Source organism: Cibotium barometz, chromosome 10, assembly GCF_041138505.1.
Source record: "Cibotium barometz isolate CiBa-2024 chromosome 10, ASM4113850v1, whole genome shotgun sequence".
Lineage (NCBI taxonomy): Eukaryota > Viridiplantae > Streptophyta > Polypodiopsida > Cyatheales > Cibotiaceae > Cibotium > Cibotium barometz.
Genome location: NC_141055.1, coordinates 60,480,386 through 60,768,743, shown reverse-complemented (window position 1 = coordinate 60,768,743; position 288,358 = coordinate 60,480,386). Strand labels below are relative to the sequence as shown.

Here is a 288,358-nt window from a genome sequence, read left to right as displayed (position 1 = left end):
ACTAAGTTCATCCACAGTCATGTTTCCGACATTCTTGCTCCGAGTTTCAATCTCTTGGTGACTCGAAATGCGCGAAGTCGTTTCTATCGAAGATATTCTGACATCTTCTAATTGTGGCAATTCAAGCGTATTATCTTCATATTCAATTGCTAGTTTACAACATGTATCCAGAGTAGCCCGTTGGGCTAATACCAGATAATCACGCATCTTGTGGTCTCTAACTCCCCTCCGGAAGCAAGGCTATTACTGATCATCATCACTTAGCCTTTCCCGTAGTTTGCACCTTGAATTTAAGTGCTTTAGCTGAGACACATAGTCTCGCATTGACTCCATTTCCTTTTGTTTGATGTTGTGTAGCTATGCCATAGGACTCCATCTGTCGCCACTTCTGGCAAAGCTAGGCACAAACACATTCTTGATCTGTGTGAAATTAACCTTATCCTTGGGTTTGAGGGTTCGGAACCATTGGTGCACTTTTCCTTCTAGGGTCAGTGAGAAATCATGAATCATTGTTACATCACTCACTGGTCCATAGGTTTCGCATGTGGACTCAAAGACCTCTACATGTTGAATAGGATCCCCATCCCCCCCTGAGAATTTTTTAACACACTTTGAAATGATGTGTGGCCTCATTTGACAGGGTCGGGATTCTAAAGGAGTGCCTAGTTCCCTGACCATTCCTCGGTCTATTTCCGCAGCCATATTCAACATATCCATCCTTGTGGCTAGGTTATTATCTATGGTTGGATCCGCCCTTGGTCTTTGAGGAACTATCCCCCCTACCTAGACCTCATCCTCTTCCTATGTTGAATCTTCTAGGCATTTCTGGTCTATGGGATGGTCTGGCCACTTCATTATGGAATGGCTCATCATTAGTTGCCCCTGTACGCCTTTGTAGAATTAAGAGTTCCATGTCCTATAGGAACGTGGGATGATTGATCATCTGCTCGATGTCCTTTTTGGTGTACAGGTGGTCTTCCACTTCCCCTGCTTCTCTTGGTAGATTATCCTCTTCATCTAGGGTTACAAACCCTTCCTCTGCTCTGGGCTCTTCATTAATGGGTTCTAAGTTTGGAATTTCTCCCTCACTTATGTCCATGACTATTTCTGGCTCTTTACCCCATGATTGAAGTAAGTTTACACTTCCCATTTTGCTCCGCTCATTGTAGCGTGTGACGTCAAAATATTCTTCCATGGCTTCCACCCATTTCTCCATAGCCTTGCCCAGGTTCTCCCCTTCTCCTTTGAAGGGTCCTGGCTGAGTCCTATGAAGAACCTTACGAACATCAGGGTCAAGCTCGTCATCTTCAAAGAGAGTGTCTGGCTGACGGCCACGGTTTTCTCGTCTCATGATTCTACCAAAAATTTATATATTATTAATTTTTTATTTTGATATCATCCATGAGATCCTAAGACTTAAGAGGTTCGAAAAACAATTTCTTAAACAAGACAATGATCTTATTGGAGATCTATGACATATGTCCAATAACAGATTTTTCTTTCTCACATCGGCCATAAACAATCACTTATACAACAGGGAATTTTTCTCCAGAATACATTTCTTTATTTATATAAAAGTTGCAATATGTACATAGAGCAGCTCGGCTCTAGAATTAAAAATCTCCTCGGGAGACGCATAAGACGACGGTACTGGGCCATAGCCATGCCCTGTTACAAATGTTCACTTACTGACAAGGGAGCTATTATCTTCTCCTTAGGAATAAAACAACTAAGGAGTCTGTAGACTTGGCATGAAAGTCTGAAATTCCGAGGCGTCGAATGATATAGAATAACACCACGCACCATTTTCAGCTTTAACAGAATCATTGCCAATGAGAGGTTCTGCCTTAACGTTGCACGATGGTCACAAGAGACGTGGACATACTGCCCTACAAACCACTTATGTTGTCGTCTCTCCGCTGGGTCAGGAAAATATAAATCCTCGAAATGGCTTGCGAGTCTTGCTTGGCTTGTTCGAGTCAAAGCAGAAGAGATGAGATGCTCAAAGGCGAACGCAGTCATGTCTTGTGACTGGGTGAGGTCGAGAATACCGGATAAGTATGGAACTTCCATCTATAATTTCCAATTCAATATATAAGTTTTCAATTTTTTTGAAGTTTATTCAACATAATATTAACAAGCGAAAACATTATTTCCCAGACTTACTTTAAAAATTTTAAGCAATTTTTGCTGCTGTTACGTAAATTTTTCAACAACAGCGCTCTGATACCAACTGTGAGATCCCACTGCCCCCTCTGCGCACCGGATTCTCGGATGGTAACAACGGAAGTAGCTTCCTCTTGAGCGGGGTAGGGTTTCTCACACTCAGGGCCTCACCCCTCGAATGTCCGAGCACGAGACTAGGTTGGTGGTCATTCCGAAAACCGAAACCGGAAAAATTTCCCATGCTCGGAAGGCGGGGACAATTCCACCATTTTTTTTAACGAATTTTTCTAACGAGGTCAAGATATTGAACTAACCTTCATCTGAATAAACCAGATAGAAGAGAAACTATTACAGACTTAACTTGAAGGAATCAATGCTTTTTTTTTATTGAATCAGGCACAACCGTTGATTTATTCTTTAGAGAAGTCTTCAGGATTCTAATTAACTACTCGTCGAGTTCTACGCGTATTCCTATTATTCAATTTTATTGTTTTAAAACTCTACTGATTTCAGCCTAATCCCATCCGGCCCATGGGTTAGCCACCATCCAACCACTAGAATAGTAGAACTAGACAAGTACTCACCCACCCATAATTGAATGCCTTTCTTAACTTTTTGCTTTAGAATACAAATACGCACACACTCCTCTTTGAACTTTAACTTATAAAACAATCCATTGACAAAAACAAACAATTACTGGTTACACATGTCATAACTCAAAATTTCCATTGAGTCTTTGTTTCTCACAAAACAGGATCACTCTGGACTCTTCGTTGAGACCAGTGGGTCAACAATGAGATCTAGTAATAGATTACAATAAACATTGGTCCATCATACAATATCTTCCTCGACATACGCATGGGTGTCCTCGGCACCACGAGCCCATGCATCACCTGGTCAGAACCCTCCCTAGGATCCTCCTTAGGTGTCCTGGCACTTCACTCAGGGACTGCTTCGTCGGCCCTCGTCCATCATACCGAAAGTGCACCATTTTAACCATACCGAGGCTACTAGGCAGGCTTTGTTGCTGCGTGACCTGTCCTTTGAACACTCCTCGCCAGCTGTTGCAACCGAACTTCCCTTAGAAAATACATATACCAAATGCTCCCTCTAGCATTCTGGCGTAAGACAGTCCTTTAAAAAAACAGGGTTTCTATGCAAGTTTTCAGTTTTGATTTTCTTTTGAATACAAGGAGTATATCTTAATTCCGTATCCCAAGACTTCTAGATCACAGTCTAGATTTCCAAGCAGAATTCCTCAAATTCAGAATTCTTAATCCTCAGATCAAAATCAAAGGTCTCAACTTAGTTTCAGAATCGATGGGGGTGATTTGAGTGTAGATTATGGGACTGGTCACATCGTCATTTCTTGAAACTGACGAAGGAGTTATGTCTTGGTCATAGTCTGATTCAGGTTTTGAGTCTGGAAAGGTTCTTCTTGAACTATCTTTATCAAAGGAAAATATTTCAATTACTACTTTATTGAATTTAAAACTAATCACGAATTCCTATGAGGAATCATTTATCTAAAATTTCGATTTCGATAGTTTCACTGAATTTTCTCATTGTCATCTTAGAGAATATGAAACGGTAGGATTTTCTTTCACAAAGTATTTACTTAATCATTTACCAATTTTCAGGGGAATTAGGCAAAGGATTAAAGAGAACTCTTATTTTGATATAAAAATAAAATTCTTTTATGCATCCTTTTATGCATAAAAATGGATATTAGTGAAAGTAACACTTTTACAATAAAAAATTTTCTTTTATGCATTATTTTATGCATAAAAATCAATAATGATGAAAGTAACACTTTTATAATAAAAAAATATATTCTTTCATGCATACTTTTATGCATAAAAATCAATAATGATAAAAGTAACACTTTTATAATTAAAAAAATTCTTTTATGCATCCCTTTATGCATAAAAATCAATAATGATGAAAGTAACACTTTTATAATAAAAAAATATTCTTTCATGCATACTTTTATGCATAAAAATCAATAATGATAAAAGTAACACTTTTATAATTAAAAAATTTATTCTTTTATGCATAAAAATCTATTTTCATGAAAGTAACACTTTCATAACAAAAAAATTATTCTTTTATGCATAAAAATCCATTTTGATGAAAGTAACACTAAAACAATTATTCTTTTATGCATAAAAATCCATTTTGATGAAAGTAACACTTTCATAATAAAAAAAATTATTCTTTTATGCATTAAAAAAATCAATATGCATCTTCTATGCATCAAAATGATAACTTTTAGAATATAGAAACGATAGGGATTACTCTTTTAGAATAATAAAAGATAATACTTATTTCCATTTTTTTAAAAATTTTTACCACAACCTCCTTTGTATGGCTGACCATTTTTCAAATTTTCCTACTTATTTTTACTTAACAATTAACCTCAATTGGTTTTAAGCATTCTAAACTAAATAATTTTCACTTTTAAATGAGAAATAATATGAAAGTTTAATTTCAACTATTAATTCACTTAACTAGGATAAAGAAGGGCTTATTTTAAGAATGAGAGAGGGGGAAAGCCTTTCCACAAGGCATAGCATCCATTTATCACTTCAAACAACACAAAAATTAGAAAGCATAAAAAGAATAAAGAAAAATATAAGATTTCTAACTTACATAAATTCTTGGGAGCTTTCCTTTGGCTTGATGGTTTGAGGATTCTACTCTTGTTTGTAACAAGAGTGGCCACCAATCTTTAGAAGAGGGAAAGGTCAAAAACTAGTGAATTATTAAGAAATTCCCAGTTCCTGGCTCTTGGAAGGAGTAGAGTAACGGTGCATAAACACTATTATTTTTCAACAAAGGGAAAGGCTTCTATTTATAGGAAAAAATGAGCTCCTAACCAAGCAAACTGATTCTAGAACTTTCCAATTCAGTTTGGTCAATTTTTGACCATTTTTAGGTCAGTTTAGCTTACTTTTTGGAACTAGACTTGAATTAGGAGAGAGGAGAGATGAAATATCTCAATTTTTGAAGATTTAAAACTCCATTACACATGTGAAGTAGGCGCCTCATTCATGAGGGGAGAATCCCCATTGTGAGGTGTCAAAAATCTATTTTTTTAGCTTTTCCTTTGGTCCTTAGTCCACTCTTCATCTTATGTGAGTATTTACTTATTTTTGGGGGGATTTTCTTTATTTCTTCTATTTATCTTCTCCACACATTTGGATGAATTTGATTGGTCCCTCAAAACCTTAATTTAAAAATTTTCAGAAAATCTGGACCCCTAAGATAAGGCCTCTTGAACAGATTATACTTGATTTCTAATGCACCTTCTGAAAATCTTCTGTTCTGGGGGAACTTATTTTAATAAGAAGAGATATTTTTCCATCCAAAAATATTCAAAATCTGAATATTCTCTCGCTAGAACATTTCTCTCTCTAGGTCAAAATAGGTAGAAACAAGATCTTTTATATTTCTGAAGAGGGATTTGATTATAGGGGAAAGATGTTGGACATCTTGAGAGGCTAGGGAGGAATCTTACAATAGAGTGTGAGCAGATCAAGCGTTGGAAGGTTACTAGGGCATTGGTCAAACCGAACGACATGACACGAGGAAAAGCTATTTATGCAGATCATTTGGGTCTATTAGCACCTAGTTGTAGCCTAAAAACCCATCAAGGAATCTATAGGCCTCCTTTTCTATGACCCGCTCTAGCACATGCTTTGTGAAGGGTAACAGACAGTGATCTTGTATCACGGATGCATTGACCATTTTGAGGTCCACACACACTCTCACTTTTCTCTTTTTCTTTGGTACTATCACGATGGGTGGACCCATTCGGTGTGCTCTATTTTGTAGATGAATCTGGCATCTATGAGTTGATCAATATCTTCAAGTACGATCTTGGAGTATTTAGGATTCATAGGGTACGCTCTTTGCTTTACTACTCTTGCCCCTTCATCTCAGGATGGTATGTCTCACCACTTTAGGAGGTACACCTTTCATATCAGTATATTTTCAGACAAAACAGTCTTGGAATTGAGTGAGTAGGTGAGTAGGGTTTCTCTCTTCTTCTACGGAGAGGTCTTTCCCAATATATATAAATTTGGATCTTCACCTAGACCTGCCAAACTGATCTCCTTAACCTCAGCCAAAACCATCATAAGTCCTCCCAGGCTTTCCATTTGGATTTTTTGAGCCTTCTCATATTGTACATAGTGGTCATCCACCTTGTAGGATTTGAAGTGTTTGGGAACCTGTTTGGTCTCATCCGCTTTATCGCTTTCCTCATCCATTCTTTTTTTGGCCTCTTCGACTTGTGCCAACTTTTTGTTTTGTGTTCTACAAGTGGAGTGACATATCTTTTGGCGTTTTGATTGTGAGTCAGGTGACTCCTACCCTTTAACAATTACCTTCTTAACCAGGATGGGGAACTCATCAAGCTCCTTTTGCCAGACTTGGCAGAATTTGAAATGTATATTAACAGCCTTTACATACCTCAGCCAGTGTTCTTTGGATTCTATCAGGAAGACATACGCTTATTTCACCTTAAAACCGTTCATTCTAGGGGTCTTACGGGTAGATTTTCCTCGTAAAACGGCCTTACTTCTTCTATTCTCACACAGGTTCATGGTTTGTAGTGTGACTAGCATGTATGCGGCACTTAACATGTAGAGAGATGTAATTTCTTGCCCGTCTGTTGTGGAAAATCTTGTACCATTTAATTTTGGAGTGGAAATAATGTGCATCTAATTATCTGAGTCTTCCGACTCTGGGAGAGGTGCAAATTCTATGCTATCCCTTTCATCTTCCATTTTGTTACATGTTTAGCACAAGTGTACTATTGTAGACCCTAGCAGTAGTTATTGAATCTTTTAACTAGGGTCCCCCACTCATTGAATGGATTTTCCAAGTATGTAAGTTTACCTTTAGTGTTCGGTATTTTTTTCGAATGTATATGTGATACGTGTCCCAATCATGGATCATCTTGGTTTCTCTTATGAAGGGCCATCCTAGGATGCAATCATAGAAAACCAATTGTTGGCTCAAGTTAATCACCACAAAGGTGTGTTAGAAATTGGTTTTGAGAATCTTAATCTTTAAATCCCATAAAAGACCTATGGGTTTTATGATGGCTCCATCAACTAGTTTCACAATCAATGCAGTGTCATACATAGGAGGTTTTTCCCATTTTTCCTAGCATTGCTTGGTAACAATGTTCACTCCTGTGCCACCATCTAGGATGGTAATGACTCAAAGCTCATCAAAAGCTAGGGGAAGTGCTGCATTAAGTTTATCTCCTTCAAAATACTACCCTAACTTATTCACCCGTACCGTAGGTATGCTTGCAATTCTGTCTGATTCTATGGATCCTTCATCATGTGACTCATCATCACTCCCTAGTTCCACTCACTCCTCCATTCCAGCTCTGAGCCTTCCTTCCATCCAATCCTTCAAATCCGTCCATAAACTCGGGCTTCCTTGAAGTAGGGTGTCGATGGGAATCTGGACTTGTGAAGACATAAAGGAAGAAAGACCAACAATGTCTCTTGGAATGCAGGTGGGCTCGTAAATCTGATGATCCCTATTCATGCTTAGGCTTCTCAAAATGTATGGTATAGGGACATGAACATCAGTGTCCAATTTTCTTAGGCGGTCATCCCTCATATCCTTAAGATAAGACACAAACAGAATCCACTAGATGTGGAACTATTACTGGTTATGGTTCAACCTCTTGAGGGAGATCCCCAAAGAGTACCTAGTGGTTGAGGCCTCTATTTAGCCATGGGTTTCTTCAATTGGTTTTGTGTTAGGTATTAAAGAGCTTCCTGTAGCCTAAATTACCTGAGGTTCCTCCTCCAATTGGGTCTCTATTTAGCCCATGGGATTCGTCAACTAGTTTTGTGTTAGATATCAAAGAGCTTCCTGCAGCCTAAATTGTTTGAGGTTCCTCTTGACTAGCTCTTGAATAGCCTTTAGCCTACCTTTCTCCTGAAGTGGGTTTGGGTATTCAACCAACTTCCTTGGCAAACGATCGGGGCCTATCTGCTCCCTTTTTTGAGGGGCAGATGGTAGTATATTCTCTTCATGGGATGAGAAAGATGACATATTTATAGTTATACCCTTGTTAGATCCACTTTTTATAGTAGCACAACTATCTCCCTTGCCGATCTTTGTGGCAGTGCACCTAGTTGTCCATGCTTGCTCAAGAACCTCTTTAGAAGACAAGATCTTTGCTTATCCTAGGATCTTTTATTTTTTTGAGTTAGATGCTTTAGCGGCTATGGCATGAGCAACAACTCTTATTCTGCTTTGCATTCGTGTGACTGCATTAAGAGGCACAGTGTGGATGAAGCCATCCCACACACTCAACAAGTTAATGCTGATGCATGGTTTAGCTTCATTTTCTTTTCCAAGTGCACTTGTTCTCAATGGGAAATCCTTATACATGTTGTCCATCCCACAACCTATGCATAAGGGAGTTAAGGTGGGGGTACTCTCACATGAGTACTCACCATCCCTTTCTTGACCAAGCACTTAGTTATTTGGTAAGGTCTAGCACAGTGATAGCATTGCATAGGTGGTCATTTAGACAAACTATTTAGGTCCCACTGACGTGGTGCTATGGCTGCTATGTATACGGGGTACATGTGCTCACCCTCCATCACATAACAACTCAAGACTTGTGGGGGCGGGCTGCTTTGTTTAGGGGGCTCAAAAATGGTGTTATTAGTCAACTCTCCCTCCTGACCTTCTTCAAAAATTATGTCAAGTTCAACTAGAATGGGGGTCTCTCAATGTAATAAAGGTTGTGGTGTAAGGACTGGAGGTGGAAAGGGTACGTTGGGTACCTTAATGATAAATTGCTAGGCCAATTCATGGCCAGGTTGAGGTGCATTGTGATGTGCAGGTGCCAGCAAAGCCAGTAGTTGCCTTGGATTAAGTGATAAGGCATATGGGTAAGGGCCTGTCTTGAACAGCTATTTGGTGGCAGCAGTCTGATGTTTCATGATTTGCCCATCTCTAGTAGTAAGCACAATATAGAGTTGGTCTAGGTCTCAAATGTGGACACTCCATACTAGTGTGGTTTGATTGAAAAATTAGGCACCACACTAGTTCTCTCTTGGGACAAGGATGAGATTACTTGGCCTAGTCTCGCAGCCTTGACATATTCTCCATTGTTGGGCCATTTGTTGCATCAATGTAGCTGCTAGCTGCTTTACCTATTGTCCTAAATAGGATTCCTTCCCTTTCCCTTAAGATTTTGTGTTTGTAGTTTCAAAGGAAGCTTCAAAAGTGACTTTATGCAATTCTCAAGAACGAGTTTCCTTGAAATTGTCTTCAAAATCCATGGTGCTTCTACAACTTTTCTCGAAGGAGGTGTGTCCAAGAGCCTATAAGGAATTATGCAAGGCTATATCTTCAAGTTCCTCTAGGTATTTGATCAGTCTTTCATCAGAGAACTTGTCCCTATCCATAGCAATATTAAAGAGATCCCACCCAGTTCATATAGTCCCAAATTGATTCTCCCTCCATCTGCCTCACATTATGCAACTGTTCAACCAGACTCCATCAGGTTCCCTGTATCAAATACCCTACTTTGAAAGCCTCTTTCAAGGCATCAAAGGTAGCCTTATCTTCTATTTTTAGTGATTGGAACCATTGTCTTGATTTTCCATCAAGAGTGAGGCCAAAGGCACTCACCTTAACCTAGTCTTCTACATGGCCAAATGCTTCATAGATTTCGTTAAACTTCTCCAGATGGGGTATGGGATCCCTTGACCCATCAAACTTAGTGATAAGTTTAGAGATATGGGCCAGTTTATTCCTTTTCAATCTTTGCAATAGCATTGGCTGTGTGGGTATTGGTTTTACCATCCCTAAAGCTATCCCCCTCCCTATTTTCGTGGCTAATCGTAACATTTCAGGTGTCAACCTCTTGCAATGACATCAGGAGCTAGTACAAGTGGAGGTACGGAGGTGGGAAAGCAAATCATGGAGGGTAATATCCCATCTATGGATGGTGTCAGTGGTGGGCGGGCCAGTGTGCACTCCATAGGGATTCGTATGGTATCTGGTGGTTACTATACATGGGTGCAGTGTGTTGGCTAGGGTGCTCTGGGTGGAATCACTCCCCTTGGTAGGAGGTTTCAAGGCCTGGGTTAGCTGGTTCTTGACCTAGGCTTGCACCAATCTAGGTTTCTGAAATGAATCTACCATGATGAGGTAGTTGGCAAGCTCCCCATACTTCTAGATTGGTTTGGATTAGGTTATCTAGGCCTTGTCCCACCTCCAGTCTTGTGGATCCATTGGGGGCGTGACAACTCTCTTAGTAGGTAGGTGGTCCATGCTTGTTCTCAGGGATGAGGCTCTTCTAATTGCATGTTTTCCACGATAAAAATTCTTAGCATCGGAGCAAGACTCCTCTATGAATGTGTGGGGGATCTTGGGGCTTGCTCTTGAGATAATGGTCTATCCATACACTGGGTAATCAATCCACCTGCCTCTAAGTTAGGGGTAGCTTATCCCATGCTTGGGTGCTCCTCATTTTCACTGATGCAAGCAAAAACTAACACTGTCTAGCTCCATGTGGTGTTGACTAATGGGTCTGATCTAGCAAGAGACGCATGCAAGAGGGTTCATTATCATTAAATAATGGGTTGTTTTACAGCAATGTCCCTAAGCATATGCGCATAAATGTGTTGCATAAAGGTGCAGAATCACACTCTAGAATAGGGAGATTTTGGCCCTCTAGAAGTTAGGGAATGACCATTCATCTATGTGGGTACAGGTGTGGCTTAACTAGAGCAACGACCATTTGTCTTCTCCAACATGGGGGTATGATCATGGGCTAGAATTCGGAACATACATTCTCTTGTAAAGGAATGGATGTTTGCAAGACCGACTATGGACATGGCTTAACTGGAGTAGTGGTCGTGGATAGATAGAGGGACGACCGTTCTCTCATAAAGGATTGGACATTTATGTTTTTGGAAAAGTATGGTCGTGTGGATGGCATGGGGAAAGGATGTTTTTGGAAAAGTGTGGTCGTGTGGATGGCATGGGGAAAGGATGTTTGGCTCATGGGGGAATGGTTGTAGCTTTTCTCACAGTACGGATGTTCACTCACATAGGTCATCGAGGAACGGGCGTTCGTCTATATGGGTACAAACATACACTCATAGATTAGCAGACACGTGTCTTGATAGCGTCGAAAATGGCATATCTTTTGAGAACTGCCTCTAAATATTCCCTTGACAGAGTCAACTACATAACATTTATGCTCTTTTAATGCCTATTACTCTCATTTATGGATTAGATTTGGAGGTATTCTCAAACTAGAAGTGAACAAGCGTGGCTAAGGAAGGCACGATCGTTCCTTTGTGAAGGAATGCATGTTCAATTCTCAGAATTGCAACTCAAGAGTGAGTTGTGTATGGTTTTCTCCTAGTTTTTGCCTGGTTTTCCCCCCTTGGTGATGACTTTTTGAGGTTTTCTTTTTGTGCATAGGTTAGGCTAGTCCTAAGCTACCTAATGGCGCAAGGAATGCCTATTTTAACCTAATATCCTAGGATTAATGGTGTAATTAAGCTAACATGCATTTTTTTATCTACTTGAAGAAAAAAACCAAAAAATCAATGGAATCAATGGCAAAATTAGGGCACTTACTTGTTGCTTCCACCTTCGATGTAGCCTCCAAAGCTCCTATTTCTCCCGATTCTCCATTGCAACTTCATTGTTCTAAGAAAAACAAAAAGAACACAAATCAAACAAGCAATTCATACCAAACTCCTACAATCGGTGGATTTGCATTCCATCCGGGAAAGATAAGTCCTTAGCTTAGAAAGCGATTGTGAGGGACCCTAAGCTAAGTGCTATCTCAGTATCGGCACCAAAGATGTTCACCTAAATGAACACTCACCTTACATGAGGAAAGAAGGAGAGAAGAGAAGATACAAGGGTTGGTTTGAGATCATGCACTTAGCCAACCCTATGAGGGTTAACTCCTCATTGTTGTGAAGCTGCTAGGGGCTCACTCCACCACCACTTGTCCCCCAAGTGGAGCTTCCACTTGCTAACTAGGGAGAAATGAGAGAAGGAGCTATGGAAATGTCAATTCCTGATAAAGTAGTTCATAACATTACCTAATGTTGAGAATGTTGTGTATCAAGAATTTATTGAGCTAGCCTGAGTTAGCACAAGTTGCATTTGGTGATAATGTTGTAAAATCAAGGATGTTCAGATGATAATATGCCCAAATGACATGTTTGAGACATGGATAATGATTATGGATACATACAAAGATGGATCACTAGTCCATTGTGCTGAGAATAGTAATGTAATGATGTTAATAAGGATGGGAGACAACCTACTACTACTGGCATATTTAGGTACTTACAGGGTTTAGATGAGGATAATATTATGATTATTTAAGAAGAGATATTGGATTCCAAGATTGTTCTAGTTAGGGGAAAGCATGATATAGACAAGATGGATATGGCAAAAAGAGCACGTCAAATGAAGGAGAATAAGGTGTTACAGGAAGAGCTTGTGAAGGAGTTCGAGGAAAAGCCAAGAGACAAGATTAACAAGTCATGGGAGCAGTGTGTGACTTCCTACAACATCCAACTAGAATACTATGAAAAGATAGTTGGATTAAGTAATAATCATACATTCAGTGGATTATAAACCAAAAGGAGGGAACTAGTTTGCATTCCAACAAATATTCCTGGAGTGTATACAAAGTTGGACCAGATATGGAAGGGATGGAGTTTATGTGCAACACATTCAAGGAACCAATTACCATTGGTATAGCGGTGATTGATGCAGTTCATGGGGTTCATACCATGATATGGATTTCAAATAGGTTTGAGATGATATTGCATGGATTGCTAAAACTAGATACTGAACCTGCACAATTTGTCCTCATTGCATTTATAACATTCAAGCAGCTTATAGACTTGGAGAGTGCTATAGAGAACGTAACTGGGAAATACCCTCTTACTACAAGTCATGTGGATGGATCAATTTTTTTGGTGTATGTATTAGTAAGCAAAGAGAAGGAATTCATGGATAATCATTGTTACCAAGATTTGGAGCATAGACTATATATTTTGGATACTATTGACAATAATGATAGTGATAGTGGTGACTAACACTTAGGAATAACTTAAATACTTGTAGGACATTGAGACTGCAGTCATAACCTATGGATGCACATGAAGAGCAAGCCAGTACACACAGAGTATTACTAAAGATGGAAGAAGTTATTTCTATAACTATAGGATCTTTTTATAAGGAGGATGAATATGTTTTTGATGTATTGGCATTGGGAAGTGCATGTAGAATGGCTCTTGCAAACAAACGGAAGACAATAGCAATGGTTCCAAGTTTACAAGAATTACATGAGATCAAATCAATGTGTTCAAGCTTTGTCAAGGGGAATCTTGAAATTAGTTCATGGGCTAGAATCACAAAGGAGGGTGAGGATTCTATGTTTACAAATGAGCAGCTTCTGATAGAAGGCCCCACACCAAAGTATATAGCTACACTTACAAATGAGGATAAAGAGAAAATGTTAGACTTTGTTGATCAACTTCTTCCTCATGAGCCAGAAACAACAAGTGTTTCAAAAACACACTTCATTCTCATTTTATTGGTAGGATAATTCTTTTTTGACACGGGACCTCAAATACTTTTTGAAGAATAATTCAAAATTCACATGAACATCAAGAACTACACTACATAATTGAACCAAATTAACAAGATTGAGCATAAAATAACATAAAAACATGAGATAGAGTAGACATCACCTTAAACATAGTATCGGGTGCAATCTCTCTCCCCCCAAGAAGTGTTGGCATCCTCCCACTTCTTGGGTATTTATGTCTTTATTCACAAAAATAGCCCACATGCCAAAAATAGTTGCATGTTCTTGCATGGGTTTGCCCTTTACATAAAATAGGAGTTGCTTTTACAAAAATCTTAAATAAATCCTTCCTATCTAAATCACTAAGGAAAAATACATATAAACCCCCAAGGGGGCTAGTTCACGTGTAACCAAATTAATCGGTCCACGCCCATGTATAACAAAAGTGGGCAGATAGCAAGATACAAAAATATCTTGTAGTAAATACCACGGCCAAAATACCAAAACCATTGGCTATCCTTTCGAAGCCAAAATACCAAAACCATTGGCTATCCTTTCGAAGCCAAAATACTAAAAGGAAAACCTTCCTAGTAATTACTCATGCCAAATCACCGCCATCATGTCCCATCCATACCTACTTAATGAGCTCAAGGCTCTTCAATCTCACCAACCTATGGGTTGTCCATTCAAACACAGTACACATTAGCAACACCTGCTATAATTACACAACATCACATAAGCACTAAATCTAACACCTGCTATAATTACACAACATCACATAAGCACTAAATCTAACACTTAGTTCCAGCCATCCCTAAATTCATGTGTCCTACACATGGAATAATCGGAGACACCCAAGTGCCATGCTACGAACATAGTGGTAATTAGGCATCCCCCAGTTATCCATAGAGGGACAGATGGACCTCAAATACTCTCTGAAGAATAATTCAAAACTCACATGAACATCAAGAACTAAACCATAGAATTGAACCAAATTAACAAGATTAAGTACAAAATAACATAAAAATATGAGATAGAGTAGACATCACTTTCAATATAGTATTGGGTGCAATCTCCCCCCCCCAAGAAGTGTCGGCATCCTCCCACTTCTTGGGTATTTATATCTTTATTCACAAAAATAGCCCACATGCCAAAAATAGTTACACGTTCTTTCATGGACTTGCCCTTTACATAAAATAGGAGTTGCTTTTACCAAAAGCTTAAATAAATCCTTCCTATCCAAATCACTAAGGAAAAATACATATAAATCCCCACAGGCTAGTTCATGTGCAACCAAATTAATATATCCACACCCATGTATAACAAAAGTGGGCAGCTAGTAAAATACAAAAATATCTCATAGAATACCATGGCCAAAATACTAAAATCATTGGCTATCCCACCAAAGCAAAAATACTAAAAGGAAAACCTTCCCTTGGGGAGTTTCTTTTACCAAAAGCTTAAATAAATCCTTCCTATCCAAATCACTAAGGAAAAATACACATAAACCCTCAAGGTCTAGTTCACTTGCAACCAAATTAATAGGTCCACACCCATGTATAACAAAAGTGGGTGACTAGCAAAATATATAGTAAATACCATGACCAAAATACCAAAATCATTGGCTATCTCGCCAAAGCTAAAATACTAAAAGGAAAACATGCCAAATCACCACCACCATCATGTCCTAACCATACCAGCTTACGAGCTCAAGGCTCGTCAATCTTACCAACCTATAAGTTGTCCATTTGAACACATTACACATTAGCAACACTTGCTAAAATTACACAACGACACATAAGCATTAAATCTAACACTTAGTTCCAACCATCCCTAAATTCATATGTCCTACACGTGGAATATTCGAAATCACCCAAGTGCCATGCTATGAACATGATGGTAATTAGGCATCCCCCAATTATCCACAGAAGCATGGATGCAAAAACCATAAGATTTTTCCATCGTGAGATAAGTAAATGCTCTATGAATACCATCTGTTAGATTTGTATGTATGTTACTTATGATCATGACTTAGTAGAAGAACTTCTGTTTCATTTTATCAAATTCAAAGACACTATTGTTGAGCTAACTTAACTATATCATAATTTGTTTTTAATGACAAAGTGACTACATCATAATTTATTCATTGTTATAAAGTGAAACATATGCTATGTTCATTAGATCAATTAGACCATGTGTTTATGATTTGTTGATTGGCTTCATTTTGATTCTAAAAATAGAAAAGTAGGGCACCAGCAAAATGGTAACGCCTCGTGTGAGCTCAACAGATCCTACCAGTGTAGTATCACCTGGCTATACCATGGATCAATCCACATCTTCTAGCCCACAAGGTCATGTTGCAGGGACATAAAGGCAAACTAGCACGAGCTTCACCTTCTTAGATCCTAGAGCTACCCCTACCCAAGATAATACTAGTGCACTATCTCATCTAGTGGATGGCATCACATTAACTATGGCACGACTGATGCAGAGAATCACCTCTAAGCCACATGCCCATATTAAGAGACTAAGGTTATGTAAAGGGGGAGGAGAAGGGTGTGTGAATGGACTTATGGTCCACTAGCTCACCTATTTAAAGGTGGAGCTCGAAGGCATTTTATGAGCATGAAGCTTAGTTGTATTTTGAGCAACTTAATAAGCAAGATCTTTTCTAGTATTTTGTGAGTCTCTCTCCTCCACATATTTGATCTAGTATGAGCACCACGAAATTCTAACATGGTATCCAGAGCTAGGCAACTTGCAAGGTGTAGAATAGGTCAAAAAAGTGGTTTTTAGAGTGCACCTCATCTACCCCCAGCCAGTGGAGGCCCTCCAGTAGCTTGAGGAGGTCGAATCTCGGTGTGATTTCAACTAAGAACTTGAAGAAGACCTCCGGGCGCTCAGTTTCGTACAAGCAATTGACGGATTACTCCTCTCTTAGCCGCGGCATTGCACACTGAGCAAATCGGAGCCTGTTTTTCTGTGCAGCTGCTGCCGTACAGCCATTCGTCGTCTGTAGGCAATTATAGGCTATGTAGGCTTGGGAATTTTGAAGCCCATAGCCTCAAGTATCTACAGCTCAAATCTCAGCCCCAATGGCTACTCCACGCATGCGCTACAGTCAAAAAACCAGGCTGCTCACTTGGTAGCCATTGAAGCTTCAAAACCAAGTGTCCTTTTTACACTAATCCTCTCCTCTTAGCTTCAAATCTCTTAAGTGCTTCTTGAAGTGTTTTGCTCCAGATTCTTTGATGTTGTGGGCATACACCATGGGGTATTCATAAGCCTCATTGCCATCAAGCTTCATCAACATCTTCAAGTGCACAAAGCTTCTCAAAGTGTGCTTATAAGCACTAAAAAATAGTGTTGATTAACACTAATGAGGCTACTAATCTAGCAAAGGGGAGCCATTCCAAAGTGTTTCTAAACACTAAGAGTGTTCTTAAACAATAATGGTGAATCTAATCACCAATGCAAGTGTCATTAGATGCTAGAAATGTGCTCTTAAGCACTAATAGTGTTGCTAAACACTAATGGTGATCTTAATCACCAAATAAAGTGTTCTTTGACACTAATGAAGCTAATCTCCATCAAAATTAGTGGTTGGGCACAAACCCTAAATGCTAAACCATAAACTTCACCATCTTAATCTCCTTTTTATATGCAACATCCTTAACTTGATTAAGGGTTGTTGCACTCTCATAAGCCTTTCTCTTTCTACTTAAGCCAAAACATCACAAATTTTTGGTTTTTTCTTCTTCATAAATCAACCCATTACTCTCTAGTAATCTCCTTCAATACCCAATGTCAAAGGACAACACCCAAATTAAGAAGTTCTCAGGAGAGGGCTTCCACACTTGGCAAGTCCTTATCAAGTCCACACTTGGCAAGTCCTTATCAAGTACAAGATGATGTCCAACGGTTTTTGGCCATTCATCTCCGGCACTAAGGTTATTGATCGAACTAAGGCTGAAGATATTGAAGATGATGAGAGGGCACAAGCCATCATCATGCTTCATCTTGATGAGGCTCTCATTCACCATGTGGACCAGCTTTCGACTGCAAAGGAGAAATGGGATGAGCTTGACAAGCTCTATGGAGCTCGTGGTAAGAATTCCAAGATCTCACTTAAAATTGAATTTTCCAGCTTGGAACTCAAAGAGGGAGATGGCATTGAAGCCTTCATATCTCACTTGAAGGGCCTTATGGCTCCTTGAAGGGCCTTATGGCTCAACTTGCATCAGTGAATGCGAGAATGGATGAAGATGATGCAGTGGCTGTTTTGCTAAAAGCAGTCAAGAAGGTGTACCCACCTTAGTCATCACCTTGAAGAACATACCTAATCCCACCCTTGAAGGAGTCATTCAATCTTGTCTTGATGAAGAAAAGAGGCTAAAGGGAGGAGCTAAATCTTCAAATGCAACAACTTCATCGAATATCAAACAAGCTTTGTCACATCAAGTAATCAAAGTAAGATGTGTCCATTGCAAAAAGGTGGGTCATTTGGCAAATAATTGTTGGATCAAATATCCCAACAAAATGAAATGTAACAAGTGTAAACAAACGGGACATATCACTTCCAAATGTCCTAACAAAGAGTTAGAAGCTAACTTTGTATCAGCCTCTAACTCCACTGAGAAATTGTTTTAAATCTCAATGTAACCACACCTATATTCCTAACCTTGTACGCCTAATGTTATAAAGGCATCCTATGTCCAATACCACCTATTCTAATTTTTTCATAATTGGTATTGAGGGGGGGTATTAAGAGACTAAGGTTATGTAAAAGGGAAGGGGGGGTATTAAGAGACTAAGGTTATGTAAAAGGGGAGGAGAAGGGTGTGTGTGAATGGACTTATGGTCCACTAGCTCACCTATTTAAAGGTGGAGCTAGAAGGCATTTTATGAGCATGAAGCTTAGTTGTATTTTGAGCAACTTAATAAGCAAGATCTTTTCTTGTATTTTGTGAGTCTCTCTCCTCCACGGATTTGATCTAGTATGAGCACCACGAAATTCTAACAGTCCATGGTATCCAACACCACTTCACACATGGAGCCCCCTGCACCTGGCATATCTCGTATTACCATTCTTAGAGGGGTCACATCTCATTCTAGTGCAGCCATGAAACATCCCTTCCCTAGAATGAGTGTGCTACCAACTCATGGCTGCGAGACTAGCTGCAAACTAATGTCCACATGACTAGACCACCTATTAGGATGCCAGTAGGGCACATGACTTATGTAGCACATCTACCCCCACGAGGGCTTAGACCAATGCATCCTCATGCAGTTCCATGTGTTGCACCTTCACCTACTCCTACTATCATTTCTCCTGTTATGTCAGCACCAGCTCTACCCATATACCCAATTGCTTTTACATAGGCCTTGGGAAGAGTGGTAGCAGAAAGCATTGTTGGTGAGAGATGGTGGTCGACAGAGCCATGGAAAGGCAACCTAGATAGCTAAGCTAAGTCATAAGTTCACTGGAGATGGTGATCTTAAGAGACATTTGGAAGTATTTAATTAAGTGTGTAAGGACCTAGGAGAATGAAATGAGGTTTCCAAGACCAATGCCTTTAGTCTAACATTAGACAGTACGACTGGGGATTGGTATAGAACTCTTAGGGTCGAGGAACGCTTGAACTTCACCACTCTTAGGAGATTGTTATTAAAGCAATTTGTGCGTGAAGGAATCTTATGGGGTGTAGATAAGAGGGAAGAAGAGGAATCGGTTAGAGATTTCATTAGCTGTCTCAAACATTTGAACTCTCGTTGCCTTTTGCATGAACGCTATTCGAATAATCAATTGTTGGATAGATTAATCCATGGGCTTAACCAACTATGAAAGCAATCTATAATGGCTTAGTCATTAGAGGGATCACTACATGGGATAAAGTCACAAAAAATGCCATCCAAATAGAAGATAATCTCATGGTTAAGGAAGCTAAAACATCAGATTCTAAATCTATTGCTTCTAGAGTCATGGGACATAGCACTTCTATAGTTAAACCCCTTACTAAAGGAAACAATTTAGTGGAGATGAATTTCATAGATTTCACGAAAGAACTCTAAGAGGGAATGAAGACAAATAGAGCCCCTAAAAATGTACATATGTAAGAAGAGAGATAATCTCCTCTGGACAAGGACAGTCGACCAGTGAGTGTCCAGTCCTAAGGGCACTCTATAATGGTAATTGTGCTTTTTGTGGATGTTATGGTCATGAGGCTTCATAGTACCACACGCATTTGCAAACCCTTGCTAATGCTTCTTGGCCTCAACAGTTGGCTTTACCGGCCCCATCACAGCCACCATGAGCCATAATGCCTCCTCCAACAACATCTCAACCCAATGCGGATCAAACGACACAACAACCCATTGTAAGGGGAATCTACAATGCACAAAATGTGTTGCTAGCTCCACCAATTTCGGGACTTCAACCTCCACCCGAGGATCACACCTCTTAATCAAGTAAGATTTGAGAAGCCTATTAATTACCAAGAATATGAGGTTGATGTCAAACCCACCCCCAACCTTTTTGAGGACCCATAGAGCTTCATCCTGACTATTATGTAGTGGATGGTAGAGGGGGAGTCAAGCCAGTTTACCAACTTGCTCTACAATGGGCAGGAACCGCGACATCAATGCCACCGCTAGAAGAAGGCCTCTTCAATGTTACCATTGTCAAGGTCCCCCATCGTGTTTCGGAATGCCCTTTGAAGTTTCCTCATCTCAACCAAGCAGTGCCCTCCTCAAACATGCCACCAACTACTTGTAACCTTTGTGGCATAGATCATTAAGTAATCAAATCAAAGGCAGATCCTTAAAAATCTAGATCACACACCATTGAATGCTATCATTCAGAGATACAAGCCCAAAACCAACTTGTTCTCGAGCAACAATCTGTGGCCTTAGTATCAAAATCTAAGAAGAAGAAGAAAAATAGGAGAAACAAGTCGATAAAGAATTAAAAATAAAGGAAACCAAAAAGAAAAATCTTGGGATGCCTCAAGAGCCAATCTTCATTAGGGACTTAGATGAGGACTCGGACTCCTTGGACACAAGGGCTGATTCTGAACAAGGTAGGGAAATACCCTCCAAAACCAAGATCACGGGGGGAAGGATACCCCACAAGAACATGTGATTCCTAAAACTAGATGTTAAGAAAACCCTATCCTAACATGTCATGGAAAGTTGCCTATCCGCCGCCGCTGAGCTCGAGCATGGCTCAAGAGATCCACCATAGCCGCTAATCACCGCCATCCTCCCACACTCATTGTCATGCCGAGGTGGTTGCTCTAATCCTAAAGGTGATGCAAGATCTCTCACGAAGACCGTGTGGGATCTCCACGGAAGGTCGCATTGGTTAGCCTAATCGAGAGAGAGAGAGAGAGAGAGAGAGAGAGAGAGAGAGAGAGGAAGCAAGAGGGAACAAGTGATTATCACTAATCACTCCCAAACCCTAACCCTAAGCACACCACACATGCTAGATTAGAGTTGCAAGAGAGAGGGAGAGAGAGAACACTCCACTTCTATTGCAAAAATGGGAGAATCAGTTACAAATAAGAGAAATTGGCTTTTATAGTTCCAAGCCTTTTCCCACTAGGTCGCCTGGGAGTAAGTGACCCGAGGCTCCCAAAACATAGTTACAAGGCTTTTCTCTATGGTTTGGCCAATTGACCAAGATCCTCTTGTCTATCCTTTGAAGCTCAATACTTGGGAGCGTCTTAAGGCATTTCCCTGATCAAATGTGACGAGATTTACAATATAACACGGGCGCCCATTACATAAGTGTGCGGACATAGTTGTCATAGGAATGTGTTAACCAATATGTGGTTAACATACTCCCCTTCCTAAAGTTGATCACGTCCTCATGATCAGTGAGGGGTTGTCGAGGCATGCGGGGAAGTGTCACACTTGGTTTGTTCTCCTGTCTCTCCGAAAATGAGAGGGGGTGGGGGAGTTAGTGAGATGGAAAGAAGTTAGTGAATTATTGACGATTAAGTATCCAACTAGTAGTCTAATGGACTCTTATGAGTTTTCTTTTTTGTATGTTCCCAATAGTACTCTTTATTTTATTTTTTATGTTTTTTTTTAAATCGCCTTTACAGCGGCGAGACATCCTCATTAGAGAAGTCAGAGTACTCGAATGAGTAGACTAGCATGGAATACTTAATGACCAGTATCCCAGTGGTGGTAGGTGGTATGATTAAAGAGGATTTAGTAAAACAATGGGGTTAGTAAGCAAGTCCCGATGGGTGAATTACAAAGGGACAAGGAGGCAACACACATGGTGACTGCTTGCACTCCGAGATGCTATATGTCGATGGAGATGTTCATGAAGCTCTAGCACCTTTGTCAAGACATCATGATGGGTATCTTGGCTCCCGTGTGGATGTTGAGTCATCAGGTTGTAGTGATCTCTCTTTTTTCTTTGGGTGAGTTGTATTCTTCTGTGACTAACATGCTAGGATCCTGTGTGGATAGGAGTGGTAGTTGATGGTGAGGATCCATAGGTGTTGAGTCAAAGAAGAAGTTTTGGGTAGGATTAATTAGACATGAAGCGCAGTTATTCGGGTGCAATAGGAGTGATTAAGAAGATCTAGGCCATGGGCCGTACCATGGACCAAGTTTATGCCCACCACCATGGTTCCCCCCATCCATAGATGTACCTAGATGGCTATCGATGAGGAAGCTTTATGCGGTGTGTGCGCATAGGATAGAGCCCAGTGAGATTTGCAGGTGTTGTGCATGGGCAAGGGCAAAAGGTGTGCTCGTAGTCTTGTTAATCCCATTTTGGATTAACAAATATGCTCCTCCATTTGAGAAAATTAATAAGTGTCATACAAAGGCACTATAAAAGTTGTACATTATGAGATATTGACCACCCAAGGCCTTAGTTAAGTAAGTTTTAGGTGCCCAAGTGTGAATAAGGGCCAATTGTATATAAGGCATTTTCTCATAATGAATGGACGCAATTTCCCTTTGTGCTATTAAGAGCTCTTTTTTGTGTCTTGAGAGAGAGATTGAGAGAGAGAATTCTAGCACTTGTGCCTCTTCTATACTTGTATGTTGCATTCTTGTGTTGAAGAGTGAGAGAGAGTGATTGCCTTATGTGATGGTGCGAGCGACTCTACGGTGACAGTGTGGAGGTGGAGCTTCTCGAGTGAGCTCTATTGCTCTTCCCTTAGGTGAATTCATTGAGTTTCCTCTTGGAGGTGTGGTAGCCCATAACATTTTTGGCACCGCTGCCAGGGAAACACCTTTGTTTCTTACATCCTCTTTGAGTTTCAGCTCCCATTATATAAGATTCATCATTGCCTTTGCATTTTGGTGGTGCATTGTGTAGGAAATGAATGGATAATATTTGAGTGGAAGTGAAAAATTATGAGAAATTGGTTGTGTTTGTTGTGTCTTTGTGTGGTGGAGTGGTCTTGGAAGATAGCTCCACTGTTTTTTCTAGTTAATTTTGATGTTTTGGTGTGCTATTGTGCCTTGAACTTGTATTACATTCCTTAGGTGTGACACAATCATCTTGGAAGCAGTTGGATAAGGATTTTATACCCAAAACCACCTCAGTTGATGCGAGAAGTTCCCACGTGAAACTGTAGGAAAAGCGTTAACGACGTGAACCTTTTTTTGCAACTTCACACCATGAAATGCTCTTGGCATCAACATTAACGCCGAAATTCACCAAAAATACATAGCCTTATCCTAACACCACAGATCTAACAAAATTAAGAATCGTGAGCTAGTAGAAAACTTTCACGACGTGAACTATTTCAGAGTAGTTTACGATGTGAACTGATTGCATTTCACGGTGTGAACCATTTTCAGTTCACAACAAGAACCATTTTAGAACCCTTCATGGTTTGAACCATTTTTAGTTCACGACGTGAACCAATTGCTTTTCATGACTTGAAACCTTTTCTCTTCAAGGCATGAACTATTTCTGCAATTTCAGACCTTAATAAAATCCAACTCACGAACCTGGTATTGTCGGATTAAGGCTAAGGAAGTCTTGAGACCGTTAAAAATCATAACAAGGTAATGTAGAATTCGGAGTCCAAAGCAAAAAATTTAAACACGTGAAAGCACAGAAAATTATTCAAACGTGAACAGTTTTCTGACACTTCATGCTGTGAACTATTCTCTACCATCTCACGACCTAAAAAACGAGTCAACAAAATCTAACCAAAATTTAATTGGGGCAGCAAAATAGCTTATCAAATCATATTCACATTCACTTGTGGTATGGAAATCTTATTGGAGAACGACCTCACTCCTGACAATAGTGCATCAAATCACCCCCAAGATCTTTCTATCAAAAGAGTGTGGGTTCATGCCACTCAGTTGCACTCAATTGAGTGTCTTAAAAGGAATCTAACCACCATCAAAACTAGTTGTGAAGAATGTATGGAAGAAGGGTTGCGATACTCTGGGTTTGGGGAAGAGGAGAAACCACCCTCTCTCCTACCAGATCCAGTGATATCATTGATATAGCCTGGGGATTTTTTGGTCTCCAAACCAACAATGATGAAGAGGTGCAATCTGGGTCCGTCAACTAGCGTCGGCGGACTTGGTCCAAGGTAGAAGTACCTATCCAAACTTTAAATTCAAGGTTATCAAACACTAGCAACCCCTGAATGAGAAGAGACATGGAAAGCGTAGCCAAGATTGGTCAATTGGCAAGTGGGAAGATTCTCTTCACTCACCTTGAGACAGATCATATTCAGTTCAATCTAGATGGGAATTTAACTAACTGTCAGTTTAGAATTATACCTTTGGTAGTTTTCAACGGGATCCTTGGAATGGATTGGCTCCACAAAAATCAAGCTGACATTCACTGTCATAGTGGAACCATCTCCTTCTGTGACCTTCACGGAAACAAAGTTCAAGGAACCAGAATTTCAGGATCCCCTAGTCTGCACAGTTAGTAAAAGCTTCTAAGTTACTAAAAGGACTTAGAAAGCAACAGCGCATTTATCTTGTCAAAATGAATCCGGTAGACTCAAAGTTAAAAGCTAAAGAACTTGAATGGTTAAGTGAATATAATCAATCGCTTAATGCAGGACATTCTCAGAGAATACTTGGATGATTTTGTTCTTGTTTTCTTTGATGATATTCTGATTTACTCAAAGAATGCAGCTGACCATGAAACTCATGTCAGAAAAGTTCTTGAGATTCTAAGGAAGCACCAACTCTTTGCCAAAAAGAGCAAATGCACTTTCTCTGCCGACCATGTTGAATACTTGGGCTTTCTGGTATCAAAAGATGAAATTTCTCCAGATTTCGCAAAAGTCCAAGCAATCATAGATTGGCCTGAACCAAAGACAGTGAAAGAAGTTAGAGGATTCTTGGGATTGACTGGTTGGTATAGAATTTTTATACCAAAGTATGCTCTCATAGCTTCCCCCCTGACTAATCTTCTCAAGAAGAATATTCCATTTCAATGGTCTGCCAGGTGCCAGAGTGCTTTTGATAAGCTGAAGACCGCCTTGGTAACCAATCCCATTCTAAAGCTGCCAGATTTCTCTCTACCCTTTGAGGTAGTATAACTGATGCTAGTGGTTTTGCCCTGGGAGGTGCACTCATGCAGGAAGGTCATGCAGTGGCCTGTGAATCTCAAAAACTCAAAACGCATGAAAGGAATTATGCTATCCACGACCTGGAACTACTTTCAATAGTATATGCCCTAAAGTTGTGAAGACATTACCTACTGGGTCAAAGATTCACTTTGATGATAGATCATCAGAGATTAAAGTGGATCTTCACTCAGAAGGATCTCAACATGCGCCAAAGAAGGTAGATGCAAACCCTACAGGAATTTGATTTTGAAATCAAGTACCATCCTGGCAAAGAAAATGTGGTAGCAGATGCCCTCAGCAAAAAAGCCTCCTTGCTTTGATTATTGAAGCAAGAGAGAAGATCATGTAGGATAGATTCTTTGGTCCTATTGCTACCCTACTTATGTATAGGAAAGCAAAACTCCAGAGGAGTTGAACCGAGTTCAAGGGTACAGCCTGGATGATAGAATTATGTATTATAATCACAGGCTATGCATTCCTAATGATGAGGGAACCAAGGGACAAATTCTGAATGAAGCCCATGATAGCCTTATTCAGGACATCCAGGTTTCATCAAAACCTACATGTCTGTGAAGAAAAGCTTCTTTTGGCATGGTCTAAAAAAGGATGTGCTTAATCATGTACGTCAATGTCTGACCTGTCAGAAAGTCAAGGCAGAAAGAGTAAAAATGCCTGGGAAGTTACATCCTTTAGACATCCCCCAGGTGAAGTGGGAATGTATCAGTATGGATTTTATTATTGGATTACCTTCAATGCAATCAGGTTACAACTCCATCTTCGTGGTAGTTTTGATAGATTAACCAAAGTTGCCCATCTGATTCCAATAAAAGAAACCTACACTGTAGTGGATGTGGCCAGAGTGTTTCTCAAGGAAATCTTCAAATTCTAATAAAAGAAACCTACACTGTAGTGGATGTGTGGCCAGAGTGTTTCTCAAGGAAATCTTCAGATTGCATGGCCTACCCAGAAGAATAGTAAGTGATTGAGACCCTAAATTCATGTCAAGATTCTAGACTGCATTTTTTGAAGCAGTAGGAACTTTTTTGGATCTCAGCACAGCCTACCACCTTGAGACCGATGGTCAAACTGAAAGGGTGAACCAAGTAATCGAAGATATACTTCGATCATGCTATGGTGGCAGGGAACCCAAGAAGTGGCTAAACTATCTGCACCTAGTCGAGTTCACCTACAATGCTTCTTATCACATAAGTATTGGGATGAGCCCTTTCAAAGCTTTGTATGGAAAAGATTGCTTAACTCCATTAACTTAGTCCGACCCATTGATTAGGGTCGAGATATCCAGATAGATGCTTGATGACATGGAGTAGCAGATGCAGGCAATTCGTAAAGATATAAAAGCTGCCCAGGATAGACAGAAGCAGTATGCAGATAAGAAGAGGACTGACAGAGAATTCGAAGAAGCAGATATGGTCTTCATTCGAGTACGCCCCAAAAGAAGTTCTCTATCTCTTGGGAAGTACAAGAAGTTATCCCCCAGATATTGTGGGCCATATCTGATTACAAAGAAAGTAGGTGACTTGGCCTACGAGCTTCTTCTGCCTCCTCATCTTAAAGTACATAATGTATTTCATGTCAGCCTTCTTAAAAAGTATATACCAAGCCCGAATCATATGCTTAATGAAATCTTAACTTCTTCAACCCAAGGGCAGATGGAACTCCAACCTGAAGAAATCCTTCATGTTCGAGAAAAGATTCTCAGGAACAGAATTCTGAGAGAATTATTGGTCAACTGGAAGTTCTATCCTTTTGAAGATGCCACCTGGGAGAAAGAAGCCGATCTGTTGCGAGATTACCCCCAGTTTGCGAGATGAGGATATCTCGCGTTTTTCAAGTGGAAGAAAATGTAAGATTCCTCCCCAGCCTCTCAAGATGTCCAGTATCTTTCCCCTGTAATCAAATCCCTCTTCAGAAATATAAAAGATCTTATTTCTACCTATTTTGACCTAGAGAGAGAAAATATTCTAGAGAGAGAATATTCAGATTTTGAATATTTTTGGATGAAAAATATCTCTTCTTATTAAAATAAGTTCCCCCGGAATAGAAGTTCAAAAAGATTTTCAGAAGGTGCATTAGAAATCAAGTATAATCTGTTCAAGAGGCCTTATCCTAGGGATCCAGATTTTTGAAAAATTTCAAATTAAGGTTTTGAGGGAACAATCAAATTCATCCAAATGTGTGGAGAAGATAAATAGAAGAAATAAAGAAAACCCCCCCAAAAATGAGTAATCACATAAGATGAAGAGTGGACTAAGGACCAAAGAAAAAGCTAAAAAAATGGATTTTTGACACCTCACAATGGGGATTCCCCCCTCATGAATGAGGCGCCTACTTCACATGTGTAATGGAGTTTTAAATCTTCAAAAATTGAGATATTTCATCTCTCCTCTCTCCTAATTCAAGTCTAGTTCCAAAAAGTAAGCTAAATTGACCTAAAAATGGTCAAAAATTGACCAAACTGAATTGGAAAATTCTAGAATCAGTTTGCTTGGTTAGGAGCTCACTTTTTCCTATAAATAGAAGCCTCCCCCTTTGTTGAAAAATAATAGTGTTTATGCACTGTTACTCTACTCCTCCCAAGAGCCAAGAACTGTGAATTTCTTAATAATTCACTAGTTTTTGACCTTTCCCTCTTCTAAAGATTGGTGGCCACTCTTGTTACAAACAAGAGTAGAACCCTCAAACCATCAAGCCAAAGGAAAGCTCCCAAGAATTTATGTAAGTTAGAAATCTTATATTTTTCTTTATTCTTTTTATGCTTTCTAATTTTTGTGTTGTTTGAAGTGATAAATGGATGCTATGCCTTGTGGAAAGGCTTTCCCCCTCTCTCATTCTTAAAATCAGCCCTTCTTTATCCTAGTTAAGTGAATTAATAGTTGGAATTAAACTTTTATATTATTTCTCATTTAAAAGTGAAAATTGTTTAATTTAGAATGCTTAAAACCAATTGAGGTTAATTGTTAAGTAAAAATAAGTAGAAAATTTTTAAAAATGGTCAGCCATACAAAGGAGGTTATGGCGAAATTTTTCAAAAAATTAAAAATAAGTATTATCTTTTATTATTGTAAAAGAGTAATCCCTATCGTTTCTATATTCTAAAAGTTGTCATTTTCATGCATAGAAGATGCATATTGATTTTTTTTTAAAATGCATAAAAGAATAATTTTTTTAGTGTTACTTTCATCAAAATGGATTTTTATGCATAAAAGAATAATTCTTTTAGTGTTACTTTCATCAAAATGGATTTTTATGCATAAAAGAATAATTTTTTAATTATGAAAGTGTTACTTTCATCAAAATGGATTTTTATGCATAAAAGAATATTTTTTTAATTATAAAAGTGTTACTTTTATCATTATTGATTTTTATGCATAAAAGTATGCATGAAAGAATATTTTTTTATTATAAAACTGTTACTTTCATCATTATTGATTTTTATGCATAAAGGGATGCATAAAAGAATTTTTTTAATTATAAAAGTGTTACTTTTATCATTATTGATTTTTATGCATAAAAGTATGCATGAAAGAATATTTTTTTTATTATAAAAGTGTTACTTTCATCATTATTGATTTTTATGCATAAAATAATGCATAAAAGAAATTTTTTTATTGTAAAAGTGTTACTTTCACTAATATCCATTTTTATGCATAAAAGGATGCATAAAAGAATTTTATTTTTATATCAAAATAAGAGTTCTCTTTAATCCTTTGCCTAATTTCCCTGAAAATTGGTAAATGATTAAGTAAATACTCTGTGAAAGAAAATCCTTCCGTTTCATATTCTCTAAGATGACAATGAGAAAATTCAGTGAAACTATCGAAATCGGAATTTTAGATAAATGATTCCTCATAGGAATTCGTGATTAGTTTTAAATTCAGTAAAGTAGTAATTGAAATATTTTCCTTTGATAAAGATAGTTCAAGAAGAACTTTTCCAGACTCAAAACCTGAATCAGACTATGAGCAAGACATAACTCCTTCGTCAGTTTCAAGAAATGACGATGTGACCAGTCCCATAATCTACACTTAAATCACCCACCGATTCTGAAACTAAGTTGAGACCTTTGATTTTGATCTAAGGATTAAGAATTTAGAATTCAAGGAATTCTACTTGGAAATCCAGACTATGATCTAGAAGTCTTGGGATACGGAATTAAGATATACTCCTTGTATTCAAAAGGAAATGAAAACTGAAAACTTGCATAGAAACCCTATTTTCTTAAAGGACTGTCTTACGCAAGAATGCTGGAGGGAGCATTTGGTATATGTGTTTTCTAAGGGAAGTTCAGTTGCAACAGCTGGCGGGGAGTGTTCAAAGGATAGCTCACGCGGCAAAGCCTGCCCAGCAGTCTCGGTATGGTTAAAATGGTGCGCTTCCGGTACGATGGACGAGGGTCCACGAAGCGGTCCCTGAGTGAAGTGCCAGGACATCTAAGGAGGATCCTGGGGAGGATTCTGACCAGGTGATGCACGGGCTCACGGTGCCGAGGACACCCATGCGTATGTCGAGGAAGATATTGTATGATGGACCAATGTTTATTGTAATCTATTACTGGATCTCGTTGTTGATCCGCTGGTCTCAACGAAGTCCAGAGTGATTATGTTTTGTGAGAAACAAAGACTCAATGAAAATTTTGAGTTATGACATGTGTAACCAGTAATTGTTTGTCAATGGATTGTTTTATAAGTTAAAGTTCAAAGAGGACTGTGTGCATATCTGTATTCTAAAGCAAAAGTTAAGAAAGGCATTCAATTATGGGTGGGTGAGTACTTGTCTGGTTCTACTATTCCAGTGGTTGGGTGGCTAACCCATGGGCCGGATGGGGTTAGGCTGGAATCAATAGAGTTTTAAAACAATAAAATTGAATAATAGGAATACGCTTAGAACTCGAGTAGTTAATTAGAATCCTAAAGACTTCTCTAAAGAATAAATCAACGGCTGTGCCTGATTCAATCAGAAAAAAAGCGTTGATTCCTTCAAGTTAAGTCTGTAATAGTTTCTCTTCTATCTGTAATAGTTAAGTCTATAATAGTTTCTCTTCTATCTGGTTTATTCAGATAAAGGTTAGTTCAGTATCTTGACCTCGTTAGAAAAATCCGTTTTAAAAAAAATGGTGGAATCGTCCCCGCATTCCGGGCATGGGAAATTTTCCTAGTTTCGGTTTTCGGAATGACCACCAGCCTAGTCTCGTGCCCGGACATTCGAGGGCGAGGCCTCGAGTGTGAGAAACCCTACCCCGCTCAAGAGGAAGCTACTTCCGCTGTTACCATCCGGGAATCCGGTGCGCAGAAGGGGGCAGTGGGATCTCGTAACTAATATAGAAATCAGTTAAGTGAATATTCAAAGAAAGAAATTTAGTAAAATAGTAACTAAATTAACAAACCTTTTCGAGAAAGATAGTTTAGGAAAAATCTCCGACTCGAACCTTGAATCAGACTATGACCAAGACCAAACTCTTTCATCAGTTTCGAGAAAAGAAGGTGTGACCAATTTAAAAAAATACACTCAAAACTCCCACCAAATCTGAAACTAAGTTTGAGACCCTTCGAATTGATCTGTAGATCAAGGTTATAGAATTCGAGGAATTCATATATGAAATTCAAAATTCTGATCAAGAAGTTTTGGGGATATTGATTTAAGAAATACTCCTTGTATTCAAAAGAAAATCAAACTGAAAACTTGCATAGAAACCCTGTTTTCTTAAAGGATTGTCTTACATGCCAGAATGCTAGAGGGAGCATTTGGTATATGTTTTTCTAAGGGAAGTTCAGTTGCAACAGCTGGGACGGCTCACGCGGCAAAGCCTGCACAGGTCTTGACCAGCCTCGGTATTGGTACGATGGGCGAGGGCTGACGAAGCGGTCCCTAAGTGAAGTGCCAAGACACCTAAGGAGGATCTTGGAGGGTTCTGACCAGGAGATGCATGGGCTCGCGGTGCCTATGACACCCATGCATATGTCATGGAAGATATGTACGATGGACGAAATGATTATTGTAATATGTTACTAGATCTCGTTTTTGCTGACGAGTTGGTCTCAACGAAGAGGCGAGAGTGATACTGTTTTTTGAGAAACAAGGGACTGGATGGAATTTTTGAGTTATTGTCAATGGATTATTTTATATGTTAAAGTTTTAAAGAGGAGTGTCTGTGTATCTGTATTCGAAAGCAAAAGTTAAGAAAGGTATTCAACTATGGGTGGGTGAGTAATTGTCTGGTTCTACCAATTCTAGTGGTTGGCCCATGGGCTGCCCATGGGTCAGATGGGGTAGGCTGGAGTCAGTGGAGTTTTAATAATTAAATTGAAATAATAGGAATACGCTTAGAATTTGAGTAGTTAAATAAAAACCTGAAGAATTTCTCAAATGAGTAGATGAATGGCTGTGCCTGACTTCGGTTAGGAAAAAAAGCATTGATTTTCTCAAAATGATTAGATCAACGGCGGCTGTGCTTGATTTCGGTTAGGAAAAAAGCGTTGATTTCTTCAAATTAAGTCTGTGATAGTTTTCCTTCTATCTGTTTTAATCAGGTGAAGAATAGTTTAGTCTCTTGACCCCGTTAGAAAATTCGTTAAGAAAATCAAAAAGGTGGAATCGTCCCCGTTTTCCCGGTTTCGGTTTCAGAATGACCACCAGATTAGTTTCGTGTCGTCCGGACATTCGAGGGCGAGGCCGCGAGTGGAAAACCCTGCCCCGCGCAAGAGGAAGCTACTTTCGCTCTGCTAGCAATCGGGAATCTGGTGCGCGGAGGGGGCAGAGGGGTCTCACAGCTGGTATCAGAGCACTGTTCTAAACTTACGAAATAGCAGCAGAATTACCTAAAATTTTAAAGTAAATCTAGGAAATAATGTTTTCACTTGTTAAGATGATGTTTGAAATGAACTTCATAAATTGAAATGACATAAATTGAACTGGATTTTTAGATGGATACCCCAAATCTGTCTAGCATTCCTGGACTCTCCCAGAGTCAGGATATGATCGCCTTTGCCTTCGAAAATCTCATCAACTCCGCTACAACCCAAGAAAGAAGAGTGAGACTCGTTCGTCACTTTGAGGATCTATACTTTCCTTATCTCGTAGAGCGACGTCAGCATATGTGGTTCTTTGGAGGGCAAAGTATTCGCGTCAATACCAATCAACGACAGAGACTCAAACAAAATATCTCGCTAGCCATGATCTTGAGATGGAGTTGTTCATTATGTACAACTCTATAATCACTCATCTCGAAACTTTAGAATTTCTTATCGTATTTTTATACTTCTTAGCCGCTTTATTCCTAGGAGAAGAATTACAGCACCATTATCAGTGATGAATCGTGTATATCATATAGCATGTCTCCATCGCAGTATCGCCTTTTTATGCATACGCGATTGAGGCGGTGACTTTTGGAGCCGAGACGCTCTATGTATATATCGAAAATTTTTGATAATAAATGATGTTTTGCAAAAGATTCCAAATTGTTTTTGTGGTTGTGAATATTGGTTAATAAAATTATTAGAGTGAATCTTGTTTTCAAGAATTATGATGGAATATTTATTTGTTTAAGAAATAAATCTCAAAAATTAAATAGTCATTAATTTGATGACAAAGTTAAGTTGACAAAAATATCGTTTTGTCAGAATCATGAGGCGCGTGGCCCATGGTAGGCAGCCGGATCCTCTTACCAATGATGAAGAGTTAGATCCTGACATTCATAAAGCCCTGCACCGATCCCAACCTGGTCCCTTCAAGGGTGAAGGGGAACAGTTAGGAGAAGTAGTGGAAAAATGGATCGAGGCAATGGAAGAGTATTTTGATGTAACCGGTTATAACAAGAAGAGTATTTTGATGTAACCGGTTATAACAAGAAGAGTATTTTGATGTAACCGGTTATAACAAGAAGAGCAAGATGGCTCTCACTAGATTAAAAATTGTGGAAATGTCTAGGGTCGCATGGAGGAACCATTGTGAGAAAAACCGTCTCGACCGAAATACCCAGACCTGGTCAGATCTTAAAGCTTACCTGAGGAAGAGGTTCTGTCCTCCGAGCTTCGTGGAAACCAAAATGAATGAGTTCTTGGAACTGAAGCACGATAGCCGGACGATTGAAGAATACCATCAGGCATTTGCCCTTCTCCTTAAATATTCTCCACTTTTGGATGAAGAGCAGCTAATGGCCAGATTCATTCAAGGGATGAACGAGCCATTGGACACTTTAGTAAAAAATGCCAAACCAATCTCAATGGCAGAAGCTATCAAAATGGCAAAGGACTTTGCCAAAGCATTTGTTGTTAAGGGTCCCGCCGAAGCTTGCACCCTCAAACTTTAAAAGGTTCCAAACCCTGGGAAGTGCTTCAAACTTTCCACCCCCAAAGAGGCAGCAAGGCCCTAATCAGAATCAAGATGCTGGGAAATTCAGAAGTGAAGGAAGACCCTTCCCTCTCAGAACACTTTCTTAGGAGCCCCACCTCTTTCAAGGATTCAGAGGGATGAGCTTAGAAGTGAGAACAGGTGTTTTGGGTGTCAGGATTTCGGTCACCAGCTTCAAAATTGCCCGACTCCTACCATGTCAAGAGGACAAGGAAGTCAAGGACCCAGAGTGTAGAGACCAGCCCCTTCGTATCAGTCAAATCAAGGTCCGTGTCGCCAAAATCAGGGCAATCCCAGGAGGACTCCAACTCAACCATCTGCCTCTATTCAGAGTAATCTCAGAACTCCCTCCCAGAACTAGGGTAACCAAAGAGAAAGAGCTCCACCCCAATCTGTAGCAGCCCAGAGCAGTTACGATAACAGAAGTAGTGGAAGAGGAAAGAGGTCATATTTATGCCGCGATTGAAAACCAAGGCCCAAATCGTCAATTCTCTGTCATTCATGCTCCAGCTGAGTATAAGGGCAAGCCATTTAAGCTTTTGATTGATTTAGGCATAGTACTCATTCATTTATTTACCCAGGATGCTTGCGTAAGCTAGTCTTAGAACAGAAATCAGGGAAACCTATGCAAGTTGAATTGGCCAGTGGGAAGATTCTTTTCACTGACCATGAGACAGATCGTATTCAGTTTAATCTAGATGGGAATGTAACTGACTGCCAGTTCAGAGTCTTACCTTTGGGAGTTTTTGACGAAATCCTTAGAATGGATTGGCTCCACAAAAATCAAGCTGACATTCACTGTCACGATGGAACCATTTCCTTCCGTGACCTTCACGGGAACAAAGTTCAAGGAACTGGAATTTTCGGATCCCCAAATCTACAATTAGTAAAAGCTTCTAGGTTACTGAAAGGAATTAGAAAGAAGCAGCTCATTTATGTTGTCAAAATGAATCCAGTAGACACAAAGTTAAAGGCTAAAGAACCAGAATGGTTAAGTGAGTATGATGATTTATTCCCAGCAGAGCTAACTAAGATGCCTCCGATTCGGGAAGTAGATCATGAGATAGAATTGACCCCCAGAGCTCAGTCAATAGCCCAGCGCACGTACAAAATGCTAGCCCTTGAAGCCATTGAACTCAAGGAACAACTTAGACAGCTGTTAGAACAAGGGTTTATAAGACCCAGTGTTTCACCTTGGGGAGCGCCAGTTCTCTTTCAGAAAAAGAAGGATGGAACGTTAAGACTGTGTGGATTAGAGAGGTCTCAATCAGCTGTGCCATTGCACAATTTTGAGCCATAAACGTATGAGCAGTAGCAAAAAAAATGAACCAAAACATAGCAACTGTAGTAGCCTCAAAAATAATGGAGACCTATCGTGGAGCCTCTATGTGAAAATTGAAGTCTGATTGAGCTAATCATTAGATAAAATATCAACTAATTGATGTCTTGTAAATGAAAAACAGAGAGCCTTTTTTGATTGGTTATGATCATTATTCCAAGCTATGGTGAAATTGCATATGCATGGACATGATGTATGGGGATAAATGAACTTGTGTGAAGTCTCTATTTGATGCTTGAAGAGCTTGAAGGAGCTGTAGCAGAGGTGTTTCACCTGCTATCTAACAGTAAAACAAAGAGCTATTTTGAGGTTGTTTTGACATAGTCAAAGACATATAATCGAACAACCCATGTAATGGCAAGTATGTATGGTGTAATGCTTTGATTGGAGCATATGTAAATGTGGTTTTAGAGTTTAAATGAGCTTGTGGAGTTGATTTGGAAGCCCATTCTTAGAGTTGCATAAAATCAAAATTTGTACAAAAGCTTAAGAAGAGGTGGAATTTGCTAAGTTTGGGAATCTTGCCTACATGTATATGAGGTTGGAAACATGTATGTGTATGTGGTGAAGAAGAGGAGTATATGTATATTGTAATATGGGCAAGTCTTGTTGTGAAGAATGTATTCTGGATGTGTATGAGGTTAAGCCAGTGAATGTTACTAGCCAATCAAGTATTCGACTGTTATGCTACTAAATAGATAATTTATATGTTATCTACTCCAACGCAAGTAGACCCAAAACATATAATACTGCTTGTAGGCCATTAACATTCACCAAAATAAACATTTCATCTTACCATAACACAATGAAATTCATAACCCATACTCATTTATTAACCCTCCACTATATCATAGTTTAAACCTAATTAACACTATGACCATATGACAAACTCAATTTTCTGCTAAAACCCTTTAACATTTATATTATTCTCACAAAATTAAGCTTATATTCATTTACCATCATCCCCAAATTCTGTAATAATAAGGAAATTTTAAAATTTAATAATCCCATACTAGCAAAAAATAAACCTAATTTTTTATTTATTTATTTATTTTCTACTTATCTCTCATTTTCCAAGAAATTCATAGTCCTCTTAAAATCACATAAAACCCTAATTGTCTATGGAAAACATCTTCAAATTTTTTGCATTGATAAAACATGTTTAGAAACATAATTACCCAACTTCATTCCTTCTAATTCACTAATTAACATGTTTTCTTTAAAATTATTATCTAATTTGATAATTCATCTTTAAATAGCAAAATTATTCCAAATATTATCAAAATTTCAAGATAGTACTATCTCATTAAACTATTTCTTTGTTTTGAATCAAAATTGATAAATGATTAATATAATTAATACTTTTTTATTGATTAAGATGTCATAATTAAGAAAAGTGATTAATCTCATCATTAAACATGTTTTATTCTACACTAACACTTGAATTTGTTAACTTATAACATAAAACACCTTTGTTAATCTTCAACATATTTAACTTTTCACTAATACTCTTAATATGGCTTAATTATTATCATCATTTTATGCATAATCACAAAGAAGAATACCGCTTAAACTTGTTGGTTAATTCGTTCCATAGTTGAGGAATGTGTTGGTTTGCTCCTTAAGCCTCCTGTACACTGATCTTCATCCACATTTCATCCATACTTTGTCCTCAATGAGTGATTAATCCTCTCAAGAACTCACTAAGTACCTTTAATTTGAATGCTAATTATGCATAGAATAGAGAGAGATTAATGAAGATTAAGCATGCATTCATCTCTCCTACCCACACAAGAAATATAAATCTCAGCCTACACACCCAATGGAGAGCAAGAGAATGAGAAAAATGCTTTCCAAGTCTCCCTTCAATGAGGCACCAAAAACTGCTCCAAGAAACTCCCTTCACATGAAAATTTTGTTCACATATGCTTACACCCTTCACACCTCCAATGCCCAAGCACCCAACATGGTCATTTTTCTACTTATTCTACCTCCATTAGTACTCAAAATATGAATTCTCTTCTCTAAATTGGACATGCCTCACTTCCCCCAAGCCAACAACACATTCCCGGGCTCTCACCACTTATTAAAATTTTCAAAAAATAATCGACGCCAAATACAACAAAATACTTTAAAAATGAACTAAATACCCTAAAAATAGGGATAAGCATCCTAAAATGTAAAAATAGATTTTTTTCCTAAAGATTATTTTTTAAAACTAAAAATAGCTAATTTTGCTAATTTATATGCTTAAAAATAGCTAAAATGGCTAAATTACCCAATTTTGCTCAAAAAAATAGGCAAATCAAGCCCCAAAATTAGAAGTAATCATTCCTCCCACACTTAATTACAAAGCGTCCTTAGAATACTTCATCACAAATTAGCTACTCTACATCTTTCTTTATCTGTATATCCCTTCAACAGCATTCCATCCTCTCGATCGTTTCATCTTTACTTTATTATTAACTTTGTCAAATATAGCTTCCACCAGTAAAACTAGCTTACAAAAACTTAACATTCAACACAAAAACAAACATTCCTTCATTCATTCATTAAGACTTTCTCTAATGATAGTCATAATTAAGCCACATCTCTATACTAGCATGCTAAAAAGAATAGCACTAAAACTAACCCTACTTAGAAACTAATACCAGTCCACTCTTAAACTATAGCACTACTCAAGAATGTCTAAGGTTATAACCTATCTCTAACATGATATCTCTTTATAGAACTAATCCCAAGCTCATATATTCTAATCCCATAACCAAGAATGCTAAGCAATTAGATTTTCCAAGAAAATATTTACTTCTCTTGCTCTTACTTAAATTTGTGAAATTCCCCTCTACCATCACATTTATTAAGATGGCTTGAGGCACCAGCCCACGGAGACCAAAGAAATGGCTCAAAGACCTCCATAGAGAACCTAAAAACCACCAACAAGAACCTCCTAAAATACGGCGATGAAAACACCTCAGCAGTTTTATTAGCATAATTTCTTTACTAACACAAGGTCCCACCCCAAATTAGACCAAGGCATCGGCTCCTGGCCTCAACATCACTTTCTTGAATGATAGTCATAATTAAGCCACATCTCCATACTAGCATGTTAAAAAGAATAGCACTAAAACTAACCCTACTTAGAAACTAATACCAACCCAGTCTTAAAGTGTAGCACTACTCAAGAAAGTCTAAGGTTTAACCTAAGTCTCCAATAACACAATATCTCTTCATAGAACTAATCCCAAGGCCATATATTCTAACCCCATAACCAAGAATGCTAAAGCAATTAGATTTCCCTAGGAAATATTTATTTCTCTTGATCTTATTTAAATTTATGAAAGTCCCCTCTACCATTACATTTATTAAGACGGCTTGAGGCAACACCCCGCAGAGACCAAAGCAATGGCTCAAAGACCTCCATAGAGAATCTAAAAACTGCCAGGAACCTCCTTAAAATATGGTGATGAGAAACACCTCAGCTATTATTAGCATAATTTCTTTATTAACAAAAGGTCCAACCCCAAATTAGACCAAGGCATTGGCTCCAAGTCCTCAACATCACTTTCTAATGATAGTCATAATTAAGCCACATCTCCATACTAGTGTGCTAAAAAGAATAGCACTAAAACTAACCCTACTTAGAAACTAATACCGGTCCACTCTTAAACTATAGCACTACTCAAGAATGTCTAAGGTTATGACCTAAGTCTCTAACACAATATCTCTTCATAGAACTAATCCCAAGACCATATATTCCAACCCCATAACCAAGAATTCTAAGCAATTAGATTTTCCTAGTAGCTCTTAGTTGAATTTGTGAAACTCCCCTTTGCCATCACAATTTTTAAGATGGCTTGAGGACAGAGACCAAAGCAATGGCTCAAAGACCTCCGTAGAGAATCTAAAAACCGCCAATAACCCTCTTCAGGGTAATCTTTCCACTGTACTAGATGTTCTACGAGAGCTCTATTTCGGAGTTGCCTTTCCCTAGAATCTATGATGCTACTGGGTTGTAATTCATGGGTTGTAATTCAAGGACTCCTTGAGTAGGGATTACAACTTGTTCATCATCAAGAATATGATCGAGACTGGGTACATAAGGTTTTAACAAACTTACATGAAATACATTGTGGACTTTGATATGGGCTGGGAGTTGGAGTTTATAGGCACTTTTACCTAGACACTTAATAACTGTATAGGTACCACAATACCTAGGGCTGAGCTTCTTATATTTCCCAAGTGATAGAGAACTTCGTTTGGGTCGCACTCGTAGAAGAACTTTGTCTCCTTCCTTGAAGATCCTTTCAGACCTCTTGGTGTCAGCATAATGCTTTTGTCGATCTTGGGCAGCTTTAATATCCTTTTGGATTGCCTTGGTTTGTTTCTCCATCTCTTCGAGCATTTTCTTGGATGCCTCATCTCTTATGGTCGGATCAGAGAAATTTAGAGGAGACAAGCATTCTTGCCCATAGAGTGCTTTGAACGGTGACATTCCTATGCTCTGATGAGATAAGATGCATTGTAGGCAAATTCTACCAGAGAGGAAGGTATTGAATCCACCTTCTTGGTTCCCGTCCACAATATGCTCTGAGAATGTCTTCAATTACTTGATTGACTCTCTCAGTTTGGCCATCGGTCTCTGGATGATAAGCTATGCTAAAGCAAAGTTGAGTTCCCAGGGCTTGAAATAAGGACTGCTAGAACTTTGAAGTGAAGTCAGAATCCTGGTCACTTACTATCCTTTTTGGGAGACCATGAAGTTTGAGGACTTTCTTAATGAATATTCGAGCAACATTAGAAGCTTTGAAGGTCTTCTTTGCTGGTATAAGGTGAGCTACTTTGGTAAGTAAGTCCACTACTACCAGAATGGAGTCATATCCTCCTTGAACAGTGGGGAGACTTGTGACAAAATCCATACTAATGCACTCCCACTACATTTGGGGAATATCCAAGGGTTGAAGTTTCCCAGGCATCTTGACCCTTTCAGCTTTGATCCTTTGGCATAAGAGACATTGCTTCAAGTACCGAAGGACATCATTTTTCAAGCCTTCCCAATGAAAGCTCCTTCTTACGGCATTTAATGTTTTTGCATAGCCTGGGTGTCCTACAGTAGGACTATCATGGCTTCATGGAGGATTAGTTTCTTTAAAGCAGGATCCTTAGGGATACATAGCCTGTGAGTGATTGAAGTAGAGGCTTCCTTCATGAGTGGAGTATTCCTTGATTAGATTCTTCTCTTTCTCTGAATTTCCCCCTTCTTCTACTAACTTCATCATCCTCTGATAATCTGGATCATGAGATGAGACTTCTTCCACCTTGACCAGTATGGGATTATTTGGCATTGAAATTGCACTTAAGAAAGATTTGCGGCCGGCTAAGTGCATCTGCTACCACATTATCTTTCCCAAGGCGAAATTTGATGTCGAAGTCATATTCTTGTAGAATTTCAATCCATCTCCTTTGCCGCATGTTGAGGTTAGGCTGGGTGAAGATCCACTTCAGACTTTTGTGGTCAATTATAAGCTGGAATTTGACCCCCAAGAGATAATGTCTCCATAATTTGAGGTAATGAACAAGTGGTGCTAAGAGCTCCAAATCATGGGTGGCATAATTTGCTTCATATTGCTTCAGCTTCCTGGAAGTATAAGCGACTGATCTTCCTTCTTGGCCTAAGACACCACCAAGTGCTAGACAACTGGCATTAGTAGTAACCACTTCAAATTCCTTGGTGAAATCAAGAAGTTTCAAGACTGGGGCAAAAGTAATAATGACCTTGAGCTGATCAAAATTGTTTTGATGGATTGTTGGCAGCCACACTATTTTGCAATCCTTCGTAAGAAGATCCATCAAAGGTGCAGCTACCAAGGCATAATCTTTGATAAAAATCTATACCATCCCGTGATTCCCAAAAACCCACGAACTTCACGAACTGATTTAGGGGGTGGCCACTCCATAATATCTTTGACCTTGGCGGGGTCTACTGAAATGCCTTCTTTGGAGACGATGAACCTAAGATACTCAATTTGATGAGTAAAGAAGGTACATTTGCTCTTCTTGGCATAGAGTTTGTGTCTGCGCAACAATTGCAGAACTCTACGCACATGCTCCTCATGCTCTTCCATTGATTTGGAGTAGATTAAGATGTCATAAAAAAAACAAGCACAAATTCATCCAAGTAAGGATGGAATATATCTTGCATTAGGCGCTTGAAGGTTGCAGGAGCATTGGTTAACCCGAATGACATTACAGTAAACTCATAATGGGGTCATAACAGGTATTGAAGGCTGTCTTAGGTATATCTGCTTCCTTGACTTTGATCTGATAGTAACCAGACCTCAAATCTATTTTTGAGAAGACTTTGGCCCCATGAAGGCTGTCAAGAAGTTCGTCGATGCGAGGGATAGGATACTTATTCTTCACAGTGACTTGATTTAGCCCTCGATAATCTATGTAGAGGCGGAGAGTTCCGTTCTTCTTTTTTTGGAAAAGAACAGGTGCCCCCCAAGGAAAGCTACTGGGGCGTACGAATCCTTGCTCAATGAGTTGGAAAAGTTGCTCTTTAAGTTCAATGGCTTCAAGAAGGGACATTTTATAGGGCGTTTTTGAGACGGGTTAAGCTCCAGGGATCACCTCGATTTCATGATCGACTTCTCAAGGAGGCGGTAGCCCTGTAAGCTCATCAGGGAAGATGTCAGAGAATTCTTGGAGCCAAGAGGGTTCTGTCTCCTTACTAGGTTCAATGGCTTTGTTGAGCCTGATTAAGAAAACTTGCTGACCCTTACGTGTTCCCTTGAGAAGATGTTTTGCCTTGACTACCCTAGATTTAGGTTTTCCTGTTATCCCCTGGACGGATATTACTTGGCCATGCTCATTTTCAAAAGTGATACTCCCCTGGTTACAATAAATGCTAGCTTTGTTTGCAATTAACCAATCCATCCCAAGGATTCCATCATAAATTCCTAATGGCAAGACTCTAAAGTGGCCATGAGTTTGCTCATTACCTAGATCAAAATCAAGGTTTCCTATAGAGTGGCGAGATACTACTTCTTTCCCACTGGCTAACTCTACAGTCATTCTTCTAGCTGTTTTTTGACGACCCAAGTTTAATTTCTGCAAACACCTAGGAGAAAGAAATGAATGGGTACTGCCACAATCAATCAAAAGCTGAAATGGCTTACCGTGATAAGTGTCTGGCGTTTGGAATACACCAAATTGTTTATTCGGACCTTGGTGTTCTACTGCCGCATGGACGGTGGCGTGCTCTTCGCCTCAATCCGCGAATCTTACTCTCCCAATGGTATGAGGGATACCTTGGGTCATTCCCGGGCTTTGTTAACGATGCCGTCCGGCTACACAAGCACGGAACGGAGTTAGCGTCGAAGCCAAGAAAAACTTGCACTCTTACAGATAACAATTTCAATGCAATTCATTGAATACAGCATCACTCAATTCGTAACTTCATACAATTTTATGTCATTATTTTAAAAGGAAAAGATACACATTTATTAACACTAATATTAAAAAAAACTCTTCTTTAAAAGATAAGCAAGCTAACCTAGCCACCATTTCCTTGAGAATCTTGTAAAGGGAGGGTTGGAGCCACATCGGGAGCATCTTCTCTAATCTTATTGTTGCGCGCTCCTCCTCCCGAGGCAATATTCTGATGTTTCTAGGAAGGGGCCATCTTGGACATCGTCTTGTAGGGCTCACTGTCGCGATCTCGAAACGCTCCAGTCAGATCTCAAGTCTGAGATTGTTTGCTCACCGTATGAGCAAAAGACCACAGCGATAAACCCTCTGTTAAGGCTAAAATCTCTTACTAAAGTCCACGCAAATGGGGGGGAGGGAATTGTGAGATGTCCTTAACACAAAAATGTTTTGCTGAAGGGGAGAAGGACTGCTGTAAGTCTCTGCACATGGGGGGGAGAAGAGTTAAGGACACTGCCTCTCCTAACAAGAGGGGGATAGAGAAAAATTGCCTTATCTGAAAAGTGGCAAATAAGGGGGTGTGGAGAGGGGTGGCTGCAAGGGGCGGATGTACTATAGCAAGTACACTGCACTGGGACAGACGACGATACGGACGGCGGCACAGCAAAGCATAAGCTACGTAGAAAATGCGTGTTGCCCATGGAGCACCCGAGGGTTTATATAACTGTGGGGTACAGGTACGGGCACTGTGCAAAGCAAGGACGAAAGGACAGTGTACCAACAAAGGCTGTAGATCAGTGGCCTGCAGGGCTCAGGGGAAAAGGTACAGTGTTGGTTAACAAGGAAAGGAGTGGAATGCATGTACCTTATCTGGTCAGGGGCAGTATGGGTGTCTATGTAGCGGTACGTGTGGACCACACAGTGGGCGGGCATCCTTTGGTTCTTGTGCAACCATCGTACGGGCACCCTGGTAAGTGTGTACGGTCCAAATTTTTGGGGCGGGGTTCCCAAACTTGGGATGCCGACCTCGATTTGCGTGACGGATCGCCCCGAGGGGCGATTTTTTTTTGTTTGTCTGGGATGATCTCGTGGTCGTTGAGGTACAGACCGTTCGTCAATCGGACGCCCGGTCATGCATTTATTAAGGTTTAAAGGTCGTCGCTTTTTAACTAAAGGTCGTCACTTTTTTTATAACTAAAAATGACTAAAATTTGCGTATAAGCTTGATTCGATGTCCGTTTTGGATGCTGAAAAATCCTATATTAGGGTAAAATCGTGCGCAGATTCCAAATTTGGGCATATTCTAAGTAGAAATGACTCAAATAATAAAATCATTGATTTTTATACCATAAAAACTCATAAATTTATCTATTACATGGACATTTCTTTATTAGTGAAGATGGGTATGTTACAGGTGCAAGGGATAAAAATTAATATCCTAAGGATTAGTTAGTACTACGTCCCCCCAAAAATTCCCATAATGATAGTGGGATCAGCATCATGTTTGGTATTTTTCTTAATGAGTGTTAGTTCTCCTAGGCTTAGGTCCTCATACAAGACAGGTTTATATCATATTGAAGTAATGAGAGGGTTAGTGTAGACAAAAAGAGAGTAAGAGTTTGAGGAGGGACTCGAGGAGTTACTAACTGACCTATTTTTGAGGCTCGCTCAAGGAGTAGGCATATCTCATCTATTGGTTCTTATCGTTGACTTTGTTCTTAGATGGCCAATTGACGTTCCAATTCTTAGATGCGTGAATCCTTGGTGTGCTGACAAGGTTTGAAATTGTTGTTTCCCTGACCATAGTGGCAGCATCTAGCTCCTCAAAGTGCCTTATTGCTTCTTCTTGCGCCAGTCTGGCAGTAGCCTCTCATCCCTGAGCCTTAGTGATTCTTTGAAGTCTTTCTGCAGCCAATTGTTGACTATCTTGTAGCTGTTGTGTGACTTGCACCATCGCCTCTTGGTGTGAGCATCATTCTTTGTATCTCAGCCTGATTGTTGCTGATGGTGTCATTAAGCGCTCTAATCTTCTTCGCATTTGCTTTGTTGTTCTGTTCTCTTTCTTGTTGCAAGTGGGTCACTCTATTTTCTACTTCTTTCAGAGTTAAGGATAGTGTTTGGATTTGGCCTTATAGATCTTCTTCCTTGGCTAGGGAAGTGTTCTTGAGCTCCTATACTTGTTGGGCATGGATAGCTGCTATTAGCTCCTCATTATGTGTCACTTCCTTCTGAAGTTTCTCTTTGGCTTGCTCCAGCTGCACATTCAAATCTGTATTCTCTTTAATTCTTTGTACAATAGTTTGGCTTAGAACTAGATTATTTTTTTCTAGTGCTTGGTACTTGGCTTCGTGCTCCTTGGTTGCCTTTAAACTCTTTAGAATCACATCCCTATGGGTTTCCTCTGCCGCTTTTAGGTGTTCTTGCAATGTCTAGACTTGGTTGTGTGCCTCTTGAACCTACTTCCAGAGTGTGGCATTACAATCATGAAGCATGTGGGTCGTGAGTAGATGGCACCGCCATACCCATTGTTTCTACTCCCACAGTGAAGCTCTTGTGGTCGTGGCCCCTTCTAGTCTTGCATGTGGCAGATTCAGGAGCTCATCCAGTCCTTCCTCCACGGTTTCCTGAAAGAAATTTTCATAATCTAGATTATGTAGGAATGAAGTTTCTGGTATCACCTCCTCATCTTCCAGACGTCTCCTTTTGCTTGGACTTGGTGTATCTTCAGCCCTTGGCCTTTTGCCTGTATCCAGTGGCTCTTCTATGAGTTACACTAGGAGTCTCTAGGCCAAAACTGGTAGAAACAAGATCTTTTATATTTTTGAATAGGGATCTGATTACAAGGGAAGATGCTGGACATCTTGAGAGGCTGGGGAGGAATCTTACATTCTCTCCTACTTGAAAAATGCGAGATGCCCTCATCTTGCAAACTGGGGGTAATCCCGCAAAACAGATCGGCTTCATTCTCCCAGGTGGCATCTTCAAAAGAATAGAACTTCCATTTTACCAATAATTCTCTGAGAATTCTGTTCCTGAGAATCTTTTCTCGAAAATCAAGAATTTCTTCAGGTTGGAGTTCCATCTGCCCTTGGGTTGAAGAGGTTAGGATTTCATCATCAAGCACATGATTTGGGCTTGGCACATATTTCTTTAGAAGGCTTACATGAAATACATTATGAACTTTGAGATGAGGAGGCAGAAGAAGCTCGTAGGCTAAGTCACCTACTCTCTTTCTTTCTAATTTAAGAACATTGCTTGTTGATTCCAAATGATGTGTATATCCTAGGAGCCCATTATAGCCATCTCCAAACAAAGTTAAGCAAAGATGTCATATTCCTAAATGGGGGTGTGGACTTTGTAAAAGGGTCTTTTGGATATAACCTCCTATCAATAATCTATGTTTTTCTTCCCTTGCAGCCTCAACAAGTATTGAGTTTATTTCTCTTACTTAGAGGTTCATATTCACATTCAAGCTCGATGTGCAGGTTGTAGATGTCTCTTTTCTCTGTATTCCTCCTTGCTCTTGATTAGTAGTCGCAAAATCTGAATGGAAAGAGAAAGGTGCCAAAATAGTAAAAAGAAGTAAAGAGTCGAACTAATTTGCAAGAAAAACCTTGATTTTATCAAATAATGTAATCATGCATGCTCACCCTCCACCTTTTGGTGATGGGAAGTTGGACGGGACAAAATAAACTCTTTGGAAGTACAAGATTAGGTCTATTATTAATTCATATGAGTTGTGGGAAACAACAACATAGGTTTTGAAGCAAAGCTAGGTCCTACTTTGGATACAACATATCCACTACTACAGCTACTAAAACATGGCAAGTTTTAATTCAAAACTTTGGAAATCAACTTGCAGTAGAAATGCATCCTAATGGAGAAGTAGCTGAGCAGTTCATATCATGAATAAAGAATCAACAAGATCATATGGTGTAGTGGGGATCACTTAGACTAGTGAAGAGCTGCCATATAGATGCATCAAATTGTTACCCCCAAAGTATGATAGTTTGGTTACCTCACTGAACACACAAAAGTGCAATCCCACGCCTGCCTCTTACTTTTGAGGAGTTCAATGCAATGCTAGTGAAGGAGGAAATGCATTTCAAAGTAGAGATGATAGTGATGCTACATTCTCCACAAATACAAAGAAAGGAAAGGGGAAGGGCTCTAGTGACCCCAATGCTTTTGAAAAGAAGAAGAAATCTAAGGTAAAGTGTTTCTCTACTGCAACAAGACTGGTCATGTGATAAAATTATGTTTAAAGTAAAGGAAGTTAATGAGAAGAATGACAATTTGAAGCCTTAGAGGAAGGAGTTTGGGAACTGTGTTGAAGTGGAATTGGATCTATTTATGGCAATAGAAGAATATGTACAAAGGCACAACATTTGTTTTATCATTCGATGGTTCATGGATCATTGATTGTTACAACATCTTGAAATTGAAGATTGCAACATCTTGACATGGTTCATGGATCATTGATTGCAACATCTTGACATATGATTAGTCAAAAGGGTTGGTATACCTCCCTTGAGCCTATGGGGGAGTCCATCCTAGTAGTGATCATGAACGACATGCCAAATGCCTAGCCATGGGTTCAAGTACCATTTTTATTTTTTTTCTAATAACGGTGATACTAAGAAGCTGACCGATGTTCTTTATGTGCAAGACATCAAGAGGAATATGATGTCTTTTACGACCATATTTGACCGTGACTTGAAGGTTTTGTTCAATAAGGTTGGTACAATCAAATCACAAATTCCAGCGACGACGAGCAATGATGTTGGGAAAGGAATCCAACACAACAACTTGTATATGAGTTGTCAAACAAATTAATGAGGAGAATTCACATTAAGTGAGTTTAATGCCTACTGTAAGGAGCACATGATCAAGAGAGATTTGATACTTGCTCATACTTTGTAACAATAGAGAATGGTGTTATAGAGCATAGGAATCACACAGTTGTTAAGATAGCATGGAGTATGCTCAAAGGTAAAGGATTACAAATTCTTTTTGGGCTGAGGTAGTTAATAATGCTTATCCTTAACAGGAGTTATTATGCAAACGCAATGAAGGGCATGGTATCTCAAGAAGCTTATTCAGGTAAGAAATCCTTAATTGCATATTTTAAGACGTTTGGTTGTGGTGACTGTTTTATGCATGTTCCAGACTCATCCAGAAACAAGTGGGATTCCAAGAGTAGAAAGTGTATCTTCTTGGGGTACAATATGGAGTCAACAGTTTACCAACTATACGATTTGGATGCAAAGAAGACAATTGTTAGCCCATGACGTGGTGTTCAAGGAACATCCTCATCAAGTGTGGAGGAGAGGTCTATCCACACTATCCTTCAATGAAGAAGTAGCCCACCAAACACAACATTAGTGAAAGTACCAACTCCACAAGAGGTGGATTCATTAGGTGATGAAGAAGAGAAACTTGCAACACCTCATAAGGGGCCATATACTAAATGGGTGAAGCAGCTCTTAGATGGAAAAGTGCCATCGACAGTAATCACAAAAGAGCCAGTAGATTTGTTCATAGACCCAAGAGCATAGAGGAGTAGAAGAGGGCCTCCACTCACATTGTCAATATGGCCTTGATGGTGCCTGATATAATGAAAGTATAGGAGCTAGGTAGCTTGGAGGAAGCATTAGCGAATCCGAAGTGGAGTGGAGCCATGGAGTCAGAGTTTAACTCAATTTCAAGAAACCAAACTTGGGATCTTGTGGATTGTCCTACAAAATGGAAGGTTTTTGGCACCAAGTCGGTTTGGAAGGCCAACTACAAGTTTGATGATACATTGGTTAAGTACAAGACAAGGCTCGTGGGTTAAGGGTTTTACAAAGGTAGAAGATTCAAATATCGAGAGACATTCACTCCCATGGATAGTAGATTGGCCACTATTCATATAGTACTTGCCTTGGCCGCTTATGGGAAGTGGCCAGTATTACAAATAGATGTAAAGTCAGCATTTTTGAGTGGACATCTTTAGGAGGAGTTTTATGTGGTGCAACCACCCAGGTTAGAGATACTTGATTTGGAAAACAAAGTGTTAGGCTCCGGAAGGCATTATATGGGTTGACTTTGGAAATGTGCAACCACTTGAGTTTGAGATACTCGGTTTAGAAAACAAAGTGTAGAGACTCCGAAAGGTATTGTATGGGCTGAAATGGTACCAATGGATAGATGCTTTTGTTGTAAGTATTGGTCTTTCTAAAAGCTTGTCAGAGCAAATTTATATATTTTCTCTAAGTAGGGTAGGTACATGATGAATTTCTTTATGTGGACGATCTCATTATGATGGCGGGGGGAACCATGAAGAGAAGGTCTAACAAACAAAGGAGATGTTGATTTCAGAGTTTGATATGACAGACCTTGGGCTTATACATTTATATTTAGGGGGATTGAGGTCAGGAGAGATTTAGATGGAATCTTCATTTCTCAGCAAAAGTATGTAGGAGAAATTATGAAGGCATTTGATATGGCTCTAGTGGCTACACCCATGGAGGTTGATGCGAAGCTGTCTGTGGAAGATGATTCTCCACTTGTGGATATGAGGGAGTATAGGAAGTTGGTGGGAAGTTTGATCTTTCTTGAAATACACGACCTAACATTAGCTTCGTTAGTTAGTGTCCTTAGCAGGTGCTCAAATTAGCCCCAAGAGAAGAAGGCAGGGATGCAGGTGTTGAAATACATTAAAGGTACCAAGAGAAGAAGGCAGGGATGCAGGTGTTGAAATACATTAAAGGTACCATTGGGTATGGAATCACTTATAAATTAGGCAATTCCTTGATTAGATTTTGTGATATAGGTATAGGGCTTGATAAATGGGCACTAGATTATTCGTCAGTTGAGAAGCATTTGGTATGGATGGTAGGGCTAGGGTTGCTTTGATGCCAGAAGTATAGGTTGTGGTTCTGGGTTTCCATGGCACCAATAATGGATTGTATCATGGTTCCCATGAGCACAGTACTATTGTTGTCTATTGAGTTTTTTTTTCCAACTCGTCCATGCTTATGTCCTTAACTAGGACTCTAGCTAGTGCTGGTTATAACCTTACCTGTTGAGGCTCTAGATGATGCATCCCCTATTATTTGGTTCAGGTGGATATCCATACTTATCTTGTAGATTATTTGTTTTAGGTGGATATCCATACTTATCTTGTAGATTATTTACTAAATTTATTACCTTGGGGTAAAAATCATTAAAGATACAGTTTCTAGACCCGTAGAGATGGTCATGAAGCCTCTTTCTCTTGAGACTGATTGTAGATCGATCAATGAGCAATAAATCATCTAATCTTTCATGAGGGTTGCATGGAGATACTTGGTTCTCGCAATATAGTCATGCGTTGTTTTTCCATCCTCTTGCTTGATGTTATAGATATGTATAATGGGGCTTCATGTGGCTCCACTGGGTGAGAATCCCATAATGAATTTGTGTCTCAAGACCTCATAGTAGCTGGTCTTTTCATGTGGGTTTAGAGACCTAAACCACTGGCCTGCTTTACCTTGGAGGCAAATTCTAAATGAATATATCTTAGTGGGATCATCAATCCTTCCCTAAACACGTTATGCGAATGCCCTTATGGATCCTTTTGGTTTAAGGTAGTTAGGATATTGGCTCTTTACCCTTCCCTGTTTTCCTTGTTTTTGTCCAAATGAAGAAGACTTAGAGCTTGGTTTCGTGGTGAAGCTGCTTCTATAATGAGCTCCCATGTGGAAAGTGGGACTCCTCCTTGCACTATGTGTAAGGAGTCCCACTATGTGCACTATGAGATCCTGTGTGGAAAGTGGGTCTTCTCTTTGCACTATGTGCGCTTACTATTGTGTGTCTTGAGGAAAACTTATCCCTAAGAGTTTTGAGGAACACTTGTCCCTAATGGTATAAAAAAGGAGACATATCTTGACTATCATAAACTATGGTTATTGAGATACGGCTTGGTGGTCATGGTCAGCTTGGTATCTTAGCTCAAAATCGACATCAAATGTTTCAAACATTGTGATGTCTTACCTGATTTGACCACTTCCTGAGGAAGCAAACCTTGAGGTTTGTAGTCTTTCTTCTTTGAATCCTTCATTGGTGCTTTGCCCAAAGATATGGCAATTTAGTACTTTTTAGTTGGTGAATCTAGGGCTTAAATAATTGTGGTGGCTCTTGTTAGTACTCTCCTATAATAACATATAATGGTCGGTCCATAGTGTGAACTCGACTATATGAGCTGGTGTTATAACTATGCCATAACTCTAGTATTCCAAAGTGGTTGTCACACTATTAGGGAAATTTTGGACTCAAATTTGGGCCCTCTAAGAAGTGCCAACTAAGCTTAGAGAGAGATAATCCAAAAAGCCTAAAAAATAAGGTGAATTTGATTTTGGCGTATTTTCTTGAGATATAAAAAATATATCTCTATTCTTAAATGTACATAAAAATGATAGAATATTGCTAGTTCTTGAAGTCTTCAATCCGTTCATGTACTATATATACTACGTAAACAATGAATTGGTCAATTCTCCAAGTTTAATGGCTTATATCTCAAAATCTCTACGTACAAGCCGAAATAGAATATTTCTCAAAATTTGAACCAAGGATCATCCAAAAATAGTTCGAGTTCTAATATTCGAGAAACTTCACCTCAAATTTTGAAGGTTTTACATATCAAAGTTTGCAGGTATTGGTACCGTTAGGCCATATCTCTCCAAATCTGCCTTCAAATAGCAAACTACCAAAGCAAGCTCTGCCTAGAGCCTATACTCTGATACTATGTAAGAATACACAATAGTAGTGGAAGCTAGCTCAACATAATGTAAAGCACTAAATTGCAGAAATAAGTGGAGAGTAAACAATATTCTTACTTGCAAACTCTGATCAAACTAATGGCCCATGTGCTCCGAGTAAGGAGACTTGATGGTGATCTAGAGAGACTCTTAAGACTTGATGGTGATCTAGAGAGACTCTTAAGACGGAGTATGTCTTGCTTACAAGAGTTCTTAAACATAATGAACTCGATGATAAACTAAGGCTACCAGACTAGTACCCAAGGTTAGCATGGATATTGGCTGACCACGTCGGCCACTGACTTGGTCCAAAATGACAAACACATCATTTGAATAGGATGTGGGTGTAGCTCCTATGACCATATGAGACCATCTACACCCTCAAACGAGCCCCATAACCCGAGAAAAATGTGTCCTCGAGTTGTTATCTAGCACTTACTAATGTGGTCACATAGCTCGCAGAAGCATGCATCCTACTTGGCAAGTATACATAAGCTGTCTCCTAACCATCTAGCCAATCTTGGCCATCATCCAATGTCTAAACTGCTTGCATCACTGTCACCGTGATTTGAGAAATCGGACTAAATAGCCAATAACTTTTCAAAAAAGGCTCAAGCAGCTGCTAGATCCATTTAGCCATATTTGGCAAGGTACCCATAGTTTACCAATGTATATGCCATATTGGGTGTTCTAAATTCTTACATTATCATGGACAACCCAATCTCATTTACACGTGCCTTATCGAAAAAACCTCATTATACATCAACGCTCACGTATCTGTCTCAAACCATGTGTAAGAATCAAAGAAAGTAGACAAATAAGTGTTGAAGTAAGTGGTATGTTGGAGTTTTCACTTGAAGGAGCTTATACATAGGTATAACTTTTGCCTAATGCCCACGCACGACACCTGTAATATAGACACGGGCTTTGCATCTAGTAGACACAACAATAGGCAACAAGATCTCAAGCACCTCCATTCACTCTCAAGCACCTCCATCACTCTCATTGCCAACATCTGTCCAAGTATATTTTTAGATAGGGGGACCTGGCGGATGTAAGCCTAGACCATGGTATAACCCATACCTTGGACCTTCCTCAAACCAACATGAACCTTCCGTAGCTTATTCTTTGACCCCACCACCCATTGATCCACAATGCCTACCAAATTCCTCGAGCCACTAAGGCCGCTTAGCTCCACCATTGTAGAGCTATGAGAAAAGTTCATTGCCATGTATTAACAATTTAACAATCTTGACTCCCCAAGAAAAATCTTCAAGTTGGAGTACACACATAAGACAGACCTTCTGCCGCGCCAATTTCCCATGCGCGTCACCTACATATTTCATTACGGACATCTTTTTTTTCACATCTCACATCTAATGTCACACACAAACACATGCACCTGCAAACTAACCTTGTCAATGCCCTCAAAGTAAATCTCTGGATGGGGATACCATGATGGAAGCAAGCCTCGCCCATGGTATGACCCATACCCTCAACAAGCTACCTACCACTAGTGCTACCCAAACCTTATCTCACCAATATGCCCTACATTTGCCTTACTACTGACAGTTCTGACACCATACGACTTAACCTTGCATGCTAACTTCATAGCATATCTTGGATCATCCACACCTTTCCACTCTGGTAGCAACTTCATCCACCGACTTGGGTGGTGATGCAAGGATGGTAGTATGCTAAATCAAGGTCATCACCAAATTAGTGATGCTGGTAGTGATTGCATATAGCATTTCTGCATTCCTTCCCCTCCACACCAAAGTGAGATAAGGATCTGGAAGTATGGTTTGTAGTGGATCTGTTAGATCTAGAGTAGGACCTAGCTTTGCATCAACCATTGTTGTGGTTTTCCACAACTCACATATGAATAAAAAATAGACAAAATCTTGAACTTCCAAAGAGTGTAATTTGTCCCATCCAACTTTCCATCACCAAATGATAGAGGATGAGTAAAAGAGGTCGTGTTCTTTACATGTTGGGCCATCTATCCAAATCTACCTTTAAATAGAAAACTACCAAAAAATCTTTTCCTAGAGCTTACACTTTGATACAAGTAAGAAAACATAATAGCGGAAGTAGGATTACCACAGTAGAGAAAAAGTAGAATCAACACAATAGAAAGCACTAAATTGCAGAAATAAGTAGAGGGTAAACAATATTACTACATGCAAATTTTGATTACAAACTGGTGAATGTCTGCCCACCTATGTGTCCAGGTAAGGATCTTTTGATGGCACCCTAAATAGACTCTAAACGGAGGTTGTCTTGCTTAAAAGAGTGCTTGAACATAATGAACTCGATGCTAAGGCTACTAAACTATTCTATTTATAGTATCCATTGTTGGCATAGATGTAGATTGACCATGTCAGCTTAACCCATGGCTTGGTCCACAATGACCAACTGATGCTAAGGCTATTAAACTAGTCTATTTATAGTACCCAGGGTTGTCATGGATGTAGGTTAACCATGTCAGCTAACCCATGGCTTGAGCCACAATGACCAATTGGTCATATCATCTAGCTGGGACCATATTAGACTACAACTTGATCATATAGGGACTTTGTGTAGCTCCCATGGCCATCTAAGATTGTCTCTACCCTTACATAGGCCATATAAAACGAGAACAGTGTGTCCTCAGGCTCCAACACTCACTAATACAATCACATAGCCTGCACAAGCATACATCCAACTTGGTAGAGTTCCAACTCTATATAAGCCATCTCCTAACCACTTAGCCACATTTGTCCACCATCTAATGTCTGAATTAGGAAGTGCCAAGGTGCCCGAGTACTCACCACAATGGATACTCCTCCTTATATAGGGGGCCTTCCAAAATAGAGCACATGTCACCCCCGCAATAATAATATGAGGTTGGAGCATTGAGCAAATGATTTTCAAACATGCCACATGTCCAATAACAGAAGGAATCCTTACAAGAAGAGGTGAAGAAGCTAAAGGGGGAAGCAACCCATCACAAGGAATTTTAACTGTAGGTATTAGGCCTACAAGGGGCAAACAAAAGGATGATAAGAGAAGTCAAGGAGTTGAAAGGCATTGCATCCAGACTATAGGTGTTAGTCCTACAAGAAGAAAACAAAGGTATTAGGTATTAGGCCCACAAGACGCAAACAAGGAACTATGATTGTAGGTATTAGGCCTAAAAGAGGAAAACAAGGAACTGTTGTAGATATTAGGCCTATAAGAGGCAAACAAAAGGATGACAAGAGGAGGTCAAGGAGTTGAAAGGCATTGTGCCCAGATAAGAGAATGAAGGATTGAAAATGAAATAGGATCTAGGCATAGCCCTCCTCTGACTGGAAAGCACAGAGGCCAAAACTAACTAGATCCTCAAAGAACATCAATAAGTTATAAGAATCATGCAACAAAGAGCAGATAGAGACAAATTGGAGTTAATGAATGTTGAAGTACGACTGGAAATACTAGATGTAGATGAGTCCCCAAAAGGCTTTGAGCTAGACTCTGAAAAGATGGAAGAATGGGAGGAACATGTAATCGACGAGGCTTTAGAAGGTGTGGGAGGAGTATCTGTAGTCATGGAGGTTCCCACACCCACTTGTAGCCAAATAGTCTCCCATGGGAAAGAGGACCAAAATTTGGATAGGGGGAAGGAACAACGGGGAGGATTGCAGGAATATAAATGAAATCGAGAAAGCTAGTAGGAACAAAGTAGACTGGAAGGCAGTAGTGGGAGTGGTAGCAAGGAAGTGGAGGAGCTCCAAGCACAAAATATAAAGCTAATGCACGAGTTAAAACTTTGGAAAAAGATATTTGTAAACTTGAAAATAGAAGGGATGAAGGAGGAGGCAATAATAGATTAAGAACCGATGCAGTGTAGAAAGGAATCGATCTTCTGGACCTACTTTGTCATGGACAAATGATCTCAGAGACGTGCTAGCTACCACCAAGCAGCTCAAAGAGAAAGAAAATGATGAATCTACACTCAAGATGCAAATCGAGGAGCTAGAAGGTATGGCTCAAGAGTTCAAAGGACACCAGAAGCAAGATGGAAAAATGATACAAGCACTGAAAAAAGAGCTACAAGTAAGTACAAATCCTAAGGAAGACATGGAAGGGCTCACAGATGACAAAGGAAGAGCTAAGTGTGGCACAGACCACTAGAGCTGAGAAAGAGAAATGAAGCCTTAATGACAGTTAAGAAAACACATAGTGAAGACATGGCGGCCGAGGACAAAATGATTAAAGACTTCTAGATTTGGGTTATTACAAATAAGATAATGAAAATGCTTGGAAAATAGAAAGAGAGCTTGGAACTTACACCTAATACAAATTGGGTGGCACTTCTAGAAAAGGCTACATTATAAGTTTTTTTCCCTCATTTTTAAAACAATTCTAACTAGTACATATAAGGCTTTAAGCTACCAAAGCCAAGTAAAAACAAGTCTCCACCCCCTTCTTCTTATCTCCCACGCTTAGCGCCTTGTGATCCCTCTTCCCCCATCCCTTCAAAGAAATCCTTCTTGTTTCTTGGAGGTAAACGTGGAGATATAACTAAGCAAGTAAGATAATAAAATATATAGAAGAAGCAAAAGATGTAAGGTCATGAAGATCTAGTGTAATTTGATTGAGGAGAGATTGAGAGATAACTAAGTAAATAGGTTAATAAAATATTTAGAAGTAACGAAAGAAGTGAGGTCACTAAGATCTAGTGTAATTCGATCTAGGAGAGAATGAGTCATCTTCAATAGTGAAAAATTAAACTTTCACTAGATCTTAGTGAGGTCACTAAGATCTAGTGTAATTCGATCTAGGAGAGAATGAGTCATCTAGGAGAGAATGAGTCAAAGATTGGTTGTTGTAAAAGAGTAGTACATGACAATTGAATGTAGTACGAACTAAATATTTCCATGTGAGCATTCCTTCATTTTTAACTCTTTACTTGTTTCTTTCCTTTTTCATTTAAATTTTAGTGTTAAAGAATATAACTAACTAGTTCAACAATGCACAAGGATTTTCCTCTTATTTTTGGGATGGACACAATTAGGTGAGTTGTTATATGTGTAATTTTTCAATATCAATTTATACACTCTTCCTTTAAAAATACTTGACTTGCACCTGAATCTTTTCAAAAGATATCCTTTTGTTGAAAGTGTGAAGATATCCTTAGAGCTACATATGTCTTCTAATCAAAGACAAGACTAAGAAAACCTTAGTAGATTTTTAGAGGCTTCTCCATACCTTTTTTTAATTGTAACAAAGTGCTTGTCTCAAATGGTGAGTTTTTCTTTACATGTTTAAAATAAAAAAACATTCATGTTTTTACCAAGATATTATTCTCATTATTGTCCATCCACATTTGGAAGAAATAAACCTTCACTTACTTACATATTCCTTTGATTATTGTCATCCACATTTAAAAGAAATGAACCTTCACATTTACCAACATACTAACATACTACTCTCATTATTGTCCATACATGATTTGCAATCCCAAAAGAGACACATGTGTTTGGATGAAATCATATCTCCTACTAAGTTTGACTATGAATAATGATAATAGAAGGTAGAACAACATAAATCATTGAAGAGAAAATTTTAGAAAATATTATTATATTCTATTCCAAAAGTTTCCATAAATCAAGTGAGGTATAAAAGATATGTACGTAGAAGCAATGTGCATTGAGTGGAGGGAAATGATCAAGACAAAAATGATGAAAAATTTGGGGATCAAAAAAGAAAGGGGAAAAGGGTACAATAATATACTAAAAGATGAAAAATGGGGACCAAGAAAACAAAGGGGAAAAGGGTACCATAATATGAATAAAGCATTTGCTTTCATAAAGAACAACAATGAAAAAACTAGGGATGATTTCAAAATAACCTCCTATCTTTGGCTATGCCTTAAACAACATTTTATTTTGTAAGGAGAAAAGAGGTTTTATTTACTTGGCCATATGTAAAAGCCCGAATATAACATGATCCAAAAGCCATGAGATAGTCATCTACTCATATTATTATAATGAAAATTGAACAAAATTTCTTTTTAAAAAGTGTTACTTTGGATCTTTGTATTGTAAGGTGATGCCAAAGCACATCACCTTCTTGAGTAATACTTGAGACCCTAGTTGTGTGACCTTGGTAGGAGAGTAAATATAACGTTGTTTTGCAATTGTGTTAAATAACAAGACATAATAAATCACCTATATTACACAATAAAAAAATGACTTCGACCTATTTTTATACCAAATTACATTTATAAGTGTGTAATACAAGACTAATGGACATGCGACGATACTCATGTGACAATTGTTTTATACACAATGAACTCTTGACAAATAATAATAATTAGAGTACTTAACCATATATTTAGTAACAACCTAAAAAAAGTAATCACAAACCAGAATAAACTTTTAATATCATGTGGTCAATCAATCTTTAAGATAGATGACAAGGACAGAATCTACAATCTCACTTTTACACTTTTATTATATATACTATAATGATGATTCATTGCTTTGATGCCTAAGGATATTTCACACCCCTGAAAAAAGTTAAGGGCATATTAGGATGATGATTCTTTGCTTTGATGCCTAAGGATGATAATTCGTTGCTTTGATGCCTAAGGATATTTCACACCCCTAAAAAACGTTAAGGGCATATTGGGATGTATGACCTTATGCAAAAGTCAATGTCATAGTTTTTACAAGCAAAGGTAAGAGTAAGAACTCTTTATTTAGTTTTATAAGAATACTTTATTCCATTGGTAGGTTTGTTTACCCTCCTGTAGATGCCTCACATAGTTTTCTAAGAATCCTTTATTCCACTAGTAGATTTGTTTACCCTATAAGAAGTGGATGCCTCACAAAGTGAGTATAAATCTATTTGTTTAGAAACAAAAGTACCTTGACATTTTATTGACACATCCCTCTCACCATTTTCCTTCCATGGCTTATAAGAATATATCATCATTACACATATTCCACTAATATTCATCGCACATATCATCGTTGCACATGTTCCACTAATAATCACATTTCCCATTTGCGTGAATGATAATTTCTTCCATATACAATAGTACTAACACAATACTTTTATTGTGAGGAGTAATCCATTGAGAATAAGGGATATGTATGTAACTATTTAGGAGGACAAAGGGTAAGATACTCAATTCTAAGGATATAGATGATTAAAATATAGACAAGGTGAGTGTATGAAGCATCTTGGGTAAAGCCTAAGTATAGGGTTAGATATGCTCATGAGGAATGGGAAATGAGAAATGAGAAAAGCAAAGGCAAATATAATACAACAAGATGACATAGAAGTGTTGCATCAATAATCAAAATCACTTGATTAAAGAGAAAAATAGTAGCAAAACTATATTTACACATGTATATGTACTTCCTCTTATTTTGTATATGTCTTAAACAATTCTTATCACATAAAGAAAGATAGAGTTAAGTGTACATGACTTTTAATTTTGACTAAGGCATCTAGATAATGTACTCTAGTTTGTTTTAAAGGGAGATCCAACTGATTTTGTTTTAAAGTATGTGAAAATGCCTTAGCTTTAACTGAGATCGGCCTTAAGTAAAAGAAAAAGGGAGTAAACCTCTCTCACTTTCTCTCTCTCTCTCTCTCTCTCTCTCTCACACACACACACACACACACACACACGTGCATGCGTGTGTGGCCCCTATGCATGCACACACACACACACACGTGCATACGTGTACGGCCCCTATGCATGTGCACACACACACACACACACACACACACACACACACCCCATGCATACATGCACATGCATGTAAGTGAAAACATTAGCACACTCATGCACGCATGCACCTCTTATCATGGCCACACTTGCCATTACCACAACCCTTGCATGCTAATGGTGTTCCTTTATGTTGAGTATGAGAAATAAAAGAAAGAAAGGTTTATTAACACCTATGAAAGACCCCAAGGATCTGTGAGACCAACAATGATACATAAGTTCCATGAGAATATTAGTCCATGAAGAAAGACCAGAATTTGATCCAACAGACAACAAACAAAAAGAAAAACAAACATCCTATTAATCACCTAGGATATCGATGGTGCTAAGCCTCACATGAAGCCACCGTTTGAATGTGTTTTTTGGGGTTTTTTTTTATAGTTTGGGAATTTTTATTAGACTTGCAAAAATCCTCAATCAAAGCTTTTCCTTCATGATAGACTGACCATTTGCCTTCTTGTTGAGCTACTCTAACTTTCACTAGTTCTACACCCTTTTGATTAAGTTGCATTGGAGTTGAGCTACTCTAACTTTCACTAGTTCTACACTCTTTTGATTAAGTTGCATTGGAGTGAGTTCCTATGCAATCCATATATTTGTGCCCTTAAGTTGGTTTGATTGTTGTAGAACTCTAATCCTGTCCAATTTGGTGAAGAAGGTGACCACAGCATGATGATTACCTTGTTGTGAGACTTTTCATATAATCGTCCAATCAATCACTTATATAGCTTCATGTAATATAATATCCAAGTGTCCTTCCTCGTCCCCATGCATGTACCAACCCTCGATCAAACCTCCTACTTGAATTTGTAGGGCTTTTGATTTCCTTCTTTCACTTTCCTTGACTTGTCGACAATGGCTTCAAACTTGATATGTCCCTTCAAAACTTCATGGAACACATAGAGATATAAAAGAAACTTTATGAGTGTCTTACTAAAGACCTCGAGGGCTTATGAGACTACCATGCATATTTGCATGAAAATAAATCTGAAATTGAAAGAAAGAAAAGAAACAAAAGACCTCAAGGGTTTATGAGACTACCATGCTTGTTTGCATAAAGTTTAACCTTGCAATTGAAAGAAAGAAAAGAAACAAAAGTCCTAATTATAGCATGTGGAATGATGGAAGATTAAGGATTTAGCAGTGATGGTTAAACAAGGTCTTTTCCATTACAGAAAATTACCCCAACTTACTTTGTAAGCTTCATAAACATTGGCTAATTTGACACTTTTCAATTTTACTTGCTCTAGAACTCACTTGCTATCCATAGACTCGTACTAGTTTAGGATGCCAATTTTGTTGGCTCTTGTGTAATATGTCATAAATAAATCACCACTATAACCAAGCTTGGATATAATTGGAGTGTGATAAATATCACCACTATAACCAAGCACGAATATCATTGGGGTGTAATAAAATAGTGATCACCACTTACCAATCTCGGTGCGTGTGTGTGTGTGTGTGCATGAGAGAGAGAGAGAGAGAGAGAGAGAGAGAGAGAGAGAGAGAGAGAGAGAGAGAGAGAGAGATTTTCTTGAGAATGTGTGGTGGGGAGATGATTGAAGAACGAGGTGGGGATCACTTTATGGATGAGGTAATCATAGGCAAGAGGAGGGGGGCACATACCTTAAATTATTTTACATAATGGGGTTCTTATAAATGATAATAACATCATGATAAAATGATGATATAGATTGTTACACTACCATCATTGGCTCCATGTTGAGAATGAGGTGCGAGACTCTCTTATTCATCTTGCATGAAAAACATTAACGATGGAAAATGGACGAACATTCTAGCTTGTTGATGGCTTGCTTACCATCCATCAAAGTCTTGTGTATCTACAAACAACATTAGCGAGAGTTTAGAAGTGGAGGCTTTTCTTAAGACTCACCAAGGGTCATTATAAGCATTTAAATCCATCCTCTTCCCTCCATCATATACATGGCAAAATATATACATTTGAAGTCAAATGGTGAAAGTTTATTTGGTGTACGATAGGATGGCCAATATGTGAGTAGCCTAGCAGAGTGGTTTGGAACTTGGAAGGGGGAGGTCACGAGTTCAAATCTCCATTGGTTATCATGGATCCCTTAACTTTCCTATAATGAGAACTTTCAAATAATTCTATATCTTCTTGGTTGTAGAAAGCAATTGTCAACTATCTATCAATATATATGCCCCTTATCCACATTAGTTATCTAAAAAAAAAAGGAACCTCCACATTAGTTATCTTAAAAAAAAAAGGAACCTCTTGGTGGCTATCGGTCTTCTCAATCTACATGCTGCCAATCAATGCTACCAATCATGTCACTTTTACACACTGAAGGTAAGTATCTTTCTTGTCATTTTTGTGAAAGGGATTTTCTTTGTTGACTTTCGTATCCTTCCATCGCTAGGGGTGGATTTGTAGTCAAGCTAGTAATATATTGGTCCCAAAAAAGAGAGAGTTAAAACTCATTTTTAAAATTGAAAAATATAATCTTTTCTATACAAGTGTAGGAGGTATCATTTAACTTTATTTTTCATATCCTTTACTTGTTATTTCTTTAATAATGAAAAAATTTGCTATTCTTCTTCTACGATGAAAAAGGCAAATGATACTCTTTAACGATGAGAATTTGGTGCGTGCGAGTTGGTGTAGCCTGAGGCTCGTTCATATCCATCCTTCACAAAAAGAAAAAAAGATGGGAAAAAACATAACTTAAAAAAAAATTTGTTGTTCTTAAACAAAGGATTATTATTATTATTCACACGTACAAAAAAATATTGTACTATGCTGACGTGTGCAATAGGAAAAAAGAATATTATTGCTTTATTCGAGGGCACTTCGTAACATCTCATGCATGCGTGTGTGTGTGTGTGAGAGAGAGAGAGAGAGTGAAAGACAGCGCGAGTGAGCTCGCCTCAGAACCTAGCTGTGGGTTAGGGTTTCATTATTGAACTGCTATTGGATTAGATTATGGGTTTCGCCTTCCGAGCTGCCGTTGGATTATGGTTAGGGTTTTAATTATCGAGCTTCCATTTGAGATTAGTGCATGGGTTTTCATTATCGAGCTATGCCATTGGCGTCAGGGTTAGGGTTAGGTTTACTTCGTCTGGATTAGAGTCTGCGAAGCTACACCAGGTCGGTGCTTTTTTCTCCCCTCCCAATTGTTGCTACATTTCTTGAAACTTCTAGAATGTATTTGTAGCCTTAGTAACAGAGGAAAATGAAGAAAAGAGTAGCTTAAATTGGGAAAAGAACTGCGAATTGAAAGAAAAAACAGCTCTCTCTCTCTCTTTCTCTCTCTCTCGCGCGCGCGCGCGCGCTCACACACACTCACGCACCCGCCACACATGTGCACGCGCAATTTCTTTTGCATTGTCTGGATGCAAAAAAAGCTGAATCTCAACAATCACGTAGACTTCAATTTTGTTTTGCTAACTAAGATATTTCAATAATCAATGCATGCTGTATAAACATCCATCTTCATATGTTTTGTCCTCTCTTTTTTATCTGATCCTTAAATTTTTTTAAAATAGGTGCTCATCCCATCTTACAAACAGTCTACAGTTCTGCAGGCGTAACATGTGCACCCGGTCCACCTTTTGAAAGCTAAAGAGTCAGGAAGAGAAAGCTGATCAAGGCTATGGATAGTTCATCCAAATTGCTTCCTTGGATTTCATTGGCTGCAGCAGCTTTTGTGGGTGCAAGTGTCGTTGCTGTGTCTGCTTTTTGCCTTCACAAGCGGGCCATTGATCAAATTCTTGATGGGTCCTACCAACCTCATCATCGCACCAGGGCAAGCAATGGTTCTGATGGCAAGAAGACTCGACGGCACCCGAAGTCTGGTGCTAGCGGGCGGGGTCCCTCCCCAGCCCCAGGTTGGCATGTTAGAAGCCGCTCTTGTAGCAGGGATCGCAGCGCGCCATCTTTATCGGATAGTGTGTCCCATGGAAACGCTCACAATGGCTTAAAGTCACAGCAAGGTTCTCAAGGCACCAAATTAGAGCTGGATTATGGACCAAATGTACAGGCTTCCTTTGGTACTTTGAGCTCTATTCCGCCTGGACTTCCGCCAGTTCAAACACGCAAGGACGGTATGATTGTGCTTGCAAGTCATACTTGTATTTGTTGGGCTTTGTTTACATAGATTTGTGTAGTTTAGAGATGTGAAAAGGTTCAGGTTTATAGAAACAAAAGTTTGCAGGTGCCAACAACCATCTGAGCCCCACCAGAAGAGCAATGCCTTTAACAAACCCTGTTATGAGGCCCACTACCCCCAAATCACCGGTTGGTGGAAGCACCTTTGACAGCATGGAAAGCTCTGAAGGCGAAGAGGTTTCAAGTGATCATGATGAGGGAGCTTTTAGATATGAGGATGTAGTGAACGGTAATGCTCCTGGGGCAGATGCAACAGTGTCACATAAGGTATCGGTATATGCCTTTGACTTATATTTGTACACAAATTGATTTGCGTACAAATCAATTTGAAACTATTATAGTTTTGGATTGATATGTATTCTGTGTACTATTGTGGCCCCTGGGATGTTTTGAACAGGAAGATGGTGTGAAAAGTTCTCTGTCTTCAGTGGCTCTCGCGGAACTTGCAAATAGAGGAGGGGAGAAGACGAGCAATAATATAATCAGGTCGCACAGCATCCCTGGAGAGCTTCATGGTGTCCACACACCCGATCCAGTGGCTGCCGATATTCTCAGAAAAGAGCCAGAGCAAGAGACCTTTGTACGTCTTGCAATCACGCCAATTGGTATGTCTGGATTCTCCTTGTATGCTAAAGCTAGAATCCAAGATGAGCACATGAACTGATACACATCATAAATGAGCACTGGTGATGGCTCAAGCATAGTGTCATTGATCATTTGAAACTATTATAGTTTGATGGAAAAGAGCATGATGGAAGAGTGGGATCTTGGAGATGCTTAGCAGCAACACCAGAGTCGGCTTTGCATTGATATGCTTGAGGCTATGATACTTTAATATGCACATCAAGTAGGCATTCAAGGGCCTCACATTATGGTGGCAGTCATCCTCCTCTTCCTGTTCCGTACTCGGTCCATGTCCTGCCTGAGCGTTTCCATACAGCAGCTGCCCATGTTTAATTTCTGAAGTACAGGGCTGAGTTTGGGGTATTTAATTTTGATTTTTTTTTTCCTGAAATGTCATATTTTCCTGTAATTTTCGTTGCCGCACCCTTGTTTTCTTGTACTATGAATCCACTGTACTTGCAGCTTTATACCTATTTAAATGTTGGCATGCCAAAAATGTCAAAAAATTTACATTTTTTTGCATGTTCCTGCTATTTTTTAAAGTACATAAAACAGGCATTATATACCCCTAACTGTAATTGAACAGAGAGGGTTGAGACCACACACTAGAGAATAAGCTTCAACTAAAAGACACTCTTATTGAGGGAATTTTATGCAAGCCTGTGTTGCCAGTCATCTCAGAAACGTTTTGCACTTTTAAAGAGCAAGTGTTGGGTTAGAGGTTCGATCCTTGACCCAAGAATACCTTCTCAGCTCTTAAATTGCCTATAAACGCCCAGCCATAGGGGTCTGTCAGGTCAGTCCTCTTAACCCACTTTGCAGAATTCAGCAACTAGTCCTCATGTAGGTGCATTTTGTATTCAGTTCTCCATAAGAAATAAAGCAAATACTCCTGCTTGTAGAAGGGGCGCGGGGGAGGGGGGGGTGTTGTTCAGTGGGTAATTTGGGACTCAATTTGGTGTCGTCTCGACTACATCTTTCAAATTCATGTATGCTGTTTAAAGGATTGCTAAAGACTCACTAAACTTAGGTTTAAAGAAGGCCTTGTTGTTTCACACGGTCCTAGCTTGGCGTATGCTACATTGGTATCAGAGCTTGGGACGTGATTCAACCCGGCAATCCAGGGTGAGAGCATCCTATGGATGGTAAAGCCGAGATTGGGGAAAACCACTCGCCCATCCACCATGACATCAAGCTCCGAAGATATTACAAAGGAAGAAGAACCATTCGAAGAAACGCTTCCGCAAAAAAGAAGACGAAGACAACCAGAAGTTAAAGGAGCAGATAAAGCAACTGCAGATTCACCTCAAAAGAGTTCAAATGGAAAAAAACTGGTAGAATTACAGGCAACCTTGGCCCAACAAGAGACAAAAAAAAAGAGAGACTGTGAAGCAAGGCACTGGCAGAGAAAGCCAAACACAAGGCCAAAGAGGAGCGACTACGGGCAGAGCTCGAAGCAAAGGCGTAATAGGCCCGAGAAGACTTGAGGGACTAGCTCCAACAGACACTGCGGACTTTGGTAACTTATTTCCACCCTTTTTAGCCCCCCACAACCCTAGCCACAGCCTTGACAACCGTCATCCGTGCCTCACCGAACTTCACCAAGTACGACGGCAAGTGCGACCATTTGGTTGTGACTCAATTCATCCATCGGTTTGTTGCCCATTTTCCACTCTCCAAGATCACAGACCCCCAAGATAAAGTCCATTTGCCAGCTCCACACCTCACAAGTGATGCAGTCACTTGGTGGCAACATTGGTCCCGTTTGCACACATTCCTGTAGTGGCTTACAAGACTATGATTGGGACACTTTCGTGTCCGATTTGAAGACAAGGTTTCTACCTCGGCAATGCATGACGAATCTTGAAGACGAGTTATACAAACTCACTCAAAACGGTTCCCCTGTGCTCACCTACTCCAACAAAGTGATCACATCAGCTCAACATTTGGGGAAGTTCGAGGAGGAGAAGCTGAAGCAGTTCATTCGGGAATTGGATCCAGACATTCGGTTCCCCGTTCGAAACTTCGAACCCCAGAGTTATGATAGAGCTTTGACTCTGGCGTAAAACCACGAGATGATGCTCAATGGAGGCAAGCCGAAGACTGCTCCAGTCAACCCCAAACCATAGCAGCAGCAGATGCATACCACCCAAGAGAACTAGGCGTCTAACCAACAGTTAGGTAAGTGTTGTAACATGCGTTGTGGAAGCGTGCACATGATTAATGCTAAGCAAAGAAGATTAACGCTAATCCTATGTTTAGCAAAGACACAAAAGAGAAGGAGAGATAGACCTAATCCAGTGTATATTGCGAAAACATGCTATATATACAATGATCTTGCTGATTCACAACTTCATGATGCATGCCAAAGATCCCTGCAACCCTCTACTTGCAATCGGACAAGAGAAGCTCCTGTTGATCCACCACTGTGTCCTTGCTCCCTTGGCAGACTCTGACAAATGCATCCTCTTGATCTTTGAATGATGATTTTAATGAATGCCTAATGATCCTATTTATAGGAAAAAGGTATGAATTCGTAATCAAGTCGGTTTTGTCTATTTTACCTACAAAACATTGTCTAAAAAGTCATATTTTGTGTCCAAACTATGCCCAAAAGGTGTCCCACCCATTGGACTATGTCTTGGGCACTTCCTGGAGCCTGTAGGGTTGCAAAATCCACTCTAAATCTGTCCCTAAATCTGCCCATATATTTGCTAATGAGAATATCCATGTCTATGAGCATCAGGATTAACGGATGCACATGACATCCCGTCCTGCTAAGCTTGGAGTACTGGGGTAATCCATACACCTTTTCTCCGATTCCGTTCCGGTCCAATTGAATAATGCACTTCATCTCCATTGGTTCGATCTCCAAGCTTTCTGACTTGGTCTTCAAGTTCTCTGGCTCGGTCTCTGGATCTTTTGAAAACTACTATGAAACTATCAAGATGACCTCATCCTCTTTCAAATAGGATTTGGAGAGATCCACCTCATTCTCGATCTCTGGTTCTGGTTCTGGTTCTAGCGTGTGCATCCCAGGTAATGGCACCTCCTCAGAAACACGTCTCCCGAGAACTCGTCTTAGAAGCTCTCTTTTAGTTGGGTAAACACTCTCGATCATGGGCTGCTTCACAACCCTAGGTGATTTCTTCTTGGCCTTTGTTGATGTTGCCATGAACTGTGCCCATGTCTCCTTGAGCTGTGCCCATCTTTGCTTGTATAGAAGCTGGCCCTTCTTGAAGCTCTTGTATGAATTGTTGCCTAAGCCCGGCCCCGGCGATGATTTGTTCATACTGGGCATACCGTTCTTGTTTCCTTTTGTATCGTTCTTCATCTTCCCATCCCTGACGACTCTGCAAAGTCTTGAGAAAGTCATCGTCCATTGCCTCTGAACTCATGATTTTTTTTGTTGCTTTTTCTGTTGTAATCAGCCCAAAAATCCTAACTCTAGAGTTCTACATGCTTTTTCAACTCCCTAGGATCATGCTAGGCTGAAAACTAGACTTTTTACCACTATACTATGTTGAAAATGAGCAAAAAGCTGATGCAAAAACGTAGATTTAGCACAAAAACGCAAACCCTAATTTTGCATGCAAACCCTAATTTCAAAAACCCTAATTCAGCATGCACCAAACATAAGCTAAGGGCTGTCCTAGGACGACCTAAGCTGTGATACCAATGTAACATGTGTTGCGGAACGTGTTCATAATTAATGCTAAGCAAAGAAGATTAACGCTAATCCTATGTTTAGCAAAGAGAAGGAGAGATAGACCTAATATAGTGTATATTGCCAAAACATGCTATATATACAATGATCTTGCTGATTCACAGCTTCATGATGCATACCAAAGATCCGTGCAACCCTCTACTTGCAATCGGACAAGAGAAGCTCTTGCTGATCCACCACTGTGTCCTTGCTACCTTGCAGACAGGCTTAGTTAGTACGAAAGGTACGATACGATAAAATACGGTACTAATTGGTACCTTAAAATTTTTTGAGGTACGGTACGATATTAGTACGTTTAAAAAAAAAATACTTCCTAAACTTAAAAATTGTAGACAAGAAGTTACAAAATAGCAAAATCGTACCTGATCGCACGGATACGTGCGGTACGAATTGTACGTACGATCTGATCCGTACGACGTACGGAACTAAGCCTGCTTGCAGACTCTGACAAATGGATCCTCTTGATCTTTGAATGACGATTCTAATGAATGCCTAATGATCCTATTTATAGGAAAAAGGTATGAATTCGTAATCAAGTCGGTTTTCTCTATTTTACCCACAAAACATTGTCCAAAAAGTCAGATTCTGTGTCCAAACTATGCCCTAAAGGTGTCCCAAGCATTGGGCTATGTCTTGGGCACTTCTCGGAGCCTGTAGGGTTGCAAAATCCACTCTAAATTCGCCCCTAAATCTGCCCATATATTTGCTAATGAGAATATCCATGTCTATGAGCATTAGGATTAACGGATGCACATGACAGTGACCAGAAGAAGAATGGCTAGAATAGCTCTTCTATTGGAAAGGAGTGACAAGATGGACCCAAGATGACCCCTGAAGAAAAGATCAAGGAGGGCCTTACTGGAGCATTCTTAGAGTCAGATGAGAAGGAGCAGTACTTCAAAGAGAACCGTTGTCTTTTCTACCACCACATTGGACATGCAAAGAAGGATTGTACCAAATGGCAAGCGGAAAAAAGGCAAGCAACAAGCCTCTATAGTGGCTACCACCATAGCTATATCACTCCCTTCACCCCCGCCCTCAACTATCAATGTTTTTCAGCTCTTGACCCCTTTGAATGCAATACCCATAGTGGTATTCGTTGATAAGCAGGAGGGCGGAGTTGAGGAGCATCATTAAGGTCTCATCAAAGCTTATGGCATAGTGAAGGAGCAACAATTTTTGGTTCTCTTGAACATGGGGTGCAAGATATTATCTTGAGAGTTGTGGAAAGATAAGAATGCCACATAAAGATATTGTGTAAATGGTGAGAACTACATAAAAGAATGTGGAAAACAGATTGCCACATGGCATGATGAGGTGTAAAACAGATTGGGTTAGAGGCTATCTATATTAGAAGCCTTTCATTGTATGGTTTATTAAAGACTCAATGGTGCTAAATACTTCACAAAGATTGACCTCAAAAGTGGCTATCATTAAGTCAGAATCTTCGAAGCCGATATCCCGAAGACGGCCTTTCGAACAGAACGAGGTCATTACGAGTTCATGGTCATGCCTTTTGGCTTAACCAATGCACTGGCGACCTTCAGCAAGATGATGTCCCAAGTCTTTGCCGTACTCATCGGTAAATGTCTTCCTTTTCTTGGATGACATTCTTATTTTTTCTGCCATTGCTGCGGGATGATCTCCCACCCTCTCGTCCTGAAGACCATCGTATTGATTTCGTACTTGGAGCTGAGTCACCTAGTAAGTTCCCTTATCTTCTGTCGAGGACATTGGAAGCTGAGTTGGAGACGCAACTCGCGCAGTTGCTTAGGTCTAGTTTTTATTAGGCCTTCATCCTCTCCATTTGCTGCACTGATTCTTTTTGTGCAGAAGAAAGATAAGATTTCATGTCTCTGTGTGGATTACCGAGCCTTGAACAAGTTGACAATCAAGAACAAGTTCCCCATGCCAAGGATAGAGTACATCCTTGAAAGACTCAACGGTGCTAAGTACTTCACAAAGATTGACCTCAAAAGTGGCTATCATCAAGTCAGAATCTTCGAAGCTGATATCTTGAAGACGGCCTTCCGAACAGAACGAGGTCATTATGAGTTCGTGGTCATGCCTTTTGGCTTAACCAATGCACCGGCGACCTTCAACAAGATGATGTTCCGAGTCTTTGCCGAACTCATTGCTAAATGTCTATTCATTTTCTTGGATGACATTCTTATTTTTTTTGCCGCGGCAGAACAGCATGAGAAGGATGTGTAGAAGGTCTTGCGAACTCTACATCAATGTGAAGAAGAGCATATTTGGAGTTCAAGAAGTCCAGTACCTGGGCTACATGATCGGTTCCGATGGAATTCGCCTTGACCTTGAGAAGATAAAGGCAACCCTTGATTGGGATGTTCTGAAGACAGCCCAAGAGATACGATCCTTTGTGGGCCTTTGCCAAGCGTATAGCTCACATATGGATCGGTTTTCTAACCTTGTAGCACTATTGACAAACTTGCTCAAGGGAGCAAAGACTAGAAGACAAAAGGTTTTAGTCACAGGAAAGGCTTTAGAGGCATTCTTTGCTCTGCAAAAAGCGGTTTCAGAAGCACCAATCCTCAAACTCGCATCATGGGATGATCCCTTCGAGGTGATCATCGAAGCTAGTAATCTCGCCATTGGAGTAGTATTGCAACAAGAAGGAAGACCCGTGGCGTATAACAGCTAGAAGTTGAATGATGTAGAAAAAAATTATTTTGTCTATGACAGAGTTGCTAGGGGATATCACAGCCTTGAAACAGTGGAAACCTTTTCTTTATGGCAGGGAAGTTATTGTGAAGACAAACCACCAAGCCTTGAATTGGTTATAGACTATGGTAAGTGCCTAGTGGAGCGATAGATAGCACTGGTGGAGTCAGTTGTTCCAACAGTTTGGCAGAATGATTGAGTATGTAGCGGGTAAGCACATCCCTGTAGAGCAGATGCTCTTAGTCGGAAAGGTAGTATTCAGACAGTACAGGAGTCCACTGTGTTGGAGATACAAGGAAAGGACTTAGATAGTATGAAGACATGGTATGCAGATTGTCCAGAATTTGGAACTCCTTATAGTATGGCCCTTTATTCTGAACCGGGTTGTTATACCATTCAGGACGGTTGGCTCTTTTACAAGAGTTGATTTTGTGTTCTTAGGGAGAAGAGACCGGCACTCCTCCATGATGCCCATGATTCACTCATTGGTGGTCATCGCGGGATCAACAGTACTTTGAAGAAGTTAGCAAAATCATTTTATCGGCCAAAGATGCGCAAGGATGTATACAACTATGTTTCCACATGTCCTTGTCAGAATGCACAACAGAAATGAAGACAACTGTTGTAGGGAGCAAAACGCAGATGAGAGAGGGAGAGAGGATCTGTGTAACTCTGCTATATATACCCCATAAAATCCTGAATGATACAATGGCAAGTGTGGGGGGTAGGGGCCATTTTATATGGTTCGAGGCTGTTGGTCGGCCAGCCCAAAACAGCCTCGAACCATATAAAATGGCCAAAACAGAGGCTGTTCTGGATCAGAGGTGTGTCTTGCCTATACAGGGAGGCTCATAGCACTGTTTTAGCCTGTGGGGGGCGCGGTGAGCGTTTTCAGTTTTCCCGTTCAGTGAGGCAGGGCTGTCCCCTCGCCCCTTTACTGTACCTCATTGTAGCTGAGGCTATGAGCAGGTTTCTTCGGGCTGCCCCTGGTGTTGTGGGTCTCAGGCTGCCTTTATGTACGGAGGAAGAGTTTTTGGACTCTGAGTTAGCAGATGAAACGGCGTTGTTCCTTGAGGCTTCACATGCTTGTTTATGTGCTTTCTGGACAGCCTTGGAGGCCTTTTGTTTGGCAGCAGGAGCTTCTATCAATTGGCATAAGTCAGTTGGTTTTTGGATCAGTGATTCTCCTCTTGTAGATTGGGGTACAGATGTTGGTTTTACTTGGATTGAGAGAGGATGTTCTGCCAGTACCTTGGTTGTCAGGTGGGCGTTGACATCTCCCCTGCACAATAGTTTGCTCCAGTGCTCTTAAGCATTAAAAGCAAACTTCATCACTGGAGTAGGAGGAAGCTTCGACTTGGCCTCTAGAGCTTTAGTGGTTAACCAAGTTTTGCTAGCCACGACTTGGTTTATCGCTTCGTGGTGGATTTTTCATAAGGGCTGCATTGGCCAGCTTCGTCGCCTTATTCGGAACATTCTTTGGTCAAGGCTTGATGGAAATGCACACACCAGGGCTAGAGTTGCTTGGGAAACCATTATCAGGCCTAAGCAGGAAGGGGATTGAATATCATTGACCCTGAGGTGCAATGTAAGGATTTGGTGTGTAAGCTGGTTGTTAGGGGCTTTCTTCCAGGCACTGAGCCGTGGAAGGACTTGCTCATGCAGCAGATCACGAAGTGTGTCCTTGTTCGCGGAGGTGACTGGACTCTCAGCTCATGCTTTATTTTTTCGCTTTATTTTTTTGGATGCAGTTCACTGCTCCCCTTCATCCCCCCTGGTTAGGTCCCTCTTACGGGCCTGGGAGTGCTTGAGGAGTTTTTTGGTTCACATCCCCCCGCGTTCAGCGGAGGAAGTTAACTGGCAGTCCATTCTGTGGAATGATTTGATCTTAGATGTGCATGGTAGGCCTCTTGGGGCAGCTATGCATATTCTTTTTGGGCTGGCTGGGAGACCCTTTGCCCCACAGAGTTGGCTTGGAAGAGATTTTAGAGCCTCACCGAGGTACATAGATTGGATCTCACGCAGCATTTGAGAGGCTCTAGTCGGAGGATTGCACAGATTGATGCAGCCATTCCCAACCACTAGATTACTGGATTTTTTTTGGAAGACCGTCATCATTCTTGGTTTGGGGTTTTTTCTAGGACAGGTGTTCCTCTTCAGGTTATGGGTCTCCCCTTGCCTAGGGAGGATGATGTACCGGTCTTTTTTTCTGTACAGGATGGATGGCAGTTAGAGAGATATGACGTACAGGACCTTATTGAGGGCCCCCAGATTCGTCCAGTCAGAGTTGTTGGCAGGTTAGGGAAGCACGTCTTTGAGGACCCCCCCCCCCCCCCAGGGATGATCACAGAGAGTGTTAGCCTTTGGTTGTATGGTGGCTGCCCTATCAGACGTGCATTGGGACCCCGGTGAGTGGGTGTGGAAGGATGCTTGTAACCCCTTGAAAAGCATGCCTTTTTTTAGTTATACGGTGCGCAATGCTTGACATCTTATCTTGGGACACATTCAGAGTGTCCCTACTCTTAGACCCTATTGGGAATCTTACGGCATTTCGACTAACATTTAGAGGGTTTTTTGGCGGAGATTGTGGCATTCTTGCAGGAAGCCACAAATTTCCTCCTTTATCTGGGTTTCTCTTCATGGTGGTTTGGCCACCAATCAGTGGAGGTCAGTTACTGGTGCTTGCCCAGCTTGCCCTAGATGTGCAAGAGTTTCGGAGTCAGTTTACCATTGTTTATGGGAATGCAGGGAAGCACAGAGGGTTTGGTCTACGATTGCACACCTCTTTGGTAGGATTAAGAGGGATGCTATCGTTTCTTTTGGTTCTATCATTTGGTTGACACAGTCTGGGCCTCAGCTGAGATTCGAGGGGACTGACAGGAGCTTGGCCATTATGGTTAGGCAAGGAGTTGCTCGGTAGTGTTGTCTTCAGGATTTGCCACTTTCACACTTTGTCCCTCCGGCACAGAGGTTAGACAGCTCTTGGGAGATTATTGCTAGCATCTCAGCCTGGAATATCTGGAAGGCTAGATGCACCGAGGCCATTGAGGGTACTCCCGTTCTTGTTTCTCAGTGTCTTTGTAGGATTTGGAGTGATATTATTCACACCATCATGGCTACCTGGGCCAGAATCCAGGGATCTTCGAGGGCTGCGGAGAGGAAGCGCGGCCAGTTTATGAGAGAGTGGGCACATTGGTATCTTTTTCATGTTCTCTCACTCGGGACCCTATTGGTAGTAGAGGGCTCTTGATTGGTTGAGATCTCCACCTTTCTTGGTGTGAAATCTCCATTTTGTAAAAAGTTTTCATACTTACTAGAAGTCTCCTTTCTGAAAAAAAAAAAAAAGGCCGACAGCAGCCAGATGCTCACGACTAGCACAAAAGTGCTCACGACTAGTAGTAGCTCAGTGAGCCAGGTAACCAGCAGTCGGCCAGGTAACCAGGACAGGTCGGGTAGCAACTCCACCAGTCGGCCAGCATCTGATACAGTTGACATGCCTCCCACATCCAGAAAAAATGGGAAAAATACATGGAAAGTGAGGAAAAGTGGGGGACCATCCCCTTTGATCCTGGAACCTCAAAGTCTAGAGGTTGTTCAACGTACACCTCCTCCTGCAAGTCACCATTAAGGAACGTGGATTTGACATCCATTTGATATACGGGCCACCACTGAGAAGAGGCAAGGGCAAGAATGGTTTGAATCGTGGTCCTCCTCCTCGCTATCGGTGCAAAGGTATCCTCATAGTCGATGTCAGGCCGCTGAGCATAACCCTTAACCAAAAGTCTGGCTTTGTGTTTGTCCACTGACCCATCTGACGTATATTTGGTCTTAAAGACCCACTTGACACCAATGACTAACCGTTTTGACGGCCTTGGAACCAACTCCCAAGTTTTATTCTTCTCTATGGCATCCAGTTCCACCTGCATGGCTTTCCTCCAAGTATCCTGAGAAAGGGCTTCCTTCACGGAAGTGGGCTCTTTGTCCCGCATGATACAAGACATCAAAGCATAGTTTACCTTGTAAGAGCTCCGTTGAATGACTTTTGTCACGAACTCTATGTGATCTTCGAGGCCCTTCCTCTGTGGTCCACTCGGAGGGAAGCTCTGTAACACCTAACTCCCAAAGGGTGTCTGACAACCACTTGGGTACTTGAAGAGAACGCGGAGCCTCCTGCTATTGCGGGGGCTCATCGCCAGCCCGCGAGCTCAACCTCTGCAAGTGATTGAGGCTGTCCAGCTGGAACAATCGAGTGGCAATCATCATCAGACTCATCTAGGTCTCCAAGAAGTGGCGGCTCATCAAAAGTGGAAGCTGGAACATGCTCATCAAAGACAACATCTTTGCTGACAACAACCTCGTTCCGCTTTGGGTCATACAACCTGTATCCTTTGGAAAGAGAGTTATACACAAAGACAAGCTTCTGGGACTTCGAGTCAAGCTTCCCTTTCTGCTTCTTTGGAATGTGAACATAGGCATCACTTCCAAACACATAGAAATGGGAGACATCTGGTTTCTTGCCAAAATAAGCCTCAAAGGGAGTCATCTTTGGTACTGAAGTCGTCAGAGATCGGTTGAGGATATGGACAACCGTAGCCACAACCTCTCCCCAAAGTGGAAGAGGAAGATCACGATGCTCCAACATCGTCCTGGCCATCTCCACTATAGTCCGGTTCTTTCGCTCAACCACTCCATTCTCTGAAGGCGAACCTGTATTTGTTACATGCGGAAGCTTCGAGGGAGATCAGTAACTTCAATGCTTAGAAAAAACAGCACACTTGTCGCGACGAAATTAACACACAAAACTGAATATAGATATGCAGAAAAATAGAGAGAGAGAGAGAGAGAGAGGGAGAAGAGGACACAGTATTGGGTCCCAAATACCCTCTGTAGGGCCCCCACCACGAATTGCGTATTTGCTTTTATTAGAATGATGCAAAACTGAAATAAAAGACTGAACCTGAACCTTCTTGGCTGAGATAGATGTTTGGCCTTGACCTTCAATCCTTCACCCCTTCTGCGACAGCTTGTCCTTGGCTGTCCTGGCCCTTTGATCAGCTTCAGCACTTGGTGAATTATGAGATGAATGGACTTATGCAATGGGTATTTATACCCTTTAGGAATGCTAGTTGGCTGGTTTAAAGCCAGTCGGCTGTCTGAAAATTGCTCCACGACCAGAATATTCAGCATTAAATGCTAGAAAATTAGCGCATCACTAAATGACCTGCTGGCCATCAGGCGCTTCACATTCTGGCTGCTGGGCAGCCTGTGTGGGCTGCCTGGCCTACAGCCCTCTAGGGCTGTGTACCCTGTCGGCTGCCTGTCTAGGAGCCCTAAGGGCTGTCCTACAGCCCTTCCATGGCCATCCCATGGCTAGTGGGCACAGCCAAGGCCTTCTTGGCCCCTATGCCCATATCTGTCCTTGGGGTAGCCCTATGGGCTGGCCCCTTTCCTATATGCAAACCCTAACTATCTACACAGTGGTCTGGCATCCAGTATCATATCAGATACACATAACCACTGACATCATTCCAGAGGGAGACTCACAACGCGGACTGGCACTATTTCATGTGCAGGACACTGCACACCTGACCTTGGACACATGTGCAGGACAATGCACACCTGACCTCGGACGACTGGAATGGAATCTTGGCTAACTCGTCCCAGATTGGCTCACATGGGACCAGTTTTCCATCCCAGGTCCTGTACCACCTTCTATACAGATATGTCTACGTGGCATCCAAGTACGGGATGCACGTGACATCCCCTTGTGCTTAACTTGATGGAAGCTGCATAGCCTCCAAATAATCCGTCAATAACGCCGGATAGTCGTCGAAAAACTCTGTCAAGCCATACTGCTTCGTGGGTCCCTCGATCTTGAAACTTCGTGAGGAACTGTCTTTGCCTTCGGCGTGAGCCATGCTTGAAACGGTGCAAAAGGATCTGTTCTGGAACCATAACTTTTGCTTCATCACAATGATATCTGGTTCTGCCTCGTCTTTAACTTCTGATGGGATCAGACCTGCATATGGCTTTAACTAACTGACGTGGAACACATCGTACATAGTCCAACTCGGAGGTAGCTTCAACTTCATTGAAACCTCATTAATCTTTCTTTGGATGGGAAAAGGTCCGAAGCTCTTGAAAGACAACTTTGGGCATCGCTTGCCCACCTGCTTCTTCAACCTTTGCTTCATAATCCGAAGATAAACCCAATCCCCTTCCGAAAACTTCATATCCCTTCGATCTTTATTGGCCTGTCGAGTGTAGGCCTCTTGCGCTTTAGCCAACCTGTCTTTTACTGACTCTAAAATCTCCTGGTAAGACTCCGTCAATCTGTTCACTCCAGAACCTCGTCTTCAGGTACTGAAGACGAGGTTCTGGTTAATAGCGACTGGAATGGTCTTCGAAACATTGCCTTATATGGAGTCCCGCCAATAGCCAAAGAAAAAGAATCATTCAAAACAGCTTGAACTAAAGGCAAATATGATTCTCACTTATCTTGCTGATTGTGGACATAATACTTCAGCACATCAAAGGCCAACTAGTTGTAGATCTTTGTCTGGCCGTCCGTCTGTGGGTGAAATGCATTGGAAAAATTCAATTTAGTACCAAAGTTATCAAACAATGCCCTCCAAAAATGACTGGTAAACTTGGCATCTCGGTCTAACACTATGGTCCTAGGAATCTTGCCAATCGGGTACCAATGCTGAATGAACAACTGGGCAACATCCTCGGTGGTCACATTGGCCCTGCATGGAATAAGCATAACAAATTCGCTAAATCTATCAACTATAGTTAAGCACTGAGTATTACGCTTACTCGGAGTGGGAGGCAGATTCGTGACAAAGTCCATCGAAATATCTTGGAAAGGTCCCTCAGGAATTGGCAAGGGCTGTAACAACCCTATCTTCTTCCCATGAGTAGCTTTCACCTTTTGACAAATATCATAGTGTTGTACATATGAAAACACATCTCGCCTCATCTTTGGCCAATAATATTGCCATTCCAATTTCTCCAAAGTTGAATTCATGCCTCTATGGCCACCAGTAATGGCGTCATGAGCGTCATGGAGAAGAGCTGCCCTGAACGACTTCATGACACACAGTCGGCCTTTGTAGAGAAGCTAACCAGTGGCATGGTTATGTGGCATCCAATGCCTATTCCCATTGTGTACCGAATTCCTCGGAATCCGCGTACGTGTGCTTCATGTCGTCTAGTCCCGTACCAACAAGGTCGAGTCTAGTGGTCTAAATCAAAGTCACTTGTCTCTTCTTGCTCAAAGCATCAGCCCACTGGTTTGGCCTTTCCTGGAAGGTACTCAATCATACCACTAAATTGCTGGAATATCTGGCTCCAGCGGTGTTGTTGGTCACTCCACTGTGCACTTGGCATTGTCTGAATCTAGCGTAATGCCTGATGGTCAATGAGAACCTCAAAGTCACGGCCATAAAGAAAATGTTTCCAATGTTTCAAGGTTCGTATAACCACTAGGAGTTCATGATCATAGACTGAGTAATTTTTTTCTGCGGGCAGTAACTTACGAGACATGTAAGCTACTGGATGACCATTCTGTTGTAACACACCTCCAATTGCGATGTTACTCGCATCGGTGATCTCTTGAAATGGCTCGTCCTACAAGGCAAGTGCTAAACAAGGCACTTTGATAAAGCCACCTTGAGGTTCTTGAATGCTTCAACGCTCGTGGAGTCATTCGAATCCGTTGCCTTCTTGTCTTGACATCCTTAAGCAGATCGGTGAGATCCGCCGAGAGGTCAGAAAACTTGTCTATGTGGGTGGAGTATGCCTGGCATATACCCACAAAGAATTTGATGTCATAAGCCGTCTGAGGTACTTTCCAATTGACAATCTCGGCCACCTTAGTCGGATCAAGTTGAATGCCTTCTGCACTAATTATATATCCATTAACCTGGAACAAATAAAATTCCGACTTCTTCTCATTTATGTAGAGCTCGTTGCTTTCCACCAACTGCAGGACTTTCTCCACATCAATGTCATGTTGCTCAACTGTAGCTGAAAATACCAGTATGTCGTCCAGAAATATGAATACAGACTTTCCAATTAATTCCCAAAAAACATGCATCATCATGCGGTTGAATGTAGCTGGGGCGTTTGTCAAGCCAAAAGGCATGACCACAAATTCATAGTGGGCCCGTTCCGTATGGAAGGCTGTCCTGGGGATGTCCCCCTCCACAATCCGCACCTGGTGGTACCCAATCTTTAAATCGAGTTTCGAGAACACCTTAGTCCCATTTAGCCTCTCAAGAATATAATCTATTCGAGGCATTGAGAATCTACTCTTGATAGTTAGCTTATTGAGTGCACGATAATCGACACACAAACGCGAAGACCCATCTTTTTTCTTGACAAACAGGATTGGTGCTGCAAATGGCGACACGCTGGGGCGGATGAAGCCAGATTGCAACAATATTTGGAGTTGGCGGTCCAACTCCGATTCCATTGCCTTGGAAAGGTGATATGGAAACTTGCTCGGGGGTTCCGAGTCTGGGAGGAGATCAATCTTGTGGTCCTCCGGTCTGGACGGGGGAAGCTGGGGAGGGAGATTGTCCCGAAGAAAAATCTTCTGGAACTTTTCATGGAGAGCCACATACTTCTCGGAAGCATTGGCCACCGTCTAGGCAGTCTGGATGTATATCATCGCACAATGTGCGCCTTTCCTAATTACTCGCTTAGCCTGTAAGTGGCTTATGAGTGGAAAGTTTGGAATTCCTGCCTCACACTTAATGGTCACTAGGGTGTTTGATACATTCCGATTAATCGGGAAAGTGTGCTTGTTCCACTTGACATTAGGAAGGAACTTGTGAAACCATTGAATGTCCAAAAAATTGTCTGTCCCTCCTACAAGAGGGGCAACCATAAAATCACGCACAAACTCTATGTCATGAATAACCAATTTAGCACCTAGAGCTTCATACTTGACGCTTGTTGTCATGCCTGTGCTAAAACCCTCAACTTGTTTGTCCACCAAAGTCAGGACGAAACGGGCACGCCGAGCGGCCTGTTCCGTGACCACGTCCTCCATGCTGCCGCTGTCAAACAAGACAACGACTCTCTGGCCACCTATGTAGCCAAAGGTCTTGAGCAATTCGTTGCGCTCATACTCCTGGTCATGGGCGCCCTTCTGCTTATCTTCGAGCTCCTGGCTAATGATTGCTCCAACTGAAGCATTGGGATTTGAAGAACTAGGGGCAACGACTGGGGTCTGTGTGGGAGCTGGGCTCACCACGGAAGCTGTCGAGGCTGAGGCGACGGTCTTTGGAGCGGTAGTCTTCTTAGGACACTCCCGAGAAGTGTGTCCTTCTGTATGACAAAAGAAACACCTACCCTCCTTGTACTGAGAAATCTCTTCAGCACTCAACTTGCCACCTGTCTTACCTGCCTCCGCTTTCTGGTCTGGAGTAAGCTTGGACGCATTGTTTGAGTTCTTGAAGCCAGAGGCTCCCGTTCTTTGTCCTAGGGAAGACCCTATTTGGTTCTAGCCTTTTCTCCTTGAGACGGTAGTCTTGGGAGTAGTCGGCTGGGAAGTCTTGGGCTTACCACCATTGTGCTTCATTTCAGCACTATGCACAAGCAAGAGTGCGTCTTCGAAGGTGGCTGGCCTAAACATACGCACCTCCCACTGGATTTGCGTGTCAAGGCCATACAAAAATTGCCCTTTCTTGTCCGTATAAGCCTAATTGCAAACATAAAGTCGAAATTCTATTGGCAAACTGAAGGACTTGTTGCGTGTTCTGACGCGCTCCCTTGAACTCGTCTTCGAGTTGCTCAAGGTAATAGGGCGGTAGAAATTGCTGCCTAAGGTCGCGGACAAACTCGTCCCACACATAAGCTGCCATCCTAATCTGGTGTGATGTCACTAGCCTGGACATTTCCCAGTATGATGTGATGTCACTAGCCTGGACATTTCCCAGTATGAAAGGGGTCTGGTGGACTCCACGATGTCTAAATATTTGGAAAGTACAAGCTTTGGGAATGGGGGATTATCCTAGAATACAAAGGACCACACTCCTAAAATTTAGGAGAGTTGCTATTTTTGGCCCGACTCCGATGGAAATTCTGTTCGCGTCATTACATCTGGAATTGAGTAGATACCAACAGTTGGCAAAGTGCCTATGACAGAATGTCTACTAGTTGGGATATTTTTAGAGGTAAAGATTATGGGAGAACCCATGTCTTAGATTGGGACATGTGGCAAGAAAGTGGATCAAAGTGAGACAAGTGGCCTCACACTTGTTAGAAAGTGGATCAAAGTGAGACAAGTGGCCTCACACTTGTCACTCCAGCTATTGTGTGGCTCTCCACTTGTCATCATAGCCTTCTCTTTCCATTTTCACTCATGGGAGCCCCAAATCTATAAATTGGAGCCCTCTCTCTTCATTAAAATAGGCTCTCTTGCTGCACACTAGCCTCTACCACCGTTATAGGCTGCCCTAATGATGGCTACTCTCTTCCTCTCCATACTCTGTCTTATCTGAGGAGATCTCACACTATTCGACACTGGGAGAAGTCTTCTTGATGGGGGACTTCAATGCACGGACTCAGAGCAGACAGTGCGAGATCTATGACTTTGAGGATCCCTTGAGACTAGAGCCACTAGCTACAGAGGATAGAGGGACCACTCGGATCTCCGCTGACAGAGGAGCTGACAGCACTGAATATGGGCAACATTTGCTGGAGCTTGGGGCCCGACACCATCTCGTTATTTACAACGGGATGACTCAGTGGCCAGATTCAGGTGGGTTGACTTGCTTTCCAGTGGGAGGCGGCAGTAGTACAGTGGACTATGTGATGGGATCCCGGGAGGCAGCAGATATGGTGTCTCACTTCACCGTACCACCATGCCTCATTAGGGCGGATCATACATACCTATCCCTCACTTTCAGGAGCTTACTGGAGACCCACCCACCCACCACGCACTATTTTCCACTTCACTCAGGACCTAGCCGATGTGTACGACTATCATGTTTATGATCAGCTATTTGCCTTAGATCCATCGGCACCCATGGCTATGCTCACCTCCCAGCTCTCACATGTACTGCACTTTGCAGCCGCGAGGAGTTTCCCATACCACATACAGACAGGACAACCACCTACATCTGGGAGCATGCTCCAGAACCGATGGTATGATGATGAGTGCAGAAACCTTTACCGCAGTCTCTGAGTGCAGAGGGCTCGCGGGGAGATCACCCAGAGGCAGGCAGGCAGGAGGATGCATACTCTCACACGCCGTAAGCGGCGAGCTTATGAGGAGGCTCAGTACTGGTGAAACCGGCCTTTAGAAATCTGACGGGCGGTGAAACAAACACTCGCACATAAAACACTTCAATGCCATTGAGGACCTAGAAAAGAAAAACAAACAGGGGGAGCTAGAGTGCTCCTGCAAACAGTACACGGACACCGATTGGCCCCAAAACGCAGTGGCGCCCCTTGTGGTATTTCTTTAATTGATTATAAGAGCTTTGATTACAATAAGGTTGGGAACTCAGCCGTCACAGTAGAACTCCTGAAGCCTGCAAATACCCTGCATCATGGCTTCATATCCACTCGGCATCCACAAACAAGTCCAGTCATTGTTCACATCGAAAGACTCTCTCACATTGAGTCTGCATACAGAAGCTTTCTCCCATGATCAAGGCTGCCACAACCATCCATAGCCTCTCACACTATGAACAGCATCACACCCTGACACATCCAGTGCTTCTGCATCACAACACAGACTCCCAAACTGTCTCTCAAAAGAGAACTCGTATCACAGCACAGCATACCATACAGTCGACACACCTGTACCAACCCTCTCTACCTTCCAAGGGTACTATCCATCTCTGTCATGGATTCCCTGTCCCCTGCCCAATCAGTAGCAAGGCTGTACCAAACATGTGTCCATTCCTGTACCTTCTGCCTGCATGTGACCTATCTCCTGGAGAGACCCAAAAACATGTTTCCTCGAGAAACCTATGACCTGTTTCCACATGAAACCTTTAGGCCTGTTTCCCTTTGAAACTTATGTCCTGTTTCCATACAGAACCATTCATGGCACCATTCAACAACGCCAACAACGGCATACATCTAGTTACCTGTTCCCTCATGAAACATCTGGAAACATAGAGATGCCCATAACTGTAGGTCCCTCTGTTCCTTTCTAACAGGAAGAAAACAATCTGCTCCATGAGCACGCAGCCATGCGAGCTTGCATCACTCCCATGCCAAGAAACATAACCAGGTGACCTTGTACTTGCAGCCAATAACCCAAGTACATAGCTGAATTTGCAGCCAAACAAAGAACAGCCCATAAACAGTCCTCAAACTGATCTCAAAACAGTCCCGAACCCAAAGCAAAGAGAAGCTGAAAGTTCCATCAGTTGAACGCCATCGACATGATGTCTATGTTCATGAAAAACCAGCCCCTCCTTTCTGCAAAAACACGGCGTCCTCCAAAAAGCACACACCTGGCTGCCTGTGTGTCTAGAGAAACCAACCTGTAAACTGCAGCCTGACTCTTGTGCAAAAGAGCATGAGTTTCAGCCCTCTGCGCCTGCAGTCCAGCCCACCTTCTGTTCTGCAACCCAACAGTCGCCAGATAAATAGGGCACGTGTGCTACCAATCCAGCCCACCTCCTGTACTGCAGTCGTACAGCTGTACCTGCAGTCGTACAGCTGCCTGCGCCGCCTGAATCTGCAACTGCAGCCGCATGACCTGCGCCGCCTGTACCTGCAGCAGCCTGACCTGCGCAGCCTGTACCTGCAGCAGCCATACAGTTCTGCACTGGCTCTTCTGTGCGCAGCCAAAAACCAGCCAACATCAGCAGTCGACTTCTCCTCTCTTCCACGCATGAGAACTAGCACACCTCCCAAAAAGCTAGAGAGAGGGAGAAGAGAGTCGTGGGCCTCCAAAAGTGGAATAGCCTCTAAAAATTGCTTAGGGGCCTCCCAAGGTTTTAAAACCTTTATGACATTAATTTTTAGCCACCAAAGGTTATAAAACCTTTTTAATTTAAAGTCTCTTTGCCCCCTTCACACTTGGGGTTGTCCACACATGGGCTCCCTTTTTAACTCAAATCTGATGCCATTCACACTGTCCACCATGTCCCCGTGCACACCTGCATACTGTCCAGAGAAAAACACAGGGTCGTGACATACCCCCCTCTTGAAAAATGGCAAGCGTCCTCGATTGCACTCAATGGCACAGTAAGGCATCTTATGAGCAAAGACTCCCCATACAACAAAAGCAATGGCCCTCCAATGCATCTGGGTGATAATACAATCATCCTGCACAATAAGCCACACTGTCACACCAAAGTGACAAACACCTCTTGCTTTTTTCTGCAGAACCTACAGCAAAAGTCTAAAACCAAATGGAAACACGTTAACTGTGTTAGCCAAAAACAAAACCATGCATCATTCTACATATGGCACACATATGCATGACACACATATGCATTCGCAAACAATATACTCCTCAAGATGCTCTAGCTACTCCAAAGTAACAGTCTAAGGGCTACTCGCAAGCCTTACGCCCATGGGCATCCCGCAAGACCCACGACTGATGGTACAACATGAGCATATGAAAGCACTCAATGCATCCAAACACTACATCCACTAAGTACTTCCCACATATGTCTCATGGCCATCCCGCAGGAGTCACACCCAGTGGTGCATTCATGAACATAATAAAGCACTTGATGTATCATACCAATATACATGCAGCACTCGACACAATGTAGAGTATTTCCCAATGTATTCTCAATGGTAGCAGGATCCAATGGCACCAGAATACAAAAATACCTCTACCTCAAAAAGTGTATGCATACATGCACAAATAGAGTTCGATCCATATAGCCATGAACCAAACCAACTCTAGGACTGCTCGCAAGACTTATGCCCTCCATAGAGTTATCCATAGTTGCAGTTATAGTTCAAGGTGCGCGCGACTGTGAACCATACTCAACCATCATCTCATGTGTCTAGAACCCAAGATCATAGAAGTCCCATAAGCAGATGTACTGTCAGCCTCAGTACCTTCGGGTGAATACAAAGATGTCACCAAGCGACTCCTAGATGACAACTGAGCCTGTCTGTAACAAGGGAGCAGAGGTGCTACCCCCCTCTTGAGCATTAGGCAATGCTCCAGACCTATGCTCTGCTGAACCTGAATGAGCCGTAACAAGAGTCGACTCCAACTCAAAGGCATCAAGATAAAGCTGCAAATCCTAAGGTGAATCTGCTAAGTCACCCTCCTCCATCCACTTCGCATCCATCAGTGAACCTCCTCCATCCACTTCGCATCCATCAGTGAACAGCTCTTGAACTTCACAGGATAGCGACGGGAAACTTTACCCTGTACCTTTCTTTCCTTATGTGCCAGTATCTGCTCGGGAATAAGAACCTCGTCAAGTTTCTCCGCTTCCGTCTGAGCCTCATCTGATACATCCTCAGGCACTGAAAACCTGCTTGCACTCCACCCAAGTGGTAAGCACAAGTCCTCGATGAAGCATAGTAGATCACCATTGCTAAACATAGAAAGAATCTGTCTTCCGAACCCATGAAGCCTCTATGAAGATACGACCGGTGACAAACTGTCAAATGTTTTGCACCATAACACTTCAACTGCTTCTTGTTCTCCTGGCTGACTACTTCTTGTCCTTGGTGTCTTTTCTCCTGAGCTTCATCTTCAGCTCTTGCTCTTCACCTCATATAGGCAAAGACACACAACCCTGCACTGTCTCCTGCACTTCCTTATCACTTTCCTCATGTTGAAGCTTTTGATGTGACAACCACGGGCTCGCCTCCTTGAGAAAGTCGACGATGTCCCGGCAACGGAACCTTGAAACCGGCCTTCGGAAATCTGACGGGCGGTGAAACAAACACTCGCACATAAAACACTTCAACGCCATTGAGGACCTAGAAAAGGAAAACAAATAGGGGGAGCTAGAGTGCTCCTGCAAACAGTACACGGACACCGATTGGCCCCAAAACGCACTGGCGCCCCTTGCGATATTTCTTTAATTGATTATAAGAGCTTTGATTACAATAAGGCTGGGAACTCAGCCGTCACAGTAGAACTCCTGAAATACCCTGCATCATGGCTTCATATCCACTCGGCATCCACAAACAAGTCCAGCCATTGTTCACATTGAAAGACTCTCTCACATTGAGTCTGCATACAGAAGCTTTCTCCCATGAACAAGGCTGCCACAACCATCCATAGCCTCTTACACTATGAACAGCATCACACCCTGGCACATCCAGTGCTTCTGCATCACAACACAGCCAGGAGGAGACCTAGACAGACTGGACATAGAGCACCCCGACTCCGTCACCGAGAGATAGCAGCTATCCGAATGAGACACCAGATGGAGACCTAGGAGAGGCTAGCTCGCTTTCATTTAGACTCAGGGTACATGTTCACGCCATTCACAGCCTCAGCATCGGCGATGTATGATATCTTATATCCCTCTTATGGCACTGGATGGAGTTAGACATAGATCTGCTTAGCATGCTTGTACTACCCCTTCAGCATATAGAGATGCATCTTGCCTTGGCACTCCATCCACATCCCCAGCCCCCCTTATATTGTTTGTATATGGGCTCCACCTATCCATGATGATTCACAGTTGTATCCAAACACATGCACACTTTTTCTTTTCTTTCTTTTCTTCCGATGACCGGAATAACACAGTTGTATTATTTTTTGTCTCATAGGCCGACTTTGGCCTCTCGTAGACGTTAATATATCTTTCGTTCTTTCTTTCTCTCTCTTGATGGCTGCTCATGAAAAATACCGGCTGTTGGGGATTGTTTTGGAGGCTTCCATCGCGAAGAAATACTGAAGGCAAGGGTATTTAATCATTTATTATGATTTCTAGCCATTGTACTTGTTGTACCAGCCCTTGTACTTGCTGTACCAGCCACTGTAATGGCTGTACAAGCCTTTGTACCTATTGTACCAGCCATTGTATTGGCTGTACCAATCCTTGTCCTTACTGTACCACCCATTGTACCGGATGTACCAGCTTTTGTACTTGTTGTACCAACCACAGTACTTGTACTAGTCAGTGTACCTACTGTACCAGCATTTTTACTTGTTGCACCTGTTGTACCAGCCACCGTACCGACTATACCAGCCACTGTACCTGTTGTAACAGCAATTGTACCGGCTATACCAGCCATTGTACTTGTTGTACCGGCTGAATGGAGAGTTGTACTTGCTGTACCAGCTCTATTGCATGAAGACCCGTGGTTTTTGGGGAAGAATCAGAGGCATCTCCCATGGGGAGAGTAAGGCCCTCAAAGCTTGTACATGATATTATTCTCCTTGGGTAATAAAATACTCCAAGGGGGGGGGGGGGGTCGGCCCATTCCGGCCTCTATGCGGTGTCACACGTGCAAGCTCCATTTTCAGCATTTGTGGATGTTTTGTCCAGCTTTTATGTTTCATGCAAAGTGATGATGGATATATGTTAAGGTTGTGGCCATGTTTAAATGTTTTAATATGCATTGATGGTATCAACAAGTGTGTCAAAGGCCCTAGTCCCTCGGGCACTCACCGCCGCGAGTTTCAGAATGGCCTCACCTTCCAAGTACAAACTGGCTAAGATCACTCTGTCTTATCATTCTTTCTAACTGCGGCAAAGTAAGCTTCAAACTGATGCAACCATGAATAAAGAGTTGTGGGTTCGAGTTTACCATTATACTTACTGAAGTTCATTTTCTCGGGAAAATGATTTGAGGAAGCAGCTGGTGTCAATTTGGCGTCCCAAGCTGCAAGGTGACGCTCATGTTCCACGCGTCGCATGGCTTCGTCTTCGCGTTGTCGGATCTCCAATGCACGCATCTGCAACTCAAGCATCGAACTTGGCTGCGGTCGTGACCCATGTGAGAGGGTCCCTGTGTAGAGGATCTGGAAACTGGGATACGGAAGGAGAGGGAGAAGGAGATGGAAACCGCGGCGTTGGAGAACGGGTGCGCTCTTCCAGAGCCAGGATCTGCACCTTCTGCTCTTCCAACTTGGTAGTCTGGTTTGCGATTGCTTGCATCATCTGTTGGAACATCTCTGTAACACTCATGCCTGATGCCCTAGTTGGGCTGCCTGGTGCACTTTGGTTCCAAGGTTCTTGGTCTCTCTTGGCGTTGAAGCTCGCCATAGCAGGAAAACGCACTCCCTTTTTGGAGCGCAATCTGACCATCCATGTGTGCAGGAGACTTTCGGAGGCTTCTGGAGGCTGAAAACCAACCGTCCTTCGAGGGACAGGAATCACTCTGAAGAAAGGGGTAGTCCACTGGAGTTTGAAAACCAACCACATGAGCGAGAAAAAATTTCTGGTTTCTTGCTGAATCTTTACACTTGAAGTAGGCTCTGATACCACTGTAACATGCGGAAGCTTCGGGGGAGATCGGTAACTTCAATGCTCAGAAAAACGAGCACACTTGTCGCGAGCACAAAACTGAATATAGATGTGCATAAAAATAGAGAGAGAGAGAGAGAGAGAGAGAGAGAGAGGGAGAAGAGGACAGAGTATTGGGTCCCGAATACCCTCTGTAGGGCCCCCACCTCGAATGGTGTATTTGCTTTTATTAGAATGATGCAAAACTGAAATGAAAGACTGAACCTGAACCTTCTTGGCTGAGATAGATCTCTGCGGCCCTTGACCTTCAATCCTTCACCTCTTCTGCGTTAGCTTGTCCTTGGCTGTCCTGGCCCTTTGATAAGCTTCAAGACTTGGTGAATTATGAGATGAATGGACTGAACCATGCAATGGGTATTTATACCCTTCAGGAATGCTAGTCGGCTGGTTTAAAGCCAGTCGGCCATCTGAAAATTGCTCCACGATCATAATATTCAGCATTAAATGCTAGAAAATCAGCGCATCACTAAATGAGCTGCTGGCCATCAGGCGCTTCACATTCTGGCTGCTGGCAGCCTGTGTGGGCTGCCCCACACCTGGCCTACAGCCCTCTAGGGCTGTGTACCCTGTCGGCTGCCTGTCTAGGACCCCTAGGGCTGTCCTACAGCCCTTCCATGCCCATCCCATGGCTGGTGGGCACAGCCAAGGCCTTCCTGGCCCCTATGGGGGTGGTTCTACACCTCCCCCATGCCCATATCTATCCTTGGGGTAGCCCTATGGGCTGCCCCCTTTCCTATATGCAAACCCTAACTGTCTACACAGTGGTCTGGCATCTAGTATCATACCAGATACATAGAACCACTGACATCATTCCAGAGGGAGACTCACAGCGCGGACTGGCACTGTTTCATGTGCATGACAATGCACACCTCACCCTGGACGTACGTGCAGGACAATGCACACCTGACCTCGGACGACTGGAATGGAACCCTGGCTGACTCGCCCCGGACTGGGCTCACATGGGGGACTAGTTTTTAATCCTATGTCTTGCACCTTCTGTACAGATATGTCTACGTGGCATTCAAGTGCGGGATGCACGTGACAATATTGGCCAGCTCCCGCTTGATGCCATGTTCCGCACAAAACTGCACAAAAGCATTAGAAGAAAACTCTCCTCCTTTGTTGGCCCGAAGAGTCTTAATCTGCAATCCAGATTCTTTCTCCACCATCACATGCGACTCCTTGAACCGAGCGAAAGCTTGGTCCTTCTACGAAAGAAAATAAACTCATGTGAATCTGTTACAATCATCAACAAGCAGCATAAAATACAAAGAACCTCCCAAGGATGGGGTCTGCATAGGTCCACACAAGTCAGTGTGTACCAACTCCAAAGGTTTCGAAGCCCGCCTGGAAACCTTCTTTGGAAAAGATTCTCTGTGTTGCTTACCATGAATGCAAAAACTACAACGTCCCTGCAAGCTGTCAACATCTGGCAAGCCAACCACCATCTGGTCCCGAAAAGCTCGCCGCAGCGCATCCACATTCAAGTGGCCAAACCGAAAGTGCCACAAGTCATCGATTTGAGTGCCTGTTAGAGAGGAGAGTGCCGAGAGTTTGTAGATACCGTTCTCCACTCCGCCTTCCCAAACAACCTGGCCTGTTTCTATGTCTCGTAGAGCAACAAAATGCTCCTCAAACTCCACCTGGAGATTTTATGGGCTATTTTATGAGCAACAAAATGTTCTCAAGTTCGATACGGCTATCTTGGAGATTTTATGTACTGTTTTATGGAGCAGATTTAGGTCTGTGTTATTGACTAAAGATTGAAGCTCTTTAGTTTTGTGAAGAGGGCTTATAAGGGGTCTCATATGAGCTTTGTGGAAAGCTGCCAAGGGCATGTGGAAAATCTGGTGCTGAAGGCACCCTCACCTTGGGATACTTGTAAAAGCTTCTAAGTAATAAAGAAGTTACCTATGGGGGCCGGCCATTCCAGCTCAATGTGTTGTCCATCTATTTTGTGGCTTTCTGTTGTTATACTTTGTTTGCACTTAGTATTTTCTGGTCCGGGTCTTTGGTTTGGTTACATCGGCCCATTGCAGCCTCTACATGGTGTCGGATGTGCACATCTCCCTTTTACACTTTTGTGGTATTAAGTGGTATATGTTTAAGGTTGTGGTGAATTTGAGTGTTTAATTGCAATAATGGTCAACTGTTTTGCGAAACCCCTTCCGTCCACATGGAGTTACAAATGACCCTTTGTCTGTATCTCTGTGTCAAGGAGCTAATCTAGCCTTTGGCTAATGCCAATCATGATGATCCGGTAGTTATTGGGGTCCATGGGATAGAGAGAACAAAAAGGTATTGTTTTTCTTGGTTTTTTAGGGTTTTCTGAAATGGTGTGGTGGAAAGGGTTAATGATCTTAAGCTCTAAGGGATTGCTCACTTGCAATGATCAATCATGGCCTGAAACACAATCGTGGGCATGCTAAAGAATCTTACCACATTATCTTCATGGGTCTTAACTACGTTAACTATTTGGGCATCATGGAATTCTGAATTGGCATCATAAAATTGGTTCATCATCGAATTGACCTCTTCAATGATAAAATTTCATGAATTTTAGCTTTCTTATTCACCTATTGTGGCAAGATGGGACATTAAGTCCAAGATTACACTGTTAACACAATGGAGATTGAATGCCATTAATATTTCTCATCAAGGAGAAGAGCAAGTTGCTTTGGTTAAATAATGCTCTGTCAAGAATTTGTGACCTATTTAAATTTGAGTCTTTTCCTGTTTATAGTAGTCATCTTTGACATTCGAGGGGTTGATGCTTGTGTTTAATCCACAGAGATCTGCATGTACAAGCGCTAGAGGAACCTTTGCACAAATCTTGCCTTCTTGTGAAAATGCATGCTAGAACGATTATGTTATCCTTCGCATTTGTGTTGCTTATCTTCCCATCTTTACAGTATGTGAAGGTTTGGTGCGTAAAGTGTAGCATGCGAATCCTAAGCTGCTCTAGAGGCCACACCAGCTTGAACTTCGTATTGTTGAGCATTGATTACTTTCTAATTACAGAGGCAATTGGTGCATTTTTTATTTGTGGTGACAGAGGCTCCATCGGCAGAAGAGGAGGAGGTGTGTATGATGTTGCAAGATTGTTTAGACCTTCGCAGAAAGTACGTGTACAGAGAGAATGTGGCACCTTGGTACAAAGAGGAGATAACTGATCCAAGTACTCCCAAGCCCAATCCAGATCCTTTTCACTATGAGCAAGAACCAGCATCCAAGGTGACTTTTCCAGGATGGGGTTGGATAATTCACTTGCTAACTACTTTGTTTGTTTGTTTTCTTTGCCAAAATATATTTGTAAAGCTCATCTCTACTATGATTTTCTTATCAAGAGTTTTCCTTTGCAGCATGTGTTTCGGATGGTAGATGGAGTGGTGCATGTGTTCTCAGATGAAGAAGGTACAACTGTTTTTCATATTGGCTTTCCAAGTGCCTCAAGTGTTGTAGTTCTGTATTGGTATTTTTGAAAGTAAAGATTAAATTACCACAAGTAAAGGTTAAGTTAGCACATCATAACTCCCCTTAAATACTGATGTTATCGGTCAACATTAAGACATGCACACGCATGCACTTCTTACCTACCTACCTACATATGTGCATTTACTTGCGGGATCTATGAGGAAAATTTTGCATATGATGCACTTTGTAGCTTAAAAAAGAAAAAAACTCACATCTCCACAGATAAAAAGATTAAATTAGCACAAGTAAAGATTAAGTTAGCACATCATAACTCCCCTTAAATATTGATGTTATCAGTCAACATTCAAGGCATACACATGCACATGCGCACTTCTTACCTACCTACCTACCCATGTGCATTTACTTGTGTGCTCAAAAAAGAAAAGAACTTACATCTTCATGGATAAAATTTAACGATCTAGACTAGAGTACAAGCCGTATAGTGCTTATGATCATTAGAGAGGGGGCTCTAATATTTTTAAGTGAAAGCATGTCAGAGAGACGAAGTGTTAAATGACTTGTTGTGATAGAGCATAGTGAGATCCACAAGATTGACAGTTTTGAAGGGCATGTGATCAGTATAGAGAGTGTGTTGGTACAAAGCATTGGTTGGATTTTTTCAAGGTTTAAACCCCATGATTAATCTGGGTTGAACAGTAGGAAGTCTATTTTGATGAAAACCAAGAAGATAATGCACATTGGGGCTCTGAAATGAGTTCCGATTTGTGACAGTATGCAATGCCTTCATCTTTTCATATGTCCTCACCACTAGGACTCGGACTGGCTCAGCTATGCAAACAGTTCAATGCGAGAGGTTTTTATAAAGAATATCCTGATTCCTGAAGGTCACTGTTCGTGGTGCAATCTTGGTCTGCAAAAAGGTTTCCAGTGATATGAGAGTGCAAAGCAAAAGCTGATTAAATACGTGCAAACTATACCTCACTGTGCTGGTAAATCTGCCCTTCAACTGCTGGTTGCCCAGCATGTATGCCTTTTTTAATGCCTATGTCCTATAATAGGTGACCTAGCCTCCCTTGTCTTGGATGCAGCCTGGGCACGTTGTTTTGGTCTGTTTGGCAAGCCCAAAACAGATCGCTACATCTGTGTGCCATCGCTTCTTGGCTATGTTCCTTGCCCTGCACTCTCATAGGCCTATGTGGTTTTTGACCATGTCAATTCATATCATAGGCGTGCATTCTAGCCTAATCCCTGTGTTTTCTCTTTCTCCCATCCCTTGTATCAACCCTTTATTCAACAGCTCCTGTACCTGACTCATAATTTCTTCTTGTTGGGCTGCACTAACACGGTACGGCGGTCTATTTGGTGGAGTACTACCCGGAATTAGATCAATGGTATGATCTTCTGGCCTTTCTGGAGGAAGTTCCCCTGGCAAAGACTCGGAAAAACAATCTTCAAATCCACATAAGAAATCAATCCTGTCCTTATCTAACGTAGACAAATTAGACTTAGACTCATCATCTTTTGCATCCTTTACATAAATCAAGTACGCGGAAAGATGCTTTTTCATTACTGATGAAATTGCCGAAGCTGATACAATAGGAACAGATTCCCCTTTTAGCTTTACATCCAAAACATGTTCTTTCCCTCTATGAGTCAAAATGATCTTCCTATTGTATGTATCCACCACCGCATGTACTCTGTGGCACCATGGCATTCCCAACAAAACATCACATCCATCAAGTGGCATGTTGAAAAACTCTTCGCTGTCCACATAACTCTGCAAATGAAGCCTGAGCTTTCCAATAATAGGAGTGACGGGTTCTGCATACCCAGGACAAGCCATGTTAGCCTCATATAAAGGCCCCATTTCCTCTGCACGGATCCCCAATCGGCCAGCCAAATCTGGTGAAATAAAGTTGGCTCTAGCACGTGTGCCAAAGAATATCAAGGCATTTTGATCTCTCACTTTGCCCGAGGCCCTGCACAACTCAGTCTCTTCACCACCTGGCTGTTCCCCAACAAGATCAGGAACTAACCCTGCAGAAGGTTTTGGTTTCTTTGACTTGGGCTCTCCTTTGGTGTCAGAGTCCTTTTGGGACTTTCTCTTGGGACAATTAAAAGACATATGTCCCTCTTCTGTACAATAGAAACATTTCCGAGCATCCCTCAAAGCCTGTCTCTCCTCAGGAGTTCTCTTGGGCATTGGCAACTTCTTATACTGCGTCTCTGTAGACCCTTTTGCATCACGCGAAGCATGCCCTGACTTTTCAGATTTCTTGCTCGAGTTCTTACTGCCTTTAAATCCATATGAGACTCCAGTGAGTAACGCATTTGCTGTCATAGCACTCTCTATCATCTGTGACATGTTTGTTACTCGAGTCTTGATGCAATAGTCACGCACTTCCTTGGGCAGCCCACAACAATACTTCTCTACCTGCTCAGACAAAGGCACTGCACGGTAAGAAGTAACTGGGAGTAAAGCTTCCCAAAACTTCTTATTATAATCTTCCAGATTTTCACATTTTGATGCATCCAACTTGTGCCATGCTGTCATTACATCCACCTCAAAAGTAGATGTGAGCCATACGGAAGAGAACACCTGTTTAAATTGTACCCAAGTAGATGGTGCTATGCCTTGGAGAAGAAGAGTAGACCACCACTGCAATGCATTGCCTTTGAGAAAAGTCGCAGCTTTTCTCACCTTAGAGAACTCCGTGTAATTACCACCAGAAAAAGCAGCATCAAACTGCTGTAAAAAGGTAAGTGCTTTTAACTTATGTTTGGCTCCACTGAATGTATCAAATTTCACAGCAGCTCCCCCTTCCTTATAATCCTTCACCTTACCCACAGGCGTTAGATTATCGTAAGGAAGTGGCTTCACAAGATTGCTATCCCCAGCATTCATGCCCATCATAGGGTCAACATTACCAATTCCCACACCTGGCATGCCATACATTCCAGCCATGTTTCCAAACATACCATTATGCATACCGGGCTGCATGTCCCCATACATATTTGCTTGCATTCCAGGTTGCATGCCCCCAAACATGTTTCCTTGCATTCCGGACTGCATACCACCATACATATTTCCCTGCATACCAGGCTGAAAATTTGCTTCAAAAGTCCCTGGCATACCCATGCCTCCCTGAGGATAACCCCCAGTCATAGATTGGAACACAGAGCCACCACCAAAATAACCTGGATGCATAGTCTGCTGAGGAATAGATGGTTGTCCGAAAATGGAACTCTATGAGTTAGCACCAAAAGCATGTTGCATGTTTGGAAATTGTCCAAAAGATGGATCCTGTGGGAAGGCACCACTACGACCCTGAGGTAGGTTCTTAGAACGCACCTTCTTCTTCTTCTTTTCAGGCTCAGAATGGGATCTCATAAATTCAGCAAACTTCTCACTTTGTGTGAGCTGCATAAACACATCCATTACACCGGCCAAACGATTTTTAAACTGAGCATCATCTTCCTCTTTACCAGGCATATCTTCTAGCTGTGTTACATCCTCATATTGCTCATCATCTGTAGCCTATTCTCCTGCAAGAATATCCTCAGATTCATTTCTCTCAGGAGAGGTCTCTTGCTCTTCCTCTTCATGATAAGAATATTCGTCTTCTGTATCAGACATGTTGCTGAATTTTTCAGCAATGACTTTCCTCGAGTCAACCACGAGCTCACCCCCTTAAGAAAGTTGATGATGGGTCCCGGCAATGGAACCTTGAAACCGGCCTCTGGTAGAAACCAAAGTGCGGTAGACTAGCAGTCACCCTTCCACTTGTAGTCCAAATAAGAAACAAAATTAACTGGAGCTAGAGTGCCCCAAAACTGAAATGAAATCGACACCTGTTGGCCCCAAAGCTTGGCGCCCCTTTCGGTATTTCTTTATTCAAATCCAAAAAGATGTAAACCTGAGTACAACAAAACCAGCAAGGAGAAAACACTTGTATGTCCAATCTGGCAGCCCACAAGACCTCTTAGCACAGAGGATTCACACACAGATCTGTGTCCCACAAAAGCAACACTCTGTGCTTCCCTCTGATCAACCAAGACAATTCAGCCGGGCAGCCTTGAGCACACATCTGGCATATCTCATGTACATGGTTCCACAACTCAGTTCGCATATACATCCACTGTCCAATCTCTGTTTCCACCCTTTCAATTTGCCATACCCCTCCTCTCACAAGGGGCCAGATAACACAACTCTGCAGCAGCAGACATAAGCCAATGGAAAGAAAGAAAGATGGACAAGTTCAGAGCTTACCAATTCAGTGCGTGGTTCTGCACCCGTGAGGCCGATCGTACCAGTCTGTACTTTCCTTCCTGCAACCACTTGACTGATGCACCAACTAAGCTCTGATAAAGCATTGCCTGCAACTGGAAATGCACCGCTTGATAATGTTGAGGACTGAACAGTACTGTATCTGTCTGTATCTGTCCGTACAGGTCAGCTGCACTCCACTATTCCAGTCCGTACAGCACTGTAGTACTCTGCTGTACTTATCCGTACAGTTATGTACGTGCAGTTGCTACCTGTTTCAACTGTCGTACAGCAACTGTACCAGCATGTGTCAGGCGTTCTGCTGCACCTGAACTGTTCAGCCCGTACAGTCCCCTTCCGTGCGCCAGTCTGTACCGTACAGTACTCGCCTGCACAACAACCGCCTGCAGTCTGAACCTGCCAGCGCCGCCTGTACTAATCCGTACGCAGCAACCTGAACGTGCAGTCGTACAGTAGCCACGTGGCCTGTACCTGCAAGATATGTGCGGCCTGTTTTGTACGGAAAAACAGCAGCCAGCACTCCTCTAAGCAGTCGATTGTTCTTCTCCTCTCCTCCACGCATGAAACTTGCACGTTTTTTTCCAAAAGCAAGAGAGAGAGATGAGAGAGAAACGTGTACCCAAAAGTAGAGTTTCCTCTCTCCAAAAATATCCTAGGGCCCAAACTTTAATGTTTATTAAAGTTTCCTAGGGGCCACTTAGGCCTAGGGGCCACCCATGGTTAGAACATTAAAAATATTAATGTTCTTGGTCCCCCTTCACACCTGGAGATGTCCACACATCATTCTCTTTGTCCAGGCACCCCAAATACGAATCATTTAATATTTATTTTGCTCAGCAACCACCATGCCCACACTTGTGCCGTTCCATTTTCACAGGGTCATGACACCACTCCCCTCAATGGAAGGTTTCTTTATTTCTTTAGCCTCTTGATGGCTGCACCGTTCCTGTACCGGCTGATTTATGTACTGTACCGGCTGATTTGAAGGCTGTAGGTGCTATAACAGCCATTGTACTTGCTGTACCAGCCACTGTACTTGCTGTACCAGCTCATGTACTTATTGTACCGGCTGAATGGAGGGCTGTAGTGGCTGAATGGAGAGCTGTACCTACTGTACCAGCTCTATTGCATGTAGACCCATGGTTTTTGGGGAAGAATCAGTACCCACATGGAGGTGTATGGATTATATTGTTGGCTCAACATTTCTAGCATTTGTACAGCCTATGCACCGGCTGAATTCTATGGTTGCCTCGTGTTTTTATATGGATAATATGGCATCTCTGGTGGGGAGAGTAAGGCCCGCAAAGCTTGTACATAATATTTTCTCCTTGGGTGATAAAATACTCCAAGGGCAGGGTCAGCCCATTCTCGCCTCTATGCAGTGTGTCAGCTTTGCACATCTCTCTTTTACAGTTTGTGGATTAAGTGGCATATGTTTAAGGCTGAGGCCAATTTCAGTGTTTAATTGCATCAATAGTCATAAGTGTTTTGCGAAACCCCTGCACGCTAGTATCACAAAAAGAAGAGAAAGTCTCGGGCAATTTGGTGAGGAGCGATTGAAAAAGTCCTCGTCGGTAGACCAACTGATCGTGAATGGTTATGAACTCCGTAATAGAATCCTTGATGTTAGCAATATCGGCAATCTTCAGGTTGGAGATATGATTCTCCAAGGCTACCTTCTGAGCAGAGTTCTCACGGTGATACATCCTCTGGATGGTATCCCACAATTCTTATACAGATTCGTCATCATTGTCATCAATTGAAAAGCTATAGAGGGTTTTATGGTGAAGAAGATAAAGGCATGAGCCCTTGCATCTTTGTCAGCCCAGGCATTAATCTCAGCTTGAGGAGAAGTAGCATCGAGAGAGGCATTAGTACCAGAAACAATACCCCATAGCCGATGTTACCGAAGGAGAGTATTCATCTCTAGTGCCCAATCAAGATAATTGGTTTCATCTAAGATGGATTCCTTGTGAAGTTGAGCAATGGATGAAGAAATGACAGTTGGCGTAGAAGCCATGGAATCCTCCTCTTGAATTGATAGCGGAAAGGGTGCAGGTAGGTACCCTGGGGGTTGCTCACTCCTCCCTAGACGCTAGGTGAGGTGAAAGAAAGACGTAGAATTGTACTCCTACCAGAGATCAATGCAGGTACCCTGGTGTTATGTGCATCCCGCACTTGGATGCCACGTAGACATTTCTGTACAGAACGTGCAGGACCTGGGATGGTGAACTGGTCCCATGTGAGCCCAGTCTGGGACGAGTCAGCCAGGGATCCATCTCAGTCGTCCGAGGTCAGGTGTGCATTGTCTTGCACATGAGTCCAAGGTCAGGTGTGCACTGTCCTCCTGCACATGAAACAGTGCCAGTCTGCGTTGTGAGTCTCCGTCTAGAATGATGTCAGTGATTCTGTGTATTTGGTATGGTACCGGATGCCTGATCACTGAGTAGATAGTGGTTAGGACAAGGGGCCAGCCCATAGGGCTACCCCGGATCTGAGTGTGGGCATGGGAATGGTGTAGAACACCCCCATGAGGGCCAGGAAGGCCCAGGCTGAACCCACCAGCCATGGAGGGGGCGGAGGACAGCCCTAGGGCAAAGATAAGGCAATTTCCAGGAGTTTAAAGCCTTTATATGGCTGTAGGGCATGTATGGGACAGCCCATACAGGCTGCCCAGCCCTGGGATTGTGGGCAAAAGCTGCGTCCAGCCAATCAGAAGCAAGCGCATCATGTCCAGGCTTTTAAGGAAAAAAAAGCAGCATTTTATGTGAATATTTTCAGCATTTATTGCTGAATTTTCACCAGTCGTGGGACATTTATGCTGGCTGCCTGTTTGTCTACTGGCCGACTGCTCCTAATGGGGTAGTATAAATAGTGGAGGCCACAATCCCATTCAATCATCTCACGATGAAAATTCTTGTTGATCTGTGGAAGCACAAGAGCTTTGATACCATGTGAAAATATGTGAATATGAAGCGGAAGCAAATAGAGATCACATGAGAGAGTAGAAAGCCAAGAGTGATCCAACAATTGAGCCAGAAACTGAAATTTATTAAATGAATTATGAATGAACAATGTCCATGCTTATATACATATCTGTAGAGCCAGTCGGCCTGTAGGTCTGGAGGACAAATGTCCATGACTGATAAGAATGCCTAAAATAGCCTAAGAAAGATGGGAAAAATCCCTAAAAATATCTAGATATAAAGGGGAAATAAAATGGGAAAAAATGGAGAGTAAATGTTGGAGATGACATGCCCAACAGGAATGCTCTCACTTTAGGGTAGCCAAGTTAGGCTACAACCTGCAGCTCATACCAATGTAGCATGCAATAGGTTGATTGTCGTAATGCACAACAAAACCTTCTTTATACCCGTGAGTTTATGCAATTCCACTTTTAGAGAGCAGAGAAGATAGATAGTCGACACAGTGTTGGGTCCCAATTACCCAAGCGGAAGCAAATAGAGATCACACAAGAGAGAGTAGAAAGCCAAGAGTGATCCAACACTTGAGCCAGAAACTGAAATTTATTGAATGAACAATGTCCATGCTTATATACATATTTGTAGAGCCAGTCGACCTGTAGGACTGGAGGACAAATGTCCACGACTGATAAAAATGCCTAAAATAGCCTAAGAAAGATGGGAAAAATCCCTAAAAATATCTAGACATAAAGGGGAAATAAAATGGGAAAAAATGGAGAATAAATGCTGGAGATGACATGTCCAACAGGAATGCTCTCACTTTAGGGTAGCCAAATTAGGTTACAACTTGCAGCTCTCATACCAATGTAGCATGCAATAGGTTGATCGTTGTAACGCACAATAAAACCTTCTTTATACCTATGAGTTTATGCAATTCCACTTTTAGAGAGCAGAGAAGATAGATAGTCGACATAGTGTTGAGTCCCAATTACCCACACTGAAAGGCCGCCCTCCCCGCCTCCCCCCGCCGCCCCCCTCCTCCTTGCAAGCAGGAGACTAGTTTGTATTTCTTTGGAGAACTTTGTACAATGAAAACGAATGATGACTGAGGAATGCCAAATGCAAGGATGAAGTAGACTGAGCGCAGGCTGAACCATGTGCTGTCCAATCTCCTTTGAATAGCTCTTTAATGACCACTATGCAAGCCCAAAATTGACGGATGCACATATACTAGCTGAATGCTGAAGAAGGTCTTCGCAGAGGCCTTGGGACTGTAGCACACTGAGGTGTTGAATGCTGAATGTATGCACAAGTAGCCTAAGGCTCTAGGCACACATCAAATAGCAACCGACAGGTAGAGTTGAACAACGCAAGTGACACATGGCAGTGATGATGTGGCGGTGGCGTGTGGCAATCGGGTACAACTGGTCAACACCAATACTAGGGTTGTGGGCTGGTTGATTAGTGTTTAAGCCCTTTTTAAACTTTACAATAAAGGCTTATTTTAACAACTTCATACTTGTGGGGGACTATTTCCGGCCAGTCCAAACATGCTGTCCACCCACTTGTGCCTGTTTGTTCCTTGCGCTTGTGGTCCATGCTGTTCTTGCTAATGGGCCCAACCCACTTCAGTGTTAGAATGAATTCTTGCCCTCCTGCTCCTCACGCTGCCATGTGGCACTATATTATCCCACAAAGTGGGTTGGGGTCTAATTGACTCCTCTATTTAGAGCTAAATAGCCGTTGGTTTCCCCTCATCCCCCACCTTTATTGGTGGTCTCACGGGATCTTTGGGTTGGGGGGGGGGAAGGAAACCAGGCCGGTTGTTGGCCTTCCGCTTTGCGCATGGTGCTCTGTTGTTCCGTGTTCTTTCATTCAGCCCTGGTGCCTCTGTCCATCCTTCCTACCGCCCTACCACTGCTATCCAGCTAGCCTGCAGGTACATCACATTCTCACCCAATAAAACCTATACACTCCTTGCTGGCACTCCGCCTATAGAGAAACTCTCTGTGAAGTCCAACACTGAGGAAAGCAAATGAATATGATGATTTGGCTACCCACGTATATATATGCACCAATGCTCCTGGTCGGCCATTAGTGTGTACTAGCTGACCAGTCCCGACCAGCCCTAGAGAGTCCTATTTAAAGGTGCCTTCAGTCCCACGATCATTGTTAATGAGTTTTGCACTCAAAGCCTTAAGGAGAAGAATCTGAAACCAGCGTTTGCTCCAGGCCAGAAGGGTTGAGATTGATCACCATTTGTATTCTCAGAATATTCAGTCATATTTTCCATTCATTGTATGTAATACATGGATTAGCATTAAGAGTACTAACATGTGTACTGGGTTTTCTTGTCTCTGCTGCACATCTATTTTTGTTAATGCAATTACGGTCTGAGAAGTTCTACAGTATGAGACAGTGTGAGAGATTGAAAAGAATTGCCTCAGATCCCAATGGGATTGAGGCGGATATCATTGACTCTTAAAAGAAAAAGGTAAGTTTTTACAACTATGCCACCCCATAAACAATCAAATGCTTGGGTAAGAAGAGCTTAATACACACAAGGGCTACCTTATGAAGCACATGTCATGAGACTGCTATATTGAATTTTTGGTACCTTCTTATTTCCTCCCTTGCACTGCATGTGCATTAAAGCCTTTATCAAAGGTAACTTCCTGTTATATGGGTTTTTAGTTTTAATGTACCTGTTGTTTTGGGTCATCATTCATGTAGGCACAGAAGAACTTTTTCCAGTTATTGGTGCGACGGAGTTCTTTACAGACATGCATCGTATACTGAAGATAACCTCACTTGGGAATGTTCGTACACTGTGCCATCACCGTCTCCGTTTGCTAGAGCAGGTATAAGTAGTGTGGGTTTTGTGTGTGTGTGAAATGCGTACATTTTGTATTATACGTACACACATCCCCAAGCCAAATAAGCCTCGAGAGCTTGGACATCATGCATGCATGCATGCACCCACCAACGCACACAGTATGCAGGTGAGCACACAGACACATACACACACACACACACACACATATACACACACAGACACATATCCTTTTTTTTTTTTTCACACATGCATACACATGCACATATAGATATACATACACAATTATGCGCGGACACACACATACACAAAGAAAGAAAGAAAGAAAGAAAGATCTTGAGCTGGCCGATCGTGATACGCATGGCCTGTGACGTGTGTATCTGTATGTATCCCGGGATCTGAAAGAATCCATCCTCGGAGAGTCTCAAGAAGTGATCTCTGTAGAACTCACACTTCTTACCAATCTCTGACTGAGACACCCATGTCTGGTGTATGTGTAGCCCGAGTAGATCTAACCGGATGATCCGGTTGATCTTCTGACGTAAGAGATCAGGGTAGGGGGAATCCAAGCTATACTGAAACAGGGGGAGACGGTCCATCTGTATGCCATGTGCATGAAACCACTCGACTATGTCAGAGTACTGGTGGTGGCCGTGTCGCTAAGGAGGAGGGCAGTCCAGCTCGCCTCAATTACTCCCTCTCCCTCTCGCCGTATAATTGCATAGAGGACTCTAGTGCTAGTCGTGGGAGGCGATCTCTGTCAAGCGTGTATAGATGTTGAATATAAGTGTTAGTGTGAAAAAGGGCATTTGTAACCAGTGGGGCCACCCCAAACTTTGCATGTAGAATGTCATGTGGTACAGATGGCTTACTCTTGAATCATGCGTGACAACATCATCACCTGGAGCCTCTGTATGCTTCTCCAATGATCCTTCCCTAGGCCTGGCCCCCAAAAGGTTGCACCATACATAGCTGTTGGTCGTACTAGAGTATCAAAGAGCCAGCACTTAGGTGCGGGGTTCTTGGAAATGTGCTTGGAAACACTGTCTCTCCATAGGGGCTAGGGAGGTGTGCCCCCTCGCAAGTCGGTTAGTGGCAGCTGTGGTCATACAGAACAAGGGCCCTGTAAAAGTGACTCCTAGATACACATACTTCTGCACAATCTCCAATGGGGCATCTTTGTATATGAAAGAAAATCGTGAGGCGACTGCATAAGATATGTTGAAGACCATAACCTTGGTTTTTCCCAAATTGACCGTAAGGTCTCTCTCCCTGCAAAATCTGTCCAATGCATTTAAGTGTTTTTATAAATCCTCGGCTGAATCTGAGATCAAGACAATGTCGTCAGCATATAGCAATATGGCCATTGTGTGACCAATCATGATATGAGATCGTGAAAGAATGTAATGCGTGGTCAGCTAGTATGGGGGGAGAAGGGATGGTGAAGTCTGGGATGTGTGGTATAAGAGTGGGAGATCCCATGAGGTAATCCACCGTACTAGTGCCTCCTCCATGCGGAAAAGATGTAAGGCTGTCTGACTGTGGCCATCTGGACAACCCATTATACATAACCAGCTCATGCGTAGCCCCCATCTCCAAGAAGTGTTTGCCATATGGTGTTGCATTCCTCATATCCTGGTTGGCTCTGTTGAGGCCGATCTCAGCCAAGTCAATTTTTGACAACATAATGGCATCTCCCTGGAAGTCATATGTCTGCAGTTTTTTCCCTTTTGTCTGTGCATTTAAGTCTCCTAATAGGAGGACCTCTCCTTGTTGGGAGAACTAAAGACCCAATGGGTCTATGAGACCAAAGTGATACAATAATGTCGATGGCATGTCTCATCATGGAATGGAAAATAAAATAGAAACAAAACATAAACATATCTATCTCATTGGAGTGATACAAAACTGTTCATGGAAGCTCATCATGGAATGCTATGAACATAGAAATATGAGAGTAGCATCAGTCCCTAGTGGATGGTATACCACTCTCCAAAATATCAAGCATGGGGCTAATGAGTGTGGCCGAGACATCTCCCTCAGCGATGTCACGTGGAAAGCTAGCTCGATGGCGGTGGAGCATGTCCTCGATCTGAAGTTGATGAGGGGATCGTGGCCGACGACCAAGGAGCCGGGGGCGTCGGGCATGCTAGAGTGCGAAGGCCTGGTCCGAGGTAACTCCTCTCGGGCGTGGTGGGTCCGGAGCAGCTCGAGGTGGGTCCACAACATCCATTATATCCACCTCCTGGGTCTAGAAGAAACTGGTGATTGTTAGCTAGCGAGGGAGGGGGCAGGGCCGAAGCTCTCTCAAGAAAGTGTCCCTTTGTTTGCGGAGCTCAAGCAGGAAGAGGCCTAGGCAACGCTGGTCCGAGAGTCAATGATCATGGAGAGTGGACCAAATCTCTCACGAAACTGACAATGAAACCTCCCGCGGATCTCATAGTATACTGGGCAGTGGCATATGTAATGCTCCTACGTCTCAACCTCTGTGTGGCATGATCGACAAATCCTCTCCTCTCTGGGTCTCCGTATGAGAGAGAGAGAAGAAAGAAAGAAAGAAAGCTGTATTAATGTCTACTAGAGGCCGAACTCGACCTATGAGACAAATCAATGTACAACTGTCAATGTCTTTTGGATGTCCAGGAAAAAAAAGGGAAAAAATGAACATGAAATAAACTATGAAAGTACTGAGCTAGTGGGGGGGTGTGATGGATAGAGCACTACTGCTAGAGGCTCAGTATGCAACCTATATGCGCAGGGTATACAAGAATGTAATGTAGATCTGTCTAGCTCCAACCAGTACCATAATGGGGGTGTAATATGTGATACATAGGCGATGGCGAGGCAAAAATACCTCGGAGCATGATCTCCGGGTGTGAGTGTAAGCCGGGTGTGAGTGTAAGTGAGCTAGCCGCTCCTGGATATGGTGGTGATGTCGAGCATGTATCTCTGTGATCTACCTCTGATGTAGTCTGGGAGTCTGGTAGCCTGGTGCTCTCGGTCTCCGTCTGGCTCGGAGGTCCGCATCGTGCCGAAGTGTAACCCCCTCCTGTGTCAGGATAGGCACTAGGATAGATCTCTGGAAGAAATCAGTGAGCTGGAGCTGTCGCCCACCTCTCCCTGAGAGAGAGAGAGAGAGAAAGAAAGAAAGAAAGAAAGAAAGAAAGATTTTATTAACGTCTTCCAAAAGACCGAACTCGGCCTATGAGACAAATCGGAGTACATGTATGGGGTATCCTCTGTCATCCCAACAAAATGAAAAAGTACTGAACAGAAAAAAAAAAGCTGAATCTGGGTGTGCAGGGAATGGAGCTCTACTACTAGGAGAAATGCAAAGCTATATGCATGGAGTATACAATCATGATATGCAACCTAGCTAGCTCCATCCTGTACCATACTGGGGGTATAAAATGGTATACATCAGTGAAGGGGGTGTCCACAGCTCCCTGAAGAACATGCCTGGGTGTGCTCTGAAGCGAGCCAGTCGCTCCACACCCTCTCTGTGAAACTGAGCTTTGATCTCTGTCGTCTCTCTCTGGTATAGGCGTGGTGTCCGAAAGCCAGGTGTCCTCTGTCTCCTGCGGGCTCTAAGTGTCTCTGCTCTCTGGAGAGTAATTCCCTGCCGTGTAGGGGCTGGGAGGGGGATGGATCTCTGAAAAAATGCAGTAATCTGTGTCTGTCGCCCCCCCTCTGGAGCTGTCTGAGCCTGTAATAATATCTCTCTGTGTCGCTGTATGTCTAGAATGTATCTCCCCAGTATGCGCTGGTCTGCTGCCTCAAAGATCTGGCGTAGGGAACGTGGCTCTCTGAATAAAATGGGATATCTCTCTCTGATGGCTGTATATGCTCTGCATCTGCATACATAATGCTCCTCACTCTCCACCTCCTCTCTGCACAATCTGCATACCCTCTCCTCTCGGGGGATCCGTGCTGCTCTGCCAGTCTCAATCTCCAATCGGTGTGATGAAACTCTGAGTTGACCAATAGCCACTCGGGAGCCTCGTGGTAAAAAGCCCTCCATGTATCTAGGCCTCTCTATAAATCCATCATCAGTGATACTCATGAAGTGATCTCTGTAGTATAGCATCTTCGGTGGAAGAGGCTGTGTAGGCGATATCCATGTCTCTCGTGTATAGAGCTGCCATAGATCTTGTCTCAATACTCTGTTCCTCTCACTATGAGAGAGACGGATATGTGGTGCATCCCTGTCATACTGGAATGGTGGTAGATGATCCATGTCTAGGCCATGCTGTGAGAACCAATGTGTGACCTGTGCATACCATGATCCTCTGTCTCCTGCCTCAGCCAGCTGTCTAGATGCCTCAAAAGCTCTGTATGACAATCTGTCCTGTGGCATCTCTCTGAATCTGTCTAGCAGGCATATAGTCTGAAATATGGCCTCTACCATCATAGGAGGCGCAGCAAACTCTGCTCGGATAATGTCATGAGGTACTGACGGTTTGCTGCGTATCATGCGTGCCATCATGAGGGCCTGTGGTCTCTCTATCTGTGTCCACCAATGGGTAGCAAGGCCTGGCGCCCATACCGCTGCTCCATACATCAATGCGGGTGTGACTAATGTGTCAAATAGCCACCCCTTCGTCCGGGGCTCCTGAAAATGCACCTGGTGGCACTGTCTCTCTAGCATAGCCAATGTCGCATATCCCCGTGTCAATCTAGCTCTGGCTGCTGAACCCATGGTGAAGCGTGTGGCTGCTGCAGAGAAGGTAACCCCTAGGTACACGTATGATGTCACCACCTCCACCTGGCATCCTGCGAGAGTGAATGTCAGCTGACTCCTGCCCTGTCTCGATGTATGAAAGACCATAACCTTGGTTTTCCCAAGGTTCACAGTAAGACCCCTCTGTGTGCAGAAATCATCGAGTGCATGTAGATGCTGCTGTAGACCACTTGGAGACTCAGACACTAATACAATATCATCAGCATAGAGCATAATATGTACTGAGGTACCTGCTAAATCAACTCCATCTCCGCCTCCCCGTGTAATGAAGTCAGCCACCTCGTCAATGTATAACCCAAATAGTGTGGGGGAAAGTGGGCATCCCTGCTTCACACCAATGGTGCTAGCAATAGTCTCGGACATACCTCCTGGACATCTGACTCGCCCAAAAACCTGCTCATATAATGCATAGATGCCCCATGTCATATCTGGTGGTATGCCAAGAGACTGCAGGCGCTGAAAGAGCCTCTCTCGTGGTACTGTGTCAAATGCCTTGCGGAAATCCACAAAGCAGCAATAGAGCTTTCTCTTCCTCACTCTGGCCTGATCAATCATACATCTCAAAGTGAATACATGGTCAGTGGTAGAGAAAGCTCTCCTGAAGCTTGCCTGCCCTGATGAGCGTAAACCTGCTCGCTCAGCATATAAGCTAAGCTCTTGCTCCAGCACTGCACCATATATAGAGAGAGAGAGAGAGAGAGAGAGAGAGAGAGATTTTATTAATGTCTTCCAAAAGACCGAACTCGGCCTATGAGACAAATCGGAGTACCTGTATGGGGTATCCTCTGTCATCCCAACAAAATGAAAAAGTACTGAACAAAAAAAAAGCTGAATCTGGGTGTGCAGGGGATGGAGCTCTACTACTAGGAGAATGCAAAGCTATATGCATGGAGTATACAATCATGATATGCAACCTAGCTAGCTCCATCCTGTAACATACTCGGGGTATAAAATGGTATACATCAGTGAAGGGGGTGTCCACAGCTCCCTGAAGAACATGCCTGGGTGTGCTCTGAAGCGAGCTAGTCGCTCCGCACCCTCTCTGTGAAACTGAGCTTTGATCTCTGTCGTCTCTCTCTGGTATAGGCGTGGTGTCCGAAAGCCAGGTGTCCTCTGTCTCCTGCGGGCTCTAAGTGTCACTGCTCTCTGGAGAGTAATTCCCTGCCGTGTAGGGGCTGGGAGGGGGATGGATCTCTGAAAAAATGTAGTAATCTGTGTCTGTCGCCCCCCCTCTGGAGCTGTCTGAGCCTGTAATAATGTCTCTCTGTGGCGCTGTATGTCTAGAATGTATCTCCCCAGTATGCGCTGGTCTGCTGCCTCAAAGATCTGGCGTAGGGAATGTGGCTCTCTGAATAAAATGGGATATCTCTCTCTGATGGCTGTATATGCTCTGCATCTGCATACATAATGCTCCTCACTCTCCACCTCCTCTCTGCACAATCTGCATACCCTCTCCTCTCGGGGGATCCGTGCTGCTCTGCCAGTCTCAATCTCCAGTCGGTGTGATGAAACTCTGAGCTGACCAATAGCCACTCGGGAGCCGTGTGGTAAAAAGCCCTCCATGTATCTAGGCCTCTCTATAAATCCATCATCAGTGATACTCATGAAGTGATCTCTGTAGTATAGCATCTTCGGTGGAAGAGGCTGTGTAGGCGATATCCATGTCTCTCGTGTATAGAGCTGCCATAGATCCTGTCTGAATACTCTGTTCCTCTCACTATGAGAGAGATGGATATGTGGTGCATTCCTGTCATACTGGAATGGTGGTAGATGATCCATGTCTAGGCCATGCTGGGAGAACCAATGTGTGACCTGTGCATACCATGATCCTCTGTCTCCTGCCTCAGCCAGCTGTCTAGATGCCTCAAAAGCTCTGTATGACAATCTGTCCTGTGGCATCTCTCTGAATCTGTCTAGCAGGCATATAATCTGAAATATGGCCTCTACCATCATAGGAGGCGCAGCAAACTCTGCTCGGATAATGTCATGAGGTACTGACGGTTTGCTGCGTATCATGCGTGCCATCATGAGGGCCTGTGGTCTCTCTATCTGTGTCCACCAATGGGTAGCAAGGCCTGGCGCCCATACCGCTGCTCCATACATCAATGCCAGTGTGACTAATGTGTCAAATAGCCATCCCTTCGTCCGGGGCTCCTGAAAATGCGCCTGGTGACACTGTCTCTCTAGCATAGCCAATGCTGCATATCCCCGTGTCAATCTAGCTTTGGCTGCTGAACCCATGGTGAAGCGTGTGGCTCGTGCAGAGAAGGTAACCCCTAGGTACACGTATGATGTCACCACCTCCACCTGGCATCCTGCGAGAGTGAATGTCAGTTGACTCCTGCCCTGTCTCGATGTATGAAAGACCATAACCTTGGTTTTCCCAAGGTTCACAGTAAGACCCCTCTGTGTGCAGAAATCATCGAGTGCATGTAGATGCTGCTGTAGACCACCTGGAGACTAGCATAGAGCATAATATGTACTGAGGTACCTGCTAAATCAACTCCATCTCCACCTCCCCGTGTAATGAAGTCAGCCACCTCATCAATGTATAACCCAAATAGCGTGGGGGAAAGTGGGCATCCCTGCTTCACACCAATGGTGCTAGCAATAGTCTCGGACATACCTCCTGGACATCTGACTCGCCCAAAAACCTGCTCATATAATGCATAGATGCCCCATGTCATATCTGGTGGTATGCCAAGAGACTGCAGGCGCTGAAAGAGCCTCTCTCGTGGTACTGTGTCAAATGCCTTGCGGAAATCCACAAAGCAGCAATAGAGCTTTCTCTTCCTCACTCTGGCCTGATCAATCATACATCTCAAAGTGAATACATGGTCAGTGGTAGAGAAAGCTCTCCTGAAGCCTGCCTGCCCTGATGAGCGTAAACCTGCTCGCTCAGCATATAAGCTAAGCTCTTGCTCCAGCACTGCACCATAGAGTTTGGCCAGCACGTGGCCAACCATAACTGTCCTGTAGTTGCTCGGATCGAGCATATCCCTGTTTTGTGAATCGGCACAATGGTGTGCATCGTCCACTCCGCAGGCAAACCCTCTGCTAGTGCCCTGTTAAACAGGTGTGCAAGAAAAGGAGCTAAAGAATCTACTGCATATATGAGATGCTCACCCTGCAGGCCCATATGGTCGGCGGCCCGTCCATGCTGTAGGCGGCGGATAGCTTCTTGTACCATCGAGTGGGTAAAGAAGCTAGATGTGGTAGGTCGAGGCTCCTGTGGCTGAGGTATAGGTGGCTGCTGTGGGGCATGGTATAGACCCTCTGCATATGTGTGCCATGTCTGTGGGTCTGCAATAGGTGTCGGGGTCCGGGGCTCTCTGAAGTGTCGCCATGAGAGAGAGAGAGAGAGAGAGAGAGAGAGAGAGAGAGAGAGAGAGATGAAATGAAATGTTATATTACCTGTGAGACCAAAGTTACAACCATGTGACATCTGATACACTGTCTGGAAAAGAAAAGAAAGAACTGAAGGTAAGTATCTAGCCCCACAATACATCAGTAGGGGGCATCCGGAAGCAGCAACTAGGGAGAGTGGGAAGCTAATGCTACTAGTCAAAATGGGGTACATGAGTACAGGGATACATGAATACATGAATATGGGGGAGTACAAAAGTGACAGTGAGTACAACAGTATATGGCTGGAGTCGTAATCATCCTAGAGAGAGAGAGAGAGTGAGAGAGAGAGAGAGAGAAAACAAAGAAAGAAAAGAAAAGATATATTAACGTCTACGGAAGGCTAGATTGGCCTATGAGACAAATCTGTATACAGCAATGTCCTCTGGTGCGGTTGCCCTCGGCCCATATCTGGCTGTCTCCACTCTCAACTGATGGGATGAGGTGCGGATCTGTCCAATCGCACATTGCACCCCAAATGACAGATGTGTGTCCATGTAGCGCTGGCGTATGATGAAACCGTCCTTTGTCAAGCGAAGAAAATGATCTCTGTAGAAGGCCATCTTCGTTCCTAGGGGCTGAACGGGTGAACTCCAGGTCCTTTGAGTATCAAGTCTCACAATGTCCTTCTAGATGACCTTGTTTAGCTCTATGCGGTAGAGAGCAAAAGAGGGGGCCTCTATGGTGTACCGAAACGAGGGAAATGCCCCCATCTGCATGCCATGTGTACCGAACCAAGTGCTTACTTGTGCATACTAGCATTGTGTGTCTCTGTCTAGTGCCAGCTATTTCGAGGACTGTAGGGCGAGCCAGGGGTAGTGATCTAGTGGGAGCTCCCATAATGTGGCCGAGTACATCAACATCTGGAAAACAGCCATTGTCACGATCAGTGCAGTCTCCATCTTCGCTCGCACAATCTCATGTCGAACTGATAGCTTACTCCTAATCATGTGCGAGATCATCATTACTAGGGGCCTCTCCATCGGCTTCTACCCATCATATACCTCTTCCGTGTCTGCCTCAGGTGGCTACCCCTCTGTCTCCTCCTGTGGTACAAACTGTGACCTAGATGGGAGCTCCATACAATAGTACAGGTGTGACTAGTGTGTCAAATAGCTAGAGCTTTGTCCTTGGCTCGTGAAATTGTATCTGGGAGCACTGCCTCTGGAGTGAGCCCAAGGTTGCATAGCCATGCATCACTTTGGTTTCGACCGCCTTCCGTATAGAGAAATGTGGTCCAGCAAAAGTGATCCCAAGGTATACATAAGAGGTCACATGCTCCACAGGCTCCCAACTATATGTAAACAGCGGTGCGGATTTGCCTATCCACTGCCCGTAGGTATTAAAGATCATAACCTTGGTCTTGACTCTTCCCAAGGTTCACAATGAGGTCTCGGTCCTCGCAAAAGGCTTCTAATGCATCCAAATGCCTCCGCAACCCCTCTCGTGAGTCAGAGATAAGAACAATGCCGTCTGCATACAATAGGATAGGTATCAAGACTGCTGCCAATCGTGCTCCTAGTCCTCCTTGTCTGTGTATGTAGTCGGATATCTTATCAATGTATAGCCCGAATAGAGTAGGAGACAAGGGGCAGCCCTGCTTCACCCTGATAGTGCTGTGTATGACTTGTGAGTCACCCCCTGGGGCCAGTACTCAGTGACTGAAAGACTCGTAAAGTGTGAGGATCCCCCAAAGCATATCTACTGGTACACCCATATTTTGAAGTCTCCTCATCAATCTGGTCCATATGATAGTGTCAAAAGCCTTGCGGAAATCCACAACGCAACGGTATATTCAACGCCTGTGAGCTATCCAACTTGTCTCAATCGCTCCCTCTCCCTCTCGTAGTATAATTGCATAGAGGACTCTAGTGCTAGTCGTGGGAGGTGATCTCTGTCAAGCATGTATACATGCTGAATATAAGTGACAGTTTGAAAAAGGGCATCTGTAACCAGTGGGGCCACCTCAAACTTTGCATGTAGAATGTCATGTGGTACAGACGGCTTACTCCTGATCATTCGTAACGACATCATCACTTGTAGTCTCTTTGTGCTCCTCCAGTGATCCTTCCCTAGGCTTGGCCCCCAAAAGGCTGCACCATACATAGTCGCTGGTTGTACTAGAGTATCAAAGAGCCAGCACTTAGTGTGAGGTTCTTGGAAATGCGCCTAGAAAAACTCTATCCATATGGGCTAGGGAGGCATGCCCCCTCGCAAGTCGGTCAGTGGTAGCTGTGGTCATGGAGAACAAAGGAAAGGGCTTGTAAAAGTGACTCCTAGATACACATACTTCTGCACAATCTCCACTGGGTCATCTCTGTATATGAAAGAAAATTGTGAGGCGATTGCATAAGATGTGTTGAAGACCATAACCTTGGTTTTGCCCAAATTGACCGTAAGGTCTCTCTCCCTGCAAAATCTGTCCAATGCATTTATGTGTTTCTGTAAACCCTCAACTGAATCTGAGATCAAGACAATGTCGTCAGCATATGCCATATAGCAATATGGGCACTACTGTCTGAGCCAATGGTAAACCTCTACCTCCGAAACGATCCACAAATACTGCGATCTTATCAATGTATAGGCCAAAGAGTGTAGGTTAGAGTGGGCAGCCCTGCTTAACCCCAAGTGCTACATATATCTCCCGAGGTCCCACCGGGTGCACGTACTCGGCCGAGTAGTGCCTCATATAGTGCCATCACACCCCATATCATCTCATGTGAGAACTGGAGCTCTTGCAAGCGTCCTGTTAGACGGGATCGAGGGTCGGAGTTAAAGGCTTTGCGGGAATCCACAAAGCAGCAATACACATGTCTATTTGAGGACCTCGCCTCCTCTATGATAGCCCATAAAGTAAAGATATGGTCCAACGTGGAGAAGTTCCTCTTGAAGCCTGCTTGGCCTGATGCTATGTTTCCCATCCTCTCTGCCATAGAGCTCATCATGTCCTCTAGTACTGCCCCGTAGATTTCGGGCATTGTGTGACCAATCTTGATAGTCATGTAGTTACCTGGGTCCATGGGGTCTGAGAAAGAAAGAAAGTTCTATTAACGTCTACGGAAGGCCAAAATGACCCATGAGACCAAAAAGGTTACATCATGTCCATGAAATACATCATCATGGGTGCTAAAAATAAAAATCAAAGAAAGTGATAAGAGCTGAAATGTCAGGTCTGATCCCAAAACAAAAAGTGTGCAGCTCTCATATCACCCTAAAATATCTTGCATAGGACATTGCAACATGGCACCCAATGTAGGGAAGCTGGGCCGGTGGGAGAAAGTCCTATGGTGGTGGGAGATGATGGCTCTGATCCTCTTGTAGTGACCTGGGCGTGGGCGGGGACCACGAGATCGAGGGCGTCGGCTCTGGATAGCTCAATGGCCTTGTCTAGTGTCACTCCTCTCGGCTGAGCTCTCGCATCAGCCTGAAGATCGGGTGTAGTTGGTGGATCTGCCCTCGTCACTCTAGTCTGGAAGAAGTCAATGAGAGCTCTCCGTACTGTACTGGTCCCTTGACGGGTACCGCTGGTCTAAGTTGCAAAAGGGACTCCCTGTGTCTATGAAGATCCAGGAGGAAAAGTCCCAAGCATCTCTGGTCTGGGAAATTCATGATCGTGGAAAGTGATCCAAATCCATCTCGGAAGAGGTAGTGGAACCTCCCCCTAATCTCGTAGTATACTAGGCATTTGCATACATAGTGGGCCTCTGTCTCAGCCTCTGCATGACAAAGTTGACATATCCTGTCCTCTGGTGCAACTGCCCTCGGCCCATATCTGGTTGTCTCCACCCTCAACTGATGGGATGAGGTGCGGATTTGTCTAATCGCACATCGCACCCCAAATGACGGGCGTGTGATGAAGCTGTCCTCTGTTAGGCGAAGAAAATGTTCCCTGTAAAGGGCCATCTTCGTCCCAAGGGGCTGAGTCCTCTGAGTATCCAGCCTCACGATGTCCTTCATGATGATCCTGTTCAGCTCTGTGTGGCTGAGAGCAAAGGAGGGCGCCTCTATGCTATACTGGAATGGAGGGAGTAAGTCATACCAAACCAAGTGCTCACCTGGGCATACCAACACTGCGTGTCTCCGTCTAGTGCCAGTTGTCTCGAGGACTCTAGGGCGAGCCTGGGGTATGTGTCTGGTGGGAGCTTCAATAATCTGTGCCACTATGTCACTGTCTGGAAAATAGCCTCTGTCACAATCGGTGCAACCCTTATCTCCGCCTGCACAATCATCTTGTGGCACTGATGGCTTACTTCTAATCATGCGTGAGATTATCACTAGTGGCCTCTCCATCGGCTTCCACCCATCATATACATCCTCTGTGTCTGTCTCAGCAGGCTCCTCCCTCAGTCTCCATATGGGAGCTCCATATAGTAGTGCGGGTGTGACTAGTGTGTCAAATTGCCAGAGCTTCATCCTCGGCTCCTGAAACTGTATCTGTGAGCACTGCCTCTGAAGTGAGCCCAAGGCTGCATAGCCGCGCATCAATCTGGTTTCGGCTGCCATCTGCATAGAGAAACACGGCTCGGTAAAATTGATCCCAAGGTATACATAAGAGGTCACATGCTCCACTGGCTCCCCACCATAGGTAAAATGTTGTGCAGATTTGCGTATCCACTTGGAGGAGGTGTTAAAGATCATAACCTTGGTCTTCCCAAGGTTTATGGTGTGGTCCCGATCCTTGCAACAGGCGTGTAATGCATCCAAGTGTCTCTGCAGCCCCTCTGGTGAGTCAGAAATGAGGACAATGTCATCTACATACAATAGAATGGGTATCAAAAGTCTTGCCAAAAGTGCTCCCGGACCTCCGTGTCTGTCTATGTAGTTAGACACCTCATCAATGTAGAGCCCAAATAGAGTGGGAGATAAGGGACAGCCCTGTTTCACCCCGATAGTGCTATGTATGTCCTCTGATTCCCCCCCTGGGGCCCTCACTCTGCCAATGACAGACTCATAGAGTGTGAGGATCCCCCAAAGCATCTCTGTCAGTACTCCCATGTCTTGCAGTCTCCTCATCAATCTGGCCCGTGGGACTGTCAAAAGCCTTGTGGAAATCCACAAAACAGCAGTATATCCGGTGCCCATGTGCTCTCCCCTCCTCCATGATACCCCGTAATGTGAAGATGTGGTCCAGTGTGGATTGTCCTCTCCGGAAACCTGCCTGCCCTGGTGCTCCGAGTCTCTGCTCGGCCGCCCATCTGCTGAGCTCATGCTCCAAGATCGATCTATAAAGCGTGGACAATGTGTGACCAATCATAATAGTCCTGTAGTTACCGGGATCCATGGGGTCACCATGCTTTCAGAATGGGCACAATGGTATTAGAAGACCAACTGGCGGGGAAACCCTCGCATAGGGCCCTGTTAAACATATGAACCAGAAGTGGAGCCAATACATCCCTTGCATGTGAGAAGTGCTGGGCAATCAGCCCATCATGATCCTGTGCTCTCCCCTTCTGCATCCTGTCAATAGCATCTCTCACCATGCTCAAGTGGAAAGAGGAGGAGTTTGGGGTGTGAGGCTCAGGAGGGTGGGGGAGAGGTGGTCGTCCGGGGACGTGGTAAAGGGAGGTGGCATATGCATGCCATATGTCAGGTGAGGTGATCGGGGTTGGTGGGCGACGATCCTGGAAGAGCCTCCAGGCCTCCTTACAGTCCTGTCCCAGAAACAACTGGTATAGCTCCTGCTTGAGGTGAGCTAGGTAGGCTTGCTTCTTCCTCCGTATGAGACATCGAATGATCTGTCGTGCCTGCTGGTGAGTGGTAGAGCCCAGAGTGACCTCCCACTGTAGGCGGGCACAGGTCTCACGGCACTCCTCATCATACCATAAATGCATAAATCATGCGTACATACATACATACATACATGCATGCATGCATGCATGCGAAAATACATACATATTTAAGTACATACATGCATTGTAGGAATCTGTAACCGTTTGCACTCTACTGCACTTATGTTTGAAAATGTCTTTGCAGCTGGTTTTTGTACTTTTTAAGGCAGCCAAAAGTTTTGATAAATTCCAAACACCTTAGCAGCCCTGTTTTTATAGGAAGCAATCAGCCAGTGCTAACCTTCATTATTTATTTTGAATTTAAAAACAGAAGTTCAGTCTACATCTCATGCTCAATGCTGATCGTGAGTTTTTAGCTCAAAAGAGTGCACCCCATCGAGATTTTTACAATGTTCGCAAAGTTGATACACATGTTCACCATTCTTCTTGCATGAATCAAAAGCATCTTCTACGATTCATCAAGTCGAAGCTGAAAAAGGAGCCGGATGAGGTGAGTGGAGGTTTGATCAAAAGGGAAAATTCCTCCTGATACTTATCTAGAAAGTGTTAATATGGTCATGTATATTCTAATTTTGCAAAGGGAATGTTTTAAGAAGCTTGTGTTTGTGTGCGTGCGTGTGTGTATGTACATGCATACAGATCTACACAGGCATGCACAAATCATCATATGATCATGAATCTGTTTCCTGGTTGTAGGTTGTTATCTTTCGAGATGGAAAATACCTCACTCTCAAGGAAGTCTTCCTGAGCTTAGATCTGACGGGGTAAAAGGATAATCTTTAATGTTTTATAATTAGTTTAGAAAATTCTATTGATTGGACAGTTTGTACATGTGCCAGTATTTATTTGCATGTAACGTTGCCTCTTTTTGTGAATAAGTGTTTTTTTTTTTTTTTTGGGGGGGGGGGGATTTAGGTATGACCTGAACGTGGATCTATTGGATGTCCACGCTGATAAGAACACGTTCCATAGATTCGATAAATTCAACCTCAAATATAATCCATGTGGGCAAAGCAGACTCAGAGAGATTTTCTTGAAGCAAGACAATCTGATCCAAGGTGCGTGAACTGCAAATTCCGGTTGCCACAGCAATATGTTATCAGCTATGTTAAGCTTATACGTGTTAAAAGTGCCAGAGACTTTTGTTGAATATTTCTTATCCTGTTTCTGCTAGAACTTTCTTACCATGGGGTGGAGCAAAATGCTTGCACTGGGGCATTGATAACGAGGAAAATAGAAAAGTGTAGTAGGAAGTCAGTCTATAGTAAATAGTACGGAACATCTTTGTATCAGAGAAACAGGCTGTAAGATACATCCAAAAAAACTTACTCCATTCTTGCAACCCTAAGCATGTAGTAGAGTGGTATTTAGGGCAGAGCTGTGGGAAATGGAAACGGAAACTGAAATGGATTTTTCCAGGGGAGGGAAACAGAAACGTCACGTCAGCAAGAACAGAGGGAGGGGGGGGGGGGTGGTTGTTTAAACCAGTAATGGGGGAGAGGATTAGTATGCATGAGAGAGTGAATCCTTGGAAGGATGTCTTTGTGGATTTCAATCCACCATATTGCTGATACCTCTATTGTGATCCTAAAGCTATACAAAATGGATGTGGGGAAAGCCTAAATGCATGTTATCTTAGCTTGATGTGACGGAAACGCTTCCCCAGACATTTTCGGTGTTGACCGAAACGTTTCCCCAGGTATTTTCTCGCCGTTTCGGATATCCCAAAACGTTTTAGAAGGGAAATGTGTTTCGGTTGCAGCTAAGTATACTGAAACGCCTGTGGAGCCCTCTATGTCGGTGTAGCTCAAGGAGAAAAAGGCCTAGGCACATAATCGGATCAGTAGGAGTACCGCGAGCTCCCCGAACCCTGATACGCCTTCCTCCACCTCTGTTCCTTCCTTCGCTGGCGGCTCTGCCCTCCGACCTTGCTCTACACTTTCGAGATGTCAGGTTGCTTGGAAGAGGTTTCTTCCAAGTGGATTTTGATTTTGAGGACGCAGCCTCAGAGGTTTTGAAGGGCAGCCCTTTGCCATTGGGCCCGAGGAAGATATTCTTTCTTCCCTACTCCAGCTATTTTGACCCTGTTGAGGAAGACCGGAACCGTTTCCCGATTACTCTCAGATTCATATTGGCCTATGTTAGAGGCCATCGGGTCTGCCTTTGGGCTTGTTCTTCAAGTGCCCCCCCTTAACGCCTTGCCGACTTCGTCTGCCCAGGTGGTCACTGCCTCGGCGGATGCTATCCCCAGGGTCATGGTTCTTGCCCATGACATTGAGCTCTTTGAGGACTATGTTTTGCTTCCGGGCCCTTGTGGCCCTTTGAAGCAACGTATGGAGATTGCAGGTAAACCCGATCAGTGCCGGGTTTGTCACCAACAGGGTCACTTTGCTCGAGATTGTCCTCAGGCTCGAGGTCGCAGGAGGCCTCGTAAGCGTGCCTCTCAGGCCCCACCTCCCTTGGTTCCTTCCCATCCTTCAGTCTGCCAGGTGTGGCGAGTTGTCTCTCACGTCCGCCCCCCTGGTGCGATTGATGGGAAGGCTTCCTCAGATCATGTACAGATAGATGATGTTTCTGGTCAGAGGGATGCGTCAGCTGATGCATCTTTGCAGAGAGATGATATCTCAGATCAGGATGAATTTGTGGAGTCCTCTCTACTTGGAGGGGGCGACATGTAGGATGTTCAGCATAGTGGGGATCATGTATTGCAGGATTTTCAGCATGATGCCATTGCCCTTGATGCCCCGCAAGGCGAACAGGTTTCTCGTACATATGCGGGCACGGTGCAGGGCCTCGGACAAGGGCATGTCAGTGGACTTTGCCCCGTGGATTTTCCTATCCTCCAGCATTATGAGAGGCGTCCTCACGCTGCCCATCGTCTTCTTAGATCGGGGGTCAAACCCTCTTCTCTTCCATGAGAATCGTCTCATGGAATGTTCAGGGCCTTGGAGGGCTTCCCACCTGTGGTAGGAAGCGCCTTTTGAAGGACCAGCTTCACCCTGCTGTTACAGGAGGGTCTATGGATGTGCTTTTGTTGCAGGAACACAAATTGGATAGATCTCAGTGTGGCAAAACTGGTAAGATGCTTTCTGGCCACACCTTCTGGTCCTCGGCAGTTGGGACTAGAGGGGGTGTTTGTATTTCAGTGGCAGCATCTATTATACCTCATGTTATTGGGCACGATGTTATCATCCATGCTAGAGTGCAGTGGATCTTGATCATGCATGAGGGTCAGAAATTGGGAATCTTGAATATCTATGCACCTAACGTGAGAGGTGAAAGGGTGGCCTTTTGGGACACCATTACAAATGTCATTCCCCAGGTTGATCATTGGATAGTGGGAGGAGATTTTAATATGGTTGAGCAACCTTCTGACAAGAAGGGTGGACGCGAAGGGGTCTACACCCTTTGGAGCGAGCCTCATGGGAGAGGTTCACGCTTTCCTTTTTTGGCAGGGAATGCTGGATTGAGGATGACTTCCAGAGAAGGCCAAATTCCTTATCTTTCTCTTGGCACAACCGCAGGAGTGGGGATGAGAGCATCTTTGCACGTCTGGACAGGTTTTATGTGGATGATTGGTCCTTCTGGACAGGTTTTATGTGGATGATTGGTCCTTGGACAGAGGAGGCACCATTGCTATTATGCCTGGCACCACCAAATCCGATCGTTGCCCCATCGTTTTGTGTCTTAGGGAGCCTGGGGCTCGCTCGGCCTCTCCCCGTATCCGTATCCTTGACTCTCTTTATCTAGATGCTGACATTTCCCTTGAGATCAGAGAGATATGGAGATCTTGTGACGGTCCTGATCCTCGTCATAATTTTGCGCTAGCTCTTGAGAGGACCAACCATCATTATCATAGCATTGCCTTGTCTAAGAAGGAGGAGGCTTTGGACAAGGAGAGAGCTATTAGGCGTAGGATTGCTGCTCTTCAGAGGGAACATGCAAAGCATCCACATGCGACTTGGATTACAGACCTCTTGACCATAGTTAGAGCAGAGCTACAGTTGGCCATGGACAGGAGGGCTGAGTTCGCCTTTCATGCGAACGAGGCCTTTTGGACTCAGATGGGTGGCAGATGCAACAAAGAGTTTTTTTCAGCACACATGCCTTCCCATAGCAGGGATTCTGTGAGGTACTTGCAGGATTCACAGGGTGAGGTTCAGATTGAGCCTGATAAGGTGAGGAGTATTGCTTCAGAATTTTATCGGTCTTTGTTGACAGCACAGGTGCCCTCCCCTCAGAGAGATGTGGCACGGCAGAAAGTTTGGGAGTGCATGCCTAGGCTCATTACAGATGCTGTGTGTTCGTCCCCGGATGAATTCCTTCACGCACTGCATGCTCTTTCCAGTGGTTCATGCCCAGGGGATGTTGGTCTTTCTCCCGCCTTCTTTATTCTTTTTTGGGATCATATTGGAGATGCTATCACTGTTGCCCTCCAGGAAATGTGGTTGTCGGGTAGGATGCCTCCATACCTCAAGGAGGGGCTGATTCACCTTATCCGCAAGAGTGGGGACAAGATTGACATCAAGCAATGGAGGTCCATCACCCTCCTTCGATCTGCATATAAAATCTTAGCTAAAGCCTTGAGTATAAGGTTGTAGCCGATTCTTCTCCAAAGGACTATCCATGATACCCAAAATGGGTTCCTCCAAGGAAGGAGTATATTTGATAACATCTTTTCTTTTTGGGAAGCTGTCGAGTGGGCAAAGTCTAGTTAGCAGCCTCTTGCCATTCTTTTGCTTGATTTTGAAAAAGCTTATGATAGAGTGGATTGGGACTTTTTGGAGGGCACTATGGCACACATGGGGTTTTCCCAAAACTGGATCAGAGGTGTGTCTTGCCTATACAGGGAGGCTCATAGCACTGTTTTAGCCTGTGGGGGGCACGGTGAGCGTTTTCAGATTTCTCGTTCAGTGAGGCAGGGCTGTCCCCTCGCCCTTTACTGTACCTCATTGTAGCTAAGACTATGAGCAGGTTTTTTCGGGCTGCCCCTGGTGTTGTGGGTCTCAGGTTGCCTTATGTACAGAGGAAGAGTTTTTGGACTCTCAGTTAGCAGATGATACGGCGTTGTTCCTTGAGGCTACACATGCTTGTTTATGTGCTTTCCGGACAGCCTTGGAGGCCTTTTGTTTGGCAGCAGTAGGAGCTACTATCAATTGGCATAAGTCAGTTGGTTTTTGGATCAGTGATTCTCCTCTTGCAGATTGGGGTACAGATGTTGGTTTTACTTGGATTGAGAGAGGATGCTCTGCCAGACACCTTGGTTGTCAGGTGGGCGTTGACATCTCCCCTGCACAACAGTTTGCTTCAGTGCTCTTAAGCATTAAAAGCAAACTTCATCACTGGAGTAGGAGGAAGCTCGACTTGGTCTCTAGAGCTTTGGTGGTTAACCAAGTTTTGCTAGCCACAACTTGGTTTATCGCTTCGTGCTGGATTTTTCATAAGGGCTGCATTGGCCAGCTTCGTCGCCTTATTCGGAACTTTCTTTGGTCAGGGCTTGATGGAAATGCACACACCAGGGCTAGAGTTGCTTGGGAAACCATTATCAGGCCTAATCAAGAAGGGGGATTGAATATCATTGACCCTGAGGTGCAATGTAAGGCTTTGTTGTGTAAGCTGGTTGTTAGGGGCTTTCTTCCAGGCACTGAGCTGTGGAAGGACTTTCTCATGCAGTAGATTACGAAGTGTGTCCCTGTTCGCGGAGGTGATCGGACTCTCAGCTCACACTTTATTTTTCCGGATGCAGTTCACCGCTCCCCTTCATCCCCCCTGGTTAGGTCCCTCCTACGGGCCTGGGATTGCCTGAGGAGTTTTTTGGTACACATCCCCCCGTGTTCAGCGGAGGAAGTTAACCGGCAGCCCATTCTGTGGAATGATTTGATCTTAGATGTGCCTGGTAGGAGGTGGCTAGAGGCAAGGGCAACCAATAAAGGAGATGCAAAGCAAGTAAGTCAGTTTCAATATGAGATGATTTGCTGCAGGTTTGGGGTTCTCTTGGAGTTGGCGACAGATCAGGGCAAAGAATTTAGAGCCAGTTTGATCTAAGATCTGAGCAGGTTAAGATTGCAATTGAATGAAATGCGAGAGTGTGCTGTGATGACCTGGTGAGCTTGCGCTGCTGATTTTCCTGCCCCCGCCTGCCCCTCTGCTGCCCTCGCCTGCCCCTCTGCAGCCCCCCGCCAGCCCTCCTCCTGCCCCCGCCTGCCCTCCCCTCCCCTCCTGCTGCTCCTGCCAGCCCTTCTGCAGCCCCCTGCCCGCCCTCTGCTGTCTTCGTTTGCCTTTCTTCAGCCCCCGCCAGCCCTTCTGCTGCCCCCGCCTCCCCCTCTGCAGTCCCCGCCTGCCCCTCTGCTGCGCCAACCTGCCCCACTGCCTTTGCTACCCCAGCTGCTCCCGCCCTTCTGCTCCTGCCTTTGCCCCCCTCTTTTGCACCCGCCTCTCTATCAGCAGCAATTTTACCTGGATTCAAGTCGGCCGCCCATTTTTTTGATTGGCTTTATGGCTTCTTCTGCCACAGCCAATCTTTCGTCACCCCGATTGGCCCGAGAGAATCATCAATTTTTCACAAGACGAGCTCACCTCTCTTCAGCATGACATTGACCTTGAGGTCTAGACCACCCTTGTTGCGAGAGTTTATGGTTCCCACCCTTCTCGTTTACAGGCCTGTGAATGGCTTCTAGCAGCTCTCCCTTTGGAGCTAATTGTGCACTTTCAGGATACTCGTTTACTTGGTCGAGGCTTCTTCCAGGTGGACTTTCATTCTTTAGAAGCTACTTCTCAGGCTTTGGCTAGCAGCCCCTTTCCTCTTGGTCCTAGGAAGATTTTCTTCTTTCAGTACCAGGTGCGCTTTGATCCAGTGGTGGAGGATCAGCGCCTTACCCCGGTCTCATTACGGTTCCCTGCTCTTACTCGGTCCTATTGGAAGCTTTTAGCTTCCATAGGGGCATCCTTTGGCCAAGTTCTAGAGGTACCAATCCTCGCGAGCTCTTCCGCCTCAGCTTCCGCGGCCATTACCGCCACTCTTGATGGTGTACCCCGGGTCCTTGTGCTTGTTCCTGATCCATCGATTACTGATGATCATGTTATGCTTCAGAGACCAGACGGATCTCATTTCCGCCAGAGGATGGAGATTGTAGGCAGACCTCAACAGTGTCGGATTTGTCGTCGAACAGGGTCACATTGCTAGAGATTGTCCCAGATTGAGGGGCCATGCTAGGAGGCGGCGTGGTCCTGCCCATCAGAGGCCTTCTGCAGATGCCGAGACTCCAGCTGCTCCTTTGCCACAGCAGACCACACAGCGTTGGGTTGTGGTTAGGGATGGCAGGCACCCTCGGACCCCCGTACCTGCCCCTTCACCCACACTCCCTATGGAGCACCCTAACCCCTATGCAGCTCTTGCCTCACAGGATGTTGATCCTTTTTTGGAGGATGAGGCCTTGCAGGCACATGATCTGGATTCCTCAGAGGAGGATGCTGCATTACAGTTACAGGATGATTGTACCCTTGAGGATGATGTTGCACATTCGCATTGTCATGGTACCTCTCCAGTTCTGAGGACTAGCCTTGGCTTTTCCCCGGAGTGGGAGAGAGAGGTAAGGTTTACATCGTCAGATTTTCCCTCCCTTACCTATGCGAGACGTACTTCCGCCTCTAAAGGGGATCCTTTGTCGACCACGAGATCTGGTCGTTCCTACTCTGAGTCTTTATGAGGATTGTCTCTTGGAACATTTAGGGTCTTGGGGGTTTTTTTCCGCGTCGACGGAAACAAATTGTAAAAACCCAGCTTCATTGTGCAATCACAGGTGGACCTATGGATATATTGCTCTTGCAAGAGCATAAACTGGATGCTAGTCAGTGTGGGAGATCAGGCAAGCTTCTCTCAGGACACACCTTTTGGTCACCGGCTGCTGGTACCAAGGGTGGTGTTTGTATCTCTGTTTCAGCTTTGATCTTGCCTTGCTTCATTGGACATGGTGTCATTTTGCCTGCGAGAGCGCAGTGGATCCTTCTTATGCAGGGTACTACACGCATTGGTATTCTCAACCTCTATGCTCCTAACCATAGAGGAGGTGAGAGGATTGCCTTTTGGAAATCTCTCACTACATTGATGCCTCTTGCCGACCATTGGATTATTGGTGGGGATTTTAACATGGTTGAGATGCCAATGGATAAAAGAGGTGGACATGAGGGCTTGGTGCATCCTCTTGAAAGAGCGTCTTGGGAGAGGTTTATACTCTCCATTCATGGTAGAGATTGTTGGCATGAGGATGACATTTTGAGGAGTCCATCCACTCTTCTTTATTCATGGTCTAACAGGAGAAGAGATGTAGGATGTATCAATGGACGGCTAGACAGATTTTATGTGGATGATTGGGTGCTTGACAGAGGTGGACATACTTTGATTGCTACAGGCACCTCCAAATTGGATCATTGCCCAGTGGTTTTATGTATTAGAGATCCGAATTGCCATGGATCAGCACCCATGTATGCATCCGTGATCATTTGTTTTCAGATGCAGAAATATTGCGTCGTATGCTTGATATTTGGAGATCTCATGAAAGGGCTATTAGACGTAGATTGGCTGCCTTGCAGAAAGAGCACGAGAAACATCCTCATGCTCAATGGGTATTGCAGATTCTTTATGTACTATTAGAGCAGAACTTCATCACTCTCTTGAGCAGCGCGCGGAGTATCGTTTCCATGCCCAGGAATCCTTTTGGACACAGATGGGTGGCAGATGTAACAAACATTTCTTTGCTTCTCACGGCCCATCTCATGCCAGAGATAGTGTCAGACAGTTGTAGGATTCACATGGCACTCTTCACTCAGATCCTCTCATGGTTAGACAGATTGCCACCGATTTCTATTGCCAGCTTCTTAGTGCTGAGCCGCATTCTGATCTGAGACACAGGGCACAGAGGAAGGTTTGGAATGCATTGCCACATTTGATCATCGAGGAGATGTATGCCGCTCTGGATGCCTCTTTTTCTATGCAGGAGTTCAGTCATGCTCTTCATGCCTTACCTCATGGAGATGTGGGACACAGGTTCTATGCCTTCTTCTCTCATTGAGGGGCTTATTTATCTTATTCCTAAGAGCGGGGATAAGACATTGATTGGCCAATGGAGACCTATCACCTTACTTGGGACTGCCTATAAGATTCTTGCTAAGGCAATGAGCATCAGATTGCAACCAATTTTGCAGGATGTTATTCATGATACCCAGAATGGATTCTTACACGGTAGGGGCATCTTTGATAACATTTTCTCGTTTTTGGAGGCCGTCGAATGGGCTAAAGCGAGCAATCAGCCCTTAGCCATTCTGCTCTTGGATTTTGAGAAGGCCTATGATAGAGTGGATTGGGACTTTCTTGAGGGTACTCTTAGTCATATGGGCTTCTCTCAGAGATGGATCAAGGGAGTTTCATGCATGTATCATGATGCCCACAGTAGAATTCTTGCTTGTGGTGATAGAGGAGAGCGGTTTCAGATTTCTCGCTCAGTACGATTGGGCTGCCCATCAGCCCCTTTATTATATATCATAGTTGCAGAGGCCACGAGCATCTTTCTCCGCTCCACTGCTGGTATTTCATGATTGAGGTTGCCTCTTCGTGGTCATGAGGAGTTGGTTGACTCTGAGTTAGCTGATGACACAGCCCTGTTTTTTGAGGCTTCACATATATGCTTATGTTCCTTCCGGGTAGCACTAGAGGAGTTCTGTTTGGTAGCAGGGGCACTCATTAATTGGCACAAATCTGTTGGCTTTTGGGTTAGTGATTCACTGAGAGTTGATTGGGGTGCAGAGCTTGGTTTTACTTGGATCAATAGAGGATGTACTGCTAGATATTTGGGATGCCAAGTTGGGATTGATATTTCTCCTGCACAGCAGTTTGCTCCGGTACTCATGAGTATCCAGAAGAAGCTCCTCCATTGGAGCTCTAGGAGATTAGATTTAGCCTCCAGAGCTTTGGTGGCTAATCAGGTTTTGCTTGCCTCAGCTTGGTTTATTGCCTCTTGTTGGTGCTTCTCTGGCGCGTGCATTGGCCAATTGCGGAGATTGATCTGCAATTTTCTCTGGTCGGGCTTGGATGGCACCTCAGACACTTGTGCCAGGGTTGCTTGGCTCACAGTTATTCAGCCCAAAAGAGAGGGGGGCTTGAATATTATCGATCCGGATGTTCAATGCAGGGCGTTGCTTTGCAAACTTGTGGTGAGAGGTTTCCTACCAGGCACACTGAACCTTGGAAGGATTTTTTCTTGTCTCAGATTTCCAAATGTACACCTAGGGTCGGGAGAGACTGGATGCCCAACACACGTTTTTTGTTCACAGAGGCTGATATTAGGGCACCATCTTCCGCTCTTATTGCAGCCATTGTCAGAGCATGGAGAAGCATGAGATATTTTTTGCGACAAAGGCTTCCTAGGTCTTTGGACGAGGCTGACCGACAACCTATTATGTGGAACGAGTTCATTAGGGATGAGGCTGGTCGGCCACTTGGTGCATCTCGTTATATGCAATGGTCAGGCTGGGAGAGATGCGCATACATAGTTCTTGCTTGGAAGACCTTTAAGAGTCTTCCAGAGGATCGGAGAGTTGCATCCACTCAGCATCTTAGGGGCTCTCGCATTCGTATTGATTAGATTGATGCAGCTATTCCGCATGAGTGGCTTTCTGGGACCTTTCACGGAGACTATCATCCGAGTTGGCTGGGAGTTTTTTCGAGGATAGGCATACCTCTGCAGGTCATTGCTCTACCAGGCCAGGAGGATACAGATTTCCTTATGTATTCTATCATGCCTGGTGGGAGATTGAGGAGATGTAGTATGGAGGAGATCATACCAAACACTAGGCTTAGTCCAGTGAGGATTGTTGGTCGCTCGGGGAAGCACTGGTTCATTGACCCTTCTCCTCAGATAGTGACTCATGGCTCTTGGTATTTGTGGCTATATGGTGGCAGTCCTATCAGATATCTTCAGTGGGATCTAGGAGAGTGGGAGTGGATTGATGCCTTCGATCCTTTGAAAAGCCTTCCTTTTTTCAATTTCACTGTTCGGAATGCCAGGTTTCTCCTCACTCGACAGATGCATAGGATCCCTACTCTCAGGCCCATTGGGAGAGCTATGATATTTCTCTAGTGATACAGCGCAGATATTGGCATAGACTTTGGCACTCATACAGAAGGAGCCAGATCTCTCATTTCTTTTGGTTATTCTTACATGGTGGTCTCCCCACCAATCACTGGAGATCAGTTTTCGGTGTAGCACCTTCCTGTCCTAGATGTGCAACAGATTCTGAGTCCGTACAACATTGTCTATGGGGGTGCAGCATTGCACAGCAGATTTGGGGTCCTGTAGCCCAACTTATGGGCAAATTGGGTGGCCGAGCCATGCATGTGACTTGGGGGGCAGTTGCTTGGCTCTCCCAGTCCGGTCCGCAACTTTTTTGTGAGGGCAGTGGTACAGATTCTGTTTTTTTCATTTGTAGAGGTATTGCCCAGCATGGTTGCAGGATGTTCCTCACTCTGATTATACACCCCCTAGACAGAGGATTGACACCAGTTGGGAGATTATTGCGAGTGTTACAGCATGGCAGATCTGGAGAGCTAGATGCACGGAGGCTATTGAGGGTGTCCAGATTTTTGGGTCTTAGTTCATTAGTACTATATGGGCGGATATCAACCACACTCTTATGGCTACTTGGGCTCGCATTCAGGGGCCCTCTCGTTTTGCGCAGGTGAAGCGTGTGATATTTATGCGGGAATGGGACCATGGCATCTTCTTTTCCTCTAGTACCACAGGTCTTACATGGCATCTTCTTTTCCTCTAGTACCACAGGTCTTACATGGCATCATGATGCTCCTCAGTGGTCGAAATCACCTTACATATTGAGGTGATTCTATTCTCTTCCGGCTTATAGCTGTGATTGTTGTATGCTTTTCACATACTTAATAGAAGTCTCTTTCTGAAAAAAAGAAAAGAAGAAAAGATGTGCGTGGTAGGCCTCTTGGGGCAGCTATGCATATTCTTTGGGCTAGCTGGGAGACCCTTTGCCCTACAGTGTTGGCTTGGAAGAGGTTTCAGAGCCTTACCGAGGTACAGAGATTGGATCTCCCGCAGTATTTGAGAGGCTCTAGTCGGGGGATTGCACAGATTGATGCAGCCATTCCCAACCACTGGATTACTGGATCTTTCTTGGAAGACCGTCATCATTCTTGGTTTGGGGTTTTTTCCAAGAAAGGTGTTCTTCTTCAGGTTATGGGTCTCCCCTTGCCTAGGGAGGATGATGTACCGGTCTTTTTTTCTGTACAGGATGGATGGCAGTTGGAGAGATGTGACGTGCAGGACCTTATTGAGGGCCCCCAGTTTCGTCCGGTTAGAGTTGTTGGCAGGTTAGGGAAGCACGTCTTTGTTGACCCCCCTTCCCCAGGGATGATCACAGAGAGTGTTAGCCTTTGGTTGTATGGTGGCTGCCCTATCAGACATTTGCATTGGGACCCCGGTGAGTGGGTGTGGAAGGATGCTTGTAATCCCTTGAAAAGCATGCCTTTTTTCAGTTATACGGTGCGGAATGCCAGACATCTTATCTTGGGACACATTCAGAGTGTCCCTACTCTTAGACCCTATTGGGAATCCTACGGCATTTCGACTGACATTCAGAGGGTTTTTTGGTGGAGACTGTGGCATTCTTATAGGAAGCCACAGATTTCCTCCTTTATCTGGGTTTCTCTTCATGGTGGTCTAGCCACCAATCAGTGGAGGTCAGTTACTGGTGCTTGCCCAGCATGCCCTAGATATGCAGGAGTTTTGGAGTCAGTTTACCATTGTTTATGGGAATGCAGGGAAGCACAGAGGGTGTGGTCTGCGATTGCACCCCTCTTTGGTAGGATTAAGAGGGATGCTATCATTTCTTTTGGTTCTATCATTTGGTTGACACAGTCTGGGCCTCAGTTGAGATTCGAGGGGACCGACAGGAGCTTGGCCATTATGGTTAGGCAAGGAGTTGCTCGGTAGTGTTGTCTTCAGGATTTGCCACTTTCACACTTTGTCCCTACGGCACAGAGGCTAGACAGTTCTTGGGAGATTATTGCTAGCATTTCAACGTGGAATATCTGGAAGGCTAGATGCACCGAGGCCATTGAGGGTACTCCCGTTCTTGTTTCTCAGTGTCTTTGCAGGATTTGGAGTGATATTATTCACACCATCATGGCTACCTGGGCCAGAATCCAAGGATCTTCGAGGGCTGCGGAGAGGAAGCGCGGCCAATTTATGAGAGAGTGGTACATTGGTATCTTTTTCATGTCCTCTCATTCGGGACCCTATCGGCAGCACAGGGCTCCTGATTGGTTGAGATCTCCACCTTTCTTGGTGTGAAATCTCCATTTTGTAAAATTTTTTCATACTTAATAGAAGTCTCCTTTCTGAAAAAAAAAAAAAACGCCTATGGAGGGGTGTTTCGGGAGTTTCCCGCTTCTATGATTTAGGGGGAGATCTATTGTTTTACGACAATCAGAGTCCTTGTCATATGCATTAATCCTTGCCACCGTGTTAGATACATGGATCATACGAGGCACATAGCTAGGGATAGGTTTAGCAGGGAAGTCTCCCCTTGTTGCAAGCCTTGATTTATTATGGGGTGTTTATTAGAGCAGGCTTCCTTGTGGCAAATATTTAAAGGGAGGTGTGACCCTGAACAATGAAAAGCTACAGCCATGTTGCATTCTGGTGGATGAATGGATACACATATCGAGCAGATTGATACTGAAGTACATGTTTGAGAGGATAGATAGTGTTCCAAAACCATGCAAGATTGGTGTGAAAAGTGTACTAGGAGAGATACAATTTGCAAGAAAAAAGACTTGCACAAAACAACATTTTGGATAGCAAAGAGCTTATGTTGGTGAGTTGGCTACCAACTCTACCAATCCTAATAATAATGTCCAACTAGGTGTGTTCACACAATAACCCCATAACTGTGTCCACATTGGGTTGCTCATTGGGCGTGGCGACAATATTACAAAGATTTGGCACAATAGCCTTTACAAGCACAGTTGGGGTGCTCTATGTCCAGTCTGTCTAGGTCTCCTCCTGGCTCTCAATTCCTCTGCTCTCTGTGCGGTCACCCCACGTGGTACATCAGTTGGCACTGGCATTGCTCTCTGGAAGAAATCTGTGAGCTGGGACTGTCTCCCACCCCTAGTGGGAGAGGGTGTTTGGAGGACTCTCTCTCGAGAACTATGAAGCTCTAGTAGTAGTCTGCCAAGCTGTCGTTGGTGTGAGGCCTCCATCAACTGATGTAGTGAAGAGTGCTCCTCAAACAATCCTGCATATCTATCTCTGACCCCCTGGTGGGCTCTACATCTACATACAAAGTGATCCTCAGTCTCCACCTCCTCGCGGCACAATCTGCATATCCGCTCAGCTCTGGGAACCCGTGCCGCTCTCCCAGCCTCTATCTCTAGCTGATGTGATGAGACTCGTAGCTGTCCAATAGCAACGCGAGAGCTGTGTGGCATGTATACATCCATGTACCGCGGTCGATGTATAAACCCATCCCCTGAGATGCTCATAAAGTGGTCTCTGTAATACAGCATCTTCGGTGGTAGTGGGCTCTCTGGTGCTGTCCATGTCTCCTATATGTAGTGCTGCCATATGTCTTGTCTCATCACTCTGTTCCTCTCATTGAGAGAGAGGTAACCCCGTGGAGCAGACTGATCATACTGAAAAGGTGGCAACCGCTCAATGTCTATCCCATGATGTGAGAACCAGTGTAGCATGTGTGCATACCAAGATCTAGTGTGTCCAGCCTCGGCCAGCTGTTTGGATGCCTCAAAAGCTCGGCGGGATAATCTCTCCGTGGGCATCTCCCTCATCCTGTATATAAAGGAGATCGTCTGGAACAATGCCTCCACTGCCATAGGTGGTGCAGCAAACTCAGCTCGAACAATGTCGTACGGGACGGATTGTTTGCTGCGTATCATCCTCGAGAGCATCAAGATTTGTGGTCTCTCCAGCTGTACCCATGTTGAGGCTGCAAGCCCTGGTGCCCAAACCGCTGCTGCATAGATCAAGGCTGGTGTCACTAATGTATCAAAGAGCCACCCCTTCGTGCGGGGTTCGTGAAAATGTGCCTGATGACACTGGCGCTCAAGGCCAGCAAGAGCTGCATACCCCCGGGTCACTCTGTCTCGGACTGCCTGAGGCATGGAGAAGCGTCCAGCTGAGCTAGTAAATGTGATGCCAAGGTAAACATAATAGCTCACCACCTCGACCCGCCCTCCTGCTAATGTGAGAGTAGTGTGGCTCCTGACTGCGGGTGAGGTGTGGAAGATCATAACCTTGGTGACGTCGGGCTTTGCATAGCTCGGTGGCTCTGTCTAATGTCACTCCTCTCGGTCGGGCTCGTGCATTCGCTTGGAGGTTGGGGGTGTGGGTGGATCTACTCTCGGGGCTCTAGTTTGGAAGAAGTCAGTGAGAGCTCTCTGTGCTGGTCCTCCGGTGGGTGCAACTGATCTGGGCCGCAGTAGGGATTCCCTATGTCTCCGGAGCTCCAGGATAAAGAGCCCCAGGCTTCTTTGGTCTGGAAAATCCATGATCCTAGAGAGTGATCCAAATCCCTCTCGAAAGAGGTAGTGGAACCTCCCCTTGATCTCATAGTATAGTGGGCTTTTTTTTTTTTTTTTTTTTTTGTGGAAAAACGATCCTTCTATTAGTTAATGAGAAAACGCCATATGGCTACAAAGCTCACCTCGCAAGGAGGGGTAAAAAACACAATGAACACCTGAGCTCCCCCCCGTGGCTGGCCGCTCTCTGGGGGGGGCTACCTAGTAATACATGATGGAGGTGAGAAAAGCCAAACTGGCGGTCTATAGTGCCAAGTGACATCCTCGTCCCTCGCGGCGGTGAGGAAAGGACCAGGCTGCCAAGTGCGGAGGAAAGCCTTGCGGCGCCCTCTCATGCGATCCGAGTCGCCCTGGAGTTTCCCCCAGTGTCCTCTCAAGGTGTGAATGATGTCCACCCAGAGGGCCTGTATGACCTCCGCCGGTGGGGTCGCCTGGTGGTCAATGGCCTCCCTGCATCGGGCTCTCCATATGTGCCAAGCCGTCATGCTGCTGATCATCTCCCATCTCTGCCCGACCCCCTCCTGAGAGGCTGCCGAAGAGAAGTCTGGTGTCGGAACCACCGCCATCGCCCTGTCAGAGACCTGGATGGTCACACTGCCAGGGACGTCCTCATATCCAAGTGCAGGGCCGCTGTCCGTGGCCCAAGCCACCGCACCCCACGTCACCAACATCTCACCTGGTGAGCCTGCAAAAACCATCCTGAGAGCGCGCTGCCAGACCTGCTGTGCCTGTGGGCAATCCCATAAGCAGTGCCGCTGTGACTCCTGTGCATGGCCGCACCGAGGGCAGGACGCTGGGTGTTTGCCTAAAGCTAGCCAAGCCCCCACAGCCAATCCTCTATGCGCTGTAAGCCAGAGAAAAAGCGTCACCTTCCGGGGCCGAAAACTGGCCCAAAGGCGCTGCCAGAAGTCCCTAAGAAAGGCAGGAGAGAGCCCCTGTCGCCGCCAATGCTCGGCCGCTGCCGGGGTGCTCGCTATCCTGTGTCTCTGAATCCGCCGCCCCAGCCTCGCTTTGTACTGAAAGAAGGGGATGGCAGGGCTGGTAGGGGCTGAGTAGGGATCTCGCCAAAACCACTCACCTGGATCCCACTGGAGGCGAATAAGAGGCCTGCTGTCCCACGCCCATAATCTCCAAGAGCAGTCCTCCCCTATCGAGGCCGGTGAGGGGTCTACATACCACTGCCTCTGATGAAAGCCGACCACCCGTACCCTCTGAAGAATACAACCCTGGAGCCCATCCAAATCCAGTCGTGTCCTCTGGAGCTGGCCACCCTCTCCCACCTCGAAAGTGAGTGGGGAGACGCTCTCCGCTGTGCCGCAGACCGCTAGAAGGATCTCATGCCGAGTAAAGACACCCATCCACTGTGGAGGTGGAGGGTCCTGTACTGGGGTCCGCCACTCCCGGGGGATGGCCGCCTCAATGTCCTGTCTCATCAACTCTCTGCCCCTCATCCCACTGAGCCTCCTCTCCTGAACCTCTGGAGGCAACTGCTGAAAACATATCCAGTCGTCTAGGGACTGGGCCGGGCCGGAGCTCAACGGGCCCCATGACACGTGAGACCGCGAGCCAACCATATGGCCACTGGGAAGTCGAATCAAGGGGTTCCAGATCAATGGCTGCCGCAAGCGTTCCTCATCGGTGCCCGGGGGAGTCTGGAAAAGGGACGGCCTCAGATGCGCCCAGGCCCTCAGAAGGCTGGCTGCAAAACGCTCCTCGAAGCCAAGGCCCACTCCTCTGGATCGCTGCTCCGTAAAGATCCACCTGATGCTGGGGGTCCAGGGGCCGCTAAGAGAAGGAGTGCGGCTGAGCATCCTGGAAACAAGAAACTCCTTCCACGGCTCAGCCCCTGGCAGGAGACCACGAACTACCAACTTGCCAAGCAAAGCACGACTTTGGCAAATAGGATCTACAATGCCCAGGCCGCCTCTCTCCCTCGGCTGAGTGATCACAGCCCATGCCACCTTGGCCCTGGCGGGTCGCCCGTCGCCTCCGGACCAAAGAAAGTTCCTGATGAGCCTCTGCACCTGGCCAATGCACGCCCGAGAGAAGGCCCAGCAAGAAGTGATGTACCACATGGTAGCGAGCAGAACCTGGTTGGCCACAACTACTCGGCCAGCCAGAGATAAACGAGCGGTACTCCAATACAGAAGCTTCTTCCGAATACTCAGAAGAAGGGGGGCTATCTGCTGCTCCGGAGATATATCAATGCCCACATAGCATCCCAAATAACGCACTGTAGTGCCGGGGGGCAGCCACTGAAAACCATCAACTGGCCTCCAAGTCGGGGGGGGCATAGAACTGACCCACAGCCCACACGACTTGTGCCAGTTGATCAAAGCGCCCGAAGCTCTGCAAAACCTGTCCATGGCTGAGGCGAAGCGGCGGAGGTTCTCCTCACCTCCCTGAAGATAGACAGCAGTGTCGTCCGCAAACTCCGAGTCTAGGAGCTCCTCTGAGGTGCGGATGGGAAGCTGGAGGCCCCTCAAACCTGTGTCCTGTGCCGTCAAGAAGGTGCTCATGGCCTCCGCCACAAAAGAAAAAGAAAGGGCGCCAAGGGGCACCCCTGCCGCACCGAGCGCGAGAGCTGGAACCTCTCTCCGCACACGCCCTGTATCAGCACCTGGCTATGAGCCGAAGTGTAGAGTGCAGAGACCCCACGAATCCACTGAGGGGGGAAGCCCATCCTCTCCATAGTGCCTTCCAGAAAGGCCCAGTCCACCCGATCATATGCCTTCTCAAAGTCGAGAAGGAGCACCGCTAGATCCTCCTGTCGAAATCTAGCCAAAGCCGTAGCCTCCCAGAAAGAGAAAATGTTATCCAGAATGCTCCTATCCTGGATGAAGCCTGTCTGCGTGGAGTGGATGATGTCCGGAAGGTGAGGCTGAAGCCGCCTGCTGATCGCCTTAGCTAGGACCTTGTAGGCCGTGCCTAGCAAGGTGATCGGTCTCCACTGTCTAATCTCCAGTCTGTCTCCTCCCTCTTTGGGGATCAAGTGGATCAACCCCTCTGCCATGCTGTCCGGCATGACTCCCGTCTCCATAATCTCCTGGAGTGCCAATCTGAAGCCCCTATGAAGGAGGCCCCAGTATCTCTGGAAGAAAGCCACTGAGAGACCGTCCTCTCCTGGGCATTTGCCCCGAGGTAATGCCTGCAGAGCCTCCTCCAGTTCCGTATCCGAGAAAGGGGAGAGAAGGGAGTGCTGCAAATGGACCGGCACAACCGGTCTCGTGAAGCTCCAGACCGCCTCCCTAGCCTCTCTCACCCTGTCGTCTGCTGGCTCAGCAGAGAGAAGATCCCTGTAAAAATCTGTGGCTATCGCCCGAACCCTGGGGGGATCCACCACAACCTGGCCATCAGCCTGGCGAAGCCGCCTGAGACCCTCTCGTCTGAATCGAGGCCCATTCGCCTCAAAGAAATCCCGAGTCACTCTGTCTCCAGCTTGAGTCCAAAAAGAAGCCCGAGCATGGAATCGAAACTCCACCCGCCTCTCCTCGATGGATCTGATCTCAGTGCGGGCTGTCTCCATCTGCTCTGAGATCCAGGGGCTCAGAGGATCTCTCTCCTGTAGTCTCTGAAGGAACGCTAGACTCCTCCGTAGGCTCCTCTCCTGCTCTCTGAAGGCCTCCAGACGGTCCAAGGCAGCCAGTCTGAGCATCCGACTGATCTCCTGCAAGCCACTGGCAAGATCACTGGCTGCCGATCCTCTCCTGAACTGCAGCTCCTGCCAGACCTGCTCAACTCTGATCGCGATCTCAGGCTCCTCTATGAGGCAATCTGGAATCCGGACGCTCTGGCCCCGCTCTCCTCTCGTAGGGTCCTCAATCTGGAGAAGCACTGGGAAGTGGTCTGAAAGCGAGGAGCCTGCAAGAATGCCCACGGTGCCACCTCTATCACAAGCCCACTCATCAATGTAGAACCTATCGATGCGAGAGAGGTTAACTCCTGTGGCCCGTCTATCCGAGCGCGAGAAAGAGAGACTCCCCTGCAACCTGCCAAACTCCGGGAGAGTCCACGGATCCTGGCCTCTCACCTGTAGCACAAGCTCCTCCCAGGCAGCGAGCTCTGGCCCATGAATGGTCTCCTGGCTGCCCCCCAGCCTGTCCTCTGCATCCTCCAGCATGTTGCAATCCCCTCCTAGGCACCAGTGGTCTGCCAAGGGGAGGGATTGCCTAATGGTGCTCCAGAACTCAGCTCTCCCGGATGCCCCGTTAGGGGCGTAGAAGTTGAGGAAGCCAATGCGATCTTCCCCAACCCGAAGGATGATCCACTGCGCGCGACCCTGAACCAGGGTGCCAGAGTCCACAACCTCGGAAAGAAGCTGCTCGCTGACTGAAATGCATACTCCGCCCTGATTCCCCTGGGGGCCATATGCCGGGGACCAAAAAGTGTGACTCCTGCCTGGCAAGATCTTCCCGCAGGTGCGGGTACGCCCGGCAGAAAGGTGGTGCTCCTGGATGAAGAGGATATCTATGGGTCCTCCAACGAGAGCCCTCTGGATCTCCTGGCGAAGTCTGCCCCGACCAATGTAGCAGCGACGTCCACCGAGACCCTGGATGTTCCATGAGAGGATCCTCATGGATGAGCTGTGGCAAGTGAAGCAGCCACCACTGGCTCACCCCTCTCAGCCGGTCCGGATGATCTGCCCTCCACTCTGTGAGTCTTGGGCGCCGGCTTGGAAGGAGAGTAGTCACTGTCTGTCCGGGTGCGGAGTCTCTCCAGAAAGAGGGTGACCTGAGTCTGTGTCCAGCTCCACTCCGCCTTCGCCCTGTCCAGAGCATAGGCGTGAGACCACTCCTCTGCATATAAATATCGAAAGGTAGGCTGCACCCTCGGGGCGGCATGGAGGAGAATCAATAGCACCGCCTCAACTGATGTGTGGACCGGATCCACCCGCCAATCTCCTATACCAAACAGGCTCATGCGGGCTGAGTGTAGTCGGGTCTGCAATAAGTCCGTGAGCCCCAAGTCACTGAAGTGGTGAGAAAACTCCAGTATCTGGTCACGAAGAACTTCCTCTACAGAGTTGCAGTCCCATGTTGTGTCTGGGGCAACGCTGAGAGGAAAGGAGAAGGCCACCATGCTGCTCACCACTGAAGGAGAACGAGAGGGATGGCACACCACGCAGACTCGCAAGGGCGCGACCAGTGTCTCGAATGGGCCAGCATCCAGCTGGAGGCACCTGAAAAAACTGTAATCCACTGGAAGCCCCATCACTCGTGGGGGCCCCCCCGGGGAGGCTGGAGAGAACTCTGTGGCGGGCGAAGCTAGGATCGCCATCTCCACCGGCCCGGAGAGGCGGTGAAACAGCCGCTGGACTGAACTTTGGCCTACCCCGCTGCGCTGCCCCGGGGCAGCGGGTGGTCTGGCGAAATATCCTGGAGAGGCCGAAGGGGGGATGGGGGCTCGCGGCGAGGAGGGGGGGGAGCGAGTGGAGGATGGAAAGGCATCTGCCAGAGGATAGGAGTCAGGGGGGGCCGCAGGGGGAGGAGGGAGGGGGGGGCGGGGGGGGGAGAGGGGGGAGGAAAGAGTGCTCTCCGGGTGGGGGGGAGGGGAACCGGGGGTCGCAGAGAGCGGCCGGGGATCCTCAGGAAACTGCTCCAAGGAGGGGGCGGGGCCCCCCGGGGGGGGAGGCGGGAGTGGTGTCTCCACGTGAGAGGCTCCACCATCGGCCTCAACAACGGGCATTGAGTCTGAATCCTCGTCCATCGGGGTGGGACCTGCAGGCCGCCTATCCCTGACTGGAGCATAAATGCGGGTAGGTGCCTGTACGCCAGCTGGAGTCGCCTGTCCACCAGCCTGTCCGCCAGCCTGTGCTGCCTGCTGGCGTCTGCGGCGACGGTCCCTGCGGGCCGGGTGTTTCCGCCGGCGAACCTCCTGCGGTAAGCTCATCAAGTGGGATGTGTGGTTCGAGGTCGGAGATGATGTGGAAGATGTGATCAGAGTAGGCCTAGGAGGTCTCCCTAGTGAAATGTTATCTTGGGTGGTGACGGCGTGGTAAGGTAGGTGGATGAGTAGCGTACTGGCATGTGAGGGAGAAGGCTAGGTAGGCATGATCACTTGCCACACCAATGGGGTGGGGCGAGATGGTGAAGTCTGAAATGAGTGGTATCAAGGAGAGAGATCCCATCAAGTAGTCCACTGTATTGGCACCATGTCTGAAGGTGTAGCAGGTGAATTAGTTGGAACTAGGCCACTGGGCTAGGGTGAGAAAGCACTCCTCGTAGTCTGTGTAGGTCACCTTGTCCTGTGATGTCCGCTCCGGATCCGTGCCCACAATGTTGTATCTCGTGATATTTGGGATCATCTAACTTGAAGAGGGGTGCCTGTGCACTGGCAGTACGGGCATTGAAGTCTCCAGCAAGGAGGATATCCCCTAGTTTTGAGAATCTCATAATATCATCATATAGTGGCAAGTGTGGGGACTCCCTACTGGTGGCATATTTGGAAAAGTAGCACACCGCAAGGTAGATGTCATGGGCTCTCTGTGTCTTGATCCTCACCCGTATGAATTTTGCATCCTCATCCCATTTGATCATCTGCATCACATGCTGGAGCTCCTCCTTGTAGAGTATGGCCGCTTCTCCCGAGGCTCTAGTGCCTCGTACTGTACAGGGTTGTGGACGGACTGCCATCTATATCCCCTCTGAATGTGTCCTCAAACAAACTTGCATCTGTCAGCAGAGCTCCATTGCAGTTCCATATCGCAATCTCTAGTGTGGTCCCATAGGTTGCACATTGTCATGTAGAGCGCCGCTCCGTGATAATCACCCGCCCATCTCTTTATACTGCCCACTTCCCGGCTTTCCAAGCCTCCATCACTTGTACCATTCCCGCCTGTTTGTGCTCCACCTGCATGGGTGTGAGGTCATCTCCTAGGTAGATCTTGGTTCCTTTCAGTGTGGCCCTCTTTTGCAAGATTTTTAGGAAGAGAGGCCTCTCCTTTGTAGGGTCCTTCCCCATGCGCCAGGCTTCCATGAAGAGAGGGGGGGGGGGGGGGGGGGGGGGGGGGGGGGCGGGGCGCGCTCAATATTCCCATTTGTTTGCATAAGGGTGTCACGGATGATGCGCAGCAAGCCAGCTGTTCCCCACCAAATCATCCATGCCCAGTTTGTTGCCGCTCCTATGTTGATGGAGGCCTTGTTCTAGACAGCCACTTATATACACAAGGTGAGGGAGATGGATCCACTTTGACTCCCTCGACTTGCACTACAGTCACAGCAGATAGAAGCCGGAGGATAGCATTCATCTTGGTATGGCACAATACTCACCTAGTTTCAGGCACATGGATTATAGATGGACCGGCTCCCTCCATTTCAGTATGATCCAGATTCCCCATACATTAGGCTTACACATGAGGACATGAACATGGTGATCTAATGGGTATATACACACATAACACATGGATCACATTGGTAGGCCCATTGGCTTATAAAATATTCTTTTCATAAACGGCAATAATGCTAAAAACAGCTAAAATCTGAACCACCACGTGGCCAAAAATCCCACCCACTGCAGTAGAGCTATCAGATTGATGTACGTACCTACTCAGCAAAAGACAGTCACGCACATACCCATGTCATCTGAACGCACTTTCGCATATCGCCACACACATTCCCTGACTTGTGAACGCATGTTTGCAAGTCAAACAAGGATCTGGCCATGCATGTTCCCTGACTTGCGAATGCACATTTGTCGCAAGTCAAATCGAGACCTCGCCACACCATCCTCCAACAGTGAGCCTTCTACCTTCAGCCCTGTGATCCTTACATTGAGGGCCTTTTGCTTGCGGTGCTTGTCCTCCTCAATGGAAAGGTAGCTCGATGGCGGTGGAGCATGTCTTGGATCTGGAGCTGATGAGGGGATCGTGGCTGACGGCCGGGGGGCCGGGGGTGTCAAGCACGCTTGAGTGCGGAGGCCCGGTCCAAGGTAGGTCCTTTCAGGCGAGGTAGGTCCAGAGTAGCTCTAGGAGGGTCCACAAGATCCACTATATCGGTGTCCTCCACCTCCTGGGTCCGGAGAAAACTGGTGATGGTTGGTTGGCAAGGGTGGGGGTAGGATGCGTGGAGCGGCAGCTCTCTCAAGAAAGTGTCCCTGTGTTTGCGGAGCTCCAATAGGAAGAGCCCTAGGCAATGTTGGTCCGGGAAGTTATTGATCCTAGAGAGTGGACCAAATCCCTCACGAAACTGACAGTGAAACCTCCCGTGAATCTCATAGTATACTGGGCAGCGGCATATGTAATGCTCCTCTGTCTCAACCTCTGTAGGGAATAATTGGTAGATCCTCTCCTCTCTGGGTCTCCGTATGAGCTTCCCGGCTCTAAAGATGCACTCAGCTCTACCTGTCTCCACTCTCAGGCGGTGGGATGAAACCCGTATCTGGCCAATCGCAATCCGCATGGCATGGGACATGTGAACACTCAAGTAGCCCAGCTGCTGGATGAATCCAACCTCAGTGAGCGTGAGGAAGTGATGTCTGTAAAAGTTCATCTTCGTTGGGAGCTCCGGAGGTGTGATCCATGTGCAATGGGTGTAAAGGCTGAGAAGATCTAATCGGATAACCTGGTTGGTATCCTCTGAGAGAGCCGGAGAAAAGGGGAGTCCAAACTCTACTGAAGAGGGGGTAGGCGGTCCATGCGGAGCCCATATACTGAGAACCAAGTGGAAACTAATGCATACCATACTCTAGAGTGGCCCTCAAGTGCTAGTTGTCTTGAGGACTCCAAGGCAAGCCTTGGGTACCTGTGGGAATCAATGTGAGTGATGCGGAGGAGGTATGTGACTGTCTAGAAGAGTGCATCCACTACCATTGGGGCTGTAGCAAACTCGGCCTGGATAATTTGGTGTGGATGTGATGGTTTGCTATGAATCATACGGGAGAACATCATGACCTGGGGCCTCTCAAGTCGCTGCCAATCCTCATCAGATAAATCTGGTCCCCAAAAGGATGCTCCTTACATCAAGACAGGTGTGACGAGGGTGTCAAAAAGCCAACCCTTCGTTCCCGGGTCCTGGAAGTGTGCCTGGAGGCACTGTCGCTCAAGTAAGCTCAAGGCTGCATATATCCCCGTGTCACTCTGGCATGTGCTGCGGGAAGCATGGTGAAGCGTGGGCCACTGAAAGTGACACCAAGGTAGACATAGGATGAGACAATCTCCATAGGATCCCCTCTATATGTGAAGCTCAATCTAGATGTGAAGGGGGGAGAAGTATTGAAGATTATTACCTTGGTTTTACCAAGGTTAACAGAGAGGTCCCGCTGAGTGCAGAAGTCCTGTAAGGCATCCAACTCTCTCTGAAGCCCCTCGGTTGAGTCTGAGAGGAGGACAATGTCATCTACATAATCAATATGCCTGCCAATGTGGGATCAGCCCTGCCTAATCCGTCAGTGAAGCTCTAGATCTCATCAATGTAGAGGCCGAAAAGAGTGGGCGATAGAGGGCAACCCGGTTTCACCCCAATAGTGGTGGAAATCTCTTGTGATGTACCTCCTGGGGCTCTCGCTTGTCCGGTGACAGAGTCATAGAGGGCAATGATTCTCCAAACCATGTCAGATGGGACTCCTATCGCTTGTATACGATGTAGGAGGCGGGGTCGGGGAACAGTATCAAAAGCTTTGCGGAAATCCACAAAGCAATAGTAAATCCTCTAATGTCCTGATCTACCCTCCTCGGTGATGGCACGGAGGGTGAAGATGTGGTCAAGGGTAGAGTAGCTCCTCCACAAGCTAGCATGTCCTGAGGCTTTGCATCCCTGGCTCTCTGCAAATGAACTGTGCTCCGTCTCTAGCACTTATCCAGAGTTTGGCCAATGTGTGGCCAATCATGATCGTCGTGTAATTACCAGGATCAAGTGGATCTGCGAGGATGGGGGTGATGGTGTTGGTGGACCAAGAGGGTGGAAATCCTTCACAAAGGGCTCTATTGAACATGTAGGCTAGTAGGGGCGGTAGGGTATCATCGGTATGCGAGATGTACTCGGCAGTGAGTCCCTCATGATCTTGCGTTCGCCCATTACGTAGTCTACGAACGGCCTTGAGGACCATGCACCTTGTGAAGAAATTGGAGGTGGTGGGACGGGGATCTGGTGGTGGGGGTAGGGGTGGCTGATGGGGGATATGATAGAGCGAGCGTGCGTAGGAGTTCCATGTGTCCGCGCAGGTGATAGGTGTGAGGGGGCAATGTTCTCGGAGTTTCCTCCAGGCCTCTTTGCAGTTCAGCCCTAAGAAAAGTTGGTATAACTCATCCTCTTTCTGAGCGTAGAACTCCCATTTCTTGGGTTGGGCGAGCCATTGAGAAATCCTTTGCTCTTGGCACTTCGTGATTTGCCCAATCCGTACCTCATGCTGAAGACGGGACTGTCTGGCCGGCATTTGTCATCATACCAATAGTTATGGGGCATGGAACTGCAAGGTGGCTTGGCGGTAGAACACCGCGTGCAAATGAAAGAAATGGTGGCGGATGTGTGGAGTATGGTTGTGAGCTATGATGTGGGGGTGCCATGTGGGTAGGGGGATAGTAGGTTCTGTCACCAGCCTGGACATTTCCCAGTATGAAAGGAGTCTGGTGGACTCTAGGATGTCTAAATATTTGGAAAGTACAAGCTTTGGGAATTGGGGATTATCCTAGAATTCAAAGGACCACACTCCTAAAATTTAGGAGAGTTGCTATTTTTGGCCCGACTCCGATGGAAATTCTGTTCGCGTCATTACATCTGGAATTGAGCAGATACCAAGAGTTGGCAAAGTGCCTATGACAGAATGTCTACTAGTTGGGATATTTTTAGAGGTAAAGATTATGGAAGGACCCATCTTTTAGATTGGGACATGTGGCAAGAAAGTGTACCAAAGTGAGACAAGTGGCCTAACACTTGTTAGAAAATGGATCAAAGTGAGACAAGCAGCCTCACACTTGTCACTTCAACTATTGTGTGGCTCTCCACTTGTCATTGTAGCCTTCTCTTGCCATTTTAGCTCATGAGAGGCCCAAATTTATAAATTGGAGCCCTCTCTCTTCATTAATGGAGGCTCTCTTGCTGCACACTAGTTTCTACCACTGTTACAAGCTGCCCTAATGATGGCTACTCTCTTTCTCTCTCACTTGAAGGCTGCCCATGAAGAATACCGGCTGTTGGGGATTGTTTTGGAGGCTTCCATCGAGAAGAAATACTGAAGGCAAGGGTATTTAATCATTTATTATGATTTCTAGCCATTGTACTTGTTGTACCAGCCTTTGTACCTGTTGTACCAGCCATTGTAATTGTTGTACCTACTATACCAACCATTGTACCAGCTGTACCAGCCACTGTACCTACTGTATCAGCCACTGTTCTGGCTGTACCAGCCCTTGTACCAGCTGTACCAGCCATTGTACCTACTGTACCAGCCACTGTATCTATTGTACCGGCTGAATGGGGAGCTGAACCTGTTGTACCAGCTCTATTACATGAAGACCCGTGGTTTTTGGGGAAGAATCAGTATCCACACGGAGGTATATGGATTATGTTGTTGGCTCGGCATTTCTACAACCTATGTTCCGGCTTGGTTGCCTCGTGTTGGGCTGTGTTATGGCATTTGTATATGGATAATCCAGCATCTCCCGTGGGGAGAGTAAGGCCCTCAAAGCTTGTACATGATATTATTCTCCTTGGGTAATAAAATACTCCAAGGGGGGGGGGGGGGGGGGGGGGGTCGGCCCATTCCGGCCTCTATGCGGTGTCGCATGTGCAAGCTCCACTTTCAGCATTTGTGGATGTTTTGTCTAGCTTTTATGTTTCATGCAAAGTGATGATGATGGATATATGTTAAGGTTGTGGCCATGTTTAAATGTTTTAATATGCATTGATGGTATCAACAAGTGTGTCAAAGGCCCTAGTCCCCCGGGCACCCGTCGCAAGTCACAGGTTCCACATCCTGGAGCTGGCGCTAGATGTGGTTGGAGTAAACAAGGTCAAGGTCGTGATCAAAAAGGACCTGGGTGTAATGTGAGATGGGGGGTGGTGACGGAGGGATGGGTGGTGTGCAGATAAGAGTGAAAGAGAGGTAGGCATGGTCAGCTTCAAAGGGGGGTAGAGGGATGGAGAAGTCGGGGAGGTGTGCCAAAGCCAGAGATCACATAAGGTAGTCCACGATGCTAGTACCTCCTGAGTGAGGGAAGGGGGTGAGGGTGTCAGAGGAGAGCCATCGTTACATCCCGTTATAGATAACGAGACCATGTGTAGCTCCCAGCTCTAAGAAATATATCCCATAGAGCGTGACTTCCTCGTGGCCCTGTGATGATATGTGCAACCCTATGTCAGTGATGTCTAGCTCCTATAGTTTGATAGGGTCGTGCGGATCGAGTAGTGGGACTTGCTAACTTCCCGTCGTGGCGTTGAAATCCTTGAGCAGGAGGACTTCCCCCAACTGTTAGAACTCCATAATATCCCCATATAATGGTAAGTACGGTGACTGGCCATGCTGTGTGGTGTAAGGGGAGTGGCGTGGTGCAAAATAACACACAGCAATGTGGATGACTATGTCACTTCTATGTTGTAGCCGCACCTACCGCACCTAAAGATACCGTGCATCCTCGTCCTTTTGGACGATGCTGAGAATCTCTCGAAGATGGGATCTAAAAAGGACAACTACCCCACCAGAGCCATATATTCCTCCTGATGTGTGGGTCTCGCCTCCGAAAGCTGACCCCCACTCTTACCCGGCTATGTATGGTAAGCCCCTCTCAAGGCTCTAATGAGTCTCTGTATAGAAAATGACATCCCTACCTGTGAGAATCTTTCTCAAGCCTCATGGATTCCACCACAGCATGCCATTGCAGTTCCATACTGCTAACCTCAGGTGTTTGGTGTCATACACCCTACGTCCCTATTTGGGATGGCGCTCAAGGATAATGACCCTACCATCTCTGTAGATAGCCCATTTACCTGCTCGAACCGTCACCATCGCCTCACGTTGGTGTGCCACTTGTGCTGGGGTGAGATCATTTCCCATCTACACCTGTGTGCCCTTGAGGGCAGCCCCCTGTCTAAGAAGGCCAGTCTGCTAGTGGCATCAGGGAATCTAATGAAGAGGGGCTGCTCTCATGTCATATCCTTGCTGGCCCTTAATGTATCTACAAAGGGGGGGGGGGGGGGGGGGGTGCGATCCCGTCCACTCCTAGCATTTGCCAAAGCATCATGGCATCCTCCTTGGGGGAAGCCCCCGCACTCGCACATGGAGGGCCCTATCATTCCTGCTTTTCTCCTCCTTGAGAGTCTCATGTATGATGCTTTGTGGGGGTTTTTGCTTCTTCACCACCTCCACCCAATGTTTCTTAGTGGTCTGCAGTTCTTCACCACCTCCACCCAATTTTTCTTAGTGGTCTGCAGTTCTTCCCACAGCTTATCACTCGCAGCCTTCAACTGCTCCAAGTCTGTCCTGAATATTCCATTCCCCTTCCTCCACTCTATGGTCCTTGACTGCAGCCTCTAAGGCTTCCATTTCTGCCCGGAGTTCCCCTATCAGTGGGGCAGGCTCCGGCATTGCCTATTGTTGCAGCTGGGTCTCTTCAACATCTGAATCACCTCCTCCTGGAGGTTCACCTGTGCTGCCAATTCTTCAATCTTGTTGTTCTTGCCCTGTATCTCCTTGCGGTGGCCTTCTGACTGTTTTTCATGTTGGTTCTGGACCCTGTCCAGCACCTTCTTCCGTTTTCCCGACAATTTCATGGTGTTGTCCTCCATTGTCTTGTTGTATGGCTCCAGCTCCTGTTGATTCATATTTCACCCTAGTTGCTGCCTTGGGGGCCTGAGCTAGGGTTGGTGGGAACAGGAGAGGCTCAGCACATTCAGTAGTTTGTAGGTGCACAGCAGGTGCGCAGGGTCACCGGTGCGCACAGCGTGTGTGCACAACAGGGGCGCATTGCGGCAAAAAGAAGGTGGAGAGGCTCAGCACGGTCAGCAGCGCTGAAGGGGCACAACGCGTAGGTGGACAGCAGGGGTGCAGTGCGTAAGGCAACAGGTGCGCAGGGTCACCAGCACACAATGTGGCAAAAAGCAGCAGGTGTGCAACAAGGGCCACCAGCGCGCAGCGTGAATAGAGGGGAAAGGGGGGGGGGGTCGCAGCTTCACGCAGAGAGAGAGAGAAATGAAATTTTATTATTGTCTTCAAAGAAGGACCATAACGGGTCCATGAGACACATGTCGAACATACATGAATACATAAGTCGATGCGCTTGGGAGCCTCATCGAAAAGCATAATGAAATTGAAATGTGTGAAACTAGAACTGAAACTGAAATGAAAATAAAAAAGCTATGCAGCATGCTATAAGTGTACATCATGAGAAGCATGTCATGCCATATAGGTACTCATGAGGGCTGGGCCCCCTCGTTAGGTGCACCATAATAGTAGAAGTTGTCGTGCCTCTCCACCTCTCCTCCCTGGATCAAGTGGATAATCTGGTCCCTCGAGAGCCCGCGATCCGTAGGCGACAATGGAGGGTCCCCCCCGAGGTGTCTCTGTCTGAATGCCCGTAATACCTTTGGCGTCGTGAGAGAGAGAGAGAGAGAGAGAGAGAGAGAGAGAGAGAGAGAATGAAATGAAATGAAATGATATATTAACGTCTTCAAAAGGCCAAAATGACCTATGAGACCAAAAAGGTTACAACAATTGGTGGATCTGATACAATGTCTGTGTAAGGAAAGCTAAAAACAACTAAACAACTAACGGAAACTGAAATGATATATTAACGTCTTCAGAAGGCCAAAATGACCTATGAGACCAAAAAGGTTACAACAATTGGTGGATCTGATACAATGTCTGTGTAAGGAAAGCTAAAAACAACTAAACAACTAATTGAAACTGAAACAACTATGAGGAAAAGTATGGTACTAGGAGCTCCTAATGGATAACATCTGGGAGGAAAACTCCAGCAACATAGGTAAGCATCATACACATCTGTCTCTCATCGGTCGATGGCGGATATCCTCAATGTCCTCCATGGTGAGTACTCTGACTGGACGTCTCCCATGCATCTCATCTATGCTATTGATACATTGGCACCATTTTTTGCTCATCTCTTCAACAGAGCTCTGTCAGAGGGGTTTCCGGCTGAGTGGACGATGCACACTATTGTGCCGATCCATAAAGCGGGAGATGTACTAGACCCCGGGAACTACAGGACCATCATGATTGGCCATATATTGGCCAAACTATACGGGGCAGTTTTGGAGGCAGAGCTGAGCACTCATGCAGAGGTTGGGGGATTGAGAGGAGCAGGCCAGGCAGGCTTCCGTCGAGCCTTCTCGACCATCGACCACATTTTTACATTGAGGTGCTTGATTGATCAAGCCAAGGCACGGAGGCAACGGCTCTATTGTTGCTTTGTGGATTTCCGCAAGGCATTTGATACTGTGCCCAGAGAGCGCCTCTTTCGGCGACTACAGACACTAGGCATACCTTCAGACATGATGTGGGGCATATACAGGCTATATGAGCAGGTCTTTGGGAGAGTCCGATGCCCAGGAGGCTTGTCCGACACAGTTGCTAGCACCGTTGGTGTGAAGCAGGGGTGCTCGCTCTCCCCCACGCTCTTTGGGCTCTATATTGATGAGGTGGTCGATTACATCACACAGGGAGGAGGCTCTGGGGTTGAGCTATCAGGTATTACTGTCCATGTTATGCTTTATGCTGATGACATCATCTTGGTATCCGCGACACGCAGGTTGGGCTTCAAAGACACCTTGTGGCTCTTGATGACTTCTGCGCACAGCAGGGGCTCACAGTGAACCTTGGGAAAACCAAGGTTATGATCTTCCACACCTCACCCGCAGTCACGAGCCACACTACTCTCACATTAGCAGGAGGGCGGGTCGAGGTGGTGAGCTCTTATGTTTACCTTGGCATCACATTTACTAGCTCAGCTGGACGCTTCTCCATGGCTCAGGCAATCCGAGACAGAGTGACCCGAGGGTATGCAGCTCTTGCTGGCCTTGAGCGTCATTGTTATCAGGCACATTTTCAGGAACCCCGCACGAAAGGGTGGCTCTTTGATACATTAGTGACACCAGCCTTGATGTATGCAGCAGCTGTTTGGGCACGAGGGCTTGCAGCCTCAACATGGGTACAGCTGGAGAGACCACAGATCTTGATGCTCTCGAGGATGATACGCAGCAAACCATCCGCCGTCCCGCACGACATTGTTCGAGCTGAGTTTGCTGCACCACCTATGGCAGTGGAGGCATTGTTCCAGACAATCTCCTTTATGTACAGGATGAGGGAGATTCCCATGGAGAGATTATCCCGCCGAGCTTTTGAGGCATCCAGACAGCTGGCCGAGGCTGGACACACTGGATCTTGGTATGCACAGATGCTACAGTGGTTCTCACATCATGGTATAGACATTGAGCGGTTGCCACCTTTTCAGTATGATCAGTCTGCTCCACGGGGTTACCTCTCTCTCAATAAGAGGAACAGAGTGATGAGACAGGACAGATGGCAGCACTACATACAGGAGACATGGAGAGCACCAGAGAGCGCACTACCACCGAAGATGCTGTATTACAGAGACCACTTTATGAGCATCTCAGGGGATGGGTTTATACATCGACCGCGGTACATGGATGTATACATGCCACACAGCTCTCGTGTTGCTATTGGACAGCTACGAGTCTCATCACATCAGCTAGAGATAGAGGCTGGGAGAGCGGCACGGGTTCCCAGAGCTGAGCGGATATGCAGATTGTGCCGCGAGGAGGTGGAGACTGAGGATCACTTTGTATGTAGATGTAGACCCCACCAGGGGGTCAGAGATAGATATGCAGGATTGTTTGAGGAGCACTCTTCACTACATCAGTTGATGGAGGCCTCGGACCAGCAACAGCTTGGTAGACTACTACTAGAGCTTCATAGTTCTCGAGAGAGACTCCGCCAGACACCCGCTCCCACTAGGGGTGGGAGACAGTCCCAGCTCACAGATTTCTTCGAGAGAGCTATGCCAGTGCCAGCTGATGTACCACATGGGGTGACCGCACAGAGAGCAGAGGAATTGAGAGCTAGGAGGAGACCTAGACAGACTGGACATAGAGCACCCCGACTCCGTCACAGAGAGATAGCAGCTATCCGAATGAGACACCAGATGGAGACACAGGAGAGGCTAGCTCGCTTTCATTCAGACTCAGGGTACATGTTCATGCCATTCACAGCCTCAGCATCGGCGATGTATGATATCTTATATCCCTCTTATGGCACTGGATGGAGTTAGACATAGATCTGCATAGCATGCTTGTACTACCCCTTCAGCATATAGAGATGCATCTTGCCTTAGCACTCCATCCACATCCCCACCCCCCTTATATTGTTTGTATATGGGCTCCACCAATCCATGATGATTCACAGTTGTATCCAGACACATGCACACTTTTTCTTTTGTTTCTTTTCTTCCGATGACTGGAAGAACACAGTTGTATTATTTTTTGTCTCATAGGCCGACTTTGGCCTCTCGTAGACGTTAATATATCTTTCTTTCTTTCTTCTTTCTCTCTCTCTCTCTCTCTCTCTCTCTCTCCGCCGCCGACGTTTCTGCATGTACCCCACTTTGACCGGCGCGAGAGGTGTGACTCTCGACATAGCCACTGAGTTATGCAGAGCTTGACGTCCTAGACCCCATGGCCCTCGCCCATGGCCACGCCACCACAGGAGGGGGGGGAGAGAGAGAGAGAGAGAGAGAGAGAGAGAGAGAGAGAGAGAGAGAGAGAGAGATATTAAGCGTCTACTAAAGACCCAATGGGTCTATGCGACCAAAGTGGTACAATAGTGTCCATGGCATATCTCATCATGGAATGGAAAATAAAACAGAACCAAAACATAAACATAGCTATCTCACTGGGTTGATACAAAACTGTCCATGGAATCTTATCATGGAATACGAGGAACATGGGACATGAGAGGAGCAGAGAAAAATGAAATGATATATTAACGTCTCTAAGAGGCCATAGTGGCCTATGAGACCAAAACTGAGAGTACATCTGAAGTTGGTGTCTCATCAAAGAGAACAACTAAATGAGACTAAAAAGTACAATAAACTGATTGTCCTACAGTTATAAGAACAGAACTGTAAGACTTCGAGATGATACTGAGTAGAAAATATTGGAAAATATTGGAAAATGTATATCAGGTAGATCCATGTATGCTCATCAGTTGAAGTGTTGCTCTCTCCTTAGATCAAGTATCTACGCCATGGGGTTGTCTAGAATGGAGAGGTCGTAGAAGCGAGGTACGCGCCTCCGATGCCGAGTAATAATGGCTCTGATCTGGCGATGGTGTGGGCTTGGCCAACGAGCATGACATAAGATAACTGCTCTATCAGTGGTGACTCCCTGGGAGCATGGTCGGTGCCTTGATGGCCCAATGGAGGAGGTATCAGGAGGTGTGTGGGCTGGGTTGCTGGTGCTGGTGCCGAAGAAATCTGTCAGGGTCCTCTGTCTAGGTACATCATGGCCCGGCCTCCTGTCTGCCAAGAGGAGGGTCTCTCTGTGTCTCCAGAAACAATCCCAGGCATCTCTGATCCTCAAACTCCATGACCCTGCGTAACGGCCCAAAACCCTCTCGGAAGAGGCAGTGATATCTCCCTCGGATCTCATAATAGACTGTACATTGGCAAATGTAGTGTTTTTCTGTCTCTACCTCCTGGTAGCATAGTTGACAAATGCGGTCATCCAAGATCTGATGCACATATTGCCCTGTCTCAATCCACAGCTGGTGTGATGAGGTCCGGATCTGTCCAATGGCACAACGTATCCCATGTGATAGGTGTACATCCATGTACGCCGGGGGGCGGGTGATAAAATCATCCGGTGAGAGGTGTAGAAAATGGCTCTTGTAATGAGCCATTTTCGTGCCCAAGGGCTCAAGGGGGCTAGTCCATGTCCTCTCTGTGTCCACTCTGATGATATCCATCCTGATCATGCGGTTTTGCTCTGAGCGGGTGGGATCCAAAAATGGACAATCCAAACTGTACTGAAAGGGTGGTAGTGCCTCTATCCGCAAACCATGTAGATCAAACCATGATCTCATCTGAGCGTACCAGCAATGAGTATCTCCATCCTCTGCCAAATCTATGGATGAGGTCAATGCCAATTGGGAGTACCTCTACTGAGGGAGCTCCCAAAGCCGCTATAAAAAGGTAACTGCCTCGAATAGGGCCTCGGTTACTACTGGTGGGGCACCCAACTCAACCCGAACAATCTCATGTGGTACTGCTGATTTGCTCCGAATCATGCGGGAAATCATCATAATCAGTGGTCTCTCCATTTGGGTCGGTGTGACAAGCGTATCAAATAGCCACAATTTGGTTCGTGGCTCCTGAAACTGTATGTGTGCACACTGCCTCTCAAGTGCCCCCAAGGCTGCATGCCCTCGAGCTAATCTAGCTTCTGCTGCCTTCTTCAGGGAGAAACACGGTCCTGTGAAAGTAACTCCCAAGTAGACATATCAGTTGATGTACCGTACCGGCTCCCCTCGGAAAGTGAACTGAGGCTTTGATCTCGTCACCCATGCCTGTGTGGTGTTAAACACCATAACCTTGGTTTTCCCAAGGTTCACTGTCAGATCTCTATCCGCAGAGAAAGCCTGTAATGCAACCAGGTGTCTCTGTAATCCCTCCGGAGTGTCTGAGATTAGAACAATATCATGAGCATATAGCAAGATGGATATCAACACCCCTGCCAGGCATGCCCCTTGGCCTCCCAATCTGGCTACATAATCAAAGACCGCATCAATGTACAGTCCAAAGAGGGTGGGCGATAGCGGGCATCCCTGCGTCACCCCTATCGTGTTGGTCACCCTATTAGATAGTCCGCCTGGAGCTCGGACTCTGCCTGTCTCACAGACTCATACAAAGCATATATCCCCCACTGCATATCCTCGGGTACCTCAATGTCATGCAATCTGTGCATAAGCCTGGCACGTAGTATGGTATCGAAGGCTTTTCGGAAGTCCACAAAGCAGCAGTATATCCTTCTCTTCTGTGCCCTGCCCTCTTCAATAAGGGCTCGAAGTGTCAGTATGTGATCCAAGGTAGTAAATCCTCTCCTGAAGCCAGCCTGTCCATGTGCTCGATGACCATGCCTCTCTGCCCATCGGCTCAGCTCCAACTCCAATATAGAGCCATATAGTTTGGCCAAGTAATGACCAATCACGATCGTCTTGTAGTTGCCTAGTACCATGGGGTCCCCTCTCTTAAAGAGTGGTACAATGATATGCTTTGTCCTGCTTGTCGGTAAACCCTCGCAAATGGCACGATTAAACACATGTACGATGAGCGGAGCCAAAGTGTCTACAGTCTCGTGCATATGAGAAGTGCTCTCCAACTAGCCCATCATGATCCTGTGCCTTTCCATTCTGTAACTTGTCTATCGCATCTAGCACCATCCGCATAGTAAAAAAGGTGTTTCTAGCTGGTCTAGCTCCCAGTGGAGGGGCGGTGGGGGGCTGTCGTGGTGCATCATATAGCTCTCTAGCATAAGTATGCCATGCCTTAGGTGTAGTAATCGGTGTACCAGGCTGTCTCTCCTGAAACATCTTCCATGCCCTCTTTCTGTCCTTCCCGAGGAAGAGTTGGTAGATCTCCTCCTCTAGCTTAGCCAGATAGGCTCATTTCTTCCTCCGCACTAGGCGCCGAAAGATTATCCTGGCCTGTCTATGCGTGTGAGACCCAATGGCAATCTCACACTGTAGCTGTGCTCGTGTCTCACGACACTCATCATTATAACAACTGTTATGTGGGGCAGTGCTACGGGGGTGGGTGGAAGGGATCATAGTGCAGGGAAATGCATATGAGGCGGATGCATGTAGTACACCTGCCAATCCTCTCGTGATCTTGTCCAGAGGGCTATGCAGGTCTAAAGCGAACAAGCCATCCGATACTGCATCTTGGTAAACCCCAACTGTCTCACGTGTAAACTGATATCTCGGGTACCTAGGTAGATGAGTGGCTGGCCCATCTCTTGGGGATCTACCTACTAGTGTGAAACTCAGGTATGCATGATCGGTTGCTATGCCAATGGGCCTACTGGAAATCATGAAACCCCGCACATCAGGTATCAATGAAGGAGATCCCATCAAGTAGTCCACTGTGCTCGCTCCCCCTTTAGAGTTCTAGTGTGTGAGAGCATCTGATCCTTGCCATCTCGATAAGCCGTTGTATATGACCAACCCATGTGCACTCCCGAGCGTGAGAAAATGCCTGCCATAATCTGTAATCTCCCCCTCATCCTGTGCTGATCTCTGCAACCCTACATCCTCTGCCGTGATCTCCCGGTACATAGCCTCTTGAGTATCATGCAGATCTGTCTGCTCTGTGCCTGTACGTGCATTAAAGTCTCCCAATAGTAATATGTCTCCCATGCTGGCAAACCTCATGATATCATCATAAAGTGATATATAGGGCGACGCTCCTTATGGTGCAAACCTGGAGTGGGCTGGGGGAAAGTGGCATACCGCCACATATAGCTCGCGGAGCCCCTCTCTGCATATTCGGACCCACATGTACCTCGCATCTGCATCTCTATGTACCACATGTATTTTGTCACGAAGATCCTCCCTGTAAAGTATTGCCACTCCTCCAAATCCTCCGGTGCCTCTCACTGTGCGTGGCTGAGGGCGGAAAACTGATTCCCATCTAAAAAGCAATATCACTGTGTCTGAAGTATCCTCAAAGTATCATGCATCTGTTCTGAGAGCTCCTTGCAATTCCACACCGTGATTCACAAGGTCTCATAGGCCGCGCACCATCAAGCGGGCCTCCTCTCCGTAATGATGACTCGGCCATCTTTGTATACCGCCCATTTCCCCTCTTTCCTTGCCTCAAGCACACGTGGCATGTGTTCCTTCCGGTGTGCTATCTGTGCCGGTGTAAGGTCCTCATCCAAATAGATCTTTTCCCCCTTAAGGGCCGTCTTTTTGGAGAGGAAGGCCTTCTTGTTCTCCAAGTCACCAAACCTGATTATCAATATCTTCGCCCTGGTTTCATCTCTACCTACTCGCCATGCTCCGGTAATGGGTACATCAGTGGCTCCAATTTTTATTGCAAGAGCTTTTGCATCCTCTTGGGGATTTCCCTTATCTTCCCACCCAACTACACGTACATGTAAGGCACATGCCCGTCTCTTGGCTTCCTCTTCCAATGTAGCATTCATCACCTCTACTTTATTCACTGGTGTATCCTTCTGTTTTTTTACTACTTCAATCCATGGGTTGACCTCCTCAATTTGTTTCTTTGTGGGACTGGCAATTTCAGCCCATGAATGCATTTCCTTCTCACCTGCAGCCACTTCTGCGTTACATGATTCCAAAGTGTTTTGCATTTCTGTGATGTCTTTTTCGCGGTCAGCCATACATGTCTTCAAAGTGCCTTCGTACGATGCAACTGTTGTGCCAATCTCTCGGAGCATGTCATCCTTCCATTTCTGCATCTCTTTTTTCATTTCCGTGTGCATCAAGGCTTGGGCTAATTCCATCTCAACCCGTACTTGGGCTTGCATTTCTCCCTTCAATTGGACATATATCTCTTCCCTCAGCGTTTCGTATATCACTTTCCTTTGGGCATGCATCTGCTCGGTCCATTCCTTTTCAAGCTCTCGTCGCATGGTGTTCATCTCTATCCTTATGTGAAGCTGTATCTCCTCATAAAGGGCCTCATCTCGTCGGGCCATCTTCGTAATCCTTCGTGAGCTAGGGGCATGATTCCTTCCCTTAGTCTTCTGTGGTAGGCATTTGGTGCCTTTGTTCCCCCTCCAGGGGTTGAGACATGTTTTCCCCTACTAGTTGCTGCCTTGGGGGCCAGAGCAAGGGTGAGTGCGCAAGGGTGCGTGGGGAAAGGAAGGGGGACCTGCGCACAGGACAGCGAGCCAGCCTACAGCGGTGGGCAGAGCAAAGCAGCGAGGTGGGTGGGAAAAGGGAGGGCGACCTGCGCACAGGGCAGCGAGGCTGCCTACAGCGGCGGGCAGAGCAAAGCAGCGAGGCGGCCTGCGCACAGAGGCGGGCAGAGGCGTGCAGGTGGGTGGAGCAGAGAAGCGAGCAGAGCAGAGCAGAGCAGAGCAGCGAGGTGGCCTGCCCACAGGGCAGCGAGGCAGCCTACAGAGGTGCGCACGGAGGCGGGCAGAGGCATGCAGGTGGGTGGAGCAGAGAAGCGGGCAGAGCACAGTAGCTAGGTGACTTGTGCACAGGGCAGCGAGGCAGCCTACAGAGGTGTGCACGGAGGCGGGCAGAGGCGTGCAGGTGGGTGCGCATAGAGCAGGCGCACAGAGAGAGAGAGAGAGAGAGAGAGAGAGAGAGAGAGAGAGAGAGAGAGAGAAAGATTTTATTAACGTCTTCCAAAAGACCGAACTCGGCCTATGAGACAAATCGGAGTACCTGTATGGGGTATCCTCTGTCATCCCAACAAAATGAAAAAGTACTGAATAAAAAAGCTGAATCTGGGTGTGCAGGGGATGGAGCTCTATTACTAGGAGAATGCAAAGCTATATGCATGGAGTATACAATCATGATATGCAACCTAGCTAGCTCCATCCTGTACCATACTGGGGGTATAAAATGGTATACATCAGTGAAGGGGGTGTCCACAGCTCCCTGAAGAACATGCCTGGGTGTGCTCTGAAGCGAGCCAGTCGCTCCGCACCCTCTCTGTGAAACTGAGCTCTGATCTCTGTCATCTCTCTCTGGTATAGGCGTGGTGTCCGAAAGCCAGGTGTCCTCTGTCTCCTGCGGGCTCTAAGTGTCTCTGCTCTCTGGAGAGTAATTCCCTGCCGTGTAGGGGCTGGGAGGGGTATGGATCTCTGAAAAAATGTAGTAATCTGTGTCTGTCGCCCCCCCTCTGGAGCTGTCTGAGCCTGTAATAATGTCTCTCTGTGGCGCTGTATGTCTAGAATGTATCTCCCCAGTATGCGCTGGTCTGCTGTCTCAAAGATCTGGCGTAGGGAATGTGGCTCTCTGAATAAAATGGGATATCTCTCTCTGATGGCTGTATATGCTCTGCATCTGCATACATAATGCTCCTCACTCTCCACCTCCTCTCTGCACAATCTGCATACCCTCTCCTCTCGGGGGATCCGTGCTGCTCTGCCAGTCTCAATCTCCAATCGGTGTGATGAAACTCTGAGCTGACCAATAGCCACTCGGGAGCCGTGTGGTAAAAAGCCCTCCATGTATCTAGGCCTCTCTATAAATCCATCATCAGTGATACTCATGAAGTGATCTCTGTAGTATAGCATCTTCGGTGGAAGAGGCTGTGTAGGCGATATCCATGTCTCTCGTGTATAGAGCTGCCATAGATCCTGTCTCAATACTCTGTTCCTCTCACTATGAGAGAGACGGATATGTGGTGCATCCCTGTCATACTGGAATGGTGGTAGATGATCCATGTCTAGGCCATGCTGTGAGAACCAATGTGTGACCTGTGCATACCATGATCCTCTGTCTCCTGCCTCAGCCAACTGTCTAGATGCCTGAAAAGCTCTGTATGATAATCTGTCCTGTGGCATCTCTCTGAATCTGTCTAGCAGGCATATAGTCTGAAATATGGCCTCTACCATCATAGGAGGCGCAGCAAACTCTGCTCGGATAATGTCATGAGGTACTGACGGTTTGCTGCGTATCATGCGTGCCATCATGAGGGCCTGTGGTCTCTCTATCTGTGTCCACCAATGAGTAGCAAGGCCTGGTGCCCATACTGCTGCTCCATACATCAATGCCGGTGTGACTAATGTGTCAAATAGCCACCCCTTCGTCCGGGGCTCCTGAAAATGCGCCTGGTGGCACTGTCTCTCTAGCATAGCCAATGCTGCATATCCCCGTGTCAATCTAGCTCTGGCTGCTGAACCCATGGTAAAGCGTGTGGCTGCTGCAGAGAAGGTAACCCCTAGGTACACGTATGATGTCACCACCTCCACCTGGCATCCTGCGAGAGTGAATGTCAGCTCACTCCTGCCCTGTCTCGATGTATGAAAGACCATAACCTTGGTTTTCCCAAGGTTCACAGTAAGACCCCTCTGTGTGCAGAAATCATGGAGTGCATGTAGATGCTGCTGTAGACCACCTGGGGACTCAGACACCAATACAATATCATCAGCATAGAGCATAATATGTACCGAGGTACCTGCTAAATCAACTCCATCTCCGCCTCCCCGTGTAATGAAGTCAGCCACCTCATCAATGTATAACCCAAATAGCGTGGGGGAAAGTGGGCATCCTTGCTTCACACCAATGGTGCTAGCAATAGTCTCGGACATACCTCCTGGACATCTGACTCGCCCAAAAACCTGCTCATATAATGCATAGATGCCCCATGTCATATCTGCTGGTATGCCAAGAGACTGTAGGCGCTGAAAGAGCCTCTCTCGTGGTACTGTGTCAAATGCCTTGCGGAAATCCACAAAGCAGCAATAGAGCTTTCTCTTCCTCACTCTGGCCTGATCAATCATACATCTCAAAGTGAATACATGGTCAGTGGTAGAGAAAGCTCTCCTGAAGCCTGCCTGCCCTGATGAGCGTAAACCTGCTCGCTCAGCATATAAGCTAAGCTCCTGCTCCAGCACTGCACCATAGAGTTTGGCTAGCACGTGGCCAACCATAACCGTCCTGTAGTTGCTCGGATCGAGCATATCCCCTGTTTTGTGAATCGGCACAATGGTGTGCATCGTCCACTCCGCAGGCAAACCCTCTGCTAGTGCCCTGTTAAACAGGTGTGCAAGAAAAGGAGCTAAAGAATCTACTGCATATATGAGATGCTCACCCTGCAGGCCCATATGGTCGGCGGCCCGTCCATGCTGTAGGCGGCGGATAGCTTCCTGTACCATCGAGTGGGTAAAGAAGCTAGCTGTGGTAGGTCGAGGCTCCTGTGGCTGAGGTATAGGTGGCTGCTGTGGGGCATGGTATAGACCCTCTGCATATGTGTGCCATGTCTGTGGGTCTGCAATAGGTGTCGGGGTCCGGGGCTCTCTGAAGTGCCGCCATGAGACAGGGCTATCTCTACTCATGAAGAAATGAAAGAGCTCTAGGTCCTGTATCTCTGCAAAGGCCCGCCTTTTGCGGCGAGTAAGTCTCCTCATCTCTCTCCTCGACTCCTGCTCTGTGATGGCTCCCAAGGCTCTCTGTATGCGGAGTCGTGAGTATAGGGCTCTGCACTCGTCATCATACCATCTGTTCTGGGGCATAGTCCCAGGTCTCGCAGGCTCTCCTGAGTGTACACGATGTGGGAAGCTCTGTAATGCAGCCGTGTGTAGGAGTGATGCGAGCTGGGCTGTAATGGTATCCATAGATGCCAGGGGATCCATGAGTAGGAGCCCATCCTCTACTCTGCCAGTGTATATGTCTGCCATGTCATGTGTGAAGTAGATGGTAGTGTGTGGCGTCGGTATATGGGGGGCTGGTGATACTGGTGATCCGGCTAGTGAAAATGCCAAGTATGTATGATCTGCCCCAATAGGACGAGGTGGAATGGAGAATGAGGTGACAAGCTGTGATGCCTCCAAAGACCCCATAATGTAGTCTACCACCGTGCCTCCGGTCCGTGTATGACCCCCATGTGGGAAGCATGTCAGCCCTCCTGATCCTGGCCATTGTAGCATCCCGTTATAAATAACGAGACGATGCCTGGCTCCCAACTCTAGTAAGTGGTCCCCATAATGCCCTCTGTCTGGTCCAGTGTCCTCTGATGCCCGACTAGCCCCTATCTCCTCTGGATCCACAGGGTGGAGGATCTCCATGTCATCATAGTCATACACCTCACACTGTCTGCTCTGTGTGTGGGCATTGAAGTCGCCCGTAAGAAATACTTCCCCTAGTGTAGAATAATGCATAATCTCCTCTGACAGACAAGTGTATGGCGAGGCTCCTATCTCCTCCTCCTGTGGCATGTCCTTTGTAATGACGTAGGAGGATCCTGATGGAGAAAAGTAACATAGAGCTATGTATATAACCCTGTCCTGTGAGAGCTGTAAGGTGATCCACATGTATCTGGCCTCTGGATCCTGTGCTACCACTCTCAGTCTCCCCTGTAGCTCCCGTCTGAATAGGACTGCTACTCCCCCCGACCCTCTCGAGGTACCCTGGCGTGTGGTCCTCCTGTATGCTGACTCCCACTGGAATCCCTCTACTCGAGGTAGCCCTCTCTCTGGGCTCTGATGTGTCTCTGTCAGAAGTATGATGTCTCTCCCCACCATAACATGCTCCAGTCGTCCAGGCTGCACCCATAGTGAACCATTACAGTTCCATACTGCTATGTGTATCTCTGTCAATGGCCTGGTCTGTGTCCCATAGGCCCCAAACCGCTAATCCATGGGCCGGCCATCAATGATGACCCGACCATCTCGATAGAAGGCCTTCTTGCCTTCTCTCCTCGCGTGTAAGACTCGTGGCATGCAAGTTCTCCTATGCTCAAGCTGCATCCTCGTGAGATCATCATCCAAGAAAATAGGAGCTCCCTCTAAACCCCGTAGTATGACCCTCTTCCTCATGAAGGTGACCCTCTCCGTCTCTCCTGCAAACTGTAGGATGAGGGCTCGCTTGCGTGTTGAGTCTTTCCCGGCTCTCCATGCTTTGGTGAAGGGGAGAGGGTGCTCTTCCTTGTAGCCGAGCTTCATGCATAGAAGCTGTCCATCTTTCTCGGGAGTGGAGTCGGGTGTCTCGGCTATACCTGTGACTCGAATGTTGAGGCGGCGGGCATGCCTCATCTTCTCCTCCTCAATGGTGGTGTGAATGATTTGGTTTTCTTCCCTTTGAGTCTCCTCCCTCACTTCTTTACGTATGTTCTTCTTCACCACCTCGACCCATCCTGACTGCTTGGCTTCGAGCTTTCCCTCCATGTCCTTTGTGATCTCCTTGGAGATCTCTTCTTTGATGGCCGTGAGAGTGTTGTCATTGATCTCCCCTTCTTCCTTCTCAGCAAAAGAAAGAAAGAAAGAAAGAAAGAAAGATTTTATTAACGTCTTCCAAAAGACCGAACTCGGCCTATGAGACAAATCGGAGTACCTGTATGGGGTATCCTCTGTCATCCCAACAAAATGAAAAAGTACTGAATAAAAAAGCTGAATCTGGGTGTGCAGGGGATGGAGCTCTATTACTAGGAGAATGCAAAGCTATATGCATGGAGTATACAATCATGATATGCAACCTAGCTAGCTCCATCCTGTACCATACTGGGGGTATAAAATGGTATACATCAGTGAAGGGGGTGTCCACAGCTCCCTGAAGAACATGCCTGGGTGTGCTCTGAAGCGAGCCAGTCGCTCCGCACCCTCTCTGTGAAACTGAGCTCTGATCTCTGTCATCTCTCTCTCTGGTATAGGCGTGGTGTCCGAAAGCCAGGTGTCCTCTGTCTCCTGCGGGCTCTAAGTGTCTCTGCTCTCTGAAGAGTGATTCCCTGTCGTGTAGGGGCTGGGAGGGGTATGGATCTCTGAAAAAATGTAGTAATCTGTGTCTGTCGCCCCCCCTCTGGAGCTGTCTGAGCCTGTAATAATGTCTCTCTGTGGCGCTGTATGTCTAGAATGTATCTCCCCAGTATGCGCTGGTCTGCTGTCTCAAAGATCTGGCGTAGGGAATGTGGCTCTCTGAATAAAATGGGATATCTCTCTCTGATGGCTGTATATGCTCTGCATCTGCATACATAATGCTCCTCACTCTCCACCTCCTCTCTGCACAATCTGCATACCCTCTCCTCTCGCGGGATCCGTGCTGCTCTGCCACTCTCAATCTCCAATCGGTGTGATGAAACTCTGAGCTGACCAATAGCCACTCGGGAGCCGTGTGGTAAAAAGCTCTCCATGTATCTCGGCCTCTCTATAAATCCATCATCAGTGATACTCATGAAGTGATCTCTGTAGTATAGCATCTTCGGTGGAAGAGGTTGTGTAGGCGATATCCATGTCTCTCGTGTATAGAGCTGCCATAGATCCTGTCTTAATACTCTGTTCCTCTCACTATGAGAGAGACGGATATGTGGTGCATCCCTATCATACTGGAATGGTGGTAGATGATCCATGTTTAGGCCATGCTGTGAGAACCAATGTGTGACCTGTGCATACCATGATCCTCTGTCTCCTGCCTCAGCCAACTGTCTAGATGCCTGAAAAGCTCTGTATGATAATCTGTCCTGTGGGATCTCTCTGAATCTGTCTAGCAGGCATATAGTCTGAAATATGGCCTCTACCATCATAGGAGGCGCAGCAAACTCTGCTGGGATAATGTCATGAGGTACTGACGGTTTGCTGCGTATCATGCGTGCCATCATGAGGGCCTGTGGTCTCTCTATCTGTGTCCACCAATGGGTAGCAAGGCCTGGTGCCCATACTGCTGCTCCATACATCAATGCCGGTGTGACTAATGTGTCAAATAGCCACCCCTTCGTCCGGGGCTCCTGAAAATGCGCCTGGTGGCACTGTCTCTCTAGCATAGCCAATGCTGCATATCCCCGTGTCAATCTAGCTCTGGCTGCTGAACCCATGGTAAAGCGTGTGGCTGCTGCAGAGAAGGTAACCCCTAGGTACACGTATGATGTCACCACCTCCACCTGGCATCCTGCGAGAGTGAATGTCAGCTGACTCCTGCCCTGTCTCGATGTATGAAAGACCATAACCTTGGTTTTCCCAAGGTTCACAGTAAGACCCCTCTGTGTGCAGAAATCATGGAGGGCATGTAGATGCTGCTGTAGTCCACCTGGGGACTCAGACACTAATACAATATCATCAGCATAGAGCATAATATGTACTGAGGTACCTGCTAAATCAACTCCATCTCCGCCTCCCCGTGTAATGAAGTCAGCCACCTCATCAATGTATAACCCAAATAGCGTGGGGGAAAGTGGGCATCCTTGCTTCACACCAATGGTGCTAGCAATAGTCTCGGACATACCTCCTGGACATCTGACTCGCCCAAAAACCTGCTCATATAATGCATAGATGCCCCATGTCATATCTGGTGGTATGCCAAGAGACTGCAGGCGCTGAAAGAGCCTCTCTCGTGGTACTGTGTCAAATGCCTTGCGGAAATCCACAAAGCAGCAATAGAGCTTTCTCTTCCTCACTCTGGCCTGATCAATCATACATCTCAAAGTGAATACATGGTTAGTGGTAGAGAAAGCTCTCCTGAAGCCTGCCTGCCCTGATGAGCGTAAACCTGCTCGCTCAGCATATAAGCTAAGCTCCTGCTCCAGCACTGCACCATAGAGTTTGGCCAGCACGTGGCCAACCATAACCGTCCTGTAGTTGCTCGGATCGAGCATATCCCCTGTTTTGTGAATCGGCACAATGGTGTGCATCGTCCACTCCGCAGGCAAACCCTCTGCTAGTGCCCTGTTAAACAGGTGTGCCAGAAAAGGAGCTAAAGAATCTACTGCATATATGAGATGCTCACCCTGCAGGCCCATATGGTCGGCGGCCCGTCCATGCTGTAGGAGGCGGCGGATAGCTTCCTGTACCATCGAGTGGGTAAAGAAGCTAGCTGTGGTAGGTCGAGGCTCCTGTGGCTGAGATATAGGTGGCTGCTGTGGGGCATGGTATAGACCCTCTGCATATGTGTGCCATGTCTGTGGGTCTGCAATAGGTGTCGGGGTCCGGGGCTCTCTGAAGTGCCGCCATGAGACAGGGCTATCTCTACTCATGAAGAAATGAAAGATCTCTAGCTCCTGTATCTCTGCGAAGGCCCGCCTTTTGCGGCGAGTAAGTCTCCTCATCTCTCTCCTCGACTCCTGCTCTGTGATGGCTCCCAAGGCTCTCTGTATGCGGAGTCGTGAGTATAGGGCTCTGCACTCGTCATCATACCATCTGTTCTGGGGCATAGTCCCAGGTCTCGCAAGCTCTCCTGAGTGTACACGATGTGGGAAGCTCTGTAATGCAGCCGTGTGTAGGAGTGATGCGAGCTGGGTTGTAATGGTATCCATAGATGCCAGGGGATCCATGAGTAGGAGCCCATCCTCTACTCTGCCAGTGTATATGTCTGCCATGTCATGTGTGAAGTAGATGGTAGTGTATGGCGTCGGTATGTGGGGGACTGGTGATACTGGTGATCCGGCTAGTGAAAATGCCAAGTATGTATGATCTGCCCCAATAGGACGAGGTGGAATGGAGAATGAGGTGACAAGCTGTGATGCCTCCAAAGACCCCATAATGTAGTCTACCACCGTGCCTCCGGTCCGTGTATGACCCCCATGTGGGAAGCATGTCAGCCCTCTTGATCCCGGCCACTGTAGCATCCCGTTATAAATAACGAGACGATGCCTGGCTCCCAACTCTAGTAAGTGGTCCCCATAATGTCCTCTGTCTGGTCCAGTGTCCTCTCCTCTGGATCGACAGGGTGGAGGATCTCCATGTCATCATAGTCATACACCTCACACTGTCTGCTCTGTGTGTGGGCATTGAAGTCGCCCGTAAGAAATACTTCCCCTAGTGTAGAATAATGCATAATCTCCTCTGACAGACAAGTGTATGGCGAGGCTCCTATCTCCTCCTCCTGTGGCATGTCCTCTGTAATGACATAGGAGGATCCTGATGGAGAAAAGTAACATAGAGCTATGTATATAACCCTGTCCTGTGAGAGCTGTAAGGTGATCCACATGTATCTGGCCTCTGGATCCTGTGCTACCACTCTCAGTCTCCCCTGTAGCTCCCGTCTGAATAGGACTGCTACTCCCCCCGACCCTCTCGAGGTACCCTGGCGTGTGGTCCTCCTGTATGCTGACTCCCACTGGAATCCCTCTACTCGAGGTAGCCCTCTCTCTGGGCTCTGATGTGTCTCTGTCAGAAGTATGATGTCTCTCCCCACCATAACATGCTCCAGTCGTCCAGGCTGCACCCATAGTGAACCATTACAGTTCCATACTGCTATGTGTATCTCTGTCAGTGGCCTGGTCTGTGTCCCATAGGCCCCAAACCGCTAATCCATGGGCCGGCCATCAATGATGACCCGACCATCTCGATAGAAGGCCTTCTTGCCTTCTCTCCTCACGTGTAAGACTCGTGGCATGCAAGTTCTCCTATGCTCAAGCTGCATCTTCGTGAGATCATCATCCAAGAAAATAGGAGCTCCCTCTAAACCCCGTAGTATGACCCTCTTCCTCATGAAGGTGACCCTCTCCGTCTCCCCTGCAAACTGGAGGATGAGGGCTCGCTTGCGTGTTGAGTCTTTCCCGGCTCTCCATGCTTTGGTGAAGGGGAGAGGGTGCTCTTCCTTGTAGCCGAGCTTCATGCATAGAAGCTGTCCATCTTTCTCGGGAGTGGAGTCGGGTGTCTCGGCTATACCTGTGACTCGAATGTTGAGGCGGCGGGCATGCCTCATCTTCTCCTCCTCAATGGAGAGAGAGAGAGATGAAATGATATATTAACGTCCTCAAAAGGCCAAAATGACCTATGAGACCAAAAAGGTTACAACAATTGGTGGATCTGAGAGAGAGAGAGTGAGTGAGTGAGCTTAGTGCCCTTTGGTTATCTACAGGGCGTTTCTTGGCAGAGTTGACTAAACAAGTTTTTCAGGATTTGGCACAAAGCAAATATCAGGCATGTACTTTTGATTCCTTTTTGCTAATCAGTTACTTCTCTTGTAGTGGTCTTATTTTTTGTTTCCAAGTGCATTCATTTGTTGATCACTTGTTTTCAATTGCTTCTTGGGTTTTCACTGTGCTAAGTGATCAACAGAAGGGTTTTGAGGCTCAATTGAAGATTATATGTTTAGGCACGATTGAGATTATATGTTTGATACCTGCTCATACGTGCGTGATTGTTTATGAACAAGTGATTAGACATGTTTTGACATGAGTTCTTTGTACATTGTAAGAAGGACGGAACCGGGAAGATGAAGCCAGTCCATTCTTTGCAATTTCAATGCCAAGAAAAGCTCCCTCCATTATTAAAGAGAAATTACAATTGAAGAGATAAACATCTTTCTAACAAGAAAAAAGTATTAAAAAAAGAGGGGGGGACTTCCTCCATGGATGGCATTAGAGATAGAAGCCTTGCAGTTCAACTACCCTAGATATAACCACGGTCTATTAGCTGGATCTTGCTTTTAGTGAAGCAACAAAGGTCTGGATGAGCTTTTGGTAGGGAGCATGGAGGGTGGCCTCGGTTGGGGATGATGTACTGGCTGCCATGGAGTTCTGCATGCGGAACCAGAGGCTACCAATTGCAGAAAAGAAGCACAAGCCATTAACACAACGTTGGCAGGGAGGGAGAGTGGAGGAGGGAGAGGGAAAAGCTGCTGTGGAGATGGGATGACCTGGCCAAAGGAGTGAGTGGGCTTTAGTTAGGCGGCCTTGATGTTGGCGAGTCTTGAATGGGAAGCAACCGAGAGAAGTTAGGTGTACAGTTGAGGGCTGTTGGGTATATCGGAGTCTCAGTGTGTGTACCCCTGTGTGAATGTGTGTGAACATCCACTGAAAAGGCTATTGTTCTTTAATGTGTGTGAACACTCACTTATGTGAGTAGGTGAGTAAAGAGTGTGTGAATCCACTCTTAGAGTGGAATAATATCTAGATATTGTAAATACTTGTTTGACTTAAGCTATGATGTCACTCAGTGGAGCCTCTAAGGCTATAAAAGAATTGTACTTGGTGAAGCTTCCATCAATCACATCACTCAATCTCATTGAGTCATGCAACACATCTCTCTCTCGAGTATTGTCTCTTTCTCTCTTTATCACCAGCATGGCTCTCCATCAACCACCCTAGCTCACCTATCTAAACCTGAACCATCAAATGGTATCAGAGCAGGTTAGGATTAGGGTTTATACCTCCTGTCAGTGCTGGTGCTGTCGACGCCATCACCCGATTTCTGCTGGTATTGTTGATGCCTTCGAAGACTTCTATGAGTTGCTGCTGCATGTATCCTGCTGCTATCGGCGCCCAGAAAATTATAGCTCAGCATGGTGTGCTGCGTAAACAAAATTTGGTGGTTTTGAAAAATTGGGGCTTTGGAATGTCGTCAAGGCAGCGGAAGAAAAACTTGAATGTGCCACTACATTGCCAGCTGTGCAAGCGTGGGATGACAAAAACGACTCAGCCTTGGCACATATAGGTCTTGGACTGGAAGACAATCTCATACATCACCTCGACTTTGACAAAACTTCAAAGGAGGTATGGATAAGTTTGAGAATCTTTTTGGGAGTAAAATTAATAATTCTAAAGTCTGTCAAACAAAAATACTACACTCAAAATGAAGGAGCACCATTCTCTTCAGCAGCACCTCAGCACCATAGGTGCAACAATTGGGTGCCTTAAAAGCCCACATTGACAAAGATGACAAAAAGGCAGTACTCTTCTTCAGCCTAAAAGAGATTGAACGGTTCAAAGAAGTGCTATCCACACTTCGGGTATCTAGGGAGATGCTGTATGAAAACATGGTGGCCATCCTCATTGACGAGGATAGAAGTCTTCAAGATCAAGTTGCTACCAGAATTGACTTAGAAAAGGGTTTCTTCACAAATTAGAAGGCCAAGAATGAAGGCAAAGTTGTCAAGCGTACCTTCTGGAGGAAGACGCTGGGTCACATAGAAGACCGTTGCTTCAAAAGAATGGCAAAGGAACAAGATAAGAATCATGCCAACCTGGTGTCTTACAATGAAGATGAAGAGTTTGAAGATGCACCAGAGAAGCCAAAAAACTCTACTTATGTGACATGTGTTGCGGAAGCATGTTTATGATTAACGCTAAGCAAAAGACTATCGCTAATCATATGTTTTGTGTGAAGAGGCAAGGTGAGAGAAGGTGTGCATGTGTCGAAGAGAGAGAAGGGGGCTGTCAAGGAGAGAGAAGAGGTGGGTGCAGATGGGGAAGCACCGGTTCAAGCGGAGCATATCAAGCGGCGATGGTGATGGTGTGAAGGAGAGAGACGTAGGAATTGGCGAGAAGAGAGAAAAGGGAAAATGAGTGAATGGATGGGGACTGAAGAAAGTTGTGCCTTTGCTGCCTGTCGAGCCGGTTTTCAGGTGGGGTGTGGGGCTCCCCCCCCCCCCCCCCCCCCTTTCATAAAGACGCTCATTGGACAGGGTGCACATTTCCATTGCACCTTGTGGTAAGATGTCTTGAACCTTGTAGGGGCTTGCCCGTGCAGGTACGAGCTTTTTGGCTCGTTTAAGGTATCGAGCTTGATAAAGGAGCACTAAGTCACATTGAGAAAACTGAGGGCGATGTGTCGGTCGTGTCATCCGTATAGTATCCAGGGTATACCCCTCGAGGTGGGTAGCTACTATACATGGGTGCTGTGTGTTGGCTGGGGTGGAGAGAGACGTGGGAATTGGCGAGAAGAGAGAAAAGGGAAAATGAGTGAATGGATGGGGACTGAAGAAAGTTGTGCCTTTGCTGCCTGTCAAGCTGGTTTTCAGGTGGGGTGTGGGGCTCCCCCCCCCCCCGCTTTTCATTTCAAAATTTGGACTTGCCCATGCAGGTACGAGCTTTTTAGCTCGTTTAAGGTATCGAGCTTGATAAAGGAGCACTAAGTCACATTGAGAAAACCGAGGGCTACGTAAGTGTCGGTCGTGTCATCCGTATAGTATCTAGGGTATACCCCTCGAGGTGGGTAGTTACTATACATGGGTGCTGTGCCGGTGCCGAAGAAATCTGTCAGGGTCCTCTGTCTAGGTACATCATGGCTCGCCTCCTCTCTGCCAAGAGGGTCTCTCTATGTCTCCTGAGCTCAAGTAGAAACAATCCCAAGCATCTCTGATCCTCAAACTCCATGACCCTGCGTAACGGCCCAAAACCCTCTCGGAAGAGGCAGTGATATCTCCCTCGGATCTCATAATAGATTGTACATCGGCAAATGTAGTGTTCCTCTCTCTCTACCTCCTGGTAGCATAGCTGACAAATGCGGTCATCCAAGATCTGATGCACATATCGCCCTGTCTCAATCCACAGCTGGTGTGATGAGGTCCGGATCTGTCCAATGGCACAACGTATCCCATGTGATAGGTGTACATCCATGTACGCCGGGCGGGTGATAAAATCATCCGGTGAGAGGTGTGGAAAACGGCTCTTGTAATGAGCCATTTTTGTGCCCAAGGGCTCAAGGGGGCTAGTCCATGTCCTCTCTGTGTCCACTCTGATGATATCCATCCTGATCACGCGGTTTTGCTCTGAGCGGGTGAGATCCAAAAATGGACAATCCAGACTGTACTGAAAGGGTGGTCGTGCCTCTATCCGCAAACCATGTAGGTCAAACCATGATCTTATCTGAGCGTACCAACAATGAGTATCTCCATCCTCTGTCAACTGTATGGATGAGGTCAATGCCAATCGGAAGTACCTCTGCTGAGGGAGCTCCCATAGCCGCTGTAAAAAGGTAACTGCCTGGAATAGGACCTCGGTTACTACTAGTGGGGCACCCAGCTCAGCCCGAACAATCTCATGTGTGGTACTGATGATGTGCTTCGAATCATGCGGGCAATCATCATAATCAGTGGTCTCTCCATTTGCCTCCATCCCTCATCTGTCCCTCTCTCAGATCTGTGATGTATACTGGGCCCCCAAATTGGAGCTCCGTACAGGAGGGTCGGTGTGACAAGCGTATCAAATAGCCACAATTTGGTGCGTGGCTCCTGAAAGTGTATGTGTGCACACTGCCTCTCAAGTGCCCCCAAGGCTGCATGCCCTTGAGCTAATCTAGCTGCTGTGCTGCCTCCTTCAGGGATAAACGCGGTCCTGTGAAAGTAACTCCCAAGTAGACATATGACCTGACGTACTCTACCGGCTCCCCTCGGAAAGTGAACTGAGGCTCTGATCTCGTCACCCATGCCTGTGTGGTGTTAAACACCATAACCTTGGTTTTCCCAAGGTTCACTGTCAGATCTGTATCGGCACAGAAAGCCTATAATGCATCCAGGTGTCTCTATAATCCCTCCGGAGAGTTTGAGATTAGAACAATATCATCAGCATATAACAAGATTGGTATCAACACCCCTGCTAGGCATGCCCCTGGGCCTCCCAATCTGTCTACATAATCAGAGACCGCATCAATGTACAGTCCAAAGAGGGTGGGCGATAGCGGGCATCCCTGCTTCACCCCTATTGTGCTGGTCACCCTATCAGATAGTCCGCCTGGAGCTCGGACTCTGCCTATCACACAGACTCATACAAAGCATATATCCCTCACTGCATATCCTCGTGTACCTCAATGTCATGCAATCTGTGCATAAGCCTGGCATGTGGTACGGTATCGAAGGCTTTGCGGAAATCCACAAAGCAGCAGTAGATCCTTCTCTTCTGTGCCCTGCTTTGAGAGAGAGAGAGAGAGGATTTGGAAGTTTTAATGGGTAACAAGTTTCGTTTGATGATTGCTTGCAGATGGCAGAGTATAGGATCTCAATCTATGGAAGAAAGCAAAGCGAGTGGGATCAGCTGGCTAGTTGGTTTGTTAACAATGAATTGTATAGTGAAAATGTTGTATGGCTTATCCAGGTATGTTATGGCAATGGTTGTAGACACCTTAACCTTTGTGAGCTTCTTGTTATGGTAGAAAAACTCTCTACTGTTTGTGTGTTACTTGGAGTTCTAACACATGCTAACACTCAGAATGTTTGAATAATAAAAGACCTTTTGTTTAAGTTGAGGAGGAAGATTCGAGATACTTTGTAACTTTCTAAAGTTTTCGATTTTATAGCAGTTGAAGAGTTGGCTTGGGATGCTACAAAAGAGACAAAGGTGTTAATTACCTCCACGTCTTAAATCTCGTTTCACGAAGACACACAGAAATAAAAAAAGATTTTATAAATGTCTTCTAAAGACCCCATTGGGTTTATGAGACCAAAAAGTTTTACAAAAGTTTCATAAACATGGAGATAAATGAAATTGCCAAAGAAAAATAGAGGAGCGTACTACGGGGGTCCTACATGTACAATGCATAGTTGAGAGAAACTCCCAAAACTCCGGTTTTTGGGCTGTTTCAGCCGTTTCAGAGCGTCCAAAGGGCCAAAATGCATTTTGGCCGTTTCCATTTGTGAAACAGCACATTTCAATCATTTCCCTCGTTTCCCCTTGTTCCCTTGTGCCGTTTCCCTAACGCCTGTCATTTCCTTTGAAAAACCCCCATTTCAAGGCGGTGTTAGCTGTTCTTTTGTTCTTTCTTCTCACCGATCTTCTTTTCCGTAGTTTCTAGTCATATGCTCTCTTGTTTTTGTGCATCTCGATGTATTTCCCCTCTCCTTTATTTTGCATCCCCTTTGCTGATGTGGTGTTTTCCCATTTCAACCCCCTCAAATAGTCTTTTCCGTTTCCATTTCTGTTTCTATTTCTGGTCCCATTTCCCTGTTTCCCATAACTATGGTACAATGAGAAGGTAGGTGTCATCCTCCTCTGTTATGGTGTATGTGGAGGCAATTTCCACTACATGATGGAGATTGGCTCTTTGTTATTGGAGGATGTCCAAGATCAAGAGCTGGTAGAAAGAGGGCCTGGATCTTGGAGGATAGGGTCACTGTCTCTATGAAGGGCCTGTGCCCGATCTTGGATAACCACATGTGCGATGTGCAAGCGGGTCTTGGATCCAGGGGCAGGAGGTGTCCCGACCATGGGGTATCTAGATTGATCTACAATCCGCTGAATGTGTGCCTCCAAATTGTCTGACTCGTCTGATTGCATAGCACGACAATACAAGCATGACCACCCTTTTGTATCCCCCGCTTCTTTTGAAGGATTGATACCATGGTAATGCATCAAGAATGCGATGGCAAAGATTCTCCCGAGTGCCGGCCGGAACTGGAACGTAAACTTGTGCTGTGTTTGAGAGACGTTCACTCATATGATCATACAACCATGTGGCCTAGAATGATATCCACTTGATCCAATGGTACCACCTTGAATGAACAATGGCCTTCAACGTCTCAAAAATGTGAAATTGGTTTGACTTCTTCCGCTTGCCTTGCATGGTGGTGGCTAGGTTTAGGCCACTGGTGTCCATTATCATAGGCAAACTGCTCAACCAAATGGTCCTTGATAATGTCTTGTGAGGCCCCACTTTGGACACTTCTTCCCGCGGAACCAAGTTCCAGTTCCTCTATGTTTGGATGAGGGACATGGAATGCATTAAAAGGTAAAGAACCAGTTCAAGGAATAGGGAATGCACGAAAAGGTAAAGAACCAGTTCAAGGAATCACTTCCAACCTTGGTGTTGCAACCACCTATTGGGTTCTTGGGCACCGCAAGCCTGTAACCTTAGAGCCAAGTAGGCATTGGATCAGTGCTATTGGAAACTGCATAGCCCAATCCCATGGGGCTTGAAACTCTAAACTCAGAGACATAAGGTTATGCACAACCATTTCCTTACGTTCCACTACCATGTAAGTATGCAAAAGACATGTTAAGGATGGGATTTGAAATAGGAAGGGGGGTTGCCATGAATGTAGCACCTAGACTGAGTTCCGGCTAGAACCAAGCCAATCCACATTTCTAAGTTGCTCAAATTTGATGGAACTAGAGATCCCATTCAGTACCTAGGGAAGTTTGATCAAGTTTGTGAAGTTATGGGAAGGATTGATGATTCCATCAAGATGTGTTCATTGATCTTGGCCCGCTGTCGGGTACTGCCGCCACCTCCGTCGAGTGCTGTTGCTGCTGCCGAGTGCTGCTGCAGGCGGGTACTGCTGCTGACGGGTGTTGCTGCACTTGCACGCATGGGTTGCTGCCGAGTACTGCTGCTGGGCGCCGACAAGGTGCTGATGCACATGACCTATAGCAGGGCGCAGCTGCACATGGGCAGCCAGGCAGGTGATTAGGTGGTTGAGCATGGGTTACTACCAAGTAAAAAAGCGACCAGGCGACTACATCTATGGGCAACCAGCAATGGGCAGCCAGGCAGGCGTCAAGCAGGAATTTCCCTGCAGATAGTTGGGCAGCAAGACGAGTGTCAGATGGGAGGCTCTCTACGCTAGGTGGCTGCTTGTGTGGAAGCAGTCAGTGTGGGTCTCTCTCTATCTCTCTAGGAAGAAGGCGAGCTGAAGGAGGCACCGAGGGGCTAGCAGCCAAGGGGTCTCTCTCTCTCTTCGCAAGTAGGCTTTGTTTATGAGATTTGGATGCAGAGGATCAAGTTAAGAAGCACACGATGATGTCCTTGAAAGAGATGTGTGTTGCTCTTCATCTTGGACCTATGTGTATTCAGGGATTGCTTGACACATCCTCTATCTTTCTCTCTTTGGGTTTTTGGCATCGTGAATGGATGGTGCATATGTGGATTTACCTGTCATGGAAACAGGACATTGGTCTTTCGAGAAGAAACAGGACTTTGGTATCGAGGAAACAGGCCTATGGTTTATGGGATACAAGTCTCTGGTTTATCGGATACAGGTCTTCGGTTTCATGAGGAAAGCATGTCTCTGGATTCATGTGAACAAGTTCTAGTTTTTTCGAGGTTACACGCAAGCTGTGACTGTAGGAAGGACATATGGTTTGGTACAGCCCTACTACTGTTTGGGAAAGGGTTCGTGGGGATCCATGGTTGAGATGGAGAAGACCTTTTCAAGCAGGGAGGTGTTGTACAGGTGTGCCATCTCTATAAAATGCTTTGCTGTACTAAGCGAGAGTTCTTACTGGGAAAAGTCTTGGGTGAAAAGCTAAAAGGGATCCTATTGGTAAAGGATTCGACAACTTGTACTGTGTACTCATTTTTGATCAAGTAAAGAAATACCGCAAGGGGCGCCACTGCGTTTTGGGGCCAATTGGTGTCCTTGTACTATTTGCAGGAGCATTCTAGCTCCCCTGTTTGTTTTCCTTTTTCAGGTTCCCATGGGTGATGAAGTGTTTTGTGTGCGAGTGTTTGTTCCACTGCCCGTTAGATTTTTGAAGGCCGGTTTCACCTTAAACCCTCCTGAATATTCAGTTCCCCTTCCTCCATTGTGTGGTCCTTCACCGTAGCCTTTAGGGCTTCCATTTCTGCCCAGAGTTCCCCTATCATTGGGGCAGCTTCTAGCATTCCTGTTTGTTGCAACTGGGTATCTTTCAACATCTGAATCACCTCTTCCTGGTGGTTCACTTGGGCTGTCAGTTCTTCAATCCTGTTGTTCTTTCCTTGTATCTCCTTGCGGAGGCCTTCCAACTGTTTTTCATGTCGGTTCAGAACCGTGTCCAGCACCTTCTTTTGTTCGCCCAGTAATTTCTTGGTGTTGTCCTCCACTGTCTTTATGTATGCCTCTAGCTCCTGGAGGTTCATTGTGTTACTTCCCCTAGTTGTTGCCTTGGGGGCCTGACCAAGGGCGTGTGGGAAAAGCAGCGGTGGCGGACAAAGCAGTGTGCGGGGAAGCGGAGGGGAAGCACGGCTATGTGCGCCTTGAAGGCGGACACGCAGTGTACGGGTGGGAAAAGGGAAGGCCTAGCGAGCAACGGAGGCGGAGGGGAAGCGTGCCTGTGTACAGCACGGAAGTAGGGCGCAGGGCGGACACGCAGTATTTCTGGCAGTGCGAGCAGGTCAGCACAGCAACGCAGTACAGTAGAGGTGCGCAATGTAAGCAGGGCAGCTTGGGCGGGATAAGTATGAAGGGCAGTGCCAGGTACGAAGGGCAGTGGGAACAGCGCAAGAGAGTGAGGGAAACCACCAGCACGCAACGCGAGCAGTGAAGGAGCAAAGGCGAGAGAGAGAGAGAGAGAGAGTCCTCCAAACGACCGAACTCGGCCTATGAGACAAATCGGTGTACCTGTATGGGGTATCCTCTGTCATCCCAACAAAATGAAAAAGTACTGAACTAAAAAGCTGAATCTGGGTGTGCAATAAGTACAATGAGTGGGGGAGGGGATGGAGCTCTACTACTAGGAGAATGCAAAGCTATATGCATGGAGTATACAATCATGATATGCAACCTAGCTAGCTCCATCTTGTACATACTGGGGGTATAAAATGGTATACATCAATGAAGGGGGTGTCCACAGCTCCCTGAAGAACATGCTTAGGTCTGCTCTGAAGCGAGCTAGTCGCTCCGCATCCTCTTTGTGGAACTGAGCTCTGGTCTTTGTCATCTCTCTTTGGTATAGGCGTGGTGTCCGAAAGCCAGGTGTCCTCTCTCTCCTGCGGGCTCTGAGTGTCTCTGCTCTCTGGAGAGTAATTCCCTGTTGTGTAGGGGCTGGGAGTGGGGTGGATCTCTGAAAAAATGTAGTAATCTGTATCTGTCGTCCCCCCTCTGGAGCTGTCTGAGCGTGTAATGATCTCTCTCTGTGACGCTGTATGTCTAGAATGAATCTCCCCAGTATGCGCTGGTCTGCTGCCTCAAAGAGTTGGCGTAGGGAATGTGGCTCTGTGAATAAAATGGGATCTCTCTCTCTGATGGCTGTATATGCTTCATCTGCATACATAATGCTCCTCACTCTCCACCTCCTCTCTGCAGAATCTGCATACCCTCTCCTCTGGGGGGATCCGTGCTGCTCTGCCAGTCTCGATCTCGAGTCGATGTGATGAGACTTTAAGCTGACCAATAGCTACTCGGGAGCCGTGTGGTAAAAAGCCCTCCATGTATCTAGGCCTCTCTATAAATCCATCATCAGTGATACTCATGAAGTGATCTCTGTAGTAGTACATCTTCGGTGGAAGAGGCTGCGTAGGCGATATCCATGTCTCTCGTGTGTAGAACTGCCATAGGTCCTGTCTCAATACTCTGTTCCTCTCACTATGAGAGAGACGGATATGTGGTGCATCCCTGTCATACTGGAATGGTGTTGTTAGATGATCCATGTCTAGGCCATGCTGTGAGAACCAATGTGTGACCTGTGCGTACCATGATCCTCTGTCTCCTGCCTCAGCCAGCTGTCTAGATGCCTCAAAAGCTCTGTATGATAATCTGTCCTGTGGCATCTCTCTGAATCTGTCTAGCAAGCATATAGTCTGGAATATGGCCTCTACCATCATAGGAGGCGCAGCAAACTCTGCTCGGATAATGTCATGAGGTACTGACGGTTTGCTGCGTATCATGCGTGCCATCATGAGGGCCTGTGGTCTCTCTATCTGTGTCCATCAATGGGTAGCAAGGCCTGGTGCCCATACCGCTGCTTCATACATCAGTAATGTGTCAAATAGCCACCCCTTCGTCCGGGGCTCCTGAAAATGCGCGTGGTGGCACTATCTCTCTAGCATAGCCAATGCTGCATATCCCCATGTCAATCTAGCTCTGGCTGCTGAACCCATGGTGAAGCGTGTGGCTGCTACAGAGAAGGTAACACCTAGGTACACGTATGATGTCACCACCTGTCAAATACCCACGGATCTTCTCGTGTGATCGTTCTTGATACGAGACTCAAAACCTGCAAACAAACGAACAAACAAACAACAAGGGGGTGTAGGCCTGACTCACCTCCCAACCATGATAGCCGTGGGCAAGCCCACAGTCTTGGCTGTCCCCACCGAGCCATGAGCTGAGCTAACTAGGTTGACGTACCGACCAATCTCCTCCTCGCGATGTCCCATACCGCCACGAAGCTGCCCTCGCGGGCCTCGAGATCGCTGCCGGCCTCGGTTGTGTAAAGCAGGTGCACGTCTGCACTAGATCCAGGCTCCAAGACCATAGAGCTCTCACAAACTCGCGAGACTCTCTATATCCCAATAACTAACCTTGGCCACCCTTTTATAGGCTCTTGGCTGGTCATCGGGCGTCCACACTTGGGTGCCCGCCCGTCCATACTTGGGTGCCCGCCCGTTAGTCTATCCCGAACTCAGCTCGTCAATCAGCGTGCCTAGTTCCAAGCTTCCCCAAGCCTCGAAACTAGTCTTGCGTGCGTGTAGCACACGATAGATACACACTGTGCACATGACATATTCCCCTTCCTCTAAGAGCTCACTCCTGAGCTCACTAAAAAGCCAGGGTAATCTCTCTGAAGAGTAGTCAATGTCTCCCATGTAGCGTCCTCCTCAACACGATCCTTCCACTTGATCTTGTATTCCGTGATAAGCGTATTACGCAATCTTCTTTCACGAAATCCAAGAATCTTTTCAGGTTCATGCGGAACAAATGTCATGTTCTTGACATCTATAATTTCTTGAGGAGTAACTAACTGATCTGCTCCACCCAGTACTTCCTTAAGTCTACTGACATGAAATTCAGGATGAACTTTCACACGAGAAGGCAAATCCAATGCATATGCAACTGAACCAATCCGTCGTGTAATACGAAATGGTCCACATTATCTAGGGGATAATTTCAGAGATCGACCTGTCCGTAAAGTCTCGGAATGTTTCGGAACTCGCAGATACACCATCGTTCCTTCAGAGAACTCTCTGGGTGAACGATGTCTATTAGAATAAAACCTGTCTCAGTCTTGATCACTTCTAATAGATTCCTTCGCAACTTGTAACATTTCCTGCATATCTTGCAGAAAAATTACGTGCTGCATCATGATGAAGTCCTGAGAATCCTACTGTAAGAGGTGATCTAGGTTGAAAACCATACATAAGCATGAAAGGACTAAACCCTGTACTCGTATGCTTAGTACTGTTATATGCAAATTCTAACATAGGAAGATAATCCTCCCATGAACTCTGTCTTTTGGATACATATGCTCGAAGCATATCCTCCAAAATCTGATTTACTCTTTCAGTCTGGCCATCAGATTGAGGATGATATGAGGAACTCAAATTCAAAGTTGTTTCCAACTTCTCAAAAACAAGTTTCCAAAAATCACTCGTAAACTTAGAGTCCCTATCACTGACTATGTCCGGAAAGCACGGGCGATTCCTCCAAGATATTTTTACTCTAACGTAGTTAGGGTCATTACTGACCAAACTGATTCGACCGAACCTGTGAGTCTCTTGGTCAGATCAAGGAAGAAACTTGCACTTGGATCATAGAAACCAATGCTTTTTTTCCCATCGAGAGGCACAGCCGTTGATTCTTTTTCCCTAGAACAATTACTATCCGGGATTTACTTCATCTATCGTACTGTCTAAACAATTTCTCGATAAACTGCCGTGCTAATTGCGTAGCTGTAATAGTCTTTCGGGTCGGTAAAAATCTAGCCATTTTTGTCAAGCGATCTACCACAACCCAAATAGAATTGTGGCCTTGATGTGTTCTTGGCAATCCGGTAATAAATTCCATGGAAATACTTTCCCATTTATTACCTGGGATTTGCAAAGGATGCAACAACCTAGCCTGTCTAAAGCGTTCAGCTTTATTTGCCTGACAAATCAGACACTTGAAAACATAATCTTTTACATACCCTTTCATCTTTGGCCAATAAAAAGTGTGTTTCACTAATGATAATGTCGTGTGTAGCCCAGGGTGTCCAGCAGAAGGGGCGTCCTGACACTCCTTAAGAATCTTGGACCTAATGTCCGGGATCTGTGGTACACAAATTTTGTCATTACGGAATAGTAAACCATTCCGAATCATCCACTGGCCTCCGTAGCTTGAATGGTTGACTGCTCAGTCATCGAGTCTTGGTCAATCAATGAGCTCCCATCCTGGATCTTCTGCCAAAATGAACCAAAATAACTATCAGTCCTGCAAAGCCCTCTCAATGACTGAAATTAGTCAGTAGAAATCTTGGTGAACGACAAAGAATTCACTCTCGAATTCGACTAAGCGCATCTGCAACACTATTCATGGACCCTTTCCGATAACGGATCTCAAAATCAAAATCTTGCATTAACTCCGCCCAACGAGCTTTCCTGCCTCTCAAATCGTCCGCATCACACACATACTTGATTGACTGATGATCAGTGAATACCACAAACTTGGAGCCATATAAATAATGTCTCCAAACCTTGAGAGCATAAATCACAGCATAAAGCTCCTTCTCAAGGGTTGGCCAACGAGATTGAGTGTCGTCTAGCTTTTTACTTTCAAAAGCAACCGGTCTACCATCTTGAAATAGAGTAGCCCCGATAGCATAGTCACTGGCATCAGTTTCAAGAACATAAGGCCGACTAGGATCGGGTAATGCTAAGATAGGTGCTTCCTTGACTTTATCTTTCAAAAGTCTGAAGGCCATATCCAAATCCTTATTCCAAGTGATAGGCTGATTTTTTTTTTTTCCGAGAAAAGATCCTTTCATTAGTTATATAAAAACGCCGTAGGGCTACAAAAGATCTCTCCTGCTCCTAAGAGAGATAGAGCAGCGAATACATCATGGCAGCTCGGGAGACTCTCCCTAGGTGCTGCAAAATACAAGCATCAGTACAAAGAACTGAGCAGCTAAATCATACAATAGGGGGGGGGAAGAGCCAAACAGGTGGCCTGTAGTGCCAACGGGGGGATCCCGTGTGTAAGGTGTAGAAAGGGCCACAGCGCCAAGTGGTGTGAAAGGCCTGGCGCCGTAAGATCGCCTCATCCGAGTCTCCCCGGATGCGGTCGTATTGTCCTCGCAGGGTGTGGATCAACTCCTGCCAAATCCCCCGTACAGTCTCTGCTAGTGGCTCCAATCTCCCCTCAAAGGCCGTAAAGCACCGGGCCCTCCAGGTGAACCAGATGGTGAGGCTGCTGAGGAGCTCCCATCGTAAATCCCTCTCCTGTGTCCAGCTGGCGGACGAGAAATCCGGTGCCGGAACCAGGCGAGGCTGGCCCCTAATAAATCTGATGGCCTGACTGCCCTGCTCCATCTCATAGCCCATAGCAGGCCCTGACGAAGTCGACCAAGCAGCGGCACCCCACGTAAACATACCCTCTGGAGAGAGGGGGGCCAGAATACGCAGCATCCGCAGCCAAATTTGCTGTGCCTGAGGGCAGTCTTAAAGGCAATGTCTCTGTGTCTCCATAGGGTGGCCGCATCGGACGCAGGCCGCCGGAAGACCGCTGTAAACAAGCCAAGTGCCAACTGCTGAGCCCCTGTGGGCGACCAGCCACACTGAAAAGCCGAGATCCTGCGGGCCTGCCGACTAGCCCAGAGCCGAGCCCAGAAATCCTCCAGGAACTCCTGCGAGAGTCCCTGTAGTCGCCAATGCCCCGCTGCCGCTGGAGAAACCGTCCTCCTCGCCGTCAAAATATGCCGCCCCAGCCGAACAGTATATTGGAAAAAGGTGATCTCTGTGGCCTCAAGGGATGCATAAGGATCATGCCACTCGTACTCCCCGGGGTCCCACTGTAGCCGGGCCAAGGGGCGCGCTGCATATGCCCATATGCGCCAATCCGGGAGCACATCAGTAGGGTCGGGGTCAATATGCCACTTCCGAGAAGCGGCGGCCACTACCCGAATCCTCTGAAAGGTGCACTCTGCAACCAAAGGCGACTCCACCTCCACTCTCTGGAGTCTGCCCTCATCCTGAATCTCATAGTAGAGGCATCTGCCATCCTCAGTGCTAGCTCTGACAGCAATCAGGATCTCCAACTGTGTAAAGGCTCCCATCCACCGTGGGGCCACTGGCTCGAGAGGCGCGAACCACTCCTCTGTGAGTGCCTCCTGTATATCATCCCTCATAATCAACCCCCCTCTGAAGTGACTCAGCCTCTCCACCTGGATCTCCTCTGGTAGACTGCAGAAAGCCTGCCAGTCTCCAAAACTACGAGCTGGGCCTGCCGCTAAAGGTCCCCAGGCTAGACGAGGCCGAGAACCCAACATATGACCCTGCTCCGTGCGAACCGTTGGGCTCCAGATGAGTGGCTGTCTGGCCCGCTCCTCAACACAAGAAGGAGGCCGCTGAGAGAGCCCCGGTCTCAGCAGCTCCCAAGCTCTCAGGATACTCAAAGCAAATCTGTCCTCCCATCCTCTACTGAGGCCTGTCCTCCTCATCTCTATGAAGATCCAGCGAATCTCTGGTGCCCAAGTACCCCCTGCTGGGGGCGCCCGAGCCTGCAGTCGCTGCAAGAGGAGCTCTTTCCAAGGCTCAGCGCCTGGAAGCAACCCCCGAACAATAAGCTTCCCCAATAAGGCTCTACTCTGATCGAGTGGATCTATAATGCCCAAACCGCCCTGAGCCAGCGGAAGTGTAATAACTGCCCATGCAACCTTTGCCCGAGCTGGCTGACCGTCCATCCCGGACCACAGAAAGTTCCTGATCAGCCTCTGTACTACCTGGCTGATGCAAGAGCTCGAGAAAATCCAGCAAGACGTAATGTACCACATGGTCGCTAATAGCACCTGATTTGCCACCACCACCCTCCCAGCCAAGGATAGTCGAGCTGTACTCCAATACAATAGCTTCTTCCGAATGCTCAGAAGAAGCGGGGCAATCTGCTGCTCAGGTGACAAATCTAGGCCAATCTGGCATCCCAAATACCGCACTGCTGTGCCTGGAGGAATCCATCTAAAACCGGGGTCCGGGCTCCATGCCGGAGTGGGAGCACTACTGATCCAAAAGGCCACTGTCTTGCGCCAATTGATCAGTGCTCCTGAAGCTGCACTAAAAACCTGGAGCGACTGCTCAGCCCGAATAAGATTGGCCTCATGGCCATGCAAAAATAAGCCCGTGTCGTCTGCAAACTCAGCATCAAGCAGGTCCTCCCCCTGGACTGGGAGCTGCAGTCCTCTCAAACCAACCTCTTCTGCCGTCAAATACATACTTATAGCCTCCGCAAAGAAGAGAAAAAGGAAAGGGGCGAGAGGACACCCCTGACGGACTGATCTGGTCAGCTCAAAACTCGGCCCCCGTCCTCCTGCAATCAGCACCTGGCTGCGAGCTGTGGAATACAGAGCTGCCACCCCTCTGATCCATCCTGGCTCAAAGCCCAGGCGAAGCATAGTGCCCTCTAAGAAACCCCAATCAACTCTATCGTATGCCTTCTCAAAATCGAGAAGCATCACGACCAAGTCCTCGCCAAGAAATCTAGCTCGGGCCGTCGCCTCCCAGAAAGTAAAGATGTTGTCAAGGATACTGCGCTCCTTGACAAATCCTGTCTGAGTAGCATGAATCAACTCCCCCAGGAAGGGCTGGATCCTCAAACTCAAGGCCTTTGCTAAGACCTTGTAGAGAGTATTGAGGATCGTAATAGGCCTCCAATGCCGAATGTCATCTGATACTCCCTCCCCCTTGGGGATAAGATAGATCAAGCCCTCTGAAAAGCTCTGCGGCATCACCCCAGTGTCCAAAACATGCTGAAAGCCCCTGCGGAGGCCTGGCCCCAAAAGGTCCCAATAGCGCATAAAAAAGGCCGGCGTCAGTCCGTCCTCCCTTGGGCAACTATGTCGCGGCAGGACCCTCAAGGCCTCGGCAAGCTCAATCTCTGACAGAGGCGCACCTAGAACTGTACGCATATGGTCTGTGACCCTCCTCTGCACATGGGCCCACACAGTCTGTCTGCAAACATCTCGATCCTCAGTGGTTGGCTCCGCTGAAAGCAGGTCACTATAAAATGCAGTAGCAATGGCTCTGATCTTCCCGAGCTCAGTAGCTACCAATCCATCCGGTCTACCAAGCTGGCGGACTCCTGCTCGCGCATGACGGGGTCCAGTGATCTCAAAAAACTCTCCAGTCACTCTATCACCAAGCTGCGTCCACTGAGAGGCCTGACGACGATAGTAAAACTCATGTCTCTGCTCCTCTACCTCTCTAACCTCCTGGCGTGCCTGGCTCAGCTGGGACGCCACCCACTCACATGCAGGCTGCTGCTCCTGAAGGCGCTGTAGCGAAGCAAGGCTGCGTCTCAGCCGTTGCTCCCGCTCGCGAATCTCTCCTAGTCGTGTCAAAGCTGCAGCGTGTAGAAAAGAGCTAAGATCAATGAGTCCCTGGGCACACTGGCCCGCTGCATCCTGGTCAGAGCACTGACTATCATGCCAGATCCTCTCAATGTCCTCAGCGAGACTGGGATCTGTAAGTACCCTCTCTGGGATCCTCAACTGCAAGCTGGGCTCCCGTGTCCCCTCCTCCAATGTCAATATAACTGGCGCATGATCTGAAAATGAGGTGCCAGCGAGAATGCCGACGGAGCCCCCTCGCTCCCCTAACCAGTCGCCCACATAAAAGCGATCAATCCGTGATAGATTAGTCCCTCCCTGCCGGCGATCCAACCGAGAGAAACTAAGACTGTCCTGAGACCGGGAGAAAGCCCCATGCTGCCATGCATCAGTGATCCTCAGTGACATGCAAAACCGGTCCCAAGCTGCAAGCTCCGTGCCGTGCACTGTAACATGACTGCCTCCCACCCTGTCTGCCGGGTCCTCAAGCATGTTGAAGTCTCCCCCAACACACCAATGTGCGGCCTCTGGCAATGCATCTGTAACCTGAGTCCAGAACTCTGCTCTGGCACTAGCATGATTGGGCGCATAGATGTTGAGCACACCCAATAGCTCATCATGCATCCTCAGAATGACATACTGTGCTCTACTAGGCACAATGATCCCTCGATCCACAATGGCCTGCCGCCATACATCTGCAATAACCATGCATACTCCTCCCTGTCCACCCAAAGGACCAAACCCTGCAGACCAAAAAGTGTCCCATCTACCAGGCATCATCGAACCATATCTCCGGATCCTGCTCTCACCCAAGTGGTGCTCCTGCATCATCAAAATATCAATGCTGCCACCAACCAAGCATCTCTGAAGCTCCTGCCTCAAGCAACCTCGATAGCGTATAAAGTGTGCTCCGCCAAGGCCCTGTACATTCCATGAGATGATCCTCATGGATGCCCTGCTGAGGTGGATGCTGTCTCAGCCGTACGGCGGGCCTTCGCAAGCGGCTTGGATGGAGAGTAGTCCCCATCCGAACGGCTGCGAATCTGCCCACCCGGTGTACTGCAAGAATCCCGGATCAGGCGCCAGTGGCTGTGGCCCATGGCGACTGCCTCCTGCTCTGACAGAGCAACCTCGTGTATACTCACATATCCAGGGTCGCGTGCCAAGTCTGCCACTATGCGCACGACCAGATGCCGAATCCCTGAGGTATCCACACTCACGGGATCCAAGAAAAAATGAGCCAACTCCCAAAGTCGGCCTATCACATCTGTCACCTCCAGATCGCTCATGTGATGAGAAAACTCAACTGCCTGAGTCTTCAAAGTGCTGAGAGCGAGCTCTAGAGTCCACTCCCGGTCACAAGGTCCACATAGAGGGAACGAGAAGGCCACCGCTGAGTCTAGTGCCTCCTCCCCGCGGGCCGGAGGTATCACTACATGAACTCGGATGGGTGCTGGCTCATGGGGGCCCTCTGCTCCAAAAAGCCGTGTGAAGGTATAATCAAAAGCCTCCGAGCGCTGTCTAATGCCAAGGCGACTCAGCCGACTGCGGATAGATGAAGTCCGTGAGGCCCTAATCGGCATAGGTCTCCTCTGTGATGCTCGAGCGAGGTCAGTGCTCAGCGCTCTCCGGACTGCAGGTGAGCGCCAGGGAACTGCTAGGGCCTCCCAAGAAGGTGAGGCGGGCGGAGGGGGAGGAGGGGGAGGCGAGGGAGGTGGAGAGGGAGCCGCTGCCTAAACCGGAGCGGAGACGGGAGGAGGCGAAGGTGGAAGCGAGGCGGTGGGAGGGGACGGGGGTGGGGGGGGTGAAGGAGGGGGTGCTGGCATCTCCTGGTCCTCAGTCGCTGCAGGGGTCTCCTCCTGAAGGGGAGCAAAGCTGTTCCTCACGGGAACCCAGTGAGGCTGAGACTGTGGCTGCTGCTGCAGCGGTCTCTGGGCGTGCTGCTGTGGCTGTCTCCCTCGGCGGCGCCCCTGTCCAGGCTGCCACTCCGAGGTCTCTGTGGCCTGAGCAGGTGTCCCGGAGGCAGCCTGCCGAGCCGAATTTGTGGGCGGGCCATCAGTAGCCTGCTGCTGTGGTGAGGGTCGAGGTCTCCTGCGAGGGCAGGCCTTGGCCAGACGACCGACCTGCCTTTTGGGGGGGGGGGGGGGGGGGGGGGGCGGCAGCAACGCGAAAGAAAGGGGGGGCGGGGCGCTGCTGAAGGGAGGCGGGCGCGAACAGGCAAAGAGGGGGGGGGGGCGAACAGGCGAAAAAGGGTGGGGGGGCGAACAGGCGAAGAGGGAGGGGGGGCGAACAGGCGAAGAGGCTAGGAGGGGGGGGACGAGATGGCGAGGAGGGGGGAGGCGCAGCAGCGAGGAAGGGGGGGGCGCAAGCGGGCGAGAACGCAAGAAGAAAGGGGGGGCGCAACGGCGAAAAGAAGGGGGGGGGCACAGAAGCGATGGCAGGCGGGGGGAGGAAGGAAAGGGACGCGAGGGAGGGAAGGCGATGGGCGAGCAGCGCAGGGTGAAGGCGGGAGCTTCAGCGAGCTAAGTGATAGGCTGATTTGACTTACGTCCACGACCTTTCAATAAGTCGGTCATCGGTAGTGTGAGCTGAGAGTACTCCCGCATAGATTTCCGAAGAAAAACAACAAAACCGAGAAAAGAACGAAGTTGTTTCACTGTTTGCGGTATAGGCCAGTCCAGAACCTTCTGAACTCGGTCATAGTCAATGCTCAATCCATCTCGAGTGATCTTGTGTCCCAAGTAAATGATGTCGGTCATAAAGAACTCACATTTACTTAACTTAGCATATAGTCGATTCTGTCTTAAAATAGATAAGACAATCGTGCGGTGTCTGACATGATCCTCAAGAGTACGACTATATATCAAAATATCATCGAGGAACACCACCACAAATTTCCCCAAATGTTCACGAAAAAGATCGTTCATCATTTGCTGGAAAGTGGCTGGAGCATTGGTTAACCCAAACGGTAATACGAGAAACTCGTAATGGCCATACCTAGTCCAAAAGGCGGTTCTTTCGACATGCCTTTCATGAATACGTATCTGGTGATAGCCAGTATGTAAATCTATCTTCGTGAAATATTTCGCTCCTGCTAACCGGTCAATCAGGTCATCTGATTGAGGGAGAGGATAACGGTTCTTAATGGTCAGCTTGTTCAATCTTTTGTAATCTATACACATTCTCCAGGTGTTGTCCTTCTTTCTCCTAAGCAACACAGGTGCACCCCAAGGTGATTTACTTGGACGGATCTGGCCCATCCTCAAATAATCTTCGAGTTGTTTAGCCAACTCATCTTCCCCAGCTTGGCTCATCCTGTTAGGTGGAATACTGACAGGATGAGCACCAGGGATCAAGTCAATACGATGATCTACTGCCCGTTCAGGTGGTAAACCCGATGGCAGTTCCTTAGGAAATACGTCTTGAAACGAATCAAGTATCTTCTGTAATTCTTTGCTTTCAAACACACTTAATTCATTGACATCCGTGGAAGGTATGAGAAATGAAGAAAGTGGAATCAATACACAATGGAAAGCAGTATACAAAAAAGAATCCATTATATTTCCAAAATCAATTGTATTTACAAGAGGTCCCTGAGAGGGATGAATACAATCATCTAAAATACTATACTGGGTGTCCCTATGCTGAAAAAAAAAAATATGACTAGACCAATCTATCTGGACTTGAAGAGTCTTAAACCACTCAATCCCTAATAACAAGTCTACATTCTCTAGGTGCATTACATAGCATTCCAGAGTATCTTTGTAGTCCTGAATCTGGATTGGAAGCATCTCCACCTTTCGATCCCATACTTGCCTTCCCGCAGGTAGGCGTACCTCATAGGTATGATCGCTGGGTGTCGTATCAAGACTCAATTTCTGCACAAGTTTGTAGTTAACAAAGTTGTGTGAGCTGCCAGGGCTAGAAGAATGTGAATCTTATGGCCATTCACTTCTCCATAAACTCGGAGAAGATCATGCAAGCCAAATACTTTAGAATTGAACAGACAATCAGAACAAGTACTAGGGCGAGAAAGTACAGTAATTGACGTACGTGTCAAAGACAACTGGTTAGCTGCCTTTTGCTTGGGTCCTGCGTTTGTCTTGGTACCCTTTTGCTTTGGGCACTCGTTACGCATGTGTCCTTTTTCTTCGCAGATAAAACAACGTCCTTCCTTCTTGAGCTTTAAAGCCCTAAGGAGTCGTTTCTTCTTCGCTGGTGTCGAACTTGAATTCTTTGAAGGTTGGTCCGAAGACTTTCCTTCTGTCGTGTTAGCCATTGGTGCGAAGAACTTTCTTTTATGCTTGTTCCCATGCTCGGTAACGGGTTTTGACTTGGAAGAGACCATTGTATCATCATAGATACGAGCTAAATGAATGGCCTCGTCCAATGTTTTACCTTTGTTATTTTTAACTTGTAATCGGTACGAGTCTGGTAAACCAGCTACGAGAAACCCCAAAAGAGTAGTGGGATCCATCTTTGTAGCTTTCATTTGCAAGTCACGAAACTTCTGGAGGTAGACCTCATAAGTGAGGTGCTGCGAGGTCATGGTCAAAGCTAAAAACCGGGCAACAACATCATAATCATCCTCTTTCTTGAGGAATTCTTTCTTGAAGACGTCTTCGAATTGTGCCCAAGTCGTTGGCTTAGGGTTGAGTTCCTTCCACCAAAGCAAAGCTTTGCCGGACAGGAAACCTGCTGCTAACTGTATCTTCTTTCCGTCATCATATGGATGAAACTGAAAGTGAACTTGCCACTTATGTAGCCACATGTCCAGGATCTCCTTGGTGCGCTGCTTTTGCTCGCCCCCAAACGGTTCCGGAGTAATGTTGGGGCCTAAAGCAGAGGCCAAGGTATCCATACCCGAGAAAGTAGAGAGGGTAGTGGTCAATAGAGCGATGGAGTTCTGCAAAGCTTGCATCTGGGCTGCAATTTGTGCCTGACGTTCCGACGAAGAAGCTTTGAGAACTACTTTGAACTCTTGGAAATCTGATTTTGACACAAAATCGTCAAAAAGATCGGCATCGGTACCTTCCGTAGCCGGCAAGCCTTCGCGTTCCACAAGGGGCTCCAACTCCGATTCTTGGGTCGACATCGTGAAGAGGGTAAGTGGAGAGAAAATTCGATCTTTGCACAATAAAAGTGCGAGTGAACTTGAGAGCTTGAGAGCTTGAAAACTTGAGAGATGTGTGGCAAGAAGCCCACTTAAGGGGTTTATATATAAAGGTTTCCACAAAAACTAAAAAGCCCCCAAAAGCTATTTTTGGCTTTTGCTTTTGTGTTATATATATATATATATATATATATATATATATATATATTCTAGTTTCTTAAAAAAAAACACCTTGAAACCTTGGAGGAGGGGTCTTTTAAACTTTTAAAAAAAATTAAACTCAAAAAAAAAAAAACGTGGGCTTTCTTTTCCTTGATTTTTTTTTTCTTTCCTCCTGGATGAACCGCCGATGTGCTGTCTGCAGACGTCATCTGTTGCCGTCGCTGGATGTGCTGTCGTCGCCTACGTCATCCTCTCATAGGCCTGGCCATAAGGCCACGTGGGCCTGGGCGCTGGCCGTACTTGGCCTGGGCGCCTGCCCGCCTGGCGGAGGCGCAGGCCTGGGCTGGCTACGCAGGCCTGGGCGCCTAGCTTGGCAAGCCTGGTCGCTTGGTCACGCAGGCCTTAGGCGCCTGTAGCCGCCGGTAGCCCATCGCCTGCAACACCCGCTAGCTCCTCGTGATCGTTCTTGATACAAGACTCGAAACCTGCAAACAAACGAACAAACAAACAACAAGGGGATGCAGGCCTGACTCACCTCCCAACCATGACAGCCGTGGGCAAGCCCACAGTCTTGGCTGTCCCAACCGAGCCACGAGCTGAGCTAACTAGGTTGACGTACCGACCAATCTCCTCCTCGCGACGTCCCATACCGCCATGAAGCTGCCCTCGCGGGCCTCGAGATCGTTGCCGGCCTCGGCTGCGTAAAGCAGGTGCACGTCTGCACTAGATCCAGGCTCCAAGACCATAGAGCTCTCACAAACTCGCGAGACTCTCTATATCCCAATAACTAACCTTGGCCACCCTTTTATAGGCTCTTGGCAGGTCATCGGGCGTCCACACTTGGGCGCCCGCCCGTCCATACTTGGGTGCCCACCTGTGAGTCTATCCCTAACTCAGCTCGTTAATCAGCCTGCCTAGTTCCAAGCTTCCCCAAGCCTCGAAACTAGTCTTGCGTGCGTGTAGCTCACGATAGATACACACTGTGCACATGGGACCACCTCCACCTGGCGTCCTGCGAGAGTGAATGTCAGCTGATTTCTGCCCTGTCTAGATGTATGAAAGACCATAACCTTGGTTTTCCCAAGGTTCACAGTAAGACCCCTCTATGTGCAGAAATCATGGAGTGCATGTAGATGCTGCTGTAGACCTCCTGGAGACTTAGACACTTATACAATATCATCAGCATAAAGCATAATATATACTGAGGTACATGCTAAATCAACTCCATCTCCGCCTCCCCGTGTAATGAAGTCAACCACCTTATCAATGTATAACCCAAATAGCGTGGGGGAGAGTGGGCATCCTTGCTTCACACCAATGGTGCTAGCAATAGTCTCGGACATACCTCCTGGGCAAATCACTCACCCAAAAACCTGCTCATATAATGCATAGATGCCCCATGTCATATCTGCTGGTATGCCAAGAGAGTGTAGGCGTTGAAAGAGCCTCTCTCGTGGTATTGTGTCAAATGCCTCGTGGAAATCCACAAAGCAGCAATAGAGCTTTCTCTTCCTCACTCTGGCCTGATCAATCATACCACGCTGAGAGAGAGAGAGAGAGAGGTTTTTCAACGTTTGTAGGAGGCCAAAATGGACTATGAGACCAAGAAGGTACAATCTGCAATAAGAGATGCGGAGAGCATCTCCAAGAGCTAGAAATTTATATTAATGTCTACAAAAGACCAAAATGACCTATGAGACCAAAAATTACATCGTGTCCATGGAATACATCATCATCGATACTAAAAATAAAAGAAAGGAACAAGAGCTGAAATGCCAAAGGTGATCCCAATACAAAGAGGGTGAAGCTCTCACATCACCCTAAAATATCGCGCATAGGGCACTGCATCATGGTACCCAATGTGGTAGAGCTAAGCCGACGGGAGAGTCTTGTGGTGGTGGGAAATGATGGTTCTCATCCTGCTGTGGTTACATGAGTGTGGGTGGGGGCCATGGGGCCGGGGACATCAGGCTCTGTATAGCTCGATTGCTCTATCTAGTGTCACTCCTCTCGGCCGAGCTCCTGCATCAACCCGGAGGTCTAGTGTAGTGGGTTGATCTGCTCTCGGAGCTCTCCTCTAGAAGTTAGTGAGAGCTCTCTGTGCTGGTCAAACTCATTTCATTCGTGTCCACCTGGGAACTGTACGATTTAAGCGTTTTTAACCCAGATTTTTTAGTTTTTTTTTTTTTTTTTTTTTTTTTGGGGGGGAAAAACGATCCTTCTATTAGTTAATGAGAAAACGCCATATGGCTACAAAGCTCACCTCGCAAGGAGGGATAAAAAACACAATGAACACCTGAGCTCCCCCCCGTGGCTGGCCGCTCTCTGGGGGGGGCTACCTAGTAATACATGATGGAGGTGAGAAAAGCCAAACTGGCGGTCTATAGTGCCAAGTGACATCCTCGTCCCTCGCGGCGGTGAGGAAAGGACCAGGCTGCCAAGTGCGGAGGAAAGCCTTGCGGCGCCCTCTCATGCGATCCGAGTCGCCCTGGAGTTTCCCCCAGTGTCCTCTCAAGGTGTGAATGATGTCCACCCAGAGGGCCTGTATGACCTCCGCCGGTGGGGTCGCCTGGTGGTCAATGGCCTCCCTGCATCGGGCTCTCCATATGTGCCAAGCCGTCATGCTGCTGATCATCTCCCATGTCTGCCCGACCCCCTCTTGAGAGGCTGCCGAAGAGAAGTCTGGTGTCGGAACCACCGCCATCGCCCTGTCAGAGACCTGGATGGTCACACTGCCAGGGACGTCCTCATATCCAAGTGCAGGGCCGCTGTCCGTGGCCCAAGCCACCGCACCCCACGTCACCAACATCTCACCTGGTGAGCCTGCAAAAACCATCCTGAGAGCGCGCTGCCAGACCTGTTGTGCCTGTGGTGGGCAATCCCATAAGCAGTGCCGCTGTGACTCCTGTGCATGGCCGCACCGAGGGCAGGACGCTGGGTGTCTGCCTAAAGCTAGCCAAGCCCCCACAGCCAATCCTCTATGCGCTGTAAGCCAGAGAAAAAGCGTCACCTTCCGGGGCTGAAAACTGGCCCAAAGGCGCTGCCAGAAGTCCCTAAGAAAGGCAGGAGAGAGCCCCTGTCGCCGCCAATGCTCGGCCGCTGCCGGGGTGCTCGCTATCCTGTGTCTCTGAATCCGCCGCCCCAGCCTCGCTGTGTACTGAAAGAAGGGGATGGCAGGGCTGGTAGGGGCCGAGTAGGGATCTCGCCAAAACCACTCACCTGGATCCCACTGGAGGCGAATAAGAGGCCTGCTGTCCCACGCCCATAATCTCCAAGAGCAGTCCTCCCCTATCGAGGCCGGTGAGGGGTCTACATACCACTGCCTCTGATGAAAGCCGACCACCCGTACCCTCTGAAGAATACAACCCTGGAGCCCATCCAAATCCAGTCGTGTCCTCTGGAGCTGGCCACCCTCTCCCACCTCGAAAGTGAGTGGGGAGACGCTCTCCGCTGTGCCGCAGACCGCTAGAAGGATCTCATGCCGAGTAAAGACACCCATCCACTGTGGAGGTGGAGGGTCCTGTACTGGGGTCCGCCACTCCCGGGGGATGGCCGCCTCAATGTCCTGTCTCATCAACTCTCTGCCCCTCATCCCACTGAGCCTGCTCTCCTGAACCTCTGGAGGCAACTGCTGAAAACATATCCAGTCGTCTAGGGACTGGGCCGGGCCGGAGCTCAACGGGCCCCATGACACGTGAGACCGCGAGCCAACCATATGGCCACTGGGAAGTCGAATCAAGGGGTTCCAGATCAATGGCTGCCGCAAGCGTTCCTCATCGGTGCCCGGGGGAGTCTGGAAAAGGGACGGCCTCAGATGCGCCCAGGCCCTCAGAAGGCTGGCTGCAAAACGCTCCTCGAAGCCAAGGCCCACTCCTCTGGATCGCTGCTCCGTAAAGATCCACCTGATGCTGGGGGTCCAGGGGCCGCTAAGAGAAGGAGTGCGGCTGAGCATCCTGGAAACAAGAAACTCCTTCCACGGCTCAGCGCCTGGCAGGAGACCACGAACTACCAACTTGCCAAGCAAAGCACGACTTTGGCAAATAGGATCTACAATGCCCAGGCCGCCTCTCTCCCTCGGCTGAGTGATCACAGCCCATGCCACCTTGGCCCTGGCGGGTCGCCCGTCGCCTCCGGACCAAAGAAAGTTCCTGATGAGCCTCTGCACCTGGCCAATGCACGCCCGAGAGAAGGCCCAGCAAGAAGTGATGTACCACATGGTAGCGAGCAGAACCTGGTTGGCCACAACTACTCGGCCAGCTAGAGATAAACGAGCGGTACTCCAATACAGAAGCTTCTTCCGAATACTCAGAAGAAGGGGGGCTATCTGCTGCTCCGGAGATATATCAATGCCCACATAGCATCCCAAATAACGCACTGTAGTGCCGGGGGGCAGCCACTGAAAACCATCAACTGGCCTCCAAGTCGGGGGGGGCATAGAACTGACCCACAGCCCACACGACTTGTGCTAGTTGATCAAAGCGCCCGAAGCTCTGCAAAACCTGTCCATGGCTGAGGCGAAGCGGCGGAGGTTCTCCTCACCTCCCTGAAGATAGACAGCAGTGTCGTCCGCAAACTCCGAGTCTAGGAGCTCCTCCGAGGTGCGGATGGGAAGCTGGAGGCCCCTCAAACCTGTGTCCTGTGCCGTCAAGAAGGTGCTCATGGCCTCCGCCACAAAAAGAAAAAGAAAGGGCGCCAAGGGGCACCCCTGCCGCACCGAGCGCGAGAGCTGGAACCTCTCTCCGCACACGCCCTGTATCAGCACCTGGCTATGAGCCGAAGTGTAGAGTGCAGAGACCCGACGAATCCACTGAGGGGGGAAGCCCATCCTCTCCATAGTGCCTTCCAGAAAGGCCCAGTCCACCCGATCATATGCCTTCTCAAAGTCGAGAAGGAGCACCGCCAGATCCTCCTGTCGAAATCTAGCCAAAGCCGTAGCCTCCCAGAAAGAGAAAATGTTATCCAGAATGCTCCTATCCTGGATGAAGCCTGTCTGCGTGGAGTGGATGATGTCCGGAAGGTGAGGCTGAAGCCGCCTGCTGATCGCCTTAGCTAGGACCTTGTAGGCCGTGCCTAGCAAGGTGATCGGTCTCCACTGTCTAATCTCCAGTCTGTCTCCTCCCTCTTTGGGGATCAAGTGGATCAACCCCTCTGCCATGCTGTCCGGCATGACTCCCGTCTCCATAATCTCCTGGAGTGCCAATCTGAAGCCCCTATGAAGGAGGCCCCAGTATCTCTGGAAGAAAGCCACTGAGAGACCGTCCTCTCCTGGGCATTTGCCCCGAGGTAATGCCTGCAGAGCCTCCTCTAGTTCCGTATCCGAGAAAGGGGAGAGAAGGGAGTGCTGCAAATGGACCGGCACTACCGGTCTCGTGAAGCTCCAGACCGCCTCCCTAGCCTCTCTCACCCTGTCGTCTGCTGGCTCAGCAGAGAGAAGATCCCTGTAAAAATCTGTGGCTATCGCCCGAACCCTGGGGGGATCCACCACAACCTGGCCATCAGCCTGGCGAAGCCGCCTGAGACCCTCGTCTGAATCGAGGCCCATTCGCCTCAAAGAAATCCCGAGTCACTCTGTCTCTAGCCTGAGTCCAAAAAGAAGCCCGAGCATGGAATCGAAACTCCACCCGCCTCTCCTCGATGGATCTGATCTCAGTGCGGGCTGTCTCCATCTGCTCTGAGATCCAGGGGCTCAGAGGATCTCTCTCCTGGAGTCTCTGAAGGGACGCTAGACTCCTCCGTAGGCTCCTCTCTGAAGGCCTCCAGACGGTCCAAGGCAGCCAGTCTGAGCATCCGACTGATCTCCTGCAAGCCACTGGCAAGATCACTGGCTGCCGATCCTCTCCTGAACTGCAGCTCCTGCCAGACCTGCTCAACTCTGATCGCGATCTCAGGCTCCTCTATGAGGCAATCTGGAATCCGGACGCTCTGGCCCCGCTCTCCTCTCGTAGGGTCCTCAATCTGGAGAAGCACTGGGAAGTGGTCTGAAAGCGAGGAGCCTGCAAGAATGCCCACGGTGCCACCTCTATCACAAGCCCACTCATCAATGTAGAACCTATCGATGCGAGAGAGGTTAACTCCTGTGGCCCGTCTATCCGAGCGCGAGAAAGAGAGACTCCCCTGCAACCTGCCAAACTCCGGGAGAGTCCACGGATCCTGGCCTCTCACCTGTAGCACAAGCTCCTCCCAGGCAGCGAGCTCTGGCCCATGAATGGTCTCCTGGCTGCCCCCCAGCCTGTCCTCTGCATCCTCCAGCATGTTGCAATCCCCTCCTAGGCACCAGTGGTCTGCCAAGGGGAGGGATTGCCTAATGGTGCTCCAGAACTCAGCTCTCCCGGATGCCCCGTTAGGGGCGTAGAAGTTGAGGAAGCCAATGCGATCTTCCCCAACCCGAAGGATGATCCACTGCGCGCGACCCTGAACCAGGGTGCCAGAGTCCACAACCTCGGAAAGAAGCTGCTCGCTGACTGAAATGCATACTCCGCCCTGATTCCCCTGGGGGCCATATGCCGGGGACCAAAAAGTGTGACTCCTGCCTGGCAAGATCTTCCCGCAGGTGCGGGTACGCCCGGCAGAAAGGTGGTGCTCCTGGATGAAGAGGATATCTATGGGTCCTCCAACGAGAGCCCTCTGGATCTCCTGGCGAAGTCTGCCCCGACCAATGTAGCAGCGACGTCCACCGAGACCCTGGATGTTCCATGAGAGGATCCTCATGGATGAGCTGTGGCAAGTGAAGCAGCCACCACTGGCTCACCCCTCTCAGCCGGTCCGGATGATCTGCCCTCCACTCTGTGAGTCTTGGGCGCCGGCTTGGAAGGAGAGTAGTCACTGTCTGTCCGGGTGCGGAGTCTCTCCAGAAAGAGGGTGACCTGAGTCTGTGTCCAGCTCCACTCCGCCTTCGCCCTGTCCAGAGCATAGGCGTGAGACCACTCCTCTGCATATAAATATCGAAAGGTAGGCTGCACCCTCGGGGCGGCATGGAGGAGAATCAATAGCACCGCCTCAACTGATGTGTGGACCGGATCCACCCGCCAATCTCCTATACCAAACAGGCTCATGCGGGCTGAGTGTAGTCGGGTCTGCAATAAGTCCGTGAGCCCCAAGTCACTGAAGTGGTGAGAAAACTCCAGTATCTGGTCACGAAGAACTTCCTCTACAGAGTTGCAGTCCCATGCTGTGTCTGGGGCAACGCTGAGAGGAAAGGAGAAGGCCACCATGCTGCTCACCACTGAAGGAGAACGAGAGGGATGGCACACCACGCAGACTCGCAAGGGCGCGACCAGTGTCTCGAATGGGCCAGCATCCAGCTGGAGGCACCTGAAAAAACTGTAATCCACTGGAAGCCCCATCACTCGTGGGGGCCCCCCCGGGGAGGCTGGAGAGAACTCTGTGGCGGGCGAAGCTAGGATCGCCATCTCCACCGGCCCGGAGAGGCGGTGAAACAACCGCTGGACTGAACTCTGGCCTACCCCGCTGCGCTACCCCGGGGCAGCGGGTGGTCTGGCGAAATATCCTGGAGAGGCCGAAGGGGGGATGGGGGCTCGCGGCGAGGAGGGGGGGGAGCGAGTGGAGGATGGAAAGGCATCTGCCAGAGGATAGGAGTCAGGGGGGGCCGCAGGGGGAGGAGGGAGGGGGGGGGCGGGGGGGGGGAGAGGGGGGGGAGGAAAGAGTGCTCTCCGGGTGGGGGGGAGGGGAACCGGGGGTCGCAGAGAGCGGTCGGGGATCCTCAGGAAACTGCTCCAAGGAGGGGGCGGGGCCCCCCGGGGGGGGAGGCGGGAGTGGTGTCTCCACGTGAGAGGCTCCACCATCGGCCTCAACAACGGGCACTGAGTCTGAATCCTCGTCCATCGGGGTGGGACCTGCAGGCCGCCTATCCCTGACTGGAGCATAAATGCGGGTAGGTGCCTGTACGCCAGCCGGAGTCGCCTGTCCACCAGCCTGTCCGCCAGCCTGTGCTGCCTGCTGGCGTCTGCGACGGTCCCTGCGGGCCGGGCGTTTCCGCCGGCGAACCTCCTGCCAGCCGCCAGTCTCCTGGGTCTGCGCGGCGTTCTCCGCTGGAGCCTGCTCGTCCGATGGTGGTGCCTGCTGTGGCGAGCCAGGGATGTCGGGTCTCGGAGGTGGATGGCCACCTCTCGGGTCTCCTGCAGTGGGTCCAGAGGCCGCATAGCGTGAAGGATGAACCCCCTTGCGGGGGCATGCGCGTGCGAGATGGCCCATCTCCCGACATATGAAACACTGGCCGGGGAGGCCCGAATACTCCACGCGCTGTATCAGATGTCCTCCAGAAAGACGAGGGAGGAGGATCGTCTTCGGGAGGGACTCTGGTGACGGAACCACAACACGAATGGCCGGGAGTCCTGCTGCCCGAGCAACCACTGAGGCCGCGGTCTGTGGCACCTCCACCACTTGCCCGAAAGCCTTGCCTATGGACGGCAAGAGGGGCAAGTACTCCCTTCGGAGACCTGGAAAGCAGACGGTGATGGGGAATCCAGTCGCGCCTGCCAGTGGATCAGACGATGGGTCGAAACCGTGGGTCCACCGTGCAAAGAACGCCCGAGAGGAGCGTAGGGCAATGGGGCTCCGAGCCAGCACCCTCTGAGCTGCTGGAGGGGACTCGAACTCCACCTGGTAGTAGCCGCGGCCTAAAAAATCCACGCTGACGATTCTTGCAGTCTCGCCAATGAGGCTACCCTGCAGTAGGTCGCGTAGCTCTCTCCGCATTGGGCGGCTACCCACCACCTTGCAAACCAAGGAAGAGGCCTCCAAGGAAGAAACGGAGGACGTGAGAAGCTGCTGCTCTGCATCTGAGAAGTCTAATCGAAGACCTGTATCGGTCGGGGCTGACGGAGAGGCTGCCATGGAGTCCTCCTAAGGGAAAAGACCAGGTACTGGCTGAATCGAAGAGACGAACCCAAGAAAAACCTCTCCACTACGCGGAAATCGCCGAAAAAAAGGGGGACGGGGGGCTGAGGCGGGGAGAAGGGGAGAAGCAGGGACGGGGGGCAGAGAGGCCGACGACGCGAGGAGGGGGGGAAGAAAGGAAGGAGGCGGAAAACAGGGGGGGGAGGCGGAGGCAGGAGGGCGAGGGGGGGCTGTGCAGGGAAGGCGAAGGGGGGGGAAGAAGAGGGCGGCGCGGAAGAGGGAGGCGGGGGGCTGAGAAGGCTGGCGGCGCAGGCGGGGGGCTGAGGGGGGCAGGCGGGAAGAAAGCGGGGGAGGGGAGGGGCTGCGGGGACAGGCGGGGGGCTGGGAAGGCTGGCGGCGACAGCGATGGGGGAGGCGCAGGGGGCAGCAGGCTACGCGCTCGTCAGTAGTTACTTATTCTTTCCAGATTTTTTAGTTTTAACTTGTAAACATTTTTTAATGTGTAAATGATGCATGTTTAATATTGTTTTCCAGGGAAGGCAACATATTTTTGACATATTGTAAACTTATATATAGATTTTGGGGCATGTAACCAGCCCCCCCCCCCCCCCCCTCCCGCCCCCCCTTTTAATTTTTTGTATGAAACGTTTTTGAAATATTTGGATTTGAAAGAAACATTTATGAAACATGTTTCATGAAACTCCTGGCAACTATGGTGGGATGTAGCTCCCGCACTTGCTCATGGAGGGCCCTATTCTTCCTGCGTTTTTCCTTCCTCAAAGTCTCGTGTATGATACTGTGTGGGGGTTTGTGCTTCTTCTCCACCCAATCTTTCTTGGTGGTCTGCAATTCTTCCCGCAACTAATCACTTGCAGCCTTTAGCTGTTCCAAGTCCATCCTTAGACCCTCCTGTATATTATGTTCCCCTTCCTCCACTATATGGTCCTTGACAGTAGCCTTTAGGGCTTCCATTTCTGCCCGGAGTTCCCTATCATTGGGGCAGCCTCTGGCATTGCTTGTTGTTGCATCTGGGTCTCTTTCAACAGCCAAATCTCCTCCTGTTGGTGTTTCAGATTTGCCTCCAGTTCTTCAATCTTGTTATTTTTGCTCTATATCTCCTTGTGGAGGCCTTCCAGCTGTTTTTGGTTAGTTAAGGACCCTGTCCAAGACCTTCTTTTGGTCGATCAATGCCTTCTTGGTGTTGTCCTCCATGGTCTTGATGTATGCCTTTAAACTCCTGTTGGTTCATCTTGGCTATTCCCCCCCTGGTTGCTGCCTTGGGGGGCTGAGCAGGATGGGTGGGATAAGAGCTGGAGCCAGAGGTAGAGCGAGGGAGGTGTGTGTGTGTGTGTGCGTGTGTGTGTGCGTGTGCGTGTGTGTGTGTGGTGTGTGTGAACATCCGGTGTGTGTGTTGGTGTGTGTGCGCGCCGTGGGAGAGAGGAGGAGTATCTGCTCGGCTCTGAATTCTGACGCAATCTGACGCGCTCTGATGCGCTCTGACACACTCTGACGCGTTCTGACGCACTCTGACGCACTGACACAATCTGACGCGATCAGTATTTTTCAAGCTTTGCTGTGTGTGTGTGTGTGTGTGAGTGGGTGTGTGTGTGTGTGTGTGTGTCCAGGTGTGTGAGTGTTGCCATCCCGTTGCCCTTCTTTTGTGTATACAGTTGGTGGTTTTGTGTATACAGTCGCTGTTTCTTTCTCCTGCATCTTCAAGTTTCCCACAGGCTTCTCAATCCAGTTTACAGTACAGGTTTTCAAAGCTTTTTTCAAGTTCAATTTAGTTTGCAGTTCAGGCTTTCAAGATTTACAGGGTCCTTGCATAATCTACTTTCAGTTCTGTGACTATTTTGTGTGCATTAAATGGCTACGGAGCAGTTGACATATTCACGAAGGGATAATTCGGTTGATATTAACAAGAGGAGACATCTTGCAAAAGATATTTCTGATGTGCAGCAAGAATCACAGGATGCACAATTTGTCTTTGATGCATTATATGATGATTTTGTGGAAAGCAGGCAAAAATGGTCGGATCCCCCTCCTGTGTTTAATTTCAAAATTAAGCTTCCCTCGATTGTGTCCCGTCTTAAGAAATATTCTGAAAGGGGCATTATAATCTTTTTTCCGGGACGTATGCCGTCGGCTCAAGATGTAGCCCAATGGATTCAATCCATTGTGGGCGGTTCTTTTGTGGATGGGGTGCACTTTGCTGCTCGTGGATTTTATGATGTGTTGCTTGCAGATGCTAAATATAAGCAACTTATGCTGGAAGCTTCCCCCTTGATGTTTGGTCCGCAATTGGTACATGTGCTTCCTTGGTCCCCGACCAAGGATTATCAATCTTTGATAAAGCATCGATGTCCAGTTTGGATTGAGGTGGTTGATTTCCCAGAATATCTTAGGGAACAACTGCCAGAAATTGCGGCTGCTTTGGGGAAAGTGGTATGCCCACCTCGACCTACAGGGAACAAGAACAGATTTTGTATTCTGTGGGACACTGATAAGGATCGTCCGTCTGCTTTGGCTATTGAGGTAGAGGATGTTAAAGGAATGGGGGCACGTTATTTTAAACTGAAATGGGGAGTTTTTGCAGGTGCCTGCTTTGCATGCCATAAATTTGGTCATATGGCCTCTGAATGCCCCACAGTTTTGCATCCTCCTCCGCCTGCGGCTGTAATGCCTACTATAGTAAAGGATGACGTGACTCAAAACAAGGAGGTTACTAGACAGGCTCCTCGCAATGGGCAGGCAGGTAAAGACAAGGGAAAGGCCAAAATGGTTGCTTCTACAAGTGTTATAGGGGTTTCCTCTTCTTCTCAGAAGGAAAAAGGAAAAGAGCAGCATGATTTGCAAACTTTAAAAAAGACTGTCGTACCTCGTCGTCAGTCTCTTTTAACAAGAAACTGGACAGCCACTAATCATGCTAGTACTTCAAATTCACCGTTTCTTTCTTCTTCGGTCTCAAAGTTGTGGTCGGACATTGTCAGAGGTGGTCCATCGGGCATGGACTCGGCCCCTAAATATGCGGATATTTTAATGCATGAGGGTCAGCCTTCGGGGTCTGATCCCACAGAAGACATGTCAGACACTTGATCTTATGTTTTTTCTGCATTGTACATAATCTGTATATATATCATGTTTAATGCTCCAATAAAATGTTTTTCTTACAATACTAGAGGCCTCTGTGATCATAATAAATGGAGGCAGTTTTGGCATTATGTATATAAGATGCATCCACATATAGTTTGCTTGCAAGAGCATAATCAGCATGCAATGACGGGTCAGGATGGTCATTTTGCTGGATATGACATTTTTTATGCCGGTTCTCGAAACTTCTCAGGGACTGCAATGCTAATTCGGCATGAGCTACAGCCTATAGTGGTACATAATGATATGAATGGACGATGGATGGTGGTTCAATGTTGTCTATATGGCCAAATTTTTGAATTTGCCACAGTTTATGCTCCTCAGCGCTCTTTACATCGTGCTCAAATTTGGAAAGAGATTGATGATTATCCTTGGTTACATAATGCTTTTATATGTGGTGACTTTAATAATGTTCCTTCTCCAGAGTATAGTTCCACTGGCCGCATACATATGCTTGGGACAGAAAGATCAGCATGGGAGGATCTTATATCTAATCATAGTCTTTTGGATTTATGGTGCCATGTATGTCCACATGATGCAGGGTTCACTTTTAATCATAATGCTTTTAAACATATTTGGACCCGATTGGATAGATGGTATTTACTCCATGCGGATCAATTTGATGATTATATCTGTAAAATGTGGATAGATCGGACACTTTGTCTTTCAGATCATGCCCCCTTATGGCTGGGACTATATTTTGATATGCCATGTGATGAATTTTTGGCTTCCCGGGCTCGACTGCTCATCTTAAATCATAGCTATTTGCAACATGATCATTTTAAAGAAATGGTTCTCCATGCTTTGGTACCACTTTACCATCAGATTTATGAGGACATTGATATTGCGTGGTTCCATTTTGTTCATCGCATGCAAGCTGTGATTATTGACTATGGGCGGTCTTATATGCATGATATTCGTGAAGCAGTCTTGCAGGCAAAACAAACATGTGAATGCCTCACTGCTACTGCTCAACAAAGGCTTCTCCTACAGTGTGAGCAAGATAATTTATTGCAGGCAAAGAATGTTATTATGCTAAACGAGCAGCGTAAATTACAAAAGTGGATGGTTCGCTCTCGTCAAAGGGCATTGCTGGATAAAGGTTGCTCTTCTAAACAATTTTTCAAAAGTTTGCATCAGTCCAGGGAGAAAGAGAATATTTGCAGAGTTAAAAAGTCAGATGGCCAATGGTCTGATTCTATGCAAGAGTTGGCTGACTTGGCTAAATGCTATTTCTCTTCTCTTTTTGCCTCGAACTCGGAAGTTTCTCCAGAGGTTTTAGAGGCCCATTGTAAACTTTTGCAATATGTGCAACCTATTATCTCGCCCGCCGATGCAATGGTATTAGAGGAACCTTTTTCAGAAGAGGAATTAAAGGAAGCCTTGCGTTCGATGGGTAAATGCAAATCACCTGGCTGGGATGGTTTGACTTTGGAATTTTTTATTGCCTTCTGGCCTTTTCTGGAAGAGGTGATCTTATTCATGATCAATAAAGCATGGCAAGATGACTGTTTGCCAATGTCTTGGAAGCAAGGATTAGTCAAGCTTTTTCCTAAAAGACATCTTTGTGAATCCTTTTCGCATTGGCGTCCTATCACTCTTATGCCAGTTATTTATAAATTGGTTACTAAAATGCTGGCGAACAGAATTAAAGGTTTTCTGCATGATGGATTACATCCTGCTCAATATGGTTTCATTCCTCGTAGGCAGATTAATGACAATCTGGCTAATGCATATATTGGTATGGAATATGCCAAGTATACTAAACAGGATGTACTTGTGCTTCAGATTGATATTGAAAAAGCCTTTGATACAGTTTCCTGGGACTTTGTTGCCATGACTATGGCCCAGTTGGGCTTTGGTTTAAAGTTGCAACGTGTTGTGTACTTCCTCTACAGTGATAGTGATGCTTCTTTGATACTTGGCTCTCGGATTACCGACCCTTGGAAATTAGAAAGATCTGTAAGACAGGGTTGCCCTCTGAGTGCGTTGCTATATGCTGTGGCTACTCATCCTTTGCTTACATATCTAGATCATTTGACAGCTTCCGATGTGCTTCATGGATTGCAATTGCCTAATGGCAAACAATTTTTAGCACAGGCGTATGCTGATGATTCTTTTTGTATGCCCCGCAATACGCAATCGGATGTGCAAAGATTAATGGGGGCACTAGAGCTGTTTGGGCAAGCTGCTGGCCTTTATGTTAACTTTCAGAAATCTAAACTTTTGGCTCTTGATGCTCGGTCTTGGCATAGTTTAATTTGGCCAGGTGAAATTCCTTCACAAATGCATGTAGTCAGACACTTGGGCTACCCATTGGGATGGCATATTTCTAATCAGCAAATGACTCAATGGGTGATGCAACGGTTGAATCAGAAACTTAATTACTGGAAGCTTTCTACATGGCCATTGCATGTTCGTTTAAGGATTGTACAGGCTATTGTCATGGCATATATTCAATTCTTTTTGCCACTAATAATGTGGAGAAAAGTGGACATTGATCGTTTTATGTCTTCAGCCATGAGCATTTTTTGGAAAACCAAACATGCTAAGAGGGGCCTTAACCTTCTCTCGCTCAAGAAGCTATGTAGTCCCAAACAGCATGGAGGCTTGAATATCCTTAATATACACTTTCATGCATTGGCACGAAAGTCCACCTTGCTGTTGGAATTTGTATCTCAGAGGCAGCCTTGGGCGATTATGTTGGCAGATATGTGTGTTGAGATGTCCACTAAATCGTTTGGCAACTGGACCATCACGCATTGGGATGCTGTGTTTGGCCATTTTGAAGGCAAGATTGCTGGTTGTCCTTTCTCCACAAAGTTAATTTTGGCATGGAAAAAGCTTACACAGTTTCTCAGCTGGACTCCTCGAGTGAATACTAACTGTAATTCACTGCGTTTGGAAAGCATTCATTGGAGTAGAGTTTTTGAGCGACCTTTGGCTGTGCAAGAGCCTAGAAAAGCTTATTTCCTTGCCAAAAAGGGTGTCTATTTCATTGAAGATGTGCTAGATGATAGTGGCCATGTTCTGTCTTTTATAGATGCTTGTCCTAAATTTGGCCTAAGTCATCATTACCGTCCCCTATGGGAAAAGATTGAGAGTTTGTTGGCCCCTTTTGAGCCTCTTCCCGCTCTTGAAGAGTCGGATAGGTTGCACGATTGGAGCTTGCATAGGCCCATACTTACTCGTGGTCCTTTGTCTCTGCTACAGCTCTCGGTGCATACAGTCTATGGCTTTCTCCTTCCTGAAATTTGGGTTCATGATTATGCAAATGATGCTTGGAGAATGCATAAGCCTTTGGCTTGGTGGAAGAAAAGGCTCAGGATGATATGGAGCAGTAAGATGCCGTTAAAATGTCGGCTTTTTCTATGGCGATGTCTATTGGCTGTTCTGCCAGTTGGCTCTTTCCTGGCAAGGCACCATGTGACATCTTCAGATTGTTGTGTTTGTGGAGCGCATGATGAAACAATTCTCCATCTGATGTGGAATTGTAATGCAACTAAACTTTTGCTGGATCATATAACGGCTCTTCTTCGAGCTCGTTTCCCTTCTGCTTCTTTTGGGAAACATTTTTGGTTGTTTGGTATTTTTTCTCCTGCTCTCAGACAGTATAGGGCTTTTTTTGATTGGCTTCGTTACTGGGCCATGTGGACGATTTGGTACTCCAGGAATCGGGCTGTTTTTGGTGAGCCGCCCATTCAAGCCTTTCACTATTTCAAAGAATCTTTACATCAATCCCTTTATGATTGTCTCTCTCTACATGAGATTGACCCATCATTGTATAGCCTTTTCACGGATATATTTTGATCATGCCCCTGTTCACTATGAACTTTGGCATTTCTTGTATATGATGCTTTTTGTGGGTTTTCCTCATTCTGAGGTTTCCCACTAGTAATCGAAATAATCATTACAAAAAAAAAAAAGTGTGTGTGTGTGTGTGTGAGAGAGAGAGAGAGAGAGAGAGAGAGAGTCACCTAATCGAATGATATTTGGTGCCTATCATGTTTCCAGCTTCCTCGGCTATACAATGTTTATAAAGAAATGGGAATAGTGAACTCATTTCAAAATATGCTGGATAATGTTTTTATTCCTTTATTTGAGGTGACCGTTGACCCTGGGTCTCATCCTCAGCTACACGTGTTTCTTGAACAGGTATGGTCAGGATATGAAGTTCTCATGCTACGTGTTCTTTGTGTTCTGTCATGTATATATGTAGTGATAATGTGCTTACTTTGGTAAGATACAGTGGCATTGTGTACTGGGTGTAATGAGAACATCAAGTTTCCACAGGTCGTGGGGTTTGACATAGTGGACGATGAGAGCAAGCCTGAAAGACGACCTACAAAGCACATGCCGACTCCCTATAAGTGGGACATAATCTTCAATCCAGCATACTCTTACTATGCATATTATGTCTACGCAAATTTGTACACTCTAAACAAGGTGTGTTATGTTAGGAGGGACCCCAATGTGTTCAATAATTTGTAGTGCACGATTTAATCATGCTCATGCTAATTGCTGGCCTTTTTTCCCATCCATCAAGCTTCGTGAATCCAAAGGGATGACAACCATCAAGTTTCGGCCTCACGCTGGCGAGGTAGGATGTCTTGAGATGGAATTTGCAAGACTGATCACTCTCACACACACACACACGCGTGCACGTGTGCACACGCAAATTCTGTGTGTGTGTGTGGGGGGGGGGGTGTGGAGGGGCAATAGTTTGCGCATCAAGCTCCTACAGCAGAGGTTCCCCGTTCGAATCCTCTCCATGCCCCTGTGTGGGCCATCTCATGGGTCATATCTAGTCCACTGGCTAGATGTACTGTCAGATGTTTTCATTTTACTTTTTCGTTCAGTTTTCCATGGCTCAGTATATCCATGGTACCATTGTATTATTTTTGGTCTCATAGGCCCTTGGGGTCTTCCGTAGACGTTAATATAACTCTCTCTCTCTCTCTCTCTCTCTCTCTCTCTCTCTCTCTCACACACACACACACACACACACACACACACATGCATGCACACACACAAATATAAACATGATTTTAGATTTTGGATGCTGAAATGTTTACTCAATGTAGGCAGGTGACCTCGACCATTTGGCTGCTGCCTTCCTTCTTACACACAACATAGCACATGGAAACAATCTACGCAAGTCTCCTGGTCTGCAGTATTTATATTACGTAGCTCAGGTGAATTTTTGTTTTTTCTTCCAAAATAGATTAATTCGTTTACATGCTGGCTCAATGTGCGTTTAAGACAATATTGTCTCTTTTTTCTGTTTTAATAGATTGGCTTGTGCATGTCTCCGCTGAGCAACAATTCACTTTTTCTTGATTATCATCGGAACCCCTTCCCAATGTTCTTTTCTCGTGGGCTAAATGTTTCGCTCTCAACAGACGACCCTTTACAGATTCATCTAACCAAAGAACCTCTTGTTGAGGAGTACAGTATTGCTGCTCAGGTAAGCGCTGAAGTTATCTGGAGAGGTTTTTTGGAAAGAAAAATTTAGCTAGACTCCTCACTAACTGACTATCATGGTTGGCAAGGTATGGAAGCTGAGTCCCTGTGATTTGTGTGAAATTGCACGAAACTCCGTATATCAGTCGGGATTTTCACATGCCCTAAAGGTATATCTATACCTCACCCATGCACTCTTGCATATGTATGTATGTATGTATATGTGTTGTGTGTGTGTGTGTGTGTGTGAAGCAAGGAAAAGTGGAAGCTGGAATAGTTGGTCTAATGCTATTTTCTTTGTTTTATAATACTGCAGTCACATTGGGTTGGGAATAGCTACTATAAAAGAGGTCCCCAGGGAAATGATGTGCACAAGACAAATGTGCCACATATGCGTGTGGAGTTTCGGCATGAGGTTCGGTGCCATGTGTGGGGGAATGATGCTACTTACTGCAATTTATTGTAAGAAACTTGTCTACCTTTAGTTCTCATGTGCTTTTCTTGGATGTATGATTGTAGGTGTGGAAAGAGGAGTTGCAATATGTTTATCTGGGATTAGCACCAATTACAGATGAAATGGAGCCTTGATTCTCTCTCTCTCTCTCTCTCTCTCTCTCTCTCTCTCTCTCTCACACACACACACACACACACACACACACCCAAATGAGAGAGTTATGTTTATGTTTTCTTTCTGTTTTATTTTCCATTCCATGATGAGATATGCCATGGACATTATTGTATCACTTTGGTCTCATATGCCCAGGTCTTTAGTAGACGCTTAATATATCTTTCTTTCTTTCTTTCTCCATCATAGAGAGCTGATATGGTGAGATGTACATTCAGAATGGAGGACCTATGGATCTGTTTGATGTCCGAGTCCCTTTCGGATCCTCACCCTTAAATGTCTCAGATTTAATGGATGTATAGTAGGAGCATGGGGATAGAGAGGACCGCATGCAAACTAAGTCCGGAATTTTTGGTGTGGTAATTCACACATCCAATATAGAAGGCAAATTATGTCAAGCAAAATTATGGTTAAAGGACCAAAAGAATTTGTACTTAAAGGACCAAAAGAATTTGTACTTTCTACCATAAAGTGCCTCTTTTGCAAGGGTGAAGAAATTTGTCGTATACAAATTAGATGCTGATGAGTTCTCAGTGAGCGAGCCCGATCTATCATGCAGGCCAGCAGACGCACTCAATCCAGAGCACTATGACTCTCCATCCGACAAAGATGGATCGAGGAGATTCTCCGTCAATATGGCATGGTCCCATCAGAGAGGCCCGACATTCCCTCCGCAATCCGATCAGTTCTAGTGGAGGCGGGTATCGTCATCATTAGGTGATCATGGAATATCTCACCCTACACACGATCTTCTGCTGATTACATGTACATTAGTGTTAGATTTTTTCTTTTTACTTTTCTTTCAGTTTTCCATGGGAGTTCTCCAGGGATGGTGACATCATTCTCCTGGGGGACCTCAATGCCAGGACCGCCCATAACCAGACAGTATTTTATGATACCTCAGAGGAGATGTTGAGGGAGCTTGATGTTAGGGATATGGGCCTATCTAGACTCTCACAGGATGAGGAACATACAGTGTATGGGCGGTATTTGATAGACATGGGGACGGCACATGGATTGGCCATCGTGAATGGCCTACAGAGATTCCCGACATCGGGCAGTTTCACTTGCTTTCCACATAGGCATGGTGCTAGTACAGTGGACTATGTTATGGCTCAGCCCAGTCTCATTCCCTCTTTTCAGGATTCTATGGTAGGCACTAGGCCGGTTGGAATAGCAGTGGATCATGCTATCTTGTCCTTCACTCTCACATTTCAGTTCAGCACCGCTCCATTGGGACAGGTCTCCACACACACTCGTTATACCTTTACGAGGGAGACTGACACCGTGTACACGGATGAGATATACAGACGCTTATGTGCCGAGGAGCCAGGACGGCCATTAGATGAGCTCACTCAGATATTGATAGATACGCTTCATGCTGCAGCATCAGAGGCATATCCCCATAGTCAGCCTACACGGAGACGATCTGGGAACATGCCCCAGAACAGTTGGTATGATGAGGAGTGCAGAGAGATGAGGATCAAATTACAGAGAGAGGTGCTCATGGGTGTTACCACTCACAGACAGTCACGGATTACCTTCCGGCACCTAGTGCGACGGAAGAAGAGGGCTTATCTTGCTCAGTTAGAGAGGAATTTGTATCAGTTATTTATGAGTCAGGACTCAGGCGAGGCATGGAGACTATTCCATGAGCATTCACCATCACCAGCCATTACCTCCACAGAGATTTGGGGTGAGTATGCAGCATCTCTGTACATAGCAGCAGGACAGCCGCCCCTGCCAGACCCATCGGAGCCACCCAGAGACATGTGCTTTCTTTACTGCTGAGATGGTAAGGAAAGCTATTGACAGGATGAGGACTGAGAGAGCATATGATCATGATGGTTTGGTAGCAGAGCACTTTATTCATGCCAGAGATATGCTTGCAGAGCTTATTGCTATGATGTTTAACAGAGCCATGTGTGAGGGTTTTCCTGAGACTTGGAATATGTCCACGATTGTGCCTATCTTCAAGTCAGGGGATCCCATGCTTCCTGGGAATTATCGTACCATCATGATTGGTCACACATTGGCTAGATTATATGCATCTATTCTTGAGCAGGAGTTGAGTAGATGGGCAGAGAGAGAGGGCATACGTGCATCAGGGCAGGCAGGGTTCAGGAGAGGTTTCTCCACTCTTGACCATATCTTGACACTCAGAGCTATTATTGAGGAGGGCAGATTATATGGCAGGAGGATTTATTGTTGCTTTGTGGATTTCCGCAAAGCTTTTGACACAGTACCGAGAGCTAGACTGATGCGCAGACTACAGGAGATGGGAGTGCCCACAGAGCTGATTTGGGGAATCATGGCTTTATACAGGACAGTTGTGGGGTAGGTACGTACTACTCAGGGTATATCTGAGATGGTTCACTCCACTATTGGGGTGAAACAGGGCTGCCCCCTTTCTCCCACCTTATTTGGGATGTACGTGGATGAGGTTTCAGACTATGTAGAGCGGGAGGGTGACAGAGGAGCACAGCTAGCAGGGACATGGATTCCGCTGTTATTGTATGCTGATGATATTGTGCTGATCTCAGATTCTCCAGAGGGGATGCAGCGTCATTTGGATGCATTGCACACATTTGCACAGGACAGTGGATTGTCTGTTAACCTTGGTAAAACCAAGGTGATGGTGTTTAACACCACAGCACAGTGGGTTAGGAGGTCAGTACCCACCTTTACATATGGTCAGGAGACAGTGGAGTATACAGATGCATATACTTACCTTGGTGTGGTTTTCAGTGGCCCACTATTTTCCTTAAGGAGAGCAGCGGAGACCAAATTGACCAGAGCTTATGCAGCATTGGGGAGACTAGAGAGGATGTGTTCGCAGGTTCAGTTTCATGAACCTCGAACAAAGCTCTGGCTCTTTGACACTTTGGTCACTTCAGCCATGCTGTATGGAGTGGAGATATGGGGACCCTCAGTAGATCACCACAGCCGAGCTGGTAGCACTGATGGATGGAGATATATGGAGAGGCCCTTGGTTTCTATGATTTCCTGGATGATTAGGGCCAAGGTCTTCGTACCACATGATATTATCCGTGCAGAGATGGCTGCCCCCCCATTGGTAGTAGAGGCACTCACTCGATCAGTCTCCTTTATACATAGCACTTGGGCCCTCCCTAGAGACAGATATGCTCGCTTAGCCCTGGAGTCTTCACGACAGTTGGCATCACAGGGAGACGGATCATGTTGGTATGCACAGATGACAGCTTGGTTCCAGTTGCATGGCTTTAGTATGGAAAGGCTACCTCCATTTCAGTACTCCTTGGATGCACCCTCCCTCTCTCTCACACGGGCAGAGATTACCAGACTTATCAGGCAGGACTTGATTCAGCTGGACACTAGGAGGACATGGATACAGCCGACACAAGAGCTTGGTACGAAGATGGCTTTCTATAGAGATCATCTTCTCCAGCTCACGTAGGATGGGTTTGTGATTAGACCCAGCTACATGGATACTCATCTTTCTCATGGGGTACGGTGTGCTATTGGTCAGATGCGCACATCCTCACACCAGCTAGAGATTGAGACCGGCAGATTCAGAGGAGTACCAGCTGAGGCCAGGATTTGTCAGCTGTGCCAGATGGAGCCAGAGACAAGAGTTACATTACATATGTCACTGTCCAGTATATTATGAGATACGAGGCCATTTTCACTGCCTGTTTAGAGAGGGTTTCGGACCACTTTCTAGAGTCATGAGATACCAGGATCAGAGATGCCTCGGATTATACTTGCTGGAGCTTCGTAGACATAGAGAGGGTCTCTTGAGAGGGAGGGGATCAGAGAGGGAGAGACACCTACGGAGGGAGATTACAGACTTCTTTCGACCAGAGATTGAGCAGTCAGGCCAGCAGGCATTGCAGCTAGCCCCAGAGTATAGCCACACTAGAGGTACACTGATTGATCGGGCTATAGAGCTGGGGCGGTCTAGGCGCCCCAAGATGAGAGGCCCATCTCGACACCGGCGGAGACTACAACAGAGGGTGAGGACCATACTAGCACGGCATGGGAGACGTCCAGTCAGAGTACTCACCATGGAGGACATTGAGGATATCCGCCATCGACCGATGAGAGACTTCTTTGGATAGTGATGTGTATGATGCTTACCTTTGTTGCTGGAGTTTTCCTCCCAGATGTTATCCATTAGGAGCTCCCAGATGCGTACTTTTCCTCATAGTTATTTCAGTTTCAGTTAGTTGTTTTTAGCTTTTCTTACACAGACATTGTATCAGATCCACCAATTGTTGTAACCTTTTTGGTCTCATAGGTCATTTTGGCCTTCTGAAGACGTTAATATATCATTTCATTTCGTTTCATTTCATGGCTCGGTATATGCATGATACCATTTATCATTTTTGGTCTCACATACCCTCGGGCTCTTTTGTAGACGTTAATACTCTCTCTCTCTCTCTCTCTCTCTCTCTCTCTCTCTCTCTCTCCCCCCTCCCCAAGGTGCCTGCCCATTGCCTCTCTCTCTCTCTGCCCACGCTTCTTTCCTTTTTCTTTTTTTTTGTGGAATCATAAGTATATTAGATTTACAAGATGACAAGTAGATAGTCTCAAAGTACATCAACTGAAGATGTCAATATAAGACAAATATACATCATGATCTATTTGGTCAACCTGCATGCAATTGAAGAAAGATTGATGCAGGGAGTACCGAAAGAAAGAAAAAGCAGAAAAAGCCGCATCACCAAAAACTCCATGGTTGCGAACTTTCTATAGTGTCCATAAAGCCCAGTAGCACACCCATGAAAAGAAAAGAGCAAATTCTGGTCTGGGCAAATGAAGACCAAATAGCCAGAAAAACTTTCCAAATCTCATATTTGGAAATCTAGCCCGCAGAAGCTGGATGATAGGAAGAAAAAACTGACGAGAAGAAGGACAGTTCCAGAAAATATGAATGACTGTCTCCCTGGAAGCAGAGCATCTATGACAAGTGGATGAGGATATATGTCTGCGTGCCAGAAATTGTCCTGAGGGAATAACAGCCAAAAGAACGCGCCACAAAAAAAGCTGTTGTCGAAGAGGAAGCTTCGAATGCCAAAGAGATCGCAATCGTCTTTTTCACCACAAAGACGACCGATGCATATGTCAGGAGAGATTTGCCCGTTCAGAAACCCAAGGCAATGGCAACAAATGTTTATACAGACCAGCAACTGTAATATCAGATAGCCTCAAGGGATGGCATGAAGAATCAAAAGAGGAGATAGCCCAATCCTGTAGACGATCTCGAATTTCCAACAGTGGAATCGGCAAAAAAGGCTGAAGCATCTGAATTATATCACGCCAAAGACGACGATAGTGAGGTCCCAAGCCATAATGTGCAGCAGCCTGTGGAAAAGAAAGAGGGGAGCCATCAGGATGGATGACATCTCCCACAGAGGTAACACCCTTTGAGTGGAGAAAATATGAACGCCGGAGTTCTTGCACCGCTAGGGGAACTGAAAATGCTTTGGACCAATGGATGCTCTCAGCGCGGAGAGAGTTGCCTTGTAAGGAGTCACGACCATTCCATTTTAAATTTGAAAGGACAAGCTTCCAATCAGCAAGTAAGCCAGAAATGAGAGGACAGCCCTTAATTTTGCCAGTAATGTAACCAAGAATAAATTCCCAATGAGTAGGTTGCCAATGGCCAAAAGCCGAAGTCGTTAGATGAAGTAATAAATGACGGATCATCGCTGTCCAAGGCTGAGTGCCTTCCAAAAATTGAAGCATCAGTTTACCTCTGTGGGCAAGAATATGCACCTGTAAATTAAGGATATTCAAGCCTCCATGCATTTTAGGGGTACACAAACGATTTGCCGAAAGCAAACGTACACTCTTTTTCCCCTGCTTCGATCTCCAGAATATCTCCAAGATGGTGAACATAAAGAATTTCAGCTCCCCCTGAGAAAACCTGATGAGAGGAAGGTAGAACTGAATGTAAGCAACCAAGATGGATTGGAGAATCCGTAAACGAACATGCAAAGGCCATGTTGAAAGTTTCCAGTATTCCAACTTTTTCTTGAGCTTTGCCAAGACCCAATCTGTTTGTTGACGGCGAGTGACTGTCCATCCCAAAGGATATCCCAAATGCCGAATCAAATGAGTGGAGTGAACTATTTCCCCTGGCCATAGCAAATTATGCCACTGTTTTGAATGCAAAGGCAGCAATTTAGATTTCTGAAAATTGATTTGTAGGCCAGCCGCAAGCGCAAACAAAGAAAGAGCCTGCATCAAAGTAGAGAGATCCTGATGTGTATTGCGAGGAAGAAAAAAAGAATCGTTAGCATAAGCTTGAGCAACCAACTGACGTCTATTCAGAATGTCTAATCCATGAAGACTGCCAGTATCAATCAAATGATCCATATAAAGAAGCATGGGATGCGTCGCTATAGCATACAAAAGAGCACGTAAAGGGCATCCTTGCCTGACTGAACGATGCAAAGTCCATGATTCTGAGAGAGCTCCTGACAATATACAAGCCGCCTGACTGTCAGCATAAAGCCAGTAAATGATATTCTGCATTTTTTCTCCAAATCCCAGAGCACGCATGGTTTCTTGAATGAACCCCCATTTAATAGTATCAAAAGCCTTAGCAATATCCACTTGCAATAATAAGACATCCTGTTGCGTGTATTTGGCATATTCATCAATGCCGATATAAGCATTTGCAATGTTATCTGTAATGTGCCTGCGAGGAATAAATCCATACTGTGTAGAATGAAGTCCATCATTCAAGTAACCCTTAATGCGATCGACAACCATTTTACTGATAATCTTGTATATCACCGGCATAAGGGTAATTGGTCTCCAGTCTGCCAAAGACTGACATAAGTGTTTTTTAGGCAACAGCTTCACTAATCCTTTTTTCCAGGAAGCTGGCATTTGCCTTGTCTCCCAGGCAATGTTTACCATACGCAGCAAAGGTAATTTGAGGGTGTCCCAATATGCAAGAAAAAATTCAACTGTAAGGTCATCCCATCCTGGAGCTTTCCATCGGCCACAAGACTTGATTGCATCAGACAGTTCTTGTTCAGAGAATTTTGTTTCTAGTTGTTGCGCTTGAGTAGCAGAAAGGATGGGGGATACATGCTGTAATAACTGATGACGTGCATCATACACTTCCATGGCGTGAGAATCATCCTCATCAAATTGAGAGGAGAAATGGGCAACACAAGTCGCAGCCAATTGTGCTCGGGTGGAGGTCCACGTGTCATCTGAGATTAAAGTGCGACATATAGATGCAGCTTGTTTTCTGGAATGTAAACTCTTGAAAATTTTTTTGGAAGAGCAGCCTTTGTCCAAAAGCGCCTTTTGTCGTGCCCGTATCTCCCATTTGACAAGCTTTCGATGATCATTTACCTGAATACAGTGACGAGCTTGACATAAAGAAGTGGCTTCAGGCAAAGTTAGAGAGCGAAGATGACTAAGCTCAATTAACGATTGGCATGTTTGCTTAGCATAAGCAACAGTCTGTCTCCAATCTTTCAGATACTGTTTACCATAATCACGGATGACTGATTGCATGCGAGCAATAAAAGCTGTCCATGCATAATCCAAGTCAATGAAAGATTGAGGAAAGAGTGGCTGACAGGTCTCAAGTATCAGTGCTTTGAATGCATCATGCTCCAAGTAACTGTTATTGATGATAAGCAACCTTCGAAGTGGCAATCTGTCATCGGGCATGTCATGCAGATGAACTCTGAGCCATAAGGGTACATGATCTGAATATGTAAATGTATAATCTAGCCACAATTTGGTTGTGAGAGTATCATAATGAAACGGATCAAGCTGATACCATCGATCCAATCGAGCTTTGTAAGTGGATTGAGCATTATGTTGGAAGGTATACCCAGGCATCAGAGGCTGAGATTCTTTCCAAATATCAATCAGATTAAGCGTTGCTACAAAATCTGCCCACGAAGACCTCTCAGTAGCAAGCATATGTGTACGACCGGATGTATTATCACCAGGTTGAGGGGCATTATTGAAATCTCCACATATGAATGCTTTCTGTCTCCAAGGGTACAATTTCATTTGTTGCCATATCTGTCCTCTAGCCTGAGAGGATTGAGGTGCATATATCGATGCAAATTCAAAGATTTCACCCTGAATAAAGCACTGCATAACCATCCATCTGCCTTGGAAGTCATTAAATGCCATGACTGGCTGCAAATGATGTTTCACAAGAAAAAGTACACCCGAAAAGGCATGGTGGCCTGCATAAAAAATATCATAACCAGCATAATGGCCTTGCTGTCCAGCATAGTGATGTTGATTGTGTTCCTGAAGAGCAACGATATCTGGCTGCATATGCTTCAAATATGCCCAAACCATCTTCCACTTTTTAGGGTCACACAAACCCTGTACATTGAGAGTCAAAACTGTGATATATGACATCATATTTATAGTGTATGTACAGCATGAACAAAAAAAGTAGCTCAAGCTTGCATTTCCTCCACAGGGTCTGCACCTCGATCAGGAGGAGGAATATCTATGAGACGGGTGGCTAGCAAGCTAGCAGCCTCTTCTTCAGGAAACAGAGTACGACCTGCAGTTACAGTAGCCCAGGTGATGCCAATTCCAAAATTTTCTTCCGGGGTATGTCCACTGGAGGAGGCTCCATTCCAAGTTCTAGAAGGTAAAGGACACCTGGGGATAATTGTCTTGCGTGGTGGCTGAGAGGTTTCTTGAAGTATCTTTTCTTTTCCTTTTGGTGAAGAAGTAGAGGGAGTAGCCACAGCTACATTCATATCAGAAGAGACTGGCACTTTGCCTTTTTCTTGAGGCATAACAGGAGTCTTCATACTTTTGTTTTTACTCCCTGAAGGACCAGGAGTGTCCTTATTTTGCATTGGGATGGGCAAGGCATCAGGCGGCATCTTATGGAGGACCAGAGGGCATTGAGATGCCATATGTCCAAACTTTTTGCACTCAAAGCATGCACCTGCAAAAAGACCCCATTTGAGTCTGAAAAATGCACTCCCCATGGAAACGTTATTTATGGTAACAGCATAAGATTCCGGAGTGGGCTGATCTGTGTCCCATAAAATACAGAATCGATTTGAGTTGCCATTTGGTCTAGGAGGGCATACAACCTTTCCTAGAGATGCTGCAATTTTAGGTAACAAGGAGGCCAAACATTGGGGGAAGTCCACCACTTCTACCCAAACAGGACAGCGATGCTTAATCAAAGCCTGATAGTCTCTGGTGGGGGACCATGGCAATACATGAACCATCTGTTGTCCATAGAAGAGAGGGGAGTGCTCTAAAAGCGTTTGTTTATGGTGCTCATCCACCATAATAACCTCAAAGAAACCTCTTGCCACATAGTGGACTTTGCGAACAAAACAACCACCCAATGTCCGTGTTAACCAATTCCCGACATCAGCAGCAACAACGGGCATCCTGCCTGGAAAAAAGATAATCACAGCATGCTTCGCATATTCTCGAATGGGATCTATGATTTCATCCACATCCACTGCAAGCCCCACCATAGAAACAGGATCTTTCCAATTCTTGCGTGTATCCTGAAATCCTTCATGCATTACCTCATAAATCAGCCCAGCCTCTGGCGTCTCATGCACAGGGTCATTCTGATCCACAGCCTGCTTTTGTTTTTTATGAGCATAGTATTTTGTAGGAGAAGCCATGATGATCTCTCTCTCCCTCAGAGATCACACCCCTTTTTTTTTTTAATGGAATGAGATCACACACACACACACACATACACACGCACACAGAGGGATGTACAGAGAAGGACAGGAGAAGCTGCAGATCACAAGGGACGCTAGACACAAGATACAGGCGCACACATCAAACGCAGAGAATGTAGAAGAACAAGTCGTTGGTCGCAGCTTGGCAGGACGCAAGCACACAAACGTGCATGTCACAGAGGCGCACAAGCGTGCAGGTCACACAGTTCTGAAGGAGCGCGCACACTTTTTTTTTGTAAAGCTTCATGTCATTAATTACAGGTGGGAAACCTCAAAACGAGGAAAACCCACCAAAAAGACCATATACAAGGGAAACTATTAGAGTGTTCACTATGTTCAGTGTGAACATAGTTAAACATCTAAAAACAATCTGTAAAAAGAGCATACAGAGATGAGTCTATCTCATGAAGAGAGAGACAATCATATAAAGATTGCTGAAGAGAGGAACGGAAGAATGAGTAAGCATCCAAATGAGGCCCATCAAAAACTATCCTGTTGCGAGACTCCCACGTAGTCCATAAAGCCCAATAGCGAACCCAATCAAAGAAGACTTTATAGGATCTAAGGGGTGAAGGGAGAAGACCGAAGATCCAAAAGTATTTCCCAAAGGGTGCCTGTCGGAAGCGGGCTCTCAAACGTGTAGCAATCCGATCCAATAAAGTCCTGGTGAGAGGACAACTCCATAAAAGATGAAAGACTGTCTCTTGAGAAGCACCACAACTATGACAAGTTGAAGGTGCCAAAAGTCGCCTAGCCAAGAAAAGGCCGACTGGCAAGACTCCAATCAAGCATCTCCATAAAAAAAGTTTACTTTTCAAAGGTAGACTGCTTTTCCAAAGAGAATGAAGCCGCTGTTTCCACCAAGCCTGACTTTTATGAAGTTGCCAAATTTGATTTGCATGTTCTTGAACCCAAGAGGCAGGCAACAAGAAATGATATATCGAATGAACCGAAAGTTTAGCCATTGATAAAGGGCCTCGTGCAGGTCGTTCTCTTTTAAGGCTCCAATCAACCAAACGATCAGAACGATCCAAATCTGCAATTGGTTCAAAAGGAGCAAGAAGCTCTCGAATAAGCTGCCAGATTGATCTATAATGCATCCCCAGACCAAATTTCCTGGCGGCAACCACAAAAGAAAGCACATGGCCAGCAGCATCCAAAACATCATCAATAAGATAAACTCCTTTCTTTGAAAGGAAATATGCCTTCCTAAAAGGAGCGCACACACACACACACAGAGACGCACACACACAGGCAGTCCTATACACGTACGCAGGTCGCAGAAGACAGGAAGAAGAGCAGAACGAAGATGATAAGACAGCGCAACTGGGAACAAGAGAAGGGAGCGAAGAGAGCTGCAGGGCCAAAACAGACCAGGAAGGAGCCCGACACAGTCCAGGAAGAGGCGCCTCACCACACGTACTCACCCAGAGCAGGCGAGCAGAAAGTCTAGGGAGCAGGCGAGCAGATCGAGGGAGCAGTCGAGCAGATCGAGGGAGCAAGCGAGCAGGTCTCCACCGTCGTCACACACACACACCCACACACACACACACACACACACACCACACGCTTCTTTCCCTCGCCCATCACCTGTGCTTGAACCCATGGCGTGAGCGTGTAGTGCCCGTTCTCTCCCTCTTCTCGTCCACCCTTGTGTTCGCCCCTGCTTGACGCCCCCCCTCTCTCTCTCTCTCTCTCTCTCTCTCTCTCTCTCTCTCTCTCTCTCTCTCTCTCTCTCTCTCTCTCTCTCTCTCTCTCTTTGCCGCCGCCTTGCACAGTCGCCTTGTGCGCTGCCCGCTTGCACAGCCGCCCTGTGCGCTGCCCGCCTGCATAGTAGTTGATACTACGCTCTCTCATCGCTGCCGTCGCGTTGCCCTGTTCTCTCCCATCGCGCTGTTCACTGCCGCCGCCTTCCCTTCCCCTGTTCGCCGCCCGCTTGCACAGCCGCCCTGTGCGTTGCCTGCACTGCTCTCTCCCATCGTCGCTGCCCGCACTGCTCTCTCCCATCGCGCTGCTATTGTCGCCGCCTTCTCCCCGCTGTCCCCCCCCCCGTTTGCCCACCCACCCTTGCTCAGGCCCCCAAGGCAACAACATAATTCTCTCTCTCTCTTTGTCTCCTCCCTGCCTGTGGGAAGGACTGCAGAGTGATCTGGAGGAATGGCCTCGAGTCTCCAAGAGAAACTCGAGACCCTCAAGACGGCAATGAAGGCACTAATCAAGGAGAACAAGAAGACATCCGATTCCAACCTCAATGAGGTGGAGAACAAACTACACCGGCACATCATCGCTCTCGAAGCACGGGTCACGAACCTCGAACAAGAGAACACGGCACTCAAGGAGGAGGTGAGTGCATTGAAAGTGGAAATGGTAGCCATCAAGAATACTGAGAAGGAAGAAGGGGAGATCAATGACAACACTCTCACGGCCATCAAAGAAGAGATCTCCAAGGAGATCACAAAGGACATGGAGGGAAAGCTCGAAGCCAAGCAGTCAGGATGGGTTGAGGTGGTGGTGAAGAACATCCGTAAAGAAGTGAGGGAGGAGACTCAAAGGGAAGAACACCAAATCATTCACACCACCATTGAGGAGGAGAAGATGAGGCATGCCCGCTGCCTCAACATTCGAGTCACAGGTATAGCCAAGACACCCGACTCCACTCTCGAGAAAGATGGACAGCTTCTATGCATGAAGCTCGGCTACAAGGAAGAGCACCCTCTCCCCTTCACCAAAGCATGGAGGGTTATACTACTGGGTTTAGAGGGAGCTCCTATTTTCTTGGATGATGATCTCACGAGGATGCAGCTTGAGCATAGGAGAACTTGCATGCCACGAGTCTTACACGCGAGGAGAGAAGGCAAGAAGGCCTTCTATCGAGATGGTCGGGTCATCATTGATGGCCGGCCCATGGATTAGCGGTTTGGGGCCTATGGGACACAGACCAGGCCACTGACAGAGATACACATAGCAGTATGGAACTGTAATGGTTCACTATGGGTGCAGCCTGGACGACTGGAGCATGTTATGGTGGGGAGAGACATCATACTTCTGACAGAGACACATCAGAGCCCAGAGAGAGGGCTACCTCGAGTAGAGGGATTCCAGTGGGAGTCAGCATACAGGAGGACCACACGCCAGGGTACCTCGAGAGGGTCGGGGGGAGTAGCAGTCCTATTCAGACGGGAGCTACAGGGGAGACTGAGAGTGGTAGCACAGGATCCAGAGGCCAGATACATGTGGACAGCTCTCACAGGACAGGGTTATATACATAGCTCTATGTTACTTTTCTCCATCAGGATCCTCCTATGTCATTACAGAGGACATGCCACAGGAGGAGGAGATAGGAGCCTCGCCATACACTTGTCTGTCAGAGGAGATTATGCATTATTCTACACTAGGGGAAGTATTTCTTACGGGCGACTTCAATGCCCACACACAGAGCAGACAGTGTGAGGTGTATGACTATGATGACATGGAGATCCTCCACCCTGTCGATCCAGAGGAGATAGGGGCTAGTCGGGCATCAGAGGACACTGGACGAGACAGAGGACATTATGGGGACCACTTACTAGAGTTGGGAGCCAGGCATCGTCTCGTTATTTATAACGGGATGCTACAGTGGCCGGGATCAGGAGGGCTGACATGCTTCCCACATGGGGGTCATACACGGACCGGAGGCACGGTGGTAGACTACATTATGGGGTCTTTGGAGGCATCACATCTTGTCACCTCATTCTCCATTCCACCTCGTCCTATTGGGGCAGATCATACATACTTGGCATTTTCACTAGTCGGATCACCAGTATCACCAGCCCCCCACATACCGACGCAACACACTACCATCTACTTCACACATGACATGGCAGACATATACACTGGCAGAGTAGAGGATGGACTCCTACTCATGGATCCCCTGGCACCTATGGATACCATTACAGCCCAACTGGCATCACTCCTACACGCGGCTGCATTACAGAGCCTCCCACATCATGTACACTCAGGAGAGCCTGTGAGATCTGGGACTATGCCCCATAACAGATGGTATGATGACGAGTGCAGAGCCCTATCTCATGGCTCCGCATACAGAGAGCCTTGGGGGCCATCACAGAGCAGGAGTCGAGGAGAGAGATGAGAAGACTTACTCGCCGCAAAAGGCGGGCCTTTGCAGAGATACAGGAGCTAGAGATCTTTCATTTCTTCATGAGTAGAGATAGCCCTATCTCATGGCAGCACTTCAGAGAGCCCCGGACACCGACACATATTGCAGACCCACAGACATGGCACACATATGCAGAGGGCCTATACCACGCCCCACAGCAGCCACCTATACCTCAGCCACAGGAGCCTCGACCTACCACAGCTAGCTTCTTTACCCACTCGATGGTACAAGAAGCTATCCGCCGCCTATAGCATGGACGGGCTGTCGACCATACGGGCCTGCAGGGTGAGCATCTCATATATGCAATAGATTCTTTGGCTCCTTTTCTTGCACACGTGTTTAACAGGGCACTAGCAGAGGGTTTGCCTGTGGAGTGGACGATGCACACTATTGTGCCGATTCACAGAACAGGGGATATGCTCGATTCGAGCAACTACAGGACGGTTATGGTTGGCCACGTGCTGGCCAAACTCTATGGTGCAGTGTTGGAGCAAGAGCTTAGCTTATATGCTGAGCGAGCAGGTTTACGCTTATCAGGGCAGGCAGGCTTCAGGAGAGTTTTCTCTACCACTGACCAGGTATTCACTTTGAGATGTATGATTGATCAGGCCAAAGTGAGGAAGAGAAAGCTCTATTGTTGCTTTGTGGATTTCCGCAAGGCATTTGACACAGTACCACATGAGAGGCTCTTTCAGCGCCGCCTGCAATCTCTTGGCATACCAGTAGATATGACATGGGGCATCTATGCATTATATGAGCAGGTTTTTGGGCGAGTCAGATGTCCAGGAGGTATGTCCGAGACTATTGCTAGCACCATTGGTGTGAAGCAAGGATGCCCACTTTCCCCCACGCTATTTGGGTTATACATTGATGAGGTGGTTGACTTCATTACACGGGGAGGCGGAGATGGGGTTGATTTAGCAGGTACCTCAGTACATATGCTTTATGCTGATGATATTGTATTAGTGTCTGAGTCTCCAGGTGGTCTAAAGCAGCATCTACATGCACTCGATGATTTCTGCACACAGAGGGGTCTTACTGTGAACCTTGGGAAAAACAAGGTTATGGTCTTTCATACATCGAGACAGGGCAGGAGTCAGCTGACATTCACTCTCGCAGGACGCCAAGTGGAGGTGGTGACATCATACGTGTACCTAGGGGTTATCTTCTCTGCAGCAGTCATCACCGGCTTCACCATGGGTTCAGCAGTTAGAGCTAGATTAACACGGGGATATGCAGCATTGGCTTTGCTAGAGAGACAGTGTCACCAGGCGCATTTTTAGGAGCCTCGGACGAAGGGGTGGCTATTTGACACATTAGTCACACCGGCATTGATGTATGGAGCAGCGGTATGGGCACCAGGCCTTGCTACCCATTGGTGGACACAGATAGAGAGACCACAGGCCCTCATGATGGCACGCATGATACGCAGCAAACCGTCAGTACCTCATGACATTATTCGAGCAGAGTTTGCTGCGCCCCCTATGATGGTAGAGGCCATATTCCAGACTATATGCCTGCTAGACCGATTCAGAGAGATGCCATAGGACAGATTGTCATACAGAGCTTTTGAGGCATCTAGACAGCAAGCTGAGGGGCAGGAGACAGAGGATCATGGTATGCACAGGTCACACATTGGTTCTCACAGCATGGCCTTGACATGGATCATCTACCACCATTCCAGTATGAAAGGGATGCACCACATATCCATCTCTCTCATAGTGAGAGGAACAGAGTACTGAGACAGGATCTATGGCAGCTCTATACACGAGAGACATGGATATCGCCTACACAGCCTCTTCCACCGAAGATGCTATACTACAGAGATCACTTCATGAGTATCACTGATGATGGATTTATAGAGAGACCTAGATACATGGAGGGCTTTTACCACACGGCTCCCGAGTGGCTATTGGTCAGCTTAGAGTTTCATCACACCGATTGGAGATTGAGACTGGCAGAGCAGCATGGATCCCCAAAGAGGAGAGGGTATGCAGATTGTGCAGAGAGGAGGTGGAGAGTGAGGAGCATTATGTATGTAGATGCAGAGCATATACATCCATCAGAGAGAGATATCCCATTTTATTCAGAGAGATTCGTGGGAGGTTTCACTGTCTATTTCGTGAGGGATTCGATCCACTCTCCAGGATCATTGACTTCTAGGACAAGCGTTGCCTGGGCTCTTTCTGCTTGAGCTCCGCAGACACAGGGACACCTTCTTGAGAGAGCCTCGGCCCTAGCCACCCCGCCCCCTCCCTCGCCAGCCAACCATCAACAGTTTCTTTCGGACCCAAGAGGTGGAGGACACTGACATAGTGGATTTTGTGGACCCTCCACGAGCTTCTTTGGACCTACCTTGCCCGAGAGGAGTTACCTTGGACCGAGCCTCTGCACTCCAGCGTGCCCGATGCCCTCGACCCCCCCATCGTCCACGATCACCTCATGAGCTCCAGATCCAAGACATGCTCCACCGCCATCAAGCCACCTTTCCACGTGACATAGCTGAGGGGAGACCTCTCGCCCATACTCATCAGCCCCATGCTTGATATCTCGGAGAGTGGTATTCCATCTACTCGGAGCTAATGTTGCTCCCATGTTTTTATGTTCTTAGTATTCCATGATGAGTTTCCATGGATAGTTTTGTATCACCCTAGTGAGATAGCTATGCTTATGTTTTCTTTCTGTTTTATTTTCCATTCCATGATGAGATATGCCGTGGACATTATTGTATCACTTTGGTCTCACAAGCCCATTGGGTCTTTAGTAGACACTTAATATATCTTTCTTTCTTTCCTTCTCTCTCTCAGTTCATGGAGTTGATATTCAACATGTCTTGTGTTCGAATCTCACTTCTTGTCGAATAGATCATTTCAGTCTCTTGGGATTGTTTCTACAATGTTAAAAGCTTCTCTCATCGGGTGTGTGGGGAAATAAACAAAATGGGCTAACCCTTCTACCGCCCAAATATGGCAGAAGTGGTTAGTTCATGGAGTTGATATTGAACACGTCCTGTGTTTGAATCTCACTTCCCATCAGATAGATTGTTTCGGTCTCTTGGGATTCTTCCTACGACGTTAAAAGCTTCTCTCATCGGGTGTGGATAGATAAACAAATTGGGCCAATCCTTCTGCCACCCAAATACGGTAGAAGTGATTAGTTTATGGAGTTGATATTCAACACGTCCATTTAACACAAGGTCAACTGGGCATGAAGGGGCCACCCCTGAGCGCTCCATCTCAGTACATATCCCAAGAGATTTGTTTATGGAGTTGATATTCAACACGTCCATTTAACACAAGGTCAACTGGGCATGAAGGGGCCACCCCTGAGCGCTCCATCTCAGTACATATCCCAAGAGATTTGTCTAATCGCTTTGGATCAGCACTCACTCTTCTTCTCGCAGAAACCTCGGCTAATCTCTTCATATCAGCACACCTTTTTGGCAAGGGAGGCGAAAGTGCGGCCGCGTATAGCAAGCCATGTCTAACAATAGAATGATCAAGTTAACTACATGGCACTCCGTACCAGCATCAAGATCAAGATTTGAGTGTAATCATTTTGGACTAACACCAAATTTCGTGTGGTTTGTCTTTGATCTCTCCGGATCAGCTTCAAACTTTGAGTTTACTTCTGAACCACCGTGTTCAGTCCTAAACTCACCAAATACGTGAGGATACACCACTAAGCTCGCTGGTTTAGTAATCCTTTCCAACAAACACAATCATGGTTTATGAAATTATGTTGAATCGAATGACAGTAAATAGCCATGTTCGTCAAGAGTGAAGTACTTCTCACTTTAACCATGTAGTAACTCCATCTCATATTGGTAATGCTCTAGTCATTTCCTAGTGCCTTACAATTGGTAGGTTATACAAGGACATGAACTTTGCAAAACTAAATAGTCCCAGCAAAATACGAGTTTACTTTCTTATTCATGAAAGTCATTCCATACTTTCATAATTTTTACGGTAGTAAGTAAAAATACACTAAAAAATGAACACGAGTGTTGAATATAGGCGAGTCTACACTCCCGAATGTTGTAGGGCGTCCCCCACATATAACAACCATGCAACAATACTAGTCTCATTGCTCACAAATGGTTCTATAACACTCTCAGACTAGAAACCACTTTGTCAGCATTAGTATATGATCATGGCTGTGCTCCCAGAGCTTCTTCGAGCTCTGTTGTTGGAATTCTTCCCAACAAAAGGTTATCAAGTGAGTCTCAATCTTGTCTCAAACACTTGATCACTACAGAACAAGTTTATAACCAACCAAAAGGTCAACCAAGCCTTCGTGTCCCATACCACCAAGACCACAATGACCTTCATGAATACTTGATGTCCCATACTATCAAATGAGCATAAAGCTCACTGTGACATAGAAGTATACTTTCCTCTCCTTGCGAAATAGTTACAAAATCTCAAGAATATGGATAAGTATGCACCCACAAGTGTATAACCAACCAAAAGGTCAGCTGAGCCTTGGTGTCCCATACCACCAAGACCACAATGACCATGAACACTTGATGTCCCATACCATCAAGTGAGCATAATGCTCATTGTGACTAAGAAGTAGACTTTCCCCTCCTTGAGAAATAGCTACAAAATCTCAAGCATATGGATGACTATGCACCCAAGCCTATGGGTGTTTCGAACTAGACAAACTATGCAACATCGTGTATGATACACAATTTGTTCCGAAGTTCAACATGGCTATTATTCTAAGAACCAGATCAAGTTCCACAACGTTAAATAGTATTTGTGAGAGCAATCCGATAAGGTCTCAATGGCCCACAGCCAATCTATGAAGATCTTAACGACTAGCCACACAAGGTGGTGTTAGAACAAGACCTCTCCAAGGCACTTCCATCCTATCGTACAAAAGGAGCAATGACATACTCCAAAGGTAGGTAGAATAGCTCCGTACTCTATTATAAGTCACATTGAATATAACATGATTAACACCCAAGTTTCTCTATGTTCGGTAAACTCCGAACTCAAATGGGCCTCACTCTAAGAGTACTACGAATCTTAGAATCAGTTGATCTCTATGGACCTTATTCTAAGATTATCCAAACCTTAGAAAGAACATGAAAGAGAATCTTCAAGAAATGAAACTAATTGTTGTCCTCTATTGGAAAACTTGGAGCAATTCAATGAAACAAAGTCACACTAGTACATCTTGTTGCTACAAACAAGACTAATCCCAGTCAATCAAACAACACTATGTGTTAGTCAATCACAATCTTTAATTGTGATATCGTAGGTCTCTATCTTCTCATCATTCATGTCAATCAAACAACACTATGTGTTAGTCAATCACAATCTTTAATTGTGATATCGTAGGTCTCTATCTTCTCATCATTCATGTCAATCAAACAACACTATGTGTTAGTCAATCACAATCTTTAGTTGTGATACCGCAGGTCTCTTATCTTCTCATCATTCATTCATAGTGAACGATAAACACTCGCAATCCTATGCGAGTTGGACTACAGTTTGGGTCAAAGTCCTTGCCAATAATCCATCTCAATGGTGGCCTTAATTAAGGCACCACATACCCAACCAAACAGGCACCTCCAATGGCCAACTTGAAAAAGAACATAAAAGTTTAAAATTCAAAAAAACAAGAATTAGAAACCTATGAGCTATGAGTTGAGAACATGACCAGTCCACTCCCAGGGAACCATTGTGTGAGGGAAATTTCACCCCTGTTGGAGTACATGTCCAACAAAAAAAAGAAGAAGTTAAAAACCTACAAAGACAAGGAATAACCCAACCTAGTAGCTCCTGGTTCGTTTTCGGAGTATACTTGCCCACCACCAAGTCACAATAACTCCACATTGCGCTACTCCACCCATGTATCCACGTTACGATGTCATCCATCTGCATGCACACTACATCAAACGCCCTTCCAAAGCGCAGCATGAGCACTTTGTCGCATATTGTCTTGTCCACCTCTTCCTTCCGTGTCAAGTGGGGTAGTAGATAGCTCATCGTATAACCTCCATGAGCAAGATGCTGACTGGACTGTCCAATCTCCTCTTTGTAGTATGGGACGGCTCCTGATTGGACTGTCCAACCCTCAGGGAGGTGGTAATGTACTCGTTAAGCAAGGTTATAATATTGTAAAGGGAGTTGAAGATGAGGTTTCATGCATCACCTAGGGAGGTAATGAGGTAATAAGCTTTTAGGCCATGTGTCATACTATGGGCCAAGCTTACACCCACCGTCGCCCCCCATCGAGAGATGTACCTAGACTGTTTGTCAATGTTGAGGCTTAGGAAACGACGTATCACCCAGGGAGGTAATCTCAAGAAGAAAACTAGAGGGAATACACCTACCCTGAAAGAGTGTTAGGAACTCCATGTCATACCAAAGAACCAACACCCATGGAGGTGAAGAGTAAAGTATGGATAGATATAAGGTTTGGTAGGTGTAAAGCATTAAGAACCCTTGGAATTAAGAGAGAAACTTTCCCAGGAAATAAGCATGTGAAGAGTAAGTTCTCTAGACTTTATGTAATCTCCACATTGTTGCAGGAGTCTTTGAGGAGCTCTTTGTGAATCTTTTTATGAAGAACAAGATTATGGCCCAAAGGACCATCATTTCTTAGAAAGTTAAAGAACTCACCGGCACATCTTGATCTAACATGAGCCTTTGATTGTCAGAATTCCCATGGAGGAAAATGTTTCTTTAGGCGGTATTGCTAGGAACCCATTAGGGAGCACCTCCACTATGTTAAATGTTCCCATCCATTGTTTTTGGAGCTTTCCTAGGAATTTGCCATATGTGGAATCATTATAGTCGAGGACAAGCGCACCTTCTTTGAACACCTTTGGCTTGAGAAACCCGTCATGGTAAGCTTTTTATCTTAACTATTAGCCTCTATGCATTCCAAGGACATCCTTCAAATCTCATCCAAAAATTATAAATGAAGTAGCCTTTGGTTCATGAATTTTTCTCCCCCAGCCTTTTAAATAAGGCTACTCTAAGGGACGGTAACTCTAAATCCACTAGGAAAGATTACTTCAGTTCCATACACTAATTGGAAGAGGGTTTTGCCCATTGTTACCTTATGTGTAATCCTGTAAGCCCACAAAACCTCCACCAATATAGCATCCCTATATTGCCTATGGGTTGCCACTACGCGAGTAAGGATGGAGCATAAGATCATATTGGTGATTTTCACTTGATCATTTGCACGAGGGTAGTATGGGGTGGACTTCCTGTGATGGATTTTGTACACTTTGGAAAGTTCTTCAATGACTTGGTTGATGAAGTGGGATCCTCAATCTCCTACCAACTCCAGGGGGCTACCAAATCTTGTAATAATGCTCTCGTGTAAGAATAGACAGTCACATTCTTTCCATCAATAATCTTCATTAACTTTGTTTCACACCACTTTGTTACATAATCTGTGCACACTAAGATGTATAATTGGTTTTGCCTCCTCTTTGTTGGTTCAAAGGGACCCACAAAATCTATACTCCACTTTTCAAATGGTTTCAAGGTAAGAATGGGGTTAAGTGGCATGGCTTTTGTCTTGATTAGTTTACCCATCCTTTGGCAGACATCACATCTCTTGGAATATTCGAAGGCATCTTTTTAAAGGGTTAGCCCCACTAAGATCCTACAAGAAGGACCTTTCTAGTAGTTGCTTCTCCTACAAAAGAGTCCACCACAAGCCTCGAGGTAAACACTTTTTCCTTCTCCTATAAAAACTTTCCACCACAAGGCTCGTCTCTCGCAAGGTGACAAGCCTTTAAGATAATTGAGGTTTCACTTTTGTCAATGCATCTTCTTAGAACTCGATCTATACCTTGCTTCTAGAGTGCACTTTTAAGAAGAGTATAGAGAGCTTCTTCTAGCAATAACTTCTTTTTTTCCCTCTTTGAGAACATGGGTGAATGAGGGTAGCATTTGGGAAGTTAGGATCCATGATCTCCTATGGTTCATCTTGAGGAATTTGAGATAAATGGTCGGTAAGAACATGAGCTTTCCTTGGCTTTGTGACCACTTCAAAATAAAACTCTTGGAACAAGAGTATCCAACTCATTACATGGCCCTTGACATTTGGCATGTTGAGAAGGAAGGTTAAAGCTTCATGATCCACCAAGAACTTGAAATAAGTGGCTAGGAGGTAATGATAAATTTTTTTTAAAGCAAACGCCATGGCTAGGTACTCTAACTTAGTGAGAGTATAATTCCTTTCACAATTTGAGATCTTTCGGTGGCTAGCATAATAGATAGGTTGATCTATCTTGGAAAGTTCCAATTGACAAGGAATGCTCATAGTCCTTTGATAGATGCATCTATGTGCATATGAAACTCCTTTGTCAAATATTGAGGTATGAGAATGGGTTCCCCAACTACATATTCTTTTAAGTTTAAAGAAGAAATCATCATGGCATTCTAGTGTCCACCAACACTGGTTTCCTTTCTCAACATCTTATGCAAGGGGTGGCCTTCTATTAATGTCTTGTAATAACCCACCAAGCCTAGGAAACCTCTAAGGTTCTTTAAGGAAGTTGGTGCTATGAGATGTTATCTTCTCTACCTTGGCTGGGTCGATTGGTGCTATGCCTTGGTTTGAGACCACATGACCTAAAAGGAATCCGGAGCTCCAAAGACACATTTTTCTGGGTTAAGGGCTATCTCATAATCTAAACTTGTGAAAGCATTTTTACAAGCATTGTAAATATACTTCAATAAAAGGTGCAAGAAGGATTAGAAAATAGGCATCATCACTCTCTGATTGGAGTGATGATGTCTCTTATTGGAGAAGGTTTCAGCTCGTACTCCTTGGGAGGAGGGTCTACTTCTTCCATTGAGTCTTGGTCTTTGTCTTAATATTCCTTTTGATCTTTATCTACTTCTTCCTTCTCTTTTTTGGCTGGTTCTTTGGACTTTGGCTTCGAACAAATCCTTCCTCTACTTCTTCCTTCATGGGTTTTGGTAAGTGAAGGGGAATCACCTTGAATGGAGCTCTCTTCTAGGAATCTGACATGTGAGGCTTTGGAATTCATCCATTCTTCAATATCTTGGTTTGAATTCACTTCAAAGTCTTCATTGCTTCTTGAGGGGGAAAGGTACTCCCCTAGAAAGGTGGTGTTGATTTCAATCTCCGAATCTAATAAGAGGCCATCTCTCACTTGTGCTTTGGCTTTGGAAAACCTCCATTTCATTTTTTCATGTTCATTAGAAGTGTCACTTGGGGTGACATCTTGATCAACATCTATTGAATCTTCCAAGAATGTGGAACCTTTTTCTCTATATAATGTTGAAATATGGTGCCCCTGTCATGTAATGTATGTGGGAGCAAGGTAGATGAAGCCTTGAATGATATGAAATAGGAATGGATGAAGGCTAAGGTTACTTGGGTATGTGAATGGATGAATGTAACAAGGAGTCAATGGTCAAAAAGTAGACACATGGAAAGTTGAAGGGTGCACAAGGCATGTGGCCATTTATGAACACAAGGATGGCACAAGGGTGCATGGAACATGTGAATGAAAGTTATAAATGTATGTATCAAATAATGTAAAAAATAGTGATTTGGTGATTACTGTTTGATTCATACCTTAATTATCGCTATTTGCACTAATATTCTACTCTAGCAATGTCATTTTCCACCTTCTATCCACGATAGCTCTTGTTTCTCTTCATCTCATAGCTCATGTGTAGCTTGAATCATGCTCTTTTCAACTTGGTATCAAAGCTAGGCTTCCCATTGCACTCTTAGCTTGATTATTAGTAAAATTTAGTCTATTAAGGTTAATTAAGATAATTACTCATAATTAGTGCCTTATCCATAAGTCCAAAAGAGTGGCTGTTGTTGGTGGAGGGGCTTGTTCTCCATGTTCTCTCAACCATTAGCCAAGCAAATCTAGGAGGCTTTGGAGCACATGTAGGCGACCATGTGTACCAGAGAAATTGAACAAATTCATCAAGAAATGGGTGTATTCTTCGTTACATTCGGCACTATCTTTTTTTGGAAAAAATCATAATACTAGCAAGATTTCGCTTGGCTCCGGGGATTTTTGATAGTCCCAAACACGCTGGTGAGGTCGGTTTGGAAAATGATCAAGTGAAACTCGAGATCTAGGCTAGCACCTCTTTTCCAATTCAGGTTTTGTTAGGCTTACTAACCTTGATTAAAAATTATTTTATTCCAAGTACCATTGGTTCAAGATCACCTTCCGTTATTGCTATTTGATTCTCTCAAAGCATTGTGGTTAAATTGGAGTACAACTATTCTAATTGATTACTCAAAGTTAAATAATTTTTTCCTCGATAAGATGAGTGAGTGTTTAGTAATCTTAATCCTATTTAACACCCAAATCTGAGCTAAAGTTTTTCAAACCATTGTAAGAGAATTAGACACTGCTGAGATTCAATTAAAATCTCAGTAAGACCTTCCATTGAGCATGGCTACTCAAATCTTAGTGGATAAATTCAGTGGGGTAAAGGATTTTATACATGGTAAACAAAGGTCATGTATTTACTCATGCAAAAGGAACTTTAGGAGATAGTAAATGGAGATGAGCTTGATGAAGGGAGGGATGATGAAGTCAAAGAATGGATTAAAAAAGGATAGAAAGCCATGGCCATCAGTGGGTAAAGCCTTGGGGATAACATCATTCATCATATTAGCAACACGGAGTTTGCCAAGGAAGCCTGGGATGAACTAGAGAAGGAATTTGGAGCAAGGGAAAAAAATTCATAAATAAACCTAAAAATATAGTTCTATGGACTTGATATGAAGTTCAAAGAATCATTTGCGGAACATGTAGGTAAGAAAGAGCATTATGATGTATCTGCAGGTATCAAGGCATCCATGGATGAGAAAGATGTGACTGCGGTCTTAATCAAAAGTATGTCTCAAGAGTTTCCTTCGATAGTAACAACTCTTACTAATCTTCCAAATATTACTCTTGAAAGTGTTGAATTCTCATTGTTTGAAGAAGATAAGAAACTAAAAGGTTCACAACAACAAAGATCAACAAACAGTAGAGACTCTTTAACAAATCCAATATCAAATGTAATCATTGTGAAGAAAGGCTAGGGCATGTAATGGCCCAATGTCATCATCGAAACAAGCCCAAGCTTGTATGTGATGCAGGTTGCAAGGTAGGTCGCCTTGAGAAGAATTTTTGGTCAAAGAAGAAGAAACTAAGAAACTTGATGTGGTGGAAGAAACTCATGTGGATGATCCCAAGAACACCTTTTCTAGGTGTGATGATGATTCATGTCATGTCTTATGTTGATGTCAACCTTGGGATTTAGTAACCTTTTTGAAGATGTGTCCATATGATAATAATGTCATGTCATGTTGATGTAATCACCTCTAGCCATCGATGATGTAGGCTAAGTGATGTATGTGTATGTCTCCATTAAGGGAACAAAATGCATGTCTATGTATATCACTTCTTGGGATGAGATCCATTTGGACACAAAGGGGGGTTGTTGAAATATGATGCCTGTCATGTCATGAATGGGGCACATGTAGGTGAGAGCAAGGTAGAGTCAAGAATGATATGAAATAGGAATGGATGAAGACTAAGGTTATTTGGGTATGTGAATGGATGAATGTAAGAAGGAGTCAATGGTCAAAATGGGGCACATGTAGGTGAGAGCAAGGTAAAGTCAAGAATGATATGAAATAGGAATGGATTATTTAGGTATGTGAATGGATGAATGTAAGAAGGAGTCAATGGTCAAAATGTAGGCACATGGAAAGTATAAGGGTGCACAAGACATGTGGCCATTTATGAACACAAGGATGGCACAAGGGTGAATGAAAAATGTGAATGAGAGCTATAAATGGATGTATCAAACTCGTTTCCTTAATGCAAAAAAATGTGATTTGGTGATTACTCTTGATTCATACCTTAATTATCTATATTTACACTAATCTTATGCTCAAGCAATGTCATTTTCCACCTTCTATCCACCATAGCTCTTGTTTCTCTTCATTTCATAGCTCATGTGTAGCTTGAATCATGCTCTTTTCAACTTATACTCCATAGAGTTTTAAGACCACACTATCTACTCCTTTCCCAATGGTAAGAGTGCCTTCATACTAATCAATTTACTCTTTCTTAGAGCACAGTCATGGTCTTCCCAAAAGGAGGGAATAAGAAGTATCATATGATATTGGATGGACCACTAAGTATGTGAGCCAATAATCCTCTTCTACCATGGTGGTCTTCACATTGGGTAGGATACCTAGGGGCTTTACTTTGCTTTGATTAGCCATTTGAATAAGCCTACTAAGCCAGTTGGTTGGCTATAATCTTCCAAAACCAAATCTTTCATTGCCTTGTATATAATGATGTTCACTGTTGTTGACCCTTTGTCTACTAGGGAATTTGGAATGTATCATCCTCAATCCATACTCCTGCTTTAGGGGTACCTAGGTCAATGAAGGCATCGAGTTCATGAAATTCCTTATCCACCTTCAAGGGGTTTTTTACAGTTGGCATCTCAAGCGAATGTAGCACCCTTCAATCCATACTCCTGCTTTAGGGATATCTAGGTCAATGAAGGCATTGACTTCATGAACTTTCTTATCCACCTTCAAGGGGTTCTTCGGAGTTGACATCATGGTGGGTCTCAAGCCCCTTCATCTGGAGAGAAGAGTTTTTAACTTGTTCTTGCTACAAGGTGGAGTAAAGATAAGGAGTTTCCTACAGGTGGAGATAAGGTGATTTTGGGTTGGAAAGTATCTGTCTTTGACAAGATCATATTATTTGATTGGTTCTATTAGTTTCTCCAACCTTATTGGAAAAGGACGACTCCTATGTTGGTGACTTTGGGGTTTTATAGGGGTGGAATGAAGGCAGGATCCTTTTTGAAAGGAAGAGATGCTTGGAGAGATTCTTCCTGGGGGTAAGGGCTTGTTGGACATTGGTCCCACTAATTGTGGAACTTGAGGGATAATTTTCCTCTATTTCTACTTCACCAATCATCAATGGTGACTTTGGAAAATTTCCTTCTTTCTCTTTTCCTTTGAGGAAGGGTTGAGAAACTTTTAAGGCTTCTTGGCAACTTGTACTATTTTGGGATTTACGGTATCTTTTATTGTCCATGTTATCACCACCACTTCCACTAGTTCCACCAAGTTGGTACTTCTTTGGCTTTGGATTTGCCTTTCTTTGAAGCTACCATTTATGTTGAAGGGCTAGGATAGTCTTTGGATATATGTTTGCATGTCCACATAAGGGCTTATACCCTTGCTTCTTCCTGGGATTTGGACAATTTGGAGATATATAACCCTTCTTCCCACACTTGAAACATTCCACTTAGCTTCTTTGATCTGTGTTTTAGGCTCTTCCTCTATAACTTTGGGATGGAAATTTTATTGGGCCGAAATTAGAACCAACTCTTGGGGTTTAGCACCAATGTGTTGAGTTGACATCTTGGTTTCTAAAATGTTGAACCTTTCATCTTCTTCATTCTTTCATCTCTCGTACATCTGCTTCAAGAAAATTTGTTCACTGTGATTCTTTCTTAAGAAATAAAAACAAAAGGCTCCTAGAAAAGTTAGCTTCCTAGTACACTTTGTTGTGTGTGGTGAAGTGTCCTGCTTGATGACATTTCCCACACCATATGTTTCCCTTAGGGTGTCTCCCAACAGGTCTTGATGGGTTCAAAGAAGTGGAGTTATTGACACTTAGTGAATTCATTTTCTCCAGCATGGCATCCGTTAACGTCTTCTTCATATTGGCCAGGGAGGTTACAAGGTAACCTTTAATGTTCTTCTTTGGTGTAGTAGGGGCAGGAGCTTAGGGATTTTTTGTTATGAATGCATAAACCGGCCTAGGTGGGGTGGAGTTTCGTGAAGTTCCTTTGTACTTGGTTTTGCTGAGTTGGATGAATTTGTTATTGATTCCATGAAGGTTGGCTCCATTGAGACCGCGGAGCCATAGGAGGTTGGGAGTGGGACAAAAATGGCCCCTAAGTATGGAAATATGTTTCGGGAGGAAGACTTTGGGATCCACAGTTCATCATAGGATTGGCATAAGTATTCCCTATAGGGGAGGTGGGTAATACTCCTCTTCCTATTAACTATGATATCCTAGTCTCCTTCATCATACAGTCTAACTATTGTAATTGCATCACGTAAGTTTTATAAATTCATCTTTCATGTGATCCACAAGCTGTAGGAGAAGCATATGCAGAGATCAGCCCAAAGGATCCACTTGTATTTCACTTTTTCTTTCTTGTTGGCTTCAAAGGAAAAGATGCTTGATTTTGTTCCTTATCAGTTATCTCCCTTTGGTGTATGTAAACATAATCACTCTCTGTCACTTTCTCCACTAGTATTCTCTTGGCTTCTCTTGAGTGATAATAATTCCATTGTAGTTCCATCCAATTCAATGACTAAGAGACAATAATCTACTTTGCAGGAAAGTTGAAATTTGAATTCTTCTCTCGTAAAGGGGTTAATCGGATATCAATGTGGGGAAAGATTATTCTATAGTAGCTCAATATTCCCAACAAAGCAAGTAGCTCTTTTATTGACTAGGGATTATGATGGTTCTCTATAATTCATCTTCAAATCATTTATAAGGTTCTTTCTAAGACATGTTTAAGAGAAAAAGAAAGGGAACCTAATCCCACTTCCCTACTTAGGAACATGGCTCAGTGGTGCTCATAGGTGATTGTGACTATATCCTAGGATCTAATCTTAGGATCTATAATTTAATCCTCACAAAAAAAAAAAGACAGAGATAAAGCACACTCAAGCGGGATAGGTTTCTGGTAAGGACAAGAATAAGATTCCCATTTCTTTGTATTCTTTTCTTTCTTTTCTTTCTTTTCTTGTTGGAGACTTCTTTTCGAGGGAGGTAAGAAGCTTTACCAATGAAGATTGGTCTTTCTTATTTTCTTGTTTATTGCTAATTGTACTTCATTCTTCTCATCAAATCCTTCCTTGAGATTTTTCTATCTATTCTTTCTTGATTGTTAACTTTCTTAACTACAATTTCTTCAACTACACACCAAAAATTATACTCTTAAGCAACATTTTAATAAGGTATTCTTATGCAAGAAAGCGTATCTTATTCACCAACAATCATCAAGAGAAATTATATTGATAGCATGATTCAAAGAATGAATTACAATTAATAAAAAGAACATAGCTATATTTATTATTTAATGGATTTATGTTTATTAAACAATGGGTTTGCATAAAAATTATACTTTTATTGTGTTTGAATCAATAAAATCCATGATTATACTTTACAAATTGGAGTTTTGATCATCTTCTTCATGTATTTGGCTTTGAATAATATTTGCATTAAAATCCTTCAACTCTCCATTTCTTTGCCTTCGAAATTATCTTAGAAATGCATAATTTTGATAGGATTTAGGCTCAAAGAGAGTGAAATTGTTGAGAATACAAGCTCATCAACAACCGGTGGATAGTATTAGTATGTGAACACTAGAATAGCAACGTGTGTGTGGATAATAATGGTTGTGTCCAACTGGCCAAGTGTTGTGTGGACATTAGTATTAGGTTTATTTCAGTGTGAACTTATCATGACGTAGTGTGTGTTGTTTTGTGGATGAGAATGAAGGAAAGTTATGGAGCTTCTCTACTTGGTGTGAGATGATGAAATGAGAGCATTTAGGGTTTGGTGTGTCTAACATCTCCTCTTTCTATCTTTTTTCATGGTATCTGTAAGGTCCCTCTTAAGCCATGTATGTGTCTCTTTTAATATAGATTTCAATAAGGAAAGAGAGTGTACTTAGAGAAGAGTGAGACAATAAGGTTAGAAACATTAGAAAAGCGTTAGAATAAAAATATTAGCTCGGGTCGTAGCAGAGTTGATGAGTTGCTCGAATGCAAGGGCTATCATATCTTGACTCTAGGAGAGTTCAGGAAGAAATAAGAAGACAAGAATAGTTTTATTAAGAGATAAGTATCTCCAAAAATAGAAATTCAAAATTAGGTGATAAGAGGTCATATTTAGAGTACTTTTACATATTTAGAGTCCATGCATACTAAAAATGTGGAAAAGCAACACGTTTCTAAAGATGGCATGTTTGCGGCTTTATACAGACGTTTTTGTCTATTCTACCTGCGTTGGCTTATAGACTAGATGCCTTTCGATTTTTTTGATTGGTAATATGATCATATTTTGAGTTTTTATCAGAGTTATTGGTCGAAAAATTTGTTGATTCTGTCAGGGTCTCTACACAGGAAAAACTGTAAAAAGGCAGCAAGTAGCCTCAAGGTAATCCTAGAGATTGAGATGTATATATCCTTTCATTCTTATCTAATATCTTAGAAGAGAAGGTTAGATTGCTATGGTCTTTCGGAGGAAGAGACCAAAAAACTGCATAGCTTTTCTTTTTTTAAAGAAAGAATAGTATGCCGTAGAAGGCTATTTTGCCATAGACATTCGAAAGAGAGAAAAGTCAGAGTACGAGTAAGAGGAGATAAATCTTGGGGATGATCGAATGATTTCAATCGTAAGAGAAGGTATTAAAAGACTCTCTATTCTCATATATCAGGTTGTGAAACTCTTATTAACGAGCAAAGACAACGATAAACGATAAATTTCCATAAGGTATATACATATTTTGTTTTTCAATTATATATCATTCTTAGGGTTGAAGTATGGCCCTGGCTTCTCTATTAATTGTTACTAGTGATCTATTTGATTGATTTACTAGTTGAAGTTTGTATTCTTTTTAAACAACAGCATATACCTTAATAAAGAATGTCTTATTACAATCTCAAGTTGAAATGTTAAAATCTTTGTGAAAAGGATTGTTTTCTTAAGAAGGTAATATGGATTCTAGTCCTATAGTTTAGTTGAGTAAATGGATTGTTACCTTGGTTAAATTAAGGTACAGGTACAACTCTCCCTGCCTTGACGCTGCACCGTTCTTGTGCTTGTATAGCCGGACGGTGGAGACGTTAGTAAGGCCCAGAGTTGGCCCATGGTATCCATCATACCATTGGGAGAATGAGGTTCGCCGATTGAGGTGAGTGATTATGATGCTGCCTAGTTCTGAGAGCCTAGGCTAGTGCGGTGAATTAGCCCACCCTAGTGCACAGACATCTCTCTGAGAGGCGGGAGGATCGAGCGACGGAGCCTGAGGGGGCGATAGGCCGGCTTGAGTCCTCGCCAGCGGGCCGACGATGAGGTGTATGGTCCCGTAGCGTTTTGCCTAGCATGTAGAGGTTGGAAGGCCGAATTCTAGATTATCGGCAGTATAAAGGAAAAGAATAAGAGAGCCGGTTTGGCTTGTATGGAATTGATTCATGTATAAATTTTTTTTAATAAATCTTGTCTTTGGCATTATTGTATTGTGAAAAAAGGTTGTTTTAACAAACCTTGAAAAGAACCTTAATTAAGGAACATGCTTATTTATGTCAAACAGTGTGGTAGGATTAATTAGAAAACAAATTGACGCGTGAGTAGGGTGAAAAGTGGAAGGATGGAATGTCCCGACGGCACCATCCTACGGACGGGTGGACCCGATTAGTCGGGTAGTTTTTCAACATATTAAGTGAAAGCCCTACGCTAGATAAATAGGTTCTCGGGCAAATTCTATTCTAGAAGACTAGGCTAGCGGCTGTGCCTTGCATGGATGAGGAAAAAAAGCGTTCTCTAGGAATCAAAACTAGTAGTTGTCTAAATTATGATCAATAAAAAACTATGGGTGATTTGATTTTTAGAAGACCACGCTCCCCCTGCGGGATAGAACTAGGTCTTACCTATTAATCGTATCCTTGAATCTCTGCATGGTCAAGGTGTCGATGAGTAGGAAATTTTCTCCAAGATAAGACTTAGTGAACTATCTTAAGTGTTTCCTCTATTTTGGAAGGGGGGAACCTTACACTATCAGAGCTTAGATTGCTCTCATTCTAGGGTTTGTGAGAAAGAGGAAAAAGATGTGAAAAATAAAGTATGAAGAAAGCCATTGAAGATGTGGAGCAAAGAGAAGCTATGGAGCACACCAACCTCAACAGATCTAAGAGCTTGGCCCTATTGGTGGAGTAGTATTACCTAGTCTCTGTGGATTGCAAGGTGATTTGAAGTAGATTTGAGGTAAAGTGTGGCTGTCCCATGCAACAAAAAAATCTGGTGTTGTGAAGCTCACCATTGGATCTGTGGTGTGAATATATTTTCCTCTTTAAGCAATCATGTATGCAAGAGAAACTCCTTGATGATATATGAGTATCTTGAGGAGTGTATAATCAAGAGAAGCTACATTGGGTTTATTTGCATGCAGCTATAGAGAACCCACAGTTGTACACACTATCAAATAGCCATTGATATTGTGCTAAATCACCTTCATAGCTGCTAAACACCATGGTTTATGCCTTAGCAAGTGTATATGAGATGGGGTAAGGCACAATAAGAAAAACACGGAGTATGCAACTGCTAGTGTAGATTAAAAAGTCAATGCAGAATGGCATTAGTGATAGTATACAAACTTTAGTGACCTTGGAGTTGCATTATGCACTTGAACACTATCTTGTGAAGCTACTAAGCTTGGACAAGCTGGCCATTGCACAATTTTGAGCCATAAACGTATGAGCAGTAGCAAAAAAAAAATGAACTAAAACATAGCAACTGTAGTAGCCTCAAAAATAATGGAGACCTATCGTGGAGCCTCTATGTGAAAATTGAAGTCTGATTGAGCTAATCATTAGATAAAATATCAACTAATTGATGTCTTGTAAATGAAAAACAGAGAGACTTTTTTTGGTTATGATCATTATTCCAAGCTATGGTGAAATTGCATATGCATGGACATGATATATAGGGATAAATGAACTTGTGCATTAGGAAGTGAATGGGGTCTTCTTGGGCCCTTTAATTTGCCCAAGCCTAATCAAGGTGATTAAGGAATAGCCAAATGGGGGGTTGCCATGTGGACTGAAATGTTGGGTTTGTAAGAGAGGTGTAAGAGTGGTCAAAGGGTGCACTTTTCCCCCCAAAAAGGGGGGGAGGCAATTTTACAATTTTCGGACCTCCATAACTTCTACATACAAGCTCCGATTTGAGCGGAGATTATAGATCCGTGATCTATGCATCAAGAGCTTTCCATAGATATGTTACATGATATGGTTTTGTCCGCTAGATTTTAAATTCCATTTTCCCCCCAAAATTCAAATTCGAATAAAGTAGCCGTTTTGAAGCTTCTAATTAGAAAACGTTTCTTCTTAAGAGAAAAGGTTTGACTCCTTAAACTGCCAAATAAAAGGGCCCAAGAAGCCTTCCATTGAGGTCCTAATGGTGAAGTCTCTATTTGATGCTTGAAGAGCTTGAAGGAGCTGTAGTAGCAGAGGTGTTTCACCTGCTAACAGTAAAACAAAGAGCTATTTTGAGGTTGTTTTGACATAGTCAAATGGTGTAATGCTTTGAGTGGAGCATATGTAAATGTGGTTTTAGAGTTTAAATGAGCTTGTGGAGTTGATTTGGAAGCCCATTCTTAGAGTTGCATAAAATCAAAATTTGTACAAAAGCTTAAGAAGAGGTGGAATTTGCTAAGTTTGGGAATCTTGCCTACATGTATATGAGGTTGGAAACATGTATGTGTATGTGGTGAAGAAGAGGAGTATATGTATATTGTAATATGGGAAAGTCTTGTTGTGAAGAATGTATTCTGGATGTGTATGAGGTTAAGCCAGTGAATGTATTCTGGATGTGTATGAGGTTAAGCCAGTGAATGTTACTAGCCAATCAAGTATTCAGCTGTTATGCTACTAAAAAGATAATTTATATGTTATCTACTCCAACGCAAGTAGACCCAAAACATATAATACTGCTTGTAGGCCATTAACATTCACCAAAATAAACATTTCATCTTACCATAACACAATGAAATTCATAACCCATACTCATTTATTAACCCTCCACTATATCATAGTTTAAACCTAATTAACACTGACTATATGACAAACTCAATTTTTTGTTAAAATCCTTTAACATTTATATTATTCTCACAAAATTAAGCTTATATTCATTTACCATCATCCCCAAATTCTGTAATAATAAAGAAATTTTAAATTTTTAAAAAATAGCACATTTATGGAGAAAAATTAATAATATTTATTTTAAAAAGCATTTCTATGATTAAGCTACATTAAAAAATAATCCCATACTAGCAAAAAATAAACCTAATTTTTATATTTTTTTTATTTATTTTCTATTTATCTCTCATTTTCCAAGAAATTAACAGTCCTCTTAAAATCGCATAAAACCCTAATTGTCTATGGAAAACATCAACCAAATATCTTCAAATTTTTTGCATTGATAAAATATGTTTAGAAACATAATTACCCAACTTCATTCCTTCTAATTCACTAATTAACATGTTTTCTTTAAAATTATTATCTAATTTGATAATTCATCTTTAAATAGCAAAATTATTCCAAATATTATCAAAATTTCAAGATAGTACTATCTCATTAAACTATTTCTCTGTTTTGAATCAAAATTGATAAATGATTAATATAATTAGTACTTTTTTATTGATTAAGATATCATAATTAAGAAAAGTGATTAATCTCATCATTAAACATGTTTTATTCTACATCTAACACTTGAATTTGTTAACTTATAACATAAAACACCTTTGTTAATCTTCAACATATTTAACTTTTCACTAATACTCTTAATATGGCTTAATTATTATCATCATTTTATGTATAATCACAAAGAAGAATACCTCTTAAACTTGTTGGTTAATTCGTTCCCCCATAGTCGAGGAATGTGTTGGTTTGCTCCTTAAGCCTCCTGTACACTGATCTTCATCCACACTTTTAAATTTTAAATCAATCTTTTATGCATCTTCTTATGCATAAATTCAATTTGGTAGGAATTACACTTTTATAATAAAAGAATTTCTCTTATGCATCTAAGTTATGCATAAAATCCATTTATGATGAAAATCACACTTTTAGTATAAAAAGAATATCTTTTATGCATACCTCCCATACTTTGTCCTCAATGAGTGATTAATCCTCTAAAGAACTCACTAAGTACCTTTAATTTGAATGCTAATTATGCATAGAATAGAGAGAGATTAATGAAGATTAAGCATGCATTCATCTCTCCTACCCACAAGAAATATAAATCTCAGCCTACACACCCAATGGAGAGCAAGAGAATGAGAAAAATGCTTTCCAAGTCTCCCTTCAATGAGGCACCAAAAACTGCTCCAAGAAAGTCCCTTCACATGAAAATTTTGGGTTCTTTCACATATGCTTACACCCCTTCACACCTCCAATGCCCAAGCACCCAACATTTGGTCATTTTTCTACTTATTCTATCTCCATTAGTACTCAAAATATGAATTCTCTTCTCTAAATTGGACATGCCTCACTTATGCTAAGCCAACAACACATTCCCGGGCTCTCACCACTTATTAAAATTTTCAAAAAAAATCGACGCCAAATACAACAAAATAGTTTTAAAATGAACTAAATACCCTAAAAATAGGGAGCATCCTAAAATGTAAAAATAGATTTTTTTCCTAAAGATTATTATTTTTTTAAACTAAAAATAGCTAATTTTGCTAATTTATATCCTTAAAAATAGCTAAAATGGCTAAATTACCCAATTTTGCTCAAAAAAATAGGCAAATCAAGCCCCAAAATTAGAAGTAATCATTCCTCCCACACTCAATTGCAAAGCGTCCTTAGAATACTTCATCACAAATTAGCTACTCTACATCTTTCTTTATTTGTATATCCCTTCAACAGCAATCCATCCTCTCGATCATTTCATCTTTACTTTATTATTAACTTTGTCAAATATAGCTTTCACCAGTAACTAGCTTACAAAAACTTAACATTCAACACAAAAACAAACATTCCTTCATTCATTCATTAAGACTTTCTCTAATGATAGTCATAATTAAGCCACATCTGTATACTAGCATGCTAAAAAGAATAGCACTAAAACTAACCCTACTTAGAAACTAATACCAGTCCACTCTTAAACTATAGCACTACTCAAGAATGTCTAAGGTTATAACCTATCTCTAACACGATATCTCTTTATAGAACTAATCCCAAGCTCATATATTCTAATCCCATAACCAAGAATGCTAAGCAATTAGATTTTCCTAGAAAATATTTACTTCTCCTGCTCTTACTTAAATTTGTGAAATTCCCTTCTACCATCACATTTATTAAGATGGCTTGAGGCCCGCATCGTTCACTTTTCATGTCCATCATACTTTGAAATTAAACTTGTCTTACAACAACAACACTACACCCATAGCGTAGTCCTAGACTAATTTTTTTAGCTTTTTAGTGTTTTTTATTTTTTTGAGTTTTGATTATTCTTGACAAAGAAAGCCTAAAAAAACAAAACACTCACCCAAACTTCCACATAAAACTACATCATCTCAACAATTCACCCTTGGTGAGTATAAACCAATCACTCCACTCATCAAAATCCTCCATCACATCAGTATCTGCTAAGAATATATCCCTCGGATCGATACTATCCACCTGCTCATGTGTCCAAAAGAGCGTGGCGTACACCTTATCTCGAAACTCGAAAGGTGCTAGGCTATTGAATGGCATCGAGACCATAGGTAAGGTAGCCGATAGAAGTAATGAAATGAGGCCTCTGCCTCCTTTATACCGATATCATAAAAAGAAGGATGCAGATCAAAACACCTCGCCATTCTCCAACGCGCTCAGCCTCTAACTTGGGACCAGGTAATCTATACTGGAATGGACCCCTACCCTAGCTTCATAAAAAAACGCTATGCTCATCTAATGTTTGATAACTTGGGACCAGGTAATCTATACTGGAATGGACCTCTGAGTCGTTGGACACCCACTAATGTTTTAACAAATCCTGTCTCATAACATCTAAATTATGTACGACACTGCCAACATAAAAATGATGCCTCATGTAACATCCGACGCTCACACTCTTGGATGTGCCACAGTATTTTTGCACCGCTCGCGTTGAAAAATAAAACCGAGAATGTGTATGGAATGAGGAAATAGCAAACTCACCTTGATGATATATTGCTACGCTATCCTCCTCCAAAATAGGTGTGCTCTTGTCGCTCCATGTAAAATCCATCAAAAAGATCTGCTCTTCCCAATACATAGGAAACACCATATATAAAACCCAATCTTGTTTTTCAAATCTACTGAGAGAACCATATCAAAAGCTTCCATAACCTTAAAGGGTTCTAACCACCTAATTCAAAACCTACTAGGAAACTTATAGTATCTACTATAAACCAACACTAAATTGCCTTTGTTAAACTTATAATTTTTTATATTGTGATCGTGCCACGCTACGTTTCTACATAGCCTCTAAACTTTGAAGAGCTATCAATCTCTCTTTGTCTAATTTGACTAACTTCAGCAAATGATCATTCAATGCAGTGTTGTCACACCTAATTGCATAGCTAATGCTATTCATAAAGTTGAAATTTCTTTCTCAATAGGGAATTATTTTGCGTAGTGACTTTATAAACTATACAGTATGCCCATAATGCTTAATATGACCATTCATCCCAATCTCTTCAGTTTTCTACTACTGTGTTGGTTAATATTCCACATAGAATTATGTTGGTAACCTCCACTTGTCCATTCGCTCTAAGATAATACAACATTGGTTTACGAGTTTAATTTTATAAATCTCGGTTAATTCATTGATTGTATCATTTACGAAATCACTCACTAATTCTAAAGGATATCCAAAACGTGTAATAATATTCTCATATAGAAACTTGGCAACATCTATGGCTCTATCTATCTTCAAGGGTTTTTCCTCTACCCACTTAGTCACATAATCTGTACATACTAAAATGTAATGACGATTAGATCTATAACATGATGGAGGGTCTATTGTTTCTACAAAATCTATTCCCCACTTCTCAAATGGTTTTAACGCTAAGATAAGCGTCAATGGTGTTGCAAAACTTTAGATGGTCTACCAAAATCATTGACATTTATCACGATTATGACAATAAAATGACAGCCTTTAAATAACATTGGTCCCCACGATAACTAGTAAGGAGAACCTTGCGAACCGTTAATTCCTCGAAAAAATGTCCACTATATGGTTCATCATGTAAAGCTTTCAAAATAGTGGGAATTTCATCTTCATGCACACAACGAGGCAATAAATTCCTTCTCAAGAGAAGTACTTATAAAGATAACCACCCAACAGACTATAAGACCTTGATTGTAAACAAAAGCTTTTTCTTTTCTCTCTCATCATTAAGTAGGTGGATATTGAGCCATCATTAAGTAGGTGGATATTGAGCCATGTTAAAAAAATTAGCAATGTCAGCATATCATGGCACTTACATTTCTATTAAAAATAGTTGAGCGTCTGGTAGATCAACATATGCCCCAATCTCTTATCATCCGTCAATAACCTAGATAAATGATTGGCCAATATGTGTGACTTTACTGCTTTAGTCACCAATTGAAAATCAAACTCTTGAAATAAAAGCATCCATCTACTAACACGTCCTGATAATTTTGGCTTATTCAAGAGGTATTTCAAAGCCTCATTATCGGCATAGAATATGAATTTATTTTCCAGAAGATAATGACAAAAATTCTTGAACGAGAATACCATCGAGAGACATACCTTTTTTATTGTTGTATAGTTTCATTCCACATCGCTTAAGTTCCTACTCGCATAATATATAGGATGATCCACTTTATTATTATCCGATTGGCATAATACCGAACCAACTGCCATCATTGAAGCATCTACATGAATATGGAATTCTTTAGTCCAATCCGTAGGTACCAAAATTGGAGCTTCCACTAATCTCTATTTAAGGAGCTCAAAAGCTCCTTGACATTCCATCGTCTAGATAAAAGGATTATCTCTCCTCAGCAATGCAGTTTAAAGGTAAAGCAATAATGGCAAAGTATGTGATAAAACATCGATAGTAATTCACATGTCCTAGAAATCCTTGGAGGTAACTTACTAATCTTTCTAATCTTTGCTTCATCCATAGCTATCCCTTCCCTAGAGACTACATGTCCTAAAAATGTACCAATTTCCACAATAAAGACACATTTCTCTACGTTCAAGGATATCCCCAACCTAAATACTTCTACTGAAAACTTGTTCCAACCTTAATACTTTGATTGAATACTTGTTCTACCTTATCAGGCATATCCACAAGAATGTCAAATTTGCAAAAATCATCTAGCAAAACCTCCATATAACGCTAAAGCAAATCTTGATAAGCCACTATCATGACACGTTTGAAAGTAGACAAGGTATTGCATAACTCAAATGGCATGACTTTATAAGCAAAGCTTCCCCACTCAGTCTCGTAAAGGTTGTTTTAGGTTTATCCTCAAGATGGATTAACACTCGGTTATATCCACTGAAACCATCCATAAAGGAATATAGCTCATGACCAACTACTTTATCTAGGACTTGGTCAGTGAGAACGGCAAAGGAAAATGATCTTTCTTCATCTTATTATTCATTTTTTGATAATCTACACAAAAATGGATCTTTTTATTTTTCTTAGGGACTATCATTATAGGTGAAACCCATTCACTATAAGCTACAGAATATATAAACCCCACATCTAAGAGCTAAGTTATTTCAGCTTTAACAAGCTCCGCATATATTGGGTTTGTTTGTCTTTGTTGTTGACAAAGAGGTCTTATGTAAGGCTCCAAGTCAATATAATGTTGATAAAGCTCAACTCCTTTTAGGTCTTTATAGGACCATGCAAAAACACTCGAATGTTTAGTTAAAACATCATGGAAATCCTCTAAATAAAATCCTTCTAACTGAGAACCTATTAATAAGGATTCCCCTTTAGCAATTTCTAATTTGGATAACTTTGTTCCAATAATATCATGTACATAAGTAGACCAGTATCTTTTACTAAATACTCTAGGAATCTCTTCATATATATTCATCAGGATTTCTTCTAGAAGACCATGTCAATTTAGCTTAGTTCTATCTTTATCTTTATCTTTTGTTACAAGAGTCACTGGTACCTGTGGCACAATCTCACAACATTCATAAAATTCCTCTTACTACATCTCTAATTAATTCAACCATATAACAAATAAATTCAATTTCTCTCTTTTTAATATCACTTTTCTCATATCTATGCAAGACATTGAAACTCCTCTTCTTACATTCAAACTCGTGTTATTTCAACCCCCTAGCTACTTGTTTACATCTAGTTTTTCATCTTATCTTCCCTACTTCAATGGGTTTAGCTTCCAAGTTTGTGTCTTCGCATTTATGGAAAATCACTTCATCCTTTAAAGTATGAACATAACTCTCATTAAGGGGATACCGCCTTCTTTAAAGCCCATTTATGCTCTTGTTTTTCTTCCTTGAATTGTCAAATAAGGGCATGTTCCTTCTTTTGAAGTTAGCACATAAGCAGCTCTCGTTCTTCTATAACTAGATTTTTATCTTCTAGTGCCGTGTCTAACAAGATAAATTTCTTCTTTGTGATACACATCTACCATCTCTCGTAATTTCTTGCTCTGGCATAACTCTTTCAATGCTTGCACTTTGTCTATTTTTAGACATGAGATTACCACTATTTCTCCCCTTAATTCCTCTTTGACTACTATCTTTTCTTCTTCTAACTCAATACACAACTCCCTCAATTCCCTTACATTATAATTTTGAATTTCACCTTGGTCATTATCTAAATTAACTTTTTGACTCTTGGCATCCATGCATCGTTTACCGAGGTCTTCACTACTTTTACTCCTTATCTCATGGACGTCATTTCCTCTAGGGTTTCCTTTTCTAGAACTTCACGATTCTCCCCACAAGTGTCGAATGGATATTATGGCTCACCCTAACCCTCGAAACACATCCAAAAAGAGATTACCTGGTGAACCGCAATTGTCGTGAAGAGGATCTTTCCAATGGTTGGCTGAGCTTGTAACCCTTGAGGTCTCGAAGCTCTACAACTCCTTAAGAAGCAATTCCACCGTGCCTCCCGAGCATTGTCACACCGCTGCGTTGAACTACGGGTCCTCGTCCCTCCTCTCACTTCACTTCACTCACACACTCACTAGCATGCATTAGGGAGAGAGATTAGCAAGAGGATTAGCAAGAGTAAGATTTAATTGCACAATTGGAGAGTATGTTGTATTATGAGAGAAATTCACCTATATACATGGCCATAAGTGTTCACACAAACTTAAACTATGGCCGGCCGGACACTTTAGGCTCATAAGAGGCTTAATGCTATTACAATGGCTACTCTCATAATATATCCATGAAGTACATCACTTGGGACTTCATCCTAACTTGCTACCACATGCTCTTGAATCGGGAATCGCCATACATACTCTGTCACACCATTACGTGTGCCCTTCCAAGTTGTAGCTTTGGACACTATTGCTTCATATCTTGAATGTATAACCCTTTGGTATATCTACCGTGACCCCTTGATGTAAGATAATGGCGGTAGCTCTTGTTAACCCTAGAATTGGGTTAATATTCCCCCCTTCCTTATGGCGATCGTGTCCTCGTGATCGCGTTGAAGAACTTTGTGTGGGGAGAATGAACAAGCTTTGTTGATAGCTTTAAAGTTGAATGACGTTCAATGGTCTTTGTTCCTTGTGATCATGTTGAAGACCTTTGTGTGGGGAGAATGAACAAGCTTTGTTGATAGCTTTAAAGTTGAATGACGTTCAATGGTCTTTGTTTCTCCAGAAGGAATAAGAAAAGCTAGTTAATGAATGAATAAGTTAGTGGTGTATTGGGAATTCCTAACAGGATGGGGGATTTTTGCGAATGATTGCATTTTTATATTTGTGTGAGCTCCTTTTTTTTTTCTCACTTTGTTTTTGGCAATCATCGGCAAGGTTACATTTGATTTTTGTTAGTGGAGACACTAAGAGATGTTAATAATGGGAGAGAAGAGAGGAAAAGATCTGGAGGAACATAGACTTAATCATCAGAACGATATGGTGATTCTCAGCTCCTCATTTGATTCATTGAAGCGACATTCATCATTTGAAGTAATTGGCTTTTGATGATGTTCCTTTGTGTGGCAGGATTCTTGTCAAATGTTGTTGAGAAGGACCTATTCCTTTCTTCTTCTTCCCATGTGCTTTTTATGTTTTTATGTATATTTAAGTGCTCTTATGAAGCATATTTACATGAAGTAAAAGAATTGAGTCATATAGACTCTTATTGAACTGCTCTTTGTTGAAGTAGCTACGTGTTGGTGAGGATTGAAAGAATTACGTCGACTTGCGATGCTAATATAGATATCTTCACTAAGGATTGAAGATCATTGATTTGTGAAGATGGTGGCGTTGTCTGAAGGAGAGGTTTGTAATTTAAAGAAAAATTCCAAGCAGGCGATGGGTTGTACCATTGACCAGGCTGTCGCCCACCATGGCCCCCCCATCCAGAGATGTGCCTGGAAGTTGTTGATGGTGAGGCTTGGTGAGGCTTTGGTGCAAATGTTCTCCAGTGCATGAGTATGGATAGGTACTCATGGAGCAGCTGCTACATTAGTTTAGCCAAAAGAATAGTAAGCAAGAAGCTTAACAAATATATAATGGCTATTGAAGATCATTTTGGTAATGTGGTAATGCGTGATATGGCTTAATCCATGATGAGGCTTAAATCGTGAAAGTGCAAGTGCTTAAGCCGTGAGATTGTATTTCTTGAGAAACCTGAACTCGTGAGATTGCAGGTTTTGACCCCCATAGTTTTTTTTTAAAAAAAATTATGGGTTAGCTAGGTCATGACTTGCGAGCAACAGCATCCTATGCACTTATGTCTCACATCCAGAGGGGTGTCAAGAGGAGCATTGTTATTTTATCCTTGATGCGCTCATAAGTCTCCATTGGCAGATGTGGGTATTGATTCTTGAATTTATTGCTTAGATGTTGTCGAGGTAATAGGGAAGACTGCTAATTGTTTGCTTGAATAGACAAGCTCTTGTGTTGGTGCTGAATGTACGAGAGTGGTTGAGTGATTTGCTTGTCGTTGCTTGGGCCTCCATTCTTGTCGAACTTTAGGTGAAGTTGTTAGGGTTGAAGTCGATGGTGAGGTTTTCTTCACATTGTTCGATTTTGGCAACCATATGATGGAATTACCATCATAGTATCCTTGTTGTTGAAGCACATGCATAGGCACCCCTATTTGATGAACACTATAACCTAGCGGCCAATGTGCTTGGTGCTGAGGCTTTCTTCTTTGTGCAAGCTTAGGGGTCTTTGCGATGCGCTTGGGGACCCAAGCTTTGGTATTTCTTTGGTAGTACCCTTGTGCCTGTAGTAGTGTTTTTGGTACCCTCACTTGTTGCATTAGTGGAGTTCTTTGAGGAACTCGCATAGGCTTTTGTGGATGTTGTTGTGGAGTACTCTTCTTCTTCCTTGTCCTTTGAGTGCTGCATTGATGAAGAGGTTTTGATTGTCGATGCACCCAAATTTGATTGGCACCTTCATAGTAGCCTTGAGCTACAAGTATCTGCTTCTCCACCCACATTTTAATATTATTAAGATATCGTGATTGTGGTAGTCTTGGTGGAGTTTTCTTTTGGGTTGGTGTGGAAGGTTTGGGACCCTCCTTAATTGTGGTTGGATGAGGGCTCGATGAAACCATAGTATCACTGATCATAATTCTCCAAAATATCCAGTTGAATTCTCCAAAATATCTTGTTGAATTCTAATTTTCAATCATTCCTTCATCGGTGTACCTATGGCATCATTGGCAACCAGAACACTCACCACTTGTCCACTCAGGGGCCTTTTCAATAGTTCCTAGCTCATAATACCGGCAATATAATCACATAAGAAAATCTAGATGGACTCTCTGTTGAAGATCAGCAAGATCAACCAACAGATCCATATAAAAGAGCAATGGACTCATCCGTTGAGGACAGCAAGGTCAATCAACCAGATCCATGCGCGAGTTCAGAAAACAACTCCAACACCTTGTTCCATTTTCTTCCTCGACACACGCGTGGGTATCTTCGGCAACCCAGAGCCCAAGCACCGTATGGTCAGCACCCTATCCTTTGCAGGTCACCTACTAGCGCTTCACTCATAGGCCGCTTCCTTGGTCCCTCATCCACCGTACTGGAAGGTCACCATTTAAATCGAACCAAGGCTGGTCAAGACCTCGACTGACCTTGCTATGCGAGACGTTCTCCATTGACTCTCCGTCAACTATTGCAACTTTATCACTTAGGTCTCCACGACCTCATTCACAAGATGGTCAAAATGCTTCCCTAGTATTCTTGACGTAAAACAGTCATTTAAAAATAGGTCATAAATACAGTTTCTATAACGAACTCTCATCTTTCCACATTGTTTCACCTCAATCTACATTTCTTAATCCACGTCCAATCATATGTATTCTCATCGTCCTTCATCCATTCTCATCGTCCTTATCACATCTCATCCAATCATATGTATTCTCATCGTCCATCCATTCTTCATCCATTCACATTATATTCCCATCGTCCTTCATCCATTCTCATCCAATCCATCCAATCACATCATATTCCATCTCATCACATCTATCCACATTTATCCTTATCACATCTCATCCATTCGCATCTACCCATGTCCACATCTCATCACATTACATTCATTCACATCTCAGCCATTCATATCTACCCCGATCCACATCCATTTCACATCACATCTCATCCGTTCACATCTATCCCGATTCACATCACATCCATTTCACATCACATCTCCTCCATTCACATCTATCCCGATTCACATCACATCTCCTCCATTCACATCTATCCCGATTCACATCACATCCATTTCATATCACATCTCATCCATTCACATCTATCCTGATTTACATCACATCACATCCATTCACATCCATCACATCACATCCATTCACATTCATCACATTCATTTATATCACATCCATCACATCACATCCATTCATATCCATCATATTCATTCTCATCACCATCCCATCACATACATTCTATCCACATTACATCACATCCACATCTATCCTCATCATATCTCATTCATACACATCCCATCTCATTCATCCGCATCCATTCAGTCATTCACATGCATGACTATTCACATCCATCCATTCATTCACATTCACACCTATCACTTCACATCTCATCACATTCACATCCACATCCCTTTACATCACATCACACTCACATCCCTTTACATCACATCAAATCCACATCACCTCCATTCACATCCACATCCATTTACATCACATCACATCACATCGCATCTTATCACATCCACATCCACATCCATTTACATCACATCACATCCTATCACATCCACATCCACATCCATTTACATCACATCACATCCTTTCACATAACCTCACATCTCATTCTCATCTCATCATTCACATCCACATTCATTTACATCACATTCTTTCACATACACATCCACATCCACATCCATTTACTTTATATCTCATCCTTTCACATAACCTCACATCTCATTCTCATCTCATCATTCACGCCCACATTCATTTACATCACATTCTTTCACACATACACATCCACATCCATTTACTTTACATCTCATCCTTTCACATAACCTCACATCTCATTCTCATCTTATCATTCACATCCACATTCATTTACATCACATTCTTTCACATACACATCCACATCCACATCCATTTACTTTACATCTCATCCTTTCACATAACCTCACATCTCATTCTCATCTCATCATTCACGTTCACATTCATTTACATCACATTCTTTCACATACACATCCACATCCATTTACTTCACATCTGATCCACATTCATTTACATCACACCACATCCTATCACATCTTATCACATCCATTCCCATCCTATCGCATCCCATTTACATCTTATTCCCATTTAGTAGCTTTTCCTACTTCGATACCGATAATGGGACTTTTTCTAAATTTCTGCCAATTGCTTAGCCTAGATAAAGGTTCTTTTTTTTCAACGGCTATTTCCATATTCTTTCTCAATTTCTCAAATGAATTGTATTCAATATTCTTCTTTTGAATAAAAGAATTCATGGGATTTACAAAAATCAATTCTATCCATATTTTCCAATAATGCTCGAAATTCTACTTTTGATAAATACTCATAATTTGAATTATGCTAAAAATTTCTCTTTTTTCCATTTAATTTCTTGGATCTCAAATATCATGGGAATTACTCTTTTTACATTGAATTATAAATGTCATTCCTCTTTTCTTTAATAAAAATATCCATTAATTCAATATGCCAAGAATTTCACTTTTACTATTTAAATGATTGAATTCCAAATGTCATGAGAATTCCTCTTTTATCATTTAAATATTTCTCATGCATAAAATAAATTTATCTAAAATTTCTCTTTAAATTTTAATAAAAATATCCATTAATTCAATATGCTAAGAATCCCACTTTTTCCATTTAAATGATTGAATTCCAAATGTCATGAGAATTCGTCTTTTATCATTTAAATAAAATTATCATAATTTTCTCTTTTCTTAATTATTTAATTATGCTTAAACCTTAAAAATTAGTTTTCCATTGAATGTGATGAAAATCATTCTTTTAGCATAGGATGACCAATCCTAGAACATGGTAGGAAGTCCTCTTTTCACGTTATACATAGGAATGAATTATGTATCAATTTCTTAAAATTTTTTACCATAGCTCCGCTGCTGCTATTACTGATAATTTTTAATATTTTTAAAAAGAATAAACTTAGTAATTCAATTATGATAGTATAACTATCTTCTAAACTTAAATTCAATTTATGGATTTAAATCATAAGATTATCATAATTTTAGAAGCATAAAAGTATAAAAAGCCCTTTCTTAATCTCTAGCTTCACAAGCCTAGAGTTTGATTTGTGAATTGAGAATTTATCAATGAGAAGCATCATTTGAATAGAGAATTGGTCATAGGAATGACCATCTTAAAAGAACGGACATATAAATCCCCATCTACATATCGTATACACATAAGAGCTTAACATTAAGCCAAAGCAATCTTCCTCATGGAATAGCCTCCGCTCCTAGAGACATTTTTGGTCTCTCTTCCTTCCTTTCTTCTCAGACCCAGATCCCCATTGGCACCTTGCTTCAAGGTAGCCCAAGCTTATGGAAAGATCTAAAGGATTGAATGGATGGATGCCTCGGGGCAGGCATGCAAGAATCTATGAAGCTAGACAACTCTAATGAGTGATAGGAAGATGAACTTGTTATACCCCATAAAATCACTGGCACCCCCACAGTTTGAGTAGATAAGCTCGGACAGTACTTTGAAGGCATTGAAGTAAATGCGGCATTGATAACCTTCGATGACATATAGGTCACAACAATCTTGGATGGGGGAGCAGGAGTATTGTCACTACAAAACAATGCTGGAAAAAATGGGGAGCACCTGCCATGGATGACACCACATTTCTAGTCAAACTCACTGATGGAGCCACATCTAAACCCATTGGTCTATTGAAGGATTTGAAAATAAGATCCTTGGAACTACCAACCGCCACACCTTTGTGGTGATAAACTTTGGACGTCAGCCCGTTTCATATGACTGCATCCTTGGGTGATAATTCATGAGGGAATCCAAAATGATCCATGATTGGGATATTGACCAAATCTACATTCGAAGGAAAGATCAAATAGTAAATATCAAGCTACACACATGGAAGGTACATCCAATGAGTGACAGACCCTTTGTAGGACTTAGTAATAATAACTAGATCCACTATAGTCCATCTATATCAAACATCATGCCACAAAACACTAGATGATGAAAAGGAGAGTGAGGAATGTACACCTTTTCCAGAGCCAGAAGACTCTAAGAACTGGATGCATATCCTTTTCCACCTTTTCCAGAGCCAGAAGACTCTAAGAACTGGTGGATGCATATCCTTTGCCACCTCGAACATACTTCCTAGACGCACGGGAACAAGCTAGGAGGCTTACCCACATTAGGCTTGTGAGCATGGGAGCATGGGAACAAGCTCTAGTGGAGCATGGGAACAGGCTTACCCACATTAGGCTTGTGAGCATGGGAGCATGGGAACAAGCTCTAGTGGAGCATGGGTTAGGACTAACCTTAAGGGTTAAGGTTAGGGTCAGGCATCCAGGGGTCACACATGATGGGAAATGGAGAGTCAAGAGTCACTTGAGGGCCCTCCTATATAATAGGGGCATGGGGCACACTCAAGAGAGGCTTGGAGAGGCTTGGGGGCTTGGAGGCTTAGGCTATGGTCTCTTGTGTAGAGGTCCATATCTACTCACCTACCATTTCACACTATAGCTACATGCTATTGGATTGGAGTTATACCTCTTGATGGTATGGGACATCAAGGTAGAGGTATGATGTATTTCCTTATATTCATGTGTGCATCCCTTGGGCTCGGGGGTGGTTGGGTGGTTGAGTTTATGCCTGATTTATGCATGTTTATGCATAACAATTATCTAGACAGATCTTAGGGTTTTAACAGCGTGTTTAGTAGGACGCTGACATGATAGATCTTTGCCAGTGATTCTACAATTGGACTACACCAGCTATTAGTGTACCACTAAGTTATGGCATACTTATCTTGCCAGCTCACTCACTTAGCGTGTTCACATTATGGACCGTATATACATAGTACTTTAGTACTTATGTTGTATTTCCATTATCTTTTGGTGTAGAACCCTTTTGTTGAGAAGAAGAACAACAACAATTTTCAGCCTCTCATCTTGTGTGTTCTCTTCTAAGATTTATGCGAGTGTGTGTGTGCTTGAAAGAGCTCAAGCTCTCTTCTTTCTTGCATCTTTTCATAGTATCCGAGCTTGGTTCATGATAAGAAGCTGAGCGGCAAGCAAGAGAAGCATAGGAAGTGATATGAGGGTAAGAGCTTCACCTACTCTTCCCCCTTTATGTTCGCTACTACACCCTTATTTTAGGAGCTCTTTGGGAGGCACCGACAAATGAACTCCGATTTAGGAGCTTTCTTCGCGGGAGCAAAGCTGTAGAGGGCAACTACTGTGTTCTTTGGACTATAATTTTTGGGCCGAAAACACGTTTCAGATGCGTCTGGACCTTCGTTTTTCAGTTTGCAGGCGTTTATGTGCACTGCGGGTAAGTTTTGATTCTCTTTAGAATTTTATTTTTTGTACTAAAGGAAGGGCGATTGGTTGTGTAGACATTGTGTGTACTACTAAGAGGTCTTACAGGTGCTATTGGGTGTATGTATGCAAATTGAGGTCACTGGTTGTGCAGTTCAGGTGTGGTGCAGTATAGTTCCTGCAGAAGAGAATGCAATAGTTTGTGGAGGACAAACAAGTGGAGGACTAGGTAGAGGCCAAACAGGTATTCAAAATTATGGTGAGCAACAACAGTCCCATAAATCACAACAACACACAGGTGGAAGAGGCCAATTCAGAGGCAAGGGGAGTCAAAGAGGTCGTGAAAATTAGCGAGGGCAACAAAATGATACACGAGGCTATTTTTACTGTGGCAAATCTGGGCATGTGCAGGAAGATTGCTACTATAAGAAGAAAAATGACATATAAGAAGTGGAAAAGTTCAACAAAATAATTATGCGTCCTCTAGCCAAAGTTATGAGGACAATGAAAGGTTGTTTGTTATGCGACATGTGCTTAATGCTATGTTGAAAAATGATGTATCGTAGCAATGATGATGTATGATATGTGGATTTAGGTGCTTTGAACCACATGACCAGTCATGGGTGGCAGGTGGTTTAACGATATGAAAAATCATGAAAAGCTAGGTTTTGTTGAAGCAGGGGACGATACTACTCATCCAATTGCCCATGTTGGAAATGTGCTATTATCTATGTAGAATGGTAAGGTGAAGTATCTTGTAGATGTACTTCACGTTCCAAATATTACAAAGAATATGGTTTTTGTTGGCCAAATGATTGAGTAGGGTTTGCAGGTGCGCTTTAACCTTGATGCTTATTATGTTGAAGACTTTAAACTTTAAAGACAAGTGCAAGTTGGTTGCAAAAGACAATAGAGTGGGTAGAATTATTACACTAGATGCATGTTACGACCTTTGTTTTTCAGAAAGTAGGAGATTTTGAGCACTACGGGTAAGTCATCGATTCTCTGCAGAACTCTGTTTTAAGAACTGCAGAAAGACAGATTGGTTGTGCAGACACTGTGTGTGCTGCAAGGAGGTCAACAGTTGCCATTGGGTGTTGTATGCACATTGAGGTCACTGGCTGTGACATTTGAGTGTAGTACAGTACCGCTGCAGAAAATACAGTAGTTTGTGCAGGACAAACCAGAGTGCTGTTTCTAGTAAATTTGTGTGTCTGGCAAGATATCAAATGATGGCATAAACCAGATTTTTGCTGAGAAGCTTGATAAGAATAACTTCCATGCTTGGAGGTTCAGGCTGACAAATTTCCTGATGGGAAAGGTTTACTGGGACTATATGGAAGGTGAGGCGGCATGAAGAGGCACACCGGAGGTACCGGAGATCAATCCGCCGACTGCTGCAGATGTGAAAGAGTTCAAGGATTAGAACCAAGGAGCCAGAAAAGTTATGCATTGGCTCTCTATCAGTATACAAGACACCATGATTGGGCACATACAGGATGCCAAGTCCCCCAAGGAGGCATGGGACACCTTGGTAAAACTCTATGAAACAAATACCAAGGCACGAAAGATACAGTTGAAGAATGAACTTCATACTGTGTGGAGAAAAAGAGTATGTCTATGAATGACTATGCATTGAAGATCAAGGGTATTGTGGAATCCCTTGCATGTTTCAGTAGATGATGATGATAAGGTGGAAGTCTGTCTACGTGGTCTCGGGCCACAATACAAGGCATTCAAGACGTCTATTCAGACTCAGGAAAACATTCCCAATTTCACAGATTTGGTGTCTATGTTGATTATAGAAGAGAAGAGCTTGGGTGAAGACCAACAACCTTCACAAAACAAAAACAGTTCAGAGCAACAGGCCTTCTACACAAGTTCAGGAAGAGGATGAGGCAGAGGAGGCCGTGGACGGGGCCAAGGAGGTGGCCGAACAGGTAATCAGAATTATGGCCAGCAGCAGCAGCAACAACAGTCCTAAAATTCACAACAACAACAACACATAGGTGGAAGAGGCCAATTCAGAGGCAGGGGGAGTCAAAGAGGTCGTGGAAATTGGCAAAGGCAGTATAATGATACACGTGGATGCTCTTATTATGGTAAGCTTAAACATGTGTAGGTAGATTGTTATAAGAAGTAGACTGACATGCAAAATGGAAAATTACAGCAAAACAACTATACATCCTCGAGCAAAAACAATGAGGATAATGAAAGGTTGTTTGTTATGCAGCATGTCGTTAATGCCATGTCTGAAAATGTTGAAGTAGCACATAAAGATGATGTATGGTACGTTGATTCAAGTGCTTCGAACCACATGACAAGTCATGGGGAGTGGTTCAAGGAGATGAAAAACCTTGAAAGACTAGGTTTTGTGGAAACAGGGGATGACATTGCTCATCCAATTGCCCATGTTGGAGATGTGCCATTGTCTATGCAAGATGGCAAAGTGAAGTACCTTGCAGATGTACTTCATGTTTCGAAAACATAACAAAGAATCTAGTTTCAGTTGGCCAGATGATTGAGCAAGGTTTGCAGGTTCGGTTTAACCCTGATGGTTGTTATGTTGAAGACTTTAAAGACAAGTGCTGGTTGGTTGCAAAAGGCAACAGAGTGGGCAGAATGTTTACATTAAATGTAAACATGCCTGAAGTGAGTGCTGCGATGTTTGCAAATGGTTCAGGAATTGTTGCAGACACATACATTTGGCATAAAAGAATTGGACATGTGAATGTGCAGAGAATGAAGTCTATGCAGACTAAAGGAATTGTGACAGGGCTGCCAAAGTTTAAAGTTGAAGGTATGTAGAGAATATGTGAAGCATGCCAATTTGGAAAGCAAACAAAGCATGTATTTCCATGTAATAGAAATGTGAGCAGAAATGCACTAGATGTTGTGCATTCAGATGTATGGGTTCCTACAAAAACCATGTCTATGGGAGGCTGCAGGTATTATGTGACATTTATTGATAACCACATAAGGAAAGTGTGGGTATACTTCATGAAGGAGAAGGGTGAGGTGTTCACTCACTTTCAAAATTTCAGAGTTATGGTTGAAAAGCAAACAGGAAAATATGTAAAGTGCATAAGGTCAGATGGAGGGAGAGAGTACTTCTCCAATGAGTTCTTTGAATTTTTAAAGAAGAATGGTATTCCAAGACAGTTTACATGTAGATACACTCTATAGCAAAATGGAGTTGCTGAGCGAAAAAACAGGCACATTGCTGAGATTGCGCGAGCATTGATGGAAGAGAAGAATATGCCGCATAGCTATTGGGATGAGGCTGTTTCTACAGCAGTTTACATCATGAACAGAACTCATACTGCAGCCATACATGATGTAACTCCAGAGAAGAGGTTTATAGACATGTAGGTTTTGATGAAACTTGGATGTCCTGCTATAAGGCTGTCATGGGCTTCATTCAGAATTTGATCCTTGGTTCCCTCATCATTGGGAATGCATAGCCTGCGATTATAATACATAATGCCATCATCCAGGCTGTACCCTTGAACTCTGTTCAACTCCTGTGGAGTTTTGCTTTCCTGCATAAGTAGGGTAGAAATAGGAACAAAGAATCTATCCTGCATGATCTTTTCTCTTGCTTCAATAATCAAAGGATTTGATATCACAGTAGTTGCAAGCAAGGAGACTTTTCTGCTGAGGGCATCTGCTACCACATTTTCTTTGCCTGGGCGGTACTTGATTTCAAAATCAAATTCCTGCAAGGTCTGCATCCACCTTCTTTGGCGCATGTTGAGGTCCTTCTGAGTAAAGATCCACTTTAAGCTCTGATGATCTGTCATCAAAGTGAATCTTTTTCCCAATAGGTAATGTCTCCACAACTTTAAGGCATAGACTACTAAAAGTAATTCTAGGTCGTGAACAGCATAATTCCTCTCATGCGTTCTGAGCTTTCAGGATTCATAGGCCACTGCATGACCTTCCTGCATGAGTGCACCTCCCAGGGCAAAACCACTTGTATCAGTTCTACCTCAAAGGGTAGAGAGAAATTTGGCAGCTTCAGAACAGGACTGGTTACCAAGGCGGTCTTCACCTTATCAAAAGCACTCTGGCACCTGGCAGACCACTGAAATGGGGTATTCTTTTTGAGAAGGTTAGTCGGGGGGAAGCTATGAGAGCATACTTTGGTATAAAAATTCTATACCAACCAGTCAATCCCAAGAATCCTCTGACTTCTTTCAGTGACTTTGGTTCACGCCAATCTATGACTGCTTGGACTTTTGCGGAATCTGGAGAAATTCCATCTTTGGATACCGGAAAGCCCAAGTATTCAACATGGTCGGCAAAGAAAGTGCATTTGCTCTTTTTTGCAAAGAGTTGGTGCTTCCTTTGAATCTCAAGGACTTTTCGGACATGAGTCTCATGGTCAGCTGCATTCTTTGAGTAAATCAGAATGTCATCGAAGAAAACTAGAACTAAATCATCCAAGTATTCTCTGAGGATATCCTACATTAGGCGATTGAATGTAGCTGGGGCATTAGTTAATCCGAACGGCATGATAGTAAATTCATAATGCCCATAGCAAGTATTGATGGCTATTTTCGGTATATCTTGATCATTGATCATCCTGATCTGGTAATACCCGGATTTGAGATCTATCTTTGTGAAGATCTGGGCTCCATTTAGTCTGTCTAGAAGCTCATCAATTCTTGGGATAGGATACTTATTCTTAATTGTCAGCTGCCTCCACACAGAGTCTAAGCGTTCCATCTTTCTTTTACTGAAAGAGAACTGGCGCACCCCAAGGTGAAACACTGGGTCTTACAAACCCTTGTTCTAATAACTGTCTAAGTTGTTCCTTGAGTTCGATGGCTTCAGAAACTGGCATTTTGTACGTGCATAGGGCTACTGGTGGGGGTCAATTCAATCACATGATCTACTTCCCGGATTGGAGGCATTTCAGTTAGCTCTGCTGGGAATAGATCATCAAATTCATTTACCCATTCTGGTTCTTTAGCCTTAAGCTTTGAGTCTACTGGGTTCATTTTGACAACATAAATTTGCTGCTTCTTTCTAAGTCCTTTTAGCAACCTAGAAGCTTTTACTAACTGAAGGTCTGGGGATCCAAAAATTCCAGTTCCTTGAACTTTGTTCCCGTGAAGGTCATGGAAGGAAATGGTTCCATTGTGACAGTGTATGTCAGCTTGATTTTTGTGGAGCCAATCCATTCCAAGGATCCCATCAAAAACTCCTAGAGGTAAGACTTTGAGCTGACAGTCGGTTACATTACCATCTAGATTGAATTGGATAAGATCTATCTCATGGTGAGTGAAAAGAGTCTTCCCACTGGCCAATTCAACTTGCATAGGTTTCCCTAATTTCTGTTCTAAGACTAGCTTATGCAAGCATCCAGGGGAAATGAATGAATGAGAACTGCCTGAATCAATCAAAAGCTTAAAAGGCTTACCCTGATATTCTGCTGAACTACGGATGACTGAGAACTGACGGTTAGGTCCTTGGTTTTCAATTGCAACAGCAAAGATCTGCCCTCTTTCCTCTTCTACAACATTTGAAATTGTGACTGCTCTGGCTGTTGTAGTCTGAGGCGGAACTCTTTCTCTTTGGTTGCCCCAGTTCTGGGAAGGAGTTCTGAGGTTACTCTGGACAGAGGCAGATGGCTTCTTGGGTTACCGTGGCTTGGGCGAGACGGACCTTGATTAGACTGGTATGAAGGGGTTGGTCTCTGAATTCGGGGTCCTTGACTTCCCTGTCTCCTTAACATGGCAGGAGTTGGGCAGTCTTTCAGTTGGTGACCAAAACCTCGGCATCCAAAACATTGGTTTTCACTTCTGAGTTCATCCTTCTGACTTCTTGAAAGAAGGGGGGCTCCTGAGAAATTATTTTGGGGGAAGGGTCTTCCTTCACTTCGGAATCTTCCTGCATCCTGATTCTGATTTGGGCCTTGCTGCCTCTTCGGGGGTGGAAAGTTTGAAGTACTTCCCTGGGCTTGGAATCTTTTAAAATTAGAGGGTGCAGGCTTTGGCGGGACCTTTACTACAAAGGCTTTGGCAAAATCCTTTGCCATTCTTAGTGCTTCGGCCATGGACACGGGCTTGGCATTTTTGACCAGTGTGTCCAAGGGTTCGTTCATTCCCCAAATGAACCTGGCCATGAGTTGTTCTTCATCTAGAGGTGGTGAATATTTGAGTAGAAGAGCAAAGGCCTAGTGATATTCCTCGATGGTTTTGCTCTCCTCCTTTAGCTCTAAGAATTCGTTCATTTTAATTTCCAAAAATCCAGGGGGACAAAATCTCTTTCTTAAATAGGTTTTTAGGTCGTTCCAGGACTGAGTATTTCTGTCCAGACCGTTGGTGTCACAGTGGTTCCTCCATGCTACCCTGGCTGTTTCCACTATTTTCAGCCAGGCAAGAGCCATTTTGCTCTGCTCATTGTAGCCTGTGACGTCAATATTCTTCCATGGCTTCCACCCATTTCTCCACAGCCTCGCCTAGGTTCTCCCCTTCTCCTTTGAAGGGTCGTGGCTGAGTCCTATGAAGAGCCTTGTGAGGACGAACATCAGGGTCAAGCTCGTCATCTTCAGAGAGAGGGTCTGGCTGACGGCCACGGTTTCCTCGTCTCATGATTCTGCCAAAAATTTATATATTATTAAATTTTTATTTTGATATCATCCACGAGATCCTAAGACTTAAGAGGTTCGAAAAATAATTTGTTAAACAAGACAATGATCTTATTGGAGATCTATGACATATGTCCGATAACAGATTTTTCTTTATGAGATCATCCGTAAACAATCACTTATACAACAGGGAATTTTTTTCTCCAGAAAACATTTCTATATTTATACAAAAGTTGCAATATGTACATAGAGCAGCTCGGCTCCAAAATTCAAAATCTCCTCCGGCGGAGTCGCATAAGACGACGGTACTGGTGGGCCATAGCCATGCCCTGATACAAACGTTCACTTACTGACAAGGGAGCTATTATTTTCTCCTTAGGAATAAAACAACTAAGGAGTCTGTAGACTTGGCATGAAAGTCTAAAATTCCGAGGCGTCGAATGATATAGAATGACGCCACGCACCATTTTCAGTTTTAACAGAATCATTGCCAATGATAGGTTCTGCCACAGCATTGCACGATGGTCACAAGAGGCGTGGACATACTACCCTGCAAACCACTTATGCTGTAGTTTCTCCACTGGGTTAGGAAAATATAAATCCTCGAAATGGCGTGCGAGTCTAGCTCGGCTTGTTCGAGTTGAAGCGGAAGAAATGAGATGCTCGAAGGCGAATGCAGTCATATCTTGAGACTGGGTGAGACCGGGAATTCCAGATAAATAGGGAACTTCTATCTATAAAAATAATTTCTTTGATTAAAAATTCTTCATTAAAGAAGCTTACAGAATGAAAATACATTATGAAAATGCTTTTTCTGAGTTTTTATTATCAGTTTCTGATAAGAATTTATTTATCTTTATTAGCTTTCAACAAAGCTCTGATACTAACTGTGAGGTCCCTTTGCCCCCTCCGCGCACCGGACTCCCTGTAGTAGCTGACAGCGGAAGTAGCCCCCTCATGCGCGGGGCAGGGTTTCTCACTCGGGGCCTCGCCCACGAATGTCCGGGCACAAGACTAGGCTAGTGCTCCGAAAACCGAAACCGGGAAAATTTCCCATGCCCGGAAAGCGGGGACGATTCCACCTTTTTGAATTTTCTTAACGAATTTTTTTCTAACGAGATCAATTCTAAACTATCCTTCACCTGAATAGACCAGATAGAAGGAAACTATTGCTGATATAATTTGATCCTTTGAGTAATTTCAACGCTTTTTTCCTAATCAAGATCAGGCACAGCTGTTGATCCACTCAATTGAGAAATTTATCAGGGAATTAACTAGCTACTCGAATCCTAGCGTAATCCTAAGATTTTTCAGCTTGATTATTAAAACTCCACTGATTCCAGCCTAACCCCATCCGGCCCATGGGTTAGCCACCACCCCCACTGGAATCGGTAGATCCAAACAAGTACTCACCCACCCATAATTGAAATGCCTTTCTTAACTTTAGCTTTAGAAAACAGATACGCACACACTCCTCTTTAAAACTCTAATATAAAAATAATCCATTGACAAAGCAGATATGATCACAGATTTCATAATTCAAAATTTCCATTCAATCCCTTATTTCACAAAAACAGTACCAATCTGGACTCTCCGTTGGGACCAACTGGTCAGCAACGAGATCCAATAACAGATTACAATAATTATTTCGTCAACATACATATATATATCTTCCTCGACATACGTATGGGTGTCCTAAGCACCGCAAGCCCGTGCATCGCCTGGTCAGAACCCTCCAGGATCCTCCGTAGGTGTCCTCGTACTTCACTCAGGGATCGCTTTTCCGGCCCTCGCCCATCGTACCGGAAGCACACTATTTTTCACCATACCCAGGCTGGTCAAGACCTGGGCAGGTTTTTGCTGCGTGAGCTGTCCCTCGAACACTCCTCGCCAACTGTTGCAACCGAACTTCCCTTAGATAAACATATATGCCAAATGCTCCCTCCAGCATTCTGGCGTAAGACAATCCTTCAAGAAAACAGGGCTTCTATGCAAGTTTTCAGTTTTGATTTTGATTGAATACCATGAATAAATCTTAAATCCGTATCCCAATACTTCTAGGTCCAGGTTTGAATTCCAGATAGAATTCCTCAAATTCTATTAACTTGATCCTCATATCAAAATCAAAGGTCTTAACTTAGTTTCGGATTCGGTGGGTGTTTTGAGTGCATTTTTCCTGAACTGAGCACATCGTCATTGAGATGAAGGAATTAGGTCTTGGTCAATAGTTTGAATCAGAGTTTGGGTCTGGAAAGGTTCTTCCTAAACTATCTTTCTCGAAAGGTACTATTTTAATTTCTCTTTTTCTAAATTTTATTCGATGAATATTTGCTTACAAATTTCTAAAACATGAATTTCTTATGAAGAATAAAATAATCATTTATCTCGATCTCAGACTTCGATAGTTTAATTGAATTTTCTCATTACCATCTTAGTGAATATGAAACGATAGCATTTCTTCTCACAGATTATCTACTTATTCATTTTTCCAATTTTTACGAAAATTAAACAGAGGATTATGAGAACCCTTATTCAAATATAATCATTCTATATGCATCTATTTATGCATAAAATCTAATTCTGATGAAAGTCACACTTTTATCATCATAAAAATCATTTATGATGAAAATCACTCTTTTAATATAAAAAATTATCTTTTATGCATAAAAATCATTTATGAAAAAAATCACACTTTTAATATAAAAAAATATCTTTTATGCATAAAAATCATTTATGATGAAAATCACACTTTTGATATAAAAACAAATATCGTTTATGCATAAAAATCATTTATGATGAAAATCACACTTTTGATATAAAAAGAATATGTTTTATGCATATGTTTATGCATAAAAATCATTTATGATGAAAATCACACTTTTTATATAAAAATATATCTTTTATGCATAAAAATCATTTATGATGAAAATCACACTTTTGATATTAAAAAAATATCTTTTATGCATAAAAATCATTTATGATAAAAATCACACTTTTAATATAAAAAAATATCTTTTATGCATATGTTTATGCATAAAAATCATTTATGATGAAAATCACACTTTTGATATAAAAAAATATCTTTTATGCATATGTTTATGCATAAAAAATAATTTATGATAAAAGTAACACTTTTATAATAAAAAATATTCTTTTATGCATACTTTTATGCATAGAAATCAATAATGATAAAAGTAACACTTTTATAATAAAAAAGTATTCTTTTATGCATACTTTTATTTATAAAAATCAATATGATGAAAGTAACTCTTTTATAATAAAAAAATATACTTTTATGCATTATTTTATGCATAAAAATCCATAATGAAGAAAGTAACACTTTCATAATAATAAAAATTATCAATATGTATCTTTCTATACATAGAATTTAATTCTATTAAAAATCATTATTTTATAAAATTAATCAATATGCATCTTTCTATGCATGAATGAAAATGACACTTTTAGAATACTCTAATGATGGGGATTACTCTTTTTGATTAAATAAGATGAAATTTATTTCATAAATTTTCAAAAAAATTTACCATAGCCTCCTTTGTATGGCTGACCATTTTTCAATTTTTAACTCACTAAAATTAATTAGAAGTTTACCTAGAGTATTTAAATCATTCTAATGTAAACATTTTCTACTTATTTAAGAGAAACATTATGAAAAACTTGATTTTATCCAGTAATCAATCATCTAGGATAAAGAATGGTTGGATTTACTAAAGAAGAGAGGGGAATACCTTTTTTCAATGAGGCATAACATCATTTCATTTTAGAGAAGACAAAAATCATAAAAAATCATAAAAGAAATAGAAAAGAGAAGAATCTCCAACTTACATGGATAATTTGAGAGCTTTCCTTTGGCTTGATGGTTTGAGGGTTCTACTCTTGTTTGAAACAAGAGTGGCCACCAATCTTTTAGAAGAGGGAAGGTCAAAAACTAATGAATTATGAGTAAAATTCACAGTTTTTGGCACTTGGGAGAGGCAGGGTAATAGTGCAAAACACTATTGAGTTTCAACAAAGGGGAAGGCTTCTATTTATAGGAAAAAGTGAGCTTCTAACCAAGCCAACTGATTCTAGAATTTTCCAGATCAGTTTGGTCAATTTTTGACCATTTTTGGGTCAGTTTAGTCCACTTTTTGGATCTAGTTGAAACAGGAGAGAGGAGAGAGAAAAATATCTCATTATTTGGGAGTTTAAAACTCTCCCACACATACTGAGGTATCAAAAATGCATCATTTTACCTAAATATCTCTCTTTTTTAACTATTAACCTTGTCCTTTAGTCAACTCTTCATCTTATGTGAGTATTTACTCATTTTTGGGGGATTTTTCTTTTATTCTTCTATTTATCTCCTCCCTACATTTGGATGAATCTTATTGGTCCATAGGAACCTTAATTTAAAATTTTGAAAAAATCTTGACTCCCAGGATAATGTCTCTTGAACAGATTATACTTAATTTCTAATGCACCTTCTGAAAATCTTTTTGAACTTCTGTTTTAGGGGAACTTCTTTTAATAAGATGAGGTATTTTTCTATCCAAAAATATTTAAAATCTGAATATTCTCTCTCTAGAACATTTTCTCTCTCTAGGCCAAAACTGGTAGAAACAAGATCTTTTATATTTCTGAAGAGGGATTTGATTACAGGGGAAGATGCTGGACATCTTGAGAGCCTGGGGAGGAATCTTACATGCAAGAAGTAAATGCGATAACACTTGGCGACCACGATGTCCGCGAATGCGCACGCGTTCTCAGGGGCCTCCTGAGTTGGTGGTCCCAGCAACTAGGCGGCGGAGCCACCGTCTCTTTGATGAAGCTCCTCATGGCTCGACAAGTAGCCTGCCTTTTTCCCCAACAGCGGGCGACGGGTGGCGGTGACGGAGCCGTTCCTGTCCCCATATCCGCACTCCAAAGGTGGGTGTCCTTTGACACCCCAAACCTCTCCTCGGACGGCAACGCGACAGCTGTTTCCTTCACCACTGGTGGTTACACACTCGCCACCTGTCGTGATGGCTGTGCTAGCCCACAACATCAAGTATTCTAAGTTTCGGGGGAAACAAGGAGAAGATTCGGATGCACATGTGCGGCAATTTGACAACTCTTATGGAATGAATGTGCCTCCACCCTTTGATCCTCTCCACAAGAAGTCAGTTTTTGAGTCTACCCTCAGCGGGCAAAGCATCTAGATGGTTGGCAAAATACCCCGTCGGGCATTTTCAGGATTATGATACAGTGCGTCTGTCGTTTCTGCGCAGGTTTCGTGTGGAGAAGACAGTAGCCCAAACACTGGAGTGGCTACGGGTCCTCAAGCAAGGCAAGCACACAGCAGAGGATTATGCTACAAAATTTTGAGTGCTGTTGCAGCAGGTTCCGTAGGCGTAGCGGCCAGCCCAGGAAGTCTTGAATGAATACTTCTTGAAAGGATTAGCAAAGGACTTACGCACGGCCCTGGCCACTTTGGACAAAGTGAATACGCCACTGGTGGAGGTCATTGCTCAGTTTATTCTTGTCGGATTCGTTGGAGGATAATGATTCCACCACCATGAAGCGATCCAAGAAGAAATCTAACAGCAGCACGTCACGGGGACGTCATCATCGACACAGCTCGGAGGAGGATTCGGACACATGGAGCTTGGACAGTGAATCAGAGGACAGTAGCAATATAGATTCTGATGAGGCACCAGTGCGGGAGACCAGGAAATCTCACAAAAGTGGGAAGGTCAGCACGGGGCCCATAGGGGAGTCTTCGGCTGCTAAGTCCACGAAGGGATTCTGGTGTTCTCGTTGCCGTAATTCTGGCCATCCAGTAAATAACGGAATGTGCGATGAACGACAAGTGGTGTGCTATCTGTGTATCAGCAACTCCCATAACATGTCAGAGTGTTACTATAATGGGAGGGGGCACAAGGCTCGCCCCGGCAACCAGGTCATTAACATTGGGAAAGACACAGAACCGCTAGAACTCTCAGCCGCATCATGGGTACAGGTTGGGAGCAATTCTGAGCAACCCTATCGCAACAACAGTGGTGGCGGTAGGGGTGGCGGTCTCGTGGTCGTGGTCGTGGTCACGGAAGCTAGGCCATAGATCTCGTCGTCCAAAAATTTATCTTTTCTATGCAGAGGAAGGACATTGGCACCAAGATTGCCCAGAAGCACAGGAGTATGATCGAAAGAAAGCTGAGAAACAGGTAAAAGCTGCAGGAAAACAGCCGGCGATGGCCATGGTTCAAATTGATTCGATGGAGGCGACTGTGGATCTGGAGGTATGCGTGGTCACACGCTTTGGTCACAAATTGAAGCCCCCCAGCAGCGTGCACAGTGCAACCACTTTTGGATTGGCCCGCACAGGAAGCTATTCGCCAGCAAGTTACTTCCTGGGTGGACAAGCAAACTTCGGAATGCGTTCCAGTGCTCGGACCAAGTAAAGTGCAGTTTCGGGATGCTGTGACTCTCATCAACGACATACCTCAATTGGGGCAGCCTCTGCCACACGCCCAGAAGGATCTTCCGGAACAATCGTCCCAACAACCCAGTTCGATCTCGAGAGTGAAGGATGGGATGGATTGCTCGACTCTCCTCTACAAATCAAATTGGGTCAGCTTCTTAAATTGGTCCCAAATTTTCATAAAGCACTACTTTCGTCAGAGAAGATGGGCAAGGCGATCACTCCGACTGCGGTGTCATCCGTGCAAGCAGCACACCTGGAACCCGTGGTGGCAATTCCCGTAGAGCTGATATAAGAATTCCAAAAATTTCTGTAGGCTTCTAAGGCCTCACGATTGCTGATTGATGGTGGAGCAGGTGTCAATATTGCAACGAAGTCCACCTGTATAAGCGTATGGGTTGGCAAGCATGGGATCCTGCACCATTTCTGGTATGCATGGCTGATCAGAGGAGAGTCCGACCCTTGGGCATCTTGAAAGGCGTGGTGATTGAGGTGGCCGGCATATCCTTCGTCATGTCCTTTGTAGTGCTAAGCATGGAGGATTCTACTGAGGAGTACAATCTGCTGCTGGGTCTCGTCCTTGGTTGCACCAGGCAAAGGTCCGGCATGATTGGGAGCATAATCTGATGACCATCCGCCCGCAAGGGTCGTAGGAAGGTTAAATTTGCTTTGAGGGAACGCCGTCAACTAAGCAATTTAGTTTGACCTGTCATTGCGAAAACGGTGAATATGGCAGATGGCTTGGATGAAGATGAAGAGGAAAAATTCTTGCAGGAAAATGAGGATTTGATTCAATTCTGCTCTGTGGATGTGGCATGTATTGTTGCGGAATAGCTCCGGCCTGCACTTGCGGTGTGTTCAGTCACCATGGAAAAAGGGAACCTCTTTGGGGAAAAATTGCAGGAGTATGCACTTGAAGATAACATGAAAGACATTCTGGAAAAGGAGCGCGCTTTAAGGGGCAAATGAGCCGCATTACCCATGTCAAAGAAGATGTCTTGGGGAGACCATTTTCTTAGGAGATGACAAGGAGACTAAGCCAATGAAAATTAGTACCTTGCTGAAGCCCGCATTCAAAACATTGAGACGGGTTGAGCCCCAGGGATCACCTCAATTTCATGATCGACTTCTCGAGGAGGCGGTAGCCCTATAAGCTCGTCAGGGAAGATGTCAGAGAATTATTAGAGCCAAGAGGGTTCTGTCTCCTTACTAGGTTCAATGGTTTTGTTGCACTTGACTAAGAAAACTTGCTGACCCTTACGTGTTCCCTTGAGAAGATGTTTTGCCTTGACTACCCTAGATTTAGGTTTTCCTGTTATCCCCTGAACGGATATTACTTGACCATGCTCATTTTCAAAAGTGATACTCCCCTAGTTACAATGAATGCTAGCTTTGTTTGCAATTAACCAATCCATCCTAAGGATTCCATCATAAATTCCTAATCGCAAGACTCTAAAGTGGCCATGAGTTTGCTCATTACCCAAGTCAAAATCAAGGTTTCCTATAGAGTGGCGAGATATTATTTCTTTCCCACTGGCTAACTCTACAGTCATTCTTCTAGCTGTTTTTTGACCCAAGTTTAATTTTTGCAAACACCTAGGAGAAAGAAATGAATGGGTACTGCCATAATCAATCAAAAGCTGAAATGGCTTACCGTGATGAGTGGCTAGGGTTTGGATTACACCAAATTGTTTATTCGGACCTTGGTGTTCTAATGCCGCATGGAGACGGTGGCGCGCTGTCGTGACGTGGGCAGTATTGTTGGGAAAGTGCGAGACTTCTGGCTGTGAGAGTCGTTTTCAAATCCCAGCAAGGAAACAGAATATATATCTCTTCAAGGGGGTTATGACATCTCAATTTTGGTCGACATGTACATGTGCCAATTCACTTCAAAACATTCCCAAATTCAGCTTGATGATTGCACACAAGTCACGAACCAAGAGCTTGATTAACTCAAATCATAGATCACCTGTCCCTTTATCCAAGTGCCTCATACATAACACATGTAGGCATAGCACAATCTTCATTCACAATACAAGCTCCACCGGCTATGAATGAGCAAGCCAAATTAGCACCATAAATTTTTGCTAATGCTTACCCTTACACTTTGATAGGTATGAAAATGATAGTACTCATCTCGTACAAGCAGGTATATCACGAGTAGGAGTTAAGATAGCTCCTTCACAAGTTGAGGTTGAATAGAGCGTCACGAACTCCCCGAGTTTCCATAGTGTTCATCATCTTCATTATCCTCACAAAGAGGTCTTTATCTCATACTTTTGCCCTTTCTCCTGTAGCATCCAATCATCTCTTCGGAGCAAAACCAGAAACATCTCCTTCTCTCAGAGGCAGCAACTCAATAATAACACTTCACACACTCTCTGTTCTACCAGTGGTAGTAACCTAATGAAGCGTACACACACTCCCTGTTGATGCAGCAACCCATGAACAATGCACATAAAATGGAGTCACCAGGCTCTGAGAGCCGGCAGCAGCAAAGAAAAACACACACTCACTCTGGCATCGCCAGCCCAGAAGAACGGCGGCAAAACAACTAAAATGAAACACACGAGCTCTGCCAGCTCTGCGGCAGCTAACAAAGCAACACACCACTCTATGCCAAAGGCGGCAACTTCAACAATATACACACAGTCACACTGGCCTCAGAGGCGGCATCCTCAACCAAAGAAACTCCCCCCCCATCACACTCCCTCTGGCATCACCAACCTCCGTGAAATGGCAGCCACAAATACAAAGAATACACATTAAAAGACTCCCCAGTGACTTCCTCTCCAGGCAGCTACTCCCCACGTCGGCTGTCTCCACGCTCACCCTTAGCGCCTGCTCTTCCACGAGGCGGCCACGCTCTTCACCAGCCCTTTCGACTCTCTACCAGTCCCCGCTTTTATCACCAGTCAGCTCCTTGCTATATAAGGCGGCCACCAGACCTTCTCCAGCACTGCGCCTCTGGTCCCGTCGAATCCTAGCCGGTAGCCCACACCAGCTACGCCTCAGAGCCCCCCTTCGCACGATCACCCTTTTCTCTGGTCCTCCCCCTGCAGTATTCCCAGCCCGGCTCTTCGTACCCCCCAGGCGGTCACGCATCACCCGCCCTCTCCATGCTTTCGCCACCTTCCAGATGACATGTTGGCGGCCAAAAAGAACCTCCATGTGGCAATTCCCAAGCTGGCCACTTGTTATATTTTTATTTATTTATTTTTCTAAAGCTCCAAAATGGTGGCCACACAATGCTCTCTTTACCTTGCTTCAAGTTCACGTGCAACATCCACGACTTCCAAAACCAGAGCTGCCCACATCCCATAATCATCAGCACCATTATTACCAAGACACGGCCATTTCCCAGTCGGTGCCCTGCATTTGGCAACCATCCACACACCACACTCATGTACTGAGGCTTCGAGACCTGGCTCAGCTTCAGCTCATCTTATTGAACCTCATTTACAATATGAACATATGTACATGGGCATCATATAATGACTCAAGTCATGGCACTTAATCCCATGCATCTGGCATTTAATGGCCTCACATGCATGGTTTCACACCATAGACGTGCCATGGCACGACATCCACCCCCTCTAAACCTGCACATCCTCCGGTATGTGCCAAGTCATCATCAAGATCCACATATATCTGAATGTCATCTTCATCTTCTACATTACCAGGAAGATCATCCTCTTCCTCTTCAACCATATTTATGCTATCACTATCAAGCCTCTCATCTTGAGTCTCCTATGAATCAAAAGGATCACTGTCATGCCTTCTTTTAAACATCTTGATCCTTTTGCCTGCTACAAGATTCTTTATCTCTGTTCCATCAAGCTCACACAAGGTATACGTGGCATTTCCATGCACATGCTTGACAATGTAAGGGCCAAACCATCTTTTTGCAAACTTCCTTTGCACAGTGAACTGGTTGTCAAGACTACTATCATACATTAGGACCCAATCACCTTTTTCAATGGGTTTTGGCCGGAGTCTGTGTCTTCTATCAAATCTTTCTTTATTTTTCAACCTTGCATCTTTCAAACGAGCTTTAGCAAGCTCTACATCTTCAGACCTTCTCTCCAACTGCCTCATTCGCAATGCAAGGAGGCCTTCCTTGTTCAATTCTTCCACCCAGGGTAATACATTCCAAGTTGGAACTACTTCTTCAACTGGCATTACTGGCTTCTGACCATACATTAATTCTGCAGGCATGTAACCTGTCACACTGAGCTATGAGTTGTACGGTCAGCCCATAAAGCATATGGTAGCAACCTTGGCCACTCCTGCATTCTTCCTCTGCATGCCTTAGCCAAAGCTTTAATGATTGGAGGATGTCCTCGCTCGCTTTTACCATTGCCCTCAGGGTTGTAAGCACATGTTAAGGCCAATTTGATACCAATTCTAGAAAAGAATTCCCTTGCTTCCTCAGCATCTAGCTCACCCCTGTCAGCTGTTATTTTCCCAACACAACCATACCGGCAAATCACATCTTCCAAGAGAAATTTGCATATACTGTTTCCGTGCTCTTTGTTCTAAGAGCACGCCCTTCCACCTGATTTGTTAGGTCTTGCAAGTACTACGTACCGCATCTGCCAGATTCCCAAGGGCATTGTAACTAGATCCACTACCCATTTGTAGTGCATGGCAGGTGGGTAGGTTGGTTGCAGGCCATCACGATGTCGCACATTCGAGTACATTTGACATACCATGCATGTTTCCACATATTGGGATACATCCTTGTACATTCCTTTCCACCAATATCTTTCCTTTATTTTGGTAAAGGTGGCCCACACACTTCGATGTCCAGCCCAGAGACTCTCATAGAATTCTTTCATAAGCTTCCCTTGAGTCTCTTTATCACATATAACTCTCTGTGGCATAGCATTCCTCTGCTTAGGATGCTTCCACAGGTATCCATTCTTTAGAAAATACCCATATGTCTTTCTGTAGATCCTCTTGAATTCTAAGTCAAACCAATTTTCCTGCCTTGTCAAGGTACTCAAGTATTGGCCAATAAGCAACCAATCTCCTTCATACATTTCCTCAGTAAAAGACTCAAGTGCATTTGATAAGCAAGTATGGTCCCCTTTTGCATGTGCAGTAGTATAGAACTTTGTGCCTACATCATCAATGTCACTAATCATCCCTTCTTCATCCTCATACCTGGCTCTTGATAGCATATCTGCAACTGGGTTATCCTTCCCTGCAATATGCTCAAACTCGGGATTTAGTGACTTGATATAGGCAATCCACCTGAGCATAGCGATATCTAGAGTGGTGCAGCTTGCAATCATCCCAAGGAGTGGCAAGCAGTCAGTTTCCACAAGCACGGATGCCCTAATGAGATATTCTTTTTCACATTTTAAGGCAGTGACTACTCCCCATAACTCCCTCTTAATCTGCGGATAATTTCGTTTTAGTACCTTTGCTCCAAACCTGATTACATACCTGTGATCATCCTCATCATCTTGCCCTACTGCCCATCCTATCCCAGTAGGACTAGTATCAACTGTTACAATCACAGGCCTGCCACACTCATAATCCACCTTCCTTAGAGTAGGTGATGTTTGGAGCAGACATTTTAGCTTCCGCATAGCTTTAATATGTGCAGCATTCCATAAAAATCTCTGATTTTTCCTCAAAAGTTGGTAGAGAGGATCTGCTACATGTGCATAATGCGGGATCCATATAACATAAAAGACACATGCACCAAGAAATCTCCTCACCTCTGTAACATTAATGCATATCTCTTTCATTCTTTGTATTGCATCTATCTTGGCTGGACAAGGTCGGCGTCCATTAGTATTACAAAGATGCCCCACGATTAGTACTTCACCAACCCCAAACACTGATTTCATTCCAGACAAAGTAAGATTCACCTCTTCAAGCCTGGATAGGATTTTGTCACAATCTTTTATATGATTTGCCACAAATTTGCGTTACCCCTTCAAATCCAAATCCCCATCTTTATCTTTCTCATCACAGCCTTTTATGGGCACATCATCCAGAAAAGGCATAGTTATTTGTGGAATGAAGTCTTGCAAGACTTTATTCATACCATTCATCATATGTGCCATTGAGTTGGTGGCTCCCTGTGGTAAGGTGCACATCCTTACCAAACCCAAAGGAGTTTTCATTGTGGTTAAGTCCCTGCTTTGTATATCCAGCTGGAACTGATCATATCCCGAATACAGATCACCCATAGAGTATATAGCTTTCCCTGCTGCAAATGCTTCCGCAAACTCGTCCACAATCGGACCTGCTCCCACATTCCTGATTGTGACCTTGTTTACAAGTTGCATGTCTTGAATGAAGCGCAATGCTTCATTTTTCTTTAGCACGGTAAACCATCTATTGGAGTATGGAGCACATGACGGCTCCAAAATTCCCATCCTGATCTTTTCTTTTAGTAATTCCATCAGCTTTGGCAAGAGAGCTTTTGGTACTGGAATCGGCCGCCCGCAGGTTCCAGGGCACATGTGGAACAGTGAAGATCACCATTGGCGCTATTACACTTGGATCAACACAGCCTATCTCATGCGGCTGAAAAGCAAAGGCCTTCCCATGTTTTACAAGCATCTCCCCAAAGCATTCCTTTTCAACTGGTAACAGAAAATCCTTGTCACCGATCTTCAGCTCTTTTAGGGTTTCCTGTGTAAACTTATGCCCAATTTTCTTCGGATCTCTGAGATTTGGTTGCATAGAGGCTTCATCTATTTTCTCCTTGCTTCCTGGTGGCAAGGGCAAGGCAACTGGTTTCACCTTCTTTGCAACCGTTTTATACTTTGTATCAACACGAGCATCCATCTCACAATACATGTTTTTACATTCCATTCCCTCAAATTCCCGGATTATATCATACATCCCCACAGATGACACCTTTACCATCTCATTCTCACCCTGTAAGCATGCGCTTTCCATGGCAAAAAGCTCACCCATAGTATCCACAAATGACACCTTGTCAAGCACACCTGAAATAAACTCATTTTTCTCCAAAAGACCATAGTATCCACAAATGACACCTCGTCAAGCACACCTGAAATAAACTCATTTTTCTCCAAAAGACCACACTGCTCAAGACTTTTTTGTACATTTTGTACATATCGACGCATACCACACTTCAAATCCTTGCTTTTTACAAAGACTATTGACCCATAGCTAGAGAATCTCTGAAAGTTTGCTGAAAAGTTATTTACATTGATTGAGTCCTGTGAGAACTCATTTCCCCTTGTACCATTGCAATCCCGCTTTACAATGGCACCTGGCCAAAATCCCTCATCTCCGTGTAGTTCATGAATTCTCTGTTTATCTTTGGGAGTGACTGTTCTCGAAGAGACTCGCGGTTCCTTTCATGGTTGATGCAAACTGTCAAGAACTGAACAGCTTTCTTGCCATCTTTGCTCCTTATTCTTGCATATGCTGAGCCATCATCCAAGACTTTTGTCTCCATCCTCACAGCTGTAATATAGGGTTGCCCAAGGATAATGGGATACGATGACATCTCCTGGACGAAGAAGTTCTGGTCATCTTTCACATCCCCTATAGTTACCCTTACATTTGGACAGGCTGCATAGAGCTCTCCAGATGAGTTATTAGCCGCTTTAATCATCCACCCGTGATCTACATCCATTGGCCACTTACATTTGTTGTAGAGGTTTTTAGCCATAAGATTTATTTCAGACCCATGATCGATTAAGGCAACATACGGCTCTTCCAAGTCTCCTATCTTGACAAGGGTTTCAGTCGTGGCCCTTGCCCAATGGTTCCTGGAGTAATGACTTTTTGCAAGAACTTCTTTTTCATCACTCTCATCCACAAAGCGCACTTGTCGTGCCCCTCCAGTAGAGTGACTACATTCCACCACATTCTCTCTCTCTTCCTTTTGCTGTACCTGTACTCCATGAGTCTTGGAAGTGCTTGTCTCCCCCTATGATGGAATAGATTCAATTATGGACTGCCTTTTCCTTCGTATAATATCAATTATCTCATCATGGAATTCTTTCTTTGCGATTCCCAAGACTTTCCCTAGTGTAAATTCCACCCTACTGTTTAGAATCCTCTCTTCTAGCACCTTTTTGAGGTCCGTTGCGGCTTCAATATCGGATTGGAGCTTATAGAGAGAACTTTTCCCTTTACCCTTCTCCTTCTCATGCTTCATCTTTGCTGGCACTTCTTCCATTGATACTTCCTGTGGAGGCTGATTTTGCGGCGGAGGCACATGTGATGGCCCAGGGTCCTTCTTTCCACTACCACGGGTGACCCTTTTTGATGGCCCTCCTTCCTCATTTTCCCTCTTACGCTTTTCCTCAACCTGTGCCTCATTATTCTGGCATTTTGCAATATAGGCATGAACAGATAGAGAATCCACAAGTTCTTCCCAGCCAGTCTCAAGACGTATACAGTCTCCTGCCTCATGCAAAGCCTACTTAGACACCTTCTTTGATGCAATTAGCTCCATTGTTGATGGCCAAAAATCTTCATTCTCATAGTCTTCATCCTTCTCAAATTCCTGCTTTGATTGACCGGCCTTTTACCCATAGGTTGCTGCCTCAACCATAGAGATGGCATGGCTAGCAGCCATATCCTCAACCAGCTTTTTCATCCCTCCTTTCCCAAAGTTTGTGCTTAACGGAAGACCAGTCTCTGTAAGGTGGATTTTTCCATCTTTGAAAAATACAAGTTGGTTTCTGAGGGCTTCCTTATAGCTGGCACAATCTTTTTTCACATGTTCTGGGTCATCACACCATATACATCTGAATGTAAACCCTTCTTTGCCTTGAGGCCTTTGCATAGAAGCCTGCCCTAATGGTAGCCCTTTTTCCTCAATCCTGGACATCTTTAGTTTTAGGTCTTGCATGCCCTTAATAAGCTCATCCATCGGCCCTTCTACCTTTGAGATTGCAGCAGCTAGTTTTGGTAGATTCTCAGGGGTAACAGCAGTTATAGGAGTTGCCGAGCTCATCACCATTTTATCCCTCCTTCGCTGCTGCTTTGCTAGCATGGTGACCGCATCCTCGACATCATTCCAATCATTCTTTAGCCCCTGCTCTGTATCCTTATCCTCAAGGAGAATTTCCAGTTTTTCTTGGAGATCTTTCCCAGCTGCTTGTAAGAAGAGCTCTGTTTTTTCCCTGTCTAAGGTTGTGCGCTCTATCCTTGACACCTGGGCATAGCGCTTCTCAAACTCTCTTAGCAACTCTGTGGTAGAAATTCCAATTTTGGGTTTTGTAACCCACTCCAAGAAAGTTCGCTTGGTCACCCGCTCGGAATCCTCCATGAAATAATCATCCTTCAAAGCAAGCTTGAACTCCTCCCAATTTCTGCCACCATGTGCTGCCTGTAATCCTCTTATGCGCTCTCTTATTTCGGGAACACATACCAGCTCAAAGCTTCAAACCATATCCTCCTCAGTCACCCTATTTAGCTCCATTTCCTTTGTGTAATTGCGCAGGTACTTTGTGATGTCTTTACCATCAAATTGATCCACCTTCTTCACGATTGACCGTAGTGCTTGAGTCGTGGAAATTTGCCCCCTCTCAGCCGCTTGCTGCTGTTGCATATACATAGTAAACATCTGAAACATTTGCATAACCCCAGGGTCAAAACGAACCCCCTGTCCCTCAGGATTCTCAGCCATAGCTTGCACTGTGTATTTCACCACTAACTCTCACCCCAGCAGTTTCACGTCGGGTTCACCAAATCTGTCGTGACGTGGGCGGTATTGCTGGGAAAGTGCGAGACTTCTGGTTATGACAGTCGTTTTCAAATCCCAACAAGGAAACAGAATATATATCTCTTCAAGGGGGTTATGACATCTCAATTTTGGTCGACATGTACATGTGCCAATTCACTTCAAAACATTCCCAAATTCAGCTTGATGATTGCACACAAGTCACGAACCAAGAGCTTGATTAACTCAAATCATAGATCACCTGTCCCTTTATCCAAGTGCCTCATACATAACACATGTAGGCATAGCACAATCTTCATTCACAATACAAGCTCCACTGGCTATGAATGAGCAAGCCAAATTAGCACCATAAATTTTTGCTAATGCTTACCCTTACACTTTGACAGGTATGAAAATGATAGTACTCATCTCGTACAAGCAGGTATATCGTGAGTAGGAGTTAAGATAGCTCCTTCACAAGTTGAGGTTGAATAGAGCGTCACGAACTCCCCGAGTTTCCATAGTGTTCATCATCTTCATTATATGTTGAGGTTGAACAGAGCATCACGAACTCCCCGAGTTTCCATAGTGTTCATCATCTTCATTATATGTTGCCATCTTGGGACAATTGGCCCTAAAGTGTCCCGGCTCATTGCACTCAAAACACAGAGGGCCTTCTCTTCTGGAAGAAGCAGCATATGAGCGGGGGACAAAAGAGTTGCTTTGTTGCCCTCTGTTGTATTAGGGAAAATTCTGTTGGGGTTTCTTGTAGGGTTGATCTTTAGGATTTGTCTCAGGGTAAGATCTCTTTTGAGGCTTAGGTTTGTCAGTCCTCAATTCTTTCACAAGGGGCTTTGCTCGTATGAGAGCATCCTGTAATAATGAGCTTGGCCTCATTGCTTCAAGGCGGGAATCTAAGGGTTCATTTAACCCTTGGCAAAAACAAGCCACTTGCTTGGGAAGTAGTCATAGCTGGGGCATACTTCCAAAGAGTGATAAATTTGGAATAGTAGTCCTCAAGAGTTAAGCTGCACTGCCTAAGACAAAAAAACTCATTCATCTTTATGGATTCATGGGAAGGGGGAAGATATCTTTCCTTCACGGCCTGCTTGATGTCTTCCCACGTTTGAGAATGCTTGGTGACTCCCTTGTCACTCACGGCACCACTGTTTCCACTAGAGTTTAGCATCTCCGATGAGGCGAAACCGTGCAAGCATAGACTGATTTGCTACTCCAGTACCGCGGCAGAGAAATAATCATCCATCGCTTCAATCCAGACTTCAGCATCCTTCTCAATCTTTGAACCTTCTCCTTTAAAGGAGGGAGGTTGCATTTGCTTGAGCAGGAGCTTCTTCTCCTGGATATCAGTGTAAAGCACATTGGGAAGTAGAGGGTGATCGTCCTGGCCATCATTGTAAAAACAATTTTAAGATTACAAGATTCATACTTGCACAACGCTTATTTTGGAGAGTAAAACATTGAAATCATTTTATTTCCAAATATTTAGAAGGATGAGTTTTATTACAAAGATCTGAGACTCATATAATTAGTCTTATTTGCCATCAAGGGAAATTCCTAAGCTTGACTATGACATAAGGGTAGAGCGGTCCACATAGGTGAAATATGGGGGTTCCGCTGTAGTTTCTAAGACTCTAAAAACTGATTGGTAAGGGTGGTAGACTCTGGATTGGGGTAGGTCCCAACACAGCTACTCTGTCAGCAGCAGGTAATGTTGATATTCAAGCTCGATGTCAGCATGTGCCAGCTATGCTATGTGCTGGCATGTTAGGTATTAGTAGTGTGTGGACACAACACATAGTGTGTCTTGTGGGTTATGGATTATGGCTTTATGCATTGGGTGAGAAGGGAGATAGCTTCCCTCTATGGTTAGGGTTTGCAACATACATTAGGATTTGCTCCTGTGTGTGTGTCTCCTCTCCCTCTACCTATTTTTCATCATGGTATCAGAGCCTGGTGCTCTCTATTAAGGTTTATGAGTGAGTAAGAGAAGAGGGAGAAGAAGCTGTGAAGAAAAATTGTGAAGCTTGGAGCACACTGATTTCTGTCAGATCTGAGAGCTTGGCCTATCGGGTAAGGACTACTAAACACCCTTGAGCGGATTGCAGGTGATTCAAGCACAAACAAGCCAAATTAGGGTTGCCCAAAGCAAAGGAAAATTCTAGTTTTTTGCAAGCTTTCCATTGGAGCCTGGAAGCGGTGATGTATGGTGAAAATAGATGCAAATCTGACAAAGAAACATGTATATGGCAAATGGGAATGTATTGGCAACTCATGTGCAAGCCCTACACTGAATTTGGAGCAAATATGATGCATTTAAGTGATTGAAAATTACTGGTTTTGAAGCTCTCACAAAACAGAGAAAAAGAGTCACTTGGTGGATGAAATTAAACCTAGTTTTTTACAAAAATCATACATTTGATGGGTTGTACACATGCCTTGGTGTGTTAGGCAATCATATGTACTATCAATTGACACTACAAAGCTCCCAAATTCCCTCTACAGCAGGCGGCGCACCTCATACAGAGAAAACAGAGCAGTTTTTCATAGATTTGCTTAGTGGAGGCTACAAATCAAGTGTTGTGTGTCATAAATTCCAAAAATGAATTAGCAATTGGTTGTTACATACACCTGAGAAGGAAGCTACATGATTGGTTGGAGCAATTATGCCTTATGGAGCTGGAAATGAGCTGATTAAACAGGCTATCTACTGTCATTAGTGAAACAGAGTGTGATTAATCGACTAATTACTCTCTCATCTTAAGCAATTGGTCTAATTTCTTTTACATGGAGTTAGTGGACATCATTGCTAAGCTAATGAATGCTTGGTCTCTCAATTTGGACAAGCAAAGAAGAAATTAGAGGAATTCTACTACTGGTTTTATTAGTTTTTTTGGTTTTTCTCAAAACAGAGAAGAGGGTTTGACAAAATTGGTATGTACACACCTTGGTTGGTGTTGATATGCAACATTGAGCTTGTTTAGGTGTCAATGCAAATTATCCACACTTGATTGAACCACTACATTGCAATTTGGATCCTTGGAAAGCGTGCCAAAATAGGGTACCTTGGAAAGCGTGCCAAAATAGGGTACCTTGGAAAGCGTGCCAAAATAGGGTACCTTGGACTGCGTATTTGGACTGCGTATACCAGTTCATTTTGGATGCAATCAGTTTGATTTTCTACATCAAAAGTGAAGTTCATTGTGTACTTTGGAGTATCTAGAACACTTATTAGAGTGTGGTTGAGCTGAGGAAGGCTTGTTTACAGATTTGGACGTGTGCGGAAGGTGCATTTGCATTGAGCAAATATGTCAGATAATCCAGTACAAATTGTGGGTGAAAAGCTGGATAGGAAGAACTTCCAGGCATGGAAGTACAGGATCAAAAGCTTTCTGAAGGGAAAAGGTTTTTGGAATCTTATTACAGGTGCGGATCCAGAGCCAGAACTACCCCAACAACCTACACAGCAGCAGGTTATAGCTCATAAGCAATGGTCAAAAAGAGCATACAAAGTTTTGCATTATCTGTCTATATGTATTTCGGATGCTATACTCATACATATACATGATGCTGAGAATCCCAAGGATACATGGGATACATTGGTAAAGTTGTTTGATACAGACACTAGTGCTCACAAGTCTCAGTTAGACAACAGATTCATAATGTGAAATGGAAAGGAAGGAGCATCCATGATTATGTACAAGAGATAAAGAAGTACGCAGATGCATTGGCAACAATCAATGCCCCCATGCCTGATGATGATTTGGTAGACATTACCTTGCGTGGTCTTGGCAAGGAGTATAAGTCTTTTGACTCGGTTCGGAGTACAGGTTTACCAGATTTTGATGAGTTGGTTTCACTCTTGCTTGTTGAGGAAATCAAACTCAGTGACTCCTTTCATGATGCATCTACTAGCCGCCATGATGTAATGGCAGAAATCAGGCTTTCTATTCACAAAGAGGATTTAGAGGCAGGGGGAGATTTGCATCACGTGGCCATGGTAATGGTTGTGGATGGCAAGACAGGTCACAACAACAGAATTTTCAGCCTACATATGGTGCTAGAGGTGGTCGTGGATATACACCTCAGAGAGGCAGAGGTAATCCTCGTGGTAGAGGACATTGGCAAGGCCAACAAACATCTATGCAAAATGTGGAATGCCATTACTGTGGGATTGTTTCCGCAAACAAAATGATTTGAGAGGGGGTAGAGCACAACATGGTGGACATTATGCACAACATGGTGGAAATTATGCATCAAGCAGTAATGATGGCAGTGCAAATCACTTGTTTGCCATGAAACATGTTGTGGGATCTATGATGACAAATGCTGAAAATGATGACACTTGGTATATGGACTCTGGAGCATCAAACTATATGACATCATGGTGAATGGTTTGAGTATATGAAGCCTATGGATGTGAAAGGCTATGTGGAGACAGGAGATGATACCCAACATGCTATCACACATGTTGGAAGTGTACCATTGGTTATGCATAATGGTGAAACAAAATCTATGGCAGATGTCTTGTATGTGCCTTCTATTACAAAAAGTTTGGCCTCAGTTGGTCAAATGGTGGAACAGGGTTTACAGGTTCATTTCAACGAGCATGGTTGCTTCGTTGAGGATTTCAAAAACGGATGTAGAGTCATTGCTAAAGGCAAGAAAGAAGGCAGGTTATTTAAGCTGGATGTTGGGATTCCTGAGTTGAAATCAGCCATGTTCTCTAAAAGCCGAAATGTGGTACAAGACATTTGTGGCATAAGAGGATTGGACATGTGAATATACAAAGGTTAAAGAACATGCAGACAAGAGGCATTGTTAGTGGGCTGCCTAGATTCAAGTATGATGGGAATATGCATGTTTGTGATGCCTGTCAGTTTGGAAAGCAAGCAAGGTTGCCGTTTTCCTAGAGAAGGCAACATGAGTAACAGGACACTTGAGATAGTTCATAGCGATGTATAGGGTCCTGCACAAAACCCATCCATTAAAGGCAGTTTATATTATGTGACATTCATTGATGACTTCAGCAGAATGACTTGGATTTACTTTCTCAAAGAGAAAAGTGAAGTGTTGGGAAAGTTTATGGATTTCAAAGCTTTTGCAGAGAAGCAATATGGCTCCTGGATAAAATGTTTGAGGACAGATGGAGGTGGTGAATACACCTCACATGCTTTTGAGCATTTCTTGAGAAAGCATGTCATAAGAAGGCAATTAACTTGCAGGTATACACCTCAGCAAAATGGTGTTGCTGAGAGGAAGAATAGAGTCATTTGTGAAGTGGCCAGGGCAATGCTCAATGAAAAGAGAATGCCAGACTATTATTGGGCAGAAGCATGTGCTACCGCAGTGTATATACTTAATAAGACACCCACAGTAGCCATACATGGAAGTACGCCAGAGATGCGGCTTACAGGTTTTAGGCCAGACATTGGACACCTCAAAGTGTTTGGATGCATAGCTTATGTAAATGTGCCTGACGAGAGAAGGAGGAAGTTGGATCCTAAGGCAGAAAAGTGTGTGTTTGTTGGATATGCACAAGATCGCAAGGCATATAAATGCTACAATCCACAAACTAGGCAAGTGGTTATCTCACGAGATGTGGTGTTTGATGAACTTGCTAGTTGGTACAAAGCAAAGGATGAGGGTGTCATTGATTCTCTTGATGCTGATGTGCATGTAAACTTGCCACCACAAGTAAGTTCTATTTCTATGTCTGGGCCAGCAGAGTCTGAGAGTAGCACTGTACGTCCATGGTCAACGTCCATGGTCAGGACGCTTGAGGCATGAGAGTGTGAGCACTAGGAGTAGTGATGGGATAAAGGGAAAAAGAAAGTTGAAGGAATTGGAATTACAAGTTATGAGTCGTCAAGTTCAGAGAGTTTGGATGAGGAACTTGGCATACCCGTTTTACGCACACCTAGTGCAAGGCAGGATAGATATGTGCCTCCACATGCTAGAGTGACAGGTGTTCAGAGTGATCCGCATGCATTGCAGAGATCCCAAAGGGTCAGGTATCCAGTTGACAGGTTGACATATCATGATTTTGCTATGCATTACGCATATATGACCTCTTTGGTGAAGCATGTGGAACCTACATGCTATATACAGAAGCTATTGGGAAGCATGTATGGGAGAAGGCAATGGATGTTGAGATGGACGCATTGGTTCATAATGAAACATGGGATTTGGTTGCATTACCACAGAATAAAAATGTTATTGGTTTTGCAAATGGGTTTACAAAGTGAAATGCAAGTCAGATGGTTCCATTGAACGCCATAAAGCAAGATTGGTAGCTGAGGGTTATGCACAAACCCAAGGCTTGGACTATGATGAAACATTTAGTCCAATTGCAAAGATGGGAACAGTGAGAGCAGTCATTGCTATGGCTGCAGCAAATGGTTGGGAAATGCATCGAATGGATGTGAAAAATGCATTTCTAAATGGTGATCTACAAGAAGAAGTGTATATGACACAGCCTGAAGGATATGTACACCCACCAAAGTATCCCACTCATGTATGCAGATTAAAGAAAACATTATATGGTTTGAAGCAAGCACCTCGTGCTTGGAGTGATAAGATGAGCCGATATCTTATCTCCCTTGGATTTCAGGTTTCTACAACATATTCTTCACTCTATGTGAAGAAAACAGATCATGGGATTGTCTTACTTGTCATCTATGTGGATGACTTGATTGTCAGAGGAGATTATGCTACAGATGTTATGCATGTGAAGAAGGCATTGAGTGGGCAGTTTGACATGAAAGACTTGGGTGAATTGAGATACTTTCTTAGAATTGAAGTGATCAACGACCATGCAGGTACATGGTTAGTGCAACACCAATATGCATTGGATATGTTGGCAAAATATGGCATGACAGGGTGTAAGCCAATGAGTACACGTTTGGAGCAGAATGTAAAGCTACGGGCTGATTTTGGTGAAGAGTTGGATGATCCATCTATGTATAGAAAGATGCTTGGTAGTCTCATTTACAGACTATCACACGCCCGGATCTCATTTACAGACTATCACACGCCCGGATCTCATTTATGCTGTGGGGCTAGTAAGCCAATTTATGCAGAGCCCCAGAAAACCTCATTTGGATGCAGTGAGACGCATTATGCGATATGTAAAGACCACTGCACATTATGGTCTTCTCTATGAGCATGATAAAGGCTTGGATATACATGGCTACACAGATGTAGATTGGACAGGTAGCTCGTATGACAGGAGGTCTACTAGTGGTTATGCCTTTACACTTGGAAGTGCCGTGGTGAGTTGGAGTAGCAAGAAGCAACCTACTGTTGCTTTATCTAGTACAGAGTCTGCAGTATGGTTAAAGAATCTCTTGGCTGATTTGGGTGAGTCTATTGATGGCAAGGTTGAATATAGGGGTGCAGTATGGTTAAAGAATCTCTTGGCTGATTTGGGTGAGCCTATTTGATGGCAAGGTTGTCATTCATTTTGTGACAACATGAGCAGCATACAGTTGGCCAAGAATCCAGTTTTTCATGCGCTGACCAAACACATAGAGGTCCATTATCACTTTGTCAGAGAGAAAGTGCTGGATGGTACAGTGGATCTACAGTATGTGAAGACTGAAGAGCAGGTGGCCAACATCTTTACAAAGCCACTTAGCAGGGAAAAGTTTGAGTACTTCCGTACTATGTTGGGAGTACGTGGGATGAGCTTGAGGGGGAGTGTTGAGAGCTTTGATGGCCCAAGCTCATCTACATCTTCATCTATGGTAGTACATCATGAGCTTGAGAGGGGCTATTGAGATTCAAGCTCGATGTCAGCGTGTGCCAGCTATGCTATGTGTTGGCATGTTAGGTAGCAGCATGTGTGAGACATAAATGACCACGTCCAGCTGGTCATAGTGTGTGGACATTAGCTAGGGTTAGTAGTGTGTGGACACAACACATCTCGGGCTTGCTAACGACACTGCCCGGCTACACAAGCACGGAACGGAGTTAGCGTCGAAGCCAGGAAAAACTTGCACTCTTTAAAGATAACAATTTCAATACAATTCATTGAATACAACATCACTCAATTCGTAGCTTCATACAATTTTATGTCATTATTTTAAAAGGAAAAGATACACATTTATATTCACTAATATTTTTTTTAAAAAAACTCTTCTTTAAAAGATAACCAAGCTAACCTGGCCACCATTTCCTTGAGGAGCTTGTAAAGGGAGGGTTGGGGCCGCATTGGGAGCATCTTCTCTAATCTCGTTGTTGCGCGCTCCTCCCAAGGCAATATTCTGATGTTTTCGGGAAGGGACCATCTTGGACGTCATCTTGTAGGGATCGCTGTTGTGGTCAAAACGCTCCAATAAGAATTGATCGTCTTGTAGGGCTCGCTGTCATGGTCGAAACGCTCCAATCAGATCTCAATTTTGAGATCGTTTGCTCACCGTATGAGCAAAAGATCACAGCACATGAACCCTCTCTTAAGGCTAAAACCTCTTACTAAAGTCCACGCAAATGGGGGGGATTGTGAGATGTCCTTAACACAAAAATGTTTTGCTAAAGGGGAGAAGGGCTGAGGGCTGTTGTAAGTCTCTTCACATCGGGGGGGGGAGGGGAGAAGAGTTAAGGACACTATCTCGTAGTAGCAAGAGGGGGATGGAGGAAAATTGCCTTATCTAAAAAGTGGCAAATGAGGGGGTGTGGAGAGGGGTGGCTACAAGGGGCGGCTGTACTACAGCAAGTACACTGCACTGGGACAGACGGCGGTATGGACGGCGGCACAACAGAGCATACGCTACGTAGAAATGCGTAGCATATGCTCCATGGGCAACACTGCCCATGGAGCACCTCGGCGGGGGTTTCTATAACTGTGGGGTACAAGTACGGGTGCTGTGCAAAGCAAGGACGAAAGGACGGTGTACCAACAAAGGCTGTAGATCAGTGGCCTGCATGGCTCTGTGGGAAAGGTACGGTGTCGGTTTTAACAGGGAAAGGAGTGGTACGCATGTACCTTATCTGGTCTGGGGCAGCATGGGTGTCCACTTAGCGGTACGTGTAGACCACACAGTGGGCGACCGTCCTTTGGTTCTTGTGTGGCCATCGTACGGGCACCCTGGTAAGTGTTTATGGTCCAAATTTTGGGACGAGGTCCCCAAATTTGGGGCACCGGCCTCGATTTGCGTGTGCCGGACCGCCCCGGGGGCGAAATTTTTTTTTTGTCCGAGAGGTTCTCCTGGTCGTTGGGGTGCAGACCGTTTGTCAATCGGACGCCCAGTCGTGCATTTATTAAGGTTTAAAGGTTGTCGCTTTTTAACTAAAAATGACTGAAATTTGCGTATAAGCTTGATCCGATGTCCGTTTTGGATGCTATAAAATCCTATATTAGGGTAAAATCGCATGTAAATTCTAAATTTGGACTCAGAATTTGAAGATTCTAAGTAGAAATGACTCATTTAATAAAATCATTGATTTTTATACCATAAAAACTCATAAATTTATCTATTACATGGACATTTCTTTATTAGTAGTGAAGATGGATATGTTACATTTTACAAAGGACTAAGGATCTATTTATAGGTGAGGGAGGCCTCTAACCAAGTCCAACTAGTTTCTAGAATTTTCCAGGTTCAGTTTGACTGAATTTGGACAAGATTTGTACCTAGTTTGTCTCCCTTTTGATTTGGTTTGATCTAGGAGAGAGGAGAGAGAAAAATATCACAATATTTTTGAGTTTAAAACTCCACCACACAAGTGAAATAGGCACCTCCTTGAAGAGCTCCCTTCTCCTTACCAAGGTGTCAAAATTGAATCATTATACCTAAAATATCTCATTTTTTAGTAATACTCATAGTTTTTTACTAATAAACCTTGTCCTTGGTCAACTCTTCATCTTATGTGAGAATTTACTCATTTTTGGGAGTTTTTCTTTTATAAATTGGATTTATCTCCTCCCCACACTTAGATTGATCCTATTGGCCCATAGGGACCTTAATTGGACCATAATCCTAAAATTTCTGAAAATCTAGATCCTTAGGCTAAGGTCCTTTATACTTCTTTTGAATGAATTCCAAATGCACATTGGAAAGTTCTTTTTGAATTTCTGTTTCAGGGGAAACCATTTTAGACACTAGGAGGATTTTTATATCCAAAAATATCTCAATTTTGGATTATCTCTCTCTAGATATTTTCTCTCTCTAGGCTAAAACAGGGTAAAACAAAATCTTTCTTTTATTTCAAAGAGGGAAATAATTACAAGATCAAAAGGGGAGGTTCTTACACCTGTACACCTCAAAAGCTAGAGGGAGGAATCTTACATCCTACCCCACTTAAAAAATGCGAGATGTCCTCATCTCGTAGGTGGAGTATGATCTCTTTCATCTTCTTCTTCTTCTTCAATCACTTCCAGCGTTACTGCCTTAGAAGTGGACGGCCGATTTGGGAACATATCTCCTTGACTTTCCCTATTCTGAGGCAGAGGTCTTGCATTACTTTGGATTAAAACTGCACGTTGGTTAGACGGTCTACCTCTGGGATTTCTCTAATTTTGGCGGAAAGAAACCTGATTACTCTGGAAGGAAGGAGCTGGAGTCGCGAATCTTGATCCCTGATTTTCTCACCCTGAAAGCCTTGTTCTAAAAGGTGATGGGCAATCCATACTGCAATGTCCAAATCCTTGACAGTTATATCATTTCACTCCCTTGTTCAAGGGTGGAACTTTTGAATTTGAATTCCAAGGGATTGAGTTCCAGGAAAAGGACATTTCTTCCATTCTGGAACTTCCCATATCCTGGGTTTGACCCTTATATCTCTTAGACGGTCGAAGGTTGGAATCACCTTTTGGAGATAAAAACCTTTTAAAAGGTGATGGTGCTAGCTTCGGCACAGTTGACATCAAAGACCTTGGCGAAATCCTTCACCATCCGCACTACTTCGGCCATGGAAACTGGCTTGGCATTCTTCACTAGGATATTCAAAGGTTCGTTCAGTCCCCGAATGAACCTGGCCATCAGATGTTCTTCATCCAACGATGGCGAGTATTTGAGGAGGAGAGCGAACACTTGGTGATATACTTCAATAGTTCTGCTCCCCTAGGTTAACTCTAAGAATTCGTTCATCTTTGTTTCCAAAAAGTCGGGAGGACAGAATCTCTTCCTTAGGTAAAGTTTGAGATCATTCCATATCTGAGTGTTTCGATCCACACAGTTTGTCTCATAGTGGTTTCTCCATGCTACTCTGGCTGTTTCTACTATCTTCAGCCTTGCAAGAGCCATTTTGCTCTTCTCATTGTACCCGGTGACATCGAAGTACTCTTCCATTGCTTCGATCCACTTCTCCACAATCTCGCCCAAGTTTTTCCCTTCCCCTTGAAAGGTCCAAGCTGCGATCTATGAAGAGTTCTACGAACATCCAAGTCGAGCTCTTCCTCATCGAGTTGGGGGTTACCATTTCTACCACGACGACCTCAATCCATGATCCTATCAATACGAAAATTCTTGTTAAGTCCTTTTATTTACAATTTAAATCCGACTTTAGATCCAACAGATTCTGGGGTTCTTTAGATTGGTCAGCTCTCCACAAAATCATGGGATAAAAATCCCTTATATAGAACTCATTATTAGATAACAATTCATTCAGAACATATCATTCATATTCTTAACACAATAATGGTCCATCAGACCGAAAATTCCATCTGAACATTCCTCCATAGAAGTTTTAGTTATGCAGGTTTTTAATTTGTCATCCCTTAACTGGATCCACTAGGTCAAGTGTTAACAATAGCAATCTATCAGCACAATCCACTTATCTCGTAGTGATTTGCTGAAGTCCTTATCATCATTCTAGTTATGAACATCATCACAGGGACTCGTCCCATTCATCCTCATTGTGGCTTTGTTCAACTGATCGCTTTTCAACCAAAATTCAGGAATCATCTCAATCAGAATCCAAATCAACTCATCAATTCTCAACTAGAATCTTAAAATCATATCAACCACATTCAAATTCATCATCTGGATAGCATTTTTACTTATAATTTCAAGGTCTTAGATTTACTCGTATATACTGCCAGTAAAGAGCTGCAATTATACCCTCAGTATATACGGATAGTCACGGTCCTTAGAATTATAAGGGAAATACCATCATGACTAGGCCTCAAGCAAGTCAGGGATTTCCATACAATTGCGGTACTTCATCTGAAGACCTACTTTCAATTTTATGAATCTTCATTCTGAATATCAATTTGTATGAATTTTATCACACAATTACAACCTTTTACTGTTACTTCACAAATTTTTTTTTTATCATTTTTGGCTTTTCAGTTGATCCACTTTAGTCAATTCGCTCTTATACCAGCTGAAAGATCCCTGCCCCCTCCGCACAACGGATTCGGGGGTGCTAGCAGCGGAAGTAGCACTCCTTGTGTAGGGCAGGATCCCTCACTCGGGGCCTCGCCCATGGATATCCGGACAAGAGACTAATCCCTCGGTTCTTCAAAAACCAAACCCAAAAAAACTTCCCTCACCCAGAAAGCACGAGCGATTCCTCTAGGATATTTTTACTCTAACGTAGTCAGGGTCATTACTGACCAAACTGATCCGACCGAACCTGTGAGTCTCTTGGTCAGATCAAGGAAGAAACTTGCACTTGGATCATAGAAACCAACGCTTTTTTCCCCATCGAGAGAGGCACAGCCGTTGATTCTTTTTCCATAGAACAATTACTATCCGAGATTTACTTCATGTATCGTACTATAACAGAATTGAGTCTCATTTTACGGATCCATCAATCCACCTAACTCCGTCCAGTCCCATGGGTTAGCCAACCACTGTAGTGATAGGATCCAATTAGGAATTTGGTTAGGTTTTGTTCTCGGGTACCAGGGAAAAGAGTTCTGAAGATCAGCAAGATCAATCAACATCTCCATATAAAAGAGCCATGGACTCATCCGTTGAGGACCAGCAAGGTCAATCAACCAGATCCATGTCCAGTTTCAGAAAACAACTCTTACTCCTTGTTCCAATATCTTTCCCGACGCACGAGTGGGTATCTTCGGTGACCCAGAGCCCAAGCACCGTATGGTCAGCACCCTCTAGG

General features: G+C 44.5%; 1 protein-coding gene across 5 annotated transcripts; it reads left to right on the top strand.

Annotated features, from left to right (window-relative positions):
* Nucleotides 1-61,886: 61,886 nt before the first annotated feature.
* LOC147635126 (AMP deaminase-like) lies at nt 61,887-204,059 on the top strand. Of its 5 annotated transcripts, none has more exons than XM_086804419.1 (20): nt 61,887-62,192; nt 62,591-63,148; nt 63,259-63,479; nt 63,610-63,817; nt 90,745-90,923; nt 91,052-91,103; nt 101,070-101,197; nt 115,415-115,594; nt 115,801-115,868; nt 116,020-116,162; nt 163,172-163,233; nt 168,012-168,125; nt 201,538-201,678; nt 201,817-201,969; nt 202,070-202,123; nt 202,608-202,718; nt 202,817-202,990; nt 203,076-203,156; nt 203,303-203,401; nt 203,506-204,059. In XM_086804419.1, the coding sequence occupies exons 2-20, from the start codon at nt 62,698-62,700 to the stop codon at nt 203,572-203,574; spliced, it is 2,688 nt and encodes an 895-aa protein (XP_086660545.1). In that variant the 5' UTR covers nt 61,887-62,192; nt 62,591-62,697; the 3' UTR covers nt 203,575-204,059. The 5 variants fall into 5 exon arrangements, 4 of the variants coding, with proteins under 4 accessions (XP_086660545.1, XP_086660546.1, XP_086660547.1 ...); XM_086804420.1 differs by having other exon boundaries at nt 61,889-62,192; nt 62,630-63,148; XM_086804421.1 differs by having other exon boundaries at nt 61,903-62,192; nt 62,622-63,148.
* The last annotated feature ends 84,299 nt before the right edge of the window (nt 204,060-288,358 follow it).

Excerpts from the sequence above, each read along its gene's own strand:
- LOC147635126 (XM_086804419.1), top strand. The coding sequence starts at position 62,698 with ATGGATAGTTCATCCAAATTGCTTCCTTGGATTTCATTGGCTGCAGCA. Across the intron at positions 101,198-115,414 it reads GTCTCCGTTTGCTAGAGCAG|AAGTTCAGTCTACATCTCAT; the intron begins GTATAAGTAGTG and ends ATTTAAAAACAG. Across the intron at positions 201,679-201,816 it reads TACACGTGTTTCTTGAACAG|GTCGTGGGGTTTGACATAGT; the intron begins GTATGGTCAGGA and ends AAGTTTCCACAG.